The sequence below is a fragment of the Cervus canadensis genome, chromosome 2 (assembly GCF_019320065.1).
Source record: "Cervus canadensis isolate Bull #8, Minnesota chromosome 2, ASM1932006v1, whole genome shotgun sequence".
Taxonomy (NCBI): Eukaryota; Metazoa; Chordata; class Mammalia; order Artiodactyla; family Cervidae; genus Cervus; species Cervus canadensis.
The window spans coordinates 78,533,882-78,822,239 of NC_057387.1; the positions used below are offsets into that span (position 1 = coordinate 78,533,882).

Genomic DNA, 288,358 nt, shown 5'->3' on the forward strand with positions numbered 1-288,358 from the left:
TATATGGCGTTTGATACCAGTGTGTGTGTGTGTGTGTGTGTGTGTGTGTGTGTGTGTGTGTGTGTGTGTGTGTGTGTGTGTGTGTGTGTGTGTGTGTGTGTGTGTGTGTGTGTGTGCGTGCACATGCATGCATGTGCATGCTGGGGGTAGTATGGGGAGCTTGGATGCTGGTCAACCAAAAATATTCCCCTCTCAGTTCCTCTGTTGAGCTCCATACATTTCCCTGAGATTGGACTCCTGTCGGACATGATTATTTGCCCACTCTGCCCACACTGGGCTTGTCTGTGATACTAGCTCTTCTTCAGAGGTGGGGACCACCATTCTCACTTGAAGTATCCCCCAGACTCTGTATAGCCTGCTTACAGCTTGTCCTCTTCCGGCTCTAAATGTTCCCAGCAAGCTGCACAGTGCATGTAATGTCCTTTCAGACACTTTGGCAGCTAGTGAGTCATGTACACAAAGAACCATTCAAAGCAGAATGCGGTTAGTTCTCTGAGAGAGTAGTGAAAAGATGTTTGGAGAGCAGAGATAAAGGCATATAACATCTGGCTGGCAGCATGAGAGCAGACAAACGATTCAGTGACTATCGAGCACCCAGGACAAGCTTAAACGTAGGATGAATAATGATAATAAGAGTAATAATATTAACAGCAGCTAATACATGTAGTACTTAACCATATGCCAGGCCCTGTTCTAAGAATTGTATGTGAATTAACAAATCCTCACGATACTCTTTCAAGTAGGTACAGTTATTACCCTATTTTAGAGTTGAGATCAAGTAACTTGCCCAAGGTCACAAAGTAAGGAGGTGGCAGCATGTGATTAGGTTCATATCATGGGTGGACGGTCTTAAAGGCTAAGATACAGTGTTAGTCTTGACTAATGGTTCTTTGAGAGGCTGTTTCATGTTTGCCAACAAACTCAAACTTCCTGAGAGCAGCAGTTTGGACTATACGGACTACACTTTGGACTACACTTGGGGAGAGGCTACATATGTACATTTTGGAATAGACTCTCTATAGGAATGAGCATTGTTATACAAATGAATGAAGTCTTCCACAGCGGTTAGAAGAAGATAAAACAGGAAGTTATGGATCTGACTAACTGAGGCTTTTATCTCTGACTCAGTGTGTGACTCTACAGGTGACCTAACTCCATGTTGATAATTTGCCAGTTGTAAAAGAGAGGGAGGGCTTCCCAGGTTGCACAATGGTGACAATCCGTCTGCCAATGCAAGAGGCGCAAGAGACATGGGGATGATCCCGGGGTCAGGAAGATCCCCTGGAGTAGGAACTGGCATCCCACTCCGGTATTCTTGCCTGGAAAATACCATGGATTGAGGAATCTGTCGGGCTACAGTCCATGGGGTTGCAGAGTCAGACACAACTGAGCACACACACGTGTGCATGCACACAAATATACATATTAAAGTCTTGCAACAGTTAAGAGAAAGCTACTAAAATTAAGGTATTTTTTCTTAGTTTCACCGTAACATTAGTAATCAGCAAATATGCATTAGGAGCCAAATACACTAGACACTATGGGATTACAACAGAATAATCAAACAGGATTTCCACCAGTCCCTATTTTATAGACTTGATGGGCAAGATCAGTTTGACAGGTAAACATTCAGATTACTTAGCAGAATGTCAAAATGGCAAAGTACATTAGAACTCATCTGGTTCAACACATACAAATGGAAAATGAGATTCAAAAGGCGAAAGAAATAGATTCAGGAAGAGTCTTATTACCGCAGAAACACTTGTCCTCAAAGAAAAGGCTTGGGCTCTGGGTTTGAGTTTGGGTTTAGGAGGTTACCATCTGTGTGACCTAGGGCCACTCGCTTAGTTTTTCTCTGAACCAAATTCCTTTTCTCTAAAATAGGGATAATAACAATTTATTTTCAAGAGCTGTTGTGAAGATTAAGTAAGATTTTACTTAACACACAGAATTCGGGAAGCGCGGAGACCCCATTCACAAGGTCGCAGCAGAACAGAAAATGCTTTCAACTGCCGGGAGATGGGCGTTGCAAGAACACGGACCCAGTCATCCCGGGGGCAGAGCACAGCCCCCTCGGCCAAGCCTAACTTCCATTTCCTTCCCTTCCTTTTTGGGAGAGCCAGGCTCCCCGCCACGCGCTCGGTTATCTTATTTTCCTGAGCCTCGCCAGGTCGCTGGCCCCTCTCTGCGTCCTTCTGATCATGTGGGCCCCGCGGCAGCCATGCGGTCACGGCCGGCGGCTGCGTCCCTCCACTCCCCATTCTTCCTCTTGGCTCCCGCGGGCCGGAGCTGCGTTCTGAAGCCCGGGTTCCTGAGGGGATCGACGCGCTGGGGGAGGTGCGGTTTCTTGCTGCGCGCCTCTAAGGAGCATTACGGCTGGGCTCGTTCCCGGCTCCGGCCGCCAGCCCCAGCCTCCCGGGTCCGGAGCGGGGACTGGAGGAGGCGGCGAGGGAGGGATCGCGAGCGAGGAGGCACGCGCCCGCCCGCCCGTCCGCGCCCAGACCGCCGCCGCCGCCTTAGCAGCCATGGCCGAGCGCCGCGCCTTCGCCCAGAAGATCAGCAGGTAAATCTGGGGCGTGTGGCGCGCCGCCGCAGCCAGAGGAAGAGCCAGAGAGTCCTCCCGGGCCCGGCCTAGGAGGCGGGTGGGTGTGGCGACGGGGGCGCCGGGATCCCGCGGCCTGGTCGGCTGCTGGGCGGAGGGGCCGAGGGGACTCGCCGGGGCGGCCGAGGGGACTAGCCGGGGCTGCCGAGGCCTCGCGCGGCGCTTCTGCCTCGGCCCTCAGCCCTCGCCTACCCCGAGGGCGCAGAGAGCCCCGCGCGCCCAGCTCCGCCGGCTCCTCGGCCGCCCGGGCCTGGAGTTTGGCGGCGGCTTATTGAAAGGCAGGCGGGGTAAGCTCGGCGGCCGGCCGCTCGACGCTTCCCGAATTCTTTGTGTTCCCACCCCCGGGCTGGCCGGGGCCCTTTCCCTCTGTCCTCCCACCCTCGGTTCTCACCAGGAGGGTGCGGGGGGTCCGCCCTCGTCTCCACCCCAACAAAAGGTTCGTTGCGCGGCGGACTCCCGGCGGAGGAGGGAGGCCGCCCCTCCTTCACGCCCCTTCACCCTTCCCAGGAATCTGACACGAATCCTCTTTGCACCCAGGGGTCTTGGTCAGAGTGGGCGCGTGCACCCAGAATGGAAAACATACGGTCAGAACCAAAAGTTGAGACCCTGTGCTCTGCACCTCGGTGTGCAGCTGCAGGATCTGCGGAATTGTACGCTGGAGCTTGATCTTAGTAGCGCGTGAATGCGAATTACCCTGTGTTTCCTGTAGCTCCGGAGAAAGATGGATGATAGGCAGTGTTCTTTATACGCCGGCCCTTTGACTCGTGTTTTAGGAGTCTAGATGTAAAAAGTAAGCGATCAAAGCTGAGTTTTCTTTTACCTACTTGTGGTGAGAACGTTGCCGCCTTTCTCCCTTCTAAAACTAAAAATTGAATTGCGGGGGAGAATTCTAGTATTTGTAGACCTTGATTGCGAAATAGACAAATGTATACGACACTAGACATTCTGTTAATTATGAAGTCGCAAGAAAAGAAAGAAGCATTCGAATATATTGCTTTTCCGATAATTATATTTCCTTGATTCTGGATCTTTTTAGTTTACTGTTATTTCTTAAAGATTTTTTTTACCTGCCAAACAGGTCCTTTCTTAACTATCTGAACTTCCATAGTGTTACTCTATTTTGATTATGTTTTTCATTTAAAACTAACATCTCTTTAAGCTTTGTGCTTTTTTTTTTTTTCTTTCGAACTTTAAAACATATTTCATTTCCTCCTTAGGAGGCAAAATAGCAAATACTTAAGAGCATAGAGGCTCAGTCTATGACATGGGCTGAAATCCTGATTGTTACTTTCTAAGTTGACACCTTGGCCAAATTGATAAAGTTCTCTTAAGCTTTAGTTTTAAGCTGATCTGGATAATGGGTAAAAACAAACCAAAAAAGGGTACCCAGCTCATAGAGTTGTAAACATTGTGGCATAATTTGTGTAAAAGTTTTAGTATGGTGTCTGGCTCCTGCTAGCTATCACTGAACTCTTACAATAATTAGTATAATCTAGGGAGCTGTGATAGACTTAATAGGAATTTATTACTTAATAGGAAATTATTACTTTTGTTCTTTTTTTGTAAAATAATTTGATCTTGTTTCTGAAGGTAGTGCCGTTTAAAAATAGATATTACTTGACATGCATGCTAAGTATTAATTTCTCTTAAATAGAGCCAAAAGCTTATCTCTGAGAACACTGTGCTGATCAAGAAAGTGCACCTTAGGGAGTTAGGTATGAAATATATACAATGTCTGTTCTCCAGTCATGGAATTTGTCCTAAGATAGACATGACAAAACACAAGAAAAAAAGATAACCAGTTTTGCAAAACAAAAAATTCAAATTAACATTGCCTTGTAAAGTACATGAGGCAATAGAAATGAAGATACAGGAATTGATTGGGGAGATATTTAGACGTAGGCGTGCAGTAATTGATGATTGTTTGGATGTGGAAGGTGAGGAAGACTGAAGAGTCTGGGAGGACATCCAAGTTTCTGATTTGGGCAACTGGGTTAGAGGCAATTGTTGAGGTAAGGGCATGCATGAGGAAAGGGCCTGAGGCTGGGAAGTGAGGTGTAATGGAGATGTTAATGGAGATAATATATGTTGGTACAGGTTTAAGGTGCAGAAGACAGATTGAGTTGGAGGTCTAGATTTGGGAGTAATCAGCAAGTAGACTGCAGTTAAAGAGTTCAGGAGAGAGAGAGTTCAGGAGGAATGCTCGGACTTAATTTGGAGGGAAGACCAAGGAAAGAACAGCTTATCTGGTCATAGTAAATGAAAGGTACTTTCCTCCTGCTTATCAAATATGGCTGAGTAAATTCCTGTTCTGCTTCTTAATTTCCTACCAGGGGAAGTATAGTATAGTTTGGAAACAAACTGCCTGGTTTGACATCCTAGCACTGCCCCCCATAGAGTAAACTTGGGCAAATTATTTCCCCACAGTTTTACCTCATTTTCCCTATCTATAAAATGGAGTTAATGGTATATGGACTCACCTTACAGGATGGTTGTAAGAGTTAAATAAATTCGTACCTGTGAAGTGCTTATAAGTGCTTTTTTGATAATGAGTGCCCAGTAAGTATCACTTTTTAAAAATTATTGTGGGATTTATAAAATGGCTTAGGACCATTTCTTGGAAGTAATAATCCTTTTTATGATGTACGTGTATGAGCTTTGTTGCTCTGTGAAAAGCCTGTTGCTATCTGAAAACTTATTTTTCATTTTCAAAGGTTTATGGTTTTTTAAAAACCTTTACTTTAAAAAGAATTATACTGGTCCATTTTCTGGCTCAGTTACTTCCTAACCCTTTGCTTTTAGTGCTGTTGTTTTTTGAGGCTGTGATTTGGTGATTTCTTGAAGCTCTTTATTCTGTATCACTGATTGCACTACTAACCTCAGCTCATCATAGAAAAGCAGACTTCATGTCAAATATTGCCTCTTGTCTGTTCTCCCCGCTTTTGGAGAACAAGACATATGCTTTGTTAACCTTTGTAATCGCTCCCTCATATATAATGAGCTTCCCAGGTGGCTCAGTGGTAAAAAATCCACCTGCCAGTGCAGGAGATGTGGATTCAATCCCTGGTCCAGGAAGATTTCATGGAGGAAGAAATGGCAGCTGACTCCAGTATTCTTGCCTGGAGAATCCCTTGGACAGAGGAGCCCGGCGGGCTGCAGTTTATAGGGTCACAAAGAGTCGGACACGACTTAGTGACTGAACAACAGAAACGTATAATAGGTGCAGTTTATGGAATGTTGTTTGTAGATAAACGATCTAGGATTTTGTTTGGATTATTTTGTCCTGTCACTTGATATTCAGCTGTAATGATGAACATTTGTGTATACTTAAAACACTTTTTACCACATTCTCATCTTCATAACCCAGAAGGCAGAAGAACATAGAACAGAATGTAGGCTCTAGGTCACATCGCTCAGGTTGAAATTCTGCTTATACGAATAATAGCTGTGTAATTCTGGGAAGTTGATCTAACCTCTTTATCTTGGTTTGCTTATCAGTAAAGTGGAGCTGGAAACCTCTATAGGTTTACTTTGAGGATTAAATGAGATAATATATGTAAAACACAAACCTGTGCCTAAAACATAAGCATTCAAAAAATGTTAGCTGCTGTTATTATTCCTATGTTATTTACCATTCCTATAATCTAGATGCAGAACTGAGGCCTACTAAGAGAATGAGATTATTTGAGGCTCAAATCCTAGTCCTCTGATTTCAGATATTAAACCCTTACTATTTGTATTTTCTTTCTGCAAGATATTTTCTGTGGTAGCTCTAGATTTTCTAACAGTGCTGCTATTAGTATCCCCAGAGTTACCCTTGCTTTCTTAATCTTTGTTAATTTGGTATCATTTTGCTGCCCAAGAAGCAGAATTTAATGAAAGACTTCATCAGATCTTTATTTCTGAGGAAAATCTTACATGGGTAGGATTTTCTGGATATAGGCTTATTTATAACCTCAGTTGTTTTTAGTCTTGAATCTGTTCATAACCCTGGCTGGATAGGCCCAATCTTTTCATCTACTTTGTTCAATTTATTTTCTCACTCCTGAGCAAAGTAAATCATTTCCACATAGTATCAACTATCTCAGTGCTGCCTGTTTCATTACTTTAGACACATATACCACCTCCCTGACCTTCTGTGTACTCATCTCCCTAACTGTTAATGCTGAATATCTAACCTATTTCTTGCTCCTGAGCTGCAGAGTAGTGTTAGAAGGAGACTAGAGTAGTCCAGACTTGATCCTTTATTAATTAATGTCTTCTCATTTGAAATGAGGTTTATTCCAAATAATTTCTCTTATTTACCGTCTTTGTTTACCTATCCATCTTTTACTGAAAATTTGGGGGCCATATCACATGGTGCTGTGCGGCGCTGAGTCACTGCAGTTGTGTCTGGCTCTTCGGGACCCCATGGACTGTAGCCCGCTAGGCTCCTCTGTCCATGGAATTCTCCAGGCAAGAATACTGGAGCGGGTTGCCATGCCCTCCTTCAGGGGATCTTCCTGACCGAGGAATTGAACCTGCATCTTTTATATCTCCTACATTGGCAGGTAGTTTATTTACTGTTAGCATATGGGAAGCCTCCATACCACATGAGTCCTTCATTTTAACCTTGACATATGACTGTCCCAGTATGTCATTCAACCGTCCTTCTCTTGAACCCAAAACGTGTCTTGTCCCTAAAACTTACCTATTTTATTGAGTTTTGAACCCTGTATTTTGCCATCTACTCCCAACCTTGATCTGACAATTTTCCCTTTCGTTTGTAGCATCTTCAGTCTGTTCTTTTTCATGGATGTTTCCCTTAAGCCATAGACTTATCATGCCTTTCTCATCATAAAACAAAGAACTGTCGAGTCTTCTGGCATTTCTAGCTGCCAACCAGTCATTCCTTTTTTTTTTTTTTTCCTTTTTCTTTTATAGTCACCTTTCTCACATGTATGTGGTATAGTCACAACTACTTCCTGCTTGTTCTCCTTCTCATCAATCTTGTAGCCATATGGCAGTGCTTACCATGCTCCTTATGTGTACTTGAATTGAAGACCTCTTGAGAGTTAGGAATGGTTGACTTTTTTCTTTTGTTCATCACTGATTTCATGTGCTACAGTTTTTTTTTCTTTTTTTTTTAAATTTCTCATGCTTGCTCTCCTTTCTCCGTTTCCCCCCCTTTTATACTGCTTTCAGAGCTCTTTGAGGACTGGTCTAGGTCTTTTTGGGCTTCCCAGGTGCCACAGTGCTAAAGAATCTGCCTGGCAGTGCAGGAGATGCCAGTTTGATCCCAGGGTTGAGAAAATCCCCTGGAGTAGGAATTGGCAACCTATTCCAGTATTTTTGCCTGGAAAATCCCATGTCTGTACTCCTGTACAGTCCACGGGGTTGCAAAAGAGTTGGACACAACTTAGCAACTACACATCAATAATCCCTCCTTATCCTCAACTCACCCACATTGATGGGTCTTCAAAAGTATAAGTGAAGAACTCCTTTCTTACTTCACCATCTAATCTTTATAATTCCATGGGCAGAGGAACCTGGTAAGCTACAGTCCAGGGGGTTGCAAAGAGTCGGACACAACTGAGCACACACGCCACTAGGTCTTTTTTATCTCCACTGCTTAGCACATGATCTTGTGTAAACTGGACATCTAAAAAGTGTATGAATGAATACCCTCCTGCCACCTGAATCACCTTTCATAACTTCACTTACAGATAACCACAGTAAGTTTGTAGGTTATCTAGTCCCTCCTCCTCTAATTCAAATGTGTTTCAAATGAAGTCTCCCTAAAACACAGCTTTTATCATGGCGTACTTATGTTAAAAAATGTGTACATTGTGACTTCTTACGGGGTTAAATCCAAACTCCTGCTTGCATTTTAAAAGTCATTGATAATCTGGTCTTTCTCTTGTTGCTTATTCTTGAGCCTACGTTTTGGACCAGTCAATCTGGTGTTTTCATTTTACCCCCACAATGCTCTTCTCATTTCCATCTCTGTAACAGTTCTCTTTTTGATGTATGCTACCTTTTCTCTTTTAAATCTTACCCTTTGCTTCAGAGTACTCCAAGCTGCTGTCCTGACATTTGGGATAACCATTTCCTTGCTTTTCTTTATTTTTACTACCTATGAATGCATCCATAAGTAATTTAATTTAGAAAATTTTTTAATTCATTTAAATCAAATCATACTGTATGTTTGTATGCTGTTCTATCTTCTTTTGCCAAAATTGTATCTGTGAGATTCAGCCATGATGTTACAAGCAGTTGAAGTTCATTCATTTTCATTGCTTAATATTTTTCATTGTATAAACATAATCACAATTTTCCATTCTACAGTAGATGGGCATTTGGGTTGTTTCCAGTTTTTTGACTATTAGAAACAATGCTGCTATGAGCATTCCTACACATATATTCTGGTACATAGGTTCATGAGTTTTTCTAGGGTATACTCGGGTGTGGAGTTGCTGGGTCTTTATTGCTTGTTGTAGCAATTTGGGGTCGCTAAGAGTAGGACACAATGAGCGACTTCACTTTCACTTTTCACTTTTCTGCATTGGAGAAGGGAATGGCAGCCCACTCCAGTGTTCTTGCCTGGAGAATCCCAGGGACGGGGAAGCCTGGTGGGCTGCCGTCTATGGGGTTGCACAGAGTTTGACAGGACTGAAGCGACTTAGCAGCAGCAGCAATTTTATTTATTGTCAAATTTGTTAGGCAATGCCAAACTTTTCTAAGATAGATGTACAAATTTACACTTCCACAGTGTTGCTTTACATAGTTACCATCACTTGGTTTTGCCAACTTTCTCATTTTTGCCAGTCTGATGAATACATGGTGCTATCTTATTGTAAAAATTTTAACACATATTTATTTGATTACTAATGAGATTGAGCCCTGTTTTTGTATGTTTATTGATTATTTGAATTTACTCTTTTGTAAATTACCTAATTAAATAGTTTGCCATTTTCTTTCTTTGTTCCTTCCCTTTGGGTTCTTTTTCTTATTGATTTTTGTGAGTACCTTCCATATATTTAGTAGATTAGTTATTTATTGATTTTATATTTTGCAAATATCTTCATACACTATGGTTTGTTTTTAATTCTTTTTCTGGAATCTTTCGAAAACTAAGCTTTAATGCTGTGTAACAGTTTTTTTTTTTTAAAAATGTATGGTACTTTTGGGGTCTTATTTAAGAAATATTTTATTACCCTGAGGTCATTAATATATCATATATTTATCATAAACTTTGTAATTACCTCCTTTGTATTTAGGTTTATATTCCACCTGGACTTGATATGTGTATGGAGTGAAATTTTATTTTTTTCAGAATGGATTCTCCTTTAGCTATTTATTGATCTGTCCTGCCATCTCTATAATATATGTGTGTGCTCTTATTTGTGGGTCTTTTTTATGGCCTCTATTTTGTTCCATTGATCTGGTTATACATCTTTTCATTAATTATAAACAGTTTTCATTATACTAAGCTTTGGAATTTGGTAGGATAACTCTTTCCACCTTAAAAAAAGTGTCTTAGCTGCTCTTAGCATTTTGAATTTCTGTGTATATTTTAGAATCTACCAAAAACAAACAAAAACGCCCAAATCTTTGGTGACCTAAATGGGAAGGAAATCCAGGAAAGAAGGGTTATATGTGTATGTGTGGCTGATTCACTTTGCTATACAACAGAAACTAAGATAAATTGTAAAGCAACTATACTTTTTACCGTCTACAAAATGGCAACCCACTTTGCATTTTCTTAAAAAAAAAATTTTTTTTTTTTTACCAAAATTTAATAATAATCCTTGATTCTTTGAAATGGGCACAGGCTTTTCAATTCTGGATGGTCCTCAGGTCCTCCAAAAAACAAAACAAAACAAAAAACCCCAAAATGCGAAACTGCCAAATCCTTTTAGAATTTGATTGGGATTGCTTTGAATATATGCATCAATTTGGGGGAGAAATGATATTCTTATATTATTGACTTTCTGATTCATGATTGTGGTGTGTGTCTCCATTTATTTACGTCTTTATATCACACAATGAAATTTTATGGTTTTCTCTGCAAGGTTTTGAATATCTTTTGTTAGATTTATTTTTAGGTATATATCAGTGATACACCTTGCTGGGCTTCCCAGGTGACTCAGTGGTAGAGAATCTACCTGCCAGTGTAGGAGACATGGGTTCAATCCCTGGGTTGAGAGGATACCCTGGAGAAAGAAATGGCAACCCACTCCAGTATTCTTGCCTGGAGAATCCCATGGACAGAGGAGCCTGGGGTCTATAGTCCATGGGATCACAAAAGAGTCAGACATGACTTAGTGACTAATAAATAATGATATATCGTGCTAAACTCTTGTTAAATCTAAAAATGTGTATTCCTTTGTATTTTTTTTTTCTTTTATGAGACAGGATGCTCAGGGCTGGTGCACTGGGATGACCCTGAGGGATGGGATGGGACGCGAGGTAGGAGGGAGGAATGGGGAACACATGTACACTCATGGCTGATTCATGTGAATATATGGCAAAAACTACCACAATATTGTAAAGTAATTAGCCTCCAATTAAAATAAATTAAAAAAAAGAAAAAATATAGACCTAGGTACAGCGAAGGGTAGCCTTGCCCTCCAGATTTGTTATATCAAATTAATTTTGCACAAAGGAATTGGTTTTAAGGGGCAGAATGTACTGACAGTTTATAATTTTACTTAGTTATAGACATTGGTTGCTATTTTACACTGATAATGTCTGCTCCAGTTTTTTACTTTTAGTCTGTATGTTTTGTTTTGCTTCTTATTTATACTTTTTCTCTACAATTAAAAAATGAAAGCATACCTTGAAGAAAATATTAATAAAATAATAATTAATAAAATAATTAATTAATAAAAACAATTATACTCTTTACCCAGGAAAAATTTTTTTTAATTGAAATTTAATAATAATCCTTGATTCTTTAAAATGGGCACAGGCTTTTCAACTCTGGATGGTCCTCAAGCTGTTATGTAACAGCATTGTGGGACTGATTCAACCAGAACTGTTATACTTTCTCAGGAAAATACAGGGTCAGTCTTTTTCAGAAGGCTTAATATTCCAACTTTGTACTTGATAAACCTCTGTTACAGGACAGACTAAGCTGAAGTGGAAGATTAGGCTGCAGTCAACCTACTTACTGCCCTGTGGCCTTGTTTATTCTATGTACATAGCTGTATCATATGAAAATCAAGGACTTTTGTTGTATCTTTTCAAAACTTGTAGCTGGTTTATTTTTTTGTGTTGATCTGCAGATTATTACCTTGTATTACCTGTATAGATTTTTAATATCATTTCTATTCAACATTGTATTAATATTGAGTGTCATCACTTTGCTGACAAAGGTCCATATAGTCAAAGCTCTGGTTTTTCCACTTGTCATGTACAGATGTGAGAATTGGACCATAAAGAAAGCTGAGCATTGAAGAATTGATGCTTTTGAATTGTGGTGCTAGAGAAGACTCTTGAGAGTCCCCTGCACTGCAAGCAGATCAAACTAATCAATTGTAAAGGAAATCAGTCCTGAATATTCATTGGAAGGACTGATGCTGAAGCTGAAGCTCCAATACTTTGGCCACCTGATGTGAAGAGCTGACTCATTGGAAAAGACCCTGATGCTGAATGCAAAAGGAAAAGGGGGCAGCAGAAGATAAGATGGTTAGATAGCATCACCAACTCAGTGAAATGAATCTCAACAAACTCTGGGAGATGGTGAAGAACAGGGGAACCTGGTACACTGCAGTCCATGGGGTTGCAAAGAGTTGGACACAATATAGCAACTGAACAACAACATGCTCAGTTTGTTTATAATCTCAAAGTATTTTCACTTAGTATTAAGCCTTACAGTTACTGCAGGTTTTTGTAGATCTCTTTCGGTTTGGGTCCCCTAGAAAACAGATACTGAGACAAAGATAGAGTTGAGACTTTTTCTGGGAGCTATAATCCTAGAGCATTAGAAGAGAAAAGGGAAGTGAAGCAGAGAAAGATGGGAAACAATGTAAGGTAATATGTTATCTCGTTGGCCTCTGCTTCACAAAGGGCTAGGAAGAGATTGTTTGGCTTGTGTGCTTGCTAGGCCATACAGGATATCATTGGACAGCAGACATTTCCTCAGATCTGTAGATGGGACTCTGAAAGAAGAGGAAGTTTATCTACTTGCTTTTCTCCTGAATCTTCCTAATTCAGAGTTAGTTCCCTTTCCTTTCTGGGTTGCATCTTTTGGACCCCTTTGTCAACCACTCGAGATGTCCCACTACTTTTTCAGTGGCCTTTTATAGAAGAGATTTCTTGGTTTCAAGCGACAGAACCTCAAATCAGATTAATTTGCACATACAAAAAGGTGCTGACTAATGTAACTGAGTACATTCAATCCAGTGGTTAATTCAGTCCAGTGATATTATTATAGGCTTCTTCTTGTCTTGGCTAGATTTTCCACAGAGTGTAACAAAAGGTTAACAGTGGGAACTGGCAGTCCCAGGCTCCCATCCTGCAAGTTTGGTTGTGGCAGAAAAGGTTTAGGAACTCAGTTATTGGTCTGGCTTGGATCACATTACTGTGATCCTTCCTTGAACCAATTATTATATTTAGGGATGCAGGAGACTCTGACCAGTCCTGGGTAGTATGTCCTCTATGGCTTGGGGGAGAGATACTATGGTGTCAACAACACTCAACCTCAAAGAATGAGTTCCTTATCAAAAAGGAGTTTATAACCAAAAGAAGGAGGATCAGAGAGCTGGTCCCCAAAACAACTGATATTCTTTGAAATTAGTCGTTTGAAGTTGTGTAGCCTCACTATAATCATTTAAATATATAGCTGTATAGTCCGCTCTACTGCCTGCTAAAATTTAAATGTAACTGGTGAAGTACAAAAAGAAAACCAGGTTAACCTGATGTCAGCTGTGGATCCCATCTCTTAACTTTGTTAAGTTTAGCTCTCACCTTAATGCCAACTCTGGGCTTTCCTGGTGACTCAGCTGGTAGAGAATCTGCCTGCAATGCTCAAGACCTGGGTTTGATCCCTGGGTTGGGAAGATCCTCTGGAGAAGGGAACAGCTACCCACTTCAGTATTCTGGCCTGGAGAATTCCATGGATTAAGGCCATGGGGTCGCAAAGAGTCAGACACGACTGAGTGGCTTTCACTTGATGCCAACTCAGCAGCTCCCAAGGAGGGCTGCTTGGATCTTGTTTTCTGGCTTTCCCCTGCTGCTTTCTGCACCTGCACTCCTGCCTCACCCTTCGGTGTTCCGGATTTGTCCTGTGACAGCAGGAAACTCAGCTCCTCTGCGTGTATCAGCCTATTATTGATTTTCATAAACTTCGCTAAAGATACAGGGATGGTGGTAAGGGGTCTCAGGGTCCAAAGCTTTCTTAGTGACTTCACCCCAACTCTTCTCTTTTTGCCATCATCAGCATTCTTTTACTCACCGTAAGCAGTTTCTTCCTCTTATCTACACAGAGTAGTTCCAATCATATCCAAACTCTTAAAAAATTTTTTTTTTAACATTTATGTTAATTTTTATAGTTATTATGTTTCTATTTTATTTATTTATTTTTGGCTGCCCTGGGTCTTCGTTGCTGCACATGGGCTTTCTGTAGTTGCAGTGAGTGGGGTCCGCTCTGTAGTTGTGGTTCACGGGCTTCTTATTGCGGTAGCTTCTCTTGTGGTGGAACACAGGATCTAGAGCGCAGGCCCAGTAGCTATGGCGCACAGGCTTGGCTGCTCCATGGCGCGTGGAGTCCTCCTGGGTCAAATCCGTGTCCCCTGCGTTGGCAGGCAGATTCTTAACCACTGAACCACCTGGGAAGTCCTCTCTCTTTTTTTTTTTTCTTTAAACAAAATAGGACAACTTTATTGAGCTATGCTTTACATACCATATACTTAATTCATTTTAAGTGTATCATTCAGTGATTTTTAGTAGATTTACAAAGTTGTGAAACCATCACTCAGAATCCTGTTTTAGACCTTGTTCATTCCCACCTAGGATCACTTGTGCCAGTTTATAGTCACTCCCTAGTCCCACCCCAAGCTGCGGCAACCCCTAATATACTTTTAAGTCTGTCACTTTCTCTCTAAATTTGCCTTTTCTGAAAGTATCATATAAGTGGAATCATATAATACATGGCCGTCTGTGTCTGGCTTCTTCCACTTAGCATAACTTTTCAAAGCTTGTCATGTATTGGTACTAGTGAAGTGGCATTTCATTGTGGTTTTGATTTGCATTTCCTTAATGATTAGTGATATTGTTCCTTTGCTTATTAACCATTTGCATATCTTATTGGTGAAATATCTATTAAAATCTTTTGCTCATTTTTGAATTGGATTATTTATCTTGTTTTTGAGTTGCAAGAATTCTTTATACATTTTAGATATAGGTCCTTTATTAGATAAATGATTTGCAAATATTTTCTCCTGTCTGGTTTGTTTTTTCATTTTCTTAATGGTGAATTTTGAAGCACAAAGACTTTAAATTTTGATGAAGTCTAATTCAGTAATTTTCTTTTTGTGGATTATGATTTTGGCGTTGTTATCTAAGACTGCATAATTCATGCTTAGGGTTTCCTTCTCTGTTTTCTTCTAGAAGTTTTAGCTTTTACTTTTGGTTTATGATCCATTTTTCATTAATTTTTGTGCATAGTGTGAGATGAGGGTCTAAATTCATCTTTTGCATGTGAATGTTCAGTTGTTGCAGTAGTCTTTGTGGGAAAGACCATCTTCTCATTGAATTGCCTTCATACCTTGTCAAAAATCATGTATCTGTATATCTGTCCTTGCAATATCATCTGATCATTGTTACTTTACAGTAAAATTTGATAGCTGGAAGTATAAGTCTTTCAACTTTTTTTTTCTTTGTTAAAATTGTTTTTTACATTTCTGTAAGCATTTTAGGATCAGTATCAACATGAATTTTGCCAATTCTGCAACTGTTCTTTTAGGATTTTGATAGGCATTACACTGAATCTGTAGATTAGCTTGGAGGGAGTTGCCATCAGCAATATTAAGTCTTCAGATCCATGAAAACAGGCTGTGTCTTAATTTATTTAGAAATTTATTGATTTCTCTTAGTAAAATTTTAAAGTTTTCAGTGTGAAAGTCTTACAATTTTGTTAAATCTAATTTTAAGTATTTTATTGTTTTTGATGTTATCATGAATGGAATTAAAGAATTATTTTTGGTGAGTTTATTGCTAGTATATAGAAATGCAATTGAATTTTGAATGTTAAATTTGTATCTTCTGACCTTGCTGAACTCATTTATTAATTCTAGAAATGTTTGGTGGATTCCTTAAACTTTTCTGCTTATAGGATATATTGTCTGTGACTAAAGAGTTTATTTCTTCCTTTCCAATCTTATTGCCTTTAATTTCTTCCCTTTCCTCCCCTCCTTTCTCTCCCTCTTTCCCTTTCCTTCTCCCTTTCTTCCTTCTTTCCTTCCTTCCGCCTCTTCTCCCTTCCCTAATTCCACTGCCTGGATCCTTCAGTATAGTGTTGAATAGGAATGGTGACAATGCACGTCCTTGCTTTCATTCCAGTCTTAAGGAGGAAAGCATATCGCTGTTAAGTTTAACTATTTAAGCTAACTATCAAAGTTTAAGTTAAACATTTAACTATTACCTGCCTACAGATGATGTAATGTAACAGATAATGTTACAGATAATGTTCATGACCCAGATAACCATGATGGTGTGATCACTCACCTAGAGCCAGACATCCTGGAGTGTGAAGTCAAGTGGGCCTTAGGAAGCATCACTACAAACAAAGCTAGTGGAGGTGATGGATTTCCGGTTGAACTATTTCAAATCCTGAAAGATGATGCTGTGAAAGTGCTGCACTCAATATGCCAGCAAATTTGGAAAACTCAGCAGTGGCCACAGGGCCAGAAAAGGTCAGTTTTCATTTCAATCCCAAAGAAAGGCACCGCCAAAAAATGTTCAAACTACTGCACAATTGCACTCATCCCACACGCTAGCAACGTAATGCTCAAAATTTTCCAAGCCAGGCTTCAACAGCATGTGAACCGTGAACTTCCAGATGTTCAGGCTGGATTTAGAAAAGCAGAGGAACCAGAGATCAAAGTGCCAACATATGTTGGATCATTGAAAAAGCAGTAGCGTTCTAGAAAAACATCTACTTTTGCTTTATTGACTCTGGCAAAGCCTTTGAGTGTGTGGATCACACCAAACTGTGGAAAATTCTTCAAGAGATGGGAATACCAGACCACCTGACCTGCATCCTGAGAAATCTATATGCAGGTCAAGAAGCAACAGTTAAACTGGACATGGAACAACAGACTGGTTCCAAATAGGGAAAAGTAGGTCAAGGCTGTATATTGTCACCCTGCTTATTTAACATGTATGCAGAGTACATCATGAGAAATGCTGGGCTGGATGAAGCACAAGCTGGAATTAAGATTCCCGGGAGAAATATCAATAGCTTCAGATATGCAGATGAACACCACCCTTATGGCAGAAAGCAAAGAAGAACTAAAGAGCCTCTTGATGAAAGTGAAAGAGAAGAGTGAAAAAGTTGGCTTAAAGCTGAACATTCAGAAAACTAAGATCATGGCATCTGGTCCCATCACTTCATGGGAAATACATGGGGAAGCAATGAAAGCACTGTTAGACTTTATTTTTTGGGCTCCAAAATCACTGCAGATGGTGATTGCAGCCATGAAATTAAAAGATGCTTACTCCATGGAAGGAAAGTTATGACCAACCTATATAGCATATTAAAAAGAAGAGACATTACTTTGCCAACAAAGGTCCATCTCGTCAAGGTTATGGTTTTTGCAGTGGTCATGTATGGATGTGAGAGTTGGACTGTGAAGAAAGCTGAGCGCCAAAGAATTGATGCTTTTGAACTGTGGTGTTGGAGAAGACTTTTGAGAGTCCCTTGGACTGCAAGGAGATCCAACCAGTCTATCCTAAAGGAGATCAGTCCTGGGTGTTGATTGGAAGGACTGATGATGAAGCTGAAACTCCAATACTTTGACCACCTCATGCGAAGGGTTGACTCATTGGAAAAGACCCTGATGCTGGGCGGGATTGGGGGCAGGAGGAGAAGGGGATGACAGAGGATGAGATGGCTGGATGGCATCACCGACTCAATGGACATGAGATTGAGTAAACTCTGGGAGTTGGTGATAGACAGGGAGGCCTGGCATGCTGCAATTCATGGGGGCACAAAGAGTCGGACTCGACTGAGTGACTGAACTGAACTGAACTGAGGGAGTGGTTAAATATGTTGCAGTTTATCCATTTCATGGACTCAATGTTAGATAAGAGGAGAACAGTGGTTAAGAGTAAGTGCTCTAAGTTTAGATCTTAGGGCTATTTATTCCTTATTGGTTAATATGACCTGAACTTCTTGAAATTTCAGTATCCTCTTATAGTGCCCACTTCATAGAGTTTTTCTGAAGATTAAATGAGGTATAAGAAATTTAACACTTTAAGCAATATCTGGTACATTGTAAGTGCTTGGTAAACATTGATAGAATATTATTATTAATTTTATGTGCTAATATGGAAAGATTCTCAAGATATATTAAGTGTATAATGTAAGATACCAAGAAAAGGTTATGTATGATGTTATATGTGAGTATTAATTTTAGTATATGTGCTGCCGAAGCGAGCACTATATGTGAGTATTAAAAATTAAGAATTTCTTATATACACACTGATATACACATATCTTTTTCTTGAAGGATCCCTAAGAAAACATTAAGTGGTCATGTGGGGAATGGGATTGGGGATTGGAAACGGTAGAGAAATAGACCTTTTGTTTTTACTTCTTTGTGAAGTTTGAGTTTTATTTAATTTATTTATTTTTGGCTGCACCACATGGCATGCGGGATCTTCCCTGACCAGGAATCAAACCCATGCTCCTTGCATTGGGAGCACAAAGTCTTAACCACTAGACCACCAGGGGAAGTTCAAGTTTGAGCTTTAATACCGTGTGTATGTGCATGCTAAGTCACTCCAGTTGTGTCCAGACTCTCCTACTCCATGCACTGCCAGGCTTCTCCTCCAGGGGATCTTCCCCAGCCCAGGATCCAGCCTGCATCTCTTACATCTCATCTCTTAAGTCTCTTGCAGTGGCAGGTGGGTTCTTTACCACTAGTGCCACCTGGGGTGCCCCAGTACCATGTATATTTTCCTTTTTTTTTTAAGATGTCTTCTTTTATCAAGTTGTTTTGTCTTTTCTCCATAGTGGGAAAGGTTATTTACTTCTCATAGTAACTGTATTTATGTAATAGTAAAGAGTTTTAAGTGTAGTTCTGGAACCAGCCCTTTGCAGATTTGCTAAAGACATATTAGAGACTACTTTGAGATAAGTAAACATGTTGTCTTATTAAAACATTGTTAAAAAGAAGAGTTTAACATAGAGTAGGAGAGCATTATGATTCAGTAGTAGTTTTTAAACTTACCACTTAACAAATCGGATAGTAATGATGTTACTAGACTCTTAAAGAAAAAGTTATATACATTTAGAACTCTTCTGTTGATTCAGACTTTTTTCCTCCCCAGCAAGCACTTACCTGGTTATTTGACAGTAATAGATAAAAAGGTATACTTCTTATCTTCTTTCAGTCAATTAGAAACCAACAACACTTATAGGTTAGTTTACTCTGATAAGCATTTGGAAAGTTCATATACTGGGTAGTCTCTAAGTTCATCCTTGTTTCTTACCTCCTTTTTTTCCTCTCCACTATTATACTTGTCTCTCCATTCTACTTTCTCCCCCTGCCATTGTCTGAATTATCTTAGACATTGAAGATGTGAACATTTCAGTTCAGTTTCAGTTCAGTGACTCTTTGCGACCCCATGAATCACAGCATGCCAGGCCTCCCTGTCCATCACCAACTCCCAGAGTTTACCCAAACCCATATCCATCAAGTCGGTGATGCCATCCAGCCATCTCATCCTCTGTCATCCCCTTCTCCTCCTGCCCCCAATCCCTCCCAGTATCAGGGTCTTTTCTGATGAGTCAACTCTTTGCATGAGGTGGCCAAAGTATTGGAGTTTCAGCTTCAGCATCAGTCCTTCCAATGAACACCCAGGACTGATCTCCTTTAGGATGGACTGGTTGGATCTCCTTGCAGTCCAAGGGACTCTCAAGAGTCTTCTCCAACACCACACTTCAAAAGCATCAATTCTTCAGTGCTCAGCTTTCTTCACAGTCCAACTCTCACATCCATACATGACCACTGGAAAAACCATAGCCTTGACTATACGGACCTTTGTTGGCAAAGTGATGTCTGTTTTTAACATGCTGTCTAGGTTGGTCATAGCTATTCTTCAAAGAGGCAAGTGTCTTTTAATTTCATGGCTGCAGTCACCATCTGCAGTGATTTTGGAGCCCAAGAAAATTAAGTCTGCCACTGTTTTTCCATTGTTTCCCCATCTATTTGCCATGAAGTGATGGAACTGGATGCCGTGATCTTAGTTTTTTGAATGTTGAGTTTTAAGCCAGCTTTTTCACTCTCTCTTTCACTTTTATCAAGAGGCTCTTTCGTTCTTCTTCACTTTCTGCTATAAGGGTGGTGTTCATCTGCATATCTGAGGTTATTGATATTTCTCTTGGCAATCTTGATTCCTTCTTGTGCTTCATCCAGCCCAGCATTTTGCATGATGTATTCTGCATATAAGTTAAATAAGTAGGATGACAAAATACAGCCTTGACATAATCCTTTACCAATTTGGAACCAGTGCATTGTTCCATGTCCAGGTCAAACTGTTGTGTTTTTTTTTTAAATTTTTCATTTATTTTTATTAGTTGGAGGCTAATTACTTTACAATATTGTAGTGGTTTTTGCCATACATTGACATGAATCAGCCATGGATTTACATGTGTTCCCCATCCCGAACCCCCCTCCCACCTCCCTCCCCGTCCCATCCCTCTGGGTCATCCCAGTGCACCAGCCCCGAGCACTTGTCTCATGCATCCAACCTGGACTGGCGATCTGTTTCACACTTGATAATATACATGTTTCTATGCTGTTCTCTCAGATCATCCCACCCTCGCCTTCTCCCATAGAGTCCAAAATTCTGTTCTATACATCTGTGTCTCTTTTTCTGTCTTGCATATAGAGTTATCATTACCATCTTTCTAAATTCCATATATATGCATTAGTATACTGTATTGGTGTTTATCTTTCTGGCTTACTTCACTCTGTATAATGGGCTCCACTTTCATCCATCTCATTAGAACTGATTCAAATGTATTCTTTTTAATGGCTGAGTAATATTCCATTTTGTATATGTACCACAGCTTTCTTATCCACTTGTCTGCTGATGGGCATCTAGGTTGCTTCCATGTCCTTCTCTGTATCGTTCCAATTTTAGTATATGTGCTGCCGAAGCGAGCACTAACTGTTGTTTCTTGACCTGCGTATAGACTTCTCAGGAGGCAGGTAAGGTGGTCTGGTATTCCCATCTCTTGAAGAATTTTTCACAGTTTGTTGTGATCTACACAGTCAAAGGCTTTGGTGTAGTCAATAAAGCAGAAGTAGGTTTTTTCTGAAACTCTCTTGCTTTTTCGATGATCCAACGGATGTTGGCAATTTGATCTCTGTTTCCTCTGCTTTTCTAAATCCAGCTTGAACATCTGGAAGTTCACAATTCATGTATTGCTGAAGCCTGGCTTGGAGAATTTTGAGCATTACTTTGCTTGCATGTGAGATGAGTGCAATTGTGCAGTAGTTTAAACATTCTTTGGCATTGCCTTTCTTTGGGATTGGAATGAAAAGTGAAGTTTTCCAGTCCTATGGCCACTGTTGAGTTTTCCGAATTTTTCTATAGTCTCATAGTTTTCACTTCAGCTTTTTAAACTTTATTAAACACCCAGAGTGTTCTAGGCACTGTTTTAGAGGGTGCTAAGCTGGGTAAAACTAATTGCTTAGTTCCTTATAAGGAGACAGGTAAATAGATTTCAGAACAGTTTGATACATGCTATGTATCTGCTCAGTTATCACAATGAGTTATTTTTTGATAGGAAAGTGCCACCAGACAGTTAAAAAAATATACATTTTCTTTAATGGCAGAAATTAACCTCTTTTGAGACATTTGTAGAAAAAAAGAGACATACTCCTGTCAGAATTAAAGTTTCCTTGGCTTCAGTCATTCCTCAAGGAGGTTGCAAAGGTACCTCTGAAAAGTGAGTGTGCCAGGTCTGAGAAGCCAAATCTTTGATATTTCACCAGACTCTTTTTTCTCCCACCATACTTTTACATTTGTGAGTTGCATTACTACCATTCTAGAAAAACCTACATTGCAGATTATGTGCTTCTTTCAAAGAGAATGTTTACAAACATTGGGTTTTCCCATTGCTGAAATCAAACTCTGTCTGCAAGGCCAGGTTCTCATTCCACCATAGAAAACATTCTGATTAGTCCGCCGCCTATCTGAATGAGCCTCCGGGAAACTCCATTGCTTTGAATGAATGCAGATGAACACAGTGCTTTGAAAGCACAGAGGATGAGTGTCTAACCTGAGTAAAAGAGGCAGAATTAATCACTCAGGAATGTACGGAGGATATGATGCACTTCTTGAAGACTATTTGCCATACCTGTGTTCCATATTTAGTTTTCTAGTTTTCTCTGTTAAGGCAGAGTAGTAATAACTGAAGAGTTTTAAGCCCTTAAGCTAAATTATAGACCTCATTTGCCTTTCTCAAATATAAGGACATTTTCCTCCATTATTATAATACTGTTTCCCATATTAAAAAAACACTAATTCTTAATTATGTAATACCTTGTCCATGTTCAAATTTCTCATTATCCTTAGAAATATCTTGTTCAAACCAGGATCCAGTAAAGAACTATTCATTGTATTTGGTTATATTTAAGTCTTTTTTTCTCTTTTTGAATAGACTTTAATTTTTAGCCTTAGGTCTTTTTTGTGCTAAAGCTTAGCCCACTGTGTTTATTTATTCATCACATTGACTTGTTAAAGAGACATGACTTTTCTTTTGGATTTTGTCTGATTGCCTTTTTTAGTATTGTTAATACTGTTGTCTGTATTTTTTGTGATCTAGATATTAGATATACAGATTTTTTTTTGCTTGTTTTTAAACTTTTTATTTTATATTGGTGTATAGTTGGGACTTCCCTGGTGGCTCAGAGGGTAAAGCGTCTGCCTTCAATGCAGGAGACCTGGGTTCGATCCCTGGGTGGGGAAGATCCCCTGGAGAAGGAGATGGCAACTCACTCCAGTATTCTTGCCTGGAAAACCCCATGGATGGAGAAGCCTGGTGGGCTACAGTCCATGGAGTCACAGAGTCGGACATGACTGAGTGACTTCAACTTCACTTTATAGTTGACTAACAGTGTTACGTTAGTTTCCAGTATACAGAAAAGTAATTCAGTTAAACATATACATGTATCTACTCTTTTTCAAATTCTTTTCCAATTTAGTTGTTATAGAGTATTGAGCAGTTTTCCTGTGCTATACAGTGGTTCCTTCTCAGTTACCCATTTTATTTTTAAAAATTAAAAAAAATTTTTTTGGCTGCACCAAATCTTAGTTGTGGCATGCAGTATCTTTCAGTTGTGGTACATGGGATCTAATTTCCTGACCAGGGATCAAACGTGGTTCCCTGCCTCGGGAACTGGAGCCACTGGACCACCACGGAAGTCCCTTTCATTATCCATTTTAAATATAGCAGTGTATATATCAATTCCAAACTCCCTAGCTATCCCTCCCCACCCCACCCTCCCCTGATAACCATACACACACACACAAATGAACTTATTACAAAAGAGAAATAGACTCACAGACTTAGAAAGCAAACTTATGGTTATATAGGTCCAATCAGTTCAGGTTAGACATTTTTGGCACAAATACTTGGAAGGTGATACAGTGTTGCATTTGTTTATTTATTTTTGCCTCTTTTTGTCTTTAATACCAACTGTACACAATGATCGAACTATGATTCACCCTGTTGGTCATCAGTCTTGGACGTGTATAGTCACAGCATTGGAGTATCATCTGTTCTTACCTTTTATCTTTTGGGGCTTTTTAGCTAGCCCTTTTTGCCTTGTCTTTGATATGTTCCCTTACCTGGTATATTCCATGGTATATTCCCTTACACTTTTTCCCTGCGTTCTGTCTTCAGTATAAACATTACCAGTTCCAAGAGGTATTATTCTTATTTGACATATTACATTGCGGACTTTTTTTTTTTTTTGGTAAACTTTATACGAGTAGCTCAACTAACTTCTTTTATTTTAGTCTGAACTCTCCTTTGGTTTCCCAGGTGGCTCAGTGGTGAAGAATCCACCTGCCATCTTCACTTGGGTGTTTCCTCTGGTCCCATGAAGAATGAGTAAAGATCAGAGAGGCCCAGATTAGTCTTGGGACATTTGGGAATCATGGTTGATGGGGCATCTGAAAGTGGGATGAGGTTAGATGAAAGGTTACATGCAACATCATTTTCCCTCAGAATGTGAACCCTTTGTTATTTATTCCTAATGTCCCTTGATGAATGGTCTTAGTGAATGCATTTTTTTTGGGGGGGGGGTAAAAACTGTAATGCATGTTGACATAGTGAGGGAGTTTGTGGAACTGGTGAGAGTTGGTAAGGAGATAAATAGGTCAAATATTGGATCATGTTCTTCAGGGAGAGGAAGAAGATATTCTGCTGTTATAATTTAAGAGCATAAGTAACTGTGGGATTTTTGACCTCTTTCCACTTTGCTGTTGATGTTAATAGCTTATTAGAAGTAAAAAGACTTCCTTGTATTGCTTTACTATATGAGCTACATTAGGAATAGGAAAAATTATCAAAAACGTAATCTATGCTAAAGGCTTTTAACTGATATCAGGAACTATATTTATTACATTTCTTGTCATGCATACTTTGGACCATGGTGTAGTTAAGAGAGACTTTTCTATTTGAGAAAATTTCCTCAATTACCATTGAGGAAATCTTTTCATGTAGAGAGTCTCAATATAAATACATCTTTTGCTGAGTTTTTATTACCATTATAGCTCAGTTTGGAAATGGTTCTTATTTTACAAATTTTTGCTGATTTTCTCTCTGGGGGAAATCATGTCTTGTACAAATAAGACAAATATTTGTAATGTGGAGATTAATCTTTTGCATGTCTCTGTTATTAAGCAAGAGATTGTCTCTTTTGGAAGTAATATTTTAAATTTTGTTTCATTTTTCCCATTTTGTGAAATCAGAGTATGTCTTTCAATTAATTGATGGTGTAATGGTTAATTAGCGAGGCTTTCTTTCTTAGCTGTACCTGAAGTAACAGCAAGCCTTAACAATTAGTGAGATCTTGACCTTGATGAAGTAGAGCAGTTTACAATTCAGATTACTCATGGTTCAGCCACAGAAAAACTGAAAAACAGGAACACTGAGGTAGTGTTGAGGTTGGTAGGCTGAGTTAAGTAGCACTGAGGAAGGTAGAGATATAATATTTGTTCTCTGCCTCTCTCTGTCTCTTTAAAGGTGTTTTCATATTTTCGTCTCAGTTTTGACAACCCATCAGGAAATTGTAAGACCTTTAAACCAAACCTAATGGACATTCACAGAGTATAGGTGTCATTAAAAGACCTAAGGGGAGCCATAAACTGAAGTGAACGTTCCTATCCTCTCACATCCGGGTGCTTTACAGGTCTTGCCCTTTGCCCTCTCCTCAATCCGTATTCTCCTTCCAAGGTTACCTTTTCTCTTTCTCTTTCATCTCTAACCTCTGATGGTTTCTTCATGCTCTTCTCTCCCTTGTCTGTCGTCAGTTAGTCTTTTTTATTCATTTGCTTATTTTTTTTTTAAAACTAAGACTTTTGGGGGAGAAGTTTTATATTTAAAGAAGAGTGGAAACTCAAGAGATCACCCATGTTTATACCCCAACCAAGTTTCCCCTATTATTAACATCTTGGATTAATGTGAAACCTCTGTTATGCTATATAAGCCAATATTAATACATTATTATTAGTTAAAGTCCAAAAATTACATTAAGCTTACTCTTTGTGTTGTGCATTCTTTAGGTTTCGACAAATGTACAGTATATGTGTCTATTATAGTAGTGCCATAGAGAACGGTTTCACTGCCCTAAGAGTCCCCTGTGCACTGCTTATTCATCTCTTCCTTCCCCTTCCTCCTGCAGCCCCTGGCAACTGCTGTTGTTTTTTCCTCCTTGTCATACTTCTGCCTTCTCCAGAATGTCGTGTAGGTGGAATCACACAGTACCTTGTCTCTTTCGCTTAGCAGTATTCTCTTAAGGTTCTTCCATGTCTCTTTTCTTTGGCTTGCTAGCACTTTTTTTTTTTTAGTTGCTGAATAGTATTCCACTGTGTGAATGTACTACACAGTTTGTTTATCCTTTTACCTGTTAAAGAATAAGCTTCCAACTTTTGGCAATTATAAATACCAAATTCACTTTTTATGAAGCACAAATATGATCTAAAGTACTTCAAGTCAAGTAAAGAAAAAGTTGAGCTAATTCAGTATCTTGAGCCTTAAAAAATAGCTCTTTTACCTTTGTATCAAAGATTTCTAATTGACTAGTCAGCTCCTAACAGCACTCGAGAGGTATGTGTGGAGTGATTGAATATGAAAAAGGTAAGGAAGTATGGAAGAGAAGAAAGAGGCTAAAGACGATATCATATAATATTCAGATAATTCTTGGATAATGAGATTGTCTGGAAATTCAGCTGGACATTTGAATGGGCAGTAAGATGTTCAGGGCTCTGAATTCAACTATTAATTTGAGAACATTCCATAACAAAAGTATCATCAAGCTGGCCCAGAGGAGAATAAACATTTCTCTGTTTTAAATGCCACATGCTAAATATTTTAGGGAAAATAGCAGTGAATGAAACCATTGCCTCTGTTTATATAGGGCATACATGAATGTGGAAAAAATAACTAGGAAGGAGAAAAATGCGAGTTTAGGTTATGATGAATGCTCTAAGAGTTTCAAAGAAGGATATTATTTTAACTGTGGTGAGTCAAGAAGCTTTTATGAAAGTCTTGCCATTTGAGTTTTACCTTTAAAATAGTTGAGTTGAATTTGCGGGTACAGGAGAGAAACAGCATTCTAGGAAACAATTTATGTTTGTTGAGAACAATTTGAGATAGAATATAAAGCTGAAGAGGTGATTAGACTCAAAGTATAGAAAGCCGTTAATACCAGAGTATGCAGACAGTTTTTATTAGTTAAGTAAAAATAGGGAATAATTTTATGGGGCATGAATATTGTTTATAAAGTATTTTAGAATTAATTTTGTATCCTTAAAATTTATATACTTTATGATATACACTTATTATAGCTTTAAGCTCTATCATAAGCCAGAATATTTCCCTGAAATGTCATATACAAAAAGAGGCCTTATGTAAGTTGACTGTCAGTTTTGTACCTTGCATCAGCATTATAAAGGTGTTTTAGGTAATTACAAGCTGCTGCTGCTGCTGCTAAGTCACTTCAGTCGTGTCCGACTCTGTGCGACCCCATAGACGGCAGCCCACCAGGCTCCCTCGTCCCTGGGAATCTCCAGGCAAGAACACTGGAGTGGGTTGCCATTTCCTCCTCCAATGCATGAAAGTGAAAAGTGAAAGTGAAGTTGCTCAGTCATGTCCGACTTGTAGCAACCCCATGAACTGCAGCCTACCAGGCTCCTCTGTCCATGGGGTTTTCCAGGCAAGAGGACTGGAGTGGGGTGCCATTGCTTTCTCTGGTAATTATAAGCAGTATTTACCAAAATATCTTATGAATTTATAATCTTACTGATATGCTGAGATTTTGTTGTTCTTTAAATGAACTTTTAATATACTTTGCTTTCTCCCATTTTACATTAAGCTGATTTCTTTTTGCAAACAGTGTATTTGCTTTTTTTGTTGCAGAACTGTGGCTGCTGAAGTTAGGAAGCAGATCTCTGGACAGTATAGTGGCTCTCCCCAGCTGCTCAAAAACCTCAACATTGTTGGCAATATATCCCATCATACCACAGTAAGTAATGTGTTTAAGATATGGTATGTTACAGTTACATTCTGACTAGGCCATGAAAAATAGTGGAAAGATAAGAGCCAGGCCTTTGACTGTGTGGATCACAACAAACTGTAGAAAATTCTTCAAGAGATAGGAATACCAGACCACCTGACCTGCCTCCTGAGAAATCTGTATACAGGTCAAGAAACAACAGTTAGAACTGGACATGGAACAACAGACTGGCTCCAAATAGGGAAAGGAGTACGTCAAGGCTGTATATTGTCACCCTGCTTATTTTACTTATATTCAGAGTACATCATGAGAAATGCCATGCTGGTTGAAGCACAAGCTGGAATCAAGATTCCTGGGAGAAATATCAATAACCTCAGATATGCAGATGACACCACCTTTATGGCAGAAAGTGAAGAGGAACTAAAGAGCCTTTTGATGAAAGTGAAAGAGTAGAGGGAAAAGCTGGCTTAAAACTCAACATTCAAAAAACTTAAGATCATGACATCTAGTCCCATCACTGCATGGCAAATAGATGGAGAAACAATGGAAACAGTGGCAGACTTTATTTTCTTGGACTTCAAAGTCACTGCAGGTGGTGACTGCAGCCATGAAATTAAAAGATGCTTGCTTCTTGGAAGAAAAGCTATGACCAACCTAGATGGCATATTAAAAAGCAGAGACATTACTTTGCCAACAAAGGTCCATCTAGTCAAAAGCTATGGTGTTTCCAGTATTCATGTATGGATATGAGAGTTGGACTATAAAGAAAGCTGAGCACTGAAGAATTGATGCTTTAGAATTGTGGTGTTGGAGAAGACTCTTGAGAGTCCCTTGGATTGCAAGATCAAACCAGTCAATCCTAAAGGAAATCAGTCTTGAATATTCATTGGAAGGACTGATGCTGAAGCTAAAGCTCCAATCCTTTGGCCACCTGATGCAAAGCACTGACTCATTTGAAAAGACCCTGATGCTTGGAAAGATTGAAAGCAGGAGGAGAAGGGGAAAACAGAGGATGAGATGGTTGGATGGCATCACCGACTCAATGGACATGAGTTTGAACAAGCTCCAGGAGTTGGTGATGGACAGGGAAGCCTGGCGTGCTGCAGTCCATGGGGTTGCAAAGAGTTGGACACAACTGAGTGACTGAACTGAACTGAAGAGCCAGGAGATTGGGTTCCATCACTAGTATCACTTAACAACCTTATTAGTTGCTACATAACTTTTTTCTCAAATTTGAGTCAGGGGAGTGTTGGGAGGTGTTACAGAAGTTTTGACTTCCTAATCTACTCCAAAACTTTATATTCAGGATTTAATCAACTCTGGAATTTTATAAATAGAACTTCTCAAACCCAAGGTGGATTCATACATGAAAATTCAGGAATCTTTTCTAGAAATAATGGGTACTGAAAGTAGTGAAAGTAAGTCATTTGGTTGTGTCTGATTCTTTGTGACCCCATGGACCGTAGCCTGGCAGGCTTCTCTGTCCATAGAGTTCTTCTCAAGAATGCTGGAGTGGGTAGCCATTCTCTTCTCCAGGGGAATCTTCTCAACCCAGAGATCAAACCTGTGTCTTCCACATTGCAGGCAGATTCTTTACTATCTGAGCCACCAGGGAAGCCCCAATAGATACTGAAGTAAATGTTACATAATTGTATAGATTCATAGTATTATCTATCTCCTTCAATAGAAAGGAATATATAGTTTTGAATTATTGCTTTAAGCCAGGAGCTGTGTCAGAGATATAAATATATGTTTTTTTATTCAAGAAGCTGGCATGAGGATAATCAATTTTAATTAAAAAAAATCTGATATTAGTTGTAGTAGGAATATGAATTAAAAACATGCTCCATTTGTCAAAAACTGAAAAAGTTGTTAAGAGTGAGTTGGGTAAAGTTATATTAACACTTTCTTTTTATCTGTGAAATAGTACCAATTTTTGAACAAACATGGTATGCCAGAGCATGGTAGTTTGAATGGCTTGTAGTGACATGTTTATAATGTTTGTTATTCAGTTTTAAGATATGAAGTTTACTTTTAACAACAGCAACATACTGATTGGAGAAAGTTTATAATATGTAGATTTCTGGATGATTTCAGTGTGCATGGAGATGGTCCTTCTAATACCCTCTTGAGTGTCTTGAACTCCTCTTTTCAGCTGATTTCCCGTGTTGTGTGTTACACCTTCACTGTTCATTTCCATAGTCACCCCTGGATTTGGTCATTATGAATAATTGTAAGCCTCATGCAATCTCAGTTCCACAATCCTTATTCTCTGGCCGCCCCTTCTTCTGTCTCTTGCTCTCTTATTCTGGTGCTTTGACTTCAACTGTACTTCAGCTCTCCTGGGATTAGAATCCATGATCCTGCTAACATTTTTGGGTCTCTCACTCCTTGATGTTCTTTTCTTTCTCTCCTTACCAACTTAAATTATTTGTTGAAATTTATAACTACTCTTTTGCATATACCATTGATTTCTTTAACTTCTCATGTCATTGGCACTACCTCAGTGCTGTTTAAACCCAGCCTTCTGCTTACTTCACGTCAGCACTCATGCCGCTGGGTATGGCTGGGGAAAAATATACAGGTCTCACTGACTGGTCTCACTTTACGTATATGACCACTAATGCATGAAGACTTCTCCATTCCTTAAACTAAAAATATTTTTTTTTCCTAGTCTGCTCATTGTCCTGCTGTTTTAGTCGACTCATTTCATGCCTCCTACTCTTCCCTTAAAATCCTCATTGCTGTTCTCTATTTGCAGTCTTAGGATGACTTGGCTTCCTGTTTCACTGAGAAAATGGAAGCAGTCAGGGGCATCCACATACTCCTACCACCATGTGTATTCACATTTTATCATCTGTATCCATATTGTCTGTCCACCAGTTACTTTAGATAAACCAGTAATGAACTAGATCCCAACTTCTCTGTTACTAAAATACAGTACTTTAGTAATTCTCCCTGCTCTTTTATGACATTACTTTTTCTGTTTACTGGATCATTACATTCCCATCAGTCTACAAACATGCAGATGTGCTGTTATTTCTCCCATTTAAAAGAATTCTTTTTTTGCCCCACTTTTCCATCAGTCTCCCACTTTCAGTATTTCTTTGCTCTTCTTTGCAACAGAATTCCTTCAAAGGGTTGTCAGAGCTTGCTGACTTCAATAACTCTTCTTATATTCTTTCTGAGAAAGTTCTTTTCAAGTTATGGGACTCTTCAAACATACACAGCAGTAGAAGACAAGTAAAAACATTGACATTTTTTAATTTAGCCACAATGCTGTTATCACCCTTAACAAAATAGTCTGTAATTCTTTGGTGTCATCTACTATCCAGTGCATGTTAAATTTTCTCAATTATTTCACTTGTCTTTTTGTCATTGATTTATCCAAATCAGGATCAAACAAAATCCACAGATGGAATTTGGTCTTAGATCACTTGCATTTAAAAAAAGAGGGTAGTTTCTCCTTCCTCTTTTTTTTTTTTTAAATTGAGATAGGGCTGATTTATAATACTAAATAAGTTTCATGTGTATAACACAGTGTTTCACTGTCTTTAATGGTTGTACTATTTATAGCTGTTATAGAAATTGACTCTATTCCCTTTGCTGTGTAGTATATTCTTGTAGCTTATTTATTTTATAATAGTTATTTGTTTTTGGCTTTGCTGGGTCTTTGTTGCTGTGTGGGTGTTTCTCTGGTTTCTTGGTCAGGGGCTGCTCTCTAGTTACCTTGCACGGGCTTCTTGTTGCAGTGGCTTTTTGCTGCAGAACGTGGGCTCTCAGCTGTGTGGGCTTCAGCAGTTGTGGCCTGTGGGTTCAGTGGTTGTACCTCCTCTGCTCTAGAGCACTGGCTCAGTAGTTGTGGTGCTCAGGCTTGGTTACTTTGCAGCATGTGGGATCTTCCAGATCAGGGATTGAACGCATGTCTTCTGCATTGGTAGGCAGATTCTTTACCACTGGGCCACCAGGGAAGCCTTATAATAGTAATTTTACTTCTTAATCTCTTACCCCTTTCTGTTTCCCCACTGGTAATAGCTGGTTTATTCTATATATCTGTGAGTCTGTTTTTTTTTTTTTTTTTTTTTCTTTTTTTTTTATATTTTTAGTTTGTTTTATAGATTCTACATATAGGTGATATTGTAAAATATTTGTCTTTTTCTGTCTGATATATTTCACTAAGCATAATATCCTCCAAATATTAGACCACCATATGTTGCTCATATGGTGGTCTAATATTCTGCAAGGGTGCCAAGAGCATCCAACTGGGAAAATGATAGTCTGTTTAATAAATGGTGCTGAGAAAGCTAAATAGACACATGCAAAGCAATGAAATTGATCCCCTATCTTACACCACTCACAAAAATTAACTTGAAATGGATCAAAGTCTTAAACAGAAGAGGTAATAGTATAAAACTCCTAGAAAAAAATGTAGAGAAAAAGCTCCCTGATTTTGGTCTTGGAAATGACTTTTTTTTATATAATACCAAAAGCACAAATACCAAGAGCAAAAGTCAACAAATTGGGGCTATGTCAAACTTAAACACTTTTGCACAGCTAGAGAAACAATTAACAAAAGGCATCCTATGAGAATTCCCGAAAAATATCTACTTCTGCTTCATTGACTATGCTAAAGCCTTTGACTGTGTGGATCACAACAAACTGTGGAAAATTCTTCAAGAGATGGGAGTACCAGACTACCTTACCTGCCTTCTGTGAAATCTGTGTGCAGGTCAAGAAGCAATAGTTAGTATTGGACATGGAAAAACGGACTGGTTCCACATTGGGAAAGGAATGCGTCAAGTCTCTGTATTGTCACCCTGCTTATTGAACTTATTTGCAGAGTACATTGTATGAAATACCAAGCTGGATGAAGCACAAGCTGGAATCAAGATTGCCAGGAAAAATATCAATAACCTCGGATATGCTGATGACACCACCTTAGTGAAGAGGAACTAAAGAGCCTCTTGATGAAGGTGAAAGAGGAGAGTGAGAAAGCTGGCTTAAAACTCAACATTCAGAAAACAAAGATAATGGCATCCAGTCCCATCACTGCATGGAAATAGATGGGGAAACAATGGAAACAGTGAAAGACTTTATTTTCTTGGGCTCCAAAATCACAGCAGATGGTGATTGCAGTCATGAAATTGAAAGATGCTTGCTCCTTGGAAGAAAAGCTATGACCAATCTAGACAGCATGTTAAAAAGCAGAGACATTACTTTGCCAACAAAAGTCTGTCTAGTCAAAGTTATGGTTTTTCTAGTAGTCATATATGCATGTGAGAGTTGGACCATAAAGAAGGCTGAGCGCCGAAGAATTGATGCTTTTGAACTGTGGTGTTGGAGAAGACTATTGAGAGTCCCTTCCACAGCAAGGAGATCAAACCAGTCAATCCTAAAGGAGATCAACACTGACTATTCATTGGAAGGACTGATGCTGAAGCTGAAGCTCCAGTACTTTGACCGCGTGATGTGAAGAGCTGACTCATTAGAAAAGACCCTGATGCTGGGAGAGATTGAAGACAGGAGGAGAAGGGGACAACAGAGGACAAGATGATTGGATGACATCACTGACTCAATGGACATGAGTTTGAGCAGGATCTGGGAAACAGTGAAGGACAGGGAAACCTGGCATGCTGCAGTCCATGAGGTCTCAAGGAGTCGGGCATAACTGAGTGACTGAATAACAACAACAGTGGGAACAAAATTTTGCAAAATATCTTTCAGATAAGGGGAGGTAGATTCCAAAATATATAAAGAGCTCATGCAACTTAATAGCAAAAAGGCAATCCAATTAAAAATGGGCAGAAGAACTAAATGGACATTTTTTCCAAAGAAGTCATCCAGATGACTAACAGATACATGAAACGGTGCTCAACATCACTAATCATCAAGGAAATGGAAATTAAAACCATGATGAGAATATTCCCTCATACCTGTTAGAATGGTTATCATCAAGAAGTGCACATGACTGAAGTGACTTAGCAGCAGCATCAAGAAGTGATAAGGTTGATAATAACCAACCTTGATGTTGTTTATCATCAACAAGTGATAGTAAATGCTGGCAAGGATATGGAGAAAAGGGAACCTTTGAGCACTGTTGGTGGGAATGTAAAGTGGTATAGCCAGTGGAGAAAACAGTATGGAGGTTCCTCAAAAGGCCATATGATCCAGCAGTTCCACTTTTGGGTATTTATCTGAAGAAATGAAAACACTAATTCAAGAAGGTACACCCCAGTGTTCCTAGCAACATTACTAACAATAGCCAATGTATAGAAGCAACCCGACTGTCCATTAACAGATGAATGGATAAAGAAGATGGAGCGTATCTATACAGTAGGATACTATTCCCTCCCCCAACTATTAAGTTTGTTTTTGTGCCATTGACTTGCTGAGGAAATTGGATTAGTTGTCTTACAGTTTCCTGCCTTTTGGATTTTATGTATACTTCCTTGTAGACTTGTTTTTCTATTTCCTGTATTTCCTGTAACTGATTAGATTCTGATTCAACTTTTTTGAAATTTCTTCCTTGTACACTTGTTTTCCTATCTTCTATATTTTCTGTGTATGATTAGATTCTGTTTCAATTTTTTTAATGGCTTTAAATTGAGATTTATTTCACATAACCATACAGTTCACCCATTTAATTTATGATTCAGTGGATTTAATATATTCACAGGTATATGCAACCATCATAATGGTCAATTTAAAACATTTTCATTACCTCAAAAAGAAATCTTTGGCTATCACCCTTTAATCCCCCTTCCCTGTAGCCCGAAACAACTACTAATCAAATACAAGAATTTTGATGGTGTACCTGAAGAGTTTGAAAGAGATCTTAACACTAAACACATCAGTCACAATTCCAATACAGTGATTGTTGAAGTAAGACAGTGTCTCACATTGCCTGTAAGAGACTCTAGTGCTTCACTGTTGCTTCTTCTTGTCACCCTTTAACCCTGCTTACTGTCTAGTCACTTTCTATTATAAAATCATTTTTCAGTCTCCTCCCTTGGGTCTGTAAATACAGGATCTTTCTCTGGAGTCTTGCAAAATAATATATAGTTGTAAGCATCTTGCAAAATAATATATAGTGTAAGCATCTTACCACTATATCCGAAAACTAGCCCAGGCAGTTGTCTCTGATGGGAGGCAGGGAGAGTGGAGACAGTTGTAGCAAACATATACTTATTTCCTTGCTCCAAGTCTAGCTAACAGTACATCTAGAAAACCAGTGACTTTCATTGTGACTTTGGTAAACAAGATCATTTATCTTCTCTGTCATTTAGTGTTGAGAGTCTCTTCAATAAGTAGTGCTAGGAAAATTGGACAGCTGCATGCAAAAGAATGAAATCAGAATACTTTCTAACACCATACACAAAGATAAACTCAGAATGGATCAAAGACCTAAGTATAAACCTCTGCCTACTTCTATATTCTGAAGATATTCTGTTTTCTTCTAGCAGCTTTGTAGTTTTAGCATTTATGTTTGTTTCTATGCTCCATCTCGGTTTAGATTTTGGACATGTTGTGATGTAAGGATTGAGGTTCATTCCCCTCTCCCCCCATACAGTTATCCAACTTTCCCAGCAGCAGTAATTGAAAAAGATTTCCCTTTCCTTGATGAATTGCTTCTTTGCTTCTACAAAGAATGTCATGATAGTGTATTTATGTACTTGATGAAATAGTGAGATAGAATGCTTATGAGAGAAAACCATGAATTTTAGACTTTGAAGACTCAATTTGAAATTTTGCTCCATCATTTTGTGGCTGTTATTTCCAGAAGTTAACTTCTTTGACCACAATTGCCTTTATTTGTAGAACTGAAATAGTAATTATCTCTAACTTACAGGATTTGGGGGAGGTTTAAATGAGAAAACACATAAAGATAATGACAGTAATTGTTACTGTCTTTTGAGTGTTTATGATATTATAGTTATTCAGTATTTTACTTAATATCTTTAAAATATTGTTTTAACAACTCTGTTTAGTTGTTCAGTCCAGAGAAGTTTAGGTTAAAGCACCTACTTTGTAGTAATGTGAACTTGCATGGTAGCAAGTTGCAGTATTTTTTACCCAATTGAATATCTTGAAAAATAACATATTCTTATTTTCATTGATCTACAGCTGCACATTTTTTGTTACTATATGAAAAGATAAGATCCTTTATAGTTTTGCCTGAATAATTTTTCTTTCTTGAATTAGACAAGTAGAACACCTTAATGAAAACTATTATTTCAGCTTGGCCACGGAATGCCACAAATACTGTTATTGCTAATAATACTTTTAATATGGTCTGTGTTAGTTTCTTTGGGTGCTGAAACAAATTACAGCAAGCTAGGTGGCTTAAAACAACAGAAATGTACTCTCTCACAATGCTGGAGTCCAGAAGTTTCGAATCAGTATCAATGGGTAGAAATCAGAGTATTGGCACATGTTCTTCAGAGGCTCCTTTTAGTATCATTTTATTGCTTCTTCCAGATTCTGATGGCTGCTTGTGGCTATATCACTTCCGTCATTAAGGCGAGAATCTTCAAATCTCTCTTTTCCGTTTCTTCATATGGTTTTCCCCTTGGTGTGGCCCATATCTCCCTCTGTCTTTGTATAAGGATATATATGATTGCATTTTGGACCCACTCAGATAATCCAGGATAATGTCCCTATTTTAAGATCCTTAATGGTATCTTCAAACAGTGTTTTATTTTGTATTTTATTTATCTATTTATTTTGACATTTAAAGTTCGTGGATTGGGATGTGGCGATCTTTTGGAGGGCCATTTTTCAGCCTACCACAGTATGTTATATGTTTTTACTATAATCAGCAGTAACAGTAAAGACACCATTAGGAAACTTAGAAATGAAAATTCCAAATTATGAAAAAGAATTCCTTCAACGAGCACTTTGTCATTGTTAAATATTATAAACCTGTTAATTATCTTACTGTTTTTATGTGGGAGTTAAGGGCAAAATCGAAGCAAGAAGATCAAAAGAGAGTTTGACTCAAGCACGAAGAACTATAGGAAGGCCAACACCTGTGATTTCTTTAGCGCATCTGGCTGAATATCTATCTGTTGACATTTTAGAGAAAACTGGAGAAAAATATATTTTTTCAAATAATAAATATCCTTTATTTAAAGTTTTAAAATTCTTGTATCCATCTGTTCCTTTCTACCCACCTCTCTGACCCACCCCTCTTTATAAAGGTGCCACTTACTGAAGCAGTGGACCCAGTGGATTTGGAAGATTACCTCCTTACTCATCCTTTAGCTGTGGATTCTGGACCTTTACGGGATTTGGTTGAATTCCCTCCAGATGATATTGAAGTGGTTTATAGTCCTAGGGACTGTAGAACTCTTGTCTCAGCTGTACCTGAAGAAAGGTAAGGAGACATCTACCTATTTCTGGTTTTAGTATAACTATAAAACAACTACCTTACATTGTTTTATTCAGATTCTGCTTCTTGTGGTGGTATTCAACAAGAATGCAGCAGCAAAATTCATAAACATCAGTGCTTTCCTGTTTAAATTATAAATATATTTTCTTTTTTAAAACAGTGAAATGGATCCACATGTTAGAGATTGTATTAGAAGTTATACAGAAGACTGGGCAATTGTGATCAGAAAGTAAGTTGTATATTCATTGTGATATTTAAAAATACTGAGCAGGATCTATAAATTGACTAAGGTAGGTTACTACTAATTATGAGAACTGAAAATTTATTTGAAAAATAGCTGAAAAAGTAATAGAAGAACTTTTGCATATACATATTTTCTCCTTAGAAGTTCCACACTTAACTTTCTCTTATTTTCCTTATAAAATAATACTCGATGGACATGAGTTTAAGTAATCTCTGGGAGTTGGTGATGTACAGGGAAGCCTGGCGTTCTGTGGTCCATGGGGTTGCAAAGAGTTGGACACGACTGAGCGACTGAACTGAACTGAATTGGGGATAGTATTCCTATATTATCACAGATCATTAATAATTACTAGTAATATGTAATAATAATGACTTGTAGTATTATTCTTTTGGGAAATCATGGGTAAATATTGATGAATAGTTTATATTTGTCAAATGGATCCAATTTATTGAATTGATTAAGTTAAATTTAACAGCTAGTTTTCTAGATCAGGCTGTTTGAAAGGTCTTGGCCGTTTATTAACCAGCTGAATATTTATAGGTCCTTGACCTGTATATCCAGTCAAGTAAGTATTTGTAAAAATAATGATTTACCACAAAATATGTTCCTAGTGGATGGTTTTTGAAATATCAAGTCAGATTAAGAAATAAAATTACTTCTCCTTTGCTCTCTTGCATAGTGAAAAGGGTCTTTGTGCTGAATGTTCTTGGCCTCATTCTATTTTTCTAAAGGAAGAATAATTACTGAAGTAGTGGAAAATTCTGTTAAGACATTACAGTTTTGAGAAATGAATTTTTCTGTGCTAAATTGTACTAGCAACAGTGATGTGTTCATTGCTTATTGTGTTGCCCTTCTGTCTTATTTCACTGCGTTTAATATTGTGCTAAGCATCACTCTTGGGGATACCGCTGACATGCTTTTTGGTTTTAGTGTGACCTAATAAAAGCACAGTCTGCTACCCTTTATAAAGAAGAGCTGTTTTTATGAACTTACAATTTTGATAAGTATTTCAATAGCCAGATTTTACAGATTACTGAAGAAGACTGTTCCTCTGTCAGATAACTCAAAAGTCTTTACTTCTGCTTGTATGTTGGAAGCTTATAATCAGAAATGTTAACAAAAAGAGATTAGTTGCAAAATATATTAACTTCATGGAATCTGGAATCTGCTACTTAACTGTAATCATGGGGTTGCTCACCTTGATTTAAGCCATGAGGGTATGGTAGTTAACATTTATGGGTTTTTTTGCTATATGCTGGGCATTTTATTGGGTACTTTATGCTCATTTAAGATCCCAACAGATAAGGTAACTTAGGCTTAGAGTAGTTAAGTAATTTCTTTGAGGTCACATAGCCAAAAAGTGGGGTCGCTAGGATTAGAACCTAGGGGCATCAAATTCTAATGCTTATATTTTTTTCTGTTATACTAGATATTATTTTTAGTGGTAAATGGAAGATGAAAGGGGTACTTTTGGTAATCTAGAGGTTTTAAAGTATCCCTGAAATATAAAAGATAGGTGTGATTGGAAACAGTAAAAAACCATAGTACAAAATAATCCACAGAGAAAATACATGCCCAAGGTTCAATAGAATGTTAGGCTCAGTGAATACAGGCAGTAGAAGGGGGACCTGGGGTAAATGGACATTTGGTTATTTTAAAACCTCCTATGCCTTTATGCATAGACATGGGAGTAGAAGTATCCCTATTTTAAGAGCACGAATAGTGGGGGCTTGAGAACCTAGTGCTTCCCTGGTGGCTCAGATGGTGAACAATCTTCCTGCAATGTCGGAGACCTGAATTGGGAAGATGCCCTGGAGGAGGGCATGAAACCCACGCTAGTATTCTTGCCTGGAGAATCCCCGTGAACTGAGGAGCCCGGCAGGCTACAGTCCGTGGGGTTGCAGAGAGTTAACATGACTGCCTAAGCACACCACAGAGGTCATAGTGTAGTGCCCAGGGTGGGCATACCTTGGAATAAGAAGAAGGAGCCTTCATACCCAGAAGACCGTCAGACTCTGCCTTGAAATCACGAGGTGCCTTTTCTCCGTAATCACTGGGTATGTGTTTGGCTAAGGAGATACAGTATTTCCCAGACAGATACGCACTTGCAAATTAAAAAATGAGCGTTAGAACCTAGAATGGCCAGCTAGTTGATGGAAACCAGTGCACTTGGGCTTCCAAGGTGGTGCAGTTGGTAAAGAAACTGCCTGCCAATGCAGGAGAGGCAAGGAATGTGGGATAAATACCTGGGTTGGGCAGGTCCCCTGGAGTAGGGAATGGCAACCCACTGCAGTATTCTTGCCTAGGAAACTCCATGGACATAGGAGCCTGGTGGGCTGCAGTCTATGGGGTCTCAAAGAGTCGGACATGATTGAGCACATACAACCAATCTAAACCAAAGGGAACTTGAAAGAATTACCACAAATTATCAAATTTCAAATTATCAAATTATCACAAATAAAAGAACTAATGATTTAGGAAATAGTTAATAGAACACAGATCAAGAACCATATGTATAATTAATATCCTCAAAGAGATATGAAAAGATACTGTAACCATATAAAAAATCAACTAGTTATCTATGGAAGTGAAAAATTTGTTCAGTGAAAAAAAATTTAAAACTCAGTGGATGGGTTTAATGGTGGAGTAGATGTGTCTGAAAAGTGGGATAGTAAGTTGTGAGATGAAACCAAAAAATCCTTCCATAATTCAGCACAGAAGGGTAAAAGGATAGAAAGTACTTAATATTCATTCATTTATTCAAAACATACTTACTGTGAGGCTAGTAAGTGTCAGGCACTGTACTAAGCAGTGATGATACATGAGTCAACAAAACAAACTCCATGCCTTCATGGAGCCTGCATTCTACTTGGGGGTTGAGGGCAATAGACAATAAACAAACACAGATAAATATTTAATAGTTGTGGTGGAGGGAAGTCTTGTAGAGAAAGAAAGTAATATGTGGGGGTAGGGCAAGCCAAGCAGAGGTGTTTCTACTTTATATAACTAATCAGAAGAGGCCTTTCTGATAAGATGAATTTGAGCAAAGACCTAAAGGAATTTAAGCATTAAGCCATCTGTATATCATGGGAAAGAGTATATTCGACAGAGAAAGAGCAGTACATGCAATGGTTCCATATTGGAAGCATGCTAGGAATGTTTTAAGAAGTACCAAATGGTCGATGTGGCTGGAACAGAATAACTTGAAGGAGAGAATGCTAAGATACAAAGTCAAAGAAATGGTGGTAGTAGATGGATGATCATGTAGAGCCTTACAGCAACTAACTAGAGGAACAGAATGATCACACAGAAGAGTGTTAGTCATAAATCATGTCCTTCGTCTTGGTACTCTTGAATTGCATACTATTGATTTTTTAGAACATAAAATTCAGCAGTGTTCTGGCTTATCAGAGTAGCTTAGATATAAAACTTCACAAATGAAGGTACTTTCTTCCACTGTATCTCATTTTTTTTTTTGTATCTCATTTTTATTAAAAAATACAAATACTATAAGTATGTATGTGTGTACATAATATATATATATTTTATGATTGTACATACATCTAGGAAAAGGTCGAGTTAGTTAAATAATAGGAGTGTTCAACACTGATAATCTCTGAGTAGCAGAAATATAATGATTTTACTTTTACAAGTCTGTATTTTTAAATTTTCAGCAATGAACATGGATTGGTTCTGTAATAATAAAATATTTTTAAAGAAAATTTTTTCATATAGAAAAGCAACAGTGTATTCTGTCCTTTAAGGTAAATGCAAATATTTCCATTGAGAACAAAAGATACAAAAACTAGAAAACAGTTCAGTATCTTTCAAAAATTATCTAGTGATGGTTTTGGCTATAAAGTTTTATCTATTTGTCCTTAGTTAACGTGGTTTTTAGTTAATCAGGCTTGTGTTTGAATTCAAACTTTGTCACTTTACAAACACTTTTATACAAATTAAGGCATTTTAAACTCTCATGAAATATTGGAACATCTGCTTTTGAGTAATACCTTTGATGTTTCTATATTGCATATCTTTATTTTGGTTCTTCCAGAGAAAACTGCTGTCTTTTATTCTATGATTATGCTATGATATGAACATGATGTAGTTGCTATTTCAGTACCTTTAGCAATAAGACACAATGTGAATAATTCGTGTCGAGTGTGTTTATTTACTGTGTCATCAATTGACTGATAAACCGTAATATCCTCTGGTAATTATAATTGTTTATACTTCAATTAAAATTTCCCCCAGTGTGACTATATGGGGTATGGCACAGTAAATGCTCTTGATTGTAGTGTCTTTGGTAATCTTGGATATTGGGTTGTTTGGAAAAAAGCTTGTATTAATTTAAGAGTTCTTAGCCTAATATATATATATTATATAACAATATATGTTAAGTATACACACACACACACACAAAATGGTGTAGATCTTACTGTTTTTCATTTTAGAAGTCTGAAGCTTTCGGTTGCTTGAGATCTTTTATACATAATGAGATATAGCAAAAATTTTTTTTGGATGTTTGGAACTTTATGGTTGAATGCTCTCTATATATTTTGCCTTTTAAATATTTATACTGTTATGAACGCAGTTTATATTTTCTACTCTTTCATTTTATTTTTAACCTGGCTTCCCATCATTTCCTTTTACTGACCAGTTTTCTTAATTGAAAGTACAACTTAAATTGCAGTATATCTACAGGATTGTCATGAAAAGAAGGACATTATGATTTACCTCTGGAAACTCATAATCTGCTGTCTAGTTGGATTAAAGGAACTTTGAACGGACGTTTTCTTAAACCTTTGGTTATATGTGTAATGGGACTCCCCTGGCGGCTCAGATGTTAAGGAGTCTGACTATAATGTGGGAGGCCCCAGTTCAGTCCTTGGGTCGGGAAGATCCCCTGGAGAAGGAAATGGCAGCCCACTCCAGTATCCTTGCCTGGAAAATCCAATGGATGGAGGAGCCTGGCAGGCCACAGTCCATGGGCTTGCAAAGAGTTGGACACGACTGGGTGACTTCACTTCTTCTTCTTAAATGTTTAATATACTCAAAACTGCCAGAATATATTCTTACTATGTAGAGAAATGGTATAAAGAAGAGTTAGCTTATTATATAATGATGATGAAAGTGAAAAATTTTCAGAAAATTGATATTTACTTAACTATTTTATTTTGAATAGATATCATAAACTGGGAACAGGATTTAATCCTAATACATTAGATAAACAGAAAGAAAGGCAAAAAGGTTTGCCGAAGCAGGTGTTTGAATCAGATGAAGCTCCAGATGGCAACAACTACCAGGATGAACAAGTAATACTTTTATTTTTAAATGACTATAAGGCGTTCTTTTAAAATAGTTTATTTTTTATTCATTGATTAATATATTTAATGTTTTGCATGGCAGGATGATCTTAAAAGACGTTCAATGTCGATAGACGATACTCCAAGGGGTAGCTGGGCCTGCAGTATTTTTGACTTGAAAAATTCACTTCCTGATGCTTTGCTTCCCAATTTACTTGATCGAACTCCAAATGAAGAAATAGACCGTCAGAATGATGACCAAAGGAAATCAAATCGTCACAAGGAACTCTTTGCCTTGCATCCATCACCAGATGAGGTATAGATATTTGGATATAAAGAAGCAAAAGATTATAGAGATAGATGTTTTGGGAGTATGAACTGTATATATTAATAGTTTTATGATAAATGTAGGGAATAAAACTTAATGGAAATATAGCTCTGCTTTTTGTAAATGAAATATAATTGAGCACACTTACAATCTAATGACTTTTGTTTGAGCATAAATAGGCCATTCTTTGCTTACTTGTGAAGACTAAAAGTAGTAGGTTAATAAAATAAGTTCTTAAAAAATAAACTGTAAAGGGTTGAGACATGGTAAGCATATTCATTTGGGTGTTGCTTGTCAATTTGCAGGAAGAGCCAATAGAACGACTTAGTGTTCCTGATGTGCCCAAAGAACATTTTGGTCAAAGACTTCTTGTAAAATGTTTATCACTCAAGTGAGTATTTGTTTTGTTTACTATATAACTTTTCTTTTCTGGAATAATGTTTTGAGTACCAGTATAAAAAAATCCTAGTGGATATTATACTTGTGTTTCTGTCCTTTGGAAAAGGATTGTCCTATACATAATTTTAAATGCTCCCAAGCATTTAATCTTACCTGTGAAGCTGAACTTTAGAGCACTTTTGGCTCACAGATGAAGATGACTCTTTGCCTCAGCTATATAATTGTCTTAAAACTTGAAAACACATCCACTGAAATCTGAAGTATTTATCAGACACTGTTCTTGACTTGAGGAATATCAGTAGTATCTTTTTCCTTAGAGTTGATTTTATATTTGTTTCATGGTGTGTATTAAGTCGCTTCATTCGTGTCCGATTCTTTGTGATGCTGTGGATGGTATCCCGTGGGCTCCTCTTTCCATGGGATTCTCCACGCAGGAATACTGGAGCAGGTTGCCATGCTTTTCTCCAAGGGATCTTCCCGACTCAGGGATCAAATCCACGTCTCTGTCTCCTGCGTTGGCAGGCCGGTTCTTTACCACTAGCGCCACCAGGGGGTGGACTTTTTTTTTAAGCTTTTGAAGTATGTGCTAATAGTTGATTTAGACTGGAAGATATACATGGGAAAGTGTGTTCAAGGAAGATGGGTAGTATAGGTGGAATAGCACAGGTAGAGAAAAGTACAGGGTATAGAGAGAATTTATTTTTGGAATGAGAATTTCTCTCAAACTGTGTATTTTATGTATATATTTAAAACTCATCCTTCTCCTTCCTAAAGGTTTGAGATTGAAATTGAACCCATTTTTGCAAGTTTGGCTTTATATGATGTGAAAGAAAAGAAAAAGGTAAGGTTATATAATTTGAACGTAGTCTTTTGTCCCAATCAGAGGTTCAGAAACCTGTTTCTAATTTGTTTTATAAGATAATTTTTTGAGACTTATTAAACATGGATTTTTTAAAAAAGAAAATAGAACTGTGAGACATTATTTTCCTACTGTAAAATAGTTTAGTTGACTTATTTTTTGTTTCTTTGAAAGAGTTCTGAAAAGGAGTAGCAGGAGCAACTTTCTTTTAGTGTAAGAAATAGAAAAAATATAAGAAAAGCATCTTAGGCAAATGATGTATAAAGAGTTAGATTGATGGTGACAGTGAAGTTTTGTTGATGTAATTTTAAAATTCTCACTAGCTATTATTAAAAGATCATTTATTTATATTTTGAATATTCTTGTCTAAAATATTGCTCTTGGTTTTGCTGTTATGTCTTTGTTACACTTAGGAGTTTTTCAGAGGACTTATCATGCAGCATTTTTAGTATTCTAAGCCTACCTTGTAGTAGAAAGTTGAAATGCCTTTAATGACTTCTGCCGTCAGTGTATAGTGTGGATTTCTATAGTGGAACTCTACTCCAGCATCTTGTATTTACTTGATCACATCTTCTGAAATCTTATTTAAGTTTTCAAAGACTCAACTTTGGGTAACTCATATTAATAATAGTTTCTTTTTTTTTTAATTTTATTTATTTTTTTTTTTCCAGTGGGTTTTGTCATACATTTAATAATAGTTTCTTTATATACTTTATCAAAAGTTAAATTTCTTACTAAAAGAGTATGGGATATGGTTCTTTAGAATATGTTTTTGCATTAATTTGTTTTGCTTTGATTTAGTTATGTAAAGATCTTTATATATCTTCACTGATAGTGAAATGTAGGTACATTGTATGTTAGTATAATTGTTTAATATCTGTAATATTTTAAGACTGAATATTTGTGATTTTTGTGAGTGTTTATAAAATGCACAGGTTTTAAATTTAACATAATGAATATGTTTTTTAGATTTCAGAAAACTTTTATTTTGACCTTAATTCTGAGCAGATGAAAGGATTATTACGTCCACATGTACCACCTGCTGCCATTACCACCCTGGCAAGATCAGCTATTTTTTCTATCACTTATCCTTCCCAAGATGTTTTTCTTGTAATAAAGGTGAGAATAATGTTAAATATATTTGTTTATTTGTGTTATGTCTGTGTACTTGTCTGCCTATCAATATTACAAGCTTTTAAAGGCCAAAGATTTTATCTTTGCCTATTTTTTCATGTTAATATTTTTTAACATAATATTGGATGTATACAATAGGTGCTACCTAAATTTTTCTTGAGTGGGCAGCTTTATTAGAATTCTCTAGAGAAACAGATCAGTAGGAAGACGATACATATACACATAGAGGATTGCTATGTTGTCTTGAGAATCCATCTTTGAGCAAACTTAGTCTTTGTTCTTGAGGTCTTCAACTAACTGGATAAGGCCCACCCATATTATGAAGGGTAATCTGCTTTACTCAGTCTACTGATTTAAAAGTTAATTACCTCTAAAAAAATACCTTCACAGCAACATCTTGACTGGTGTTTGATAACTTAGCTGTGTTGGCATATTAAATTAACCATCTATGGTTATTTGGATATGGAGCTATACTGTGGTTTTATCATACAGTTCCTAAATTATATAAATATTAAAATCTAAATCATTGAAATCATGGAGCATTATGATTTGACTATCAGTTTAAGAATAAGGATTACAGATACTAAAATTTGAATATTACTAAGCTACCTCACTTAGGATAACTTAATAATAATTTACCTTAACTTGACCTTGACTTGAGAGTTGCCTAAAATATAGTCTTTAATCATTTTACCTTTATTTATATAAAATTATCATAAAAAGGTAATGAATTTTTTAATAAGGTTATAAAGTAGATTGTCATGAAATGAATTTTATTTACCCACAGGAATAATGTCCTAATTTGTGGATAGATTCCTATGAATTCAGGTTAAAATAAATCTTAGTTAAAATGAACAATTCTCCAAGCAAAGATTTAGCAGCAGTGGTCTTCAGAAACTCACTTATAAGTAAAGTTCTAGATATTAAAATAATTGACAAATGTGTATACACCATTATTTTACATGGGAAAATAGTAAGTTTTCATAAAATAGAACATATTTGAGGGAATGAACTAGAAAGATAGTGATGATGATTGGAATACTGTCTGCTTGAAAGTGAGATGATTCATACCATATGGTCCCAATTGTGTAAGATACATACACATATACCTAAACACACATAAATGTTTGTATATAAACAGAAAAAGATTTCTGTGTAATTTTAAAAATATGAACAAGTTAAGATGTATACAGATTTTAAAGAAATTATATTTAAAAATTTTCTTATATCATAGTCCAGCAATATAATTTTGTTTTTTGAGAGAAAAATTCCCTTGGTCTATATATTAGTTAGTTATTCCTCTACAAGAACAAAAAGACGAAAATCTCAGTGGCATCCAGCAGTAAGCATTGTTTTAGTTCATGCATCTGCGTTGTCTGGTGGTCAGCTGACCTAGGTTGTACTCTGGTAGGTGCTTGTGCTCCTTCCAGGGGTCTGCAGGTCGGTCAGTTGCTTTACATACTTCATTCAGTTAAATCACCAGCATCACAGGGAAGCCCAGGGACACCGCTGAGCCACCAGGGAAGCCCAGTGATAAGTGACGGGCCTCTCAGGTGGCTCAGTGATAAAGAATCCATCTGCTAATGCAGGCGATGTCAGTTCGGTCCTTGGGTCGGGCAGATTCCCCTGGAGAAGGAATTGGTAACCCACTCTAGTATTCTTGCCTGGGAAATCCCATGGACAGAGGAGCCTGGCAGGCTACAGTCCATGAAGTCACAGAAGAGTCAGGCACAACTTAACAACTAAATAACAACAGCAAACTGATGAGTGATGTTGGGAGTGTTCGTTATGTTTCTTAGACATTTGTTTGGCTCTTTGGAGAAATGTCTGTTCAAATCCTTTGCTCATTTAAAAATCAGGTTATTTGCTATTCTCTTGTTGAGTTGTAGGATTTCTTTATCTGTTTGGGATATTAATTCTTTACCAATTATATGATTTACAAATATTTTCTCTCATTCTGTGAGTTGCCTTTTCACTTTGTTGATTGTGTCCTATCATATACAAAAGTTTTAAATTTTGATGTAATCTTGTTTAATGAGTTTTATGTCTGTTGCCTTTGCTTTTATTGTGTAAAATCCAAGAATATATTACTAAATCTATTCACATGAAGCTTTTCCTTTATTTTTCTTCTAGGAGTTTTATAGTGTTAGGGTTTTTTTTGGGGGGGTAGTCTTTGATCTGTTTTGAGTTAATTTTTGTATATAATGTAAGGGTTCAACTTTATTCTTTTGTATTTAGGAATTCAGGGTTTTTTAAAACACCATTTGTTGGAAAAACTGTTCTTTCCCCAATGAATAGTCTTGGCATTCTTGTAGAAAATTATTTAACTCTTTAGTTTTCAGATTATAAATCTTTCAGCTCTTTGGTTTATACCTCAGTACTTTATTCTTTTTGATATTATAAATGGAATTATTTTCTTAATTTCTTTTTTGAATTGCTTGTTATAGAAATATACAACTGATTTTTGTTCATTTTGTATCCTGCAACTTTGCTGAATTTATTTATTTATTAGTTGTGAAAACTAAGATCATGGCACCCAGTCCCATCACTTCATGGCAAATAGATGGGGAAACAGTGGAAACAGTGGTTGACTTTATTTTTCTGGGCTCCAAAATCACTGCCCATGGTGATTGCAGCCATGAAGTTAAAAGACACTTACTCCTTGGAAGGAAAGTTATGACAAACCTAGACAGCATATTAAAAAGCAGAGATATTACTTGGTCAACAAAGGTCCGTCTAGTCAAGGCTGTGGTTTTCCCAGTGGTCATGTATGGATGTGAGAGTTGGACTATAAAGAAAGCTGAGTGCAAAAGAATTGATGCTTTTGAACTGTGGTGTTGGAGAAGACTCTTGAGAGTCCCTTGGACTGCAAGGAGATCCAACCAGTCCATCCTAAAGGAGATCAGTCCTGGGTGTTCATTGGAAGGACTGATGCTGAAGCTGAAACTCCAATACTTTGGCCACCTGATGCGAAGAGTTGACTCATTGGGAAACACCCTGATGCTGGGAGGGATTGGGGGCAGGAGGAGAAGGGGACGACAGAGTATGAGATGGTTGGATGTCATCACTGACTCAATGGACATGGGTTTGGATGGACCCTGGGAGTTGGTGATGGACAGGGAGGCCTGGCGTGCTGCGGTTCATGGGGTCGCAAAAAGTCGGATATGACTGAGCGACTGAACTGAACTAAATCGTTTTTTTGTGAAATATTAGGATTTTCTCTGTAAAAGATCATGTTGTCTGTAAACAGAGATAATTTAAATTCTTCCTTTTTTAATTTGAATGTTTTTGTTTCTTTTTTGGGCTTCCTTTTTCTTGTCACATTGCTCTGGCTTAGACTTCCAGTACTTTGTTAAATAGAATTGGCAAAAGTTAACATTCTTATCCTGTTTCTGATTCTAAAGGAAAACCTTTCTGTTTTTCAACATTGAATAAGATGTTAGATGTGGTCTTTTCATAGATGGGCTCATATTGGAGTAGTTTTCTTCTTTTCCAGGTTTGTTGAATTTTTTTTTTTTAATCATGAAAGGGTGTTGAATTGTCTAGTTCTTTTTTCTGCAGTAATTAACATGATCATGTGGTTTTGTTCTGTTATTTTGTTAATGTGATATATTAAGTTGATTGATTTTTGTATGTTGAACTATCCTTGCATTCCAGGCTGATTGCTTTTATTTTTAAGCTTAATTAATCTTTCCTTTTTTTGCCTTTGACAGCTAGAAAAAGTGCTGCAGCAAGGAGACATTGGAGAGTGTGCAGAACCGTATATGATTTTCAAAGAAGCAGATGCCACCAAGGTAGAATTTCATGCCTCATTTCCCCCCACTTTCATAGTCATTAGCAGTCACTGTCCATTCCCCTCAGATCACCAAACCCAACCCTAAATAATCTCTAATCTCCAAAATTATAATCTGAGAGGATGCTATACTGAGCATATTAAATAATTTTACTACTGATTTTACTACTAAAATTTTCTTTTCTTTTTCTCATGGCCTACTTGTTTTCTTTCTTCTTTATTTCCTTCATCACCTAGTTTGAGTCATGTGCTATGCTATTCTTTGACATCTCCCCAACCCCCAAACTAGTTGACTCTTAAATTTTTATTTTCCTTGGAGAGAAAGTAATTCAGTTTAATTCCTGAATAATGAAAAATTTTCTGTATTTACAAAATAGTGAATTTTTTTTTTTTTTTGGCTACGTTTTGCAGCTTTTGGGATTCCCAGCCAAGAATGGGATCCATGCCCCGTGCAGTGGATTTGTGGAATTCAAACCACTGGACCGTGATTTTTCTTTTCTTTTTTTTTAACCAAACAGTGATTTTGATGAAACTTTTTCTAGCAAAGCAGACATATTTTGGGTATCAGTCTAGTGGCAGATAAATAAGGAATATTGTAAAAATAGAAAACACACTCTTCCCTTTGCCATCAGATAACAAATTTATAGAACTTGAATAAACTTATAAAGCAAAAATAGTTGGTGAATAATTGGTACCCAATTCTAGATACTCTGAGTTAGCTATAAGAATAAAAGGTGATTTTTGGATGTTTGAACATATGATTTAATGTCAAACAGGCAGGAGAAGTGTGCTTGAGGAGTATTGGACAAATCATCAAAATTTAGAAAATTGTTGCTTTCTGTTTTTCTGAGATTTGTAACAAGAATTTAGCCTTTTTTGCTAATATGGGTACATCTGAGCACATGATGTTCTCTGATTCCTAGATCCTAGATATCTGGTTGAAAGTAGGGTTAAAGTATTCTGGCTTTCCCCAGGTCGTCATTTTACAAATTAAATTTTCTCTGTTATATGAAACTCATAGGTGTGTCATTGTGGCTTATTTCGCTCTTCCCTTACGTATTTACATAATTTCATTATGGGCCCTTAATTCTCTGTAAGTACTCCTAAAGCAAGGACCTATTTTGGAGGTATAGCAGATATAGCAAAAAACTCTCTTATCATTTCGGTATCCCTTCATCTTTTCTCAGTCCTGAATCGCATGTTAGGACACTGCCATTAGAGTATGACCTCACTGACATCCTATATGGAAAGAGCATGTGAGAGATTTTGTTATGGATTTTCACTCTTGCACTATGGATTGACTATTGCAGGCCACATTAGTGTGTGTTTTAGGGATAGCCTGAAAGTTGAGCCAGCTTCAGGTTGTCTTCCAGATAAGCATGTACTGTTTGGATTATTAGTCTTTTTCAAGGGTTTAGTCCTCTGGTACTTTTTTTGTTTGCTTCTTTTATCACAATTCTGGACATATTATTGTTGGCCTGTTTCTGCCCTACCTACTTCTACATCATAGTTGTCATAAGTTAGTGATTATTTCAAAGTGGCTCAAGTGCTTCCATCTTTTTTTTTATAGAATAAAAAATTTAATAAGTCATAACCTGGAATATTTTGTGATTGACAGTTGATGACTGTAACATGGCTATATTTCGTTCATAAAATAGTACATGCAGTACATAAACATGCTTGACACTTACTCTCCTTTCTTTTATTCCAAAATAAGATCATCACAAACAAATTTTAAAAACTTTTAGATGTATTTGTAGAACTGGTTAAGGTTCTTTAGTAGTTAATATACTGTTAGTTGGGGCTTCCCCAGTGGCTCAGCAGTAAAGAATCAGTCTGCAATGTAGGAACTGGCAGGAAATGCAAGTTCAATCCCTGGGTGGGAAAGATCCCCTGGAGGAGGGCATGGCAACCAAATCCAGTATTGCCTGGAGAATCCCATGGACAGAGGAGACTGGCAGGCTACAGTCCATAGGGTCGCTAAGAGTCAGACATGACTAAAGCAAACTAGCATGTATGCACACACTGTTAATTGGTTGCTGAAAGGTATGGATTGTTTTTCCATCTTGCTGAGAATTGAAAATTGTTAACCTTTATATTTTCCTTTATATATTATGATATAGCCTTTAATTCGTTTATTTTGAGCATAATCATATAATGTATAAAGTTTTGTTTTACAGAATAAGGAAAAATTGGAGAAGCTGAAAAGTCAAGCTGATCAGTTTTGTCAAAGACTTGGAAAGTATCGCATGCCTTTTGCTTGGACTGCAATCCATTTAATGAATATTGTTAGCAGCGCTGGGAGTTTGGAAAGAGATTCTACAGAGGTAGAAATAAGCACTGGAGGTAAGAGTGTTTTATATAAAATAGTTATCTAGTTTTTGCTTACATAGGCTTGCTTTGTCAACTTTGCAATGTAATGAGGCATTGAAAGGGTATTCTTTTTCTCCTTAACAGGTTTATTGAGATGTAATTCACATATAATTTACCCATTTAAGGTTTCTAATTCAGTGTTTTTTTGTTATATTCATAAGGTTCTGCAACTGTCACCACAATCTAATTTTGAAACATTTTTTCATACTCACTGGTGGTCACTGTTTATCCTCCTCAAGTCCCCACACTCAGTGCTAACCAACCTGTAATCTGTTTAGTCTGTATGGATTTGCCTGTGCCAGACATTTCATATTGATAGACTAATACAATATGTAATCTTTTGACTACCGTCTTTCACTTAGCATAATGTTTGAAAGGTTCATCCATGTTGTAAATGTTATCAATATTTTATTACTTTTTATTGCTGAATAATAGTCCCTTGTATGGATATAGTACATTTTATTATCCATTCATCAGTTGATGGACATTTGGATTGTTTCAACTTTTTGTTTATTACAAATAATGCTGCAAGGAAAATTCATGTATAGGCTTGTGTGTGGATATATGCTTTCATTTCTCTTGGACATATAGCTAGAAATGAAATTTCTGGTAATACAATTCTTTGCTTAACCTTTGAAGAACTGCCAGGCTATTTTCCAGTGTGGCCACACCATTTAAAAATTACACTAGCAGTGTATGAAGGTTCCAGTTTCTCCACATCTTTGCCAGTACTTTTATTATCTGTCCTTTGAATATAGCCATCCTAGTGCAGATGAAGTGGTATCTCATTGTGGTTTGGAATTGCCTTTCCCTGATAGCTAATGATGTTGAGTTGCATTTTGTATGCATTTATTGTTTGTATATCTTCTCTGGAGAAATATATAATTATATCATTTCCCCATTTTTTAATGACTTTTTTCTTATTATTTACTTGATGCTCATTTTTTAACTAGCTTTTTTTGTATTGTCATAAGTTATAATTAATAGTTATAATTTATAAATGACTATATAAACAGTCATTTATATATTCTAGATTTGTTGTTGTTCAGTTGGTAAGTCATGTACAACTCTTTGTGACCCTGTGGACTGCAGCACGCCAGGCTTCCCTGTCCTTCACCATCTCCTGTGAGATTGCCCAAACTCATGTCCATTGAGTCAGTGATGCCATCCAACCATCTCATCCTCTGTTGCCCTTTTCTCCTCCTGCCCTCAGTCTTTCTCAGCATCAGTCTTTTCCAATGGGTTTATTTCTTCGCATCAGGTAGCCAAAGTATTGGAGCTTCAGCTTCAGCATCAGTCCTTCCAGTGAATATTCAGGGTTTATTTCCTTTAGGATTGATGGTTTGGTCTTGTTGTTTAAGAGACTTTCAAGAGTCTTCTCCAGTGCCACAGTTAAAAATTATCAATTCTTTAGTGCTCAGCCTTCTTTATGGAGAAGGCAATGGAAACCTACTCCAGTACGCGTGCCTGGAAAATCCCATGGATGGAGGAGCCTTGTAGCCTGCAGTCCATGGGGTTGCAAAGGGTGAGACATGACTAAGCGGCTTTGCTTTCACTTTTCACTTTCATGCATTGGAGAAGGGTTGCATGGCAGCCCACTCCAGTGTTCTTGCCTTGAGAATCCCAGGGACGGGGGAGCCTGGTGGGCTGCCGTCTATGGGGTCGCACAGAGTCTGACACGACTGAAGTGACTTAGCAGTAGCAGCAGCAGCCTTCTTTATGGTCCTACTCTCACATCCATACATGACAACTGGAAAACCAAAACTTTGACTATACAGACCTTTGTCAGTAAATTGATGTCTCTGCTTTTTAATATACTGTCTAGGTTTGTCATAGCTTTTCTTCCAAGAGATAAATGTATTTTAATTTCATGGCTGCAGTCATCATCTGCAGTGATTTTAGAGCGCAAGAAAATAAAATCTGTCACTGTTTCCAGTTTTCCCTCATCTATTTGCCAGAAAGTGATGGGACTGGATGCCATGATCTTCATTTTTTGAACGTTGAGTTTTAAGCCAGCTTTTTCATTCTCCTCTTTGACCCACATCAAGAGGCTCTTTAGTTCCTTTTCAATTTCTGCCATTAGAGTGGTATCTGCATATCAGAGACTGTTGATACTTCTCCCAGAAATCTTGATTCCAACTTGTGATTCGTCCAGTCCAGCATTTTGCATGATGTGCTCTGCATATAATTTTAAACAAGCAGGTGACCATATACAGCTTTGACGTACTTCTCTCCCAGTTTTGAACTAGTATGTTGTTCCATGTCCAGCTCTAACTGTTACTTCTTGTCCTGCATATTCTGGATACAAGTCCCTTATCTAATAAAGGATTTGAAGATATTTTCTCCCATCCTGTGGATTGTCCTCTTACTGTCTTGATGGCATTGCTTGAAGCACTGAAGTTTTAAATTTTGATGTTCAGTTTCTTTGACTTTTTTTTTTCTTTCGTTGCTTGTATTTTTGCTATTGTACCCAAGATAGCATTACCTAATTCAAGACTGAAAAGGAGCTACTTGTATGTTTTTGTCTAAGAGTTTTATAATACAACTCTTATATTTGGTATAGTTCATTTTGAGTTAATTTTTTGTACGTGATAAGAAGTAAGGATTAGCTGCATCTTTTCTAATGAGATATCTAGTTGTTCATACACCATTTGTTGAAAAGATCGTTCTTGCACTATTAAATGGTCTTGGCATAATTGTTGAAAATCAATTGACTGTAGATATGTGGGTTTATTTTTGGACTCTCATTTCTATTTCGTTGATGGATATGTCTCAGTTCAGTTCAGTTCATTTGCTCAGTCTTGTCCGACTCTTTGCAACCCCATGAATTGCAGCACGCCAGGCCTCCCTGTCCATCACAAACTCCTGGAGTTTACTCAAACTCATGTCCATCGAGTCGGTGATGCCATCCAGCCATCTCATCCTCTGTCATCCCCTTCTCCTCCTGCCCACAATCCCTTGCAGCATCACGGTCTTTTCCAATGAGTCAGCTCTTCCCATGAGGTGGCTAAAGTATTAGAGCTTCAGCATCAGTCCTTCCAATGAACACCCAGGACTTACCTCCTTTAGGATGGACTGGTTGGATCTCCTTGCAGTCCAAGGGACTCTCAAGAGTCTTCTCCAACACCATAGTTCACAAGCATCAATTTTTCGGCACTCAGCTTTCTTCACAGTCCAACTCTCACATCCATACATGACCACTGGAAAAACCATAGCCTTGACCAGACGGACCTTTGTTGGCAAAGTAATGTCTTTTGCTTTTTAATATGCTATCTAGGTTGGTCAAACTTTCCTTCCAAGGAGTAAGCATCTTTTAATTTCATGGCTGCAGTCACCATCTGCAGTGATTTTGGACCCAAAAAAAAAAAGTCTAACACTGTTTCCACTGTTTCCCCATCTATTTCCCATGAAGTGATGGACCAGATGGCATGACCTTAGTTTTCTGAATGTTAAGCTTTAAGCCAACTTTTTCATTCTCCTCTTTCACTTTCATCAAGAGGCTTTTTAGTTCCTCTTCACTGTCTGCCATAAGGGTGGTGTCATCTGCATATCTGAGGTTATTGATATTTCTCCCAGCAATCTTGATTCCAGCTTGTTCTTCTTCCAGCCCAGTGTTTCTCATGATGTACTCTGCATATAAGGTAAATAAGCAGGGTGACAATATACAGCCTTGACGTACTCCTTTTCCTGCTTGGAACCAGTCTGTTGTTCCATGTCCAGTTCTAACTTGCTTCCTAACCTATGTACAGGTTTCTCAAGAGGCAGGTCAGGTGGTCTGGTATCCCATCTCTTTCAGAATTTTCCACAGTTTATTGTGATCCACACAGTCTAAGGCTCTGGCCTAGTCAGTAAAGCAGAAATAGATGTTTTTCTGGACTCTCTTGCTTTTTTGATGATCCAGCAGATATTGGCAATTTGATCTCTGGTTCCTCTGCCTTTTCTAAAACCAGCTTGAACATCTGGAAGTTCTCGGTTCACGTATTTCTGAAGCCTGGCTTGGACCATAATCACAGAAAACTAGCCAATCTGATCACAGGACCACAGTCTTGTCTAACTCAGTGAAACTAAGCCATGCCGTGTGGGGCCACCCAAGACGGTCGGGTCATGGTGAAGAGGTCTGACAGTATGTGGTCCACTGGAGAAGGGAATGGCAAACCACTTCAGTATTCTTGCCTTGAGAACCCCATGAACAGTATGAAAAGGCAAAATGATAGGATACTGAAAGAGGAACTCCCCAGGTCGGTAGGTGCCCAATATGCTACTGGAGATCAGTGGAGAAATAACTCCAGAAAGGATGAAGGGATGGAGCCAAAGCAAAACAATACCCAGTTATGGATGGGACTGGTGATAGAAGCAAGGTCTGATGCTGTGAAGAGCAATATTGCATAGGAACCTGGAATGTTAGGTCCATGAATCAAGGCAAATTGGAAGTGGTCAAACAGGAGATGGCAAGAGTGAATGTCGACATTCTAGGAATCAGCGAACTAAAATGGACTGGAATGGGTGAATGTAACTCAGATGACCATTATATCTACTACTGTGGGCAGGAATCCCTTAGAAGAAATGGAGTAGCCATCATAGTCAACAGGAGTCTGAAATGCAGTACTTGGATGCAATCTCAAAAACGACAGAATGATCTCTTTTCGTTTCCAAGACAAACCATTCAATATCACGGTAATCCAAGCTTATGCCCCAACCAGTAACACTGAAGAAGCTGAAGTTGAACGGTTTTATGAAGACCTACAAGACCTTTTAGAACTAACACCCCAAAAAGATGTCCTTTTCATTATAGGGGACTGGAACGCAAAAGTAGGAAGTCAAGAAACACCTGGAGTAACAGCAAATTTGGCCTTGAAGTACAAAATGAAGCAGGGCAAAGGCTAATAGAGTTTTGCCAAGAGAACGCACTGGTCATAGCAAACACCCTCTTCCAACAACACAAGAGAAGACTCTACACATGGATATCACCAGATGGCCAACACCGAAATCAGATTGATTATATTCTTTGCAGCCTAAGATGGAGAAGCTCCATACAGTCAGCAAAAACAAGACCGGGAGCTGACTGTGGCTCAGATCATGAAATCCTTATTGCCAAATTCAGACTTAAACTGAAGAAAGTAGGGATAACCACTAGACCATTCAGGTATGACCTAAATCAAATCCCTTATGACTATACAGTGGAAGTGAGAAATAGATTTAAGGAACTAGATCTGATAGAGAGCCTGATGGATATGTCTAAGCTTATGCTATTTTTATACTGTCTTTATAAGTTTAGCTTTGCAGTAAATTTTGAAATGGGGAATGTGCGTCCTCCAGTTCTTTTTCAAGATTCTTTTGACTATTTTGAGCTCTTGTATTTTCATAAGAAGTTTAGAATCTGCTATTAATTTCTGCACAAAGGCAGCTAGAATTTTGATAGAAATTACATTGATTTGGTAGATCAATTTGGGGAGAGTTTCACTCCTAGCACTATTAAGTCTTCCAATCCATGAAATGTTTTTCCATTTATTTAGATCTTATTAAGTTTTTTTAAATGGTGTTTTGTAGTTTTCAGTGTACAGGTCTTGCCCTCCTGTTGTTAAATGTATGTTCAGGTGTTTTTTGATGCTATTTTAAATGGAATTGTTTTCTTTATTTCATTTTTATAATGTTCATTTCTAGAGGTTGAAATACAAGTGGCTTTTTAATATTGATCTTGTACTTTGAAACCTTTTTGAACCTTTTAATTCTATTTTTTTTTCCTCTCTGGATTCCATATACAAGATCATGTCATCTGCAAATAAAAATTGGTTTACTTTTTCCTTTTCCATTTCAATGTCTTTATTTTTCTTTTCTAATTATCTTGACAAGAACCTAGTGTATAAGTCCTCACCTTATTCCTGACTTAGAGGGAATGCATTCAGTCTTTTCACTATCAAGTATGATGTTTGCTGTAGATTTTCCATAGATGTAATACAGTATTTTGAGGAAGTTCTTTTCTAGTCCTAACTTCTTGAGTGTTTTTTTATCAGGGAAGAATATTGGATTTTATATTAATAAAATGCTTTCTCTGCATTTATTGAGATGACTTGTCTGGTTTTTGTCCTATAGTCTTTTTATATGGTGTATTGCAATTGATTGGTTTTGGATGTTAAGCTAATCTTAAATTTCTGGGAGAAGTCCCACTTGGTCATGATATATGTTAATAATTTTTTTAGGTGTTTATTTAGAACCTGTTTCCTAGTATTTTGCATAGTGATTTTGCTTCCATTAATATGTTCCTGAGAGATATTGGTGTATAGTTTTTCTTCCTTGTAATCTCTGATTTTGGTATCAGGATAATACTGGTGTCATAGAAATGAATTGTGGATTCTTATTTCTGTTTTTGGAAGAGTTTGTAAACACCTGGTGTTAATTTTTCATTGAAAGTTTGAAAGTTTTCAGTAGTGAAGCCATTTTGGCTTGGTTTTTTCTTTGTGGTAAGTATTTTCTTTACTAATGAGATGCCTTATTTTAGATCTATTCATATCTTCTCTCCCTTCTTGAGTCAGTTTCAGTAATGTATATCTTTCTAGAAAAATACTCATTTCATTCCAATTATCTTATTGTCTAATCTAACTGTTGACCTACAGGTATTTGTAGTACTTCAGTATAATCCTTTTTCTCTCTAAGATCTGTAGTGCTGTCCCCTCTTTCATTCCTGATTTAAGTAATTTGAGTCCTTTTAATGTATTTTTTTCTTTATCACTTTAAAGTTTTAAAAATGTTATCTTTTTGAAGAGTCCATGTTTGGTTTCAATGATTTTTTTTTTTACCTGTTGTTTTCCTAGTTGATATTTCATTTATTTCCACTCAACTGTTGTCTTTTTTGATACCCTTTCTAATGTTTTCTTTGGATTTATCTTTCTCTTCTTTTTCTGGTTTCCTAAGATGTAAATTTAAGTTACTGATTAGAGACCTTTCTTTTTTAATATAAACATTTACAACTATAAATTTCCATATGAGAGCTTCCTTAGTGATATATTAAATGTTTGGGGATTTTATATTTTCATTTTCCTATATCTTAAGTGTTTTTTAATTTCCCTTGTTATTTTGTCTTTGATTAGTCAGTTATTCAAAAGTGTGCTATTTAATTTCCACATGCTTATGAATTTCCCAAATTTTCTTTTGTGATTGATTTATAGGTTAATTTCTGTTATTCTTGGAAAACACATGATGATTTCAGTCACTTGGAATTTATTGTGTTTTGTTGTATAGCTTAGTGTATAGTCTTGTCTTGGAGAATTTCCTGTGTGTGCTTGAGAAGAATCTATATTACACTTTTGTTTAGTGTAATATAGACTGTAGATGACTTTTAGATCTAGTTTGTGTATAGCTTTGTTTGTTTTCTATTTCCTTGTTGATCTTCAACATAGTTGCTCTATTGGTTTTGAATAATAAGTTTATCTTGCAAAGACTTTGAATGTAAATTATCTTAAATTCTGTTTCAAACTTAAGTGCTAAGACTGCGGGACCATTATAAGGTGACTAAAATTTACATTATGTCAATATTTTCTAGTAAATACATAGTGCCTCTCTTTGTGCTTTTCATAGCTCATCTTTGTTTATTTGCATAATCTTTATGTGGTAGCAATTTATTTTACACTGGAGAAGTTTTAAGAGAGAACCCCCCCAAAAAAGAGAGAGAACCCAAAGATTTAGGAAATGCTTCCTGACAGATCTCTCCAGAAGTTAAATTCTTCTACTAATCAGTATGCTGAAGGGACAGTTTTCAACTTTAGTGGATATTTTCTTGTGTTTGTAAATCTGATACATTTTAAATAGCATGGAAATGAATATCTTACTTTTTTCCTTGGTAGAACGAAAGGGGTCTTGGTCTGAGAGGAGGAATTCTAGTATTGTTGGAAGAAGATCACTTGAAAGGACAACAAGTGGAGATGATGCTTGTAACTTGACCAGCTTTCGACCTGCTACTCTCACAGTAACAAATTTTTTTAAGCAGGTATTGTTCTGTCATGGAGGAATTCTAGTGGGCTACTTGTACATAAATTTTTCTTGACTCCAGAAAAATCATAATTGTCCATGTAGTACATGTACATGTAATAATTGATTGTGCTTTCAAGAAGTTAAAAAAGCATTAAGAGTAAAAATAAAAAGTATAAGAAAAAATAATTAATATTATACCTGTTGTTTTATCATATTTATTTAAATGTTGATATTGACTAGTATTGCTTCAAAATCAGTCATCTGCATCTGTATCCTATTTCTTAATTTTAATATTTTAACTTTTCTTAAGCATTGATGGTTTATGAGTTTTCTTAGTCCATTAAACTTAGTGGGATTATGTCTGTCTTCACCACCCAAGTTTGTTTTTGACCAGAAATACCACATCCATGGTATAGGAATAGAAGTTTTAGGCTCTAGTAGTTCATTTTTGTGCTAAAATTATTTTTATAGGTGAGTTTATAAGTCTAAACAGTTCTTGATCAAAGATATTTTGTTCTTTGCAAGTATATTTTCTGTTGAAACTTGTGAGTCAGATGAGTAGTTTTCAAATGCTGGTCATGATCCGTTAATGGTAATATAAGTTTAGTAAATAACACTCAGCTTAAAAAAAAAGAAACAAGTTGAATAAAAAATTAATAGTGCCTTGCACTTCATGAAGTTAAGTATTGCTTCAGTAAGCTTTTTTCCCTTTAAGTTTTGTGTGTGTGCATACCTGTCTGCATGTCCTTACATGATGTATGTGCTACTGGATTTTAATGTAAAATGAATTTTATACTCTGAATCAATGTCAGAAAATTTTCGAAGTCTGTCTAAAGTAACTAGACAACCAGAACTATAATAAGAATGGGAGAAAATTTGTATTTGTGTGACAAACTGTTGAAGGGTACCATGCATATATTTTGGAGCAGATTAAAGGAAAAGGCTAAATATTATCTCAAAATTTCTCCTTCTGAGGTGTTACTCTAAATAGGAAGAGAAAATCCTGGCCTAGTGACACCTTGTAACTTGAGAGGGCAAGGTGTTTAGGGCAGGTTGTGTTGTGATTTGGCAGGTAGTCACCTAGTTGAAGCCCTTTTCATAGTTATGTATCAGTAGTATTCACAGGCAGCTGCTCTGAGAGACTCAAATGGAAAACAAAGCAGGTAAGAAGTGTCTGAAGTGGTAAGGGTCTTCTTATTATGGTAATAGTGCCAGAAAGAGTCTAGAAAACGCCATAGTGTTACTTGGATGAGGTAATAGGCCAAACTTAGCTGTGGAAAGAGGTCAATAGATTTACTTGTTACTTGTTTACTTGTAGCTATAACGTTTCTCTTTTTCCTTCTTCAACTGGTATACCACTTCTGCCACTATTTCCTCAATTCCTTTTGGGTTTAATTCAGCCTACTTTATTATTGAACTACTATTGTAATCATAAATCAACAAGTCATCCAACCACCCACCCACCTGTTGATTCAACAGATGCTTTTTGAGCATTCACCTCGTACTGAGCATCAATCCACCCACCTACCTATTATCCAATAAATATTTTTTGAGTATTCATCATCTACAGAACCCTATTGAAGACTAGTAACTGGAAACTGGAACAAAATAATTATAAAAACTTAAAAAATGATGGTTTCTGGATATATGGAGAAATGGAAAGCACTTACACCTAACTTTTGTGCAGTTCTGTAATTTTTAACTTAACATGTATGACTTTTATAAGTATTTTTATAAATAGCTTGAATATTATGTATCAGGCAAGTGCAAATTAAGTAAAAAAACAGACATACAAGTTTAATAAAGTAGAATTCAATGTACAAGTTTCTCCTAAATAAGATACAGAAGGCAAGGTTTTTTCTCATTTTGTTTAATTTTTAATTGATGAGTGATTACTGTCCATGATTTGATATAGTAATCAGGAGTGTTTATGTACAGATTTGAAATGTGTCAGGCCAAAATGACTAGAAATGCATAAAGATTTAAAAACAAAAATTAAATCCATACATTACAAGGATATTTGTTGTATTGTTGACAGGTGTAGAAGTTATGTGTGCCTCAGGAGCACACAGCAGTGAGCATGCTGGAGGAATGAGTGTCAGCTAGGCTTATTCATGGGCTTGGAGATTGATGAGAGTCAGTTGGTCTAGACTGACTTCTGCTGGGAAAACTGAAATGATTCAGGCTTTTTACACGTTGCTCACTTTTAACATCTAGCAGGCCAGCTTGGTCGTATTGTTATGGCAGTGACAGAAGTTCCAGAGAGGGAGCAAGCTTACTTTTGCAAGCGTTTTCCAAGTCTCTATAAAATGTTTTTTTACTGGTTAGAACAAGTCACATGGCCAACCCTCGGGAAGGGAATTATGTCCCATGTAGCAAAAGGCATGGAAACAGGGAGTGAAAAGAATGGAGGCCATTAATATAATTGGTTTAACAAGTTAAGTAGACAGAAATAACTGAGTCTTGAAATAATCTGAATGTATTCTAAATAAGGGCCATTTAAATTTAAAGATCTGTATTAATTTCTGTACTCAAAAGGAGAGAATATACTGTTTCAGTGACTAATAGAACATTTACAATAGTTTAGTCATATATTAGGTCACTGAAAAAATCTTCATGAAGTCAAATTCTCTACCTATAACTCGGTAAAGCTAAAAACCATTTATACAAGTATTAACAAAATTCTCTAACCACTTAGAAAGTAAAAATCACTATTTAAAATAATGGGATAAAAGAAGATCTGTTCTGTATCCTGCTTAGAATACAATAGTGAACTACCGGGATCTGGCTCAAGGTGAACTGACTGTAATAAAGGAGGCTTAAATATATTTATTACCAAATAAGATAAAAAGATACTATGTGAACTATGCATTAAAAAAAAAGATGTCAAATGCAGGAGATTTTGATTAATAAAATCTAAAGACTGACTCTTAAATAAAAGAAAAAAGTCAATCACTGCCTATTTTAACTATAAGAAAAAAAAATTACAGTAAATTGGAAATTCTTTGTTAATTAGACCTGGTCTTGTTTTTTGTGTGTGTCTTCCCATTGATTGAGGTCCTTTTAGAGTTTTCTTTTTAGTCATATTATCAGGATAGTTGTGGTTTTTTTAAGTTTAATTTTTTGTTGTTATTTCTTTCTTTTCATTTTCAAATGTAGCCAATGCTCTGTATTTTGCTTTTAAGAAATTTGGCAATATAAAGTTGCAAAGACAAATGAAAACACAAGTGTAACAAATTTAAAGACTGTCATTTAGGTATATATGTGTATATATATACACATACATGTCTTTTATGTCTATATTCACATTTAGATATATATGTGTATATATATATACATATATGTCTTTTATGTCTATATTCATATTTTTCTTCATCCGCTTCTAACTTGCATTGATTTTTCTATATTTTAGAATGCCCTGTAGTACCTTATAAACATAGATAATGAGCTGTAAATAAATCTATAAAGTTAAAACATAGATAGCAATATTATAGCTTAATACAACGTAAAAGCATAGAAAGAAGAAAATAATTTAGCGTATTTATTTTTAATCATAATTGTGTTAATTGAACTTTTCATCTAGACTAAATTGAAAGAAGAAGGGCAGGATTAATTAATAGGCAGTATAAATTTATTTTCGGTGTACTACATTTTTTTAATCAAATACTTTTTCCTCTATTTTTAATATTAGGAAGGAGATCGCTTAAGTGATGAAGATCTGTACAAGTTCCTTGCTGATATGAGAAGGCCATCTTCTGTTTTACGGCGACTAAGACCTATTACGGGTATTTAAACATTTTTGTGTAGACATGATGACAGCTATTATCATCATTAAAAGTTGTATTTTTTGTAATGATGTGTTCTTTTTTCTCATATCTGACCTGTATGTCTTTCTGTGCTCAATACCTGCCAGTCTTCTTCATTTTACTGTTCTGCTGTCATGTAGTCTAACAGTTTGGATGCCGGCTTCAGTACCTTTGATAATTTGAGTACTGAAATGAGAATGATGAATAATATTGTAGCTTAATATTATTTTCTAGAGGGAAGAAAAATACATGTAATGATAGATATTCAGAAATAGGTTTATATTGTGATCAGAGCAGACTATTCCAGAGTAAAACTATTTTGAAGTCTACCAAGTTTGAGCAAACTCCTGGAGATGGTGAAGGACAGGGAAGCCTGGCGTTCTGCGGTCCATGGGTTCGCAGAGTCAGACTTGACTGAGTGAGTGAACAACAACCAAGTTTAAGTTTAAACTGGCACTTTTCCTGTGGCCCAGTGGTAATGCAGGAGACAAAGGAGATGCGGGTTTGATCCCTGGGTCGGGAAGACCCCCTGGTGGAGAGCATGGCAACCCACTCCAGTATTCTTGCTTGGAGAATCCCATGGACAGAGCTGGAGGGTTATAGTCCCTAGGGTCTCTTAAGAGTTGGACATGACTGAGCATGAGCACAAAAGTTTAAGCTAAATCATTTCATCTTTGAACTGTTGGCTTGTTTCCCTATAAGATTCCTGTGTTTTTTTCCTTCTTCTTTGCCTCTTCCTTCCTTTCCATTGATTCATTCAGTAAGCATTTAGTATTTTATCTTTTTATATCTATATTAGTAGTTTGAGATTTGATATGATGAAATAGTTTAGCGGTCTGAGGTGATAGCAGTTTTGATTTCTTTCCAGGCTTCTTGAAGAAGTAGGATTTAAATCCTTTCAAAAATACTTCAGTGTGAGGTTTTTATTTATTATTATTTTTTATTTTATTTGAACTTTTTTATTGGCGTATAATTGCTTTACAGTGTTGTGTTAGCTTCTCCTGTACAACAGTGTGAATCAGCTGTGTGTATACATATATCCCCTCCCTTTTGAGCCTCCCTTCCCCTGACCCCCATCACAGAGCACCGAGCTGAGTTCTCTGTGTTATATATCAGGTCCCCATTAACTATGTGTTTTACACATGGTGGTATATGTCAGTTCTGTTCTCTCTATTCGTTTCACCCTCTCCTTCCCCACTCCCTCTTCCATGTCCTCATGTCTGTTCTCTATGACTGCATGTCTGTTCCTGCTCTGCAAACAGGCTCATCTGTTACCGTCTTTCTAGATTCCATACACATGCATTAATACATGATACTTGTTTTTCTTTTTCTGAGTTACTTCACTCTGTGTGACATGTTTACATTGTTTTTATAATGTATTTTTTTTTATACTGTATTTTTGTATGCAGCTCAGCTGAAGATAGACATTTCTCCTGCACCTGAAAATCCCCATTACTGCCTGACCCCAGAGCTGCTTCAAGTGAAGCTTTACCCTGACAGTAGGGTTAGACCTACTAGAGAAATTTTGGAGTTTCCTGCAAGGGATGTCTATGTTCCAAACACTACTTACAGGTAACACATTTTAATTTTGGAGAATTCTGAAGTAAGGTACAGTATATTCTAATATTAATATAGAATGAAAGTCTTGCAAAATCCTTTGTAGCTTTGCTACTTATTTCATGTCTTACTTCATGATTTTACTAATAGCTGTAATGCATTTAGCTCTTGCTATGTAACAGGTATGTTAATTACCTTACATACTTTATCTTTTTTAATCCTCATAACTTGAGGTAGGTATTACCTTCATTTTAGAAGTGAGTAAACTGAGGGATAGAGAGTTCATACCTAACTGTGTTGGAGCTAGCATTTGAATTGTGGGTTGCTAGTTTAAAACATTTGAATTTCTAGTTACTGTATTTCCTCAGATGTTCTTATTGGCAGAATCTAACATTACACATGAATTAAATGTACCTGTACTATGTTCTAATAATTAATCAACAGTATTTGGTGTAATTCTATATTATGAGATCCCCTGGAGAAGGAAATGGCAACCCACTCCAGTACTCTTGCCTGGAAAATTCCATGGACTGAGGAGCCTGGTAGGCTTTAGTCCATGGGGTCGCAAAGAGTCAGACATGACTGAGCGACTTCACTTTCACTTTCTGTATTACTCAGAGTACTCGACATGAGGTTGTTGGATAGGATTTTAGACTGAACGCTGCATAACTCCAGGGGTACCGTTTACATGTTCTCTATGACTGAGGCCCCCTTTGTTTGTGAATGCTGAGATCAGGACTTGACATGTCTGTTGGGGTATCCAGCAGGGCACCTCAGACACAAGTTTCTGCCTCAACTTCCTCACTTTAGTATATTTCACCACCATTTACCCAGTTCCTGAGGCAAAATTTTTGGGATCAAAATGATTTCTCTTCTTTTGTATTCCTCACATTTACTCCTCCAAGAAGTTTTGTAGGCTCTGCTTCAAAATGAATCCCAAATCCAATACTCCTTACCTCCTCCACCTTTGAAATTCTACTTGTCACCATCCAGATCAGCACTGTCAAGCAGAAATATAATGGGAGCCACATTTGTAATTTTCAGTTTTATAGTTTCTATATTAAAACAATAAACAAATGAAATTAATTATAATCATAGGTTGTTTAGTACAGTATATCTAAGACAGTGTCATTATACCACATAGTAAATGTCAAAAATTCTTTTGCCTTTTTCCACTCCTTTATCTTCAAAATCTGGTGTGTATTTTACACTTAAAGTACATTTCAATTCAGATGCGCTGCATTTCAAATGGTTGATAATCAATAGAACTAGATACTAGAATCCTAGATGGCTGCTGATCTAGAATTTTGTGTACATTTTAAAATTTGATCTTCTTACTTCTACCCATGCCTCAGTCAGTTCTCAATGTTGTAGTCAGAGAGATTTTTAAAAGATATAAATCTGATCATTTGGTCCCATGCCTTAAAGTCCTCCAATGTCTTCTATTTTAAGCAGAAAAATAATGATGGCTATAAGACTATGTGATCTAGCTCCTTCCTTTCTCTAACTTCGTATCCTACTAATCTCTACCTTGCTCATTTTAGCCTCAATGGCCTTTGTATTCATCCTTGAATAAACAAAATTCTGCCCAAGATTTTTTTATTTTTTTCTTCTCTTTGCCTATCTTTTGCCAGATTATCACATGACTTGATTCCTTATTCAGTCATATATCTACTTAAAGGTCATTCTCATCACCCTACATAAAAGATCCATTGCTTCTCTCCTCCAACTTTTACGCTTCCTTATATTTGTCATTATCTGGCATTACAATATGTATTGAATTGTTATATGAATGTAATTACTGTAAAGGGCAAGGGCTTGTCTATTTTGTTTACCACTTTATCTCCAGCATATAGAATAGTGTGCTAGCCTGTGGAGAGTACATAGTAATACTTACTCATTGTGTAAAGAAATAAGACACTGGATGGTGGTATGAGTGGGATTTGGAGTCGCACTGGTATGGGTACAGTATCTGACTCCACTGTTTACTGTTTAGTTGCTTAGAACAGATGACTTAGTTTATTGGCACTCAGTTTTATTAATCAAATATGGGATGATACCTGTCTTCTTTTGTGAGTGTATAGAGCACAAACCATTGCATGTGATTGGCACTTAATGTGAGTAAAACTCCTGGAATATAGGGTAAATGAAATATATACTGCTTTTAAAAGAAACATGTGTAAAATAAAAAAAAAAAAAAAGGTTAAAAAAAAAAAGAAACAGGTGGTACAAATATTTTCCTATAAGTTTTCAGTTCAGTTCAGTTCAGTTGCTCAGTCGTGTCTGACTCTTTGCCACCCCATGGACTGCAGCACACCAGGCCTCCCTGTCCATTGCCAACTCCTGGAGTTTACTCAAACTCATGTCCATTGAGTTGGTGATGCCATCCAGCCATCTCATCCTCTGTCATCCCCTTCTCCTCCTGCCTTCAATCTTTCTCAGCATCAGGGTCTTTTCAAATGAGTCAGTTCTTTGCATCAGGTGGCCAAAGGATTGAAGTTTCAGCTTCAGCATCAGTCCTTCCAGTGAATATTCAGGACTGATTTCCTTTAGGATGGACTGGTTGTATCTCCTCGCAGTCCAAGGGACTCTCAAGATTCTTCTCCAGCACCACAGTTCAAAAGCATGAATTCTTTAGCACTTAGCCTTCTTTATAGGCCAACTCTTATATCCATACACGACTACTGTAAAAACCATAGCTTTGACTAAATGGACCTTTGTTGGCAAAGTAATGTCTCTGTTTTTTAATATGCTGTCTAGATTGGTCATAACTTTTCTTCCAAGGAGCAAACGTCTTTTAATTTCATGGCTGCAGTCACCATCTGCAGTGATTTTGGAACCCCCAAAAATAAAGTCTGTCATTGTTTCCACTGTTTCCCCATCTATTTCCCATGAAGTGATGGGACCAGATGCCATGATTTTAGATTTCTCAATGTTGAGTTTTAAGTCAGATTTTTCACTCCTCTCTTTTACTTTCATCAAGAGGCTCTTTAGTTCTTCTTCAGTTTCTGCCAAAAGGGTGGTGTCATCTGCATATCTGAGGTTATTGATATTTCTCCTGGCAATTGTGATTCCAGCTTGTGCTTCATCCAGCCTATAAATTTTATATATATTTTATTTTATCTATATAGATATATGTGTATATATACATATGGCAACTTAAAAGAACAGGGAATAAAAAAGTGAGCCATGGTTGGTATTGAACAACTTAGGTGTTATCAACCCTGTCTCTTATCTAGTATATGACTCATGCAGAACATTCCTAACTTGTGTGTATCTATCTTTCTTCTACTTGGATTGTTTCAGAGACAGGTAAAATGAAAATTGGGGACTTTGAAGGGTCTTTTCATTTTTCTGTTTATCTTTTAAAATTTATTTACATATATAGATTTTAAACAAATTATATGAGTATACTTAGAGTTCAGTTTGTGCCATAAGGTTTAAAATTAAAAGCAGAGGTCCTTCATCTTGTTCCAACCATCCTTTCCCTACCTTGATGTCTAATCTTTATTGTCAGTCACTATGGTCTATTAGTTTTTGCTCCTTCTTTTGTTGTTTTATTCCTTGTTTTTAAATAACATGTTCATGCTGCTGTTTCTTGATTCTTTTTCAATTTAAAATATCTACTGATTGCTATAGATGGTGAAGATTTAACTCTGATATCCTATTCCTTAAAAAAATACATATACTTGCATAAACCTTGAAAAAAAATACTTGTCATCTCTGTAAAGCTTCTTGCAATACAGTAAAATCCATCAGATTATTTCCTCTCTTGTACCTTCCTTAGTCCCTTTGCAACTAAATTATAAGTTAGTATAACAGGGGAAGTTTTCAAGGCTCACTTGGCTTACTGTACAATTGTTGTCTTGGAGCCTGTTCACCATTTTCCTAGAAATTCTGTTTGCATTTATTTTGCAATGGAGTTCTTATTTCCGATGTATTTTTTGTTCTTGGTTTACTCATTATACTGAGAGCCTTCAGTATCTCCCTGGATTAAGGTGTTGGAAAGTACCTGGCACATATTAAATGCTTGATAAAAGTTAGTCATTAGTGTCAGGCTTAGTTGCTTATTTAAAGATAAACAGAGCCTTAAATCTTTAAGGTTGTAGGTTACTGCTTTGTCAAATAAATGTAATCATGTTGTTAGACGTATGATTGTCCTTGGGATTACACATACGAATTTAGAAAAATAGTTTTATGTTTGCGATGGAATCCTTGATTTTATATTTTTTAAAATGTCATTGAAACCTCATTTTATAAAGGCTTACTAGGGAGATTGTTAATCTTATTTTCATGACCTTGAACTGCACATTTCACACCAGTTGAGTAATTTTGCCCTGTTTGATTTGCCATGAAAACACTTTGGACTTTGATAAAAGGACCAACATTTGGTTACTTTCTTTTCCATTTTCAGAACTGCGTTGGATGATCACTTAGTAAATGCATAAGTACAATGCTTGTGGTTCTTATGGGGAAAAAAAGACATCTGATTATTCTATAACAAAATGTGGAATAGGTAACAATATATTTGGAACAGACTTTATAAGGAAGTAATTAGATACACAATAAATACTGATTCATGAATGCATTTTTGATTAATGAATAAGTTAATCGATTACCAAGAGTTATGCTATTAGGAAGAAAAAGTACAAGCATGAAAACATGCTGATACTAGATTGACAGTGTGTAAATAGATTATACTACAGTATACACAGTGTGTAAATAGATTATACTACAGATTATACTACAGTATATACAGATATAATAGTAAACTACAGTATACTATAGTATACTATATACTATAAGAATACTTGCTCTCAGTAAAATTTATACTAGTTCAGTGTAACCTCTTGGTATAGAGATTTTGTAGTAATTCACTAAAAGCAATAAGCTATCTTTGGTGCTCTTGGGATTTTTGCTATGGTTTTTCACTATTTTAATTTTATAATTCGCTGGATTTATTTTTCTGTCTTTAATTGCTAAGTGCCAGTTGAAGGGGTCCAGACAGTGATGCTGCAAGATTTCAGAGTAAAGGCCTCCATTTACTAGGATATTTGTGGAAGAAGTGAGATTATCTGCTTTGTTGTGGTTCAGTTGCTTAGTCATGTCTGACTCTATGTGACTCCATGGACTGCAGCATGCCAAGCTTCCCTGTCCTTCAGTATCTCCTAGAGTTTGCTCAGATTCATGCCTACTGAGTTGGTGATACTGTCTAACCACCTCATTCTCTGCTGTCCCCTTCTCCTTTTGCCTTCAGTCTTTCCCAGCATCAGGGTCTTTTCCAAATGAGGTGTCTCCTTGCATTAGGTGGCCAAAGTATTGGAGCTTCATCTTCAGCATCAGTCCTTCCAATGAATATTCAGGGTTGATTTCCTTTAGGATTGACTGGTTTGATCTTGTAGTCCAAGGGAATCTTCAAGAGTCTTCTCCTGCACTGAATTCAGAAGCGTCATAGGAGGCAGTGACCAAAACCATCCCAAAGAAAAAGAAATGCAAAAATGCAAAGACAACAAAAAAAGGTTGTCTGAGGAGGCTTTACAAATAGCTGAGGAATGAAGAGAAGCAAAAGGCAAGGGAGAAAGAGAAAGATATTAGAATCTTATTAGGATTTTATCTTAAATCTAAGAATCTTACCTTAAAAGTGCACATGAATTCTGTTTTCTACTTCATAAATCCACTTCATATAAAAATAGTTATTTCCTCCCTAAAACAAAAAAGTGATATTCCTGGGAGATGTGCCATGTTAATCCCATGGACTTGCATTTGTCATTTAGCTGTGCCTTCATGAGAATGTGTACCCCAATTATAGGCGCATAAGCCTACAAAGCAAGATCCAGATCTCTTCCAGGTATTCAGGGTTTCCAAAACCTGACCCCAAAAGACTTGTTTAACCATTTCCTGCCCAACACAAACCCTCGGCTCTAATCAAAATTATTTATTTCAAAACCCTGCTGTATACTTTGCTAATGCCATTTCATTTATCTAGAATGCCTCCCTAAACCTTTCTGCTTGGCAAGGTCCTATATGTACTTCAAGGTAGCACAGGAAGACTGTACCACTTATACTGTGACATGAGAGCCATGTAATTAGTTTTTCTTAAACTAGGTTATCATATGATGATAGATCTCCCTTTAGAATTGGGGTTCTTAGTACCCTTTGGCAGTCCTGTGAATCCTCTGGAAGTATGGTAGTGCCATTAAGGTATATAAAGAAATGAGGAGAATGTGAAGAAGTAAAAGGGAGGAGCAGCAAAGGCAGTAAGGTTTTGATGGAGTTGTTATTTAATAAGTTGAGTTTGAAGAGGCTATAGGATATCAAAAGGAGAAATGGCAGGTGGCAGTGGAAGAAGGGGAAGAAGGGGAACTGGAGAGAGAGAGAGACGTAGATTTGGGAAATTTATTCATGGAAAATAAATGAATCCATAAGAGAAGATAGAATTTCTGAGGTCCGAATAGAAGAGATGTTTGAATATTGTACATGGGTCCACAGTGCTAAATACTAGGAAGACGTCGGGCATTAAAGATGGACTCGGACTTTCCTGGCAGTCCAGTGGTTAAGACTCCGCATTTCCACTGCAGAGGAAGTGCAGAATCTGCATGCTGCGCTGGCTCAGCCAGAAACAAAGGCAGACATGGAGAGTAGTAGTACTGTGGAAGCAAACTAACTGAAGGTCAACTTTGAGAGGAGAATATTGTTATTAGTAAATAGTAAAGAAATCAAAGGGAATGTGGACTGAGAGGTCACTGGATTCGACAGTTGTGTTAGTGGTGCAATTAGAACCCTTTTGGCAACTTAGTGAGGCCCGAGGACATAATTTTGTGAAGCATAAAGAAAAAAATCCTTTCTCTAACAGAATTCTCTCTCAATCTGAGCTTTATATTTATATGCAGGAAAAAACTCAGTATTCCTGAAAGAAACAAAATGCAGCACATTGTGTGAGAATTTTTAAAAACTGGAAAACAGAGAAAAAAATGTTATATTAAATAACATTATTTTGCATTTGAAAGCTTCCTACTTTTTGGGGGAAAAATGCCATTTTGGCACTCTTGCTTTCAAAGGTCAATTTTGACAGCTTGAATGTGGTTCTGAAAATGAAAACTAATTCCTGCCTTTTTGTATTTTTTGGAACAAAATATTTGTGTAGGCTCCACATAGATCATAAATATTGGAATGTGTCATATGCTAAAAATATATATTGAACAATTTAAAATACATAATGGTGAATATTTATTGATTAGTGTGAGTCACTACATAACTTGGACACAACAACTGTGGAAAATTTTTAAAGAGATGAGAATATCAGATCATCTTACCTGCCTCCTGAGAAACCTTATGTAAGTCAAGAAGCAACAGTTAGAGCCAGACATGGAACAATAGACTGGTTCAGAATGGGGAAAGGAGTACGTCAAGGCTGTATATTGTCACCCTGCTTATTTAACTTATATGGAGAGTACATCATGCAAAATGCCGGCCTGGATGAAGCACAAACTAGACTCAAGATTGCTGGGAGAAAATATCAATAACCTCAGATATGCAGATGATACCATCCTTATGGAAGAAAGTGAAGAGGAACTGAAGAGCCTCTTGATGAAAGTGAAAGAGGAGAGTGAAAAGGCTGGATTAAAACTCAGCATTCAAAAAATGCAGATCATGGCAGCCAGTCTCATCACTTTATGGCAAATAGATGGGGAAACAATGGAAACAGTGAAAGACTATTTTCTTGGGCTCCAAAATCACTGCAGATGGTGATTGCAGCCATGAAATTGAAAGACCCTTGCTCCTTTGAAGAAAAGCTATGACCGATCTAGACAGCATATTAAAAAGCAGGGACATTACTTTGTCAACAAAGGTCTGTCCTGTCAAAGTTATGGTTTTTCCAGTAGTCATGTATGCATGTGAGAGTTGGACCATAAAGAAGACTGAATGCCAAAGAATTGATGCTTTTGAACCACCACAGTGTTGGAGAAGACTCTTGAGAGTCCCTTGGACAGCAAGAAAATCAAACCAGCCCATCCTAAAGGAAATCAGTCCTGAATATTCATTGGAAGGACTAATGCTGATGCTGAAGCTTCAATCCTTTTGCCACCTATTGGGAAGAGCCCACTCATTAGAAAAGACCCTGATGATGGGAAAGATTGAAGACAGGAGGAAAAGGGGACGACAGAGGGTGAGATGGTTGGATGGCATCGCTGACTCAATGGACATGACATTGAGCAAGCCCTGGGAGATGGTGAAGGACAGGAAACACTGGCATGTTGCAGTCCATGGGGTTGCAAAGAGTTGGACATGACTGGGTGACTGAGTGACAATGATGACATAACTTCGGGACTATCCTTTTTTCTTTTTTTTAAAAAAATTAGTCTTTAAATATTGAGTTTAATTCAAGATTTTATTTCTCTTTGATGGTTTCTTTAGAAACTTAAAAAAATAAATACAAATGATATTATGGTCAGAATATCCTCTAATAATCCTTGAGTATTTAGAATTTAAATTATTTAGAGATAGCATAATCATACTCCTATTAGACGTCAATAAAAAACTACAAGAATGTAAATGTAAATGTCTGTAATTTAGAGGACTGAGTCTTTAATAAATTTGGAAATGTTAACATTCCTCAGAGTGTTTATTTAATCTTTCAGTAACTTTTTATGATTCTTAATTCTCTTTGAAAACCTCCAAATTAGTATTAGACTCATACTGTGTCCAAGAGAAATAAATTATTAAACTTTAATTTGATGCCACAAACACATTCTTTCATACTGTATTTTGACAAGATCACCTTAAAATTATTTGTTTTTCACAACATTAGGAGTTAAAATATGTATAGAGAGTCCAGACAAAATGCCATGTGGGAGACCCTGGTTCGATTTCTGAGTCAGGAAGATCTGCTGGAGAAGGGATAGGCTACCCACTCCAGTATCCTTAGGCTTTCCTGGTGGCTCAGCTGGTAAAGAACCCACCTGCAATGAGGGAGGCCTGGGTTCCATCCCTGGGTTGGGAAGATCCCTTGGAGAAGGGAACGGCTACCCTCTGTAGAATTCTGGCCTGGAGAATTGCATGGACTGTGTAGTCCATGGGGTGGCAAAGAGTGGGACATGACTGAGCGACTTTCACTTTCAGGAGTTAAAATATGTGTAGAATCCAGACAAGTTAACAAATAAGGTACAATGATACTTGATATTTAAAGTCAGTATGACTTAGCAGTTATGATCTGCTATATTTAACAGTGTGAGCCTATTTCAATACAGTATTTCATCCTGCTTCATTTGGCCTCATAAATAAAGCATACCAAACATTTACTCCAAATTATTTTGTTGCAAAATTAGTATCAATTTTAAAATCCATGTTACCGATTTTTACATGTACTCTCAACTTAGTTTTGAAATGAATATTACATCATTTAAGAATTATATAGTTATTAATTTTTATATTTATTCAAGTTTAGAATTTTAGCAAGAATAGTATTTTTTTAACTGAGGACGTTGTGCAGTTAGCTAACATGATGACTTTAAACTTAAAAATTTTTTTTATGTTGTTTATTTAGGACGGTTATTTGAAATTTCATCCATTGGTTAAAATTTAGATCGTGACCTTCTAAAATTTGATTCACACATCACAAAATACATGAATAAATGATTGTCATAAAATTTTGATTGAGAAAGGTAAATGGTGTTCTTTGAAGTGATGTGATGATATGTTTAATATTAAGTTGGTAGTGGCTTTAATATAAAGAATTTATTTCTAAGCCTTCCATTAGGGGTTTAATACTGGATTTCTAAACCATTGTAATATGGGATGAGTTTAAGGTTTAATTTATTGGCTTTTAAATTTGCCTCAGTTCATTCAGAGTTTTCTGAATCTGATGGATGTATCAGCATTTTGGTTGCTTTGATGGAGTACAGCCTTCCATCTTGAGACTTCCAGCATATTCCTCCTCTCCTCTCTGGCTTAGCTTTTGCTTTTGGCTTGTTGTATTTACCATTTAGGTTGTTTTCCCCACATACATCATGGCACCACCAGCCTCCTAAAAAGGATAGATACACAGTTTAATAGATACAGACTCATATACAGTTCCTGTTATTATATTTACCCGGTGAGTACATCTCAGTTATATGCGTATTTTCCACTTTTAAATGATTTATATGTCTCATACCTCTGATCAAAAATAAAATATCTGAGAAAGGTTAGAGGTAAAATACATAATTGAACTAGAATCAAATTACCACGTTTGTTACGAGACATTTACGTATAGAGAAAATGTTTATTTTGGAGTCATATTTTAAAGAGTTGACATTGAAGATACTAGCTATTACTCTGGAAAGATATTTTGAAGATATGAAAATAAAGTTTTGATATTAGGAAGAGGATACCTGAATTACTTTCTGGACAGTTGAAGTGTCCTTTTGCTTTGTGATCCCAAGTGGAAAACATCAAGTCTTTGTGTTCCGGAAATGCCTTGGGGCCATTGCCAGAAATCTCAGCTAGATGTAGTGTATAGTTGGTTTCATGATCTCCCAAGTGAAAAGAATATTCAGTATAATACTTGTCTTTCCAGTCTTCTAGCTCAATTCGTAGGATATAGTTAGATTGCTTTACTATGGAGTATATCTTTTCTAAACCCAGCCAAAATTCTCCTGAAAAAAGAAGTTGTAGAAATCTGTGGATTGTTAATTGTAGATGTGGATTGTTAATTGTAAATGAGACCATTTATTTGGAGAGGTTTTTTGTTTTTTCTTCCTGTAAGTAGCTTAACTGTTTTCATCTTGAATCCTTTGGTTATTTTAGAGTTTCTTAAAATATTTGTTTTAAAAACAGTTTTATTGGAGATCTTTATATTTACAACAACTGTGAAAATATTAATGGGCCTAACTAGAGTCTGATTATCCTTTCTAAACTGCATATTATCAGGCTTATTTCACAGGTGAAACCTATTAAACTATTGTAATATTGTAATAGGGCTGGTCATTGGTAAAATGTTATCTAACTTCTGGGTCCTTAGGTATACTGGCTTTATAATCAGCTGTTTTTTTTTTTTTTTAATACCCATATACTATGAAGAGATTTGTTAAGTATTTCTTGAGACTTGGATAATAATGTTATTTTCCTATCATATAGTCTTGGCCTTTGATATTTTCTTGGTATATATGTTTTCTTTGTAGAAAAGGAAGGAAATAAAAAAAAATTTAAATAAAAAGCATTATTCTTAATAACTTTTTGCTGTAGTTTAAAAATTTTTATTTGGAATGAAAAACATAATATAAATACAAACAGTTCTCTTTAATTATCACAATTAGTCTCTTTAATTATCCCTTTTATTAAAGCATTTAAGGGAAAAAAGTCAGAATTTCTTTCCTGCTGTTGAATCAGTGTATTTAATTTTAAGAATTGCAGACTACAAGTGGCTTACTTCCTTGAAGAAATAAATTAGTTTCTGGACTGTCACTCTTAGGAGAAGACTTGAGCCTACAAAGCATATCACTGATTATACCTTTTAGTTTGGGATTTAATTGGTAGTTTGAATTTAAAACTGTTTAAGTAGTCAAATACTCCTGAATATTTAAAAACTTGCTATAATAATGGATGTTACCTATTTTATGAACGAGGGCATGGCATAACTCATGGATTTTTATAAGTGCTTTTTGGATTTTAAACCTCTATCTTATTTTTATTTAGCTTGTTTTATTTTTTACCTTATTTATTTTGTGATCAAAATATAATAATTTGCATTGAATTACCTAAATTTATTTTAAACCACACATTGTATAATATACATTTATAATATTTAAATAATTGAAATTAAACATTTTGTTTAGATCTGACAGTTGACAGCTTCTTTATACCTTACAACTGCCACATAGTTGATATCTAAAACATTAATAAGAAAGCGGAGTGACCACTGATAAGGATGGTTTTCTTTGTAGCTTATTCATAGCATTTAATACTTATTTGAAACATATAGTACTTTGAAATCAGAATTATCTTTTAAAATCATAATTATGATAATCAGAAGCCATCCAATTAAATTGTGATAAGTATATACATAGAACAGACATGTAATTATGGAAAGTATAATTCAAAAAAAGACGATTGTAATAAGTTCAGTACTTACAAATGTGTAACTATTCGCTAATAATTTCTAAGAAGGCTGGGACTGTTCCTCATTCATTGTATTTCTAATGCCAGATCCACAATGGGCTTTATTAATAGATTTTTAATAAATACGTTTTAGTTAACAAGTGAACGAATGCATGAAGTCATCTTACCATCAAGCCTCCCAAAACCATACTTGTAGTTTTCCCAGGTTTCATTGAAGTTTTGTGATCCATCTCTTCGATGTTGAATTAATGTCCATGAACTACCTGAATATAATGAACAAATTGTATTTTCAGTAGACTGATGCTGATAGTTGTAACAAGATACTGTTTTTTTGTTTGGTTTTAATTGGTGGCTGTATAAGGTAGTTATTAACATTGTTATGGTAATATTTTATTATTTATTGTGGGCCCAAGGAGTTAAATGAAGGGCAACCAATTAATTTGTCTTACTAAACTTATTGACAGCAGTCATTTTAGATTATTTTTTAGAAAAAAAGATGGAGAACATTGAATGAATGTGTAAGTAAATCTATGAATAAGACAAATAAATGTACTAGATACAGATATTCAGATCTGTAGATCTAGATCTACAGATATATATAACTACCTGTGTTATATATATTTTATTTTATGTGTATTCAGGACAAAAATAAAAGAATTAGTCTTACAAATAGGTAGTGTGTAACCTTAGCTTACTTACTATTGTCTATTTTTCTTAGACTGGTTTTACCTGATTTAACATCACAGTAGACATTAAAAACTTGAGAGTTGCTGGGTCTAATGGAGTAGATGCCACTTGTATGTTTGCCTTGGTTATAAATGATGGTACAATCAGCAGGAACGTCTAGAATCAACAAAATGTTATTACATAAGATGCATTAATAAAGAATGATATCTTTAGAGCTTGAGATTTTAGTTGAAATTCTATGAAATTGTGACTGTCGTCTTTAGTCTTTTTTAGTAATATGTTATTGAAAAGCTATTTTATGCTAAAACATTTTTATTAGATGGCATGTTATACGAAGAATATCAGATAGTTATTACCAAACTGATTTCTTTTTGAGAAAGTGACAAAATGAGAATTTTATGTGCCGTTTCCCCTAGACCTAGGAAAAACATAATAAAATTCCATCTATGAGATGTTAGTATAGTGCTTCACGCGTACTAGGTTGTCAACAGATTAATGTGGAAAGAGTGAACATATATAGAAGAAAGTAACAAAGATCTTTTTTTCTCTATGTATTACATTAAAAATAAATGCGTTTTGAAAATATATCATTTTGTTGAAGATGGGTTGAGAATGGAGACTTTGTCTCCCCATCTTTTTGCTTTTTGTATGGAAAGTAGAAACCTTGAAGAGAATGCCATAATCTTTCCGTGCATATTCAATAACTGTTAACATTTTACCTTATTGCTTTATAAACAAATATGTACAAATATGAATTTTACTGTGCTATTTGAACATCATTTGCAAACATCATGACCCTTAATCCCTTAGATACTTTGGCATGCATCTCTTAAACTCTCTTAAACATGAGATTATTCTCTTACATAACTGTAATACCATTATTCCATCTAAGAAAATTAATGATTATTACCTAATAGCAAGTCTATGTTCATATTTCTCTGATTGTCTTAATTAAGAATGTTTTAGTGGGTTTAAAAAAATCACTAAGATCCGATTTAGGTTAACACATATTTGTTGAATTTATCTCTTTACTCTCTTTTAGTCTAGAACAGGCCCTGAGAATAGGGATTTTTGATGGAAATGTCAAAGATAGAAGAAAAATTTGATGATAATAGCTTCAAGACAGAAACCCAGCAAATTATCTTACCGTCATGTTCTACAGTTTTTGTTTCATTCAAGTGAAAAGAGGGAGTAGTTCTTGGTGCTCTTGGTTTAGAAGAAAGAGAATTTTCTGTGGGTTCTTTAATACCAGTTCTTCTCAACTGATAAAAGAATACAAATCTACTTTTAAAAATTTGAATATTTAATTAGGGGAAATCTGAGTTCATAATATGTTATTGTTTTCAATGGTAAGAGGGATCAATAATGCTATACATATTATACAGACTTCCTGTTCTCAAAGTATTTAATCAGGCACATTATTTAATGAGTTCAAAAAATAGAGAAAGATACCAAGGCAAAAAACAGAAATTGATCAAAAAACAGCCAGACCAAAGATAGAGACTTTGCTTAAAGTGTTTTAATATGTTCTATTTATTTATATGAAAGTAATATATATTCTATTCAGTGACAGAGGCAGATTTCAAATTTCATAATTCTCAGTTGTAGGTCTTAAGACATAATAATAATAATTTGAACAAGGTTGCTTTCTTGATAGTTTTTGACATGTAAATGTATTTGTAGAGGTAGCAAATTGACTGGTTTATTTGTTTGCTTTTCATCAATATTTCATTGTCTGTTGTGCTGGATTTGCAATCTATTGACTGATAGTTTGTGTTATTGATGACTTGAGAAAAGCAGAATATATAATATCTTGTGTTAATAGTGTTAGTTTTTTGATGTCAGCATAAATGGCATTTCTTAGGATATAATTCATTAGGCTCTCTTGTAAAGTTCACTTATTGTATATTAGTCTTTTCTACTAAGTGACTGTGATCTTAGAGTAACTTAACTTTAGAGTTTGGTTTGTAAATTTAAATTTGAGTAAGTTGTGTCAGATGATCTAAGGCTTCTTCCAACATAGAAATTTATTGTTTTAAAGTCTTCATACATTTTATTACTAGACAAGATGTATACCATTTTATAATAGCGACATTTTGCTTTTGTAAGTAAGTTCATTTACTCATAGTAAAATATGTAGGAAAAAAGAGAAAAATAACATACAGTGAGAAGGAAATTATGGAAATTAAAACTAGCTGGAAAAAACCCCTTTTTGGACAATTAGCAAAAATACCCTACTAAATAATGATTGATAAAATAGCAAAAGTAACTTACTAAAATTATGAGTCATAAAATTACTAAAACATTATGTGCGTGTTTAGTGGAAATTATAATATTTGTTTTATAGTCCTTGGCATCTATTTTTTTAACCAGTTTCTTCAAGTCTGTATTATTTTTTAAATTCCTGAATGGCTGTTTAATAGTATTATTACTAATTAATATTTTTGAACTATGTTACTATATTTGGAATGCTTAGATTTTGGCATGGCTTTCTTCCAAACAGGTATCTCCCTTCCTCACCTAGCCAGTTATTTATATTGTAGATTAAATTATACTGTTGGGTATTAAACTTTAATTATTAGGCATGTAGCTTCTAATAATTATAATAATATTAATCACAGCAAGTTTTTATTGACTTGTTTGTACTAAATGTGACATTACCTTTATTAACTCAGCATGTATTTATTAAGTGTTTACTATGTATCAGACAGTGTTCTATATTTTGGGGTCTATAGCAATTTAAAAAAAATGGACAGAAACTTCTGTACATACGGATCTTACATTCTAGTTCAGGGACAGACAGAATAAATAACTAAATATATATATTATATTAAATAAAGGTAAGTGTTAAGAGAAAATAGAGAGTAATGAAAGAGGTAGCATGTTTCAAGCATGGGTGTAGGGGATTGTAATTTCTAATTAAATTATCTGGGAAGAATTCTTTGAGAATTTTGTATTTGAGAAAGACCTAAAGGGAATAGGAGTGGGCCATGCCAATACCAAGATGAAGAGCATTCCAGACAGAGAGCAGCATAGGCAAAAGCCCTGAGATAGCAACTTGTTTGATGTGTTTGAGTAGCAGTAAAAAGGCTAGTATGACTATAGTAGAGGAAATGAAGTCGATGAGATGATGAAGAATCGTCCGAGTCTTTTTGGGCCACTGTGAGTGAGATGTGAAGCCGTTGTGGGGTTTCAAACAGAGAGACATAGTGTAATTTAAATTTTAAATGAATCTCTTTGGCTGCTATATTGAGGATATACTTTGCATGAGTTCTTTCTTTTTCCTCACAGCCATCCTATAAGACAGGTTCTCTCACTGTCTACCTCGAGTACCTGAAGAAACTGAGAGAGGGGTTAAATAATTTATTCAAGGTCACACAAAAGTGTTAGAACCAGGATTCAAACCCAGGTAGTTGACTAGCTTCCGAGGCTGCAAACTTAACAGTCATGCTGATGTGATTCTTTTATTCATTATCCAGCTATAATTATTGTAAATAATTTTAGGGTCCATATTTTCATAAACCTTATTTTTATGTAAAAGATTGGACATACTATTAAGATATTGACTTACCTGATTTTCTATTTCTTTTATTTGACTTTGCTGTTGGTTTAATTGTCTGTATTGTTCTTCCACAATCTGAAGAAGGTCTTTAATGCTATTATCTTGCTGTTCTACCAAAGTCTGGATATAGATTGTAGGTTGGTTAGAGATTTCTTTCTTTCCTGTTAAACTAGACTTTTTAATTTCCTATAACACTGTCTAATTTTTTAAAATAATAGTGTATTAGAAAAATGAATACTGGCAAACCTTTTCCCCTTGCATGCTTCTTTCACATAGTACATACTTCTGTTTCTGTTTTTTATTTAAACTGTACCATCTCTAAAATCTGATTTCCTGAACTTGAAACTACTTCAATTACATGGGAAAACCCCCCCAGCATTTTAGTGTTTTCCATTTACTGTATTACTTTTATACATTTTAAAGATAAAATAGTTACACAAGTTATATTCCTTTAGCTTTTTACTTGCCTCCAGTAATTTGCAATATTGTAATAGTTTAGTGTTCTAAATTTCATTGCTTAACTGACTTGTAATTTTCATCTGAAATGCAAAGTTCAATTATTTTCATAAATAATGTTATGGAAACAAAAACCAGCTTGAAATTATAGTGAGAAAATTTATTTACTGGAGGCTTTTTTTTTTAATGAGAAAAATATAGTGTTTCAGCAGTTCAACTAAGTATTTCAAGTAGCATGTCTTAAAATACTTTTTTGAAATGATCCACATTGAAAGAATAATCATGCTCTTTAGTTTCTACTTACTTTAAGTGAAGTTACTTCCAGGTGTTCTTGAATTTGAGGTTGATTTTTAATTAAATTGGTTAATTGGTCCTCCAGGTATCTCACTTTCTGTTGCAGTAGAATTTTCTCTTCAAGAAGACTTTCAAGTTTTGAGTCGAGTTCAAGTGACATGTTCTTTACTTCCTCATTTTTGACTTGCAGTTTGGATGTTGCTCTTCTAAGTTCCTTTTCTTCTTCTTTGATTTCATTGGTTTGCAGTGATAAGTCATAAAACGACTGATCAAATATGTTGAGTTTTTGAAATATGTCATTAATTTGGCCCTTAGTCTTATGAACAAAGTCTTTAAGACCATGTCCTAACTGAAGTAGGCCATTGGCTAAAATTTTTACATCATCTAACATAGCAAATCTTGATTTTGGCTCTGGAGATATAGAATCAAGTGATGTATCATCTTGGTCAGTCCTGGAAGAAATAACTAGAGGAGCAATAAAAAGAAAGAGCTTGATAGTGTACATTTTTATCCTAATTATTCACTTTCAAGCGATTTGGAATTTGTTTTTTTCCTGGGAGCATACCAAGACTTCTGAACTCTATACAACACTATTTGCCACAGACACAGTAAGGTTGGCAGGTCAGTGTAGTTAATCGTTAAGCTGTGTAAACTTGTATGAATGTAACCTTCCAGACTGAGTTAGATCAATGCTAAATGAAATCAAAGAAATGAGCAACAACCTTAATTGATTATTTAAAATGGTTATTGTATTTAATTTTGCTGTATTGTAAACTGCATTTTTAGTGTTAGGAGATCTACCTATTTTTAAAAGCTCATTTTAATTTGTCATGATTTTTAAAGTGATTTACAAGTAAATATCAAACTCTTTTGACAGATACATTCGTCATTAAAGCTGAGGAAAAAATAATGAATCAAATGTGCATTTCCCAAATTGTAGTTTAGTTTTTTTTGAAACAGTGATGATCCCCAAAAATGTGTTCTCTGTGAAGCCTTCCTCCACATCTGCAGGTGATGTTAATGCTGTATTCCTATGCTATTCTATATGAGCTAACGTATGATTATTTATTCCTTATTATTTGTCACTATAATTATTTGTTTGTATATTTTTGTCGCTTCAGATGATCTATCTAAACCGTGTTTGTATATAATCACAAAATCCCATATCTTAAAAGGTATTTCATCCTTTTTCTCTGTTATATTCTATATCTCTGTGTTCTAGTCTCTTTCCCCTGTACCCACTAGAAGACCAATAGATTATGTGGTTCCAGTGTCAAGAAACTGTTTGCCCATTATAAATTTTTCTGTAGTTTGTGAATTTGGGAACAATATTCATGATCTAAATTTAATAAAACCTTTCTTTTGATCATTTAGCATTAAGGACTTTTGGATAGAATGGTACAGTAGATGTAGTAATCTATAGTGGTTAAGAGTTTGGTTCTGGAGAGAGACTAGCTGAATTGGAATCCTGACTCTGCTGTTCTTTAGTTCTGTGAAATTAGCTTTTCTGTACCTCTTTTTTCTTGTCTATCAATTGAAGATGATATCTACTTTATTAAGTTTAAAAATTAATATTTTAAAGCACTTAGAGCAATACCTAGTGTTTAGTAAATACAACGTGGTATTATGTACTAGCTATTCTTTTGTAATTAGTAAGTCAGTGCATTTATGTATTAGTAATATTTTATTGATAAATATTATCTAATCTTATGTTAAGATGACATAAGTTGGGAAGTTTTTCTAGAATCTAGGTTTTCTTACTTTGGTCTCTTAAACCTTGTTAAGTACAAGGAATTATTTCTTTTGTTTAGTTTGTGTATACTTTTTCTAAGTGTCCAATATAGAACAATATAAGTATTTCTGTTTGTAAGAGAAATAAAGAATGCAAGTAAATAAAAGTATACAAATACTTCCAGTAGTGAAAAAGAAAAGCAAAACATTTTCCCTTCTTCTTCATTTTCATTTTACCTTTACCACCGGGTACATGTTATGAAATTATAGAAGTGTGTGTTGAACTAGTGAAAAAATTTGAGTTTTCTCCCCCTTTTAAAAGGGATATGTTAGTGTTGTGATCATTGGTCATGAAGGGCGTGTTTTGAAACTTCTCTTAATTGAACTGTCTCCTTTTCTTGCTTGAAACTATTGATCCTGATATTTCATCCACCTTCTAGTTGAGGGGCAATTGAGATGGGCCAGCTTCTTGTCTCTATTGTACTATAAGCTGTTTACTTATAAAGCTGTAAGATCGGTATCTGTTTTTAATTTATATTCCATAGAACACTTCAGTAAATTCCTTACATGTTGGGGAAGCAATAAATTTTTATTGAATGAGTAAGATAATGATAAGTCTTAACATGGGAGTTTTTCAAACAAAAATTTGCATGTAATAGATACTCCTTTTTAGTATTGGAGGTTCTTTGTAATGAATTTGAAAAGTAGTCCCTTCCAGTGCATGAAAGTAACTGGATAATAATACCAAAGAAAGGCTGTGTGTAGGAATTTCTTTTTATTTTAGTTAATGTGCTGGAATATTAACACTTTCTGTTGAAGTTACATTCTGTAACGCCTCACATGTAATGCTAAGAGAGATTAGAGGCACTGGTTGCATATTCTTGGTTTATAATATTGTCTTTGGGTAGAAGTAAGTTTGACATGTTATGGAATATAATTTAAATAGTCTAATTACAAGCTGTGGAATAGTGTCAACATGAGAAATGTAATGTGTTTAAACAGAACTCTGACCAGATATACCAGTAACGTTATAAAAACTTAAAACTTTTATGCCAAAGAAAATAAGAAACTAAGCAAAATTAAGACCTAATTTAAGGATTCCCAGTTTCTACGAACTAATGCTGAAAACTTCTTAGCTGCATGGAATTTTAGGACATTTAAGACCTTTGTTTAAAAAGTGAAGCAAAGTCCTTTATCCTCTCCCAGGTTGTGCAATCTTATGGAGATTTGACTTCCAAATAAAACACAAGGCATTTTGGATCTTGTATCCCTATTAATTTGAATATAGTATGTCCCTACTAATTTTTTCCTTTTTTTCAATTTTTTTATTAGTTGGAGGCTAATTACTTCACAACATTGCAGTGGGTTTTGTCATACATTGACATGAATCAGCCATGGTAATTTTTTCCTTTTTAACTGTGGTCATTTGTTTTTGAATTAATTTATTTGGTAGAAAGACTGAAAGTAACTGAGAAAAATATTTATAAATAGAAATATTTATATGAACTAATGAAAAAGTAATACATTAGCTTCCTTTTCCTCTGTTTGCCTAGAACAGCCAATGGAAATACAATGTGCGTTATGTATGTAAAAAACTGAAGAGATGAGTGAAATTAATTTTAACATATGTTTTATTTTTCTGATATATCAAAAATTACCATTTTAACATACCAGTATGAAAATATTAATTAGGTATTTTATATTCTTTTTTCATACTATCTTCCAAATCTAGTATGTATTTTATACTTTCAGGATATGTCAGTTAGAACAGGTACACATAAAGTACTCTGTAGTCTCCAGGCAAGAATACTGGAGTGGGTAGCCATTCCTTTCTCTAGGGGATCTTCCTGATTCCAGAATCAAACCCGGTCTCCTGCAACACAGGCAGAATTCTTTACTGTCTGCGTCACCAGGGAAGCCCTGATTCTCACTAGACTGTATTATTGGACAACACAGGTCCAGAAGGTGAGTGACCTTCGAAGGAATCATTTTATTTATCTTAGCTTTTTTTTTCCCATGTCCATTAACTTGGCATTAATAAATGTTTAATTTTATACTGAAAGTACTTAATGTGGAAGCCCAGATATTTGAAAATCTTTAAAAAATAAAAATCCTCACTCTTCACTATTAAGATTTTGGGGTCTATCATACCAGTTCCCTTGGATAACTAGCTAAATGTAATTTTTGTTTAACACAAATGAGAGTATGTTATATATAGCTCATGTTTTTCATATATGTACATTGATTTAAGACTTTTAACATTTTAAAATTTATTTTCATATGAGTGCCTGTGTATTTACCATATCTTTTTAAATGGCTGCACAGTCTTTTTATTATATAGATGTGCCTTAATTTAATCATCTCCCTATTAATGATACTTTAAGTTGCTTGTAATTTTCTGATTATAAACAATATGCATAGAAAATATATTTATATTTGTATATAAATATTTTCATATGATAAGTTCATAGATGTTAACTTTCAAAGTAGATTTCTCTTTGCAGATTATCCTAAAAGGATTGTGCCAGTTTGTATCCCTACTGAAAATATATGAGAGTTTATTTTTTCTCATTAATTTTTACCAATATTTTGAATGAGCAAGACAAAAAATATTGATAAACCTGGTAGGCAAATATATCCAGTTGATTTTGCTGTCTCTCCGCCTTGCTCTTCTTGTGAATTATCTGAGTATTGTCTAAGTCTCCCTCTCCCATGTTTGTTTGTCTCTTCCTGACTGATTTTAGGAATTATTTACACAGGATGGACATTAATTCTCTGTCATCTACGTAACACCAGTGTTCTTCCAGTTTGTGCTTTGTCTTCCGCTTGTGTTTTTGGTATCCCCTGCTCTGTAGAGGCTTTAAAATTTGTCTTTTGTGATTTTTTGTGGTTCATGCTCAGAAATGTCTTACTTACCTATAAAATATGGTCTCTTTAATGCTTTTCTGTTAGTTTTATTTTTATTATTTAAAACTTGGATTTAATCTAGAATTTATTTTGAGAAAGTGGTGAAATATGAAATCAGCCTTAAAAAAGGCTAGTCAGGTATCTCAACAACTCAGCACTTTTTATTGATCTACCTTCTCTCTGCTAACTTAAAATTCCTCTGAAGGAGTATTACAAATGCAGGTAAAGACTTACTAGGTTTATGTGGAACTTTATTAGCGGAGTTAGTAGTCAAAAGAATGAAAAAGAATCTGGTCTAAATGCGTGCATTTCACCTTCAGAGACAAATTGAATTTAAAATTGTATTGCTTATATTAGAAATTAAGCATAGCTTAGTGTTTAGTTAATTCCCATTTCACTTGAAAATCCAAACTCCAGAAGAGTTAAGTAACTAAATATTTATGTGAGTTCTGTACTATTCATTCATTCAGTCAATGATTTATTCATAGGAGAAACTATCCTAGGCATTGGGAAGAGAGCAGATAGTTAAGGTCCTTGCACTCATGGAGTCTGGCCTTAAGTAAAGGAGATATATAAACAAGAAAAAATACATAAACAAGATAAGTTAGGGTTATTTTAAGCAGATTATTTGAGTTGTGAATGGAATAACAAAGTGGTATGATGTTTGAGAGGGAAAGTGAGTCTTTCTAAAATTTGAAAGATGGAAAGGGACTGGTTATGTCCACATCCACAAAGCTAAAACGGTAATAATCCTAATGCAGAAATTGAGGGGTGGGAGGAAAAAGCGTGATGTGGTTTGCTGTTCTGTGCGTTTTGCCTGTCTATCTTACTTGCAAATTTCTCATTGAAATTTGTGGGCAGATTCTTTAGTTTTTAAGTCCCCTTGTGGGCCCCCAGTGACATTCAGTGTTCATAACATTTATCATTCTGCAGTATAATTATTTGCCTGTTCGATTCTCCCTCCAGATATGAGTTCTCTGAAGTCAAGAACTTTGCCTTTTATCTCCCTTATTTTCAGTATCTAGTATACTGTATACTCAGTAAATGTCACAGTGAGGAATTATAAGCATAATAAAGCCAGTCTGTTATCAAGTGCTTTGGATCCTGTTTTCACCTACCATTTCAGGAGTCTTACTTTCTTGTTTAGTGTGTGCAAACTCTCTCAACTGCATTCTTTCCATTAGGATTTAATCAAACTTCAACCTTTCCAGTCTTAAAAAGCGTCCCAAATCCCCATATTTTGTCTCCAAATATTGCATTATCTTCCTCCCCTTCTCAGTTCTACTTTTCAGAATTTTACTTGCTTCAGTTTTTTAATGCCTCCTACTCTTGAATCTTACTTTTTTATGTTTTCAGCCCAAGATTATCAGTGACTTGTGCTCAGTTGTGTCCAATTCTTTGTGACCTCAGGGACTGTAGCCCTCCAGGCTCCTCTGTCCACAGAATTTTCCAGGCAAGAATATTGGGGTGGGTTGCCATTTCCTCCTCCAGGGGATCTTCCCGACCCAGGGATTGAACCCAAGTCTCTTGTGTCTGCTGCATTGCAGGTGAATTCTTTACCACTCGCGCCATCTGGACTTGATTAATAATTTTTCCTGTAGTGCTAAAAGGGTAAGAACTTTTAGAGCATACCCATGGTGCTTTTTACTGCTACCAGTTATTTCAGAAAAAAGGTAAAGAGTTGGTCTATGAAAGCCTTTTTTGCAATAGCCAAGATATGGAAGCAACCTAAGTGTCCATCAACAGATGAATGGATAAAGAAGCTGTGGTGTGTTTATGTGATGTTGCTGAATTCAGTTGACATTTTTCATTTCTTACCTCATGTGGTCCCTGAATAGCATTTGATGTTTAACTCTTTAATTCTACTTGTGATTTCTTCCTTTTACTTCCATGTCACTGTACTCTCAAGATTTTCCTTCTGCTTCTTTATGGGTGACTGATCAGTCTTCTTTGCAAGCTCATCCTCTTCTGGATGACCACAAGATCTTAGAGTTCCTTAAGACTCCTTTGTTTGAATAACACGCAGTGAGTAATTAAATGATATTTTAGTTCTCTCATAGTTAATGTCCTTGGCAGTGGTCTCAGCATAGGAAAAATGGTATATAGATGCAAGATAGAAAAGAAGAAATAAAAGCCTTGTATTCTTGAATGTGAATTATCACTATGAATTTAGGTATATTTCATGTTAAAAGCATTCTCCCCCTTAACTCTTTCAAAAGAAGAAACAATGAGTAACCCACAATTAGTGGCCTAGAAAAACATTTTCCACTTTATAAACCACAGCTCCTTGGAGAAATAGCTGATTCCAGGTTTGGAAAGAAAGTGTACAAGAAGAGCCTGAAACAGGAAGAGTCTGGAATTAGCAAGAAGCTTTGGAAAACTAGTATGACTGAATCAAAGGGATCATGAGCCAGTTTGAATTGACCTTTTCACTTGTCAAGGATGATACAATTTGAACACTGATAAAGATAGTAACTGCAAACTATTTAAACCTGTTAATATGTTTGGTCCATTAATTTATAAGTGATGCTTTTAAAAAATTGATCCCTTTTAGAGGAGTATAAGGTACCAACTGATTATTTTGAAAACTGGCAGATAATGGAAAAGAATGAAGCATTTATTCTTGCCTCTCCTGTAATGAAAGGTTCACTGGCAAAGCAAATAGTAGATAAGGAAAAGTGAGATAGAGATATCTCATATTTTCATAGAGATACTTCATCTTAAAAATATAGAGACAGTGAAAGAATACTACCTTCTGGCAACCCTTAATGAGTTAGTTGATTTCGGCATGAATCATCATTGTCTACTAATTGTGCAGAAAGAGAAACAACAAGCAATATTTTCCTCCTGATAGAAGCATACAGTATCATTTATGAAGTGGTCTTGTCCCTGAAATTTGATCAAAGGTCTAGATTCAACTTTCAATTTATAGGAAACACAGAGGAACATGTTAAATGTTACTGCAGGGTGCAGTCAGTAAAATCTAGCCTCTGGAAAAATCTACACAAAAATAATTCAGTTTCTTCAACAAATGCCATAGCAGTGGTAGAAGATGAAAAGACTTCATCACGATCAACTAAGTACCTATTTCTTTCTCTCATAGCTACTGCATACCTCTCTCACAACGCAGCATTGTTTTGAAATGTTCTTGTTTATAGATATCTCCCTGCCATTAAATGTGTGATGACACCTTTTACCTCTTTTTAATCTTGTCATTTTTAACTTTTGACATTTTAAGTATAGTGTGTCTTGATGTGGGTCTCTTTGAGTTCGTCGTCTTTGGAACTCTCTGAATGTCCTAGAACTAGATGTCTGTTTCTTTCCTCAGATTAGAAATGTTTTCTGCGATTATTTCTTCACAATTTTCCATAAGTAGGTTAATGCCATTATGCATCCTGCTTTGGAACCTGCTAATTTTTCGTTCAACGTGCTGGATATCTCTTTCTGCATTAATAAATACTGCTGTACATTTTCATTTCTGGGATTCTGATATGTATTTGTCTTATTAGTATGTCTTAATTAGCCCAGTACTGATGAACATATTTCTTTATAATTCTTTGTAACTATTTCCTAATACAAACAATGTCATGAATTTCTTTGAACACACCCATTTGTACATATGTGTAGTTCTTTCCTTAGACTAGAGATGAGTTTGTTAGGTCAAAGACTATGTTCATTTAAAATTTCTGTATTACCCTACCACCTTCCAGAAAATTTAGGCCTATTTTCATTATCCCAGTATTTGATTAGGAGGGTTTATTATAATACTTCATCCACTCTCAGCAAGCACTAGTCTTCAGGTAAAGTAATTCTCAATCTTTTTTTCAAAAGTTCATTTTTAATTGGAGGATAATCATTTTACAATATTGTGTTGGTTTCTGCTGTATAACAACATGAATCAGCCGTAATCTATTTTTTCTTACTTCTTTTGAAGCCCCCTATTTTGGTGCTTTTTCTTGAATTATTTCTCATCTCCGTTTTGGCAGTAGATACTGCTACCAGCAGCTGTGTAAGATGCGACTGGGCTTATGTCAGTTAATTGTAGAGTAATACGTGATTTTCTCATAGTAGCTATCTAATACTGTTATACCTGCCATATTGCCATATTTGTTTTTTGAACAATAATGTAGAATATTATACCTCTTAAAACCTCGATCACATTTATACAAAAAGCCTTATTTATAAATGTCATCCTATAAGATAATATTAGAACTGTCTTTTAATTTCTTAATAATGTTTCTGTCCTCACTTGTTTATTTCTCAGAAGCCTGTTTTAGAGGAAATAACTTGCATTTTGAAGTCTGACTGAACTGTATTCTGATTTCAGCTTTGCCACTTGGTTCTATGTGAAAATCTCTTAACTTTTCTGGGCCTCAATTCATCTGTAAAGTGGGGATATATTTGATTGCTGTCTGTTTGAATGATTACTCTAAGGATCAAATCTAACATTGTATGTAAAACTAGCATAGTGTCTATAGAGCAAATCTAATAATTCAGTATTTGTTCATTTATTTCTTTTGTAGTGTGTAGTAGTGATACATAGTGTTTTCAGATATGTTCACTATCATGTATACTATTGCCTTCACAGAAACCTTCTCTACATATACCCTCAGAGTCTCAATTTTGCCAACCGTCAAGGTTCTGCCAGGAATATAACAGTGAAAGTGCAGTTTATGTATGGGGAGGATCCTAGCAATGCCATGCCGGTAAGAAATGTTCTTTACAGTTTCTGTTCTTCATATGTGGCTCACATAGACTTTTTTTTGAGGGGGTGGTATCACTTGGGTGGCAGGTCTGAACTGGAAATTAATGTGATCTTGTGAACCGTATTCCTGACTTCATTACTTCCTATACAGGTAGTAATGAGTTTACTTGAAGTCTGATTTATTGAGGACTTGGTATATGCTCGGCACTTCCAGAGATACAAAGATGAATAAGACTTATAATCTAGAGGATATAAGAACAACACATAAGATTTAAAAATAGTGAACTTCAGAAGAGGGCCAAATCAGAATCACCTAGGGTGCTCTAACAGAGGACAGATAGCTCTTCTCTTTGCTTGCATCTGTGATTCTGATTCTCCTCCTTCAGAATAAAAGGGCAGGTAAGGGGGGTGGAAAGTGGTGGGCAGTAAATGGAGGCTGAAAATGCTCTCCCGATAATTCTAATTTGTATGTTTCTTCTCACTTTGGTTGAGAACCTCTGGCAATAGTTCTTAACTTTGGCTGTATTTTACACTCACACAGGAAGCTTTTAAAAGTGCTAGTGCCCAGACTGAATCTCATTCCAGTTACATTATAAACTCTGGGGAGGGATACCAGGCAGATACCATTATTTTTTAAATCCCGCCAAGGGATTATAGCTTCCCTGGTGGCTCAGACAGTAAAGAATCTGCCTGCAATCCTGGAGACCTGGGTTTGATCCCTGGGTCGGGAAGATCCGCTGGAGAAGGAAAGGCAGTCCACTCCAGTATTCTTGCCTGGAGAATTCCGCAGACAGAGGAGCCTGGCTGGCTACAGTCAATGGGGTCGCAAAGAGTCAGAGACCACTGAGGGACTAACACTTTCAAGGGATTAAATTTTTCAGCCAGTACTGAGAACCTAAGGTATGTGCTAATTATTAGAAGATTGATAGTATATAGGGATTCAAAGGCCTAGATGTTCAGAGGGAGAGGATGCCTCAGGAGTGGTTAAAATGATATAGCAGTGGGTCTAGACCATGGGGAAACGAAGGCAGTTCACATTGGAGATTGTTCTTCAGCAGAGGTAGAATGGTGAGTTGCCAGTGAGCCAGAACAACGCAAGATGAGTCAGAAATAGTAGACTGAGGCCAGACTGTGGAGGGTCTTGACTGCCCACATGGTCATTGAGGAGTTGTGGGATACTAATAAATGCAGATTCCATGAAAGTAGATTTTTAACTTATGGAGTAGGAGCATACCTATCACCTGTAGATGTTCACCCTTTGAGAGAACCTTTGTGGATTGAAAATGAGCTAAGAACAGATGCATTATTTACAGTTTTATTTTGGCCTTCTATATGAGTCATTTGAATCAAGTTCTTTTGATTTTCTACTTACTAAGAAAATTATTTTCATTTCCACTATAGCCTCAATTTCATCAGCATTGATAGATCTTGATAACAGCAAGCACAAATTATTCATCTTTGTATTCTTCTAGCAGCTTTTTCTTTGCATATAATGCATGCTGAGCAATATTTCAATAAATGTAGAATTTACTCTTGAGGTTTGGAATGAGCATTTCATGCTTTTAACTAGCTCTTCATTTCTGCTGAAGGACTGAATGTACCATCATTGTTGATGAAAAGATACTGGACTGTGAAAATAGATGCTTTATTATCCTATATGTGAATGGTCATATGAATTTGAGCTTATGACAGATGTAGTGTATGTAAAATAATTTGTTTTTATGTTTTGCCTAACGAACTCTTCCTTGTCTTAGCATATACATGGCCTCCTCTGCAGCGCCCCAGCTGCATCCAGCCATATTGGCAGTTAGACCACTCTTTCTTTTGGTGCTGCCAGAGTGTCTTCTCACTTTTACAGGCTGCTTCGTTTATGATTTTATGTTTATTTCTTTACCTTGTCCACTAGACTGTGAGCTCCTTGAGGGCAGGGACCATATCTTACTCGTATCTGTATCTTGATGCCTGTCATAGTGCTTGACATAATTGATGCTCAGTTCATGTTGATGAATGATTGCAAATACATGTTAAACGGTCAAAGGAACACTTTCCACTTTATTTCATGCATGTTATGAAAATAAGTTACTTTGTGAAAAACAATTGCTTCTCAAAGGGGGAAAAATGTACTGCATTCCATTCACTTGTGTACTATTAATGTTATGAGACTATAATGCTTTTATGTTTATGTGAATGGCTGGTTTGAAAGAATTTATAATCAGACATTTGCTTATTTTTGTATTTGCTTATTTTTTTCAAATGACTATTAAAATGGGTCTTAAGATAAATTTTGATCATATAACATTGATATGATAAAATCATATATTTCATAATTCTGGCACTGGAACAACATTTTTATTAAAACATAGTAAGATATTCTTAGAAAATTTTTGAAATTAGATATATCTAGGAGAGTCATAATTATTGTATTTTTACATACTCTTAAAAGGACCTGCAAAAAGAAACATAGATATCTGTTATTATGTTCTTTTTATTTAAGGATGGTGCCAGTTAACCCCTTCCCATGAGGAGTAAACTTTGAGTTGTTTTTACCACTTGTGTGATAGAAGTGTGATGACCTGTCCACATACCTATTCATGCAGGTGTAGAATGACTGGCCAGATTTAAAGGTTTAATCTATGACTAGATAACATTGTGAGCGTGCCACGTTGGAATCATAGCTGTGACCTAGACATCAGTAAGACATTTATCTAATCAGCTGCCCTAATTAACCTTAGCATGGTTGGGTAGAATTCACAAGATGGATATATAAGACTGAATTATTTTACCTCTAAAATGTCGCTAAAACTTTTAGAAACATCCAGTCTCTAAAAGGGGTATTTTTTTTTTTTTTTAATGTGGTGGATTAAAAAAAGCATAAGTAAGAAGACTGGAGCTCTTCTTTCATTATAGAGTAGCTTACAGTAAGGATACAGAGCTTGGCCAAAATTAGGATATTTTAATATAAATAATTTATATTGGACATTTAGAATGACTTGTTTTAGTAGAGAAGCCACCAACTTGTATAGTAGATATATGTCACCATTCTAGGATCGTATTCTTATATAAATTCCAAATTATGTACTACAGCTCGATTTTAGAATGAATTCTTTACCTTCTTCAAGAAAAAGGAAAGAAATGTACCTTATTGCCCAGTAGATATAATGGATAGAAACTTTCTGAATGTTTGAATGTCAGATGGGTGTGTAGTTGAAAAGAAATTTACAGTTAAGCAATTGAACTTACAGGCACATGTTCTTCATTGGGCTGATTTTGCCCATTGTTCTCAGTTATTAAATCAGACCAATTCTTACATAGGTATGAAACATCCAGCATTTATTACAACAAAGTTTCAACATGCTGTTATTTGTTACAGGTAATCTTTGGTAAATCTAGCTGTTCAGAATTTTCAAAGGAAGCCTATACAGCCGTAGTATATCATAACAGGTACTGAATTCAAATATTTCTTTCAAAGTTACTCACTCCTCAGTGGCATTGTTAGCTCTCACATTAGTGTGTTTACTGAATGCTTTGCTGCACTGAACGTGCAAATTCAAGACAGCCAACATCAGAGTTTTAAATTTCAACCTGTAGATATACATTCTCTCCACAGACATCTCAAAGTTAAGACTTTGTATACAAAACATCATTTCTGTCAAATTCTCTGATCCTTTCATTTTTATTATATTATTGATTATCATTGTGGCCTCTGGTCTTTTGGTCTCTCCCTATTGTTTTCACCTACACTTTGTAGTTTCACTTAACTCTTTACTATACTTGCACCCAAGTGTAACATCCAGTAAATTGGTGCAGCATCCAATAAATCTTTGCCTTAGTGACTTTCCATTTTAGTTCTTTGGAAAATTGATTGTTAACTCTGGATGATGTAATTTCTGCTTTCTTTCTCCTCTTCCTTTCTGTTCCTCCTCCTCTACCTTCTCCTCCTCCTCCTCCTCTTCTACCATCCCTACCTCTTCCCCTCCTTCACGTACCCTAACCACTCCTTTTTTTTTAATTGGATGCTATTGGAGAAAAATCAAAATTGTGCCCGTTGAGGCTGTCATGAATTGATATTATTTTATCACATGATGAGGCTATAGTATTTTATCTTCTTTTGGTTCCACTACTCTTCGGTAAATTTTGTTGGCATCACTTTTTTACCCTCTCTCCCATTTGGCAGTGGCTGTTTTAAACTTTTCTTCCCCTTCCTTTAGCTCCTACCTCTTTTCTGTTTGCTACTGTTAGTGTTCCTGCTTTATGAAGTCGATTGAGACCATCTAACTTGATATCTGTGAACTTCTGTGCCTTTCATCTCAGATTATCTCTGTGTGGATCTGCCTTTCCTCTGTTATGAAGTTGGTACTGGTCCACACCCTGATCCCTCAGTGTGGATATTTTCATCTCTGCTCTCAAAGAATCTTATCCAGCCTCTTCAGAGTGTGACTCCATCAGTTATTCCTTTTCTTAACATCATCAGTCTTCTGCTTCATTGCCACAAAATTTGTTTCTTACATACTTACAAAAACAAAAGTCTTTATTCACTGCTGTTATGTAGCATGGCTTTTCCTTACCCTCCGTAAAACTTTCTTCTTTCTTACCTTTAGTTTATGACCCTGTCTCGGTTTACTTTTTTTCTGTAATAATTATTCTAATTTTTCTTTTTCTCTAAAACATATGCCTTCCACACAAAACACTGAAGTTTTGCCTTTAACCTTCTTTTTCTATAATATTCTCTCCCTAAATGAACTTGTACGTATGCCAGAATTACATTCAATGAAACCACTACTACTTTTACCTTTATGTGGCTTGTCCTCACTCATTATTTTCTGTCTTACCTTCCTTCTGAGGTATAGACGTGAATTTTCACATCTTTCAGGTGCATTCATTTGAATGCCTGCTTCCTTCTTAATTTCCATGTGTTTATTCTTGACTCTCTTCATAAACCAATCTCTCCCTGTTTTTATTAACGGTACCACCATTTTTCCAGTTGCTCTGACTCAGAATGTAAAACATTCTTAACTTCCTTCTTAATGTCTCTAATCCCATCATCTTTTACGTCTTAATGTTTATATTTCTGCTCCATTACAAACATATCCTGTGCTGTCCTGTGTCTGGGCCTTTCTTGGATCTTTTTTTCTTCTGTAATACTAATTCCCTCTATTTGTTGAACTACTCATAGTTCAAGGCCCATATCATGTATCTCTTCCTAAATGACAGTTCCTTGATCCAAAACTTGAAGTAATCTGTTCAGCTCTTCTCTTGACGCGCTTAGCCTTATATGCTCTATACCAGGGGTCAGCAAACTTTTCTTAAAAGGGGCAAATAGTATATATTTTAGGACTTGTGCACCATCTGCTCTTTTGCAACTGCTCAGCCCTGTTTTGCAGTGCAAAAATAGCCATGCCCAGGAAGCTGTGAGTAAATGGGCATGGCTGTCTGCCAATAACATTTTGTAATGGACCCTGAAATTTAAATTTCATTTAATATTTTAAGTGAAATATTATTTGTTTGAATTTTTAACCACTTAAAAATATATATAAAAATAATTTTTTAGTGTGTAGGCTATACAAAACCAAGTAATGAACTGGATTTGGCCTGTGACCATAGTTTGCCAACCCCTGCTTTATAGCATAGCTGTTAATATATGTTTGTCCTACTTCTGCTAAATATATATTTTTGAGGGTTTTTAAAAATGTTCATCTTTAAAACCACCATAAAAGTCACACAGTGCATATTAGCCTAATGGTGGCTAAATAAAAATACTTACTGATGAATAACTCTTAGATGTTTAATTTTCTGTGAGAACCTTCACATGATGATTTCAGGAAAGAAATGAACTGAAACACTAAATACCAGGAAAGATATGGAGAAAGAAGGTTGTAATTTCTAAAAGTATCTCAGTTTTTGGCTAAGTCTTTATTTTGTTGCTCTCAGCATTAGTAGAATTAAAATGATAGAGTCAAACACTACTAGTAAATACAACTTTCTCATAATTCAGTGGTGATTAGTAAGTAATAAGATCTATAGCATCTTATATTCACTGAAGTTATCAAATTATCAAATGGCAAGCATCAACTATCATTCTTAAGGGTATTAAAAACTTTATGCCCCTTACCTGTTAGCATTTTTGAAGCTTATTTGAGATGGAAGAATATTTGACTTATTTAGCATCCGAGGAAAATCCCTAGTTGGTGGGATGGCTTTCGCTTTAAAGATAGTTGGAGCCATACAGTTTGGATGTATTTTCATTGTATATAACTCTGAGAGCTACTAACCAAACATGGAAGGTTGGGATGCTAAGGTTCTCTTTTTCTTTTAGCTCTATATCATAAATAGCATCATGACAGTTATTTATGATATCATGATGCTATTTATGATATACCATAGAAATGCATATGCTTATACCACAGAAATGCCCATACGGGCCACTCTAAATAAATACTGAGATGCAAGTACTGTTGGTTTGATCAAATATGATACTTGTTGTGTTCCTATAGTAGCTGTGCACACTTTCAAGCAGTGGGACAGATGCGATTGTGGGTGTTCCCTAATTTTTTTTCTGTTCTTTTTTCTCTTTTCCTTTAAGCTGTCAGTCAATAACTAGTCCATGTTTTTGGTAACATTATTTCTTTAGCAATGGGATAACAAATACAAGAAATTATATAGAGAGCCCATCTTGATACCAGATTGTCTAAACATATCTTTTTTCTTGTTTTTTAAACAGAAGGATAAGCAAATTAGTCTTAATATAAAGCTGTACTGCTATAAAAGAGAAATGTTTTTCTATGGTATGGTTATGAGATACACTATAAAAAACTTATTTTTCTATGTAATACATATCTAGATTGGTTATAAATATAGAAAGCCTTGCCCTAGTTTCCTCTCCTATATAGTTTCCAATCTAATGAAGATTTCAGCATCAAGGTGGTGATTATTAATGAATTTTCAAATAGTAGGTTTACTCAACCCATTAATGAAAATTGGATTAGAAATTTCAGAAACAGTGACAGCTCCCTCATCTGGAAGTGTAGGAGTTAGTTACTTAGAGTTTGGAAATAAAAATACTTTGGACTAGAAGAAAAATTAAGCACAAATCATGAAATTAATTTAAAAATTATTCAGGTATACAAATGCAGTAATTATTTATTTTGAACACATTATTGATTATTGATCTGTTTTGTTTTGTTTTTTGTATGAAGGTCTCCTGATTTTCATGAAGAAATAAAGGTTAAACTCCCTGCTACTTTAACTGACCATCATCACTTGCTTTTTACTTTTTATCATGTTAGTTGTCAACAAAAACAAAATACTCCTCTTGAAACTCCTGTTGGATACACAGTAAGTATATTTTTGTTAAATATTAGCTCTTTGATCATAAAAATAATTACAATATTTAAGATATACTTTGTGTCCATTATCATTTGAGGATTCCTTATCTGATTCTCCACATTGGTTTGGAAGAGTCATTGTAACAAGAAAATGCTCATTAATATAGTTAACTAATGTCATTAATTAACTAACATGTTTGAACACTTAAGTGTTGGTCCTGATTACTGTATATTTATCCAACATTACTGTGTAAATATAACAGTTTTAAGAAGAAAATGGTTTGAATGTAACATAACTAAAAGAGACCTCTAGTAATTAAAACCCCTTTTAATTGCCTTAGTTAAAGCAATTAAAACCCTTGAGTATTTTTTGAAAATCATTGCTTTTGAATTATAAACCTAAGATGAATACATCATACTGTGCTAATCACAATTTTGTCAGAAAGGCATGCCTTCACCCAAAAGAGAAAAACTAACATTTGATTCCTATTTTTGTCTTCAGTTTATGACAGGAATTTTGCTAAATGTTAGAAAATAAGTTTGCCATACTTTTTAGTTTTACTTTTGACATTTACGTCTAATCAAATCTTTCTTTCCCTATTTACATTGGCACATTACCCCAGTTTAAAATTGATTCACTTTATGGCCTTTTTCTACTGCTAACTTTCCTTTGCATAATAAGGACCTGCTGTAGATTTAAATATTGCATAGTTAGTAATAATGGCTTGGGGATCCTTCTCAAGCCATGGGGAAACTTCTGTAGATGAATTATAAAGGCCTAATTATTATTATTACCTACATAATTAAATACCTTGGTATTTAGTGATGTGAGACAAATTTGGCTTATACCAAGTTCTTGAAACAGATTTTTGAAGTAATTAGTATTAATAACAAACATTTAAATTAATATTATTTCTTTTTTATTTAAAAGTGGATACCAATGCTTCAGAATGGACGATTGAAGACTGGGCAGTTTTGCCTACCAGTCTCACTGGAAAAACCACCACAGGCTTATTCTGTACTGTCTCCTGAGGTCAGTATCTCTCATGTTGAAATTCTCCAGAATCAATGAAATGAGTTTTTCATTACAAAGGTAGTTTTCTCAAACTTCTATCTCTAAGTATGTATATAGTGAAGTAATACTATTTTCTCCTATAATTAAAATTACTCTATAGAATACTTTGAAGCATTTATATGTTGTTGATTTCTTTTTTCTAATCTCATATAACACCTTTGAAAGGCAGTGTAGTATGGTTTCCAGGATTTCACTGCTCAGTTGTGTAACCTCAGGTAAGTTTCTTACTCTGCTAAATTGTTGAAGTCCTGGCCCCCAGTGTGATAGCTTTTGGATATGGAGGCCTTTGGGAAGAAATTAGGTTAGATGAGGTCGTGAGGGTGGGGCCTCATGCCTGGTTAGTACTCTGTAAGAAGAGACACTAGAGAGCTTACTCTGTCTCAGCTGTGTGAGGAGACAGTGAGAGAGAGAGAGATGGTCATCTGCAAGCTAGGAAGGGGTTCTCACCAGAAACTGACCATGGTAGCACCTTGATCTTGGACGTCTAGTGTTCAGGCTGTGAGGAAATAAATTTCTGTTACTTAAGTAAACCAGTATATGGTATTTTGTTATGGCAACCTGACTTAAGACACTCTCTCTCTGCCTGAATTCTCTCATCTGTAAATTGAGGAAAATAAGTAATGCCTATCAAAAGGATTGTGTTGATGATTGAATAATTAGTAGTACATAGAACAATGCTGGGCACATGAAGTGTACTAAAGAAATGTCTACTACTATTATGTTATTCCTGTTGCCACACTACTTGTTAGAATATTTTATGAGAGTAGTTCTTACTTTAGCATGCATCAAAATCACCTGGAGTATTTGTAGTAATACCAGTTGTTTACCCTTAGCCCTAGAGTTTCTGATTCGTAAGGTCTGGGCTGGGGTTTGATTATTTACATTTCTTACAAGTGCCTGAATGATATTTATGCTACAGACTTTTTAAAGAAGTATGTGTTCACAGTTTACTTGGGTGTCCTATTTTTAAAGCTGAAAATGAGTATTTTGCATTGTAAGAGCTAGTGTTGTTTCTTGCATTGAGTAGTTATAATATACTCCACCAACTTTAAAAAAAAAAAAGTTTCAAAGCCTGTATTACTTACCTCAGTAAAGATACCACATTTCTTACCTACATTAATTACCAACACTAATTCAATTAGTGTTGAACTGTAATAGAAAACTGACTTTATTTGGTTGTATTTTCTTCATATAATAAAATAAGAAACCATGGGAAGGAAAGCCTATCTGCCTATTTCGTTGTTGTTGAGACACTCTGTTTTTTCATTTGCTTCAGGGATTTTGTAACTGTCTGTGAGGCATTTATTTCCCTGATGGCAGTTTTCAGGTCCTGTCGGATCTGTCCAGTATCTATGTCATCTGACCATCGGTGTCTGTTGATTGTCTTTTCTCATTTAACTAGAAGTTTTGGTTCTTGATATGACGTGTGATTTTTTTGTTATATCCTAAACTTTTTGGGTATTATGCTGTGACTCTAGAGCTTATGTTAGTCTGTGTTTTAGCAATAGTGAGAAGTCCTATTGCCAGGTGGAGGTAAAGATTCACACTCCCCACTCTGCATGGGGCTTCCCAGGTGGTGCTAATGGTAAAGAACCCACTTGCCAATACAGGAAACATGAAAGATGTGGGTTTGATCCTTGGGTCAGGAAGATCCCCTGGAAGCGGGCATGGCAACCCATTCTAGTATTCTTGCCGGGAGAATCCCATGGACAAAGGAGACTGTTGGACTGTAGTCCATAGCGTTGCAAAGAGTCAGACATGGAGGTGGGATGGGGCTGCGGTTTGTTTTCTTGGCTTTGGCCAGATTAGGGCAATTGTTGGGTTTGGCTAGAGGGAGCAGACTTTTTGTCTTTTCCTTTTAGCATTTCTGGATTACCAGCTTCTCTAGCAAACTAGTCCAGGATACATGAGAGAAAAATAAAACTCAGGAAAACCTGCCTTATAGTTCCTTTGATCCTGAGGTCCCTAGCATATCTGCCTCCTTCTCTCCCCTTTCATTCTCTATGTTTCTTTTTTCAAGTATCATGTTCAGGGTTTTTAGCTGTACTTATCAGGAAGAATAGATATAACTGATGTACTGTCTTTTAAAAATAATTTTTTGTGATATTTTAATTAACACTCTGAGCAATTTATGTCAGAAGAAAATGTTTCCTAATCCTTAAAACAACAGACTTCTGTTGCTTATGAATATTTTAAAGCCAAATTAAAATATAGGAGTGTTTAATATAAAGAAAATAGGATATTATAAACCAATAAGATATTATAGTTGTGAGTTTATTGGCATTAAAAGAGATTCACAATGTGATAGGCAAAAAGCAGGTTTCAAAATAATATGTTTGATATCACCTATGTGAGGGTGTATATAAAAATATATATGTGTAGGGAAGATTTGGAATGATATAAAGGGATATGTTTCTAGGAAGCTAGAATTTTGAAGGCATATTTTCTGCTTTTTGCTCCTTGAGTCTTTTACTTCTCTTGCAGGAAACATTGATTTTGTAATAAGAACAAAATATAAGTTTTACATTTGTTTGTAGTGGATAAAATATATTTCCATAGTATTTTTTCTTATTGAGATATTGTAATTTTTGTTTCATAATTCGTAGTTGTTTCAGCATTCATAATCAACTTAAACATCTGTGATCATTGTATTCAATGTCTTATAGGTTCCCCTACCTGGCATGAAATGGGTAGATAATCACAAAGGTGTTTTTAATGTTGAAGTTGTTGCTGTTTCATCTATCCATACACAAGTAAGTGATGTTTTAATAATTTTTATGATCACATTTCACTTACATGAATTGAACTTAAATCAGTTTTTTCTGTTATGACATTTGAAACTATGTATCAGTTTGAAATGTATAGGTTTAGAAGTAACTTTTTAAAGGAATCAATAAAATATCATTTAATGTCAACAAAAGCAAGTATTTTCCTTTTCAGAATATTATTGACTTCATTTTGAACAATTAAGTGATTTTTTTTTCCTTAAGTTTCTAGAACATAGCAGGATAATTAGAGTTGAAAAACTATTTTCCAGCTCATTTTATTTCTCATAGACTTAGGTACTTCAAATGGAAAAGGTCCTTGGGGATCTCCATATTTTTCTCTGTATCTCTGGAATGTGCGAAGGTCTTCTCAAAGCCTTTGTATTTACTCATTCTGTAACTGGAATGCTTTTCCTCTGACATTCATTTGACTTCTCTTCATAAAGAGAAGCCTTTGCATGTGACTCTTAAACATAGCAGCTCCATCACTCTGGATCGTCTTACACTGCACTCATTACTGCTTGTTATTTTCACTGGCATGCTCTTGTGCTTTTGCTTTGTCTCACCTTTCTCTCTCTCTCTTTCCCTGTGCATATATATACATTCACATCCTTTGTTTATGTTCTTTCTCCCATTACATTGTAAGCTCCATGTGGTCAGGGGTGTTGTTACCTATGAAAGAGTGAGCCTTCCTTTCAAGGACTTTACAGTGAAATAGAGGGAAATGCAAAAATAATTATAATACAGTAAAGCTAGTATTATGTTAGATACATGAACTAAATTTTTTCAAGTACAGACAGTTGTCAGTTTTGCTGGGAACTGAGTTGCTGCATTGGTGAGTAGATATTTATCATACATAGAAGAGAAGGTAGACAGTGCAGTTGATGAAAAGCAAGTGGAGGACTTCCCTGGTGGCACAGTGGATAAGAATCTTCCTGCCAGTGCAGGGGACACAGTTGGGTCCCTGGTGGGAAGATTCCACCTGCCAACTAAGCTGGGGTGCCACAGCTACTGAAGCCCGTGCACCCAGAGCCTGGCTGAGCAGCAAGAGAAGCCTCTGCAATGAGAAGCCCGTGCAGCAGAACAAAGAGCAGCCCCCTCTCGCCAAGCTAGAGAAAGTGTGTACACAGCAGTGAAGACCCAGTGTGGCCAACAATAAATAAATAAAGCAAGGGCAGGTCATCTGTTGTGAATGCAATGTAAAGTGCGTGGAAAATCATTATACATGGACATAGAAGACCAGGCTGATAAAAGATTATGAACGACCTTAAATGCCACAGAATTTAGGGTGGATGGTGATTTCTAACTTAAAAGTAAACATGAGAGAAGTAAATTTAGGAGCATACCAAGGGAGTGAAATTATGGGACCATAGGAGTTTAATTTTGAGTTTGAAGTGCCTGTGCACTTCAGATGAAGATGTCCTGTAGGCACTTGTGATGAATGAGTTTAGGATTGGGAGGTAACAGAATAAATGGGATAGCTGAAACTGTACTAGTGAATATGATTTTCCAGGGAGAAAATGTAGAATGAGAAGAGGTGGATGTTTAAAATAGAATATGTGGGTTCTCCAACTTGAAAGGGTATGCGGAGGTTTCCAAGGCTACCTTCAACTTCTGTGATTTTCTAGCAGAACTCACAGGACTCAGGAGAGTATATTCATAGCTATGATTTATTTAGTGAAAGACATAAAGCAAAATCAGATAAGGGGAAAGAGGTTCAGTCTGGAGGAAATAGGACACAGGCTTTCAAGAGTTTTCTCCTAGTGGAGTCACACAGGGCGAGTTGAAACAGCATATTTGAAATGTCTACCAGGGAAGCTCAGTTCCCAAAATTTTTACCATAGGCTTGTCTTGTAGACACCCACTGCCTAACACATGCCAAAATACTAGATTCATAGAATGAAAGCAGGTATTAAGCATAAACTATATTGCTTGCACAAACAGTTTAGGTGTAGTGAGCATTCGCCTGTCAATGGAAATCCTCCTAATATCCAAGTTGCTATTACCAGCCAAGGGCCAGCCTTGAAATCAGACCTTTGAAATGATAGCAGTCTTAAGCTTGCTATGTTAACTCTTCTCTGCACAGTGAGATAGAGAAAAGTAAGAAGACAGAGTGTCTGTATATTATATTTTAGAACAGCAGCAGAAAAGATAGTATATATGTTTTATTTAGCTTTCCACAGGTAGATCCCAGTAAAAAAATGCTCCAGTGGAGTTTTTACTTTTCTGTTACTAGATACTTCCTGTGTTTTTGTGTTTCCTATAGAACTTACTCTTCTGATAATGAGAACGTTAGCATTATAGTATGCTGTTGAAACACATTCCTTCCCGTAATAAAATTATTTTTAGTATCACATATCTTCTTAAGGGTACAAACACGTTATTTTTCATTTTTGCTTTGAAATATATAATCATTGTTAGTTTTCTCTTTTTTTAGTGTTGGTGATGTATCTTTTACTTCAGACTTTGTTTTTAGGGAGGCAGATACATGTGTTGTCTTTAATGTAACAAAGAAGGATTTCGGGCAAAATGTTTCATATAGATGATTTTGAACCTATAGAAGTACAGGAAGAATAGCCTGAGAGGGTGTAATGTGTAGCATCCTGACAGTCTCAGATATGACTGAAACTCAAAAGTTTATAAATTTTACAGCTATGTAATATAATTGCATCATGTATTATAATCTTTTTTAAGACTCAATTAAAGACAGTAAGTGTGTTTGATGATGTTTTGTAACTTCATTTGTATCTCTTTGAAATTGACCAAAATTTATATACAGAGTTCAATAGAATTATTTTTATTCATTTAAAACATATCAAATTAAAATAGTATTAAGATTATAAATGTAAAGCTGTTTAGCATTACTGCCTTTTCTTAAAGTTTGTTTTCATTGCTAACTAACTAAAAGTCTCTCTGGAGTTTTAGTAGACTTTTCTCACATCTCATTGGTCACAGTGATAGCATGTGGTCATCTAATAGATATGAAGAAAGCTCAAAGAGCAGGCACATTACTGCTTTAAGTAAAGACTGTGATTCTGTCAGTGCGGAAGGTTAGAGAACAGCAGTTAGGATTTAGTCAGGAGATGGAAACTGCCAATAATGGGATGGAGAAGATCTGTAAATAAATAGTTGTTAACCAGGTTAAAGGTGACTCACTCCATTACTGGGTTAAAAGAGAATCTGTAACAGAGAGCAGTTAGAGAGTGACGAGGGAGGAGGGAACTTGGAGACTAGAGGAAGATTGAAGGGTGAGAGTCAGACCCCTGAAGAGGGACGCCGCTGCCAGTCCACTGCGCCTGCTGGGCGGTGGTGTGGAGGAGACTGGATGGAGGGCACCTGCTGCCCACAGCCCTCGCCTCTGAGCCATAGCTTGTGCATCCACTCGCCGCCATCAGGAAAGCAAACAGGGAGAAGAAGATTCCCTTCCAACTCCTCAAGCCTGGCAAGACTGTTTCCCGTACCCTCTGTTGTCAGAGCCTAACACAAGCCAGCTGACAAAGGACAAATGTAGTTTGAAGAGTCTAGGTCCAGGATTGCAAAATGTGGAAAAGATGGGCGGAGGGGTTGGATGGAGCTAAGAGGTAATAAATTAATAATGGGCACAGGTAGGTTACTAACACACCCACCATAATAATGAGCTCTAAAACAATAAGGCAGACTCACACTGGAAAAAAATCCTGATATCAATAGATTTTTTTTTTTTTGAGTAATCAGTAGTATTTGAAGTAGCTACATTATAATAACAGATGAGAATAGAATACTGTGTAATTGGAAACAATGTGTATACTAATATGTACTCTTTTGTGTTATCAATTAATATGAGATACCAGGGGTCCATAGTTAGGAGTATTTACAAAGCTAAGATTTTTTAGTGCCTCTGTTCCTTCTTTGTTTTAGGATCCTTATCTTGATAAGTTTTTTGCTCTGGTAAATGCTCTGGATGAACACATGTTCCCAGTCCGAATTGGAGACATGCGAATCATGGAAAATAATTTAGAAAACGAATTGAAGAGCAGTATTTCAGCATTGAATTCATCTCAGTTGGAACCAGTGGTCCGATTTCTTCATCTCCTGCTTGATAAACTGATACTTTTAGTTGTTAGACCTCCTGTCATTGCTGGCCAAATAGGTAATTTACCTATGTTTAGGGAATCATGAAATTTATCATTTGACCTGTCTAGCTTTTACAGAAATAGAACCATGATTCCTATTTGCTATCTCTGTAAGGACTGTGTTTGATTTGGGCGGGGGCTGGGGAGGGTTGTTACTTAGTTGTTTCTAATGCTGGAAAATAATAACTTTCTTTGTTTCTTTAAAGTGTGCCATATAGACCTCTATTCAGATTATGAAAACAAATATTTATTCACTCATCAAATATTTATTAGGCACTTAATATGTACTATACACTGATGGGCACTGACCAAGGCATGGTTCCTGATTTTATGGATCTCATAGACTAGTTAAAAAAACATGCAACAGATAGATCGTTTGTGTTTGTGTACAGGATTTATAATATATATTTTCACCCATTTGCAATCCTCTATATACTATAGTTGATATTTTCTTCAGTAACTCAAAATCTCTATCTTCCTTTTCTTGTAACTTGTTCTGGAAGGAAAAATACTCTTGTTTCCTGCCTTTTCCCCAAGATTATTCCTTTACTTTTGCTAACAGTGTCCACCCAAATCCTGCAAAGTAGTTGAGCTTGTAAGAAATTTCAGGTAACTTGTTATAGAAATTTTGAATTAAGAGGTGTCACAAAGGAGAGGAGTATTCAACTCCTTGAGATGTTTTTATGGTGACTTGTAAGTAGAGGTAATTTTAGGTTGAGCATTTAAAGATGAGTAAGAGTCTGACAGGTAAATAATTAGCCCTGGGAGATGAAACAGTATGTGTATAGTGTACAAGGGCTTTCCTTGTGGCTAAGCTGGTAGAAGAACCACCTGCAATGTGGGAGACCTGGGTTCTATCCCTGGGTTGGGAAAATTCCCCTGGAGAAGGGAAAGGCTACCCTCTCCAGTATTCGGGCCTGGAGAATCCCCATGGACAGAGGAGCCTGACGGGCTACAGTCCGTGGGGTTGCAAAGAGTCAGACATGACTGAGTGACTAAGCACAGCATACTTTATTTATTTTAGTGTATGAAATCCTTACAACTCTAGATATAGGTATAAATTTCATGATTTCATAAATGGTGAGCATATGCTTAAAAACTTGCCCAAGGATTCACACCCAAGCAACTGACTCCAAGTCCCACTCTTTCTTACTATTCTGAAGAAATGTTCACTGGTGAAATTAGCAAGAATAATTTTGGTCAAGGATTCATATGCTTTGAGAATCTGTATAGAGGTGCACAAGGGTTCAATTAGTGAAGCATGCTTGTAAAAATGTACAAGTAAAAAATGAAGGTGGCTAGATCATTCTTACTTTGGAGACAGGCACTGCTTCCTTTGGAAAGGAACTAAAAATTGTTTTAGATTCTAATACATTTATAGTAAAAACTTCAGGACTTCCATGCTTTATAAATTTCTAGTATGACATAAAAACAAGATTTGCTGAGAAGGAAGTGAAGTGGACCTAGTTTTGAGAAGGATGGTTTGTAATAGCTACGAAGTGCAGTGCTTAGTCGCTTAGTCGTGTCCGACTCTTTGCGACCCCGTGGACTGTAGCCCGCCAGGCTCCTCTGTCCATGAGGATTCTCCAGGCAGGAATACTGGAGTAGGTTGCCATACCCTCCTCCAAAATAGCTACAATAAGGAAAAGGAGTCATCCAGGAACACAGGTAGGATTTCTAAAGCCTGCTTAGGTTTCTCTGTCTCTCTTGTTTCTCTAGTCTCTCTTGTAGTACAGTATTTATAGATTAATCTTCCTAAATGACCACTCCATCTGATTATTCCACTTTTAGGAAAACTTAATTGGCCTCATTATCTGTTCATAAATTCCTGTCTTGATGAAATAAATCATAAAATGTGAGGCTCTGTTGCTCAAAATGGCTGTTTAGGTTATCCATTTATTCACTGTGCTATCAGAATTTTCCAGTTTTTGCAAATTTCTTGTTATATACTGACTTGCATGGCTGAGTAGGTATCACTTAGCCTGGCATTTAATGTGCAGTGGTCTTACCTCATCCTGGTTTTCTACCCTTTTGTCCTTCTAATCCTTTTACAGATACTGTTTTCAGTTAAGTAGCTTATCAGTTCTATTCGTGTTAATATTTTCATAATCCACTTTTATTGTTAATTTTTATTTTTTAATCAAAAGTAATGTGCTTAATGTATGATACTTAGTTTCTCAGTGTCATCTTTAAAATGAGAAGTTACTTCTCAAAGGTTCTAACAGAATAGATTTTTTTCTTATCATATACTTTGTATTATTTTACAAAATGGTGGGTACCTGTTTGATGATTTTTTTTTTTTTTGGAGTAAGCAAAACCAGGTAATTTTCCTGTAAAATTAGTAAAATTACATTTTTCTCATTTTGTCGTGAGAAATATTTTTGACCCAGTTAATATCATAATTAATGTCAAATATAATCTTGAACACTTACTGTGTGTAGTCATTAATGTATACAGTGGAGGTAAAACCTTGATGTTTTTATAACTTACAGTCTAAAAATGTTAGTGCAAAAAATATTTTCTTCCTTCTTAAAAGTTAATCTAGGTCAAGCATCATTTGAAGCTATGGCATCAATTATAAATCGGCTTCATAAAAACTTGGAAGGAAATCATGACCAGCATGGCAGAAACAGCCTTCTAGCATCATATATCTATTATGTTTTTCGGTTGCCAAATACTTACCCTAATTCACCATCACCAGGTATTTTATTCTTTTTTACTATGAAACTATCTTGCATAGATTATGTGTTTATTGTTTATAAGCAGGATTGAAATCATCTTGAAGTGCATAGTGTGATGCGTTTATTCAACAACAAACATTTGTTGAATGCCTGCTGAGTGCCATGGACTATGCTCGCTACCGGAGTTAAAGGGATAAATAGGTTACATTTTAAAGCATCATTATTTGTACAGCTTCCTTTAATTTGAATTGGGGAGATCTTAGTTGAATTAATTTTTGAAAATGAACCTTGAAAATAACTTCTGTTTCTAGAAGCATTTCTCATTTCCTGTTAAGGTAAATAGAATGTTACATTTGTCATTCAGAGTGTTTTTGGACATTAAAGAAGAAATATGGTGGCTCAGTAGTTTCCTGATAACCTTGTGAAACCTACAGTGATATAAAGGATGATCCTCTAGAAAAGTTCTGATCTCTTCATGGTCAATAAAATAATATAGCCTTTCTGGATACTAGAGCCCAAAGTAGTCACTTACTTGTGTTTTTTATGACATTGGTGATAGTTGGTGGTAGGGGGATATCTGAGTGTTTGAATCACCCTTTAGTTGTTTAGTTAATTGGTTAATGATTATGTTGTGCATACTTTTCAACCTGTTTACATATTTGTCTGTAAAAGTCATCATTCATCACTAAGTGAAAATGGTAAGTGCCCTTTTTCAGCTATTGTCAGTGTTAACATAAATAAGGATGACAAGAAATTCTGACATTCACTCGGAAAACTAGGTCTAATAATAATCTAAGTTATAGTGCATTTAATTAATTGCAAAAAGAGAACTGATTGACTCTCGTAATCTTGTTCATTGTTTCCTGTCTTAATTTCTAAATTTGTCTCTGAGTATATAAGTGATTATGGACTATATGTAATGCTGCTCCATTTACTGTTTCATTTAGTACACTATTGGAATTTCACAGATTTTGCAAAATGTCTTTTTCACATGCTGACCTGAAGACTATAAATTAATTAGTTGACAAGTATATGTCATTTGCAAATATGACACTTAGAAAGATTTCATTGAATAAGAAATGGAGTTACAGTTGTTGGGTACTCATAGATCCTGGTTGAATGATGGTATCAGGCTTGATTTCAGACAGAAAAGGGGTTCTTTTCTTTTTTTGTATAACGTGGGCTCTTTGGAGAATTATGTTTATATATATTTATGTATGTATGTTATAAAGATGCTGTTTTGTTATAGTTAAAATTATCACTGATAAAGACAGAGATATAGCCATAGTTTCATTTAAGAGATACTGGCAGTAAACTGAGTCTCCCTCTTAGGGATGGTGTGTCAAGGGGCAGAGCAGGAGGGGGTGGGAAAAAAGGATAAGATGTTAGCTGGAGGACTTTGGGTCCTAGATGCCCTCATATATAAGTGAAATGACGTTTGTGTTTGTTTCTTTTTACTGTTGATTTTTATTCTAAATGTAATATAGAATGTATAAACATTGAAGAGACAATGGTTGTGTTTATAATTCACAGGGTTTTGTCAGCTGCTGTAAAAAAATTATCTTTGTATAGCTCTCAGGAGGTCTGGAGTGGTTTTCTTGTTTCTATTATTTTCATTTAGAAATAAAAGCAATTTATGATCTTTATGGAATTTTTTAAAGTGGAAGAGACTTTTTCAGGTTCTTTCCTGATTAACTGTTTGTTTAATTATGTGCTATTTTATATACAACTCCAGGTCCTGGGGGTTTGGGAGGATCAGTGCATTATGCCACAATGGCTAGATCTGCTGTGAGACCTGCAAGCCTTAATTTAAATCGTTCTCGGAGCCTTAGTAATAGTAATCCAGATATATCTGGAACTCCCACATCCCCAGATGATGAAGTACGGTCAATCATCGGCAGTAAGGTAAACTGAAGATATACATCTATAAATTTGGTTTTCAGTTCATGAACAAATGAGAAATATTCAGTTGTACTTTATTCTTAAAATGTATCTGAGTTAGTAATAAGAATTTTTAAATATATATGAATTAGTAATAAACTTTATGTTTCTATTCTATCAGTGAACACATAAGTGATGTTTCTATTAATATGCTTGCTATTACAAACTAGTTTGTGCACTATGCTTAAGAAAATTTGCCAAATTCAAAATTTGTCCCTAATGACTAGTCACATACAACTCGTTGTCTGTCTGATCATCATGTGAGAAATGGTTATATTGGTGTTCTACAGGGTTAAGAGACCTGTGACTACTGTCCAGTGGGACCATATTATTGACTTGAAATATGAGTCTCCCTTCTCTAAAAATATCAAAAATAATGATTAACAATTAATTGGTAATAGAGCTATATTTCACATGGAAAACTAAGTAAGATGCTCCAGGATTAGGAAAATGTGATTTAGTTAATCATGGTTAATGATTATTCCAGACAACAAGGGAGAGATTGGCCAGTATAAGATCCAGCCATATTTTATTTAAGCATCTATCCTTATTACCTCCCCCTCACATATACTTAAGGAACAAGTAGTCATTGCCTTACTATAATTAATGTAAAAAAATAACTCAGTTTAAAACTTAAAGTGGAAAAAAGAGCAGTAAGATTGAGGCCAAGTAATCATATTATGTTGTGTTTTGACCAAACCATCTTAAGTATATTTTTTGCTATTGGAAAGGAGGAAAGCACCATTGTTAATAGAATCATAGCCAACTTTTCTTTGGCATTTAGTCTCTTGTTTATGATATGAGAAAGAATTAGTAAATGTTCTGCGGTCTGTGTTTAACTCTTAGTCTGAGCTATAATAGACTTTAAAAAAAAAAAATGATCTGAGCTTGTTTGTTATGTGAAATACTTGGATATTGACCAAACACATCAGAATTACTAAAATCTCTTCATAGTTACAGAAATTTGCATTCAGAAATTTCTAATAAACTTTATCATTGCTCATTTTAAAGTGCCTTTTAAGTAATTTTAAAGTACTTCCTCACAGACCAAAAATATATTTTTAAAGTAATTTCTTGTCTGTGAGAAAGTGAAAAGAATATTTTGTAGCTTTTTAATTTAAAAAATAAATGTGAATTTCAATAACTTAAAGATCCAAATAGATGTTACTCTAATTAAACAAACTTTTACTTTTTGTGTTGTACAGATGTATTTACATCAGTCCTGCAGAGTAACAATTCCTAGTTGCTAAAGAGAAAGCTTTTCTCCCCACACATATCTTTCCATGTCTAGGAAAAGGTTTTTCATCCTTGTCTTCATTCTTGATCTTTTCTCACTGTAATAGAAGTAACACATAGCATAATTTACTGTAAGTACAGTTCTTCAGTAGAATGAATTTCGTTTGTGAATTATAAGAGGTTTTCCTGTTAAAGCGCTATAGACGCCATTTTCCTCAAGGTTCTACTTTCGAAACACCTTTTAATTTCTATAAGATTTAGCATAATTCTAGTGTTTTCCTTTAATATGATGTGTTTGATACATTATAACATCACGATTTAGAACAAAGATGTATATATATTGGAATGATTATTTGCCTTTTTTCAAGTGGTTCATAAAATGGGACATAATAAGGTTATAAACTTGCTTCTGATATTATGATATATGGAAACTTCTGAGAAAGCCATTATAAGACGAGACTTTGTCTTATGACAGTATAGTGTTGTCCTAATCAAATTTTATTTAAATGTTTTTTTCTGTGTTCTTTTATTTTATTACAAAATTTTTTATAGCTACCTTCATTTTGGCCTACCCTTTAGTCATAATCCCTAATAATAATGGTGTATAACTTTTATCTCATTGGAAAATTATAAGGAATCTGAAGTTTATTTATACTACTCTTCATTTACTCTGATTCTGTTGACTTGGAAATTCAAGAAATTCTTCTTTAATGACTTTTGTCTCTTGTGCTACCTTAGCCTTGGTTGTACCCTCGGTCTTGTCATGATGAATAACTTTAATCCTCATAATCTCAATTTCATGCATCTTGTTCTCTAATCATTAGCTCATATTTTTCTGTCTAGTACCCCAACTCCAACAATTACTCTGCAACATCCAGTCACTTATGGTAAGATATTTTTACTGTACCTCACCCTGTTAATGTTCTTTCATCCAATTTAGCAGCTTAAATTCCATGAGCAGTCATTATAATTATTACCTTTATAAACAGACCTCAGTTCCCTTATCTTCCTCTCATTTCATTTTACTTGCTTATACAAACCTCAAACTGCAGTTGAATTTCGTTGACTGCCTATGCTGCTAAACATGATTTGAGAAATGCCATGATGACTGGTCTCATTTGAAATTAAAGGCCATGAACCTCAAGAGAACCCTTAATGCTGTCAAGCAATTGTGGTATATTTCTTTATTCCATTTACTTTCCCATTGTCCCAGAAAAAGGTTACATGCCTTCTTTTGTACCTCAGATCCTCTAACAGCTCCCCACCAGTCCTTCTCGCTTTATCTCCTACTTCATTAACAAAATTGAGGTCATTAGAGGAAAACTTTTTTAACCTTTGACTATCACATCTCCTTAACCACTACCATCTACTACTACCTACTACTAATATCTCTGTTACAGATGACCTGCCCATTTCTTTAAGTCCATTCCCTCTGTTTGTATACAACCTTCCATTCCCTTTCACCTACTCAGGATCCTCATTCCAACAGTGTTTATCTCTCTCCTACATCTTCAGTTTCTCCCCATCTACTAAATCATCCCATCCACATACAGGCATGCTATTATTTCTCCCATTAAAAAATTTTTTTCTCTAGTATTTCTTCTAGTAACTTCTTCACCATTTCTCTTCTACCTTTTATAGTAGAATTCCTTAAAAGAGTTTTCTATACTAGCTATCTCCAGTTCTTTTACTCTTGTTCTTTAATTCCCATTTGTTTGTTGTTGTTTAGTTGTTGAGTCATATCCAACTCTTCTGCAACCCCATGTACATCAGTCCACCAGGCTCCTCTCTCCATGAGACTCCCCAGACAAGAATACTGGAGTGGGTTGCCATTTCCTTCCCTCAGGGGATCCTCCCCACCCAGAGATAGAACCTGTGTCAAGTGCATTGGCAGGTGGGTTCCTTACCACTGAGTCTCCAGGGAAGCCCTTAACTCCCATTACCCTATTTCAAATATTTCTTTGATCTTCCGTGCATACTGCCCTTTGAATGCTCTCAGGGCTCTCCAGGCACTCCATGTTCTTAAATCTGATGGCTAAGCCTCAACACTTGACTTACTTTACCTATGTGTATGTGTATGTGTGCTCCGTTGCTCACATGTGTCCGACTCTGTGATCCCATGGCTGTAGCCTCCTAGGCTCTTCTGTCCGTGCGATTTTCCAGGCAAGAATACTGGAGTGGGTTGCCATGCCCTCCTCCAGGGCATCTTCCCAGCCCAGGTCTTCTGCATTGCAGGTGGTTTCTTTACCGTCTGAGCCACCAGGGAAGCCCATGAGTGCTGGAGTGGGAGTCTATCCCTTCTCCAGGGGATCTTCCCAGCCCAGGAATCAAACTGGGGTCTCCTGCATTGCAGGCAGATTCTTTACCAGCTGAGCTACTGGGGAAGCCACTGAGCCACTCTCTTACGGCAGCTTTCGTTGATTTATTCTATTTAATTGGTTTGTAGGGCACTCCCCTCTCTTGATTTTCATCTTTTCTTATTAGACCTGCTTAGTCTCCTTCATAGATTTTTTTTTTTCTGATCTCTTAATTTGGAAGTGCCCCAGGTTTCTGTCCTTATTTCTCGTCCTCTTGTCTTGTTTTCTTTTCTCTCTTCGCTCCCCAACTTGGTGATCTTATGAAGTCCAGTTGTTTTAAGTATCACTTCATTGTGATAGTTAACAAAAATAACTTTTCAAGTACAAATCTCTCTCTGGAATTCTAAACTCAGCTGCATTTTAAAAACCCCTTTGTTCAGATTTGCATATGTTAAAAGTAGAGCCACTTCCTGTCACCTCTAATGCTACCATTTGGTCTGAATTACCGTCATCTCTTCCTGAATTAATGTAATAGCCCTAAAGATGGTTTCTGTGCTTTCAGCCTGTACTCACTTCACACAGTAGCAGCCAGGATGCTACTTTAAAAGCTTGAATCACAAACAAAAGTTGTTGGATTACATCATTTCTCTGAGCCAGATCCTGTGACTAACTCCTCTACTTCCCTAAGTCTTTACACAAAGGACTGCCTTCTCCACGGGGTCTTCTCTGACCAGCTTACTTAAGTGTCCAAATGTGTCTTTCTCCTCAGCCTTGTGCCAGGGATTTCTCATCCCCTTACTCTGTTTCTTTGACTGATAACATTGACTACCTTTAATATAACAAATATAAATTAGTTACCTATTATGTTTATTTTCAGTGTTTGTCTCCCTTGATTAGAATATAACTCCATGAAGGCAGAGATACTTCTTCACTGATGTATCTAAAGTAGCTATAATGTCCAGCCTATGGAAGGTGCTCAAAAGATATTTATCCAATGAAAGAATGTTAGTAAGCATTGAGTATCTCTACCAAGAGTAAGCAACTTAAAAAAAAAAAAAGAATTATGCTTTTGTTTGCCTCCTGGCTAGCAAGATTAATTAAATACTTAAAGATTTTAAGAAATTTAGTTTTATGAACATTTCAGTTAGACTTCATTTCCTAATACAAAATGTGAAACTACTAAAATTAAAAAATACTATAAACAGGCTTTTGTTACTCTAGTGGCTATAAAACCATACTTGTGAGACTTTTCATAATTATTCTGCCATGACTGATCTTTATCCTAGCAGTGTTCTTTTCACAGTTAGTTATGTAAGTACTAATACATGGTTACATCGGGTTTGAACTTCATTGCTTTTAGTCAAATTCCAGAGCAGTTTTCCATTGATGATTAGTTTCTTTCTAATGTATTGTCTCCTATTTTTTCATTTATTTTTCAAACATTGAGAGCTCACTGTGTGCATAGCTTACTAAACCAACTATGCTGAGGGTTTGTGGGTGTGAAACCAAATCTTTGTATTAAAACATGAGTATTGATGGCAAGTGAAATTGACTTGTTCAGGGAAGGAGCCTGTCTGCATCTAAGGGACAAAACAATAAGATTACAGAGATTTGGCAAAAACAGAGCAAAAACACTTTCATGCACATGCACACACATTTGGTTAATCTCTTCTGCTACTGGAGATCCATAAATATAGTTACTGTATTTGTAAATACCAGTGATGAATTTGCTTAACTGAGGGCTGTTCTATATAATTCTTAGCTTTATGACATTTAAATTATGGAAATATTTTGCTTTACAAATAAATTGGCTACCAGTTTTCTTTAAACAGTTAGCTTTGACTTGATGTGATTATAACTGTTCAGAGTCTCAATACTGTGAACATAATATATAATTAACGGTACAGACAGGGTTATTGTTTATTCTCACATTACTTACTAGCACATGTCTTAAAGGAAATTGTTAAGCAAGAGCTTAAAAAGTAAACCTGTGTACAGCAAAGTTACTGTTTTTCTTTTTGTAGAAATTTGTGGTAGGGAGAGCACAGTTGTTTTTCTGTTATTAAAATAATATTAAAAACAATGTTTTTGTTATTAAATAATATTTAAAATAATCTTTTGTTATTTTTGTGGCATAGGTAGTGACATAATTTGAGAGACTGAAAGTTTTTGTTTTAACTTACCTGAAAAGCATACTGTGTGCCGATTTGCTTTTATTTGAAATAATATAATGAGGTTCTGAGAAGTCTGTATTAAAACCTTATAAATGGGGTGTTTTATTTTAAACAAACCTACTGATTAAATAATTCTATAGTGTTTGAATATTGCCCAATTTACTTTGCTAGGAAGCATTAAAAACATTAGGGCAAGTTTTTATTAAAACTTTTTTAAGAATTTACTATATTTGAGGCATTACATTCAGTGATTTACTTCCATTATTTAATTTGATCTTTACAATCTGAAGGAGACACATTATTATTCCTGTTTTGTAGCTAAGAAACTGAAAAAGAGATTAGGTAATTTACCTTAGATTTTGCGATTAGTAAGCTTGCCTGGAGAATCCCAGGGACAAAGGAGCATAGTGGGCTGCCGTCTGTGGGGTCGCACAGAGTCGACACGAGTGAAGCGACTTAGCAGCAGCAGAACCTACATTTCAGCTTTAACTCTCATCTTACACATTCAGTGTCAAAAATGAGGGGAAATAGGTAGTTACTGTATCATCATGTCAACTTCTCTGTATTTTTGGAAAAAAATAGAAAAAGCAGGGGAAATATTCCCCTTATAAGCGTAAGCCTTTGAGAGCTAGTAGTTTGTTTTCCCTCCTCCCCGTCCCCTTCCTTCCTCCCCTCCCCTCTCCCCCTCCCTCTTCCTTCACTCTCCTCCTTCCTGTAATATTAATGCATAGGCCTCACTGTGCATTAAGATTCTTATTTAACTGCTCAGAGGTAGGGCCCTGCACATTTGTTGTGGTGGTTGTCGTTAACCTTCCCAGGTGATACCAGTGTCTGCACAGGGCCCATCACCGTTGCTTACTCTCGGTTTTCTTTCACGTGTCCCTGTGCTGTCCGTCTGGGCTCATCCTCAGCCCTGACCGCCTGACTCGGCTTGGCTTGTGCTGGCTCCAGCAGTCCTCTAAAAATCCCCTATAACTTTTGTTCAGTTCTGTTAGCAGATTTCCAGGGCCCAGCCCAGATTATGGAATCAGGATTTCTGGGGGGAAGGGGGGAGGGCCCAGAATCTGAATTTTATAATTCAAATTGATTGATCAGATTTAAGAAACTGAAGTAAAGTCCCAGTTCCCTATTTGTTGTTCGGTCGCTCAGTCGTGTCCGACTCTTTGCGACCCCATGGACTGCAGCACTCCAGGCTTCCCTGTCCTTCACCATCTCCCAGAGTTTGCTCAGACTCATGTTCATTGAGTCGATGATGCCATCCAGTTCCCTTTACCTAGGATCATAATAACCTCTTTCAGAGACGATAGACATAATTCACTTGTGGTCATAGATATTAAAATTAATTTCAAATTGATGATAGTGATGATGAAGATACAAATCTTACAGACAGCCCTTACAGTTTTGTATAAAATACTAGCTGATTATGTTTACTTTCAACAAGCACAATAAGACTGAACACACAACTCCAAATCTACCATCATTTTTAGGAAGGAGCATATATTGGGCATCTTTTTTTCTTTCTTAATTTTTGCCTAATTTTTCTTATTGGTCCCTAAAAGAGTAAAAGAGGAGGCAAGTTCAAATACAGTTATGAAGTATTGCTACACAGTTGTTTTCAGTTGATGACAGATGGAGTAAAATTTAAAGTTTTTTAGACAAGAAGGGAATGTTAGATTTAGATCAGTTAGATTTAGAGGAAATTAATTGTTGCTAGCTTATACCATCTTTAAAGAGAGTTTGGGGAGGATGGTTGCTGTGGGAACTTTGTTGATAGTTGAAGTTGATCCTTTTATGTAAAGAGAAATTACCAATAATTACCATGCTTAATTTTCTTCATGATTTTAAAAAAATTACTATGTAATAAGATGGTTTTGATGAACTAATATTCTATAGATGCCTAAAAATTTTGGTTGCTTTAACAGTACTAATTAAAAACATGTTTGCATTGGAAAGTCTGGATTTCTTTAAGAATATAGCATGCCACATGTAATATTTCTTTCCTTTCCAACTGCTTTCTATTATATGCTTAGGGTTTAGATCGCTCCAATTCCTGGGTTAACACTGGTGGTCCAAAAGCTGCCCCATGGGGATCCAACCCCAGTCCAAGTGCAGAATCAACACAGGTGGTGTTTATGTTAGAGGTTTCTTTTTTGGCTGCTGATGTTTCCCTTTAGAACGTTACTTCTTAGTATATACTATGATTTTGGTGGCTTGCTTTTTAATCATTAAAAAGTGTGTTTTTTGTTTACTTAGCACATTTTCCAACTGCTATGCATGAATACCACCAGTTGTACCAGTAATACTCTCCTTTCCTATTTCCTGTCTCCTTCTCCTTCCCTCTTTGTACACCCCATTGATGTTTCAGTGCCTGCTGCTTGCGTAATTGATGGCTTTGATAACAGTTTCTACCCTCGGGGTACCACATCTTCAGGAAGAATTTTAAAAAAATTTTGTGTGGAAAAAACCTGACAGTTTTTCATTTGCTTTCAGTTTAAAGTGTAGCTATTGTATCATTCTCCTTTAGCACTTATTATCTTGTCATTTTCTTCATAATCACTGACTAGAAATGTTGTTAATTAGCTGAAATTAAATACGAACAGTATATGACCCCCATACTGTAAGATGAAATTAAATATGAACAGTATATGATCCCCATACTGTAAGATTAATTACCAGAAACAAAAATCTGTTTTAATCTGTACTGTGTTGCAAAGTATGAAATTTGTTGTAACCTCTTTGTACTAGATTTTGCTTACTTAAGTCTAGTAGCTTGATAGCTAATACTGCATGTTTCCTCAAAATATACTTCTCACCTGTGTGCTGGCTTTCGAGGAAGATGTTCCCTCTCATTCTTGAGGGAAAAATTTAATGGCAAATTTACTATTATAAATGATTTATATTTAATATAGTATATGGCAGATCTGAGTCATAATTTTTGATGATAGTGAAACATAAAAGAAACCATTCTAAACTTTTAATTTTTTTAATTAAATATAAAATTCTTGATTTCTCTTTTTGGTCTGAGATCAGTGAGAAGTATGTTTTTACTTTTTTCATTTTCTTACTAGATACATGCATGTGTGTATATCACAGAGATAAAAGTTTCATTCTTTGCAGCACTCTCAATTTATATAATCATTAAAATATTTACCTTTTAAGGATAAAATATATAGAAGCCATTTTGATACTTCTAATACATTGTCATTAAAGCAACTTAAATGGTGAAAATGGGATGAGCAATAAAATAGATGGTTGTTGAAACCACAGTAAAGCTCTATTTAAAAAATTGTATGTAATCCTTGAGGTGCAAAGTCATTCACAGCAGACTTTAATGTTATCTCGTCATTCATTCATCTTCACTCCATAGGCTATGGATCGAAGTTGTAATCGTATGTCTTCGCACACAGAGACGTCAAGTTTCTTACAAACATTAACGGGACGCTTACCAACTAAAAAGGTAGATTCATATGAAGACAATTCATATAGGGGGAAAATAATTCCAACAATTAAGTATATGTAAAGTTTCTTTACATAACCAGGACAAGATGTTAAAATAATTGGATTGTTTTTGAGCAAGCATTGCTTGTCTGATGCCTTTTTGGGCATGCCTCTCCATTGCAGGCCCTTTTACATTACTATAATGTTTATATCTTTGTGGATGAATATTTTTAGTTTAGTGACTTAAATTTGATCATCAAATTTTAGTACCAAAAAATTGTATCAACTCTTAATTCTGTTTCTGTAACTTGCTTCTGTTTTGTGTTTTAAATCTCCAGGGAAAGGAAGATGAGTTAGAAAAATTATCACTCTTAGTAAGATATGTTGATTTGCTTCCCTTATGCACAGTTTTGTTAGTCCTTTTTCATAATATACACTATTTTGCAAATGCTTTGTATGCATATCCATTATAAGGCAGGAAATTTCTGCTGTTTTAATAGAATGACTTTAAATACCTGAGACCTTGAAAATTGATGGCTGATATCAAAGTTTAAATTTTTAAAGGTATTTCCTAAATTGTACCAGCAAAGTTCATGAATGTATTTGCATATGTTGAAATATATATGTAAGACAAAAGCCAGATTTTATTGTAGCTGTGAGCTTTTGGTCTAGTTTCTGTTTGCAGGTACAATTTAGGAGGCTCTTTCCCACCTGTCCTTTTAAAATTACATTTTACTGCAAGATAACATGTAATTTTTTCAGCTATTCAACATGCCACTGTCTTACATGTATATATAGCCGTTTCGTTAATGGGTGTCCTCACTGCATCGTTGAATGGTTCACATGCCTTATTTTGCTTATTCTCATTATATCTCCATTTGTATTTGCATTATTATTTGATTTGTGTTATCAGCAGACCTGGCGTTGATAATAACTTTGGGTTTACTTCTGGATAGCTTTTTCATGAGGAGCTGGCTTTGCAGTGGGTTGTTTGCAGTGGCAGCGTTCGGGAGTCAGCTTTGCAACAAGCCTGGTTCTTTTTTGAGTTAATGGTGAGCGAACTAAACACATTCTGTAATACTGTTTTCCTTATTGAATAATTTTGTGTTGGCTCATTACTGTCCTAGAAATCTTTCTCTGTTGTCCATGTTATGGTTTTACATATGCCTCCAAAGAAAAATTATGTTTGCTATCTCTCTAAATAACACTGTGGATAATCAGCACTATTTAGATGGAGTTATAAGGCTAATGTTAAGTCTGTTTTTAGGAATAGTTGGAGAAGCCAGCTATCTTTTTAACCTGTGATGTGTTCTCTCTTAGTCCAAACATACTAGTATAGAATGGCAATACCAGGTAATAAGAGCTTTATAGATACCTACTGCTTTTCTGGCTAGAAAGCTCGTAGGGAAATGGTGGTTACAGCCAATAAAAAACAACAATAATTTTTTCTTAATCCAGTAAATGATATTAAAAACAAATTAATATTTTTGTAAATATTTATTCACACAACATAAACACATATATACATAAAAGCAGTGTACATACACACACTGTGTGGTCAGACCTATGGACTAGGGATTATCAAGGCACAGAGAAATTAAGATCTTGTTTAAGTGCACATAGCTTGTGGACAGCAAACCTCTGATTCAGACTCAGATATTCTGGCACTTGGGCCCTTCCTCTCTATTTATAGAAAGCTGAAAGAAAAAGTGAAACTTTTTCTTCCAAAAAATTACATAAAATAATAAGAAACAAAGGAGAGCAAAACAAGAACAAAAGAGAGAAAAGAAACAATGGAGTTTCCAGAGTGTGCCACCCGCAGTCATTCTCAGTATTGAATGTTACTTATATTGAGGATAAGAAGACATTTCTTCTGCAAATTAAAACTACATGAGGTGTTATCTCACACCAGTCAGAATGGCCGTCATTAAAAAGTCTACAAGTGATAAATGCTGGAGAGGGCGTGGAGAAAAGGAAACCCTCCTACACTGTTGGTGGGAATGTAATTTGGTGTGGCCACTATGAAAAACAGTATGAAGGTTCCTTAAAAAACTAACACTAGAGTTGCCCTGTGGTCTAGCAATCTCATCTCTGGACATGTTATCTGGAGAAAACTCTTATTTGAAAAGATACATTTGCCCAGATGTTCATAGCAGCCCTATTTACAATAGCCAAGACATGGAAGCAACTTAAGTGTTCCTCCACAGATGAATGGAGAAAGACGTGATATAGATACACAATAGAATACTAGTCAGCCATAAAGAAGAATTAAATAATGCCATGTGCAGCAATATGGATGTACCTAGAGATTACCATACTAAATAAAGTCAGTCAGAAAGTTAAATATCATATGATATCACTTATTTGTGGAATCTAAAATATGCTACAAATCAACTTATTTATAAAACTTAAACAGAGTCAGAGGTAGAAAACAAACTTAGAGTTACCAAAAAGGAAAGGGGATGGGAAAGGGATAAACTAGGAGTTTCTGATTAGCTGATACAAACTACTATATATAAAGTAGATGAATAACACAGTCCCACCGTGTAGCACAGGGAACTATATTCAGTATCCTGAAGTAAACCATAATGGAAAAAAATATGAAAAAGAATGTATACAAAACTAAATCATTTGGCTGTAACCAGAAACTAACACAACATTGTAAATCAACTATACTTCAGTAAAAGTTTTTTTTTTTTCCTTAAAAAGACATTTCTTCTTGAGATTTGCTAATCAGCAAAAAAATAAGTCAGGGACCATATGTAAGTGACAGGCAACACATTCCTCCCCCCCCCCGCGGAGACTAAACATCAGATTATAATTCATGTGCTTTTAATACAAGATCAAAATAGTTAATTTGCCTTTTTTTAATAGCCTTACATATATGTTCAGATTTCTTAAAACACAAGATAGTCAAAATGGAAGAGTTTGACTTGTTTCTACTATTTACCAACTGTAAAATCTTGTCATTAATTTCTCTGAATTTAAAATTCTTTATTGTACACACTGTGATAAGAATTTATATCTAAAAGTATTTTGTAAATTGAAATTACTTTGATTTTTATCTAACATTTTATCTTACATTCTTAATATGTATTCGTCAATATTTAATGTACACCCACCATATGCCAAGGGATACTAAGTGCTAAAGATACTATAGGCAGTCAAGGTTTCTGATCCCTCAAAGCTACCAGTTGCAGGGGACATGGAATGGCACAGTTGCTGAGTCTTAGAAAGATTTAACTTAAAGTAATTTTAAAGGATGAAAATTTTTTTCTGTTGACATGCCCAGAATTTTTTTCCCATTGATAGAATAGTTTTATGAAGGTGTTACAGAGATTGAGTTGTATGTTGTTTGATATTTCTTTAGAGCATACAAACTATTCTAGGGAACTTTTTCATAATATTTGAGGAGTTAAGAGTATTTTAGCTTTCTATTAAATCATGTGGTATATTGACAGAAATGACCATAATGTTTAGAGTTCTGTAACTGCTAGTTACACCCATAAGAACTGCTCTATGGCACAGGGAGCCCAGCTTGGTGCTCTGTGATGACCTAGCTGGGTGGGATGGAGTGAGGTGGGAGGAGGTCCAAGACAGAGGGGATATATATCTACACATAGCTGATTCACTTCCTTGTACAGCAGAAACTAACATGGCATTGTAAAACAATTATATTTCAATTTTTTAAAAAAAGAAATTGAACTAATGGCTTATTTCTGTTTTCAGGTAAAGAGCATGGTGCATCATTTATACTTTAATGATAAACTTGATGCACCAAGGAAGACTCGTTTTCCAGAACGTTTCATGGATGACATTGCTGCTCTTGTCAGCACAATTGCTAGTGATATAGTTTCACGATTTCAGAAGGTAATGATAACTTAGTTTTTAAAACTAAGTCAATCTTTCAGGCACACATTAAACTATCATACTTCTGTTTTTTAATTTTGTTTCCCAGGACACAGAAATGGTTGAGAGACTCAACACAAGCCTTGCATTTTTTCTCAATGATCTGTTGTCTGTTATGGACAGGGGATTTGTCTTTAGCCTTATAAAGACCTGCTATAAACAGGTAACGTATAATTAGTAATAGTTAGTAATGAAATAATTTAAATTCTGTGTTTGCTCTTTAAGGGCTAGAGCTAAGAAACTTTCATGAACACATTTATATAGTGATGTTTTTAAAAAGTGGTATATTTATTATTAAGGCAAAAAATAAATTACATTTATCAGTTCATAGAACTATGGCAAGCAGCTATCAGTAAAGCCATCTTTTCCTTGAGTTATCCTGGCCCACTCATGACTCTTTAATTCCCATTTAGAAGTATACCATCAAGTCAGTAGTCTAAATGTAAAACAGCCTCGGGTTGCCATGCCAGAGTAGCATGTTTACTGAATGAACAGCTAACCCAACCTTTTCTATCTTAAGTGATTTTTAAAGCAGTTGCATTTTGCTGTGTATTCCTCATGATGAAGCCTTAGACATTGTAAAGTTTAGAATCATGGGCAGATGTTTACCCAAGTCTCAAATATATCATCTTGCCCTTTCTAAACTAAAAGTATCCTGGAACTTTCCTACAAACAGCTGATTTTGTGTTAAATTTTTCAATTGATTAATGAAACCTGGCTTTTAGAAGACATTAGTTATTTGTCCTGATAGACCATTTGGGTAGTAAGTTATATAATCATCCTAGAATTGCCTTTTAAGGGAGCTTTAAAAATATACAGGTCTCTTGTGTCCCATCCCAGCATTATTGAGGAGTTTGAATCCTGGTGGTGGGGGTGGGGAGTGTGGGAAACAGTGCTTATAAAGTACTTCCCTGCTGGTCCACAGATTAATTTAGGGGAACTACTGGTTTAAAATGCTATTTGTCAGTCTAATACTTAGAATTTTGAAAATCTGTTCAATTGGATGCCATTATTGTATATATCTTTTTTTCTTTTTTGGCTGAGCCATGCATCATGTGGGATCTTCCCTGACTGGGGATTGAATCCGTGCCTTCTATATTGGGAGCTTGGAGTCTTAACCTCTGGAGCACCAGGGAAATCCCTGTTTTGTTTTGTTTTTTAATAGAGAAGTTGAAACTATGCATGGGCACTGTTTGCAAGTATTTGCCACACTATGTATTATTCTTACTTTTCCCCTGAAATTTCATGTATTATTGCTCTCAAAACCTGTCCTGTCTTTATCCTTCAGGCATTAACCTCCTACATTTGCCACACATTAAGCTAGACTCTAGGGATGCTAGAACTCTTAAAATAAGTCAGTTTATAAATGTCTCCTCAAGTAAGTAATGGTGTAGTTGGGAAAACAGATACTTATAAATATAGGTTAGCACAAAGTGCTGAAAAAAGAATGGATAATTTATTTTATGCAGTTATTTTGATAGTATAATTTTTCTTCAGATAGAATATCCTTGAGAGGTGGAAATATTAATGCTGTATTGGAAATATAAATATGTGACTTTAAGAATGCACCTTGTCAGTGGATTTATACAGTAAATCTTGTAGTTCTAAGTATTTTATTTTAGCAGTAACTCTGGAAAAAGCTGACACTGTTACTTAAACTACAAAACCCAAAGCTGTCCATTGAGTATGGTTTTCTAATTCTTTAATTCATCATTCTGGTATTGGTATTAGAGAAATGATATGTTCAATTGGTATTTTTTTTAATTTATGCACTGCTTACAAGGTGTCTTCAAAGCTTTATTCATTACCAAGTCCAAGTGTCCTGGTGTCCTTGAGGCTTGATTTTTTGCGAATCATCTGCAGCCATGAGCACTATGTTACCTTAAACTTACCCTGCAGCCTGCTCACTCCACCTGCATCACCATCACCTTCTGTTTCTTCTGCAACATCTCAGGTATGCAAAATGTATGAAAAAGAAATTTTTTTAAGCCTGCATTTGTGGAAAAAGCATTTTAAATGTTGGGAAAAGTGAAAAGTAATACTACTGAATAATAACTGTGTGATAGGCTCCATACTCAGGGCTTTGTAAGTAGTAAATGATTAAGTGCTTTATAAATATTAATCATTTACTACTCTTCATTGCAACCCTAAGAGGTACATTCTATTATTATTATTATTATTATTATTTTTACAGGTGAACTGAAATACAGAAAGATCACTAACATAGCCAGGGTCACATAGTAAAAACTGGCAGAACTAGGCTTTGATCCGTGGCACATGTTGGCTTTATTCTAGGTCTAAGTTCTAACCACTTTGTTGTACCCCTCTGACCGATTTGCGCACAAGGGAGTGAATTCACCTACATAATAAACTCACTTGATGTTTTCACAAGTTGAGTTTTCTTGATGCAGACACAGACTGAGTTTGGGGGGCAAGATGTTTATTAGCTGTCAGTACCTATGGAAGGAAAGGGAATGAAGCATAATTAGCAGAGAAAGAAGTAAAACAGCAATGCAGTCCTGGCAAAGCCCTGCCTGCCTCTCTTGTATCCAGAGAACCCAAAGGAAACTAGGTGGTGTTCATGGGTTTTCACAGGGTGCCTAATAATTGCTCTAAAGATGACAAAAAAAAAAAAAGGATTATCATAGCAATTATTATGTGTCTTGTCATACAGAATGAAATGAAGGGATTTTGTGGTTTTAGTATCAGAGGAGCCCAGATGTTCCCGTCTAGGGAAATGTTTTGCTATATAATTCCTCAGACAAACAAGCTACTTCCTTAAGCTCTTGTTTTTTTTTTGAAAAAAATTTGTTTATTTGGCTGTGCTGGGTCTTAGTCGAGGCATATGAACTCTTACTTGTGACATGTGGGATCTAGTTCCCTGACCAGGGATTGAATCCAGGCCCCCTGTATTGGGAATGCAGTCTTAGCCACTGGACCACCAGGGAAGACCCTTCCTTATATTCTTAATGTCTGAAGTCAAAGGTGATCTGAACTCTTTTTGTTTTTGAGATTTTTAATTCCTGAAAGTAATATACTACATTAGATCAATCTCAGATGTTTGATAAAGAAAAATTTAAACTTTACTTAGAAAGATTGAAAAACACAGAGATCACCAACAACATCTCATTTTTTACCTTTGCAAAAATTCTTAAGGATCAGCCTATTTCCACATACTTTTACCTGGCTAAGACACATTTCACCTAGTCTTTTGTTCTCTTCTCCCATCTTCTGTCAAAGATGTGACTACACAATCAAGGACAAATTAACCATAGGTAAAGTTCCCTAAACCTTTAATGAAACACATTTGTTTATACTTGACTCCCTGCTGAACATCTTATCCAGCCAAGAAATTAATAGCATTTCTTCCAATGTCCCATCCCCTACTTCCTCATTTAGCTGCATAATTTTCAGATTCTAGTAGATGACAGAGACATCACTCTTTGGGAGGTAGGGACCTGAATAGTTTTATATACTTACTAAGAAGGCGATTTCTCCATAGAGAAATCTGAAGTCTGTTCTTCTAAGAAACCTCGCATTGTTGGTCTTGAATGTGGATGAAAAGGTGATAAGGTTGAGGACATTCTTGCCTTGAATGTATCTTGGGGGACGCTATTTTACAGTATTAGAAAACTTGTAAAAACTCTGAATGAACTAAAAAAATAATAGTAATTTTCAAGAGATAGTATTTTCCCTGGAAAAAACAGCTTTATTATTATTTGAAATTTCTCTGAAAACCAATAGCATTTGACTATGAATATTTCTTTTGTACTCAACAGTGAGTACATAATGCATCATATGGATTTAGTTCTTCTTTCCCTTCAGAATAAGATAGGGAAATATTTAGTGGCTAAAAGTATAAAGGAAAAATCAGATGAAAAAATTTAATATGAGAAAAAGGAAATTGAAAATAATTTAAAATGCTATGTCATCAGTTTCCTATAACAAAAGTAAGAGCAGGTGCTTTCTCCAGTGTTAATAATAGTAATATAAAAATAAACTTAAAATGTTTATCTCACTTTAAGATGATGCTCACATCTCGTTTGTTGTAATGCTCTGTCTGTAGAATGTTTTGTTGCATAGCTATTATAGTTTTGTTCTACCTCACTCCCAAACAGAGTTCTGGATTTTCCACCAATGTCCAAGACCAGAAGATTGCAAATATGTTTGAATTGTCTGTGCCTTTCCGCCAGCAGCATTATTTGGCAGGACTTGTGTTAACAGAGCTGGCTGTCATTTTGGACCCTGATGCTGAAGGGTGAGCAGACCACTTTTGCTGTGTACAGTATCAGTTTGATTTTGGTCAGTGGAACAGGAGTATCCCACTTAAGTGGGACTCAAAAGAATATTCTTTACCATTCTTCTTCTACTTCTCTGTTCACTAAGTTCCATACTCATGTTTTTTCTGTATTTCATCAGTTTTAAGAAAGACATTTTTTGTCATCTCTGAATTTGATGTTTGTCTCGAAAGTCAACAGGTATCATGTTGTATCATGGTTCAATTGGTAGTATTTTTTTCCTTCTTAATAGTACCTGAAATATTTGTGCATGTTATAGATGGACTTTTAGATTTGTTGATATGCAATAAGCACAATTCAGTTAATGAAAATAGACTAATCTGTTTGATTCTTTGGGAGTAAAATGTATCATTTGCCATCATATTAATAATATATAGCATGTACTTCAAAATTTGCCCTATAAACAAGTAAACTTGTTGTAAAAACTTCCACTCTTTTAAAGAATTATTGGAAATTGATATAGTAAGAAGAGTTCATTGTCTGATGATTTGAATTTGCAGAAACAGCTTTTCTATAAATGTGTTGTGATCGAAGATCCTTGTAGGGTATTTCTATCTTAATAGCTGTTTTCAAAAGTTTTTATGACCATAACTCATTTGGGTAATAATTGCTCTTTTTTTCAACTTTCCTCATAGTAGGATCATTAAGGAGTTTGTAATGCAGTTTAACCTGAAGTAAGAGCTCCAAAAAACAAAAGGAGATATTTTGAGCAGGTTTTATAAGAATCCTATGATGTATTTATAGAGCAAATGAAATGAGGTCTGTGAAATTCTTAGCAATAGGTACATAGTTAATGCTTAATAAATTGTAGAAGGCTAAATCTTCTGCACATGAAAGTCATGAGTTTTTTCATAGCAGCTTCTCATGTTAGGGATATATTATTACGAAGCAGGTTTTCACACTGTGCTCTGCAGAACTGTACGGTTCTGAAAAAGTTCTTAGTGTGTTTCCAGGTAGGATGGGGTTGTGGTGCAGACATTGGAATAGGGAGAGGGCAGGCTTAGTGGGTGAGACTCTGGGTCTCACCCAGAGTGCTTGCCACCACTCTTATTTTGCCATTGATAAAGGAATATAATGTCGTTTGGGGGGCTAAAAAGGATCCATTATTTGAAAAAAATCACTCTGAAAGCAACTTCTAAACATACTACCTTTCTTTAGTAACTGTTAGATCTCAGTCATTTGAATTTATATTTCCAGTATTTTTACTTGATGTATCAGAATAATTTTGGTTACCAGAAATAGAAAACTTTTCTTCTTGCCTGCTTTGTTAAAGGAAGGATAGTTATCAGTTCATGTTTGGAAGAAAGGTACGGTTTTAGCACAGTACAACCAGCAGCCCAGTGATGTTATCAGGGTTCTATTTCTTTTATTTCTACCAGGAGCCCCAGCTTTATCCTGAGGCTAGTGTACCTTCCGTGACTGTAAGAGAGTTGCTCTGGCAATTCAGAGTAAATTCTTACTTGTCTGTGTCCAGCAGAGCAGAGAGGGGAACAAACCTCTCCTCCCAAGCATGCAGTGCACATCTTTCTTTGCACTGGTCTGGCTCACTTGCCTGTCCTGCACTGTTAGACACCAGAGCAATGCCAGGTTCCTGGGTGAGTTAGATCACTTTTACTCACATGGTGTGTAGACGGGTTTTGGTTCATGGGTGGTTCAAAGCAGAAGATACGGAGCTCATGCCTCAATAGTAATCAGCTGTCACTACAAAGTGTTTAGTTCATGTGATTCTTTTTTGGTAGACCTTTTCATTTAAGCAAACAGTTGATTAACATTAATCTCTTCTCATCTTAGTATTGAAACAGCTTGTTGACTGGCTACTGTAAATGGCAGAGCTAGTCTGATTGGATCGACCTCAGGTACTAGGGGAATAGAGTCAGCTTCTTCTCAGTCTCAGGGACATGAAGGTATACCTGAACATTTTTGCATTCCACTAGGGAGGAAGACAGGTGAAGGAGATGTTGTGTAGGTGTTCGGTGGTGTCTGATAAAGAACAGAGAATTCTAACAGTCAACCTTTTTTAGAAATTTATTTATTTTTTAATTGAAGGATAATTGTTTTACAGGATTTTGTTGTTTTCTGTCAAACCTCAACATGAATCCGCCGTAGGTTTACATATACCCCCTCCCTTTTGAGCCTCCCTCCCATCTCCCTCCCCATCCCACCCCCTAGGTTGATACAGAGCCCCTGTTTGAGTTTCCTGAGCCCGACAGCAAATTCCCGTTGGCTGTCTATTCTATGTATGGTAGTGTAAGTTTCCATGTTACTCTCTCCAAACCTCTCACCCTCTCCTCCCCTCTCCCCATGTCCATAAATCTATTCTCTGTGTCTGTTTCTGAGATTTTGTGTAGGTATTCAGTGGTGTCTGATAAAGAATAGAGAATTCTAACCATTTTTGTGATGAGGTTTCCTTCTCAGAGTCAAGGATCAGTTCTGTTAAAATAGATACATCTCTGTGGAACAGTGTAGGGCTCATGAAAGACTTATTTTTTTAAAAAAATTTTGTATGCTGTATTCAGAGTTCTTTTTTTTTAATTTTATTTTTAATTGGGGGGTAATTGCTTTAAAACATTGTGTTAGTTTCTGCCATCCATCAACATGAATGAACCATAGGTATACATATGTCCCCTCCCTCTTGACCTCTGTTCTGCCTTTTTGCCTCTTCAAGCTGGTCTTCAAGGTGGCTCTTTAGACACTTTCTGACCCTCTAAAGTCTGAAAGCAATGATAACTGTGTTCACCACTACTTTTTCTTTGTTTATTGAGTTTAAAAAATGTAACTGGAATAGCTTTAAATAGTAATGTACAGGATTATAAGCTGTTACTGCTATTTGTTTTCTCATCTTCTCACTCTTTCCTACACCTAGTCCATTAGCAAGTGCTTTAGGACCACCTCTTAAAATATATCCCAAGTCCAGCTACTTCCCTTCCTCTTTACTGCTACTCCCCTAATCATGCTTCCCCTCTTCCCTCCCTAAAATCCCTTTTCTACACAGCAACCTAAATGGTCTTTTAGAAATGAAAATTAAATTATATTGCTTCCTTGGTTAAAACTCTTCAATGTGTTTAAAAGCACACACTTCTTACTTTAAAGATAGTTAAAAGTGTATGCTTTTAAAATAACATTTAAAATAAAATCCAGACTTAGTAATGAACCTCAAAACTCTGTATATGTAACTCTTGTCTACAGTATCACTTCCCTTCTTCCTTATATACTAAAATCTAGCCATCCTGGACTTGTTTCTGTTTCCCTTATGGGCATACCAAGTCCCACCTTAGGGTCTTTGCACTTAGATTTTCCTCTGCCTGAAGCAATGCTGAAATTACCCTGAGATATCCACACAGAGGCATTTCTTCCTTGTGATTCTTCAAATCTCCAGTCAAACAGTATCTTCTCAATGAGATGTCATTGGGCCACCCAATCTGAAATATAGCTGTGTTACCCTTGCCACAATTATTCTTAACCATATAAGCCTGTTTTATTTTCTACGAAGCATTTCCCTGAAATTTGCTTGTTTGTTCATTATCTGTCTCCTCCCATTAGAATATGAGCTCATGAGAGCAGCACTTTTCTTTCTTGTTCACTGCTGTATTCCCACTGCCTTAGAATTGTGTCTGGTACAGAGTGGACACTTGGTAAGTATATGTTAATTCAGTGAATGAATGATTGACTATTTGAGACTCACATCTCATCTCTATATTTTACATTTTTTTTCACATTTGCATAGATAAAAACAGCATACATTGTCTTAGACCCTTAAGAGGGATGTTTTTACTCCTTTTGCTTGCTAAGTAATCATAAATAATTTCTTGAGTAGCAGTAGTATGTTCTAATATTGACCAAAGATTTGCTCTTTAGAAATTTTCATTTTAGTTAGAAAGTTAAAACTTTGAAACAATATACTATGGTTAAATGCAAATTTTGTAGTACAGAACCTAGTTCTGAAGAAGATTAGCACCTTTGTTATAAGCATTTGTAACACTGAATTATTATTTTTGTGTCTGTGTTTCTTTCTTGTTAAAGCAAGCTCTTTAAGAATAGGGGCAATGTCTTATCTCCAACATCTAGCATAAGATATGACACGTCTTGTGCGTGCATGTGTCCTGCGCATTCATGTGTTTGTGTTCATGTGTTTGTGTGTGCGTGTAAGAGCTGAGTGTGTCTGAGTACTGTAGACATATGAAAAGGCTTAATGAAGATGAGTGGATAGAATTTACCTAGGTTGAAGTCTGGGGCTGGTAGCTGCTGAGAGATGGCTAAATATTAATATACCCAGGTTTGGGAATCATCACTGGTGATACAAGTTGAAAGAGAGGACATAAAAGGCAAATGACCAGAATCTGAAACTTGGGAAGAATGATAGAGAATATGAAGAGTGGTGGGAGCTAGTTAGAGAATATACTGAGAAGAAAATATAAAAGGTGACAAAGTGTCAAGTTAGAGAGTTAGAAAATGAAATCTGAGATATGTCCATTAGATGGAGTTCTCAACAGTATTTAAAAATATACTTTTCTGAATAAAAATTTGGGAGGAAGAAGAATCTCCAGCTAGATTTCATATATAGCTTTGTAAAATGGAGATAAGATCAAAAGCCCCAGAGAAAGAATACCTGGTTTTAAATCATAGCTTTTAAATCTGCTCTGTGATTTTAAAGAGAAAAGCTAATATTTACTGAAGAATGCAGTGTGCAAAGCATTGTGGTAAGCATGTTACATAAATGATGTAACTTAATTCTCACAGCCACTTTATGAGGTAGATTATTTATACATAGGGAAACAGAGGTTCAATATCTTTGAAAATTTAGCTATTAAATGATGAAACTGTTACAGTACCACATTGTAAGCATTAAAAAAACTTTTAGTTTCAGAGAAAGAGAGTAGATATTAGGAAGTAAATGGAAGAAAATGCTTGATACAGACTGTACATTCAGGAAATTTATTACTAGATAAATCATATAAGAGAAATACTATATACAAGCCAGAGTAAGCTAGTTTCAAGTGAAGGTGTATTTCCAAGGGAAGAACTTAGTGAAGGGATTCATTGAAGCTATTGAAGAAAGGGGAGATTCACTGACCATAAGGGGAAACTACTTTCTGAAAGAAGGTACAACTTTCTCTGAGATAAAAGGAAAGTTGATTTGATACCTGTAAAGATGGAGATGCACTGACAGATCTGGCCAGAGCATATTTAGAATGGCTTTTCTTCCCTTGAAGAAAAATGTTAGAGGTAAGGTCTGTTGAGGTTGATGGTGAGAGGCTTAAGGAAAAAGAATGAGATCTGAAATACCTGCCAGCTACAGCATTAAGGGCAGTTGAAGTTGGAGACATTTTACATTAGAATGATTTGCATCATCAAGCAGCTTCAGTCTAAGAAGAGAAGCCAAAAGAGTGTGGAGAGTGATCCCTTGCTAGTGTTGTAGCCCAGTTGAAACTTGGGCTTAGAAGTGTAGAAAGTAGTAAGGGCCCAAATGAGCATGGAAGTTCAGTTTAGACAGAGATATCAAAGACAACCCTTGTTGTGGACTACATAATCCATAGGTAGAGGATTTTTCCTCTGCAAAAGGAAATAAAAGTTTATTTTGGATAAATGTGAAAAGATTTCACTTGATGAAATAAAATTTACAGCTACTTAAAACTCTTTTGCTTTAAAATATGACTGTAACTGATCTTAAGTTATTAATATTAAATGCATTAATTTCTAAGGAATTAATGAAAATATATTCAGATGTACTTCTAAGTGAATTTATATAGTATTTCCTTTTCCCTCCTTTTGTATTTAATACAGTGAGACATTCACTAGTTTTATTTATTTTTTGAACATTCATTAATTTTAAAATGAAAAATGTTTTATAGGAATACATGCAAATATGTGGCAAAGTTAAGAAGTATCACCAATTGATTCAGTACCATGACTAACTATTTGCTCTAAAGATGTTAACTAATCTCTGTGACCTTACTGTAACTCCTTCTTCATCTTCTTTTTAAATAGACTGTTTGGATTGCATAAGAAAGTCATCAATATGGTACACAATTTACTCTCCAGTCACGACTCAGATCCACGGTACTCTGACCCCCAGATAAAGGCTCGAGTGGCTATGTTGTATCTGCCTCTGATTGGTATTATCATGGAAACTGTTCCTCAGCTATATGATTTTACAGGTACTTAGTATATTTCAGACAAACTCTAAAGGCAAATCTCAATGTTTAAAAGTATTAGAAAAATCTGCAAAATGATCTTATTTTAGGAAAAGAAATATAAGAAAACACACAATGTTGTAGGTACACTGTAAATACTTAACAGATTTTGAAAAAAAGCTTTTGACTTTGTGAGAAAATTCACTGCAGGGATTCTGTAAGTATTTCTTATGATGCGTTAAAAAAAAATGGTTTTACAGCATTTCTATACCTACATATTGGGCTTCCCAGGTGACTCAGTGGTAAAGAATCTGCCTGCCAAATCAGGAGACCAAGAGACATGGGTTCAATCTCTGGGTCAGAAAGATCCGCTGGAGGAGGAAATGGCAACCCACTCCAATATTCTTGCCTGGAAAATCCCATGGACAGAAGGGCCTGGCAGGTGACAGTCCATGGGGTTGTGAAGAGTCAGGACTAAGCATGCACGCACATGTCTGCTTATTAGGAAAGAGGATTTTGTGTGTGTGTGTGACTGTATACTGTTTATCTGGGAAAAAATATGAGAAAACTTGTCAGATATCTACCACTCTCAGTCTCAATTTTGTTCATATACATAAAATTGAAATTAATATTCACCTGAATACGTGAGAATGATATTGCTAATAGGTGGTTAATAAGTTGAAGTTACATTGCTTTTTAAAAACTGTAACCCACAAAATTTTATTCTTGCTTTCCAGTTTTAGAATTTATTTAAATTCCTTCATTTCTCTTAAAGAAAACGGTGTAGGTTGCATTTGAACTAGCAGTTAGCCTGATAAAGTACTTCTAGTTCAATTAAAAATATTTTTACTGGTATATAATATGTACCATCTGTAGGTGCTGCTGATACAAAGATAACCAACTCCTTGTCTTTGATAGACTTATAACTGAGTAGTTTTCCTAGTATTTGATCATTAAAGTGGGTTTCCTTTCTGAAGGCAGAAATTTATATTTTTGTTACTATATATCTTCTTTTACTAGCAAGTGCTGCAGTCCATGGGGTTGCAAAGAGTCAGACAGGACTGAGCGACTGAACTGAACTGAATGTTCCTTACAAAACTCTAAATAGTACTATAGGAATGAGTTAGTGTTTAAAATATTTAAACTATTATTTAAAAGAGGTAAAATATAACAATATGCAGTATATGTTAATAGGTTTTCCTTTGAAGAGTAAAGGAGAATAGAAAGGGAATTGCATGCCCAATAGTTGTTATTTAAAGAGAAGTTTGTTTATTTCTGGGTTATTTTTTCCAGAAACTCACAATCAACGAGGAAGACCAATCTGTATAGCTACTGATGATTATGAGAGTGAGAGTGGAAGCATGATAAGCCAGACAGTTGCCATGGCAATTGCAGGAACATCAGTTCCTCAGCTAACAAGGCCCGGCAGTTTCCTCCTCACGTCAACGGTAAAAACAACCTTCCTACAGAAGTTTTTGGAAAGACAGCTATTTACAAGGATATACTCTTCAATAATAGATTATTATATTATTAACTGATGCAAAAGTACTCTGAGTTTTATTTTGTGAAAATATTTTTTTTCTGAAAATATTTTCTATATTGTACTAAGTTGTTTGAAAAACTCTTAATTACGTCAATCTTTTTGGTAGAAAAACTCTATTTTATCTTTCAGAATTTTGAAAGTTGCCTTATTTTCCATTTATAGCCTCTATTCTTCATTTTAAAATCCATTTTATTCTTAATCAGTCCTAAGAGATATAATCTCAGTTGTTTAACCATTGAGAATATTTGCTTTTAATCTGTGAAGGTTCATACTTTTTCATATTTAAATAAATTGATGATCATTTTGCTCCGTAATTTTCCCCTCTTAAAGAGGGAAGAACATGGTGGCAGGGAGGAAACAAATTGCTAGTAGAGCAAGATCAGCTTCTAAATGTTTTGAATGACTTTCTTTCAAAAAGCTGCAATCATATTTATGGCAGCTGGCCCACTTGAGAACTTCTAAGAAGGTTTTATTGAGACAGTTGATATATCAAAAGATTCATCCATTCTAAGTGTATAAATAATTTCATGGTTTTTAGTATCTGTACAGAGTTAGGCAGCTATCACCACAATCTGATTTTAAAACATTTCCATCATTCCAAAAACAACCCTGAGCCCATTAGCCTTCACTCTCTGTTGCCCCACAGCCATAGTCCTAGGCAGCAGCTAACTTTCTGCCTGCATAGATTTGCCTATTCTGGACATTTCATATAGATGGAATTATGCACTGTGATCTTTATGTCTGGCTTTTTCCACTAAGCAATAATATTTTTGAGGTCCATTCATGATGTGACATATATCAGTACTTTTTTTTATTGCCAAATAATATTCCTTTATATTGATAGACCAGCTTTTTTAAATCCATTTATCATTTGATGAATAGTTGAATAATTTCCAGTTTTTGGCTGTTAGGAATAATGATGCTAGGTACACTTATGTCTGTGTCTTTGTGTCCCCACATGTTTTCATTTCTCTTAGGTAGATACCTGGAAATGGATTTGCTGGATCATGTTTATTAATATCTTTAATATTTTGAGAAAACTTTTAAACTCTTTCAGAGTAGCTCCTCCATTTTAAATTCTCACCAGCAATTAATAAAGATTCCTATTTCTCTAAATCCTCACCAACACTTTTTATTATCTCTTTTTTATTGTATATTCTTCACACCTTAGCATGTATGATGTGGTGTCTCATTGTGGTTTTACTTTGTGTTTACCTAATGTCTACTGATACTGAGAGTATCATTTCATTTGTGTATAATACACATCTTTCATATATCTTACATAGAGAATTGTCCATTCAAATCCTTTAATGTTTTAAGATTGTGTTATTCATCTTGTTGTTATTGAGTTATTATTGAATTGAAAGAGTTTTTGTATATTCTGGACATAATTCCTTATCAGATAGGTGATTTTCAGATATTTTCTTCTGTGGATTATCTTTGCATTTTCTTGATAGTGTCACTTGAATTGGCAAAAGTTTTAATTTTGATGAATTCTGATTTATCAGTTTTTTCTTTTACTTGCATTTGCTATTGTATATACGTATATAAAGTGCATGTACAGTTAAAATATAATAGGAAAAACAGCAGCGTACCTGCCACTCAGCTTCCAAAGTAGAACTTTTCAGTTTCCTTAAAAGTTCCCAGTTTGCCCTCAATTCAATCCCTTTCTCCCCTCAAAATGACCACTATTCTCAATTTTATTGGCCTTGCTTTTTGTTTTTTAAAACCTTGCTTATATGAAATATACTATACATGAAAAAGTACATGAAACATAAATGTAGATGTTTACAAAAGATTTAAAAGTAATATTTTTGTAACCACCATTCAGGACAAAATATAGAACACTGACTTCTCATTTTCCATTGGATTGTCTGCCTTTGTTTATAATTTATAGTAGTTCATATGTCAGGATTAAGCCCATTGCCAATTATAAGTGGTTCAAAGGTTTCTTTCTTTTTGTAACTTGCTTTTACCACACACTTAATTGTGAATTTGGTGAGTAGAGTGTCTTATTTTAAAATAAGATTGTATTGAATCTATGGATCAGTTTTTGGAAAAATTAATATTTTTACACCAGTAAATCCCAAAATCCTTGAATATGTTAGATCTCCCCACTATTTGGACCTTCTTTCATGTGTTTATATACACAGACTTTTATAGCTTTTTACCACAGAGGCCCAGAACATCTTTTGTAGGTGTATTGTTGGTCCTTGATATTTTAAAAGTATTTTAGTAATATTATATAAAGTTATGCAGTATGATAATATATAATACCCGTGCAAGTATATATATAAAACATCATGTTCTCATAGTTTCACAAATGTCATCTTTTTCATAAATTGCTTTCTAATTGCTGATTACGTTTTTTTTTTTTTTTTTGGCCATGCCCCACAGCTTGGGGGATCTCAGTTCCCCGACCAGAAATTGAATCTGGGCCATGGCAGTGAAAACACCAAATCCTAACCACTAAACTATCAGAGAACTCCCTAATTGTTGATTGGTTTTGTGTGGACATAGAATTGATTTTGCACAATAATGTTTATTTCCAGAAGAATTGCTAAATTAATAACATAGGTATAGTTTTTTTCTATGTATACAATCATATCATCTGTGAATAATGGCCGTTCATTTCTTCCCTTCAGTGTTTTTTCATAGCTTGTTTATGAGCTAGAATCTTGAGTACAGTGTTAAATAGAAATAGTGATGGTTGGCATCATATAAGGGGAAGCTTGCAACATTTCATTCTTAAATATAGGTGCTAAAGGTTTTGGTTTTGGGGGTGGTTGTTTTGTTTTTTTTTGATACCTTCTACTATATTATGGAAGTCTCCTTCTTGTTCCTAGTTTGCTAAGAGTTTTACTTTTGTAATTATGGATAGTTGTTGAGTTTTATCATGTGTTTTTGCACCATTGAGACTGTCATGTTATTTTACTTTTTAATCTTTTATTTTAAATCTTTCAATTGATTTTCTAGTGTTAAACCTACCTTGAATTCCTGAATTGAACTTAACTTTTTTGTGATTGTGTATTAATGGATTTGATTTGCTGTATTTTAAGATTGTGTATCTGTGTTAGTAAGATCATAATGTTCTATTCAGATTTTGGAATCAGATAGTTTAGCTGATTAAAATGAGCTAGGGGATTTCCCATTTAATCTGTTCCCTGCAAATACTTATTTAAAATTGAAATTATTTCTTCCTAGAATATTTGAAGAACTTGTGAGTGAAGCCATCTGTATCTGCAGTAATCTTTTTTGAAAGTGTTAAAATTATCTATATATTTAATGATTGTAGAACTGTTCACGTTTTCTATTTCTTTTTACACTGGTTTTTGTAAATTTTATTCTAGTAGAAATTTACTCAAGTTTCTTGGCGTACAAAGTTGTTTCAAATATCTTCCATGATTTTTTAAAAGTCTATAACGTTTATAGTAGATGTAAACATTTTCATTTCTGTGACTGGCTTTTCACATCTTCTGTCTACGTCAGTCTCAATAGAAATTTGTATATTCCTTTAGTTTGTATAAAGAACTCATTTGGGGTCAATGCTGAGCCTCACTTTTGAATGTTTATTATTTACTTTTACTTTCTTTTGGTTTATATTGATGTTCTTTTTTCTAACTTCTTTAGATAAATGCTTATTAACTCGCTAATTTTCACCCTTCTTTCTTTGTTACTTATTTTAATTGTAAATATTTTCCATTAATTATTCTTTTAACTACATATTATGATTTATAGCTAACATTTTCATTAGTTAATTCATGTAGTTGTATTTTGTCTTATATTTTTAAGATCTTTCACTAGAATTTTTAAATTTTTTACATTTATGTAAAATGTACTTAACATTTTAATTTTACTTCATGTTTTCTCACCCCATTATGTATTTTTTGTCTCATTTATTATCTTCTTTTGAATTATTTTTTTCTCATTCTATTTTTTCCTCATTCCACTTTTCCTCTCTACTGAGCTAAGTCTCAATCAAAACCTCTAACCTCTTGTCTATTAAAAGGAAATCTCCTACAATTTTGGGATGGTTTTATGTAGATAACACCAAGCTATGGTAATTTAAAGTATCCTCTCTGTTGGGAACAATTTAATCATACTAAGGATAATCAATCTAGTAACAGTGAGAAACTGGTCTGTGTGCCTTATCAGTTCAGTTCAGTCACTCAGTTGTACCTGATTCTTTGTGACCCCATGGACTGCAGCATGCCAGCCTTCCCTGTCCATCACCAACTTCCGGAGCTTGCTCAAACTCATGTCCATTGAGTCAGTGCTACCATCCAGCCATCTCATCTTCTGTCATCCCCTTCTCCTCCTGCCTTCAATCTTTACCAGCATCAGGGTCTTTTCTAATGAGTCAGTTCTTCGCATCTGGTGGTCAAAGTATTGGAATTTCAGCTTCAGCATCAGTCCTTCCAAAGAATATTCAGGATTGATTTCCTTTAGGATTGACTGGTTTGATCTCCCTGCAGTCCAAGAGACTGTGCCTTATAGACAGTGCCAATATATAATTTCCCTGGAATTATATATAATGCTTTATAGACAGTGCCAATACATAATTTCCCTGGAAGATTAGGACTAGTACAGAATAGACTAAGTCAAATGACCTGGGATATAATGGGCTGTATCTAATGGAAGCTGTTAGCTTAATTCTTACTCCTGACTTTATTCAGATTAGTCCTTGTATTGCTAAGAACTTGAGATTTCTGAGCTGTTAGATTTGGATGTCACCAGACATTTTCCAAACAATGTCTGCTGAAATCTAGTAATTGCAATCTTGCTTTTTTATAAAGCTAGGTAACTGGTTACCTGGCTACAAGTCTTCCCAACGTGTCAGGTCCAGACTGGGTTTCAGGCTTATTCTTCTGAAAAGAAATGAGATTTATTTTGTCTATTAGAATCCCAGTTGTCACTCCTCTTAACTACTTCTAATTGGATCTGTTAAAACCAAAATGACAAACCAAGAAATTCAGATTTTGATCATACAGGACTCAGAGACAGGACTTAGAACTCAGAAATACTTTCGATTCAGTGTCTGTTCTCCAAATTGAGGTAGCACTATGCCCCATTTTGACAGGAAGTTACCAGAGCCATAGTTGCCCAGTTGCCTGAGTTAAAACTGAGTTAAAATTCTGTGGCGCTCTGGAGTACCGATCCTTTCTGTGTTCCCCATTTCTTGTTTGTAGGATATAGGCTGCTTTCAGCCTCCTTGACCTTCCCTGAGTTCCACGGGCAGATTCAAACAGTTGCTGATCAGGGAAGGGAGGAGATACAGAAACAGGGGAGGAGCAGTCAAGTGGTGGTACAGCCTTGGGGCAGGGTCCTGGTTCCTTCTCAAGAAATATGCAAGCAGTGTCTTTGAGTTCTTCTGCAGAACTAGGGCCCCCACCCAGGTGGAGGCTGCTAACTTCAGTCTGAGCACAAGATTCCTGGAACATCACCCTGTTGCCTCACCACCAACCAATCAGAAGAAAGTCACACACCCTGCAGTCCTCACCCCAAATTCTGCCTGCCTTTTCTGGGGATCAATGATGACCATCCTGTTAGGCCTCCTGTTTGGTCCCTGTCTGTTTCACCTCTGACAGGGTCCAAAAGTTTCAGGCTAAGCTGTTGTTACAAGGATGGAAGCTGGTTTCAGATACAGAATACCTTGACTTATATCAGGTAGAGAGAGACTTCTGCTCTGCTAGGCAGGCCTATGCCCATGCACAACAGAAGTTACAGAAGAAAGAGACCTCCATCCCAATTAGCAACTAAACAACAAATCCTGAGTATAAAGTCTCTTGCGGGAGTTGTTAGTGGAGGCATACTCACTGAAACCATCCACCTTGGCCGGGAACCATAGTGACCATTTGCGTAAGTTACTTTATAACAGGTCCTGGTAAGGAACACGGAACTAATAAGCTACCACCAACCAGAAGAGTTTGGGAAAGATCAAAAGGAGACACCGTGTGTCCTACCACCTCCCAGAATCCTCCTTGCTGGCATCCATCTTGGCTGAGCAGTGCTTGCACCACCAGGAAGGACTCTTGAGTCAGGATGATTGGCCAAAGACAACTCAGAAACTAATCCCATCACCATAAAATGGAGACTACGAACCATGTGGCAGAGCAGTTCTCCTGGGTTCCCTTACTCTACTGCTCTCCGCCCTGGCGCCACTTCCCAATAAAGTCTCTTGCTTTTCAGCTCGCATGTCTCCTCAGACAATTCGTTTCCTAGTGTTAGAGAAGAGCCCACTCTTGGACACTGTAAGGGTCCCCCTTCCTGCAAAAAAAATACTTTTTTACTTATATATGGTCTAAGACTTTTTTTAAATCAGTGGCCCTTGATAGAAAATAATGTTGTTAACTGTTTAGTTGCTAAATTGTGTCTGACTCTCGTGACCCCATGGACTGTAGCCCTCCAGGCTCCTGTGTCTGTGGGAGTTCCCAGGCAAGGATACTGGAGTGGGTTGCCATTCCTTCTCCAGGGGATCTTCCTGACCCAGGAATCAAATCCATGTTCCTGTATTAGCAGGTGGGTTCTTTACCACTGAGACACCAGGGAAGACATTTGATGGAAAATAGTGATTCTCTAAACCTGATAAACTTTTTGTTATCATATAATATTCTTAAAATATTCTCATATAGAGTCAGTTGTGGATTTTTTTTCTTTTATATCAGGTCTGATTGTCTTTTTAAAAATTTATTTACTTTTTATTGAAGGGTAATTGCTTTATAGAATTTTGCTGTTTTCTGTCAAACCTCAACATGAATCAGCCATAGGTATACATATAACCCCTCCCTTTTGATTGTCTTCTTTAGATATCATAGTTTTTAATAATAGGACCTAGTTTTTAATAATAGAACCTTTTAGTTTTTCCCTTCATGTTTCCTGTTAGCCTTTTTTTATAGTCTTCTGTAAGCCCTGTAAACAATTTTCTGTTGCTCGGAAAGGTTCATTAAGTTTCAGAACCTTAAGTTTAAGGTTCTGTATGAGTTACACAAATTTGCCTAAATCAAATGGTTCTTTCAAAATATTTGATTTTAAAGTAATTACTTTTGCATTGCTTTTGGAAGAAAACAACTGACAACTGAAAAAAAGAAATGGTCTTTGATCATTCTGTCTCATTTTACTGCTTTTTATTTTCAGAGTGGCAGACAACACACTACCTTTTCAGCAGAATCAAGTCGGAGTCTTTTGATCTGTCTGCTTTGGGTTCTCAAGAATGCAGATGAGACAGTTCTACAGAAGTGGTTTACAGATCTCTCAGTCCTGCAGTTAAACCGGCTATTAGATCTGCTTTATCTTTGTGTATCTTGCTTTGAGTACAAAGTGAGTGATCATTGTGCGATTGCAAAGAAGAGCAAGAGGGAATATAATGTGGAAAAGAAGAAGAAAATTTCCTTACTGTGTCTTCTTTTCTAATGTTTAAATTTTAGGGAAAGAAAGTATTTGAAAGAATGAATAGTTTGACCTTTAAGAAATCAAAAGACATGAGAGCAAAGCTTGAGGAAGCTATTCTTGGAAGTATAGGTGCTAGGCAAGAAATGGTGCGCCGAAGCCGAGGACAGCTTGGTACGTACACAATGTCTTCTCCTTCTGGTGAGAATGTTTTCAGTTTCCCTGAACACTATTTCAGTGATCATTTTTGCAAGTCTTCAATGACAATTCTACACTTTTAAAACAGTGTTTTAATATAGCTGTGAATTAACTTGAATAGCCATGTCTTTGCAAGTTAGAATTCCTATTTAATTAGAGTGAACATACTTTCAGTTTGCTCTGGATAATCTGTTTGTTCTAACCTTTGTGTGATTATTAATAGTTTCCCTTATTTCAAAAAATAGGTGTTTTTAAGAGCAGTTTTAGGTTCATAGAAAAATTGAGCTGAAAATACAGATATTTCCTATTTATCCTCTGTCTTCACACATGCATAACACCCCTCATTATCAGCTTTTCATATAGGAGTTGCCATCATTTATCACAGTCGATCAACCTACACTGATGCTTATTATCACACAGAGTCTATAGTTGACATTGTGGTTCTCTCTTGGCTGTACATTCTTTGTAACATGACTTTGTACTCTTAAAAGTTTGCTACTTTTGCAGTGAATTAATATATCCTGTAGATAAAGCAAAGATATTGCCTACCTCAAGTACCAGGAAGAGAAAATAATTTAGTTGCATCTGAAGCCTGTTTCTAATCCCTGGTCTGCTACCCATTAGCCATATAACCTTGGCCAACCACTTAATCTTCCCACTTTCCCTTTCCTCATCCACTTGTGGTGGTTTGAGATTTTTAAAAGGTAGTGTAACTAATTGATCTTATCATCTTTGTGGTGACCATATGTGTGTGTGTGTGTGTGTGTTTATAAACATTTCGTAAATTGTAAAGTAGTAGTATTGCTGAGAGCACCTTAAGGTCAAGGACATGGCTTAGTCATCTGTGTACATGACATATGACAACAGCTCAATATATGTTGTTGACTTAAAATGTGAGTGTATGTTTACATGAATATTTTATATTTGTTGTTTTTTGATTGGCCATTTAATTTAATGATCCTTTATTTAGGTAAACTTAAGTATCTTTTATATGCTGTGTGTGTTTGGAATTTAATAATGAATAAGACATTCTTTGCCTTTGAAATTAATAGAGTTGTTTTTTCACTTTAGTTGTATAGCATTTCAGTTCAGTTCAGTTGCTCAGTTGTGTCTGACTCTGCAACCCCATGGACTGCAGCACTCCTGGCTTATATCGTGTACCTATTGATTTTCTTTTAACTCATTTAATATGGACAACAACTCTATAAGTATGAAAATTAACTTTCTAGGTCATTTAATTATATCAAGCCTATCGAATAATTATCCTCATCTTTAAAACTCTCAGAGGTAAATAACTTGCTTAAGGTCATAAACTAAGTGACAGAACCAGGATCTTTTGACTTCTAATTTAGTGTTCTTTATATTATACCATAGCTCTTTCTAAGACTTATGTTGAAAAGAATGGCGCTTTTAACAGTATGTTACATTTTTAAGCGTGTAGTCTTTAGACAGCTACCATGGAAGCTAAAAAAAATAAAAACCACAAGTAAACCCCACCTTCTCCCAAACTCATAGGTGCAGGGAAAAGTTAGGTGCAGGGTAGGGATGGACATAATGAGTGAAAGGAGTCAAAAGGTACAAACTCACAGTTTTAAAATTCTTAAGTACTGGAGATGTAACTTAAGCATGTTAACAAATGTATACTTGAAAGTTGCAAATTAAGTACATCTTAAAAGTTCTTATCATAAAAGGAAAACATTTGAAGCTACTCATGGTCATGGATGTTAACTAGACTTGTGATGATCATTTTGTAATATATGCATGTATTGCATCATTTTATACACAAGAAACCAGTATAATATTATATGTCAATTGTATCTCACTTTAAAAAAATAATTGAAGCTGTCATCTTCTTAAAATTAAAATAATTCCGTTTGCAATTCTTATTTGTATTTGGATACTTAATAAGCTAGGTCACCTAATGATAGACATTCTTAACTAAGGAGATGAGAGAAAGTATCCTGGAAAAAAAATAAAGTTAATGATAATAATGAAGAGAGATCACAGATACTTATTTTGTTAACTGTCTTAATATAGACAAATCTTTTTGCTTTCTTTCACAAAATTTCTTAAAGACAGAGGTTTCAAAATTGAAGAAATAAAGAGGGACAGAAAGAGAAGGAAAAGGAGAGGAAGTAGAAGGAATATCTGGACTAATCCTTTATTGTGTGTCAAATTATATTTGCTTCTCAGTATTTTTAAAATTTGTTTGAACTCTGAATTTTTACTTTCATTTTACTTTCCATTCTCCCCAGCCAAAGTCTCGTGTTTTTCAAAGAGGAGTAGTAGTCTTCTAGTTGAAAGCCTGAAGTCATGATTTGATTCCATTGTTCAAATATCTGTATTTCTCCACAATTCTCAATGACTTCTCCACTTGTGCTAGATTAGTATGAGCCACTTCTGTTGCTGCTGCCCCTGAGAGGAGCCTATACCATTCACTCTGCCTTCTGTTTCTCTAGGGGGAGAGCCCCTGTGTCCTCTCCTGCCTTCTGTGGACCAAAAGAAATAGTTACTTTCAGAACCTTCCTTAGTTTGTAGCTTTTATTCTTGTGGTCATAAGTGCTGTGGAGAGAAATAAAGTAAATTAAGAAGAAAGGAAGTGGTGGAAAGTTGAGGAAGGTCTTTCAGCAGAGGGGATGAATAACTGGCCAGTGATATTTTGTGTGAAAAACAATCAGGTAAAAGGAATAACCACTATTGTGTACATTCTCAATCAAGAGCATATGTAGTGAAACTACACACACACACACACACAGACACACACACACACACATACACACACACAATAATGGTAGTATAAACAAAGGTGGAGAAAATAAAATCATATCATGCATAGTCTTATAAACCATGGTTAAGATTTTCAGAAAGTCAGAATTTAAAAGTTTGCTTATTTAAAAAAGTGTTTGGGTTTTTTATATTACATTTAGCAAATATATCCTGTAACTCTTGTGAAAATTTTTAATAGAAAGCACCACTGTCAGGTTTTTCCACTTGTACTGAAGATAAAATGGCTGTGTTAATAAAATTATTGACATTATGTAGTATTTCTTTTTTTAAATTTTATTTATTTATGTGTGGCTGTTCTGGGCCTTCGATGCTGCGAGGGCTCTTGTCTAGTGGTGGTGAGCAGGGATACTCTCCAGCTGCGGTTTGTGTGGGTCTCATTGCGCTGGCTTTTCTTTCTCATTGCGCTGGCTTTTCTTTCTCATTGCGCTGGCTTTCCTTGTCGTGGAGTGCGGGCTCTGGGGCGAGGAGTCCTCGGTAGTGGCTCCCATGGGCTCAGTAGCTGCGGCTCCCGGGCTCTCGGGCGCAGGCGCAGGAGTTGTGGCGGGCCTAGCTGCTCAGCAGCATGTGGCATCTTCCTTGATCAGGAACCAAACCCATGTCTCCTGCCCTGATAGGTGGTTTCTTTACCACTGAACCACCAGGGAAGCCCTGTAGTATTTCTGGTATGTTTGCAAATATACATGAATGTGGTCTAACTGAAATAACATTTTTAAAGAAGGTTTTGAAATTTGTTTGACAGAGAGGAGCCCATCTGGAAGTGCCTTTGGAAGTCAAGAAAACCTGAGGTGGAGAAAGGATATGACTCACTGGCGTCAAAACACTGAGAAGCTTGACAAGTAATAAACCTTCTATTTTATCTTATTGATGGGCTTGTTGAATTTCAAGTGCAAGAGGAAAATGATTACTTTTAGTGTTATTTTATATAATTAGGCATTCAAATTTTAGAAGTCAGAACAGTTATATTTAATTTTTCCATTTTGGATTAAAAAACAATTTGGGGGAAGAATTTTTCATATGGTATAGTAAAGCAAAAGGTTACATATTTAAATGTCACCTTATTTTCCCCAACAGTTTCCCCTGGAAAATGGACTGAGCAACTATTTTTGAAATGTCACTATTTTGGGTGTCACACTGAAAGTAAATATTTCAAGGATTATAAAAAATTAGAAAATTAATCTTTGTTTTCTTAGAGCTTAAAATGTAGTTAAAGAAAGACAAATACTACAAGTCTTCTGTTTCTAGTATGGAGACAAACTAGGTACACTAACTGACCACTCTGTTGCCAAAAACAACTAAAAATGCACTTTCGTGAGTCCAGCATCCTAAAGGACTGCATCTTCATGAGGGGAGCTGGAAGTAAACCCTTCTCACTGCCCAGGTAACCACAGGTGAAATTCCTTGGCTTGAAAATTGCTTGCATTGTGTCAGGGGCTGCAATCTTTCCCTGATAATTTCTAATTTCAAATTAGCCCTCAGGTAACTCGATAGGCCCCTAAAACTTTGATAATATAGTGACCAACTCATTTGGGTTTGCCTAGTAGTCTTAATTTTAGCAGTTAATGTCCCAGGGACCCACCCCCCCCCACCCCAGCCCCCAGCCCTGTCCTAATTTGGTCACCCTGAGAACCATCTTCCATCCAGACTTGAGCAGATTCTCACAGAGAAACTTTCAGAAATATTAGCTCTCCTACGTGCTCAGTAGCTCAGTCATGTCTGACTCTTTACGACCCTGTGGACTGCATCCTGTGAGGCTCATCTTGTCCATGGGATTTCCTAGGCAAGAATACTGGAGCAGTTGCTATTTCCTTCTCCAGGGGATCTTCCTGACCCAGGGATCGAACTCAAATCTCCTGCTTGGCAGGCAGATTCTTTACCAGGGAAACCAGCTCTCCCATAGTAAAATCACAGGAAGCAAGGCCCTGTGGGAGCCAGCAGAGCGAGAAGCAGCAGGATCCGTACCACATAGATAAGTTTAGGATTGTCAGAAACCGTCTTAGTCTCTTTAGGCTGCTATGACAAAATAACACGCACTGGGTCACTGTTAAATAGCAGAAATTTATTTCTTAACTGTTCTGAAGGCTGGGGAGTTCAAGATCATTGCACCAGCAGATTCAGTATCTGGTGAAGGCCCATTTCTGGGTTTATAGGCTTCTTGCTGTGTTCCCTCATGGTTTAACGACAAGGAAATTCCTAGGGGCTTCTTTTATAGAGGCATTAATCTCATTCATGAGGGCTCTGCCCTGATTTTCCAGTCACCTTCCAAAAGCTGCACCTCCTAACACCATTACCTTAGGCATTAGATTTTCACTGTATGAATTTGGCAGGAAAGACACATACTTGGACCAGAGCAGATGCTGTATATAACTGTGTTAAAAATTCTTAAAGTTTGAGTGTCTGCTTTTCTGTCTATTTTGTCCAAGTGCATTTCTTTAATTATTTTTCCATATGTATTGTGTTTTTTAAAAATCACAAAGCACTGAGATACTATGTTATTAGTATATTGCTTTACTTCTGCACTTGTATTATATGTTTTCTTTGCTTATCTTACTATGTTTTAAGGAAGTCATTTTCTTTTTCTTTTTGGTATTTTCCTGATTCTTTTGGTTTAAACATCTTGTTTTTCGTGTGTCTTCACAAACTCTCGCTGGAATTTTAAGTTTGAACATTATATTTCTTTTCCAATTTAATTCTAATGTTGTATTTTCTCCTTTAATTTATAAAATGTAATTTCATAAACTGTTCTCTTTAGTGGTAGTAATAAAGATTCAGACTTTAATTAATAGCTAACTTTGAAAAGTTAACATTTAATATGTCCTTGTATTTTTGCTTTGATTTATATGTATATTTTTTGGTCTATTTGGATGTAGTTTCCATATATGCATTGTGATTGAAATGTAAACTTTACTCATAAATCATATATAGTCATTAAATTTTAATTAAATAATACTTTTGTAAATATTAGTATTCAAGTAAACCACTTTATTACATCAAGTTTTATTTCTAATGAGTAATTTCATCCAGAATCTCACTGAACAGTTACTCATTTTCTGTATTAAAATTTTTGTGTCAGAAATTTGGGAAAATTAGACAAAACTTTATTTTTAAGAAAGTTCTTTTATCCTAAATAAATATGTTGAAAATCCTTGGAAGTGGTAACATGAATACTAAACATTTTGGATACTGCTTTACATGAAAGCAGCCCTAAATACAAGCCTATATAGCACCACCTAGTGTCTGCCGTTTAGAACAAAACAGTGTTTTCCTATGTTTGCTGCTGACTCTCTGAAAGCTAATATTTGTGCCTTTAGTGGCACTGTAGTACTGTAATGGGGTGAGAAAGTCTGTATTGGCATGTTTGACAAATGTAGATTAAAACAAAACATTTTTAAAAGTGCAGAATATTTTTCCTTATTCACTTAATAACTTTGCACTCGGGCAACTATTTGAAAAACTCTTCCCCTGAAAAAGAAAAATGATTCCAAGGTTTTTAAATTTCTGTACATCTTTAAGTCTTTTCTGAATTTCAGTTCTGTTGGATTTTCTGAAAGATAAAATATAATTTCTTCTAATCTTTTGTTTTAGGTCAAGAGCAGAGATTGAACACGAAGCACTGATTGATGGCAATCTGGCTACTGAAGCAAATCTAATCATTTTGGATACATTAGAGATTGTTGTTCAGGTAAAAACACTAGTTAGAGGAACTTAAACTAGTATAGATTTGGTAAATTAGGCTTGGGGAAAAAGGTATTTATTAAACCATATAATTATATTTGAATATCAGTAGATTCTAAAAATTATGTCCTTGCTCCTCTTTTTTTCTCATTTAAATTCTATCCATTCTTTTTTCCCCTTTTCTTATCAAAAATCCCTCTCAGCTTCTTCTCCTTGAGGAGCTTCTAGATCTTAGATTATCTTTTTCCTATTAAAATTTTCATTTGCTAATTCTTACATAATCTATCTCTAAGCAGATTACAGTTAACATCTCTATTTTAAAATTGTAGACAGTCTCTGTGACAGAATCCAAAGAGAGCATCCTTGGTGGTGTGCTGAAAGTGCTACTACACAGCATGGCCTGCAACCAAAGTGCCGTTTATCTGCAGCACTGTTTTGCTACCCAGAGAGCTCTGGTTTCAAAGGTGGGTTATTTTTGTGCCTGCTGTCTTGTCAGACTTTGTTTTCTTTACTAACATTGTCTAAGATCACTTGATACATTCATTGATTATATCTTAAATATATTTATAGATAAAATTTTAGTAATAACCTAAGACCTGATTCTTCTTTGCCTTTCCTCTACGGCTTATTCTTTGGAATTTCTTTCTCATTTAGACTACCTTTAACCTGTTGTCTGGTTTAAAAAAAAAAAAGAGTAGTTCTGATGTGGAGAAGGGCCTGAAATTAATAGCCTGTTTTAAATATTGGGCTTTTTGTATTTTCATCTTATTTTATCTATTTCTTATTGATGTGAATTATCAGGAATTAGTGTGTCAGTTGTTCAGTCCATTGAAATTAGCTTCTCCTAGGTAAATGGAAAGAGAAGTACTTGTTTTGTTTAACTACTTCAAACATTTATTTCCGATGTTTGTTTTCCTCTGAAAATCTATATTCTTAACCTTGAAGGTATCTATTTCATCTCAGTCATCTTATAAGGTGAAACTTAGCCAGTGAAGATAACATATACCATTTTGTAATAGTAAGAACATTTCACGCTGTGCAGCAAAAAACTAACATAATATTGTAAAGCAACTGTATTTCAATAAAAGTTAATAAAAAATTTTATCATAGACTTATTATGTGTTACTATAGTGTCTTATTCACATTATCTAATCTAAGGCAGTCATACAGTCCCACATAGGTAATATCATTAGGCCCATTTTTATGGAAGAGAAAACCTGTCCAAGGTCACAGTACTGACATAGTCCATATTCAAACCCAGTCTGTCTAGTTCTCTGGTCCATTGTATTAACCAGTAGCAAATATTATCTCTTAAACATTCTTCCAGTTCCTGGGCTACACTCACAGATTCCTTCATCAGGCTGTATGAACATGTGTCTGAAGCTTCTCCTACATGAATCAGTGGTGTTGTTTCTCTGCAGTTCCCCGAGCTCTTGTTTGAAGAGGAAACGGAGCAATGTGCCGACCTCTGCCTGCGGCTCCTGCGGCACTGCAGCAGCAGCATCGGCACCATCCGGTCCCATGCTGCTGCCTCCCTTTACCTGCTCATGAGACAGAACTTTGAGATTGGGAATGTAAGTGTTTTATCCTAGGACTGTCTCTGTGGAGTCATAGTGAAATATAACTTCTGTAGACATCTGTTAAATGGGTTTGGGGAGAGCATGGCATTTGGGGCTGTATTTTGAGTCTGATCTTAAGACTGTTTCTTTTTCTCTTTCTGTGAATAACTTATAAAAATCCAAATCTTCACTTTTATTTCGTATACTAAGAATGACGTATAGTAGTACAGATTTAAACTATGAATGTATGTTGAGCAACTGTAAATTGTAATTATTATCATTAAGTGAAGTGAAAGTAATAATAAGAAAAATTTAAAGTTTAAACATCTTTGCTCAATAATTCATGATTTTATGCCAGTCTTAGAAGAATTCCATGTCTTCATTTATGGTCTTTTATTTGATTATAGATTTATGTGCTGTATTTTTCCTAGCTTTTTGAGTCAAATGTTTAGTTCATTTATTCTTACTCATGTAATTATTTAAGGTCTAGAATATTACACTGTGCACTACTTTTGATGTCTCATTGGTTCTAATATCTAGTATTTTTAGTGTTCTTGGTTTCTATTCAATACATATTTTGTAATTTCCGTTTGTATTTTCGTTTTAACCTGACATTTTAAAGTTTTGAGGATGATGCTGTTCAGTTGTTCAGTCACGTTCTACTCTTTGCAACCCCATGGACTGCAGCACCCCAGGCTTCCCTGTCCTTCAGTGTCTCCCGGAGCTTGCTCAAACTCATGTTCACTGAGTTGGTGATACCATCAAACCCCCTCGTCCTCTGTGTCATCCCGTTCTCCTCCTGCCTTCAATTTTTCCCAGCATCAGGGTCTTTTCTAATAAGTCAGCTCTTCGCATCAGGTGGCCAGAGTATTGGAACTTCAGCTTCAGCATCAGTCCTTCCAGTGAACATTCAGGATTGATTTCCTTTAAGATTTACTGGTTTGATCTCCTTGCAAAGTTTTAAAATTTTGATGATAATTTTTGGTTTTTGTTTGTTGTTTTCTGGCTATCCTGTGGCTTGCAGGATCTTAGTTCCCAACCAGAGATTGAACCCAGGCCCTCAGTAGTGAAAGCATGGAGTCCTAACTATTGGACTGCCAGGGAATTCCCAGTAATTTTCAGTTTTACTGGAGAGTGATCATAGTACAACTAATATGTCTCCTTTTTGGTACTATGGATGTGTGTGTTTGTGTATTCAAGCATAAAATGTTTTCATAAATGTGTTACACAAGCATTTAAAAAGAAGGGGTGCTTTATTTTCATCTCTTTGGTTGACTAAAGGAGATGATTTAAAGCCTACATATCGTTTATTTCTCCTTTTGGTCTTATTTGGTAAAGTGATATTCATAACTGTTTGGTATATTGATAACTACAATTTGTAACTGTTGTATCTTACTATGACTTATTCCCTTTAGAATTGAAAAAGACTCTGAGATGGCTTAATTTAAAATTTTTATAGTTTTGACCTGACTTCTGCCTTGTGTAGTATTGATACCTCTACTTTCTTTCTAATTTGAATGTGACTTAGGTTATCTTTGCCTGTCCTTTCGTTTTCACTTTTTTGAATCACTTTATTTTAAATGTGTGTCTTATATACAACATAGAGTTGGGTTTTGCTTTGTAATTCAGTTCCTAAGTCGAATTAAAGCCGATCTTTCATACTTGTTATTGTATCAGCTACATCCTGGATTTGTGTTGTATTATTCTGCTTCTCCACTCCTCTCCTAAAAAAAATTTGTTGGTTGTTTTCATCTTGTACATGGTAAGTTCACCTTAAAGTTTATATTGCTTTAATGGTTACCTTTATAATTATGGAGTACCTTCAGTCCTCTGTTTCTTTAATCATACATTCTCAGTGGAGGCAGTATTGTCACCAGCCTAGTGGGTGTTGGTTCTCAGCTATCACAGTGGCTTCCCTTGAGTTCTTGTATTACTATGATTTTTTTCCTTCCCAAAGTTAATGGCTTCATAGATTTTTTATAAATCAAAGTAAGATATTTTAATTAGAATTTTCATCTGTTTCATGACCACATTTTCCTATTAAGTATTCTTTATCTGGTATTTCACTGATCTTCTTTACCTTTTTGTTACTCAACATAGAATGAGGCAGTTTATATTGACCCAAGTATTTGTAGGACAGTCTATTTCTGTCCAGCCCTTTGAGATTTTTTTGTTTTTTTTTTGTTTTCTCGAGACAGACAGTTTTATCACTTCAAAGTGGGTTTCTTATTTAAATTTAAAAGAAGTGTTTTTCCTATTATTTCTTAAATCTGCACCCTAGGATTCCTCACTATTTGCTATCCCCTCCTTGCCTTCCACTGAAGCTGCTTCCTTAGCTTGTCTTGGCAGCCCTTATGCATTTTTCTAATACATAGATTATATCAGTCTCCTCATTTTGCTGATATAGAGTTTATGGACTTTTTTTTCTATTCATCTTTTATTTTTATATGAAATGCAGGAGAATGGGAACTTGCTGTCTCACACTGTCCTATTTTTACTGGAAGCCAAGTCTTCTCTCCTAATTCAGAACAAAGAATCTAGTTACTTTATAGATATTATTTAGTTTTTGAACTAAGAGTCCCTAAAATTTGACTACACGTGGAGTTTTCCTCTGTTATTTTAGGAAAGCTTTATATTAATACAGGAGGACTAAAAATGAGTAATTTATCATGTCAATGTCATGTAGCACCTCTAAAAAGGAATAGGTGATTTATGCCGGGCACGATTTTTATATAGATTGTATATTCAAGAGATATTAGACCTAAGTATTAAATTGTGTTCTAGGTACTGTGGTAGGCATTGGGCAAACATAGATAAAAGGAAACTTATTTTAAAATAGCTTAGCATCTACTAGGGTAGGAGATGAACAGGTAATGTTCAGCTAGTAATAGTAAGTACCTACTGTAGGTGGTTTTGTGAGGATTATATAAATTAATATTAAGTACCACACTTATTATGTCAGTAACTGGCTCTGAGCAAATGTTCAATATGTGTTTGTTGTTGATATACTGAGAGGTAAGCACAGGGAACTGTATAAGCACAGAGAAAAAAAGCATATACTCTCAAGGAGAGTTTCAGAAAGAGGAGATGCTTGAACTAAGGATGAAGAATTGCCCAGGCAGATGGAGAAGTAGTGGGTAGACTTCAGGTGACGAAAATGGCACATAAGAAAGGCATTGAGATGAGAGAAGGAAACAGGCAAACAGAGAAGGAAACTTCTTTAGTACTTCTTAATTATTATGGCTCAAAGAGAGAGTAGTAAGAGATAAAATTGGAAGTGAAATGTTTAGATTAAGCTGTCATAGGACAGATACTTGCTTATCACTATACTCTCTGTTCCTACCATATAGTTTGGCATGTTTATTTGGTCAAATACATGAATTTTAGAATTTTATCTGCAAGGCTGTGAGCGGCCATTGAAGTGTTTTAAGAAGAAGACTGATATGTACATTCAGGTTTACATTTTACAGAAATTTCCCTGATGCTACTTAGGTAAGGAAAAAGAAAGATTGGTTAGGAAGTTATTGCAGTAATCCAGGTAAGAAATGATAAAGGCATAAAGTAAAGCAGTGGCACTGAGAATGGAGGAAGAACTGATTGGAACAGATTAGAAGATGGTGTAGATTGAGTTTATAGTATGAATAATGAATGGGCAGAATGGCTATGGAACAGCTCCTGGTTTGGGGCCTGTGTAACTGACTACAATAGTAGCACCATTTGTTTAATCAATAGGACAGACTGTTTTCTTGGGCTCCAAAATCGCTGTGGGTGGTGAGTGCAGCCTTGAAATTAGAAGATACTTGCTCCTTGGAAGAAAAGTAATGTCAAACCTAGACAGCGTATTAAAAAGCAGAGCCATTATTTTCCCTGCAAAGGTCCATATTATAGTCAAAACTATGGTTTTTCCAGTAGTCATGTACAGATGTGAGGCTAGACAATAAAGAAGGCTGAATGCTGAAGAATTGATGGCTTCGAGCTGTGGTGCTGGAGATGTTGAACCTGAAGCTCCAATAGTTTGGCCACCTGATGCAAAGAGCCAACTCATTGAAAGAGACCCTGACGCTGGGAAAGATTTTAGGCAGGGGGAGAAAGGGATGACAGAGGATTAGATGGTTGGATGGCATCACTCCCTCACTCAATTGACATGAGTTTGAGCAAGCTCCAGAAGATAGTGAAGGACAGGAAAGCCTGTCGTGCCTCAGTTCTTGGGGTCACAGAGATTTGGACACCACTTAGGGACTGAACAACAATAAAGGTTGTCACTGGTAACCTCTTAAAAGTGGTTTCATAGAGGGGAATGGTGAAACAGAAATGAATTTACACTAAAAAAGGAAGAATGTAAACTCTTGCAGTCTTCATTCCAAAGGATATACCTTTAAGTTACTTTGTACAGGATGTGAGTTAAGTTATACTTTTATCATAGCAGTGACGTAATTAAATCAGGTAGAGTGTAGTGACCACATCTGACACTTAAGAATTTTGTGACGTTGGTCAAGTTCTTTAATGTATCTGTAAAAATGGTGTTATTGTTAATAACATATACCTCTTATTAGGTCAGTGTAAAGTCTAGGCACAACTTCTAATTCAAGATTAACCCACAATTTTTTTTCAACCTTATTTTGTAGGTTGTTATCACAGGAAGATTCTAAGCTTTATGTCCATTTAAAAATAGGATTTCAATACTACATATTTCATTACTTTTTCAAAAATATTTTTCCTAGAGTGATGTTTTATACTAACTTTTTCTTTATAGGAAGTTAATAAAAATAGACACTTCTCCTTTAAGCTTTCCTTTATTACATATTTGCCTGGCAATTTCTCTGTTACAGAACTTTGCCAGGGTTAAAATGCAAGTAACCATGTCACTGTCTTCCTTGGTGGGCACATCTCAGAATTTTAATGAAGAATTCTTAAGACGTTCTTTAAAGACTATACTGACATATGCTGAAGAAGATTTGGAATTGAGGGAAACAACATTTCCTGATCAGGTCAGAAATTCTACTTTTTAGAGCATGAACTGAAATAGGAATTGTAAATAGGTATTTCCCAAATTGTTAAATCAAACTTTAGTTTTTCCTGGCAGAACCTGTATTTTTCTTTTGATCCATATGTGTCATAGATAGGACTGAATCTCTGTTTTAATAAGCCACCCTTACTTCTCAGAATGGTTAATATTTTTGGTGTTTAATTCTGTGAATTTGTGCCAAAAAGAACACTAGACTTAGACAGTATGGATAAACAAAAAACTTTATGATGAAAGTGTTCCCACTGATTTGTGAAACAATAGTTTGCCTCAAAAACTGTTTATACAAACTACCTTTTGAGAAAACCTGAAAATCAGAAAGAATTTCGTTTTGTATTCCTTATATCCCTATATGTTTTTTATTTCTACTAGTAGTTCTACTTGTTTCTGGGTGAGAGAAGTGAAAAAATAGTCTGCTGATGAATTTGTATAAAATTTACTCTTCACCCATCTTGTCCCAGCATACCCACATTCTTTAGAACTATATCAAAATTGTATTGTTTGTTTTGAAAGCTTTAGATTTCAAATCTGAAATATCTTCCAAACTAATTTTAATGGTTGTGAATAAATGACAGTTGAAGAATGTTTTTCATATAATTCTCTGCTGTAGGTTCAAGATTTGGTTTTTAATCTCCATATGATCCTTTCTGATACTGTTAAAATGAAGGAACACCAGGAGGATCCTGAAATGTTAATTGATCTGATGTACAGGTAGCATTTGTTTAATTTACTTATACCTTGTAATTGTTGTTGTTTAGCTGCTTAGTTGTGTCCACCTCATTTTTGACCCTGTGGACTGTAGCCCACCAGGCTCCTTTGTCCATGGGATTTCCCAGGCAAGAATACTGGAGTGGGTTGCCATTTCCCTCTCCAAGTTTTAACTTCCTGACCCAGGGATCAAACGCACATCTCCTGCAATAGCAGATGGACTTTTTACCACTGAGCCACCTAAGAAGCCCGATGTCTTGTATAATGGGGCTTAAGTTAGTATGACACACAGAAAACATGAATTTACAAGAATACAAAAATTATTTGTCATTTTCTAATGGTAATTAAAACCCACTCCAGTATTCTTGCCTGGAGAATCCCATGGACAGAGGAGCCTGGGAGACTATGGTCCATGGGGTGCAGAGAGTCAGACATGACTGAAGCGACTTAGCATGGCATCGCAATGGTAATTAAAAAATCAAAATGTGCTTTATCAGATCCCCTGTGACACTTCTTTTAAGAACTATGAATAATTGTTCAGTGTATTTATTGATTATTAAAAACAAGATTTTTAAAAATAATGGCATAGTTAAGACCTTGGCATCCTGGGCCCTAGAGTTCCTAGGAAGGCTGAAGACCCACATTTTAAATGTAAAGATTAGTTCTTTAAGAAGAAAACATAGTGTATTAATACTTTATTACAACATTAATTTTACTAATATTAGATATGGTTTTTGCCTGTAGGCTGATATATTTATTGGGTATTTTTAGAATTTTGTAATTTTTATTGTATCTTCAAAGATGTAAGTAAAGCTTGACTTTTTCTTTGCCATTTGACCTTCATTTTTTACAGTTTTCGAGTTTCTTAAAGACAAGAATAAAATATTTCCTTTAAAATTAAGGTAATACAATGAAAGAATCTTTTATAATTTTTTTCCTTGAATATAAAACTTATTTAGAGCCCCATAATAAACTTGTAAATTCCCAGATCTTCCGTTACTGATTGTTTCCTTAAAGGGCGGATTTTCATATAAAGTGTCTTTTTTTTTTTTTAGCTCCCTCCTCCCCCCAGGCAAAAAAAAGCCTGATACTCCCCATTCCATGGGCCCACAATTATTTCTCTAAGCACACTCAAAAGCATTTTCATAGCACCCAAAAACTTGTCTTAATAGGTTGTGTTCAGTAACAGAAGCCTACACACTGAACAAACAATTTGAACTCCCTTTCAGGTTAGGAAGCAAATGCTAATTGAGAATTTCTGCTCTAACTAGAATTGCCAAGGGCTACCAGACCTCTCCGGATCTGCGGCTGACCTGGTTGCAGAACATGGCTGGCAAGCACTCAGAGCGCAGCAATCATGCCGAAGCTGCCCAGTGCCTCGTTCACTCAGCAGCACTTGTTGCTGAGTATCTGAGCATGCTGGAGGACCGGAAGTATCTCCCCGTGGGATGTGTAACATTTCAGGTAGGAATCTGCCTTAATCAAGGTATGTCCTTCTGTGGATTTAACTTTTCTCACTGCTGTTTATATGCATTCAGCTTGTAATAAAAGCACAGACTGAAAGTGATGCTTCACAAGATGAATTTACACTTCACTATCACTTTCATTAATATGTTTTTAAAGAGTATTTCTTGTTAATTCTCTTCCATGTTTTCTTACCTGTACGTTATCAGTGCTGTGTAAAGTATATGTATTCTCTTTGCCTATACTGCTGTGAACTTCATAGCATCTATGAAATATATTCAAAATATTGAAAATCAGGATAGAGGACACTCTTAATTGGCTTTTAATTAAAATACCAGGTAAACCAGCATTCTCCATGGCTTATTAAAAATATGCTAAGATACGACTCAGAGATGATAGTTTATGTTCTAGTAGGGCTACATACCTCTGACCCACTGGCTGAATTCTTTGCCTACCAAGAAGAGTCAATTATGCTTTGCTTTTCTTCAAAGCCTCTTAATTCCAGGTTTGGGAAGTTATAAAAATTATTTAAATATTATGTTCTCTGATAAATCTAAATACAAAAAGAAAGTGAGTTATTGTTTCTGTGAAAATTATTAATAAGCTGAATGTTTTGCAAAGAGATCAAGACAAATAGAAAAAGATTGAGGGAAATCTAGGATAATTTGATAATCTTTTAAGTTCAAGTTTTTACTCTAAAGAAACCAAAACTGAAAATCATAAATGGAGGTTACATGGTGGGTATTTAGTCAAGAGAGATTACATGGAACTCTGATCTTGAGACCCATACACAAAGAAAAGGCCTTAGATCTACTTCGAGAAATTGACAAATGTGTGACTATCTAGGTTCAAATAAAATATTTAAGGTATGTATGTATCATTTCCTTTTCAGAAGTAATGACGGATCCCAATCTTGTTGGATAAGAGGGCTTTTTATTATACCTGAGTTTTTTCATTAATTTGATATATATTAGGCAAGCCTTGAGACTATTTTTGTATCTCAGTTTCCCTGATGAGTTTTAACAACATCAATTAAATTAAAAATAAAGACTTGTTTAAGTCACCTTAGGTGTTGTGTGTCATATTACAATTTTCCTTAGCCCATGATTTTTTAAAGTTTTCTTTCTTACAACTTTTTATTAATGGAAAAGTTAGCCAGCAGTGGTGTTACATTTTCTTGTCATCTTCACAGTACAAGAAGTTTTTGGAGATTCATCTGTTAGCTTTTCATTGACTACCACCCTTTTTTTAAATAAGCTGATAGCTGTATTTTATCTTCGCTTACTTCATATATATCATTCATGTTAAGAAATTAATTCCATTTCACAAACCTAAACATTTTTTTCCTCCTAGAATATTTCCTCTAATGTTTTAGAAGAATCTGCAGTCTCAGATGACGTGGTATCTCCAGATGAAGAAGGTATCTGCTCTGGAAAGTACTTTACTGAGTCAGGACTTGTGGGATTACTGGAACAAGCAGCTGCTTCTTTCTCTATGGTAGATGACTCTTGTTCATTTCTTCCCACAATTATGTACTTCTTAGTTATTACTGACATGTATATTTATGCTTTCTGCTTATGACTGTGCTTTTCAATTATGATAATTTTCTCCAAATATCTTAAGAACTCTTTAGTAATGGATTTTCTTTTCACATTCATCATTGCTTATTCCTTCTTATTTTAATAGTCTGTCACTTCCTCCGGTGTTTTTCATCTGCTTGTTTTGGAACCAGCACTTCGTCTATAAGAGATTTTTTTTTTCAGAAAACTTTTGCCACCAAACATTTTCTAAAACCTTAAAAAAGCCTCTGGTGCTCAGGAAAGTTACAGCCTCTCACCTGATTGGTGGCATAATAAGCTCTGTTAGGTAGACACTGAAGTGGTATCAGGAACTTTATGAACTACATCCTAGATCCCTTGTCTGATTCCCTACCATGCTATAAGTCCAGTCCTTGTCCCTCCCCATCTGTATATGAAGAATTGAAGCAGTCAGTGTGGATCAGAGATGTGATACTTATTGGTGAAGGGAAAAAAATAGCTAGCTGAATCCTTGTTTAATTTCTTGAACCATGGTGATAGCATCACCTACTTTCTGTGAGTTTTCTGCTGAGTATTTAGTGTCCCAGCACCAAGATTTGCAAGACAGTGAGGTTCATGTTAGGGTAAAAGGGAAGCTTGATGTAATGTACTATTACTTGGTGTAGTTAAGTAATAGTACATTACTTCCCCATTGTACTATTATTGGGAATCAGTTGTTGCTTCTCCTGGCCTTAACCCTACCCAGCAACATGTTGGTTATGGGTATAGATTTAGGAGATTCTTAAAATCCCATGGACGGTGGAACCTGGTAGGCTACAGTCCATGGGGTCACAAAGAGTCAGACACGACTGAGCGACTTCACTTTCACTTTCAGCCCCTTTTTCTGCCATCTTAGTAGTTAAGCACTTAGTAGTTAAAGCACTTCAGGCACAAATTACTCAACCTACCAGTGTCTTACTTTTCTTACCCATTAAATGCATCTAATAATAGCATGTACTTCAAGGACTGTTGTCAGGATTAAATGAATTAACCTCTGTAAAGTGCTAATCACATTGCCTGGCTCCAAGTAAGTTTTAGTATGTTTGCTGTTATCATCCTCTCATCATTATTGGTACTTAGAAGTAACTCTTGTAAAAATGATTCTGAGACTCAAAGAACATTAGGTGTTTGTCCTCTTTAAAATTTCTTGTTTTTGAACACCTTGATTGTCCTGATTCCTATCCCAGATCTCTGTTCCTTGCGCTTCAGTTTAAGGGATCTGAACTAGTAGGGGAAAAAGTTTTTGCTATTAATGGAATATTTTAATAAATATACATCCTCTGTATATGTGTGTAATTTTAATAATTCACAGCAGTGAATTTAGATTGGGTTACAGTGGCTTATGTTACAGAAGCCTCTATTTTGCAATAGTATTTAATTATGAATTTCATTCTTTTTCAGTTAATCTATTTAATATTAATTAAAATAATTACTGAGACATTTTAGTTACACTGAATATATTTTACTATTGCAGCTACATGATTGCCTATATATACTCCTGTGAGCTGACTAGAAAATATAAGAACCATGTTTATTTTCTTGGGAAAATGCGATTTGTGAAGCAGTGGGAACTCAGTGACTCTTGGAAAATATCTCTTTTCCTTTACCACAGCCCCCAATCCATTACAAGAAAATGGGATAGCAGTATAAACATGTTTTGTCCCTCACTCTGATTATAACCAGAGCAACACTTGGCCAACCACTAGTAAACCAAAACCCCTACTTGAATAAAATCTGGTGGCTCAGAATCTTATGTTTTGTTAAAGATCAGTCTTTTTTCCATAGGAGAGTTCCGTTAAGATTTTCTGTGCCAATTTAATATTTTGGGAAAGTTAATAATTTTAGTGTCCTAGGAAGCAATAGGTTTATGTGATATTTGTGTATCTGTGACTTGTAATAATTGGGTTTCTATGTCTCTGCTCTGAATTTGTTTCTGCAAAAGTTTATATGCATATATAAGGACACACACATACACACATTTATTTTAGTTAAGTAAGTACTGAGTAGTAAAAGCAGAATGTCCAGTTCAAATTATATAGAAATATAAATATACATATATGTACATGTGTGTATTTTAAATGCACAAACACAAATACACACACACATGTTTTCACTCAATAGACGAGATAATATATTGTGCAAAATTATTTTATCAGGTCTTAATCAAATTAAAAATCAGTAGCGTTTGTTTTTATGTCCTATTGGAAAACAGTTGTATTGCCTTGGAAATACTGTGAGTTCATAAGTTGTGATTCACTCTTTTATTGATGTAAAAGAAAGCAATCTCTTATTATTCTTATAGGCTGGCATGTATGAAGCAGTTAATGAGGTTTATAAAGTACTTATTCCTATTCACGAAGCTAATCGGGATGCAAAGAAACTATCCACGATTCATGGTAAACTTCAGGAAGCCTTCAGCAAAATTGTTCATCAGGTAACAATTGTACTTTCTAACTTTAGTGTAAGTGGAGAAAACTGTCTTACAAGCTTTAGTGTTGCTTTGTACTAATGTCAAACTCGATCCCATGAAATGACCATTTTAATCAAGTTACAAATGAACAGTGTCAAAATGATAACTCATGGCCAAAGCAAGACTCATTAACAAAAATGAATTTAACTTAGAGTAGATTATGATCATCATAACCTTCCCACATAGGTTCTCTTTTTTCTTCACTTTTTTGAATTATTACTAGTTGCTAATTTTTTTGTGTGTTACTTTCTGTTTCACAGTGTGGGTAATAGTTATGAATTTGATTTTTTAAATTGATTTTTATTCATTTTCTTCCAAAAATGTTTTTATATTTATTAAATGATATGAAAGCTTAATAAACTAATATTTTTAATGATTTCAACTGAACTTTTAACTTTTTTCCAGATATTTTTATCCAGTCATCCTCTGGCATGTTTCTCATGTGAAAGTAATATTTAGTGAAAATAATTGGTTGTATTTATTTATTCAACTATAATAGTATGATTTCAGTACTTATTTTTAGTTCATGGGATCCACATATTATCTTTAAAATTAAAGTAAACTTTGTTTAAAAATGAAGTCGACTACTAGCAGTTGATTTCCCTGAAGCTAAATCGTTGGCTCCATTGAAATACTCTGAAACGTTATGTTAAGGGTCCTGCTTTCCACTTTTCTGTTCCCTTCCCTGTGCTCCCTGTGCTGTTGTCTGCTATTGCCGTCACCTAAGAATGAAGTATAGTATTGTTTTTCCACTTTCGTGTGCAGCATTAGTCCCACTTTATTGTCTTATCAGCTTGACTTCCTCTTTCTTGCCATGGACTAAGCTGTTCTAGATGAATTGATATAATCTGAAAAATTTAGTCTTAAATAGGGCTGCTATCCTGTTAAGCCAGGATTTTATTGTCATTTAATAAAATATTGGAGTTGTGAAAGATCATTAGAATTCTGGATCACAGCAGGTGGGTCTTTTTATAATCAGTTATACAGTTAAAGAAATCTCATTGCAGCTTCCTATAGGTTACACAAATTGCAAATTACACAGGTCAGGCCTGGAACATCTAGAGCGAGCAGCTTCCAAGAAACTTTCATCCATTTGTATCAGAGACATTTGAGCAAAATTTCAGTTTCTATTCCAGCTTACCCTGGGTACTTCAGTGAAGTGCAGCTCCCATTGGTTAGTGATCTAATTTAGACACAAATAAAACAAGCAGTTAGCTTTCTTTCCCCTAAATTTGTACTTTTTACTTATTAAAGTTTTAAATGGTGAAATTTTAGCTTCTAGGTTTTGAACAAGCAATTTATAAAATTATCATAGGTCTTAAGTGAAGGAATATGGTGTTTAAAATACTCTAGTGTTTTCTATATGGAGAAGAATTTATGGTATATAGTTTCTTACACTACTGAACTTCCTTTGGCTTTTTTTGTTCTTTTTAAACAGTTTTTTTTATGACTTGCCCTTTTTTACTTTTTTATTATACAGAGTACTGGCTGGGAGGTAGGTAATGTTTTAGTTAGTTAAAGACACTAATAGATTGATTTGATCAGATTTCTTATGCCAATGCTTTGCCCACATGTGCTAGCTGTGGGCATTCTGTTGCTGTCTGCTGTCAACTGAATTCATTAACCAAAGAAATTTTGTTAAAATACTGTAAGTTATGTTAAGAAATTTGTTATTAAGAGGTTGTAGGCAGTGCATGGAAATCCATATGTTACACTAATGATATTCTTTGGTAAATGAGCCACTTTGTTGTCACTTTAGTTTGTTTTTATCCTTTGAAGCATTTTCTTTCATCAACATTTACACACAAGATTTCCTTTTTTTAACCATATTGTTTCACCTCATTCTACAGAGGTCGATTTATGTGTTATTGCTCAGAGGTATAAATATAAAATATTTCATCTGATGTAAGATGCTGTCAATTGTAAGGTATCCCATTATTTTATATTCCTTTAAGAAAGATTAGAAAAACAAACAATCCCTGTGTATTAAACTCCAACATCCCATCAGCTGAAAAATGAATGCCAACCTCAGAGATACTAAAATATGGGCAAAAAAAATGTGCATCTTGGAATTGATAAAAGAGTATGTTAATTTGATCTTGAGTCACTTCACCTTGAGTATAAGTACTACTGAGGAATGAAATTCACTTTTGTCATTTGAATTTTGTTGGGGGCAGGGGAAAACAGATTGAGAGAACTTGAAATTTAATTTGACCTCATTTTCTGACAATGTTTGATAATTGTGTTCAATGAAGACTGTGTGCTTCCTTTTATGGAGTAAGTATAATAGTTAGGCTCATGAAGTTATATATAAATCAAATCTTACCTGAAAAATGCCAGAAAGAATTGATTACCTTTTTAAAAAATCTTTCTGTAAAGGAAAGAATTCTATAAAATAAAGAAATTCTACAGAATAATTCATTTTGATGAGGTAAAGCAAGGTATTAATAAGACAGTTTATTTAAAGCTGAGTATTAATATTTGTTAATTTTTCTGCTTTGCCTTTCAGTTTGTAGTCAGGTTTATGTTGATTAAACAGTTTAGGCTTTCTCTGTTTGGTTTTGCAGTTCTTGTTTTGAGACCCAGCTAGAAAACCTTCAGAATGAATGTTACTATTGCATTCTCTTCCATTTCTGAATTAGTTGCCACCTTTTGTTTTTCTTCAGATGAAACCAGTACTTTTAATCTACCTTAGTTCCTCAGATTAAATGTGTATGGCTTTTTTTATACCCAGTATAGAACATCTCATTTTTGTGTCTCAATTAACTTACATAGAGACTTTCCATGTTATCTTTGAGTCATAAAGTTCCTTATGGATTTCCTAACACAAAATGGAATTAGGTGAAAAGTAAGCATGAAAGAAGAGACATTGAACCTCTGAGCAGTTTATTACTAGTCTGCTTGATGCTAAATCGACCCCTGAAAGGTATAATTTTCACTGGTTATGACATTAATATTCTGTCATCATGTTTATTGCATGGTAAAAGTCACACGGACTTTATTTTCTTGTTTATATTCTTGTCACTACCTTTCACTGGACCTTTAGCTTTGTAGCTTCTAAAATTGTTGCACGTTTGTTTTTGCTTTTCCCTTGTAAAACTTAAGTGGATGCTTGCATTTTAAAAGTATGTTTGCTACCATTTGCTGCTTATTTGTTTTGAAATTTCCCTAATTAAAATGCTTTCTGTTTTCTCTTCTCTCTTGCCCCTGGTTGCTGACCCTACTCCCTACTTTTACTATTGTCTATTGTGGTAAGTTCCTCTCTTGTGAATATTTTTCTTTTTGACTCTGGGAAAACTTCAGTAATTTCATTTTTTCTAAAAGCTGTGGTTCCTAGCTAATTTCCTAGTATTCTTAAGGAACTCTCACTGGATTGAGATCCAGTAAGGATATCTGATACTATAGAAAGGGTCTTTGAATTGATAGCTCCTTCCTTGATCTGGGCTTATATATTGGCACTGTATTTCATTTTTCACTGTGCTCCTTGATTTGGTACAAATCATTTGAGTTGGCAGAGCTTTTGGGGGCTGTGTGTGTGAGTTTGTGTATGTGTGTGTAAAAGATAACTCTAAAACTTGATAGCAAATTTGGTTAAATATGTAAATTAACACGTCATGAACCTTTCTTAAATCATGGTGACTGTTACTTGCTCTGCCAATTTCAATATCTGAATGACTGGTAACTGTTTATTTTCTCTTTCCCAAGTACATTTATTTTCTTGAAATAATAGGAAATAAAGTATGTTTAAAAATTTCTTACTTATAATTGTATTTTAAATTTATTATTTCTGACTTTCTATATGGAAAATTATAGCCATTTTATATTTTGTGTGCACACATTTTATTTTAAAAGGTACATTTATCCATTCATCAAATAGTCAACAGTTTGTATTCAGAAGTAGATTAATGCAAGTTTATAATGTTCAGAATAATCATTCCCCAACTATTGATAACATAGTCACATAACACTGTTTCCATTTTTTTCTTCAAAAAATTACAACATATTTCACCATCCGAGGGGAAATATCACCACCCTAGTAGGTATATGTTATAGTCTCCAGCAAGGCTTGAGAAGATGGACTTAGCTTGTTTAAGCTGAAGTCTCTCTACTAAGTCACTAAAGAAAAATGAGGTATTCTAACCTTTGAGATTCATGCATGCAAGATAACTATATTAACTCTTTTCATTGTACTGGATGGACATGAAGATGAGCCAGTACTTTGGTTTTTATATGCTGAGAAATACTAGCCATAGTTCTGATGCAGTGTCTTCTGTTGAATTTTTATATGCTCTAATCCATGCTCTGGAGAAGGGCATGGCGACCCACTCCAGTATTCTTACCTGGAGAATTCCATGAACAGAGGAGCCTGGCGGGCTACAGTCCATGGGGTTGCAAAGAGTCAGACACAACTAAGCACAATCCATGCACGCTGAGGCTGCATGAGATAAATAAACTCATCCAAGTGAGTAAAAGAGCAGAATGGGAAACAGCAAGTTTTAATAGGTGATGGGCAGGAGGCTGAAAGAAGAAGAAAGAAAAAAAAAAGCAAAAACTTTTACAACAAATAGTTAAGTGTGACAATGTGACACTCTAAAGAAGAAACTAGACCTGTGTAGGGTAAAACATCCATGAGTGTTTATCTCAGGAAAGGCAAAGAGGTGAAGTCAGATATGAAGAAAGTAAGGCAAATGTGATGAGAAGAACTCTATGAAGAGATACTTTCTGATAGTTGATGACTCCCTAATAACTGGTATAGACCCATGACTAAGCACCTGATGATGTGGTACTACGGGCTGGGTTCTGCCCTTAATGTTACCTCTGATGAGAAAGATACGGACAGCAAACATTTATTTATTAGATGATATTGGACATGATTATTTTTTCCTGGACAGGAACATACAAAGGTTAAAATTGAACTTCTGATAAGAAATGTGATAGGATATACCTTCAAAGAATATACCTGGTAGGTTTATGAAAATCATCAACCTGATTTTCATAGTGGAGTGTGCGGAAAGGAGATGCAAACATGTAATAACAATTTCAGTAGAGGACAGTGTTGTAATATAGAGGAAGACAAAACAGGGAGGAAGGTATCCAGTAAATCTCAGTCACTCAAGGAAATTCTCAAAAACTCAAGGAAAACATCAGAGAAGTGAAAAATGGTTCAGGGATCATACTTATGTCCTAGTATTTGTATGTGAGTATATAGAATACACGAATTAAATAGTGTAATTAAGAGCTTGGACTCAGGTGTCAAATATATTAGGATTTAACTCTGAGCTCCACTGTTGGTCACAGTGTGACCTTGGGCAAATTATTTTTCTTCATTTATAAAAAGAGGGTGAAAATAATGATATCTGAGAGTTGTGGTAAAAATTGACATAACCCATGTAAAGTGGATAACCAGCATTATAGCACATGTGAAGTGAAAGTGAAAGTCACTCAGTTGTGTCCAACTCTTTGCAACCCCATGGACTATATAGTTCATGGAATTCTCCAGGCCTGAATACCGAAGTGGGTAGCCGTTGCCTTCTCCAGGGGATCTTCTCAACCCAGGGATCAAACCCAGGTCTCCTGCATTGCAGGTGGATTCTTTACCAGCTGACCAGGGAAGCCCTAACACATAGTAAATACTTTAAAAATGTTGGAGATTATTATTTTTATTGGTATTATTATTATCATCATCATTACTATTACTATAATTACTTGAAATCTTAACACAGTTTAGCTGTGAAATCTAAGAGGTGTTAGGTTCCCAGGTCAGGCTTTATGACTAAACAAACTGATAAAAGTGTATGTTTTTTAAGGGGAATAGATCTAATAGAAGACAAGGAGATTACCCCTGTGGGAAATACTGGTATGCCTATGTGAAAAATCAGTTAACTTGAGAGAAATGTAGTGGAGAACTATGGGTGAAGATGAAAGAAGTTCTGGAAATGATGTCAGTGTGGAAATATACAAGAGTCCAACTCAATGTTTCCTGCTAAATAAAGATAACAAAACTAGAAAAGACTTATTTGTCATAAGAGATTTCAAGCACTAGAGACATGGATAGATGAGTAGATGGATTTCCTTGTTTGGGACATAGTTTCATTATACACAGGATGGTGGGATCAGTGAGTACTGCTGAGGAGGAATAATTGGAGTGTGGGAGTGGTAGGAAGTTCAGAAAGAATTCATGACATTAAAAGAAGATACAGCTGGAAAAAATATAGGCTAGATTGTAGGAAAATGTTTTTTTGTTTTTAATTCAGAGGAAAAATGGGTATCATCCTGTGGTCCAAACCTCTGAAGAGGAAGTAAGATAAAGTGATATCTTTCTTGAAGATAAAGCTATATGATTAAACTTTCATGAACATGATAGAGTCAGTGGTTTTACATTAGAGAACTCTTTGTAAGTTGAAAATAAATATACTTACTCTACTGCACACACTCATTTTCAGTTCTAGTAACTCCTCTCTGATCTTATCTCCTTTGATCTTCTCGCTGCTGTATATTCTGCCTTGCCACTCTAGCCACTTTCTTGTTCTTCAAACACAAGAGAGGGCTCCTGTCCTTTGCACACAAGGGCTCCTTGGCTCTTTCCTCTGCCTGGAATGCACCTCCCTCCTGAGAGCCACGTGAATAACTCTTAAAGCTCCTTCACATCTTTGTTCACATGTCACCTCTTGGTGAGACCTGCCTTGACCACTCTGTTTTGTTCACAGATTTATCACCAGCTTCTATAAACAGTTTATTGACACATAGTAAACCTTCAATAAATATGTGAATGGATGCATGGTTACCTCATATACATTGTTTAATGAGTTTTACCTTCATTTTTATTCTTCATCTGTTCCTCCCACCCCCTCTTCCTCTTTCCCCTCCTTCCCTCCCCTTCCGCTAGAATGTGCTTCCTTCCCTCCCACATCCGCTTAGCCGTTCTTCTAGGTTATTGTAGAATCTCGTCTGTGTGTCACCTCTTTTGTGACCTGGCTCCAACAGGATTTATCTTTCATTTCTCAAGACACTTTTTACTAGAGCTTATAACCTTTTGTATTGTAATTATTTGAGTACATTTTTTTACTCTTGAGGAGCCAAGTCTTACTTATTTTTATTTTCCTATTCCTGAGGATGAGTTTGAGTGTACTCCAGGAGTTGGTGATGGAGAGGGAGGCCTGGCGTGCTGCAGTCCACGGGGTCGCAATGAGTCGGACATGACTGAGCGACTGAACTGTACTGAGGATGAGCAGTGGCTAACACATTATAAGCACTCAATATTTTCTTTTTTCTTGAACTGAATGTCAGTATGAGAAAGTAAATAAAAAGAGTTTAAAATGGCTCTTTAGGAACTAGTTCAGTTTAAGGCATTAATAAAATTTAAGTCCACATCCTGGAAGGTTGTGAGCCCACTGATCTCTACACTGATCAGATCGGTGTATGTTGTGTCTGTTTCTGGGATACCACACTTTAAAAGGTGCCATCAAAAGACTAATAAGGTGAAGACAGTGTAGTACTTCTCATCATATGAAGATGATTGAGGACTGGAAAGTTTAAAGGAAACAAGTTCTAATAGCAGTTTTCAAATATTTAAAAGGTCATAATACTGAAGATTTGGAATAGAAATCTTAAGCTGGAAAGCTCTGAGAGGAGTACAGCCAGGATAACAATATTTTAATATTTGTGCTTCCAAAAAGTAAATAAATATATATATGTATGGCATTTTTTTAGAAAAATCAATCACAAATTGTTAATTTTCTCAAATGCCTTTTTTATTTTCCAGGCAGTGTGGCCTTCATTTCTTGATTCTATTAAAATTTGCTATTATTGTTCCATTGGCTTATTAATGGTTTTAATCAGAATTTTGATTGAATATATTTAACCTATCTAGAGAAATTTCATTTGCTATAGAAGTCAGTTAATTTTGTCTGTTAAAGTTTGAAATAATTGAAACAGATTTTTTTTTTTTAGAAACCTCCTTTCTTTAACTCTAGAGACATTTTTCTTTAAAACTATATTTCTTCTGGACAAAATGTGGAGATATTTTTAGTCCACTGTATGTTTTTTTGTTTTGTTTTTATCAGAAGGCTGGTAAATTTAGGATCAGAATTTTCCATTTTGCTTTATTATCTGTTTCATTTGTAACTTATTTTACATACCCCTTTGCCTTTGCAGTAAGAAGTAAGTAAAGGAAAAATAAGTATGAAACTTACTAGGCTTAAAGAGAATTGAGGTATATAAACAGTCGTGTGTGACTGTGTATAAAGGCACTACCACAAAATCCTTTGAAACATCTTTGTATCTAAAATGTAAGAGTTGCACAAAAAGCTTCCAAGTATTTTATCTTTATCGAGAGAATTTGTTTTCAAATCTTCTGTGTAAGAGTGAAGGTGACCTTAGCATACTTGGGATGAATGTGTGTGGTTAATGTATGCAGTGGGTGGTTTGGGTACTTTAGAAAAACCAACTCTTCTCAATTTTTTTTTTTTCTTCTTTCATTTATGTATTTTTTCCTTCCTAATTCCATTTCTAGTTACTTTTACACATAACAGTGTTTTTTATTAGCAGAGGGATACTAATTGTAAATGTTTTCCTTCAGTGCTTCAGGATGGTCTTGACATTTACTGATCATCCACTCTGTGCCAGATGCTACACTTGGCTTCTAGCTTTTATGATCTCATTTAAAATATGAAAAGAGCTAGTAATATAAAGGCTAATAATGGTAACTAAATATGTTAGTGTTGTTTTTAAATATAACTTTATAGTATGCTCTAATTTTAGGATAATTAAAACACAGTTTATTTTGTACTAAGCAACTTTTCTTGCAATAAAGAAAATAAGTTATTTATCTCAATTGTATGGACTTAGAAGAACATAGACTTATATGGGACGTCACTTGGTACAGTCCCTGAAAAACACATGCCATATGTAATTCAGTAAAAGTCTTAATTGCACAATGTTATTTGTTAGAAATAATGAAGAAAAGATTATTTTGTTTTTACTTTCATTTGAGAAATAATAAAATATTGTAGTTTTGAAATAAAACTTTTGACATTGTCTTGAGATTTTTATACTAGTAGCAATCTAAGCAGAATGTGTACGACAAAAAGTCTTTGTATTAAAGTTTCTCTGTTTTCCTACACCTAGGATGGTAAGCGGATGTTTGGCACCTATTTTCGTGTCGGTTTTTATGGAACTAAGTTTGGGGATTTGGATGAACAAGAATTTGTTTACAAGGAGCCTGCAATAACCAAACTCGCAGAGATATCTCACAGATTGGAGGTGAATACTGTGGTGGTTCAAAATGTCATCCTTAATTTGTATTTTCTATGATGAATAGACTTTTCAGATCCAGATCTAATCCTTTAATAAGCCAGATCCTGCCAAATAATCTACTCCTTTAGGGTATAAGGATTTTTGATAGGTACAATAATATTCTCTTGAATGTTTAAAATCTTTGATATCAACAGTAAAATATTATTATTAATTTCATTTTTTTGAGAGTCTGTTTTCACACGTATTTTAGAAACCCTGTATCTTTCAGAATTACCATGATTTGTGGAGAAATATATATAGTATTATCCACATTTTGTAGAAAAAGTTATAAGGAATTAATAATCATGGAACTAGAACTAGGAACCCCAAGACATTTTTGACCCAAGTGCATTATCTTTTTGGCTTAACTGATTCCCAGTGAAGTAATCTTTAGAACTTAAAAGCTTGAAATTGTACTTTAAAAACACTTCTTAGAATCCCTTAACCTTTATACAGCTACTTAATTTTCAAAATAAATGATTAACTTTAATGTTTATGACACTAACCTGTCTTTTCTGCTATAGTTGTTCTTTCCAATCTTTCTCTGTCCTTGTTACTCCAAGTGTGGTCCATGGACAGAATCTGCATTGACATTACCTGGGAGATTGTTTGAAATGCAGAATCTCAGACCCCACTTCAGACCTTCCGAATCGAAATCTGCATTTTAACAAATCCCCAGGTGATTTGTATAGACATATAAGAGTTTAGGCTGGTTTTTATTCTCAGCTGATGTTAATTTCTTCAGCATTCTGTTCTTATTGGTGACTTCACAGGGCTCAACTTCCACAAACTGGTTTTAGCTGTGACTTCTTGTTTTTTCAAGAGCCTGTTAAGTCTTGGGAAATTTTGAGACAGTGTTTTTCAAACTTACTGAGTCATAAAAGTTATCTTTGAGGTAGGAGTGTCTGTTCTTCTTTGAGGATTCAGACTTAAGTTTTCCTTTTGAATAGTTCCATCTTTTGCCCATGCTGCCACTCAGGGTCATGTGGAAAAGGCACTACATTCTTGACCCAGGGTTACCTTTTCAAAATCTGAACTTATACAGAACTTCAACAAGTTAATGTTTTTATTTGGAAATTCTGAAACATTACATTAATCATTCAGAAAAATGAATGCTTGTTCATTGACTCATGTCTGTCAGAAGTCAGGCTACAGGTCAGTTTGATGTATACTACATACACATCAAATATAATGAATTTCTTTTGTCTCTGCTTTTCCCTTTTTGTTTTTCTTGAGGATCTCTTGTGGAATCCTGTATTTTCATTGGTGAAAATTAATTTTTTTTATTTTGTATTATTTAAAGTGAGTAAATGGAAATAATATCAAATAAATATGGAGTAAGACCCTGTTAATTTGATAGACTAAATATAAATTCTGTGAATGTCAATAATTTTTATTTTATAATCATTGACATCATTTTATAAGAACTTACTAAATGGCTTCATTTTGTTCAGGAGTCTCCCTCAGAGGCCTTCTCTGTTTTCTACTACTGTTAACTTCATGTGAAAGATTTCTTTTTCTTTGTTTTAGGGATTTTATGGAGAAAGATTTGGAGAGGATGTAGTTGAAGTAATCAAAGATTCTAATCCTGTGGACAAGTGTAAATTAGATCCTAACAAGGTATGGTTGATAGACTGTGATGCCCCATAGATGCATCTTTGAGACTCTGATTTTGTTGGAGGAAGACTAAATACCAAATAATAATTTAACAGTGAATAAATGAAGGACTTTTTCATTTCTCAGGCCTATATTCAGATTACCTACGTGGAACCATACTTTGACACATACGAGATGAAGGACAGAATCACATATTTTGACAAAAATTATAATCTTCGTCGTTTCATGTACTGTACACCCTTCACTTTAGATGGTCGTGCCCATGGGGAACTTCATGAACAATTCAAACGGAAGACCATTCTGACTACTTCTCATGCCTTTCCTTACATTAAGACAAGGGTCAATGTTACTCACAAAGAGGAGGTAAGACTCCAAATAGGGAAATAGAATTAGTGGAACAAGTACATTGAAGCCATTGAGAACAATGTGGATATAGCATTGTGTATGGTAACATACTAGAACTTGACCCATTTTTATTTTTTTATTTTTTCCATGTCCAGTTTTTTTTTTTTTTTTTTTTTTTTTTTATTAGTTGGAGGCTAATTACTTTACAATATTGTAGTGGTTTTTGTCATACATTGACATGAATCAGCCATGGATTTACATGTATTCCCCATCCCGATCCCGCCTCCCACCTCCCTCTCTACCCGATCCCTCTGGGTCTTCCCAGTGCACCAGGCCCGAGCACTTGTCTCATGCATCCAACCTGGGCTGGTGATATGTTTCACCATAGATAATATATTGACCCATTTTTAGTCATTAACTTTCAGCTTCTTTTCTAAGTCCCGTATTCACCCTCAGCTTATGCTTTGTTGATTTTTTTTCATTTAATGATCCAAAGTTTCAGAATATATTATTAGATAATACTTTATAGTTGCCACTTTTTTCTTATTTTAATTGATTGTGTATAAAGCTCACTAAATATTTTTCAATCAATACACTGGCCTCATTAGATGTTATTTCACCCAGATCATCTTAACACCAATTGAAGTTGCTATTGAAGACATGCAGAAAAAAACACAGGAGTTGGCATTTGCAACACATCAAGATCCAGCAGACCCAAAAATGCTTCAGATGGTTCTCCAGGGGTCTGTAGGCACAACAGTGAATCAGGTGGGAGTGTTTGCTAATACTGTGCACTTTAAGTTATAAATGGAATTTGGAATGATTACAGTATTATATTTCCCAGAGATCACAAATGTGTTACATCAAGTGAAAATATGTTAGAAGTAGTTGCACAGATACTGAAAATATAAGAGGTTAAACTGAAATAAAGATTTTAAGGCCTTTACCTCCTAAAAGTCTATGTGATTTGGAGTTTTTACTTCCAAATGATATAACTTACTCACAGAAGATTACCTTTAATTCAGAATATTAGGAGCATATTTGGAATGCTTGGGGGAAACTGTTTTCACAAAATAAAGTGTCTAACAATCAGTGGACTGACAGCCGATTGTCCGTATCCTGACAACTGTTATGTCTAAGATAAAGAATATAAAAAATACAAGGCAAAAGGCATTAATGAATACAATAGTTAGTGCTTTGTCTCCTCATTTTCTTTGAAATATGAACTAAGTTAATTGCTGTGGGCAAAAGTATAGATTTGGCATCAGGAAAAACTATAAATGTTGTCAGAATCGGTCTCTGAAAAGTTTTAATATAGGCATAGTCATATATGTATTAAGCTTAAATGCAGCCATCTTGGTGCTAAGAAAAACAAATTTGGTAAATTCTATTTCTGTGAATATTTAAAAAACAAAAACATACTTTTTGTTTTATTTTCTAATTTTACAGGGGCCTTTAGAAGTTGCCCAGGTTTTCCTATCTGAAATACCCAGTGACCCAAAGCTCTTCAGACATCATAATAAACTGCGACTTTGCTTCAAAGATTTTACTAAAAGGTATTCAAAGTTTTCTACATAAAGATACTCCAATTGAGAGGATTTAATCCACAGTTTGATGTGAGTCTTCAGGGATTATTGAAAGGAGAGACTATAGGAAAATGGTTCACAATGAGACGTAGTCTGCGTATAACTTACTACTCCATATGTATTTTATATATATATATGTGTATGTGTGTGTGTGTATATATATAGATCCCTGCCCCCCAATTCTCTATGTAATGCCATGTTTTAAATTTTGAAAATGAGAGAAACCTCGATTCACAAAATCTTTAACTTTAAACTAAGTTTGACATTTAACTAGTTAACTTTGAAAGCTGTTATTTATTGTGAACATTCAGTGTGAGAGTTTCTGTTTCTCTTCCCTCAGAAAACATATAAGCAGCAAACTTGGAAGCAAAAAATTTATCTTCAGACCTCTGTTTTTAATATATGAAGTAAGGATATAATATCTACCTGACCCAGGGAGATGGTGCAAATTAGATGAAATAATACTTGGATGAATTGGGGCCTCCCAAAACACCCCCAGATTGGATGATTTGCTAGGAGGACTCAGTGGACAGCATATAGTCATATACGTGGCTATGGTTTGTCAACAACCAAAGAGTAGAAAGTATAATTAGCAAAGGGAAAAGGCACGGGTGAAGTCTGGAGGAAGCCAGATACTGGCTTCCATGGGTCCTCTCCCAGGGCGGTCACACAGAGGTGCTGACTGGTCAGCAAAGAATCGTGGCAGCCTGTGGGAAATCATGTCCACCCGGGAAGCTCAGTAGAGACTCAAGTGCCAGCCAGGCTTTTTGTTGAGGGCTAGTCATGTAGGCACCTTCTCCCTGACAGTTAGCAAAATTCCAGACTCCCAAAGGGAAAGCAGCATTTAACAGAAGCTATAGTGTTGATGTAAATGTTCAGGCACGGTGAGCCACTCCTGCTGCATGTGACAGGAACCCTTCCCAAATCCAGATTCCCAGACGGGAACCCAGGCCTGCCGTTACCTCTTTTCTTCACAAGTAACATCCGACACATAATAAACAGGTGTTCGGTAAATGCAGAATTTTGAAACAATAGGGGAAAAGAATCAACAACTTGGTACTGATTCCTGCTTCTCTCACACTATGAGCACAAAAGAGGGAATGATCATTTTGCATAGTGTTGTCAGGGAGTATTTCACACAGGAATTAACATCATAAACAAAAGTACAGAGTACAAAGTATTAAATGTCACTGTTGTGTCTAACTCTTCTCGACCCCATGGACTATAGCCTGCTGGGCTCCTCTGTCCATGCAATTCTCCAGGCAAGAATACTGGAGTGGATTGCCATGCCCTTCTCCTAACATATATGGACCTTGAAAATTAGAGAAACCAAGGAAGCATTTCATGCAAAGATAGCCACAATAAAAGACAGAAACAGTATGGACCTAACAGAAGCAGAAATATTAAGAAGAGATGGCAAGAAGGCACAGAAGAACAATACAAAAAAGATCTCAGTGACTGGGATAACCACAGTGGTATGATCACTCACCTAGAGCCAGACATCCTGGAGTGTGAAGTTAAGTGGGTCTTAGGAAGCATCACTACTAACAAAGCTAGTGGAGATGATGGAATTCCAGCTGAGCTATTTCAAATCCTATAAGATAATACCGTTAAAGTGCTGCACTCAGTATGCCAGCAAATTTGAAAATTCACCAGTGGCCACAAGACTGGGAAAGATCAGTTTTCATTCCAATCTCAAAGAAGGGCAATGCCCAAAATGTTCAAACTACCATACCATTGACCTTTTTTCACATGGTGGTAAGATAATGCTCAAAAGCCACCAAGAACAGTACGTGAACAAAGAACTTCCAGATGTTCAAGCTGGATTTAGAAAAGGCAGAGAAACTGGAGATCAAATTGCCAAAATCCACTGGATCATAGAAAAAGCAAGAGATTCCAGAAAAACATCTACTTCTGCTTCATTGACTATGTTGAAGCCTTTGACTGTGAGGATCACAAACTATGGAAAATTCTTAAAAGAGATGGGAATACCAGACTGCCTTACCTGCCTCCTGAGAAACCTGTATGCAGGTCAAGACAACAGTTAGAACTGAGCATGGAACAACAGGCTGGTTCCAAATTGGGGAAGGAGTATGTCAAGGCTGTATATTGTCACCATTCTTATTTAACTTATGTATAGAGTACATCATGACAAATGCTGGACCAAATGAAGCTCAAGCTGGAATCAAGATTGCCAAGAGAAATATCAATAACCTCAGATATGCAGATGACACCACTCTTATGGCAGGAAGTGAAGAGGAACTAAAGAGCCTCTTGATGACAGTGAAAGAGGAGAGTGAAAAAGCTGGCTTAAAGCTCAACATTCAAAATACGATCATGGCATCCAGTCCCATCACTTCATGGCAAATAGGTGGGGAAACAATGAAAATAGTGACAGACTTGATTTCTTGGGCTCCAGAATCACTGTGGATGATGACTGCAGCCATGAAATTAAAAGACGCTTGCTCCTTAGAAGAATATGACAAACCTAGACAGCATATTACAACCAACAAATGTCCATATGGTCAAAGCTATGGTTTTTCCAGTAGTCATGTATGGATGTGAGAGTTGGACCATAAAGAAGGCTGAATGCCAAAGAACTGATGCCTTTGAATGGTGGTGTTGGGGAAGACTCTGGAGAGTCCCTTGCACTGCAAGGAGATCAAACCAGTCCATCCTAAAGGACATCAACCCTGATTATTCATTGGAAGGACTGATGCTAAAGCTTCCATACTTTGATCACCTGATGCAAAGAACCAGCTCATTGGAAAAGACCCTGATGCTGGGAAAGATAGAAGGGAGGAGGAGAAGGGGGCGGCAGAGGATCAGACGGTTGGATGGCATCACCAACTCAATGGACATGAGTTTGAGCAAGCTCCAGGAGATGGTAAAGGAGCGGGAAGCCTGGCATGCTGCAGTCCATGGGGTCGCAGAGAATGACACAACTGAACAACTGATCAACAAAAAAATGGACCTTGAAAGATGAATATTAGTTTTTTAGTCAGAAAAGAGGGGAGGGCTATACTAAAAACAAAAAACCCAACATGAGCAAAGTTTAGAATCTGTTCTGAGAAAGATGAATAGTGAAGCTGGAACTGTAGAATCTCTGAAGACAAGTAATCAAACACTGGTGGAAGTGTTTGTGGAAGTACCATTAAGTAGATGACTTGTTAAGTAACGAAGCAGCATCAGAACCATAGTCAGAAGCCAGTCTTTGACTTCCTATTCTGGTTTCTCTTATCAAATCATTCACTGAAAGGGTTTATTTGGGTAGCAATAATTTCACTTTACAGCACCTTTGTCATCAGGAAAATATGAGGAATGCTAACTTGTTCAAGTCTCTCAAGACAGTATTTTATTCTCCCTGCAATAGCTGTCATTAATTGTTATCAGTTTCTCCTGTGTGAACATGGTAAATATCTTTTTAAAAACTTCAGATAGCTTCATTGGACGTCTGGGATTTTATAATCTGATTATTGAGCTAGATCACCTTATGGGTTTGGTTACAGAAAACATGGCTCCTAATATATGTTCTAGATGAATGACCAGAGTAAAGAAAGCAAGCTTTTTGTAGAATTGACTGACTTCTGTTGTGACTGACACATACACACTATTATGTATAAAATATCTTCCCTTGTAGCTTAGTCAGTAAAGAGTCTGCCTGCAGTGCAGGAGACCTTGGTTCGATCCCTGGGTTGGGAAGATCCCTTGGAGAAGGAAATGGCAACCCACTCCGGTATTCTTACCTGGAGAATCCCATGGACAGAGGAGCCTGGCAGGCTACAGTCCATGGGGTCGCAAGAGTCGGACACAACTTAGCGAGTAAACTACCAGCACCACCAAGGACCTAATGTATAGCACAGAAACTACTCAATACTCTGTACTGACCTATATGGGAAGAGAATCTAGAAGGGTGAATAGATGTATTTGTACAACTGATTCACTTTGCTGTACAGCTGAAACGAGTAACGCAGCATGTAAATCAAGTATACTCTGAAAAATTTTTTAAACATTGATTTTATTATTTGGGAGGTTTCAAATACGAACCAAAAAAACCCTGCTGTGATTGTGAGCTGGATGATCTTGGAACAATACATACTTCTTTAGGCCATAGACACTAATAATGCTTATTTTCTTTCTATTTTTTTGGAATTTTTACTATTACTACAATTCTAAAACAGATGTCCTCTTCTTTGTGTTTATTTACTATAAGGTAATGAATTCCTATAGTTTGCAGGTCTCCTTAAGGGTTAAAATAAAGAAAGTTTTCTCTTTTAAATTACAAAAAGGCAGAAAGCCAAACTACATGGTTTAAACCTTACAAGTCATAGCAAATACTATCTTTGATTTTTGTGTGTGTATATTTGTTTTATGTTAATATGCATATTTGTTCTACCACAACTGTTATATATATATATATATATATATATATATTCTTAAATTCTTATTTTTCAATTAAGCTTAAAACTATTATTCTAATAGTTGTATTATCAAATATCTGAATTTAAGTTGAATTTAAGTGTGGTATAGTAATGAAATGTATTTTTTTTCTTTTGCCAAATTAAAGTATTAAGCTCAAGATTACTGAGCCAAAGTACATGAACATTTTTATTGACTCCTAATATGTAATCTGTTCCAAAAAAGTTCTAAGTAGTAACAGTGCCAAGAATGCAAGTGTACTAGTTGCAGTACACCTTTATGTAATGCCTTTTAAATACGATGTCTCTTATTAATCAGTTTAAGTGGTACTTCAGTTTGCATTCTTTTATTCCTAAAAACAATAAAGTTTTTTTTTGTATTTACTCTTTACATACTTTTAGGTATACAAGCCCTAGAATATCTCTTATACATCCAGAAGTAGTTAAAGAAATAGTTGAATAGTATTCTTTATAACTAAAAGAATGACAACAAAACACAAAACCAGGAGACAACCAAGATAGCCATCAACAGAAGAATGAATAAATCATGGTATATCCATAGGTTCAACTTCAACCATATAATACCACATCTTTTTCCAAAGTGTGTAAGCCAGTTAAATTCTCATCAGTAGTGTTTGGGAGAGTTCCTATTGCAGTGTAACCTCTCCAGTATTTGATATTATCTAACAACCTAATTTTTACCAATCTAGTGGGTGTGAAATAATATGTAATTATGGTTTAAATTTGCATTTCTTTGATTACCAGCGAGGTTGCATGTCTTGTCATGTGTTTATTAGCTATTTCTCTTTCCTCTCTGTAAGGTTCAAAGTTCTGTTTTTTATTTGCCATTTTCCTACTGAATTCTTTTCCTTACTGATTTCTAAGTGTATTTACATACTGGAAAAGTAATCCTTTATCATTTGTATCATAGACATCCTTTCTGAACTTGAGTCTTGGCACTTTTTTTTTTTAATAAATAGAAGTTGTTAAATTTAATATTGCAAAATAATTCAGTCTTTCTTGTTATGACTGTTGGTTTTTGTGTCTTAAGAAATTTTTTATCCAAGGTCAGAGTATGTTGACTTCCTAAGCATCTATATAATAGTATCTCTCAAATTGAGTATAGCCCAAACAAAAGGGGAAGAAGGCAAAAAAGGCCTTTAAAACAATTCTTTCAATTGATTTTTGCATATGGTTCAAGGTGGGGGCCTGTTTGATTTTTTGTCCATACTGGTAACTGAATATTATGTGAGGTAGCAGTCAGATTTCTGTTCCCATATGGTTGTGCAGTTGACGTGGCACCACTTATTTCAAAGATTACTCTTTCTCCACTGCTTTACACTGTTAATACATCGAGTGCTCACTTTGTGTGCATCAGTTTCTAGGATTTTTTTCTTCCATTGTTTTATTTATCTCTCTTTGACTAACATGCTGTCTTAATTACTGCAGCTTTATAATAAACTTTTATAAATGATAGAGCAATTCCTGTCACATTTTGTTCAAGGAAAGAGAATTGACTCTTCCGGTCTACAAATACGGTATATTTCTCCGTTTACTTATATCCTCTAAATGTTTTTCTAAAATTTTTCTGTAGAGACTTTATCTTTTCACTTATTCTTTGGTATTTGATATTTTTATACTTTTGTTAATGGTATTTTTAAAAATTACATTTTGGGGGACTTCCCTGGAGGCCCAGTAGTAAAAAATCTGCCTTGCAAAGCAAGGGCCGTGGGTTTGATCCCTGGTCTGGGAAAATTCCAGTTGCTGTCGGGCAGCCTAGCCCATGTGCCAAAATTAAGACCCAACACAGCCAAATAAATATTTTTTAAAAAATAAATTTATTTTCTATTTGCTGTCATACAGAAATGCAATTTATTTTTACATGCTTTACATGAGAATATTGCCAAATTCACTTGTTAATTCTAATAATTTATGTGTAGAACCTTTTCCTTACTGTACTGTTTAGGATCTCTAATAAACTGTGCTGGACAGGAATAATGATAGAGGGCATTGTTTTCTTATTTCTGATCTAAAAGAAATTTTTCATCATTGAGTATAATGTTTTCTTCATGTATTTTGTAGATATTTTTAATTAGGTGAAAGAAGTTCCCACCAGTTTGTAGTTATGCTACAAGTTTGTCATGACAGTATTTTAAAATTTTATCAGGTGGGTTGTGTGTAGGTAGTAGGGATGTAATATGGTGTTAGGACAGTTTCTTACTGTTTGGGAGTTTTGCACCTGTTTTAGTAGATGAGATTGAATTACAAGCTGTTTCTTATAGCCCCCAGCAAGTTTTGGTATCTCAGCCTTGAAAAGTGAGTTTGAAACTCTTCTCAGGAATAGTTGTTTATTCCTCCTATACTCTAGAATAGTTTTTTTATATATTCAGAATTGTCGTGTTACAGTGGGATTATCTATCCTTAGACTGTTACGTAGAATTTGCCTGTTTGTGTTTTTTTCTGTGGGTAGATTTGTGATTTGACTGATTTGATGTATTTGATGGTTTTTGGATTACTCATATTTGTAGTTGAGTGTTTTGATAAATCTAGAAAAGTAGAATTTCAGATTTGCATTAAATTGTACATAATATCCTCTGTGCATTTATAAACTTCTGCTATATTTGACGTCTCATTTTTCATTTCTAGAAGACAATACCTGGCCTTCTCTCATTTATTCTTGCCAGAGTTTAGTCTATTTTTTTAGATTTTTCAAACAACCAACTTCTGCAATTTTTAAAATAGAGTTATCATATTTTATATTTTATTTTCTTCCTTACACCTAAGAGTTCATTCTTTTCAAATTGCTGATTAGCTCTTCAGTTTTAGCCTTCTTTCCTTAGTATAAGCATTTAAGGCTGTACGTTTTCCTCTAGGTATCACTTTAGCTGCATTCTACAAGCATTGATAGGTATACTTTTTTTCCCCATTTATTCTTATTAGTTGGAGGCTAATTACTTTACGAGAGAGATACGTATACTTTTTAAACACATTTTCCATTTATCTGTTGGAGTCCAGATAGTTTTTCTTAAATAATTTGAATTGAATAAGCAATATCAAACTATTCAATTTTTTTTTTTCACTGAGAAGTCATGGCCTCCTCTTTTGTGACCCCATGGACTATATAGCATGCCTGGCTCCTCTGTACCTTGGATTTCCCAGTCGAGAATATTGTAGTGAGTTGCCATTTCCTTCTTCAGGGAATCTTCCTGACCCAGGGGTTGAACTCACATCTCCTGCATTGGCAGGCTGACTCTTTACCACTGAGCCACCAGGGAAGTCCATCTATTAATTTAAGAAACTTATTTGAATACAGGCAAACCACTGTGCCAGATGCCATTGAGTAGATGAGTATGGTTATATACCTTAAAGAACTTATAATCTAGCAGTGATGTGTATGTGTGTGGGGGGGAGGGGGTGTCAGATTTAATATTAAAAAATACATAATTTTCAACTGTGAAAACTGAAAGTGGAAATTAGATTTTAAAGAAACTATGTTGGTCCTCGCTTCCCTACCTTAAACCTAATTGCAGGAGAGGATGTTTAACATACAACAGACAAAGTGAATGCCCTCATCATGGTGTGTATATATATATATATATATATATATATATATATATATAGCACTAAGCCTTCAAACTATGTCAAAAGAAATCTTTTGATGACACACTGTTTTCCCTAGGTGTGAAGATGCCTTAAGGAAAAATAAGAGCTTAATTGGGCCAGATCAAAAGGAGTATCAAAGGGAACTGGAGAGAAATTATCATCGCCTTAAAGAGGCCCTACAGCCTCTGATAAACCGAAAGATCCCTCAGTTATACAAGGCAGTATTACCTGTTACCTGCCACAGGTATGCATGTTTTTTTCTTTTATTTTGTATCTTCAGAAAAATGAAATCCACTTGAATTAAATAGTGAATTTGTTTACCTTGTATTAAATGGCTTCAAATATTATGTCTTCTGAAACCTACCAAGTTCAACTTCTGTAAGCTTTCTGTCAGCTATACCTGAATCAGCCTACCAGATAAAAGTCTGTGATAAAGAGAATAATAAAGTCAAGTTCTCATACTAACCAGGATACCACACATAAGTTTTATTTTCTAAAACTGTTTCTTTTAATGTCCTGTCAAAGTTTCTGGTATTTCTATTGAGAATTTGCTAGAATATACCCTGAAACCGGGTATTCATTTCCATTATCCCTGACAGTAAATAGTATATAATATGTCCTTCTAGATTTGGATCAAAACAGATAACTGCGCTGAGTATCAAGAAAGCATCACTATTTTCCTTTATTTTCTCAGTGTGACAAAATTAGAAGTGGAAATAACTTGGAATGTTTCTACAGCTGATCCTAATTTTATTTGAGTAGATAATTTAATCTAATTTTAGATTTCTCCTCTGTAAATTACTTGCCTTGAAGAAGTTGTGGAAATTAAATGGCATGTCAAGTTCCAAGGACAGCACTTAACATTTTTACTTTTAACCCCTGAATTCTGGACAGGGCATGATAACTGCTAAAAGTAAACTGCATTCTTTGCATTTTTAAATCAAAATGTACATACATCTCTTGAATTATTGTGGTAATTGGTAAAACCAATATTTTACCACCCCCTTTTTAAAAAATTACAACAGTGAAGCTATTAAATTATACTTACTTGATCAAGTATTTGGAAGGCATTTGAAGTTGCTTATATAAACAGCATGTATGCTATTGATACATAATCAAATTCTTATCTGGTAATATTCGCTGTTCTTCAGTGACAGAATATTTGTGTACTTCTAGACCTCTGAAAATGTATACCAAGTGGACGCTGTATGTCACATCCCCTGCAGGGAACATGTAGACAGACCATGTACAGGAGCAGGAGACCAAAAGGCCTGTTTTAGAGCCCTTCTCTGGCAAAATATATTTTACTATGCAAGACACCCTAGGTGGTTTCCTCTTGAAACCCTTGTTGGAAAGCAACACTAGTCCCCTCCACTTTTGGCTTCCCTTTTAGTCTTTTCGGAATGTCTGACTATTTCTTGCCTCTACCTACCTTCACCAGTCTTCTATTCATTGGTCAAAGGTCCTGGGATAGAGTGCTGGGTACCTGAAATAGTCAGGTCTCCTAATGCTAGTCTCACTTCCATCAAATTTCTCCAACTCCCTTCAGTGGAAAGACTTATTGTTTCTGTCTGAAGGAAGCTTCTCTTACACCAGTATCCTGAACTGTGCCTTCTACTATGATGGTTATTCCTCCAAACTTTAGTTTTTAGTATTTGCAGGCAGTTTTTTGGAGCTTAGAAAATACTTTTTCTTGACAAACTATCTTCCAAGACTATTTTCCAAAAAAACAAAACCAAGTTTTGAGATTCAAAGCTGAATACAATCTCTTTGTATCTGTCCTCTCCTTTCCTAGATATTGTAAATCTTAAGACATTAACATTTATGTCAGGAAAGATAAGCAAAATTATCTTCTAAATTTACTTATTTTAAAATATTTAAAAATTATTTTAAAAATAATTTTCTAAATTTCTCTTCTAAAATTATTGCAAATTTTAATAAAAAATCCTATTTACAGTAATGTATAATGGTTTATTTTATGAAATGATTTAAAAGTCTTAGTTTTAATTTCTATTTTTGTAAACATCAATATATAATCCACATAAACAAAAGCTTCCTTTGGGGTCCTCAATTTTAAGAGTGTATAAAGGACCTAAATGCCCAAAACTTGAGAGCCATTGACTTAAGGCTTAGAGTTTACTATTTTAAATAAAATACCTGTGTTTTGCCTTTTAACCTCAAGTAAATCTCCTGAAATCTCTCCCATTACCCCTTAGTACCTGTTTAATCAAATATCTAATACATTTATTGGACAAATGAATAAATGATCAATGGACCTGGACAGTGTTACTTCAAATCTATAGAGAAGTCTACAAGTTAGAATGTATAGAGCAATAGTGTGTAGGATGAGCATGTAACTTGAAAGTAAAGAGCTTTGCTTGCACAAGTTTTAAAAGTTAATAAGCTTTTGGTGGCAAAACTTTGAGATAACTGGCAGAAAGCATGTAAACATTTTAGAGGATTATATAAAAATTGTTTACTCATAGTTACATTCTTTCATTTTCTCTCCAGAGATTCCTTCAGTCGAATGAGTCTGCGCAAAATGGATCTCTAATAATGCACTTGTTTTATTCATTTGAAAAAAGCCATGTATTCAACACTGAGTGTGAAAAGAATTTAAGAGCTATTGAAAAAGACTTGGGACTTAATTCTGGAAATTATAGCATTAATTTACTCATGGAAGAATGCAGTGGCCAAAATAACATCAAATGGCAATTGGTGAAGTTTGAGAATCATGGCTGTGGTTTCTAATGTTCTGATAATATGCTGTCCTTTTTTAAAAAGACATTTTAATGACTCAAAGGTACACTTACATTTACCATTATTTATACCATAGCTAACGTTAAATTTATTTACTTTAAGTTTGTATTTTTTAATTTATATTACCATTTACAGATTTGTTTGGAACCATTTTAAATGTAGTAATGCTTATTTTAAAGGTACTATTAAATATGTGAACGTTTACACTAATTAAAAGACTTAAAAAATTTTTTTATTGATAAAAGCAGAGAATGAGTTAGTTGATTCAAGAAATAGTTGCAAAAATAGCAAAATGAAAATCATAATTGACAGTCACTTTATGGGCCCACATAATAGCTCCAAATTAAATAAATAGGTGGAAATAAGTTGATAATTGGCTTAAGTCTTCAGACTGGTTTCCTAAGGTATTTTCCAGACACCCCAAAATGGTATTTAGAACTGCAGAAGTAACTACCTGATAACTTCTCTCTATAAATGATTATACCCTAGGATAGTTAATACCCAGTTTGATCTCTGACTCAACCTTATAGTTAATGCTAGTATGAGCTGACTCTTAGCAACTAAAATGAACAACTCCTGTTTCAAATTAAATAAGCCAGTCATTTCATCAGTTTTTACTCTTATGCAACTAAAATGAATGCTTCCTGTTTGAAATTACATCAGTCATTTCATCGGTTTTTAGTGATCTAAACTGATAAATTAGAAATCTGCTTTAAACTTATTTACATCACCATAAAAATAAGAGTTAGTGTTTGATTTTCATCTGTCAGGTGGATAAGAAGTTATATTTTTTGATACTTGTATAGATTTTACAAAGTACATGTATAAAAGATAAAATTACCTGTCAATTAAAGTTGAGAGCTAATTAATTTAAAATTGTAACTTTTATGATATGAAAAACTAATTCAGGTTTTTTCCAACATATATTTGGCAAGCTTTTCCAAGGAAGAGTATATTAAGGGTTTCTGAAAATGTCTGAACGTTTTTTCTTTGTGCAGTTTTAGGAAGGATCACTTGTAATCTGTCCCTTTGATCTACTGACCACTTACATGAATCACTGAAGAACTGATCAAACACGGTACTTTCATTCTTCTCAGAGCATAGATATGATGGCTAATATCCCCTGCTCCAGCCTCTTTTTAACAGGCAACATTATCTCAAATTCCTCTTATCTACATCAGTTCAAAGACAATCTCAAAGGTTTTTCAGGTGAGTTACAGGTGAACCAAAATGGGTCAACTAGGGAGTCAGAAAAGCATAACCTCAAAAATAAATATTTGAAAAATATCTATTTGAAAACAGAGGATCCAGATGGACAATAAGGAAAGGCAGAGTCAAGGGCAGAAACTCTTTAAAGCAAGCAAAAAACGGTAACTTATTTACATAGTCTCCTCTTAAGGGTGGAGGAAAGAATATTAAGGAATTCCTAGGTCATTTCTCATAAAGTCACACATATATATGAGAATTTGGATTGCCACCCATCTCAGAGACTATCAAGAACTTTAAGATTTGTATGACTTAATGATCAGAAGAGGCTTCCTCTCAAAACACTGGTATAACTGAACACTTCTGAACTTAGCCTACTGTGTTCTTCAGTTTTCTTAAAAGAGAAAATTTTTGTGTCAGCAAGCTATACTAGTTCTTAACCATAGCTGTCTCTTGAGTGTTACAGAAGCCCAAGTTCTGTCCTAGAACTACTCCATCAGAGCTCATAAAGTAATGTTAAGGATGTTTTAAGAGTTCAGTTAGTGACTCCTACTCCCTCAACTGCTTATGGGTGGTGTTCTGAGCTCTTATTTTTAAAAGGTCCCATTGATTCTGAATGTAAAAAGAGGTGTGGACTGTGACTTTTTATATCACACCATCTTGTAAAAGAATTTGTAAGACATTAACTGTATAGATTATTAGTTGACTGGTACTCTTATTTGTTGAAGTGGGGTATAGCAGTGTTATTCCAAGAATTATATATTCTTTTTGGATTTTTAATATTCTTAATATCAGGAATGTCCTTTAACAAGTCATAATTGATTATTTACCAATTTAATGTTAAAGTGAAAATTTAACCCAGTTTTTCTGTGCCTAAAGCCTTAAGTTCTTCAGTTTTGGATTCCTTAAAGTTATACATCTACTTTAAAGGAAAACTAGGTATGACAGTTAAGATGGACCAATAAGCACAATTTCTATTTGAAAATTTCTTCACCTCCAACTGTCAGAAAGTATTGAGTATTATTAAAGGTAATTATGCATGTTTATTTTCTTCTATGTATGTATGTTTATAGTATGTTTGTGTGTATATATATACACACACACAGTCTTTTTTTAAAGAGAATCCAGCTATATATATGGTAAAAATATGCAAGTAAAAAATTCTTCAAGCATTTGTATACATCGTTGTTAAGCAGTTTACATTTTATTGACCTCCTGGTTTTTAAAAAAGTTAAATTTAAGGTCACACCTCTAAGTTTGATGTACTATATACAGATCGTGCAGAGTATGACTATGAAGGGATACAAATTAGCCCATGCCCCCAAAGATTTACTAGTATACAGAATCATTTTCATAAATACACATAAAATTCTGGTGAAGATAGAAGAGGACTGACTCTACAGGTTTTCTGGGATATTTTTCAAAGTGATTCAAGGCACAAAATGTACACTGTTGTGAATACATACATATTCCAGGGTTTGTGCCTGTACTATAGCCCATCTAAGGTTTGGTTTATGATTTACAAAACTATATGTACTGAAATGAGATTCTGCTTCTTAGCTGAAAAACCACAAGACCTATAAACATTGTGTATATAATTACTCCAAAATATGGAGATACAAATACAAGCACTTTATTTTAAAAAGCAAACACAAAAGATAGATGTAAATTCAAAAGTGTTTAAATGCTTCAATTTTGAATAATTCAGTTAAGAACCTATACAAGTTTGTTCCCAGAAGCTAATGTTATCACTAGTCTCTACTAAGGAAAATGAATTCTAAAAATTAACATGGTTTTCAATAATTCAAATTTCACTATTTATATAAAAACCTAGAGACCAATAATATCCAATAGCTTCAAAAGATAAGCTACTTTGATGTAATCAATTTACCATTGTTTATCCATGTCTCTTTAATATATACACAAGGAAAATACAATCACTCTATAATTTCTTATAAAATAGCAAGTAAGGAGTAGATGTAGGAGATGTAGAAGGGGAAAGAGAATTCAAAAAGTCCTTCTCTTCAGTAACTTTCACTTCAGAATCATCAAAAAGCAACCACTTCCCCTCATACTCCTTTAAGCTTTGCACTACATATGAAATTTTGTTCTCAAAACCACTAATGTTAATGCCTGTTTGGTCACTGGATTCCTTGTTACTATCAGATTCATGGGTCCCATTAGTATTGTTAGTCTCAGAATTTCTATTTTCAGGAAGTGCTGTACTGGCAACTTTATCAGGATTAGACACTTTGTTGTATAACTCGTAATCTGCCTTGCTCTTTTGTCCTCCAAGAAGTCCAATAGCTTCTACATTTTTTTTGTTCAAAACTTTACTTGGCTGGTTATTTCCACTGACTCTAACAGACACTTCTTCATTGTCATAATTTTCAGCCACACCCCTTACTTCCTCCTCATTCAATGGTTCTGGCTTACCTATTTCACACATTTGGTCGATCACAAAATTTTCCTTATCTAGTTCTAAACTGTTAAGGTCAGTGACTTTAACAGAAGCAGTATAGTGCCCACTACTAATTGTAATGCCACTATGCATCACAACTGCAAATAGTCCATAGCTGTCGTTGGTTGGCTTTGTGCTCCATTCTTCTAGTGACAATTTAAGAGGTGTCAGTAAAGGAGTGTTGATCTTGGAAAGTCCACCACCATAACAGTCAAACCTTTGAAAGGAAAAAAAAAAAATGGTTTTCTGGGATTCCACTTTATATATTCAGTTTTACACCCAATGTGAAACCAAGTAAAAAGGCTGAACAAACCTTAATATTTATTGCTCATATGAATAAAAACAAAACACCACCCAAATTTTGTATGACATTTACACAAAGAATACTGAAATACCTACAGTACTAATACCTAAGAATACCTAAATACCTAAGTATTTATTGCTCATATGAATAAAAACAAAACACCACCCAAATTTTGTATGACATTTACACAAAGAATACTGAAATACCTACAGTACTAATACCTAAGTATTAGTACTAATACCTAAGAATTAGTACTGTAGGTACTAATACCTAAGAATACCTAAATACCTAAGTACTAATAGGTGCTTCTGTGTAGGATATATGGCACTTCCCCCTTTTGTTTATTTTCCTAGTTTTGTACAGTAAGAAAATAACATTTTAAAAAACCACTGATCTTCAAATCTGTTTTCCTGTAAATCTAATAAATCATTGTAGTGTGAAGTCTGTCTCTACAACCAAGATTTGGGGACAAGAAAAAGCTATACTGTAGCAAAGAAAAAGTCCACTGAAAGAAAGGACTATGTCATCTTCTGGCAAAATAAAACGTGTGGAGAGCTACTGGGAAGCTCTCATGGTAATTTCAAACAACTCATTAATACAGAAAGGAATAAAAGCTACAATGACATTATATCTACATGTCAGAAAAGGCAGCCTATCTAAAAATAACTAGAATTTTGATATTATTTTTAAATCTTTCAAATACTTAAATGTTCAACTATAGAAAAATCTCTCAAGTTGTTCATACTTGTTTTATTTCCTGGCTTACTTACCTTAAAACTAAAATAATTTTGCTTGTTTCTCTCCCCTCAAAAAAAAATGCTGATGTATAAACAAAATTTGTGCCTTGCTTTTTCAAATCCATTACAATAATCTAATAAGGAATGAAAATGAACAAATCATATGCAGCTGGATGCTGACAGCAGGAAGAGATGAAAGAGGTCTTAAGGACAGTCCCTGAGTGGTGAAGCTGAGTGGGGTCTATATTCCAGTAATGTTTGTTTTTTGTCATCAGACTTGTGTCTGAGCAGCAGCCCTCTGATTGGTTATGTATTAGTTAACTCATTACCTACTAGTAATTATTAATACAACCTCTATGTACTTATAAAATCCATGTAAGAGGTTTCCCAAGGTGGCACTACTGGTAAAGAACCTGCCTGCCAATGTAGGAGATGTGGTTTTGATCCCTGGTTTGGGAAGATCCCTTGGAGGAGGGCATGGCAACCCACTATAGTATTCTTGCCTGGAAAATCCCATCCACAGAGGAGCCTGGCAGGCTGCAGTCCATAAGGTTGCAAAGAGTTGAACATGACTAAAGCAACTTAGCACACACACACGTGTATAAGACATATTTTATGTTATTTATTAAATAAAATGATTTTGATAGCCTAAGAAATATTAGCAAGGGTTAAAATGATCTTTTTTTTCCTTTATAGTAAATATCATAGTATTTTGAATAAAACTTCAGAATACTCACTCCAAGCCACTAGCAGCAAAGCACTTCAAATGAATAGTTATAACTTCAGGCATTTTGTCAAACAAAAGACTTCGTTCTGCTTCAGTATAATGATGGCAGTTTTCACAGAAATATTTATCTTCTCCTACAATCCTTTCCACTGAAGCAAATTGTGAAATTGCCCATCTCAGGGTCTTCATTTCTGTTTTGGGCTCTGGAGAAACTACACAAGAGAATCCTGTCACTCACAAATGAAAAATCTCTCAAAAGCTAAGCTACAACTTTTTATATTCAAAATTAGCATGCACTTTTAATTGACCAATCCTTCCTAAATAATAACTAAAGAGATTTATTTTTAGTTTCAGAAACTAGTAACTTTCTTCAACATACCTCTAAATATTTCATAACTGGTCAAAAAATACTGAGGAAAAAGAGACAGCAAAATCAAAATAAGCCTACTCTGACTCCATGTGAAACAGATTTTAGTTTATATTTAAGTCGATTTACAATATCTAAACAGGTAAACCAGTCTCGATCATTTCCCATGACATTACTCTTCTTTTTGTGGTTTACACAACAGAACATTAGGTTCAAATATGTTGTCAACAAAAATATCCTCAACAGTGCAGATATTCAGGTAGCCAAAAATCAACTTATTAAAGCATTTCATTTTCTCATTATAACATACTCTATATATCAAAATAAAGATGCCACAATTTTCAAATATAGTTAACTATTAACAAATGAAGCTATACAAGAGAACGATTTTATTACACTAAAGACATTTTTTTCCCCTCAATAATTATATAAGCTACTTATTAGACGGTTTTGTTGAGGAAAACTGGAATTATCCCATGATCCGTGCAAGACTCTAAGATTTTGCTTACTTTCAGAACTCTCCTCTACTTTGGAAAGCTCATCTTCTTGCACTGGTACACTGATGTCTTGAAAATCTTCTCTTCTTTCTGTTAAACTTTCACATTCTAAGCAACGAGTCCGTAATACCAGCTGACCTTGAAATAATTTTTCAACTAGCTCAAAACCAATTTGCTCTGCACCTAAAACAAAAAAAAGAAAACACAAATCTATACAGATGAGTTTTTCAATACAGCCCAAATAACCATTATTCCATTTAAAGTAGACCATGAATAAAAGGCTGATTTTCACATTTCAACTTGCTTATTAGCATTAAGAGGTGACAATCATGTAATATAAACTCACTGTAAAGAAAAATTTGAATATATGAATTACTGTTACCTCAATGAAGAGTTTCAACACAATTGTGTCTTAAAACTCCCTTCCCAAAGATATCCCAAAGTGTGTCAGTTCTACAAATTTTCCCTGAGATCTGTGTGAACCTCAGTAGAAATCCAGTTCAATTATGATACACCTACCTAGTAGATGCAATTTCTTTCATGAGTTTACGTCAAATACTGCATATAAAGGGATAAAATATTCTCTTGTCATTAAGATGTATTAAACTCCCCTAATTTATAAACATAAATTACTATTACCTTAATATACACACACAAAATACATATAAGTGCAGTGCTTGAAAAACTAGTTCACATTGTGTTAAAACTTATACCAGATGTATATGCATCTAAGAAAATGCCAATTCTGCAGCTGTTAATCTTCCTATCAATGTTCAAGAATAAATTATACTGACCTTTGTTTATGGGCTTAACTTCATTAACATTAATGGGCATATCATTATTCCCTGGAGACTCAAGTTCACAATCATTAGTTGTATTATCATTTTCATACTTCCTCAAGTCCTCTTCAAGATCATATTCATTTTCTTTACACTGTCCTTTGGATCCTTGGTTTGTTGCTATTTTACCCATACTACAGAACTTGGAAAGAATGCTGGGTTGCTTAGCTGCAGACTTTAACCAATTTATTTTAACTTTTGATTTCCTTTGGGAGGATCTTGCGTTCTCATTTTCAGAAATGTGCTTGGGGATTATTTTAGGAGGAATCTCTAATGTATCACCTGCAGCTTTTCTTTTTGATCTGGTTTGTCTCTGGTTTTCTTCCAAAGACTGGTGTTCCTTAGAGATTTTAACTTTTTTTTTCATGTTACCAAATTCAGCATCACTTTTTCTTTTCCCATTTCCTTTTGGGAGTTTTTCTCTGTAGTCTTCAGAATGCCTCATACTGTCCATCTCCATGCTGTTATTATCACTCATTTCCTCTTTCTGATATTCTTCTACCTTAGTAGATGAGTCTTCCACATTTTTTACTTCTTCTTTTTTTAGGAGTTGGCATGTTTCTTGAATGTTTCCCAAAATACACTGTAATACTTCCTGTGCATCATGCTGTAGATATCCTTCATACATAGGGTTGAGTTCCCTATAAACAAAAATTTTCATTTCATCTATTCTAGTTTTGAAGATATAATACCAAAACAAAAAACCACCTTGCCATTACAGAACTATTAAAGTCCAGAAATATTTATTCAGCTACTAATCTGAAACTTTTAGGTAAACGTTTAGGTAAACTTTTAACTGAAAAATAGATTTAATCTCATTTTCATCATCACAAATACTTTGATCTCCTAAATATTATTAATAATAGCTAATATGTACACAATGTTTACTATGCACATTTTATTCAAAATGTTTTATATATGGATAGGTAAGTATTATGGCCTTGCAGCACAGCTTGTGGGATCTAATTCCCTGACTAGTGATCAAATCTGTGCCCCAGCAGTGGAAGTGCAGAGTCTTAACCACTGGACTGCGGGGAAAGTTTCAAACTTTTCATTTTGGAGGTGGTGGTGCATGGGCAAGCTGCACTGCTTGTGGGATCTTCATTCCCTGACCAGGGATCAAACTCAGTTCCTCGGGAGTGAAAGCATGAAGTCTTAACCACTGGACCACCAGGGAATTCCTTCTAAATGCTTTTTATGTTATATGTGTAATCCTCACAATAATCCTATGAGGTAACTATTATATCCCCACTATTTACAGATAACTTGTCCAGGTCAGTCACAGAGATGCAAAAGTCAGGCTTCAACCTACCCCTGGCCACCATGCTACACTGCCTCTTAACAAATGTGTGGCAGTAAGTTACATCTAGGTCTATTCCGAAACAATGAAATAATTTTTAAAAGACTTAAAACCCCGTAATATTTTGGATAAAGCCTTTTTATATATAGGATAAAGTTTCATTTTTTTAAGACAATACTACAAAAAAATCTAATTCAGTTAATAGTTTTCTTCTGAATACACACAACAAAAATAGAAGGCTTGGAATTTGTTGTTCTTGTGTATAACATATTTTGGATACAGACCAAAGGATTTCTATCTGAAATCCTTGGGACCAAGTGTATTTGGTAATTCAGAAATTTTCAGATTAAAAAAACCTGGCACATAAGTAAAATACGTATCACTGACAAAATAGGGACAGTATTCCGTAATTATACACATTACTACTTCTATAGAAATGTATGAATATTCACATTACAGGTAAATATGAATATAAACTCATACAAATTCAGATTTAATGAGTTTAGTACCAATCTTAGGAAAAATTTCCAGTCTTTTGAGCCTCTGGGATATCAGGACTGTAGACCTGTCACTTCTGTTTTCCTTGCCATTTATTCCCCCCATTGTTCACGTATCACTCTCCTCCAAAGAGAGTAGTAAGTAGCTACATCGGAACCCTAAAATCATATAATAGGCTATACCTGAGTGTGTTAAGTAGTCGCCTTGGCTGAGTAGCAAGTTCATCAGTGTATTTCTCTGGATTTAATAGAAAACTAGCCTGAAGCTGTTCAACTGAAATGATCAAGGACTGTAAGCTGCATATTAGTTCATAACTTGCCAAAGCATCTTCTTTGCAATTTCCCTGTCAAGAAACACACAAATTGTTTTTATTTATGAACAAATTAACTTACCCCTTTTTCTCACTAGACAATACTAGTTTTTCTAACTCTAATTTCATAAGACTAATTTTGCGGAAGTATACAAAATAAACTTCAAAAAAAATTTAAGCATATTTTTGCTTACTTTCTATTATGTGGGTGATAATTGTTTCTTAATTATGTAAGTCAAAGGTTTCTTCAAATTTACATAAACAGTAAAAATGAGTCAATTTGAAAATACAATAGGGTAAAAGGGCACAATATATTGTTATGGTGGTATGTGTAAAAGTGTTTACTGATAAACAATAAATCAAGAGGACTGGAGAAAAATATAAAAGGGGATATAATTAAGCAAACTGCCTACTCCACAAGAATGAAAAATAATTGCCAATAAGAAATTTAATTTTCACATGTAAATTTAAGAGAAATAATCTTGGTTATTCTCCCAAATCCTCTGTATTTATTACTTTTTCATTTCTAAGCAAGTGAATTTTATTTTTTACCTTATCTTTTTGATTGGCTTCATCTTTTAGGGCTTCTTTCTTCCTTGAAATGATATTAAATAAGTGCTTCACTCCAGATTTAAAACCAGGACAAAAATATAAAACCTATAAAATGAGACTGTTTTGAGTATTTACAAAAACGATATACCTAAAAAATCATTAAAATGCTATCATGTTTTTTGAAGAGCATGTTTTCAAATAAGTATTACTTAAAATTTTGAGATTAATATGTGTGTCAAAAATTGTTCCCTTTCATCATGGTAGCCTGCTATCTTTCCTCTGTAGCAAAGCACTGAGCCTGAAGTGTACAACATGAAATATGTAGTTTCAAGGAGTAAAACACCTATCAGTTCAGTTCAGTCGCTCAATCGTGTCCGACTCTTAGCGACCCCATGGATTGCAGCACCCCAGGCTTCCCTGTCCATCACCAGTTACTGGAACTTATTCAAACTACCTCCACTGAGTCAGTGATGCCATCCAACATCTCATCCTCTGTCATCCCCTTGTCCCCTTCTCCTCATATCATATAGAATCAACTGGACAGAAAACTAAAGGTTTAGTATCTTCAATTTAACTAACATCTACTCAACTTTGCTATCCCAATGTTAATGTATCATTTTCTCTTACCTCAAAGGAAATTTATAACGTGAATTTAGAATCATGATTATTTTACCCCATTATGTTTTATTTACAATCAAAGGCAAAGACAGTATGGACAACTGAAATCCTCCAATAACCTAGATTCTCAGAAAACAGTTACATTATTCTTTGCATACTAAAATTTTATGATATAGCACAACTGTCAACTTACCTGAAGTATACTATTAAGATAACAAGTATTGCCAAGATTATTCAGTCCCACAAATGGTAGCAAATTTTCTCTCTTCTCACAGTTTATAGGCGAGGACTGTGCCGCAGGAACAACTTGATCACTATTAAGTACAGAAAAAAGAAACGGATAACGAAGTAAAATCTTAAAGTGGGAATACTACTTCCCTAGACTTAGTCTTTCCCCAAAAGTTGTAGATAAGTACATGGATTTTATTTAGATGGCACTTTAACAGAATTAATCTTTACAGGTGTAAAAACTGCTGTACATCCAGAATAAAAGTATTACAAGCACTTTAATAATATTATTAGAGCCAACAAGCTTCAAACAATTCCACTAAAGGACTGTTAAGCCCATTTTACAAAGTAGAAAACTGCAGAACTGGTACTATCATTTGTTCAGCCAACATGACATTTTTATCGAGTAGTTTAATTCTGAACAGAATCCTGGGAGTATGACACTATTTGGGAGAGGCTGCACTAAGTCAGATTCTGTTAATAAAAGATTAAGAGGAAACCAAGTCTATGAAGATGCTTATATGGCTGTCTTCCACTTAAAAATGAATTGTTCAAGTTTATAATTCTTTAACCTCATTTTAACAAACAGTCCTCAAAGCATTTTTATTTATTTTACAGCTGTTGTTATTCTTATTACCTTAAGGTATTTATAGGCATGAAGCTGGTAAACAAGAGGTTTATACATAATCTCCTAAACTGATTATTGGTAAATACCAATACTCGGAAATTACACAGGGGACCAAATATACATTAGTCATATAGCAGAGTGACTGTGTGTTGAATTTAGAGCAAGTGTAGACTCCAACTAGAACACTATTGGTGAAACAATATCATTCTGTTCTGATTTCTTTTCAATCACTGAAGGAGTTACTGCATCAAAAGCGTATCTTATAGGTTTGAAAATTCACGTACTAGGTATGACTACAAAGTGCATCTCAGGTAACTGTCAGGTCTTCCGAACCAAAAGACCACCACAAATTTCTTTACCCTTACATAAAACATGTTGCACTACAATCAGGTTAAAATTGAAAAATTTCAGTCAATAAATACTTCTAAGTTAGTCTAACTGGACAAACACAATATCAGTGAGTTATAATATTAACTGTGACGTGATCCCTGTGGGGAACCAGCAGTTTTATCCAGTTTCTACTATACACTGCTAGACTTGTCTCACTAACGTGTGTTTTTTTATATCCCTCTGTGGACTATCAGGTCAGAATGATTGTAGAAATCAAACCAAGTTCCCTGCTTTTTCATTGATATAGAATTTTTAGAAGTACAGAAATATGCTAAAAATAACATACATACATTTCAGACCCTTTATATTCAGAAGTCTTTTCTTCATTTTCTTGAGAATCTGTGAAATCCAAGGCTCTCTTGGTTTCCTTTTTCTGAAAAAACTTCAAGGAAAGTCTGTTTTTTTTGGATGGACTACCTCTTGAAAGCCCATTACTTTCACTAGGTATGACACCAGGCATTTTCTCCTCAAATCCCAAGCAGTTGACAGGAATTAACTTATGCAGGGATCTTGTAATCACCAATCATATCTGTTAATCAGAGAAAAGGTTATTAGTTTTCAGTTATCAACTGTTGGCAATAAAATCATCAGTTCTGAAAACAAATTTACCAAGGAATGGTACTAATTAGAACTTTGTATTGGAAAATCTAATGCCCACTAATAAGAGCCAGTCAATGTTTACTGCTTAAACAAGCTGCCATTTGTCCTTAACTCTTAAACAACAACAAAAAAGTCATGATACTGAACTTTTATTAGCCTGCTATTAGATTTAAGGGTAGCATCACAAAATACCCCACTTTATTAAGAGATCTGTGGTAAAGTATTATCATTAAAGGGTAAAAACTTTATTAGTTCATCCAGAAAACACTGAGCAACAGTACAAGGTGGGAAAAAGAGGGATGAATGGGAAATGAAAGGAGTTCTAGAAGTGACTTGAGTTCTTCTAAAGTCTCTTCTAGTTATATGAAATAAGCTATTTAAAGTATAATCTGCATACAAGAAAAGTCGCTCGTGTTTACACCTAAAAACTTTTGTAAACTGTATTCGAAGTTGAGATAATGGTGTAAAAAACTGCTGTATTTTGTGTATATCAAATTCTTATGCACTAGAAACCAAAATATACTAATTTTCCAAACTTTTTCTAACTACAGAATTAAAATACTGGTTTAAGTAGGAAAAAAGAAAAGCTTCCCTTGTGCAAACTTTCTTCCCTGTTTTATAATAAAACTTGGATTTTTTTTTAAAAAAGGCTGTATTTGTGGTAGTCATTTTACACTTCAGTCCTGTTTTTCATTAGGAAGATATTAGAAATAATTATCTATTACCAGAAAATCAGTTAAGAATCCAAAAGCTCAGCAATGACTTTCAAATATAGGTAAAGGATGAACTAAACTCACACCCTTAAGCATTTCACTCGGCTGCCTCTGAAGTGGGAATTCACAACACTAAACTCAGCTTTCACATGCCCTTTTTTTGAGATATCTCAGCAATACCTAGAAAGCAAATTTCCACAGTCCAACTCAATTTATTCGTATGAAATGCTATCATTAATGATAAACTAGCCTGCACTACAGTGTCAGGGATCCCTAAGCATAACTTGTGATTCTTGTCAAAGGTTGTTCTTAGGAGCCAATTCTAATAAACGATGGAAACTAGATTCTCTGAGAGTAATCGAACTTAAACAACAACAACAAAAAAAACGACCCAGCAGCTGAAATAACTATCAATCCTAATCAATAAACCAATCCTCAGGGCTCCTCAAAGCAATGATTAAACATTAGCCCTACCTAGACTATGCAACTGTTTACCAGGTGCCATATCTTAAGCTACACCACTTCTTGCTCCTGGCTGTCCTTATCACTGGGAGGCTGTTACGTCAAAAATGTTTCTCTAAATCAAGTTTCGCAGAAAACACAATATATCGCACATTAAATATTCTTGGCCAAATGACAACGTGAACACAAAGTCCCATTAGTTTCAGGTTCTTTCCTCTAACATGGCACAACTCAATTCTAACTTTTCACGAAAAATATTAAACTAGGATAACATTCCCGACAAAGGTTTAAGACACGTGGCGTTCTAAAAACTTGTAGAAAATCTAAAAGTTAAACTGCGCGGTAAAATTTAGCAATCACCGACACAGAACAACGGGAGCGCAAACATTTCTTGTCCCTACCCTGCACACTCTAAGAACCGAAAAGAAACTGAGGAGATGACGGACGGTGTTGCCGTCCGTGCCCGTCAGACGCGGCGGGCGGCAGGCGTCTGGAAGCGAAGCTATAGCGCCCGGCCCCTCGCCCGCGGAGTTGGCCTATTTACGCCCGGCCCGCACCTGCCCGAGTCCCCAGCGGCGGCTGGAAGGGGCACGGCCCGCTGACTGGAGGGCTAGGCTGGCAGCTGGGCGGGGACGCGGCAACCCAAGGAGCCGGGGGTCCTCTCCGCGGCCCCCTTGGGCGCCGGCCGAACTTGCCGCGGCGCCCGGGAACCGGCCCCTCCTCCACGGGCCCTCCTTACCTGGTCATGGCCCAGAGCGAGGTCCGCGGCGGTGACGCCGGAGAGTCCAACCCCGCTCAGTGCGGGTGCGACAGGTGAGCCCCTGCCCCGGGCCCGCGGGGGCCCCCGACCCACGGAAAAGCTGACCCTATCGCCCTCCCCGCGGGGAAGTGACCATTCGCTCTTAAGAGCGGGAACCCGGGCTGCAGCTCGGTCCTGCCTGGCGCGGGCACCAACTACATCCCCGGAGCGGCGCCCTCCCGCGCCCGCCCCCGCCCCGGGACGGCAAGGAGCGCCAGAAGCGGCTCCGCTAGCCGGGCGCCCGAACCGCTAGGGTCTTCCTCACTCCACCACCGACGGGAACTTGGCGCGTTTTCCTCTGTCTCAGGACCCCCGTGTTTTAGCCTCCGCCCGCGCCAGCGCCGCGATTGGAGGCGGCGTCCTACGAAAGTGCCGGTTCTAGTCTCCACGCTGCAAAGACGCGAAAGGCCAGAGCCGCCTCGCGACAGCCACTCGCCCCTCTGGCACGCCCGGACTCCGGAACCACCTGGAACGGTAGTTGCCCCAAGATCGTAACGGGCTCTGCAGTTTCAAACAGCGCAGGCAGCGTCACGGGCAGCTCGCGCGGGTCCTCGCTGAGTGCGCGCGCTGGGAGCTAGAGGCCTGGCTGGCGGGCTCGAGCCTCGCACAAACACCCCGCCCAGCCCCCCCGCCCTTTTTTTTTAACCATTCGTGCGCGAGAGTTGGGGAAAAGCGTACGGGTCGGGAGACGGGACAGAGAGCTGGGACGGGCTCCTTACTCTGGAAGGAGCCGCCAGGTACTCAAATCCACCAATCCGTGATGACAATCCCCAACCCTGCCCACCCGCCGCCCAGGAGAAGCCAATCAGAAGTACCTAGACAAAAAGCGGACTGGGTGGGCGGGGAAAAGCAGTTCAGCCAATACCAAAAAGAAGAGAGGAGTACTTCAGCCAATCATTTTTGGACATACAGAGTGTTCCTCAGGCGCTGTTCCCTTCCTTGGGCTCTCATTGGCTCTCGAGTGCGCGCTTTCGCTGCCGACTGTTAAATTTCGCTGTGAGTTTTGTGAATCCTCGAAGGTGGGACGCCCGCGAGGGTGTGGTTTCCGGAGCTAGGCCCACAATAAATTCCGCCCCCGTTTCCTGCGTACACTCCTGGGCGGAGTTACCCGGAGATTAGTTTCGGAAAATGGCCGACTTCTTTGCTTAGTCCGTTGCGCTTGGTATTTCTGTATCGAATCGCAGACCCAGGTCCAAGGCCACCTAGTAAAAACAAGCGCCGCAGTAAATAATAATAGATTCTCTCTCAACTGAATGCTACAAAGTTGAGAATCCCTCTTCAGCCCCTCTGTGCCTCATTTCCTCCTGCTTACCCGTTCCCCTTCCTGGCTGGACAAGAAAATGAAAGAGCGTTCTTAAGGCCCAGCTCTGGCTGACGGAGCTGCAAGGGGATCCTGCGCCAGTCCTTACTAACGGGCTCAAAAACGGCAAGGCAGGCCTTACCTGGTTTCTGCCTCTGTCTGTTGTACGCCTACCTCGGTGAGGTACCTCACAAAGCAAGTGTAGTGAAGAATAAGTACAATCCAAATTCATTTAACTAAGCGTGTTTTTAGGTGCCCAGTATGTGCAGGCATTCTTTACTTGACATGAGTTATAAGGAAAGGAAATAAGGAGTGTGCTTTCTTGGATAATAATACTACAGTCTTGACGTTTGAGTAGAGAGCTAAAGGAAAGCGCAGCCAGCCTTGGAAGAACCTGAGGGTGAATGGTCCAGGTAGGGATAAGAGCAAGTTCCAAAAGTCTTCAGGGTTCATGTGCTTGATGTTTTGGGAGGAAGCAAGGAGGCCAGGGTGCTTAGAGCACAGTTAGCCTAGTTTTAATGACTGTGGGAAATGAGATTAGTGACATGGTCAGGACTCTTATTAAGCGGGGTAAGGAGATGGGAGCCGTTTGATGTTTTTGAGCTGGGGCGTGGATAATCTAAAATGGCTGCTTGTGGTGGTAGACGGTTAACCTTCTAAAGTGCAAGCTGGAAGATCACCCAGGGAATAAATTAGCTTGGCACCTTCTAATATAGAAGGTGGTAGCAATGGAAATGTTGAGAATGAGTAGGATTTAGAATATATTTTGAAGTAAAGCCAATGGGATCTGCTGATAGGTAAGAAAAAGACAAAGGTTTTTTTTTTGTTGTTGTTGTTGTTGTTGTTGTTTTTTAAACCAAAGCGATAGGATAGTGGTTGTCCTGGCTAGACTGTAAAGCATTTAGGTAATAATAGTGGGTTTGGTGGGAGGGGTTGTTGTTCTTAGGCATAAAGATTGAGATATCTGTTTCACATACAAATAGGGACACAGAGCCAACAGATTTCAAGTTTGGGGATCCATAGAGCATTGTGATTAGGAGATACAAATTTGAGAGTCACCAAATGGTGTTTAAATCCACAAGACTTTAAGAAATCATCTAGAATGGTCGTGGCTGTTGTTCGGTTGCTAAGTTGTGTCCCACTCTTTGTGATACTAGCCTTGTTTGTAATAACGCTTGGTAAAACCTATTTGACTTCAGACTCCAGTATATCAGGCTCCAGGTGAGTGACCACACTGTTGTGATTATATGGGTCATTAAGACCTTTTTTGTATAGTTCTGTGTATTCTTGACACCTCTTCTCAATCTCTTCTCCTGCTTCAGACTGTAGAAGGATGAACACCAGTTATAGTTTTCTATTCTAATTTTCCTAATTCTAGCTTCCAGTTATATTTAAGATCCTAGTGTCAGTGGGTGCTACTCTTCCTACACGATTTACAGTATCAGTCATCAACATTCAGTTGCATAGAATAGGATCCTTCCCCAGGTATAAGCATGAAGAGCAATGGATACTTGGGTGTCATCTGTGTGTGCTCAGTCATGTCTGACTCTTTGTGACCCCATGGACTGTAGCCCTCCAGGCTCCTCTGTCCATGGAATTCTCCAGGCAGGAATACTGGAGTGGGTTGTCATTTCCTCCTCCAAGGGATCTTCCTGACACAGGGATTGAACTCACATCTCCTGGGTCTCTTGCATTTGCAGGAAGATTCTTAACCACTGAGCCACCAGGGAATCCTCTTGAATACTAGGGAGTGTTGATTAAAGAGACTCTAAAATAATTTTTCAGGACTAGTCCCAAAGTCTTCACAGAACCAGGCCATCAAAAGGTAATGACTGTTCTATGATTTCAAGAAAGGATGATTTCTAAACCACACCAGCAGTGGTCATGTATGGATGTGAGGGTTGGACTGTAAAGAAAGCTGAGGGCTGAAGAATTGATGCTTTTGAACTGTGGTGTTGGAGAAGACGCTTGAGAGTCCCTCGGGCTGCAAGTAGATCCAGCCAGTCAGTCCTAAAGGAGATCAGTCCTGAATATTCATTGGAAGGACTGATGCTGAAGCTGAAACTCCAGTACTTTGGCCACCTGATGTGAAGAACTGACTCATTGGAAAAGACCCTGATGCTGGGAAAGATTGAGGGCAGGAGGAGAAGGTGACAACAGAGGGTGTGATGGTTAAATGGCATCACTGACTTATAGACATGAATTTGGGTAAACTCTGGGAGTTAGTGATGGACAGGGAGGCCTGGCATGCTGCAGTTCATGGGTTCGCAAAGAGTCGGACACAACTGAGTGACTGAACTGAACTGGCACTGCATTGTGTGGGAATATACAAGCATCAGAAAGCTGCTTGTGTTGCCAACTCCAGAACCACACTGTACCCACTGTGATCTATACCAACAGAATACATTCTAAGTCTTGCCTCTTAAGGCCCACAGAACTAGTGGTTGAATACTGAGACTTCTGCTAATGCTGCTTCAGAAATACCAAACACCTCCACAACTGTGCTTGTCAGTAGCAATGACAGACATCCATATCAGGCTTGGAGTATTTCTGGCAATAAAATTCATGCAAAAGTTAAAGTGTTTCTGATCCTTTTGCTTTCAGTCAGTTCTTTGTGTGAGAAGTTAAAGCCGCTGCTCTTTCCTAGGCATAGTTTTCAAGCCCAAATATTATTTTATTTCACTGTTTCTGTGTGCTATGCTGTACATCACTCTCAATGACAGTTAACTAGGATACGTCTGAAATAATGGGATTTAACAGGTTGACAGCATTCTTAATCCAATATTTGTCAACCTTGTATAACCCTGTGGCAGGCAGAATTCATTCCAAGGCTTTTGTTCACAGGCAGTGTTTTTATGTTCTTTGATGGGGCGATGTATAACAAGTTGCTGGCTGGGTTTGTTGTTTTTTTTTTTAGGCCTTTAATGCTCCAAATCCACTTAGGTAATAGACAGAGTTTCCCTCTTAGCAAAGCAATGTACATTTCTTTCCATCTGTACTTGCAAAATTGGTTAGCTCAGGTCTGAGTTCATTGCTCACAGAACTTTGCTAAAAGTGGCAAGAAAGAGCCAGTAAGTACCAAGTTCATAAATTTTTCCAATTTTCCATCATGCCACAAATAATCTTGCAACTGGGCAACAAGGATCACCAGTTTTCCATCTAGTGATATCTGAGTCTTTACTACCCACTGCCCAAATTCTTCAACTAAGCCAAGACTATATATCTTTTAAGGTTACATGCAACATAAATTTATAGGGATCAAATTATGCATCAGAAATAGATTAACCTATGAGAAGCAGAATATTTCAAGTGTCCTTAGCCAACATGAATATTTATCTCTTTATCACATAAACAGTGATAAACAATACAGGGGAGGCAGTTTAGATTCATATGGTGATTCCATGACCATCAGGGACCTAATTTCCTCCATTCTCAATGAGTGGCTTCTACCTATGGTCCAGTATAGCTGTTTAAGTTCCAGCCATAGTGCCTATATCCTAAAAAGTAGAAATGGGCTTTCTTTCAAAATATGCTACTATGATGACTCCTAGGAACATGGGAAAAACGATAATCCTCACTGAATGAAATGCCAGAAGTGCTAAGGCAGGCAGATTGGACAAGAAGGGATTAAAAGACTCTGGCAAGTGGGTGTGCTAAAATATACTATACTACGGTACAGCTGGAAGTTTATGATAATTATGTTCTGAAGGATGGCCCAAAAGACAGTATTTACCAAGACTATAATGCATGTTTTGGTGCAAAGGGCGTAAGTACGCTAAAAAGTTCAATGGTGACTCTTGGCAAGTCATGGTTGAAGGTAGCAGAGGTTTCTGAAAACTTGGCTCACTGATAGCAGTGGGGATGACAAGATGCCCCAAAATTGAGGTTAAGCATCAGTACTCAATAACATCAGATATGCAGATGACACCACCCTTATGGCAGAAAGTGAAGAAGAACTGAAGAGCCTCTTGATGAAAGTGAAACAGGAGAGTGAAAAAGTTGGCTTAAAGCTCAACATTCAGAAAACTAAGATCATGGTATCCAGTCCCATCACTTCATGGCAGATAGATGGGGAAACAGTGGAAACAGTGGCTGACTTTACTTTTCTGGGCACAAAATCACTGCAGATGGTGATTGCAGCCATGAAATTAAAAGACGCTTACTCCTTGGAAGGAAAGTTTTGACCAACCTAGACAGCATATTAAAAAGCAGAGACATTAGATTGCCAACAAAGGTCTGTCTAGTCAAGGCTGTGGTTTTTCCAGTGGTCATGTATGGATGTGAGAGTTGGACTATAAAGAAAGCTGAGCACAGAAGAATTGATACTTTTGAGCTATGGTGTTGGAAAAGACTCTTGAGAGTCCCTTAGACTGCAAGGAGATCCAACCAGTCCATCCTAAAGGAGATCAGTCCTGGGTGTTCATTGGAAGGACTGATGTTGAAGCTGAAACTCCAATACTTTGGCCACCTGATGTGAAGAGCTGACTCATTGGAAAAGACCCTGATGCTGGGAAAGATTCAGGGCAGGAGGAGAAGGGGAGGGCAGAGGATGAGATGGTTGGATGGCATCATCGACTCGATGGATATGGATTTGGGTGGACTCCGGGAGGTGGTCATGGGCAGGGAGGCCTGGCGTGCTGTGGTTCATGGGGTTGCAAAGAGTCGGACATAACTGAGTGACTGAACTGAAATTGAAGCAGTACACAACTTCCAGAAGCTGGGGGGTTACAATTATTATAATGTGGACATGACACACACAGTTAATAAAACATGGTGTTCTTAGAGGCAAAATAGACAAGACAGCTAACAAAGGTCCTATTAACTTGTATCAGCAGAAAAATCAAGGGTAGAATGACCAAGAGATTAAGGTCTGTAACCCAGTAAAGTTACAATTCCTTAATCAGTTTCCACAGCTGAGCCATTTTATAGATCTAGAACCCACTGACTGAAGAGGACCTTGGCTGGAAGGACACTGATACACTTCAACAAATATAGACAGTAATGATTTCCCCAGTCCACCCCTGAAGTATCTTTGGTCATTTACTTGGGTAATTGTACCTTGAGGAAATAGGAAAACCCAGACATTTCAAGGACTGTTAGACACAGGGTCTGAACTGACATTGATATCCAGTGACCAGAAGCATCATATGGCCCTCAGACTGAGGACATAGACAGGCCAATTAATAAATAGGGTCATGTCAATGTCCAACTTAGAATTGGTCCGTTGGATGTGTAGCCCCACCCAGTGGTCATTTTTCCCAGTCCCCACATATGTAAGGAGATTGACCTATTTGGCAATTGGTACAAACACCTGTGGAGTAAAAGCTATCCTCGTTCAGAAGTTCAAAAAGAAGCTTCTGATAACACCTCCCCTCTCCAGCCAAACATGGTATGGGAAATCTGTATTGTATCTGAGGAGGGAGGTGGCAGAAATTAGTAAATTGAAAAAATTTAGAGGTACTGATTACCATCATATCTCTATTTAACTTACCGTGTGGCCCTGAAAAAAATAGATGGACCCTGAACAATAACAGTAGATTACTGGAGGCTCAACCGATTGGTAGCCCGGATGGCAGCTGCTATGCCCAGATGTGGCATATTTGCTAGGGTAGATTAATACAGCCTCAGGTATTTGGTACACATCATTGATTTAGTGAATGCATTCTTTTCTGTTCCAATCATAAGCAAAGATCAGAAACAGCTGGCATTCCCATGAAAGACAAAAGTGCACATTTACAGTGTGGCCCAGGGCTTTGTTAACATTCCTACTCTCTATCATAAAATATCCTTGGAGCAATCTGGACCTTCTGAACATCCTGCAGAACATCACATTAATCTATTACATCAATAACATCCTGCCAATTGGGCAGATTGAGCAAAATATAACTATCAGTAGGATAAAAGGACTAAGAGTGTATATGTGCAGTGGAAGTGCAGAGGAGTGTGTTAAATCCTTTCCTTCCTATTGGGAAGTCAATAGATTATGACTTAAAAGGCATTAAGAAGTAGAAATACAAACATGTGTTATCTAGACAGATGGAGGTAAATACCAAAGAGTGAGCTAAAAATTGGAAGTGACTCTCTTGAGGGAATGTCTTGTTGAAACAATTTAACCCTTTAAATCATGTACTACTTTGAAAACAAATTAAAAAAAAAAAAAGACCTGGTAAATGTACTGTTTTCTGACTACATTCCCTGGGAAAGGTCAGAGCAGACAAGCTCAACAGGAGTGTGTTATTTGGCACTGGCACAACAGTTCTTCCTGCCCCTACCCGGGTACAGGGTAAAGAAAGACTCAGTATGAGAACCCCTTGACCTTCATTCAGCATCTTTAGTAATCACAAATAGCAAGCAACCTCACCACAGCTGTTAAGACCACCATCCAGTAATTACATTAAAAAAAATCATTTCCACAAATTAAAGTTTATTTAAAAGGTAAAATCCACTTGGCTTCAAGATTTTAATTTCTCTTTCACAATCTAAAGACCCAGGGTCAAGTAGGAGGACCTCCCATGCCTATGAAGAAAGGAATGCCTTGCTCCACTTCCTTAATGTTTGGTAACAATACACGAGAATGTTGGATCCCAACACAAAAGGATAACCCACATCCAAGAGCAAAGGAGAAACCCCAGCAAGACAGTAAGAGGGGTGAAATCACATTTAGAATCAAACACCATACCTGCCAGAGACACTCAGACGGCTCAAACAAACCTTGTGCACACCAGGAACCAGAGACCCTACAGACTGAGCCAGAACTGTATTTGAGTGTCTCCTGCAGAGGTACTGGTCAGCAGTGGCCTGCTGCAGGGGCAGGGGCTCTGGGTGCAGCAGACCTGGGTATGGCATAAGATCTCTTGGAGGAGGTCGCCATTGACCCCACCATAGTGCCACCAGAGCTGACACAGTACTGGGGAAACAAACTCTTGGAGGGCACAAACAAAACCTTGTGCTCACCAGGACCCAGGAAAAAAGCAGTGACCCCAAAAGAGACTGACCCAGACTTGCCCATGAGTGTCCAGGACTCTCTGGCAGAGGTGTGGGTCCATGGTGGCCTGCTGTAGGATTGGGGGCACTCAGTGCAGCAGTGCATACATGGGACCTTTTGAAAGAGCTTGCCATTATCTTCATTACCTCCATCATAGTTTGGCCTCAGGTCAAACAACAGGGAGGGAACACAGCTCCACCCATCAAAAGAAAATTGGACTAGAGATTTACTGAGCATGGCCTCACCATCAGAACAAGACCCAGTTTCCCCCTCAGTCAGCCTCTCCCATCAGGAAGCTTCCATAAGGTTCTTATCCTTATCCATCAGAGGACCAACAGAATGAAAACCACAATCACAGAAAACTAATCAAACTGATCACATGGACCACAGCCTTGTCTAACTCAATGAAACTATGAGCCATTTCACATAGGGCCATCCAAGGTAGATGGATCATGATGGAGAGTTCTGACAAAATGTGGTCCACTGGAGAAGGGAATGGCAAACCACTTCAGTATTCTTGCCTTGAGAACCCCATGAACAGTATGAAAAGGCAAAAAGATAAGACATGGAAAGATGAACTCCCCAGGTCAGTAGGTGCCCAATATGCTTCTGGAGATTAATGGAGAAATAATTCCAGAAAGAATGAAGAGATGGAGGCAAAGCAAAAAAAAAAAAAAAAAAAATCCAGTTGTGGATGTGAGTGGTGATGGAGGTAGAGTCCAATGCTGTAAAGAATAATATTGCATAGGAACCTGGAATGTCAGATCCAAGAATCAAGTTAAATTGGAAGTGGTCAAACAGGAGATGGCAAGAGTAAACATCGACATTTCAGGAATTAGTGAACTAAAATGGACTGAATGGGTGAATTTAACTCAGATGACCATTATATCTACTATTGTGGCAAGAATCCCTTAAAAAAAAATGGGGTAGCCATCATAGTCAACAAAAGAGTCCAAAATGCAGTACTTGGATGCAATCTCAAAAATGACAGAATGGTCTCTGTTCATTTCCAAGGCAAACCATTCAATATCAGAGTAATGCAAATCTATGCCCTGACCAGTAATGCTAAGAAGCTGAAGTTGAATGGTTCTATGAAGACATACAAGACCTTCTAGAATTAACATCCCCAAAAGATGTCCTTTTCATTACAGGAATGCAAAAGTAGGAAGTCAAGAGATACCTGGAATAACAGGCAAGTTTGGCCTTGGAGTACAAAATGAAGCAGGTCAAAGGCTAACAGAATTTTGCCAAGAAAATGCACTGGTCACAGCAAACACCCTTTTCCAATAACACAAGAGAAGACTCTACACATGGACATCACCAGATGGTCAATACCAAAATCAGATTGATTATATTCTTTGCAGCCAAAGATGGAGAAGCTCTCTACAGTCAGCAAAAACAAGACTGGGAGCTGACTGTGGCTCAGATCATGAACTCCTTATTGCCAAATTCAGACTTAAATTGAAAAAGGTAGGGAAAACCACTAAACCATTCAGGTATTATCTAAATCAAATCCCTTACAATGGAAGTGAGAAATAGATTCAAGGGATTAGATCTGATAGACAGAGTGCCTGAAGAACTGTGGGTGGAGGTTCATGACATTGAGCAGGAGACAGGAATCAAGACCATTCCCAAGAAAAAGAAATGCAAAAAAGGCAAAATGTTGTCTGAGGAGGCCTTACAAATAGTTGTGAAAAGAAGAGAGGCGAAAGGTGAAGGAAAACGGGAAGGATATGCATTTGAATGCAGCGCTCCAAAGAGTAGCAAGGAGAGATAAGAAAGCTTTCCTCAGTGATCAATGCAAAGAAATAGAGGAAAACAATAGAATGGGAAAGACTAGAGCTCTCTTCAAGAAAATGAGAGATACCAAGGGAACATTTCATGCAAAGGTGGGCACAATAAAGGACAGAATTTGTATGGACCTAACAGAAGCAGAAGATATTAAGAAGAGGTGGCAAGAATACACAGAAGAACTATACAAAAAAGATCTTCATGACCCAGATAATCATGATGGTGTGATCACTCACCTAGAGCCAGACATCCTGGAATGCAAAGTCAAGTGGGCCTTAGAAAACATCACTAGGAACAAAGCTAGTGGAGGTGATGGAATTCCAGCTGAGCTACTTCAAATCATAAAAGATGATGCTGTGAAAGTGCTGCCCTCAGTATACCAGCAAATTTGGAAAACTCAGCAGTGGCCACAGGACTGGAAAACGTCACTTTTCATTCCAATCCCAAAGAAAGGCAATGCCAAAGAATGCTCAAACTAACCACACAATTGCAGTCATCTCACACGCTAGCAAAGTTATTTTCCAAGCCAGGAAAATTTTCCAAGCCAAGAAAATTTTCCAAGCCAGGTTTCAACAGTATGTGGACCATGAACTTCCAGATGTTCAAGCTGGTTTTAGAAAAGGCAGAGGAACCAGAGATCAAATTGCCAAAATCCGCTGAATCATAGAAAAAACAAGAGAGTTCCAGAAAAACATCTACTTTTACTTTATTGACTATGCCAAATCCTTTGACTATGTAGATCACAACAAACTGTGGAAAATTCTTAATGAGATGGGAATACTAGACCACTGGACCTGCCTCCTGAAAAATCTGTATGCAGGTCAAGAAGCAACAGTTAGAACTGGACATGGAACAACAGACTGGTTCCAAATAGGAAAAGGAGTATGTCAAGGCTGTATATTGTCACCCTGCTTATTTAACTTATATGCAGAGTACATCATGAGAAATGCTGGACCAAATGAAACACAAGCTGGAATCAAGATTGCCGGGAGAAATATCAATAACCTCAGATATGCAGATGACACCACCCTTATGGCAGAAAGTGAAGAAGAACTAAGGAGCCTCTTGATGACAGTGAAAGAGGAGAGTGAAAAAGTTGGCTTAAAGCTCAACATTCAGAAAACTAAGCTCATGGCATCCAGTCCCATCACTTCATGGCAAATAGATGGGGAAACAGTGGAAACAGTGACAGACTTTACTTTTGGGGGCTCCAAAATCACTGCAGGTGGTGACTGCAGCCATGAAATTAAAAGACGCTTGCTCCTTGGAAGAAAAGTTACAACCAACCTAGATAGCATATTAAAAAGCAGAGACATTAGATTGCCAACAAAGGTCCGTCTAGTCAAAGCTATGTTTTTTCCAGTAGTCATGTTATATATGGATGTGAGTTTGACTATAAAAAAGCTGAGCACTGAAGAATTGATGCTTTTGAACTGTGGTGTTGGAGAAGACTCTTGAGAGTCCCTCAGACTACAAGGAGATCCAACCAGTCAATCCTAAAAGAAATCAGTCCTGAATATTCATTGGAAGGGCTGATGCTGAAGCTGAAACTCCAATACTTTGGCCACCTGATGCGTAGAACTGACTCATTGGAAAAGACCCTGATGCTGGGAAAGATTGAAGGCAAGAGTAGAAGGGGATGACACAAGATGAGATGGTTGGATGGCATCACCGACTAGACGGAAGTGAGTTTGAGTAAGCTCTGGGAGTTGGTGGTGGACAGGGAAGCCTGGAGTGCTTCAGTCCATGGGGTCGCAAAGAGTAGGACATGACTGAGTGACTGAACTGTCTAACCAAACTGAAGTAGATGAATGTCCGGTAAGTGGGTGGGTGCTGAGGGGGTGACAGGAAGACTCATGAACCTATTTATATTTCGGGGGAAGCGAGTCTTGTCTTTCTCATGCCACTAAGATTCTCTTATCCTGTGTATGTTTATCCTATCCTGAAAAGAGACCTACATTTAAACTTCAACAATATTTTTCCTTCTCTGGATAAGATTTACTTGAATAAAGTACCAAGTATTTGAAAGGAAAATAAATTCTGTTTTCTTCTGAGTATCATTATGGATTCATGACTTTTTACAGTCTTTTTTAAAATTAAGTGTAATCCTGATTTCCTTTTTGAAGCAAAACCTGTTACATTTTTAACCTGTGTGGACTCTTTAAACTGGCTTCCATGTCCTCTCAATGTTTTGAAAAGCACCTTTGCCTCCTGGAAAATTCCAGGTTCATCTTTAAAAATATTTTCTAATTAACTTGAATATACCATGTAATATGTTGTTTTACCACAATATTATTAAAAGTTTATAAGCTTTAATTTTTAAAAAGTCTTATTTAAGTATGTCCTAATTTCCTATTCACCTTACATTATTTTACCGTTCCATTTTGGGTTTTAAAAAGAGCCTGTGTAATACTCATGGTCGCTTCTCCTCCAAGAAGCTTCATGGGGCTTCCCAGTTAGGCGTCTACAGCAGCATTCCAAGAGGTCAGGTCTCAGTACACAAGTGTGTAATGAACCTCTTCCAGTCTTATACTGCATTATACTTTCTGTCACCAAATCAAATCCCAAGGCCAAGCCCAAAGTCAACATGGGAGGGGGTCTTCACAAGGGCATGGATATGGGTGGGGAAACTTGGTCTTCAGGGTATTAATGATACAGTCTATCCTAGTCTTGTGTGAATATTATCTTGAAGTATAAATCCTACCACTCATGGATGTATCAGACAGATGAACTAATATTGATACAGAATTTTATATTAGATTTGGTCTAAAAAAATGTCAAAGTGTTAGTTGCTCAGTCATGTCTGACTCTTTGTGACCCCCTGGACTGTAGCCTGCCAGGCTCCTCTGTCCATGGAATTCCTAAGCAAAAATACTGAAGTAGGTAGCCATTCCCTTCTCTAGGGAATCTTCCCAACCCAGGGATTGATCCCGAGTCTCCTGAATTACAGGCAGATTCTTTACTGTCTGAGCTACCAGGGAAGCCCCAAATAACTCCTTAACTATAGATGTTTTTTATATACAAATATGTATTTCCTAGTGTCATTTTAAATCTTTTATCTATGGCAGTTCAATGTTACCTTTAAACAGTCTTTGAATATGTATATATATGTGTGTGTGTGTACATACATGTGTATATATATATATACACACATGTATATATATTTCATCTACAGTCCCAAAAGCCAGTTAAGAATTTTAAAAGCAATGTAATATTAAAATACAATAAAATTAATATTGTAATTAAAAATTATCACAAATACCACAATTTAAAACAATTTAAAAAAATGCTTTCTGTGGATTTGTATTTTATATTTTTCATCTAGGACTTATAAGAAATAATTTAATATTGTTAAAATGACCATGCTGCCCACAGTAATCTGTAGTTTCAATACAATCCCTATGGTAACGCCCAATGGCATGTTTCACAAAAGTAGATGAAATAATTCTAAAATTTGTATGAAAACACAAAAGATATGAATAACCAAAACATTCTTGAGAAAGAAGAACAAAGTTGGAGGTATCACACACCTTCATTTTAAACTATACTACAAAGCTTCAGTAATCAAAAACAGTGTGGTCCAAGCACAAAAACAGACACATAGATCAATGGAACAGAATAGAGAGCCTGGAAATGAATCCACAATTATATGGTCAACTAATCTATGACAAAGGAGGCAAAAATATATGAAAAGAAAAAGACAGCTTCCTCAAGAAATGATGTTGGGAATACAGGACAGCTACATGCTAAAGAATCAAACTGGACTACTTTACCACACCATATATAAAAATAAACTTGAAATGGATTAAAGACCTGAATATAAGATCTGAAACCATCAAACTCCTAGAAGAAAACATAGGCAGTTTGATCTTTTAAATGGGTCTTAGAAATTTTATTTTTTGACATGTTTTGTCAGAGAGGAGAAACAAAAGAAAAACAAATGGGACTACATCAAACTAGAAAAGCTTTTGCACAGTGAAGGAAACTATCAACAAAACAAAAAGACAGCTTACTGAATGGGAGAAGATATTTGCAAGTGATATATCTGAAAAGAGGTTAATATCCAAAATATATAAAGAGCTCATACAACTCAACTTCAAGAACACAAACAATCTTTTTAAAGAATGGGCATGCATCCATGCTAAATCACTTCAGTTGTGTCACTCTTTGTGACCCTATGGACTGTAGCCTGCCATGCTTCTCTGTCTATGGGGATTCTCCAGGCAAGAATATTGGAGTTGGTTGCCATGCCCTCCTCCAGGGGATCTTCCTAACCCAGGGATCAAACCGATGTCTCTTAAGTCTCCCGCACTGGCAGGCAGATTCTTTACCACTAGCTCCACCTGGGAAGCCCTGAATAGACATTTTCCAAAGAAGACATACAGATGGTCAACATGAGAAGATACTCAACATCACCAATCATCAGGGAAATGCAAGTCAAAACCAGAATAAGATGTCACATCACACTTGTCAGAACGGCTGTTATCTAAAAGACAACAAACAAGTATTGTTGAGGATGTGAAAAAAGAACCCTCATGCACTGTTGATGGAAATGTAAATTGGTACAGCCCCTCTGGAAATCAGTATGGAATTTTCCCCAAAAAATAAAAAAATAGAACTATCATACAATCTAGTAATTTTACTTCTGGGTATTTTTCCAAAGAAAGCAAACAAACAAACCAAAAAAACCCCACTAATTTGAAAAGATATATGCATCCCTATATTGATTGCAGCATTATTCACAATAGCCAAGATATGAAAGCAACTTAAATGTCCATTGACAGATGATGTGCATCTGTCTATCTGTCTATGTGCATGTATATCTATTTTATATCATGTTGCTTGTTATTGTTTGGTCGCTAAGTTGACCCCATGGATTGCAGCACAACAGGTCTCCCTGTCCTTCACTATCTCCCAGAGCTTGCTCAAATTCATGTCAGTAGAGTCAGTGATATCTGACCATCTCATCCTCTGCCATCCTTTTCTCCATTTGCTCTCAATGTTTCGCAGCATCAGAGTCTTTTCCATTGAGTTGGCTCTTTGCATTAGGTGGCCAAAGTATTGAAGCTTCAATTTCAACATCAGTCCTTTCAATGAGTATTCAGGGTTGATTTCCTTTAGAATTGACTGATTTGATCTCCTTGTAGTCCAAGGGACTCTCAAGAGTCTTCTCTAGCACCCAATTAAAAACCATCAATTCTTCGGCACTTAGACTTTTTTAGGTGCAACTCTCTCATCTGTACATGACTACTGGGAAAACTATAGCTTTGACCACACAGACCTTAGTCAGCAAAGTGATGTCTCTGCTTTTTAATAGGCTGTCTAGGTTGGTCACAGCTTTTCTGCCAAGGAGCAAGCATCTTTTAATTTCATGGCTGCAGTCACCGTCAGCAGTGATTTGGAGCCAAAGAAAATAAAATCTGCCACTGCATCCTCTTTTTCCCCATCTATTTTCCATAAAGTGATGGGACCAGATGCAATGATTTTTGTTATTTAAATGTTGAGTTTTAAGCCAGCTTTTTCACTTTCCTCTTTCACTGTCATCAAGAGGCTCTTAAGTTCCTCTTCACTTCCTGCTATTAGAGCAGTATCATCTGAAAATCTGAGGTTGTTGATGTTTCTCCCAGCAGTCTTGATTCCAGACTGTGATTCATCCAGCCCGGCATTTCACGTGATGTGCTCTGCATATAAGTTAAATAAGCAGTGTTGTACTCCTTTCTCAATTTTGAACCAGTCCATTGTTCCATGTAGGGCACGAACTATTGCTTCTTGACCCGCATACAGGTTTCTCAGGAGACATGTAAGGTGGTCTGGTATTCCCATCTCTTTAAGAGTTTTCCACATGGTTGTTGTGATCCACACAAAGGCTCTAGCATAGTCAATGAAGCAGAAATAGATGTTTTTCTGGAATTCCCTTGCTTTCCCTATGATCCAACAAAAGTTGATAATTTGATCTCTGATTTCTCTGTCTTTTCTAAATCCAGCTTATACAACTGGAAGTTCTGGGTTCATGTACTATTGAAGCCTAGCTTGGGGGATTTTGAGCATTACCATACTACCATAAGAAATGAGCACAACGGTATGGTAGTTTGAACATGTTTTGGCATTGCCCTTCTTTGGGATTGGAATGAAAACTGACCTTTTCCCGTCCTGTGGCCACTGCTGAGTTTTCCAAATTTGTGACATATGAGTGCAGCACTTTAACAACATCATCTTTTAGGATTTTAAATAGCTCAGCAGGAATTCCATCACCTTCACTAGCTTTGTTCACAGTAATGCTTCCTAGGGCCCACTTGACTTTCCACTCCAGGATGTCAGGTTCTATGTAAGTGACCATACCTTCATGGTTATCCAGGTATTCCCAATTTTTATTTTGTAGTTCTATGGTTTCCCTTCAGATGTGAACCATAAAGTCACTTAAAAAAAAAAAAAAGAAGTTCATTAAAAATTTTACCAATAGATTTTCTTTACTATTTCACTTATTAAGTAAGAAAATTTCCACAGTAAGAAATATTAGTGCTCCTAGATTCATTATGTCATATATTTCATTACTTTTGAACTTAAACATTTAATATGAAAGCTCTAAAACTTGAAATTAAAATTTATATCAAAACAAAATCCCCAAAACTCTGAGTTTGCCTCTCTACCAAAAAAGATAAAAGAGTAGCTTTACTCCTTATCAGCCCAGAAACCAAGGTCTTTGGAATAAAGATACAAAAAAGTGAAAGTGTTAGTCACTCAGTCATGTCCGACTCTTTGTGACCCCATGGACTTTAGCCTGCCAGACTCCTCCGTCCATGGGATTTCCCAGGCAAGAATACTAGATCGGGTTGCCATTTTCTTCTCCAGGGGATCTTTCCAGTCCAGAGATTGAACCCTGGTTTCCTGCATTGAGGGCAGATTCTTTACCATCTGAGCCACCAGGCCCATAAAGATGCAAAGTGACACTTTTTTTTCCTCACTTAAGAGTGTGGTGCACTGGGAAGACCCAGAGGAATCGGGTGGAGAGGGAGGTGGGAGGGGGGATCGGGATTGGGAATACATGTAAATCCATGGCTGATTCATATTAATGTATGACAAAACCCACTGGAAAAAAATAATAATAATAAAAAAAATAAATAAATAAAATATAATAATTAAAAAAAAAAAAAAAAAAGAGTGTGGTATGGAGGAACTGTGTGTTTGTTACCAGATGTGTAGCTATGTGTGTGCACCTGTGGATACACAAGCATTTTTTTTTAAAGTTAATTTATTTATTTTAATTAGAGTATATTTACTTTACAACATTGTGATGATTTTTGCCATACATCAACATGAATTGCCTTAGGTATACATGTGTCCCCCCACCCCCATCCTGATGCCTCCCACTCCCTCCCCACCCAATCTCTTTAAGTTGTCCCAGAACTTTGGCTTTGGGTGCCCTGCTTCATGCATCTAACTCCCACTGGTCATCTATTTTACATAAGGTAACGTATATTTTTTGATGCTATTCTCTCAAATCATCCCACCCTCGCCTTCTTCCACTGGGTCCGAAAGTCTGTTCTTTACGTCTGAGTCTCCTTTGCTGCCCTGACAAGCATTTTATAATTATTTCATTACAACAATTTATGTCTGGTTGCTGCCATTGTTTTGGAACTTAAAAGTTCACTCTTTTGCTCCTGTGGGGTTATGCTGAAATACAAAATTAGTAGTTAAAACAACTTAATTCATACCACTTTAGGATTATTGATTTTTTACAATTTAATCACAATACCAATAAAAGTTACATCTTTAGATTTGTGCACAAAACACAAAATATGCTTATGCATATTCATTCTTGCAAACAGACATTTTAAAATAATTTGTTTTTACACCTTTTAACCAAAGAAGATTTAAGTTTTCAATTAAGGGTTTTTATTTGGCTGCTTGTGAGAAACCTTTTCTAAACAATCATTTTTGAGATCTTGCAACTCTTAAAAACCTCTTAAATACTCAATTAGCTTGCAGAAAATTTGCATGAATAACATGGCTTTAGGTCATGCTCTTTCAATTCCTTGTCTTTAAAAGCAAACAACTTATTAACCTATATTAAAAGTTCCCCATAAATAAAATTTTTAAAGAATCTCTCCTTATTTTGAATGATAAAATCTGTAATAATTTCTATCTCTTTGTCACTCTCTTGTCTTTTTGTCAGTGGGGTATAAGAAGCAGGTTGGGCTGACTTACCCAGTTTTGCTGAAGAACTTTGACCTGGCCATTTTAGTCTTGAAGTCTCCCCAGCTGAGAATTCGATGAGTACTTCACTGTTTTCCCATACATTAAAAAGTCCCGCTGAATGGGCTTTAGGGGAGTGTCCAGCTCCCCTAAGTTTCAAGTACATCCCAAAGATAGCAACATCTTGTCACAAATTACCTACAGTATACCAATTTCCAAATGCACGAATCAAGAACATTTATGTATACATTTATGTATACATTTAATATTTTAATGAGCATGTCCTTGGAACTGCCCTTTGTCTCAGTTCTCATAAGAAAAAAACATACCCCTGGACTATTCAGCCTTGGTTTACCCAGGGTATTTCCTTGATTCACACAGAGGAGCAGAACACTAAAAGTGAGTCTGTGATCTGTTGGTAAAAAGGCATGATCCCAGACCAGAGTTGGTTCTCAGGCTGCTCTCCAGGGAGGGGTCCCAAGAATGATTTCAGAGGCTTTTGATGCCAACATGGGTTATGCATCCAACTATCCATCTATTAAGCAAAGTAACTCCAATCAGGGGACCATAAATTATTGAACTGTACCAGACTTCCCACATTTGTTAAGATCTGTTGCTGGGTAGTAATTTAATTTGGCCAACACTTCAACAATTGCTGGGGAGGGAATGGAAAAGATTAGAATTGAGAAATCTGTGTAAGCAAGATTGTCTCTTACTCCTAGAGGCAAGACAGTCATGTTTGTACAGTGAAAAAGTCACATAAAAGGAATAGTTATGACATTCTCCCACTTCAATCTTTTAAGTAAGCATGAAATAATCTGAAGCTTACAAGAATCACAAGCATTGTCATTAAGCAGCTACATCTGTTAGAAATCCCTCATGTTCCTTGCACAAGTCTTTAAAAGACCTAAAGTAGACCTAGCATAAGTTCAGCTTACACAAATTTAGCTACAGTTTGTTTGGAAGAGAAAGATTCCACACAAATAAAAAATATATGTGGTAGAGCAAGAAAAGTTTTGGGGAGTGTTTTTTTTTTTAAAAAAACTCCCCATAATAGACTTATACCTGCTATAGTAAATTCTGTTACTGTCTTAGATTTCTTTCTTACACATTGAGCCAACTTTCTAAATATCTTTTATTCACTACGTACTATTTGAGAGATTGGAAGAATATACAAGGCATATATGTAAGTTGTGAAGCACAATAATAAAACGAGTGCCCGTGGAACCACCAACCAACCTAAAAAGTGAGCATCACTGAGATCTCCCATTGGACCCCTTTTTGGAAGAATATACAAGGCATATATGTAAGTTGTGAAGCACAATAATAAAACGAGTGCCCATGGAACCACCAACCAACCTAAAAAGTGAGAGCATCACTGAGATCTCCCATTGGACCCCTTTTTGGAAGAATATACAAGGCATATATGTAAGTTGTGAAGCACAATAATAAAACGAGTGCCCGTGGAACCACCAACCAACCTAAAAAGTGAGCATCGCTGAGATCTCCCATTGGGCCCCTTTTTGGAAGAATATACAAGGCATATATGTAAGTTGTGAAGCACAATAATAAAACGAGTGCCCATGGAACCACCAACCAACCTAAAAAGTGAGCATCGCTGAGATCTCCCATTGGGCCCCTTTCGTCTGTCATGCTTCTGCCTCCCCGCTCTAGGTAATTACTATTTCAGGCGGTTGTTTTTTTTTTTTTTCATTCTTCTCTTATCTTTATAATGCTGTCAAATACGTATGTGTGTGTGTGTGTGTTGGGATAAACTACTTCATTATGTTCGATTTTAAAGTTTATGTACATTTTCTGAGTTGGTTTTTATACTCTTTGTAGACTTACTTTTGAGGAGTTCAACTATGCTATTGCATATAGCTGCAATGGATTTGTTTTTCACTGTTGTGCAGTATTTTATTATGTGACCATGCCGTGTTTTATTTATCCATTTTCCTGTCAATGAACATTTGAATTATTTCCATGTTTTTTCCCTTATTATCACACTTAGCCATATACAATCTCTGATAGACCTGTGCATTTCTTTGTGGTGCATGTAGACTTTACCAGGTTATGGCAAATTGTTTTTGTTTTGTGTACTTTGTCTCTGTTTGTCTGTTTTTAAGGCTGTACTGTGTGGCTCCTGGAATCTTAGGTCCCAGATCAGGAATTGAACCCAGGCCCTGGGCAGTGAGAGCATGGAGTCCTAACCATTAGATGACCAAGGATTTCCCTTTTCCAAAGTGTTTATACCAGTTTACACTAACACAATATATAAGAATTCCTGGTTCTTTTCATCCTCACCAACACTTGATATTGTCAAATTTCTTTATTTAATTTTTCCCAAACTAGAAATATAAAACAACAACTTGCTGTGGTTTTAATTTGTATTTTCCGAATGACTAATAATTCTGAGCATCTTTTCATGTGCTACTGTATATTTTCTTTATTGACATTTCTGTTCAAGCCTTGTACCTATTTTTTTTAAACTGGGCTGTTTTTCTTCCTCCTGTTGTGTTTTGACTGCTTTTTGTATTTTGGATACAATTCTTCATTAGATATGTTTTCCAAATATTTGCTCTATCCTGTGGCTTCCTTTTTTATTTCCTTAACAATGTTTTTTGAAAAACAAAAATTTTTAATACTGATGAATTCCAATTTATCATTTTTTTTTTCCTGTATGGGTTATACTTTCAGTGTTGTATCTGAAACATCTTTGTTTAACCTAAGGTCAAAATTATTTTTGCCCTATATTTTCTTCTAGAAATTTTATAATTTTAGCTCTTATATTTAGTTCTCTTCTGTTTTAAGTTAATTTCTGTATGTAGTATAAGATAAGGGTTCAAGGTTTTCCAATTTTGCATGTATAGATAGTCTAGCACCATGTTTTCAAAAGGCCAACTTTTCTCTTTTGAATTACCTTGGTATCTTGATTAAAAATCAATTAATCATATAGAATCATCCCTTGGTATCTACAGGGAGTTTGTTCCAGGACCCCAGTGGATATCTAAATCCTCAGATGCTCAAGTCCCTTATATAAAATCATGTAGTATTTCATATAATCTAACACACATCCTTCCATACACTTTAAATCTAGTATAAATAAATCTATATACTTTTTTATCTCTAGATTACTTATATATACCTAGTACAATGTAAATATTATGTAAATATCTATAAGACTTACCCTTTCACTCTCTTTATTTTTATTTTTTTAATAAAACAGGTCTAAGTCCTTAAGGGTGGACCTAGAGGGTACCATGCTAAGTCAGATAAAGACAAATACAGTATGGTTTTACTTGTATGTGGACTTAAGAAACAAAACAAATGAACAAACATAGCAAAACAGAAACAGAGTTATAGGTACAGAGGACAAATAGGTGGCTGCCAGAAGGGAGGTAAGTGGGAGAAGGAAAGAAATAAGTGAAGAGGATTAACAGGTACAAACCTCCAGTTGCAAAATAAATGAGTCATGGATATGCAATGTATAGAGTGGGGAACATCATCAATAACTGTGTAATATCTTTGTATGGTAACTAGATTTATGGTGACATTTTGAAGTGCATAGAAATAGCGAACCACTATTTGTGTAACAGAAACTAACATAGTGTTGTAGGTCAATTATACTTCAAAAACAAGCAAACAAACAAATGCATAGGAAAAAAAATCAGATCTGTGGTTACCAGAGGCAGAGGGTAGGGAGAGGAGGAGTTGGATAAAAGTGATCAGGAGGCACAAACTTCCAGTTATAAATAAGTTCTACGAATGTAATGTACAACATTGATAAATATAATTAACCCCACTCTATGTTACATAAGAACTTCCTTTGTGGCTCAGATGGTAAAGAATCTGCCCACAGTGCAGGTGACCCGGCTTCGATCCCTGGGTTGGGAAGATTCCCTGGAGAAAAGAATGGTTACTCACTCCAGTATTCTTGCCTGGGAAATCCTATGGACAGAAGAACCTGGTGGGCTACAGTCCATGGGGCTGCAAGAGTCCTTCATGACTTAGCAACTAAACAACAACAATAATGTTATATATGAAAGTTGTTAAGAGAATAAATCCAAGGAGTTATCACAAGGAAAATTTTTTCTATTTTTAAATTTTGTATCTATATGAGATTATGATATTCACTAGACTTATTATGATGTCTATGGGGTTTTCCAGGCAAGAATTAGTCCATTCTGTCTAATGATTTTTGAGAGGAGGAGGGATTTGCACAGAAATGAAGATTCTGGCCATAATGATGTGAGAGCTGGTCAATCACTAAAATTCTCAGGGGAGATTTTCTTTTTTTAAACTTCTCTGCAAGCCGAGGCCAAAACCTGTTTTCTTTGTTCCCTACCTTTGTGAGAACAATTTCTTCCTCTGGAAAGTGTGAAAGGTTTAGTCACTCAGTTGTATCTGACTCTTTGCCACCCCCTGGACTGTAGCCCGCCAGGCTCCTCTGTCCATGGAATTCTCCAGGCAAGAATACTGGAGTGGGTAACCATTCCCTTCTCCAGGGGATCTTGCAGACCTAGGGATTGAACCTGGGTATCCTACATTGCAGGCAGGTTCTTTATCGTCTGAGCCACCAGTGAAGCCCTAGCTTCCTCAGACTAGACTTTCCTGTGTCCTAGCTTTACCTAGCATGGTCTTTCTGCTACAGCCCTGCCCTGGGTAGGCCCAAGGCTTTATTCTCAGCTCCCTCCATACAGTGGTCCTCCTGTCCTTGGTTCTTGTGCAGTATGGCTATAGGATAACTGAAGCCATCATCATTCACACTCGCCACTTATTTCATCACCTTTCCTAACCCCATGCTCTTCTCCCTAGCCTTGAACTCCCATTTTGGGATTTTCCTAGTGGCCCAGTGGTTAAGAATCTGCCTTGCAATGCAGGGAATATGGGTTTGATGCCTGGTCTGAGAACAAAGATCCCACATGCAGCTGGGCAACCAAGCCCCTATGAGCCACGACTACTGACTCTGGGCTCTAGAGCTAGTGAGTTGCAACTACTAAACCCACACGTTGCAGCTACTGAAGCCAACACGCCTAGAGCCGATGCTCAGCAATTAGAGAAGCCACCACAAAGCCTGCACACTGCAGTGAGGAGTAGCCCCCACTCGCCCCAACTAAAGAAAGCCTGTATGCAGCAACAAAGAGCCCACATGCTGCAAGGAAGACTCAGCACAGCAAAAGCAAAACAAAAAAAAACACCAAACACCCCCCCCCCACCACCATTTCACCCCTGCTTTCATCAGATTTCCCTTTTCTTCCTATACTGAATCTTACCATGTAAAAGAGTGAGCGAGAGTGTGTACTAGTATGTTGAGAATTTTGGGGGGATATCCAGCAGAAGAATTTCAGGATCTCTAGTCTTCCATATTGTCAAAACAGTCACAAATATCTCTGGAATCTGTCCCTTTCTCTCTGTCTCCATGACTCTAGTTCAGTCTGTGCTATCTACCTGCCCACCTTTCTGCTAAGTTTCTCTTATTCAGTCTCCTTCCCACTCTGATCCAGCTTCTTCGTTGCCATCCAGTTGCCTTTCTAACACCCATATCTGTGCACAGTAATGTCATCACTCCTGTGTATGGCATGCAAGGTCCCCCATTATGTGGGTTTTTTCCTATTTCTCCAGTCAAATATCCCATCGATTACCAGTTTTCACCATATACTCCGAAAATAGCAAGCAATTTGCAGTTTCCCAATGGGCTATGCTTTTTCACAAGTCTATCTGATTTATTTATTTTTGGCTGTGCTGCGTCCTTGTTGCTGCAAATGGGCTTTCTGTAGTTGCAGTGAGCATGGGCTACTCTATAGTTGCAGTGCATGGGCTTCTCATGTCAGTGGCTTCTCTTGTTTTGGAGCTCAGGCTCTAGGGCATGAAGACTTCAATAATCGTGATTCCCAGGCTCTAGAGCAGGGGCTCAATAGTTATGGCTCACCGACTTAGTTGCTCCGAGGCATGTGGGCTCTTCAAGGATCAGAGATCGAACCTGTGTCTCCAGCACTGGCAGGTGGATTCTTTACCAATGAGTCACCAGGTTGAAAAGCAGAGGCCTTACTCTGCCAACAAAGGTCCATATAGTCAAGGGTATGGTCTTCCCAGTGGTCACGTAAGGTTGTGAGAGCTGGGCTGTAAAGAAGGCAGAACGCCAAGAACTGATGCCTTCAAACTGTGGTGCTGGAGAAGATCCTGAAAGTCCCTTGGAGAGCAAGGAGATCAAACCAGTCAATCTTAAGAGAGATCAACCTTGAATATTCACTGGAAGGACTGATGCTGAAGCTGAAGATCTAGTAACTGGTCATCTGATGTGAACAGATGACTCATTGGAAAAGTCCCTGATGCTGGGAAAGATTGAGGGCAGAAGGAGGAGAGGGTGTCAGAGGATGAGATGGCTGGACAGCATCACTGATGCAATGAACATGAACTTGGGCAAACTCTGGGAGGTGGTAAGGGACAGGGAGGCCTGACATGCTGCAGTCCATGGGGTTGCAAAGAGTCGGACATGACTGGGCAACTGAACAACAACAACAGGGAAACCTCTTACAATCTTTTTTCCATGTCAATTCCTTTGTTCTGATACTCTTCTTTGGCTTCTTCCCCCGACCCCCACAACCCCCTCTCCCCCTGTAAACCTTGAAAACTCCTTCTTAACTTTAACACCCAGGTCAATCTTCTTGATAAACCCTTCTTGGTTTTTTCCCTCTCCTGAGCACAATTCATCCAGCCTCAATTGCTGGCTATGTTCCAGGTCGTGTGCTGGCCCAGGGGTTACAAAGCAAATAATCACATCTCACCCTCAAAGAACTCATATTCCAGTTCAGGGACTCACTGAAGAATGTGATTAATCATGCCCTTGCATATTGTACTTAATACTATTATAGTGCTTTATACCGGATGTGGATTTCTTTGTATACATGGGTATCTGATGTTTTTATTTCCATTCCAAATTATCAAATTTTATTCTGGTTTTATATAAAAGGGGGGAAAGAAATGCTTACAAATCTGTCTCATCCAAGTGCTCGGGCCTGGTGCACTGGGAAGACCCAGAGGGATCGGGTAGAGAGGGAGGTGGGAGGGGGGGATCGGGATGGGGAATACATGTAAATCCATGGCTGATTCATGTCAATGTATGACAAAACCCACTATGATATTGTAAAGTAATTAGCCTCCAACTAATAAAAATAAATGAAAAAAAAATCTGTCTCATCTACTAGTCTATGGGCTCTTTTAGAAAATGAATCCTATATGATTTGTCTGTGTGAAACAGTAGGCACTTAATAAGTGAATGGACAAATGAATACATACCTGTTCTGACATTCTGTAGTTCAAAGGTTATGTCTGTAGACTCTCACTCAGAACTAACAGCTTTCTCATCTTTTTTTCTGATTTTCCTTCATCCTTGCCTTTTAGCACTTAACATTTGATCATATGTATTTTTATATCGGGGTTTCCCTGGTAGTTCAGCAGTAAAGAATCTGCCTGCCTATTCAGGAGACACAGGTTTCCCGGGTTGGGAAGTTCCCCTGTAGAAGGAAATGGCAACCCACTCCAGTATTCTTGCCTGGAATATCCCATGGACAGAGGAGACTGGAAGGCTAAGGTCCATGGGGTCACAAAAGGGTTGGACATGATATAGTGACTAAACAACAACAACAACAACAAATTTTTATATTACTCTCTATTGAGACAATTTTTAAAAACTCATTCTCTCCATGTCTAGTGCCTTCCTTAAAGTGTTCAATGAAAGTGGAATTGAAGTTTTATGCTATAGATCATAAAGACAGGCCTGTTGAGCTAGTCTTAGAAATAATTACTTAAATCACTCAGAGTTAAAATAACTTAAAATTTAAAACTTAAGTAGTTAAAAAACAGAGTCTTCCAGTTAAAAGGGGTCCTGTGCACGAATAGTTGGCCGGCTAACTAGTTAACTAACTAAAAGTTAAAAAGAACTTTTAACATTTGAACTTTTTAACTAACTGAAGTTTCATCCATCTGAAGGAACAAGCCATGTCATGAACTGAATAGAGACATTAAGGCTACCCGAGCGTGCCTTTAAGTTTCTCAGCAGTAGGTGGCGCTCACATCACAGAGTTGAATGGTCTTTAACCTGCTGGTTTCCCAAAATACTGACGACGAAAAAGTAGTTCCTTGCATTCATTATGTAAACTGAGGGCCCAGTATATAATTGTTATAAAGATAAAAAATAAACATTGTGTTAAAAATAAGTATTATTAATATTTTGCCCAGCTTCTGTTGGTTGGTCCTCTAGACACTCCAGGAAGTTTCTTTGCCCGAGTGGTTTAACAACAACAACAAAATCTGCTTAGAAGAGACAAAGGCATTAAAAGTGGCAGCTGAGCATGATGTGAAGTTATTTAATGAGTGAAAGTTTGGAATTAGGCAGATCTACAGTTATATACAAAACTAGCCAATCTGATCACATGGACCACAACCAGTCCATCCTAAAAGGAGATCAATCCTGGGTGTTCATTGGAAGGACTGATGTTGAAGCTGAAACTCCCAATACTTTGGCCACCTCATGTGAAGAGTTGACTCATTGGAAAAGACCCTGATGCTGGGAGGGATTGTGGGCAGGAGGAGAAGGGGACGACAGAAGATGAGATGGCTGGATGGCATCACCGACTCGATGGACATGGGTTTGAGTAAACTCCGGGAGTTGGTGATGGACAGAGAGGCCTAGTGTGCTGCGGTTCATGGGGTCGCAAAGAGTCGGACACGACTGAGCCACTGAACTGAACGGAACCGTTATATACAATAGGGGTATTAATACTACTTCACGCTATTTTTAAAGATAATGTTTGTTGAGTGTGTACTATGTACCAGGTACTAGGCTTCACTCTTTGTATGAATTATGTAATTTAATCATCACAACAATCCTGTGAGGTAGGGGCTTTGCCAGTTTAAAAACTAATTCTTCCTAACTCTGGTCCAAGACAGTGGAGTAGGTAGATCCTGAGTTCCCCTCTTCTCACAGGCACACCAGAGCAGCTACTGATCAGAAAGACCAGAATCCATAGAAAAGATCTACTAGTAAAAATATGAAGAAGGAACTGGAACAAGATGGATGGGGGTGGGGCAGAGTTGCAGTACAGTTAAGACCCATACCCCCAGGTGGGCAACTCACAAATGGGAGAACAGTTACAACTACAGAAATTCTCCCCAAGGAGTGAGGGGTCTGAGTATCACGTCAGGCTCCCCAGCCTGGGGTCCTGCACCAGGAAGATGAGTCCCCAGAATGTTTGGCTTTGAAGGCCAGCAGGGCTTACTTTTAGAAGACTTAGAGGACTAGGGGAGATAGAGACTATACTCCTAAAGAGCACACAAAATCTCTCACACTTCTGGGGCTCAAGACAGTAGTAATTCTTTAGGGAAAGAAGCCTGGGTCAGACCTACCTGATGATCTTAAAGAGTTTCCCAGAGAGGCTGGAGACAACTGGAGTCACCCTAGGGACACAGCCTAGTGCAAAATGAAAAGACTGCCTACTGAATGGGGGCTTCCCTGGTAGCTCAGCTGGTAAAGAAAACCTGCAATGTGGGAGACCTGGGTTCGATCCCTGGGTTGGGAAGATCCCCTGGAGAAAGGAATGGTTACCCACTCCAGTATTCTGGCCTGGAGAATTCCAGGGACAGAGGAGCCTGGCAGGCTATAGTCCATGGGGTTGCAAAGAGTCAGACATGACTGAGCAACTTTCACTTTCACTGAAGGGAGAAAATATTTGCAAACAATGTGACTGACAGGGCTTAGTTTCCAAAATATACCACAGCTCATATAGCTCAGTATCAGAAAACAAACAACTCAATCAAAAAATGGGCAGAAAGCTTAATAGACTTTTTTTTAAAAGAAGACATGGGCTTCCCAGGTGTTGCTTGTGGTAAAGGATCCACCTGCCAATGCAGGAGATGCAGGTTCGGTCCCTGGGTTGGGAAGATCCTCTGGAGGAGGAAATGGCAACCCATTCCAGTATGCTTGCCTGGAAAACTCCCTGGACAGAGGAGTCTGGCAGGCTATAGTCCATAAGACTGCAAGAGTCAGACATGACTAAGTGACAGACACCCACCCACCCACACACACACACAGACACACACAAAAGACATAGAGGTGGCCCACAGGCACATGAAAAAGTGCTCAACATCTCTAATTATTAGAGAAATGCAAATCAAAACTACAGTGAGGTATCACCTCACACTGATCAGAATGGCCATCATCAAAAAGTCTACAAACAATAAATGCTGGAGAGGGTATGGAGAGAAGAGAGCCCTTCCACTCTGTTGGTGGAAAGGTAAATTGCTGCAGCCACTATGGAATAGAGTATTTTAGTTTCTTTAAAAAACTAAAAATAGGATTACCATATGATCCAGCAATCTCACTCCTGAGATTATATTTGGAAAAGATGAAAACCCTAATTTGAAGAGATACATGCACCCCAATGTTCATAACAGCACTATTTATAATAGCTTAGACACGGACGCAAACTTAATGTCCATTGACAGATGGATAGACAGAATATGGATAGACATGAAAATTACTTAGCTATAAAAAGATAGAATATGATATATATATATATGGTGTGTACATATATATATATATATATATAAAATGAAATTTTACTCAGGCTTAAAAAGAATGAAATATTGCCATTTGCAACAACACGGGTGGACCTATGGATTATCATAGTGAAGTAAAGACAAAGACAAATATCATTTGATATCACTTATATGTAAAAGAGGAGAGTGGAAAAGTTGGCTTAAAGCTCAACATGCAGACAACTAAGATCATGGCATCTGGTCCCATCACTTCATGGAAAATAGATGGGGAAACAGTGGAAACAGTGTCAGACTTTATTTTTTTGGGCTCCAAAATCACTGCAGATGGTGACTGCAGCCATGAAATTAAAAGATGCTTACTCCTTGGAAGGAAAGTTATGACCAACCTAGAAAGCATATTAAAAAGCAGAGACATTACTTTGCCAACAAAGGTCTGTCTGGTCAAGGCTATGGTTTTTCCAGTGGTCATTTATGGATGTGAGAGTTGGACTGTAAAGAAAGCTGAGAGCCGAAAAATAGATGCTTTTGAGCTATGGTGTTGGAGAAGACTCTTGAGAGTCCCTTGGACTGTAAGGAAGATCCAACCAGTCCATCCTGAAGGAGATCAGTCCTGGGTGTTCATTGGAAGGACTGATGTTGAAGCTGAAACTCCCAATACTTTGGCCACCTCATGTGAAGAGTTGACTCATTAGAAAAGACCCTGATGCTGGGAGGGATTGTGGGCAGGAGGAGAAGGGGATGACAGAAGATGAGATGGCTGGATGGCATCACCGACTCGATGGACATGGGTTTGAGTAAACTCCGGGAGTTGGTGATGGACAGGGAAGCCTGGCGTGCTGCGATTCTTGGGGTTGCAAAGAGTCGGACACGACTGAGGCACTAAACTGAACTGAACTGATATGTGAAATCTAAAAAAAGAAACAAATGAACTTAATTACAAAACAGAAATAGACTCACAGACATAGAAAACAAATTTATGGGGACTTGATGCGAAAAACTGACTCATTTGAAAAGACCCTGATGCTGTGAAGATTGAAGGCAGGAGGAGAAGGGGACAACAGAGGATGAGATGGTTGGATGGCATCACCGACTCAATGGACATAAGTTTGAGTAAACTCTGGGAGCTGGCGATGGACAGGGAGGCCTGGTGTGCTGCAATCCATGGAGTCGCAAAGAGTCGGACATGACTGAGCGACTGAACTGAACTGAACTGAAAGGTGAAAGGCAGAAAGAGATAAATTAAGAATTTGGGATTAACATATACACACTACTATATATAAAATAGATAAACATCAAGGACCTACTGTATAGCACAGGGAACTATATTCTATATCTTGTAATAATCTAAATGGAAAAGAATATGAGAAAATATATATTCAGTTTTATATATATGTATATACCTGAATCACTTTACTGTGTGCTTGAAACTAAGACAACACTATAACTAAACTTCAATTTTTAAGAAAGTGAAATACTATTTAGCCACAGAGAAGAATTAAATTTTGCCATTTGTGATAACGTGTATGGACATGAAGGGCATTATGCTTGATGAAATAAGTCAGACAGAGAAAACAAATGCTGTATGTGATCACTTATGTATGGACTCTAAAAAATGAAACAAATGAATACAACAAAACAGAAACGGACTCACAGATGCAGAGAACAAAGTAGTGCTTACCAGTTGAAAGAGGGAATGGGACAGGAGCAAGATGGGGGTAGGAGATTAGGAGGTACAAATTAATATATATATATACATATATATATATATATATGTATAAAATAAATATTCAAGGTGAAGAGTGTTGTTAGAATATGTGGGTACAATGAAGTGAACTAAAGTCAGTTAAGTTAGTTTTCTGCAGTGTTTCCACTGTTCTGGTAACAACAAAATACACATTCCTGTATGAGCTATGAAACATGAATGGGGTGATTTGAGTGATTTCACATATGAGTCTAATGCTCTTAAATTTGCATTTAAAACTGCCATTGCGCAATATAAAGATGAATGGTAGCATTCATGCTAATAATTTGAATTTTAAATTTTTCTTTACTTTGAACAACACAAAATAGCAAATTAAAAGTACTATGGTAAGTTGAGAGAGAGAGAGACCTTGGAAAAAAGGAAAAAAAATTACATTTTTAGGACTTTTAACAGCATATTATTCCTGCTTTTTGAACAAGGGGTCTTGCATTTTTATTTTGCATTGGGCCTTGCAAATTATGCGGCTGGCATTGTTCATAGCTTTGACTCAAATGTAACTTTTCTATAAGTCAATTTGAGTACTGACTCAGCCTCTATTCTGCCTAGTGTAAAAACTTGATTGCTCCCATATAGGAAAATTCAGTCCAGTTCAGTAATTTGTCATGTTATGTTCGAATCACGGTTAATTCTGAGTCCTACTCATCCCAAAATGGCCTCTTTTGTTCTGGGTTGATATCTAAGCATCGAGGAGAGCTTTCTGGTTCATTGTCATCCCTGGCCAGCACCTGCTGCTAATGTTGGTCTTGTCTCATCTTTTTTTATTTGTGTCTATATTTGCACTGCATTTGATGACATAATGACAAATAATTGAGGCTCTTTTCTAAGTTCTTGACTTGTTTCATTCATTTAATCTGCATAAAAATCCTATGAGGTAGAAAATATTATTACATTCATTTTGCAGGTGAGAAAACCAAGGTACAGAGGAGTTAGGCAAATTCTCCAAGGTCACACATCTTGGAAGTTGCAGATAGACTGGCTGTAGTACCTGCTGTCTTAATTATACACTAGACTACATCTCTCAGCCCGGTGTTCCCCCAAAGGTCCTACTTGGTCATGATAAATGTTTTTGGTTTTCCATTTGTTTTTTCTTAAAATAGTATTAAATTTGGCTAGATTTTTTTAATTTAATTTTTTTAATTCATAAGAGAAATTGGCTTATGATTTTATTTTCTTCCTTATTTGGATATCAAAGTTGTGTGTGTGTGTGTGTGTGTGTGTGTGTGTGTTAGTCACTCAGGCATGTCCGACTCTTTGTGACCCCATGGACTGTGGCCTACCTGGTTCCTCTTTTCATGGAATTCTCCAGGCAAGAATATTGGAGTGGGTTGCCATTTCCTTCTCCAGGAGATCTTCCCAACCCAGGGATGGAACCCAGGTATCTTGCATTGCAGGCAGATTTTTTTCACCGTCTGAATCACCGGGGAAGCCCAATCAAAGTTATACTAGTCTCATAAAATAAATTGGGTGGCTTTCCCTATTTTTTATTCTCTGAAAATGTGTGAAACCTTATTTGTTCTGTGAAGTTTGGGAAGAGTTTATACATGAAACTGTCTGAGCTGGTGACTTTTTGTGTGGGGATAGGACTTCCCAGATGGCACTAGTGGTAAAGAACCCACCTGCAAATTCAGGAGATGTAAGAGATGCAGGTTCGATCCCTGGGTCGGGAATATCCCTGGAGAAGGAAATGGCAACCCACTCCAGTGTTCTTGACTGGAAAACTTCATGAACAGAGGAGCCTGGTGGGCTACACAGTCTATGGGGTCGCAAAGATTCAGGCTCGACTGAGGACACACACACACACACACACACACACACAGAGACTTTTATCAAACTAGCTTCTCTCCAGAAGACTCTCAACTAGATTTGAGTCTCATGCAGAAACACTGACTGACATCTGCCCCCGACTGCCCAAGGTGCAGACTGCAAGTGGCAGAGGTAATGGCTGTTAAGTTTAAACTGGGGCTGTTCATAATGTGCTTAATTTTCCTGGTTGTATGGGCACCTAACAGAAGCAGAAGATATTAAGAAGAGGTGGCAAGAATACGCAGAAGAACTGTACAAAAAAGATCTTCAAAACCCAGATAATCACGATGGTGTGATCACTCACCTAGAGCCAGACATCCTGGAATGTGAAGTTAAGTGGGCCTTAGGAAGCATCACTATGAACAAAGCTAGTGGAGGTGATGGAATTCCAGTTGAGCTATTTCAAATCCTGAAAGATGATGCTGTAAAAGTGCTGCACTCAACATATCAGCAAATTTGGAAAACTCAGCAGTGGCCATGGGACCAGAAAAGGTCAGTTTTCATTCCAGTCCCTAAGAAAGGCAATGCCAAAGAATGCTCAAACTATGGCACAACTGCACTCATGTCACACTCTAGGAAAGTAATGCTCAAAATTCTCCAAGCCAGGCTTCAACAATACGTGAAACATGAACTTCCAGATGTTCAAGCTGGTTTTAGAAAAGGCAGAAGAACCAGATATCAAATTGCCAACATCTACTGGATCATCAAAAAAGCAAGAGAGTTCCAGAAAAAACATCTATTTCTGCTTTATTGACTATGCCAAAGCCTTTGACTGTGTGGATCACAATAGACTGTGGAAAATTCTGAAAGAGATGGGAATACCAGACCACCTGACCTGCCTCTTGAGAAACCTGTATGCAGGTCAGGAAGCAACAGTTAGAACTGGACATGGAACAGCAGACTGGTTCCAAATGGGAAAAGGAGTAGTCAAGGCTGTATATTGTCACCCTGCTTATTTAACTTATATGCAGAGTACATCATGAGAAACGCTGGGCTGGAAGAAGCACAAGCTGGAATCAAGATTGCCCGGAGACATATCAATAACCTCAGAGATGCAGATGACACCACCCTTATGGCAGAAAGTAAAGAAGAACAAAGGAGTCTCTTGATGAAAGTGAAAGAGGAGAATGAAAAAGTTGGCTTAAAGCTCAACATTCAGAAAACTAAGATCATGGCATCTGGTCCCATCACTTCATGGCAAATAGATGGGGAAACAGTGGAAACAGTGGCTGACTTTATTTTTTGGGGACTCCAAAATCACTGCAGATGGTGACTGCAGCCATGAAATTAAAAGATGCTTACTCCTTGGAAGGAAAGTTTTGACAAAACTAGACAACATATTAAAAAGCAGAAACATCGTTTTGCCAACAAAGGCTATGGTTTTTCCGGTAGTCATGTATGAATGTGAGAGTTGGACTGTGAAAAAAGCTGAGCACTGAAAAATTGATGCTTTTGAACTGTGGTGTTGGAGAAGACTCTGGAGAGTCCCTTGGACTGCAAGGAGATCCAACCAGTCCATCCTGAAGATCAGTCCTGGGTGTTCATTGGAAGGACTGATGTTGGGCTGAAACTCCAATACTTTGGCCACCTGATGCAAAGAGCTGACTCATTTGAAAAGACCCTGATGCTGCAAAAGATTGAGGGTAGGAGAAGGGGATGACAGAGGATGAGATGGCTGGATGGCATCACCGACTCAATAGACATGAGTTTGGGTAAACTCCAGGAGTTGGTGATGGACAGGGAGGCTTGGCGTGCTGCAGTCCATGGGGTCGCAAAGAGTCAGACATGACTGAGCGACTGAACTGAATGGGACCCAGACCACTTCAGAATAGGCAAAGCCTGGCTCTCTGGTCTTCCTGAAGAATCAAGGAGGTACCTAATGTTTTAGTTGCTCTTTTCTGCTTCAGTTAGTTTGTGTAGATTCTCTTGTCTGCCACTAGGACTAACCTTTACACATAATATTAATAATTACACATAATATTAATACATGATCACTTTTTGTATATTCATACTCTGTTTATTTAGTACTAATTTTTTTTAGTCCACTTGAGTGATCACGTCTGATAGGAGTATATTAAAATATAACATGCAAAATACTGAAAGAGAAAATCAAAGTTGGAGGATTGACACTACCAGACTTTGAGATATTCCTATAAGGCTACAATAATCAGGTCAGTTGTGGTATTGGCAAAAGGTAAAAGAAAAAGCAAACAAATAGATCAATGGAACAGAATAAAGCCCCACAGATAGAGCTGGAAATATAGAACCCTTTAAATATGTAAACTGCTCTTTGACAAAGAACTAAAGGGGAAACAATTGAGCAAAGATAGTCTTTTCAGCAAACGAACATCCACATAAAACAAAAGAATCTAGACTCAGACCTCATTCTCTTCATAAGAATTAATTCAAGGTGGATCACAGACCTAAATGTAAAGTGCAAAACTGTGAAAAATCTTAAAAGATAACATAGGAGAAAACGTAGATGATCTGGGGTTTGATGATGATATTTTTGATGCAACATTAGGGGTGCAATCCATGAAAGAAAGATAGGCTGGACTTCATTAAAATTAAAATTTTCTCCTTCGTGAAAGACACTGCCAAAAGAATGAAAAGAAAAGGCACAGGCTGGGAGAAATTCTTTGTAAAATATACTCTGGTAAAGGACTGTTAACCAAAATATACAAGGAATTTTTAAAATTCAGCAACAAGAACACAAACAACTTGGCTTGAAAATGGGCCAAAGACCTTAACAAAGAAATAAAATTTATATTTTACTGAAGAAAATATAAGGATTGCAAGTAAGTATATGAAAAGATGGTCCGTATCATACATCATCAGGGAAGTGCAGATTAAAACAGAAAAGGGATATCATTACATATCTATTACAATGGCCCAAATCCAGAAAGCTGACCACACCAAAATGCTGATAAGGATGTGGAGTAACAGGAACTCTCATTCATTGCTGATAGGAGTGAAAAATGGTACAGCCAATTTGGAAGACAGTTGGTAGTTTTTTTTTATAAGCATACTCCTACCATAAAGTCCAACAGTCATATTCCTTACCAAAGCATTCACCCAAAGGAGTTAAAACCTTTTGTTATTATTTAGTCGCTAAGTTGTATCTAACTCTTTGTGACCCTGTAAACTGCAGCATGCCAGGCTCCTCTGTCCTCTACTATCTCAAGTGTGTTGAAATTCATGTCCACTGAGTCAGTGATGCCATCTAACCATCTCATCCTCTGCTGTCCTCTTCTCCTTTTGCCTTTGATCTTTCCCATCATCAGGGTCTTTTTCAATGAGTTGGCTCTTTGCATCAGTTGGCCAAAGTATTGGAATTTCAGCTTCAGCAACAGACTTCCCTACGAATATTCAGGGTTGATTTCCTTTAGGATTGACTGGTTTGATCTCCTTGCAGTCCAAGGGCTCTCAAGGGTCTTCTCCAGCACCACAATTAGAAAGCATCAATTCTGTGGCACTCAGCCTTCTTTATGGTCCAACTTTCACATCTGTACATGACTACTGGAAAAACCATAGCTTTGACTATATGGATCTTTCTTGACAAAGTGATGTCTCTGCTTTTTAATATGTTGTCTAGATTTGCCATAACTTTCCTTCCAAGGAGAAAGTGTCTTTTATCAATAATTTCATGGCTGCAGTCACTGTCCACAGTGATTTTGGAGCCCAAGAAGAGAAAATCTGTCACTACTTCCACTTTTTCCCTTTCTTCTTGCCATGAGGTGATGGGACTGGATGCCATGATCTTAGTTTTTTAAAAAAATTATTTATTTTTAATTGAAAGATAATTGCTTTACAATATTCTGTCAGTTTCTGCCAGATACCAACATGAATCAGCCATAGGTACATGGACATCCTCTTCCTCTTGAACCTGCCTCCTGACTCTCACCCAATCCCACCCCTCTAGGTCATCACAGATTATCGGATTAAAGCTTCCTGCGTCATACAGCAAATTTCCACTGGCTATCTAATTTTACATATGGTAATATATATGTTTTAATGCAACTCTCTCAATTTTTCCCGTTTTCCCCCCGATGTCCGCAAGTCTGTTCTCTACATCTGTGCCTCCGTTGCTGCCCTGAAGATGGTTTCATCAGTACCATCTTTCTAGATTCCATATGTATGCTTTAATATATATTTGTCTTTTTCTTACTGACTTACTTCACTCTGTATAATAGACTCTATATTCATACACCTCATTAGGACTGACTCAAATGTGTTCCTTTTTATGGCTGAGTAATATTCCACTGTGTATATGTACCACACCCTCTTTATCCATTGATCTGTTGATAGACCTGTAGGTTCCTTCTGTGTCCTAGCTATTGTAAATAGTGCTGCAATCAATGAACACTGGGGTACATGTGTCTTTTTTGATTTTGGTTTCCTCAGGGCATATGCCGAATAGTAGGATTGTTGGGTCTTATGGTAGCTTTATTCCAAGTTTTTTAAGCAATACTGTTCTCCATAGTGACTGTATCAATTTGCATTCCCACCAACAGTGCAAGAGTGTTCCCTTTTATCCACACCCTCTTCAGAATTTATTGTTTGTGGCCTTTTTGATAATGGCCATTCTGACCAGTGTAAGGTGATCCCTTATTGTAATTTTGATTTGCATTTCTCTAATAATGAGTGAGGTTAAGTATTTTTTCATGTATTTATTAGCCATCTGTATGTCTTCTTTGGAGAAATGGCTGTTTAGGTCTTTTGCCCACTTTTTAATTGGGTTGTTTGCTTTTCTGTTATTGAGCTGAATGAGCTGCTTGTATATTTTGGAGATTAATCCTTTATTAGTTATTTTGTTTGCTAATATTTCCTCCCATTCTGAGAGCTGTCTTTTCACCTTGCTTATAGTTTCCTTTAGGCAATGGCACCCCACTCCAGTACTCTTGCCTGGAAAATCCCATGGACAGAGGAGCCTGGTAGGCTTCGGTCCATGGGGTCGCTAAGAGTCGGACACGACTGAGCGAATTCACTTTCACTTTTTACTTTCCTTCATTGGAGAAGGAAATGGCAACTCACTCCAGTGTTCTTGCCTGGAGAATCCCAGGGACGGGGGAGCCTGGTGGGCTGACATCTGTGGGATCGCACAGAGTTGGACACGACTGAAGTGACTTAGCAGCAGCAGCAGCAGCATAGTTTCCTTTGCTGTGCAAAATCTTTTAAGTTAAATTAGGCCCCATTTGTTTATTTTTATTTCTATTAGTCTGGGAGGTAGGTCATAGAGTATCTTGCTGTGATTTATGTCAGAGTGTTCTACCTATGTTTTCCTCTCAGAGTTTTATAGTTTCTTGTCTTATATTTAGGTCTCCAGTCCATTTTGAGTTTATTTTTGTGTATGCTGTTAGGAAGTGTTATAATTTCACTCTTTCATACAAAGCTGCCCAGTTTCCCAGCGCCACTTACTGAAGAGACTATCTATCCGCTCTTTGTGTTCTTGCCTCCTTTGTCAAAGATGAGGTGCCCATAGGTTTTTTTAATGCTTTCAAGCCGGCTTTTTTACTCTCCTCTTTCACCCTCATTAAGAGACTCTTTAGTTCCTCTTCACTTTCTGCCATTAAAGAGGTATCATCTGCATATCTGAGGTTGTTGATATTTCTCCCCGCAATCTTGATTCTAGCTTGTGATTCATCCAGCCTGGCATTTTGCATGAGGCACTCTGCATAGAAGTTAAATAAGCAGGCTGACAATATGCAGGCTTGATGTACTCCTATCCCAGTTTTGAACCAGTCAGTTGTTTCATGTCCTGTTCTAACTGTTGCTGCTTGACCTACATACAAGTTTCTCAGGAGGCAGGTAAGGTGGTCTGTACTCCCATCTCTTCAGGAATTGTTAGGTTCATGAATCAAGGTAAATCGGACATGGTCAAGCAGGAGATGGCAAGGTTGAACACTGACATCTTAGGAATCAGTGAACTAAAATGGATGGGAATGGGCAACTCTAATTCAGTTAAAACTTAAGACCACACAAAAACCTGTATGTGGATATTATAGCAGCCTTATTCATAATTACCAAAACCTGGGAACAACCAAGATGTTTTTCAGTAGGTGAATGCATAAATTGTAGTATAACCAGATAATGGAAAGTTTTTCATCTTTAAAAAGAAATGAGCTATCAAGTCATGAAAAGACATCAAGGCTATGTATGGATGTGTGAGGGTAGAGGGGTAAAAGGAAAATCTGTGTACCTTCCATTCAAGTTTTCTGTAAATGCTGTAAAATAATGAAGTCTGTTTAAATATATATACATATTTATATTACATACTATATTAATAAGTGCATTTAAGTTCATGACTGGGGATGGGGGAATGTTCTCTTACTAAGAGGTATTGCCTTGCTTTCTCACTACTTATTACTTCTAGTCCCCAATTCTATTTTACCTAATAAATAATTTTGTAATTTTTCTACATGGGCTTTTTAAAATTACTCTTTGCATTAGTTAGAATTAGGTTCAGCTGCAAAGAACTGAGAACCAAAATAACAGGAATCTAAGTGAGAGAGTAGATTTTTCTCTTCTACGTGGAGGTCCTGAGATAAGCAGCCTGGGGCTGACACTGTGGCTGTTTCTCAGGTCCCAAGTTTTCTATCTTTGCTACCCAACCATCCATACAGCATGAATGTCATCCTCAAAATCCTAGACCACGGAACTAGAAGACTTCCCAGCATAATTTGATAAGGAGCCCTCATTCTGGTGGTAGGATCATCCCTCTGCAGGATACCTTTTTGTGGGTTTAAGATAGTGTTTGGGGGGGTTCCCTAGTGGTTCAGTGGATAAGACTCCGTGCTTCTACTGCAGGGGGTGTGGGTTCGGTTCCTGGTCAGGGAACTAAGATCCCACATACCAAGCAGCATGGCCAAAAAACAAAAAGATAGTGTCTGGGCTTTTCATCATCTCAAATGTAACTTTCCAACTTTCTGCTCTAATGTTCCAACTCAATAACCCTTCAACTCCACTGAAGCCTTCCATTACATTGATTGATCATCCATTGTAGCTGACATTGTCAATCTGCACCTCACTGCCCCCACTCTCCATGAGCATACAACTGAACCATTATCCCTTCCATTTTTCATCTTCTCTTGATCCCAACTCTCTCTCCCCCTGCCCCAACTACTATCCCATTTCTTTACTCATTTTTGCATCAAAATTCCTGAAAAAGTAGTCAGTTTTCACTGTCTCCAATTCTCTCTCCCCTCATTCTCCCTCCAACTCACTCCATTCAGGCTTTGCCCCAGGTCACCACTGAAAACTCTTCCACTTTGCCAAACCCAGCAGTAGATTCACAGTCGTATCTTCCAGGAGATCGGGTTCCTTTGGAGTCAGAAGAGGTGTTGCTGTTCCCATGGAACCAGCAAGAACTTGGCTTGCCTGACTTTCACACACCCATCAGTGTCCATCCCGCCAGGACTGTTTGGTTTCATTGACACCAAGTATTGCCAGTTAATTATTTTGTAAGTTACACAGCAGGGTCTGTGTTTCTGATGGCCCACAGGCCTGTGTGTATGCAGACTGTCACTAGTGTACTGACATGTCGTTCTCCCTCCAGGAAGACATACACACTGACGTGGTGAGTTCAGCAGCAAACACTTAGGGGAAGCCCAGCTCAGCTGAGGCTCCCACTCCAGCTCAGGTGATAGAATCAAGGCCGAGCTACCTTGCAGGGGGAGAGAGGAATGATGGGAGGAAAGATGAATCATCATCATCCATCCATCTCACAAACAGAACAAAAATCTAAGAGGCCTTGACACATTCAGATTCTCTGCATTTGGAATCTGAAATAATCTGAAAATGAAAACTGGGAGCTTTCCTTTGCAGGAGCTATCCTTTTTTTCTTTTTCTTTTTTTGGTCATGCAGCATGTGGGATCCTAGTTTCCTGACAAAGTGTGGAGCCTGAGCCCTCTGCAGTGGTAGCCAAAGTTTCAACCACTGGACTGCAAGTGAAGTCCTGGCTCTATCCATTAAAAGCATTTATCAAGTAAAACAGTAGTTCTCCAACTGGGCCCACTTCAGTCCCACTCTCTATCTCAGTCACTTCCAGCCCAGGAGCTCAATTTGTGCTTGGAGCAGTTTGACCTCTTTCTTTGAATAGTTAATAGATTCAAGCTACCCAATGTTTTATCCCAGGGCTCCCAAATTTGGCTCCGATAGCTGAGGCTATTCGAATTATTCTCAGTTTTCACTATAGTATTTTCAAAGGTGCAGAATAGTTGATTACTGGGACCCTTAGGGTCCCCCTTATAATGGAGGTCCATTCATTAGCCCTGAGATGTTATTCCAGGCAGCTGTATGAGCAGAAGTGGTCTCACCAGCAAGTTGGTCCTGGAAGCAGGTACAGCCCATTCCTATCTCGTGCCTGGGTGAATTTCATGTATGAGGTTTGCCCTCACTCCTGCTTTTTATAAACCTGGACCATTACTAATAGGTAACCCTGAGTTCCTTGTTTCTACCTTCGCTTCCTGTGCCATGACTATTAAAGGGTCCTGATATGATTCAGGCTTTGTAGGAACAGTTTTTGTAATTATGAACACAACAGAAAACAGTCCACCTTTCCATTTGACTCAAAGTTTAGTAATCAAATAAAATATATTAAAAAATACATTATGAAGAGAAAGTGAAAGTGAAGTCGCTCAGTCATGTCTGACTCTTTGCGATCCCATGGACTGTGGCCCCGCAGGCTCCTTGGTCCATGGGATTTTCCAGGCATGAATACTGGAGTGGGTTGCTATTATGAAGAGACCAGTCATCAAAACCAACTTTCTCTAGAACAGCATTTCTCAACCTTTAAAAAAATTTTTTTGTGATTTCCCTCCTAATGAAATTTTTTTGAGAATTTTCCAAATCACTCTTCTCCCCATAAAATTTTAATATCATAGATATACTGTATATCTGTTTATTTACTGTGGCCTCTTGGAGGGCCATGAAACATTGTAACATCTAAGATATTGTCACCTTCATTTGAGAACACATGCTCCAGGACAACTGGCCAAGAAATTAGGAAACTAGGGAAAAGATTATTCAACATGACAGCATCATTTTTTTTTTCATCCATAGCTCCTATTTCTTTTATAAAAAAAAGTATTTATTTTTTTAGAAAAACTCTTCTTTAAAGTATACTTGATTTATAATATTTGTTCCAGGTGTACAACACGATTAAATATTTTTATAAATTACACTCCATTTAAAGTTATTACAAATGGCCACATATACTTGTGCTGTTCATATATCCTTATTGAAAGTGAAAGGGTTTAGTTGCTTAGTTGTGGCCAACTCTTTGTGACCCATGGGTCTATAGCCTGCAGGCTCCTCTGTCCATGGAATTCTCCAGGCAAGAATACTGGAGTAGGTTGCCATTTCCTTGTCCAGGGGATCTTCCTGACCCAGGGGTTGAATCCAGGCCTCCTGCATTGTAGGCAGATTCTTTACTATCTGAGCCACCTATCCACCTAGTCCATATATTCTTATTGCTTATTTGTTTTTTCTTTTTTTCAATTTGGAATATAATTGCTTTACAATGTCGTGTTAAGCATAGCTCCCATTTCTTTATCTGGCGTCCGGAATGCAGTTGGTACTGTGGCACCCTTCTTCAACCAAAGTCTCAATAACACCTGCCCCACCAGGTGATGGGCCAGGGACTGGTGTGGACTCGGGCCCCCTTGTTTAGTAGGGGCCAGAGCTACTGTCAGAGCACTAACAACACCTTTTCTCTCGGGCCTGTGTTTACTTATCCCCACCTTGTGATCCTGCTAGCTATCTTTGTTTGTCAGACTTAACTTGACACAATAGCAGTTTAAAATGTGGGGGTTAATTGGGTGTTCAATATGAGCGAGAATGTTCCATGTATGAATTGAGGCTATAGAGTCTCTTCAGGAAAAAACTCTGAACTGGCACATACTCCAAGGCAGTTTCCTTTAGGGTACCTTTCAGGCAATCGAGTACTCCTAACCCCAAAGTGGAGCCCTTGTGGTTAGACTAGAGAGGATCCAGTCCAGAGGTGAGTGGGATGCTGGAGGGACTTGGGAGAGATGTAACCAAGACAAAATAAAGCAGGTCAATTGCCTCATGTGTTTGAACTTCTTGAGAAGAAATTTATACTTCAGTACCAGAGTTGAAGATTAAAAGGTGATGGTTACCTAGAAAATCAAACAAACAAGACCAAGGCAATTAATCAAATGTTGTATAATAAGGTTAATTATAATACATAGTTCTAATAATGTTAACATTGAGTATTGATGTTACTGAGGTATCTTCTGATCCCCAGTATTTCCAATTCCTAATCTCTTCCTCCAGGGACACTTGAATACTCTTTAGCATTTTCTGATGTTTCTCATACAGACATTATGAAAGCTGACCATTTATCCCCACTACCACTCAGTGAGTCACCATGATTATTGAATGAACACTATCATAGATGAGGGAGAATCTTCTATCAGGGGCTTTTTCTCCAAAAGGGGACTGGTTCCTCATATCAAAATTATATCCACTCCAGAACTGGGCATCAACCCATGAAGAAGGAGAGCTATGCCCAGTGCTGAGACATGTATGGTGTCCCTGACAGACATTAAGCTTGGATATGAATGATCCTGAGACTTCCAGATTTGGAAGGGAGATCAACTGCAGTAAAAATATCACTGGACAGGGGTGAGGTGGAGAGTTGGGTCTCATCAGGATGATTTTGACTGGGGTTTTAGGATCCTGAAAGAATCATCTCAGTATTCTCTTACCACATTTTAATTTTCCCATTTTGCTGCTGGAACAATTTATTAAAAACCTAGTGTGTGTGTGTGTGTGTGTGTGTGTGTGTGTGTGTGCGCCCGCGCATGCGCGTGTGCATGCACTTAGTTGCCATGTCTGACCCTGTGTGACCTTGTGGACTGGGGCCTGCCAGACTCCTCTGTCCATGGAATTTTCCTAGCAAGAATACTGGGGTGGGTTGCCATTTCTTACTCCAGGGGATCATCCCAACCCAAGGATGAAACCCTCATCTCCAGTGTCTCTTGCATTGGCAGGTGGATTCCTTACCCCTGTGCCACTGGGGAAGGCCCTAGTGGCTTAAAAACAAAACAAAACAAAACAGAAAACCCAAATTATGTTATAGTTCTGGAGGTCAAAAACCTGAGATCAGTTTCCCTAGCTAAAGTCAAGGCCTTGTCAGGGCTGCACTCCTTCTGGAGGCTATAGGGGGGAGTCCTGGTTTTTCTATCTTCCAGAGGCTGCCCACATTCCTTGGCTTATGGCCCCCTTTCATTTTTGAAGCCAAAAAATGCATCACTCTGACCACTACTTCTGCTGTTAGATCTTCTCTGACTCTGACACTCCTGCTTCCTTCCTATAAGGACCCATGTGAAAATACTGGGACCATCTACCTGGATTTTCCAAGAAAATCTCCCCAACTTATGACCCTAAATTTAATCACTTCTGTGAGTTCCTTTTGCCTTATGATGTCTGGTGGATTAAGACATGGATATATTTGGGGCATCATTTTTCTGCCTGTCACACTAGGGTTTCCAGGTAGTGGGTCTGATGGCAGGGGGCAGGGGGGATGTTGAAAATGGCGGCATCAAACGGAGGGGCTGTGACCACAACCCTCTAACTCTAGATCTAGAAGAAATAGGACAACCTTGACTCACAGCTTCCTTCACACTCTGCCTCCCAAATAACTGGCTCAGTTGGTTGGATGCCATTGTGATCTATGTCTTCACCTGACCCAGGGAGGTATTCTTGGACTTGCAGTTTCACCATCTTTGCAGATCTGCAGTTTTCTGAATAAACTTCTGGAGCTGTGCCTTAGGCTGTCAGCATGCTATGGAGATTCCGGGAGAGTGGCCTGGAGAATAGAGTCATTTAATTTGACAGCCACCCTGTGACACCCCCATCCCCAAGCTTGCATTTACTATGGGTTATTTAGAGTTCAAACTCTCATGCTCCTACTGGTGGACTGCTTGAAGTCAGGGCACCCTGTGCTATCCAGGGTAGACCCTCCTCATCCCTGGGAAAGCCTCAGTGTCTTGGGGACACTTGACCCCACTTTGAGGAGGCTAAAAAGCCCCAGGGGAAGAGGCCATGAAACCTTCCTTGCTTGCCTTCCATGCAGGGTCCCACCTCCTCTCCTTGCTACGCTTTTGTTTTTGTGTCCTCATTTTGTCATTGGAGCCGTTCCTCCAGTCCTATCGCCTCACTGGGGAGGCAATAGACCGCAGTGGGGCCCCGTGTTGCTAGGAGAAACTTTGTATTTGAAATCACTAGGGCCCCGGGGTGCGGGGAGGGCTCAAAGTCACTGCGGCTGGCACCTCTGCCACAGGACGTACTGTAGTCCTGGGGGAGAATTTCTTTCTGATATCTCCTGAGGCAGGGAGGAGACGTAATCTTTGAGTAAAGTTTAAATGTTACATAATGTACTGGGTGGCTTTATTTCTGAATTTATTTCTGTGTTCTATGGGCTTTGAGAATGACCAGAAAAACTCCCTGAGTTTTCAAGAGGTATGGGAAGAATTCTCCCACATTTAAAGAGATGGTAGAAAACAAAGTGAAATCGCATTCTGATTACATGCCACAAGCCAGTTCAAATGACCTCCCCTTCCAAGTAGCTAGCATCCTCCATTGGAGGCCACTTGATCACTTGAATGGGGGACAGGGAGTAGATTTGGAACTGGAAGAATTTCTTCCTTGGGAAACAATTGGCCACTGTAGGGGGACAGACCATCTGGGGCCAGTACAGAAGCAGCTTTTTTTCCCAAGAGGAATGCTAAGCACATAGATACCCTGACCCTCGCTGTTCCAGTTCTTGTTAGGATCCTCTGTTCCAGGCCCTGTAATAGGACCTGCAGGTCAGCCCTGTTCTGTAGCTGCTGAGTGGAGCCTGGGTTCCTATGACAGCTTTTCAGACTGGGGCTTGGCACTGCTTCCCTTTACCCACATCAGCCTGGGTCACTGCAAGGGAGCAGGAAGATTTCTGCGTATGTGACTATTGGGTGACCAGCAGAAGGGAGCAGGACCAGGGAAGCCATCTCTCCTTTAGTGAGCACTACTCAGAAGGTGAAGAATCTACCTGCAGTGCAGGAGACTCGGGTTTGATCCCTGGGTCAGGAAGATCCCCTGGAGAAGGAAATGGCAACCCACTCCAGTATTCTTGCCCAAAGACTTTCATGGAGAGAGGAGCCTGGCGGGCTACAGTCCATAGGGTCTCAAAGGGTCAGACACAACTGAGCAACTAACACACTATCCACTGTGTACCAGGTACTGTGCTGGAACTTGACACACTCATGCACCTTTACCAAACGCTCTCAACAGCTCCATGAGATGGGTGTTATGATCCCCGTTTTGTAACGAGACTAAAGTTCTATGCTGTCAGAGATCCAGCAGGAAACAGATGGTATACTTAGGGGAGTTTAAGGAATGGACTCTTTACAGAGGTGTGAACAGAATTGAAGGAACACAAGTGATGATGAAACCATGAGGGGTTAGCAACAGCTGGAAGTCATTAGCACCCCTAGGTCTAAAGGGAAGGAGGAGGGAGAGGCTGACCCAGACAGGAGACAGCTGGAGCCAGGAGAGAGTCAGACGGTCAAAACACTGTCTTACGACAAGGCAGGGAGGTGGGGGTGAGGGTATTGAATATGCTGCTCTCTCTTCTCCCACTGCTTTCACCCACTGGGCTCCCACCACTGCTTTCCACTGGAAACATCTAGATGAGGGCAGGAACATCTAGATGATGCAGCCTGTAGAAGTCAGCTGAGTGAGGGGCAGAGGGGCTAGTCCACATTCTGAGAGATTAAACAATTCGGCCCAAAGTCTTGTGCTGAAATTTAAACCTTGGTCTTCCTAAATCCAGAGTACACACTGCTATCTTCCCATTGTCGACATTATCAAGAAGAACAGCTGGAAACTGGAAGAAAAGACAGATGAGGAAATTAAATTTGAACTCGTAAACCAACCCTACTTAAAGTTTAATTCAAAGAACACTGGACTTTTGTCACCAAAATGCTCGATAAATGTTTTATTCCGTACACCCCCAGTTGGAACTCCAAAATGTGTTTAACGTACTGAAGGTTCTGAGAAGTGATTAAACCTAATGCTTACTCAACTTAACTGACTGTGATAACTTTTTTGTTCGCACACATTGTATTCTTGGAAACACACTTGGGGATATATTGTCATGAGAAGTACAGGGGGTCCATAAAGAGTAATATATTAAGTTGGCTAAAAGGTCCATTTGGGTATTTTCATGACATCTCATGGAATAACTTGAATGAATCTTTTGGCCAACCCAATACCTGCATTGTGGAGGGTGCCTTTGAAGAAGGCAGTGTGGGAAACAGACCAAATAGAAGACCCCTCTAACAATCCAAGTAAGAGATGAGAAGGACTTGAGTCTCGAAAGTTACAAGAAAAAGGAGAGGAAGAGCAGGGTTTTTTTGTTTGTTTGTTTGTTTTTGGTGATTGGGATGAATAGTGATACCATCCACCCAGAGGAGAAATTAGCCAGGGACTGCCACCTATTCAGGCTAGGCTGAAATACATTGAGCACATGGTGATAAACAGACATGTTTTAGTTGGAAATTGAGGATGTGAGATCGGGAGAATCTATTCTCCCACTATTTGGAGAATAGTTGCTGCTCGAGTACACATTTGAAAACTAACATATAGTTGACCCTCAAAGCCCAGGGGATGGTTGGCATCCCCCAGGCTGAGAACGTAAAGCAGAGGGCCTGTCTAGCTTGCCTTCAGGATGTGATACAGCCTGATATATTAAGTAATTGAAATTACTTAAAATATCATGAATCCATGAACATAGCCTTTTTTTTTTTTGTTAAGAGAAGAGTGTGTCCCATAGTTTTCAACATATTTTAGAGGTTTTCTTGAAAAAGAGAAGCTTAAGAACCTTTCAGAAGAAAGGGGAATGAAGAGTGGAAACTAAAGGAGAGTCAGCAGAGAAATCTGACCCCTTTTAGCCAGAGTGGTGGGAACAGTGCAGGATGCAGGGGCCTCAGGACCCACGGGGGCTGCAGGACTCAGAGCGGTAGGAAAGATTAGCAGTTTCTGATGAGCAGAGAGGTCCAATATGATTGGGATAATCATACATTATCTACACATAATCCTTTGGGTTTAGCAATTAGGAACATTCTGGAGGTTTTCATAAGAGCAGTGTCAGTAGGTTGCTGCATGGGTGAAATATAGAGGGTGGAATAGTCAGGGACTCGGAAGGAAGTAGAAGCTGTGAGATGGAGAAGGCAATGGCACCCCACTCCAGTACTCTTGCCTGGAAAACCCCATGGACGGAGGAGCCTGGTGGGCTGCAGTCCATGGGGTCACTAAGAGTCGGACACGACTGAAGCGACTTAGTAGCAGCAGCAGCAGAAGCTGTGAAAAGAGGCAAACTCCTTTGAGACACTTTTGGTCAAGGCAGGACTAAGATTATCTGCTTTGATTTGGAAGTGAGCAATAAAATCAGTTTGGTAAGTAGGGCCCACCCATGAAGACTCTGCTTTAAAAGGAAAACTGGAACCCACAAACTGAAAGACAAAACAATTTCTCTTTATGAATAACAAATACAACACATGGAATGCACACACACACACACACACACACAAGCAGCAAGTGGAAGTGGTCAGAGAGGGTCACAGTAAGGATAAATGTTGAAGGTCACAGTTGAGAGGACTTGCTTTTGTTTTGAGCAGCTGGGGGGATGGTGTGACTTTTATAGGATCGGGGTAGAGTTGGTCAGAGTTCAAAAGCACAAGTTGCATTCTGGATCTTTTTTTTAATTTGACTAAGCTTATTTTTTTCCTACTTTATTGAGATATAGTTGACATATAACACTGTGTAAGATTAAAGTGTATAATGTGATAATTTGAGATGTGTATATACTGCAGAATTATTACCACAATAAGGTTAGTTAACACAGAGTTACCTTTGTGTGTGTGTGTGTGTGTTAAAATCTGCTCTCTTAGAAACTTTCATTTTTTTAAGTTGGAGGATAATTGCTTTACAGTGTTGTGGTCTCTGCCATATGTCAGTGTGAATCAGTGCAGCTTTCAAATATTGTTAACTGTGGTCACCATGCTGTACATTACATCGCCAAAGTGACTCTTCTTATTGCTGAACACTTGTCCGTCTGACCACTTTCCCCTCATTTCCTCCCCTGCCAACCTCGACAACCACCAATTTGTTCTCTGTTTCTATGATTTTTTAAAGATTTTTTAAAAAAGATTCCACACATAAGTGAGAACATATGTTAGTTATCTTTCTATGTCTGACATTTCACTTAACATAATGCCTTCAAGTTTCATCCATGTTGTAGTTAATGGCAGGATCTCCTTCTTTCTATGGTTGAATGATATTCCAGTATGTATGTGTGTGTGTGTGTGTGTGTGTGTGTGTGTGTGTGTGTGTGTGTGTGAGTGTAAGTGACGTTTTCTTTATCCATTCATGTACTGATGAACACTTATGTTGTTTCCAGGTCATTGTAATAATGCTTTGGTGAACATGGGGGCGCAGATATCATTTTGAAGGTGGTGATTTTATTTCCTTTAAATATATACTCAGAAGTGGGATACCTGGATCATATGGCACTTCTATCTTAACTTTTTGGGGAACCTCTCTACTATTTTGGTACATAGTGGCTGTACTAATCTACATTCCCACGAACAATGTATAAAGTGAAAGTGCAAGTCGCTCAGTCATGCCCAACTCTTTACAACCCCGTGGACTATATAGTCCATGGGATTCTCCAGGCCAGAATACTGGAGTAGGTAGCCGTTCCCTTCTCCAGGGGATCTTCCCGACTTAGGGACTAAACCCAGGTCTTCCATATTGCAGGCGGATTCTTTACCAGCTGAGCAACACAAGGATTCCCTTGGTTTTCCACATCCTCAACCGCAACAGTCTCTTATCTTTTTGATAATAACCATTTTAACAGGTGTGAGGTGATAGCTCACTGTGGTTTTGATCTGCATTTCCCTAATGATTATTGCTGTTGGGCACCTTTTCTTGTACCAGTTGGCCATTTGTATGTCTTCTTTGGAAAAATGTTTATTCAGGTTCATCCTTTGTCCATTTTTAATTGAATTATTACCTTTTAGCATTGAGTATATGGGTTCCTCACATATTCTGGGTATTGGCCCCTTACCAGATACAATGTATTTAGCAAATATTTTTTCCCATTACATTGGTTGCCTTTTTATTTTGTTGATCATTTCTCTTGCTGTGCAGATTTTTTGTTTGTTATAGTCCCATATATTTATTTTTGGTTTTGTTGCTTGTGTGGCTATCTCAAATTATATTAGTTTCAGGGGTCAATTAGATGTCCAACTGGGAAAGTCGAGATGGACATGGGACCTGAATCTCAAGGAGAGGGTAGGGCTGGAGACAGCAATGTGAGAGTTATCATCTTTGGATGGTATTGGAGCTATGGGCCTGCATGAGATCACCTTGAAAATGAGTATAAAAAAAAAAAAAAGAAAGAAAATGAGTATAGGTAGAGACAATGCCCAAGGACTGAGCTCTTGGCACTCCCACATGTAAAAATTCAGAAGGAGGAGAAGGCGACTTTCACTTGGCCAAACCCAATTCAAAATGATCTTGTACCCCTGGGCAGAGCACTCTGGGAGAAGTTGATTTCTAGTTACAGTACTGATAAACTGTGTGTTCATAATGACTCTAATAGGCTTGGGGTAGCAGTCATCTTAGCAGTATTGCCTATTCTGCATTTATTGGCAGCCCCAGTTGGTATATGATGAAGTTAAAGCTCAGGGAATGAAATGAAGATCAAAGATCATAGGAGTTTATTTAAATTTCAAGGACCAGGCCTATGAAAGGCATATTGCCATGCAGGTGGTGCTAAGCATAATTTCAAGAGCACCATTTCCATAAGCTATAGGGTGAGTGGCGCCCCCTGGAGTTGTGCAGTACACAATATGCACAGCCATATACAACAGCCAGTACCCTTTCTCACTATGTCTTGCTGTCTTGGCATCTTCCTTACAAAGTTCTGCTACCTTTAACATAAGCAGCTAAGTGCCTTCCAAAGTTGGCTGGTAAGAGGTTTAGTGCAGTGATTACAGGACTGTGCTTTGGAGTAAGACAGAAATTTGTTCCAGTCTTAGCTGAGCATCTTACTTGTTGTAGCCCCTTGAAGCTTTGGATTCTTCGACTGTGAAATGAAGGAAATAAGAGCAGCTGCCTCAGAGGGTTGTATAAGCATTACAAGAAAGAAGAAGTGAAGAAAGTAGAGCAGGGCTTACTTGATACTTTTTGCCTGGTATTAACTCATTTTGTTTGTAGCTGCAACTTCCTCAGCCTAGACCTTGGTTCTTTGGGGAGACTGAAGGTTTTAATGGAAAAGATGGGAATCAGGTTGGGTTCAAATCCACACATTAATGAAAAGGGCACCATAGATCAGAAATAATTGTGTGAGACAGATATGAAGTTTAGCATGTGAAGAAAACAATTTGGGTGGCTTTGTTTGGATCTGCTACTCTTCCTGTTCAGAAAAATTCTTGTTGTATTTCAAGTTTTTGGAAAGCCATTTGTCATTAATTTGATTTTGTTTCTATTTAGTCTGTGCACAAGAGGTTGTGTGAAGAAGGAAATTTGGGAACATGTCTGAGGTGTAGGATACTGGCCCTGTTATTCCACTGTGAGGCAGGGCATTAGGAAGCTACAGGCAGGGAAACCCAAGGGGTTTAAATCTATTTACAACCTTGTTACAGTATATCCTGTTTTCTCCCTGCTGTGCTGGGCTGAGTAGCTAACAGAAAACTCTCCCACATATCTGAAAATAATATGAGATTCTGATTCTGACTATAGTGTTTGTGAGAAATTGACACAGTATGTTTTTATTTTATTTTTGTCAAAGGAGCATAATGTTTTCCAGGTTTTTCTGCTTTTCTCTGTTCTTTAAAGAAATGAGAGGAAAAAGGCTGGTCCTGAAAAGCGGAGGGGGAGAGTGCTGGCAAAGAGCCCAGGATTTTCCTTTTGGCCTCAGAAAGACTCATGGAGATGGTTTGAGTTTTAAATCATGTTCAAGGGGGAAAAAATTGTGTTCTGGAATCTGACATCATGGTCCTCTGTGGCCTTCCATCCTCACCTAAAACAACTGCAATAAGCTGATGTTGGAAAAAGTTGGTTTTGAATGCTTATTCAAATCACTTATTTTAAAATACCTCAGTTTGGTGAAAGAATACAGCAGGGTCATCCCACTTCTGCCATCTCTATGCATAGCTCCTTCCACAGGAATGAGACCAATGGGTGACTTCCTTGGCCACCTTCAAGAATGGACAAGGTAAATCCTTTCAAGAGAGGGAATGATCAATCCATTTTTTTTTAATTTTGGAAAAAATTATATTATATACAACAGCAGAGAGACTAGCATAATGAGACCCCATGTAACCGTCATCCAGCTTAATAATTATCAATTGATAATCCATTTAGTTTTCTCTATATGCTCCACTCCCTGCAAGCTAGAGTATTTTGGAGCAAATGTCAGCTATAGAATCATTTTTTTGTAAATAGTTATGAGCATTTAAAATATAAAAACTATTTAAAAATATCACTGAAAGAATTTCTACATTTTAAAAAATTATAAGTCTTTTTTATCATTATATATCCAGCCTGTAGTCTAACTTCCTGATTGTCTCATAACTGTTAACTATTTTTAGTTAGAATCAGGGTCCAAATGAAATCCATGTATTGAACAGTTGATACATTTAAGCCTATTTTAAACCTAAAGATCACCGTCCTTCCTTTTTCTTCTTTTCCTAGCAATTTATTCATTGAGAAATCTGGGTCGGTGCCTTGCAGAGTTTTCCATCTAGTCTGTATTTCCTTGATTTTTATCTTTCTCTGACCCCTGTATGTCCTGTAAATTCATGGTTAGAGCTAGAGACTTAATCAGATTCTAGTTTGAATTTGTTGGCAAGAATACTTCCTGAATGATGTATATTTCCATCAGGAGACACATAAAGTCTTGTTGTTCCTTTTCTTGAGATATTAGCAACTATTGGTGATCATTTTATAGACTTATTAGGAAATGTAAATTGGCAATAATCAAACTAGGTCATTCCTTTACAAAATATTTAGCTGAAATTTACTCTATAAAGAGAAATTTCTTCTAATCCACTACTTGGCTGAAATAACAGATTGTATAGCAAAGAGGCTAAGTGCTTGATGCTTTTCCTTTGTTTACCAGTTTTCAAAATAGTGAGTCGCTCCCTAGGGTCCTCCAAACATGACCAGTGCATTTTTCTTTCTTTCTTTTGACCAACGAGGACTTAAACATTACATAATAAATTCTTGTATTTTTAATATGCTTGAAAGTTTCAATATATTACCATGATTATTCTTATTACTGTTCAATTGTACCATCTTTGACTAGTGGGATTCTCTTTAAGTTAGCTCCCAAGACCTTCTGACACAATGTTAGTTGTTTTAGTTTCCTTGCTTTCTCTCAAGGCAACACAATACAAGCTCATCTTGTAATTTTCTGATCCAGATTTGGAATCATCTATTTCTCTAACAGAGCTTCCCTGGTGGTTCAGGCAGTAAAGAATTTGCCTACAATGCAAGAAACCTAGGTTTGATCCCTGGGTTAGGAAGATCCCCAGGAGAAGGAAATGGCAACCCACTCCAGAATTCTTGCCTGGAGAATTCCATGGACAGAGGAGCCTGGTGGGCTACAGTCCATAGCATCGCAAAGAGTCGGACATAGCTGAGCAACTAACACTTCTACTATTTCTCCAAGGAGCTCTGGCTCTTTTTGGTAAGAAAATAGCATTTAAAGTTCACAATCTGTACTACATGTTTTATTCTACTTCGTTGGTTATTTGTTTCTAGGTCTTTTCCATGGACAGAGCTAGAAACTACCGTTTTGTTTTAAAGTTGTATCATGATTCATACTGATATTTCCATTTCAAATTCAAGATTTCAGGATTTTTACTTAACCTCATCAGTCTCATATCTGTATTTCCTTTCCCTAGTGTCAGTTGTTTTCTCTCATGCTGATTAGCACTTATTAAAGATGTTCAGGGAAAGAGATTCCAAAATCTTTCTACAGCAGAACACAATGCTGCTTTCTTCCCTACATGAATCATTGATTTGGATGATGGAAAGGGTAACTTAAATTTTAAAAATTAAAACTGAAATGATTGTTTTTGGGTGCTCTCCTGTAGGTTTTCTTTTAGAGAAGCTAAAGTCTCAGGAACTTTAATCCTTTTGTCTTCTGATTATCGTAAAGGATTGATGGGAAAACCAGCCTTCATTTTTCCAACCAGTTCCCAGAAATGGTTACATCAGTCTCAGGGAGACCCACTGGCTTCCAGAGAAGCAAGATTGCAGATGGACTTGATGTTTGTAGTAGTTTGAAGTTTAACCACAGATCACCATGCTCTTTACCTCCAGAGCCACTCGTGGAGTTATGAGGTTCTCAAACCATTTCTGGATGTTCAAAGTTATCAATGTGAGGTTTGGGGAGGAAGACAGACACTAAGATTCTGAGTGGGATACTTATTTAGGAGAATAGATTAGAAAAGTTAAGGGGAAGTGTGTTCACAGTTTTAATAACCACAGCATAACTACTGTTTGTTGTTCTCATGGGGCTTATCATCTCACTGACTTAGGAGAAGTAGATGTCTATTTCATACAAACTTACCTGGATGCCACTCCTCATGGGGGAGAACCTAAGAGAAATTTCCCAAGGTCTTATTTTAACCTCAGTAGCTTCCAGTGAGGGGGGTAGTGGATCTTCCACCTCACTGAGTTATAGAATTACAGAATGACAGAGATGGAAAGTCCCTGAGTCATCTAATCAAGTTTTCAACTTCCTCAAAGATAAAGACCTAGAGCCCTTGTTTAAAAAGAGACAAATGAACAAACAAGAGTATAAGCAAGCAAACAAAAAAATGAACAAACAACTTAGATTCATTTAATCAGAAGTTCAAACATAGGGTTTAGTAATTTCAATGTTTAACCACTACTCCCAGGGATTCTCATCTTTGGGGAAATATTAAAAACAGTATAATCCCACATCTTCATTTTTCAGATGGCGAGATTGAAATATACATCGGAAATGATTTGTCAGTCACCCCACGGAAGAAAAATAGTTAATATTCCTGAAGGACACATAGCCTATAGTTACTACCCATGAATGCATCCATATATGTATGTGTGTGTGTGCTTAGTCATTCAGTAGTTTCCGACTCTTTGTGACCCATTGGCCTGTAGCCTGCCAGGTTCCTCTGTCCATGGGATATTTCAGGTAAGCATACTGGAGTGGGTTGCCATTTCCCTCTCCAGGGGAGCTTCCCAACCCAGGGATTGAACTGGTGTCTTCTGAGTTTCCTGCATTGGCAGGTGGATTCTTTACCTGCTGAATCCTCAGGAAAGCCCCCCATATTTGTATATCTACATGTATTTTAAAAAATGTGTTGGTTATGTCATTGCCCAGTGGATTCCTAGGCAAAGAAGATTGTATAAATATTTTTGTGTGTGGCTAAATCCATGATAAGAAAGAACTTTTAAATTCATTGTGTTTTTTGTTTAGCTTTATAATCCATAAAAGTCTTTATCACAGCAAAATGTGTTTTCAGAACTTAGCTTTCTTGGGAAATGTAGACTTTGAAACGCAAATATATCTACTTGCACAAAGAGCTTCAGTGAGTCAGAAGGCCTGGTAAAGAAAAACCAACATCCAAAATTGAAAGCAAGATGAAAGCATAATATGGGGATTATTTCCCATATCTTGAACATTGGCCAGAGTTTTTTCACGTATACTCACATTAGATCAGCTTGTCACGAGGAACATTGTCCTGGAGACGTTAATAGGTGTGCTGCCGGCAAAGATTGTTCCTCACTGAAGTTTGGGATATGCTGCATTAAGCTACCCTGTCTTGGAAATACAGAAAGCACACTAGTCTGCTGCCTTTGGGGCCCAAGGCAGAGTAAGAAATATTAATAGAATACCTAGCCTATGGCACAGAAGGGAATTCATTTTATGGAAGCAGGCTGACTTGTGAGGGCTGATGCCTTTCTCCCATCCTAGGGACTTAGAGGGTAGCAACCCACGGTTCTGGTTCCTCATTCCCTGCTTTGACCACCAAACTTCAGCCACACTCCCATGGACAACAAGGAGCTCTGTCCTCATGCTTGCTTCGGCGGAACAAATACTGACATTGGAATTATACATGAAAGAGTAGCATGAGTCCTGCACAGGGATGACACAAATTTGTGAAGCATTCCATATTTTTATGAATTTATTTACAAAGCAGAAATAATGTCCTAGATGTAGAAAACAAACCTACGGTTACTGGGGGAAAAGGCAGTGGGGGAGAGATAAATTGGGAGATTGGGGTTGACATGGACACACTACTATATGTATAAAATAGACAACAAACAAGGACCTGTTGCATAGCACAGAGAACTTTACTCAGTGCTCTGTAATAACTATGTGGGAAAGGAATCTGAAAAAGAACAGATATATGTATGTGTGTAACTGATTCACTTTGCTGCACACCTGAAACTAACACAACATTGTATATACTTCAATAAAACTTTTTAAAAATAAAAATTAAAAAAATGAAAGTAAAAAAGTGGATATATGTAAATGTATAGCTCATTTGGGGCTTCCCTGCTGGTTCAGTGGTAAAGAATCCACCTGCCAATGAAGGAGATATGGGTCCGATCCTTAGGTCAGGAAGATCCCCTGGAGGAAGAAACGGCAACCCCCCCCGCAATATTTTCGTGTGGGAAACTCCATGGGCAGAGGGGCCTGGTGGGGCTCTCTGGGACTGCAAAGAGTTGAACAAGACTGAGCTACTAAACAACAACAATGTAACTGATTTACTTTGCTGTACACCTAAAATTAACACAACATTATAAATCACCTATACTCTAATAAAAATTTTTTTTGAAAGAAAAGAAAAAAAGAGCTCTATCCTCTCACTTGTAATTTTATTTTATGATAATTACTTTTCTATAGCTGTATCAAGATAGTCTATTCCTGAAATCTAGTTTTCTCCAATTTTCAGGAAAATATATCACCTCAATGGATGAATTTAACATTAAAAAAATTTCAATTTCTTCCATAATTTCCTCTTAAATCTTTAGGCCTATTACTTCTTTTACAGATTCAAGTCAAGTAAAACAATGCACTGTCTCATACAATGGCATCACAGGTTATTTTCAGTTGAAGAGATCATAATAATTCATGGCCATGCAAAGAGCTCTGAGGTACTTAGCCCTACCAGGACCCATGGATTGAATATGCTGCCATCTTCCTTTATTGAGGGCTGACACCAAAAGTGATCACTCAGACCATGATCATGCAGCTCTTGCACCAGCTTTCATGAAGACATTGTTCAATAGGTCACCCTATATCTGTCCTATGAAAAACCACAATGTAAAATTAGTTGACAGTTTGGTGTCAGGAACTACTATGTCTTCTGAAGGACTGAAAAGTGTCTGGCAAATGTACATATTTACTAGCTTTTATGGATGACTAAATGAGAAGGAGTACATCAGGTTCAGGGTGAGAGAACAGAGCATGGCTTGTTTCTTAAAATCAGACACTATATGACACATTGCATGTTCTGTTTTGCTTTGGTTGCTGGAAAGCTTAGCTCTAAATTAATGCTTAATGCAATAACTATAATAACCCAGGTTCCAGTCTCAATCATTGGCCCCCTTCCCAGATTCTTTATTTTCATCATTCTGTTGTACATGCGATTTTGTTAGCAGCAGTTTTAGACTGTTGTAAGATGGTGTGATCACTCATCTAGAGCCAGACATCCTGGAATGTGAAGTCAAGTGGGCCTTAGAAAGCATCACTCCGAACAAAGCTAGTTGGAGCTGATAGAATTCCAGTTGAGCTATTTCAAATCCTGAAAGATGATGCTGTGAAAGTGCTGCACTCAATATGCCAGTGAATTTGGAAAACTCAAAAGTGGCCATAGGGCTGGAAAAGGTCAGTTTTCATTCCAATCCCAAAGAAAGGCAATGCCAAAGAATGCTCGAACTACTGCACAATTGCAATCATCTCACACGCTAGTAAAGTAATGCTCAAAATTCTCCAAGCCAGGCTTCAACAATACATGAAGCATGAACTTCCAGATGTTCAAGCTGGTTTTAGAAGAGGCAGAGGAACCAGAGATCAAATTGCCAACATCTGCTGGACCATCGAAAAAACAAGAGAGTTCCAGAAAAACATCTATTTCTGCATTATTGACTATGCCGAAGCCTTTGACTGTGGATCATAATAAACTGTGGAAAATTCTGAAAGAGATGGGAATACCAGACCACCTGACCTGCCTCTTGAGAAACCTGTATGCAGGTCAGGAAGCAACAGTTAGAACTGGACATGGAACAGCAGACTGGTTTCAAATAGGAAAAGGAGTACGTCAAGGCTGTATATTGTCACCCTGCTTATTTAACTTATATGCAGAGTACATCATGAGAAACGCTGGGCTGGAAGAAGCACAAGCTGTTACCAAGATTGCTGGGAGAAATATCAATAACCTCGATATGCAGATGACACCACCCTTATGGCAGAAAGTGAAGAAGAACTAAAAAGCCTCTTGATGAAAGTGAAAGAGGAGAGTGAAAAAGTTGGCTTAAAGCTCAACATTCAGAAAATTAAGATCATGGCATCTGGTCCCATCACTTCATGGAAAATAGATGGGGAAACAGTGGAAACAGTGTCAGACTTTATTTTTTCGGGCTCCAAAATCGCTGCAGATGGTGATTGCAGCCATGAAATTAAAAGACGCTTACTCCTTGGAAGGAAAGTTATGACCAACCTAGATAGCATATTAAAAAGCAGAGCCATTACTTTGCCAACAAAGGTCTATCTAGTCAAGGCTGTGGTTTTTCCAGTGGTTATGTATGGATGAGAGAGTTGGACTGTGAAGAAAGCTGAGCGCTGAAGAATTGATGCTTTTGAACTGTGGTGTTGGAGAAGACTCTTGAGAGTCCCTTGGACTGCGAGGAGATCCAACCAGTCCATCCTAAAGGAGATCAGTCCTGGGTGTTCATTGGAAGGACTGATGCTGAAGCTGAAACTCCAATAATTTGGCCACCTCATGTGAAGAGTTGACTCATTGGAAATGACCCTGATGCTGGGAGGGATTGTGGGCAGGAGGAGAAGGGGGAGACAGCAAAGGATGAGATGGCTGGATGGCATCACCAACTCGATGGACATGAGTTTGAGTAAACTCTGGGAGTTGGTGATGGACAGGGAGGCCTGGTGTGCTTCGATTCATGGGGTTGCAGAGTCAGACATGACTGAGCAACTGAACTGAACTGAAGATGTATAATAAAGTGATATAAGAGGTCTGAAGTAGGATCCACTGTGGTTCAAGTTGGCTGATTGTTGGAGAAGTCACTTATGTTCTCTATGTCTTAGTTTCCTCATCTATTACGGGCAATGTTGAGAGGATTAGATAAACAATGCTTAGGAAGTACTCAGCAGAGTGCCTGTGACATCAGATAAGTGTTAAAGGTACATAACAACAGTAATAAAAATTAGACAGAACAATACTAATTTTAAATATTTGAATAAACACTTTGCCTCTTCTGATAAAATCATTTTATCACTTTAGTTTATTATCTTGGAAATGTTCCTAATATTAAAAGTGAATATTTAAATAATGCTTATAGTGTGCTAGGCATTTTTGGAGTGCTTTGCATGTTAACTTATGCAAACATATGTTTTTGATGTTCATGATGGAAATGTTTTGATCTTGCAACAACCCTCTGAGGTGGGACTGTCATTTTCCCTATTTTTCAGGTGAGACAACTGAAACACAGAGAAGTCAACGTATTTGCTCAGAATCATAAAGATAGCAAGTAGGAAAGCTGAAATTCACCCTCAAGCACTGCAACACTAGAGTGCACTCTGCTTCCAGCCACTATTTGTTAAGCACTCACTACATTCCAGGCTCTGTGACAAGGACATTACCTACAGCATCTTATTTAATCCTTCCAACAGCCACATGAGGTATGCCCACTGGAAGTTGCCATTTGGAAAAAAAAAAAGACAAACCATTGGCTCTAATACAAAGATCAAATCTGAAACCACTTGGAAATGAATAGAATGGTTAAGATTTAGACATTATTTCTTCTCTGACCTTGGAAACCCTTCCTTAATAGAATTCATGGTTGAGGAATCCAAGATCTTATGTGAAAAGAGATTGAAATAATGAACAAGGCCACCAAAACCCTTATACATATTCATCTTTACTAAAATTAAACCAGTGGAGACTCTACACTCAGTAGACCAGCTGTGATATTTCCCATGCTCAGTTACTGACAACTCAGAAGCCTGTTGTTCCTCACAACCTGGCTGTAGGAAAAGCATGGCAACAGCAACAAGACTTGCAATGATTTACTCTTCAGGTTCACACAGTGTAAAATTTTTGTGTAATGTGGAATAATATACAAATGCATATGTGTGGCCTAGAATTTCTCTGAAAGGCAAACTTGATACCTGAGGGTGAAAAAATTTCGAGGAAGAAAACTAGAAATGCTTCGCTCTGCTCTGGGATCATTTTTCAAGTCTGGGATCTGTGATATGAATCCAGCTGATCCTAAATGCTCAAGACAAACTACTTTGTTCATATCCACCAACCACAAAAAAGAGGAGTCAACGTCTTTAAGTATAGGCCACTTGAAATGTTTTCAAGACAGCCTTAGAGTTCTGAGCTACCACTCAAAGACAGGGCATCCCTGGTAGCTCAGTCAGTAAAGGATCCACCTGCGGAGACCTCAGTCAGTAAAGCAGATCCAGGTTCTGTCCCTGGGTTGGGAAGATCCCCTGGAGAGGGAAACGGCAACTGACTGCATTATTCTCGCCTGGAAAATTCCATGGACAGAGGAGCCTGGCAGGCTACAGTCTATGGGGTCACAGGAGTTGGACATAACTTAGTGACTAAACCACCACCAGTCAAAGACATGAATGATTGAGGCCTTAATGAAACAGTGCAGTTGCTGGTAAAGCCAGGTATTTCAATGTGTCATGACTGTTGCCATTTGGCTTCTACAGGTTGCAGGCTCTGAAACAGAACACAGTGTGTGCATGTGTATTGAGAGCTGGTCCCCTGGGGTCTTCCAAAGCAATCAAAGCAATCAAATGACTGTGTTTGAAAGTCATTTTGGAATAGTTTTTATATGCTTATACCTTCCACTCTACACAATTAACTTTAAGTACATTTTTTGGTTTTATTTTCTTTAAATTTAGCAAAGTGAATATTTGCTTGCATATACAAAATTTTTGGAAGGATAAACCATAAAAATTTTGGAAGGATAAACCACAGAAAAGGAGTTACCTGTGGGGAAAGGATGAAATAGCATGGGGGGCGGGTAGGGAGAATGGAGGCAATATTTTTATAGATTTGACTTTAGAAACATGTTTATGTTTTGTATAAATATAAAAATTAAATTAAGTAAAAAACAATTCCTAAAACTCAAATGAATATAACTTTTGAAGTTTGCTTCTAACACTTCAGAACTGGGAAGCCCTCAGCAAGTTACTTAATAAGCCTCAATTGACTCATTTCTAAAACTGAAATAATTAAGTGACTATTGGGTTAATATGAAGATTAAACAATTTAGCACATTAAACATACTGAACACAGTGCCTAGCATGAAGCAAGTGTCCAAAGTATATTGGTTATTATTTGTAACCCTAAAACTTGGAATAGAATAATGTAGAATCAAGTATCTGTTTATATGAAGGTTCTCCCTGAGATCCTTCTTAATACGGAGATCCTCCAAGATATTTAAACATTTCATTTACAAAAATACAGCTTTTCAGAAGTGGGTCTACTACAACCCTGAGAAGGGGAAGTAGTGTCTTTACCAGATCAGCACAGAGCATTCACAGAGAGCTGGAATTCTCAGGCAGTGCTAATTTCACCTCACTCCAGTACACAAAGGAATTCCCAACTCCTTGAGCAGAAAGAAGCTTCTAGAACTCCACAGGCAGAAGAGTAGGGCTTTCATTGGTATGGAAACTGAGACCTGCTGGGCCATGGCCCTTTGAGAGAGGAATGCCTCTCCTAGCCAGTGTTTCTTCTAACGTGCTCCTTCTCCATTACACACATGCATGAGCATCAGTCCGTTGTGAATATGAGTGTGTCAGTGCGTGGCTGGCCAAAATGTTCCTGAGAGCTGTTTCTACCTTAGGATGTCTAGCAATAGTTAACTACACATCAAAGTGAATTTGAGCCATGTAAAAATGTCCCACTAAATCCAGGCTAAATGAGTTTAGGTCCAACTCATACTTTCTTTACCTGGATCCTAAAATTATTCTCAGATGCTCCAAAACTCCCAGCACAGTGGAGAGTAGTATGAAGGTGTGGGAGAGGGGTTGCCATGTAAAGAGACAATAGCCTTAACCAATTGCAGTTAAATTATTGCACTTCTGCAAATTTGTAACAAAGGTATGAACATATACATGAATTGTTAGGGATACTCCCAGGGCAGTGTTAGGAATTTTGCAAGGAGGGACCTTGTAGTGGGACCTTGTACAGTGAGCTTTGTCAGCATCGTGGTAAATCTGCCTCTGCTTATCAGGAAAGCTCAGTTTTCAGCAGGATTTTCTGGGAAGTCTTTTTAAAGAACACAGTCTCATTTCTCAATTTATTAGCCTGTGGGTTGAGGTATTTCCGTGTCCAGTTTTCTAAAAATGGAGAGACTTGCATTTAAAAGCTAAAAACTATGGGTGGTGGCTCACAGGAGGAAGGGGGGTGGCAGCCCCAGCTGTGTCCAGAATATCTCTGAGGGTGCAACAGCTGAGGCAGGGGCCAGATCTGAGCAGGGAGGCAGAACCTTAGGGAGCAGATGCACCCCAACCCAGGTGGGGGACCACTAATGACCAGAGTAGTTACAAGGTCAAGGATGGCAGAAGGGAAGTTCCGGAAAACCTCTCTTTTCCACCGCCCACCTCCTTCCTGCCCCCACTCCCACTCCTCCATCACGGAGCTATAATTACACTGGACAAGTTGAGCTGGAGAATTTTGGATGTGTTCCCATTATGGCTGTATTGATATCCCCTCTGTTATCATGCCTCAGGCCCCCAGCCAGGAGAAGCACCTGGTTAATTCTAATCCTTAGTATCCTCTGGGAGTGTCAGGACTCATCATTCCAAAGATGTAGGAATGAAGAGTATGATTGCAAATAACTCATCTCAGACTTGGGCCCAGACTTTGCTTTCCATTTTTTAGTAAATGGCTAAAAGGTTAGCTTAGGTTGGATCAGTCAAAGTCACAGCATTTTAAATTTCACCTAAGGTTAAAGGTAGCAGCTTTCAAAACTCTTGATTTCAGAATATCAGGAAGTGACTAAATGAATTAATTGGAAATTATTATGAGAATTAATGAAGCTTTCAGAACTGCCCAGTGAGTTCTGTAACAAACTCCTTTTTGTTTGAATTTCAAAAACAGTCACCCAGAACATGGCTGGAAGTTCCTTAGATGCATATCTCTGTAATGAACAGGAGGTTTGAAAACTTGCCCTGCTTCTATAGTAGAGTTCATTGCTTTTCAAGATGGAAAGTATTTTAGCTTACAAAAAAAACCCCACTACCATTTCCCTTTTTAATTTCTGTCTCTCCAACAGAAACACACTTGAAAGAGTCAGTTGCGTGGACTCTCATTGGCTTTCTGTGGTTGCAGCTCTATTATGGGACAGAAAGGACATTCAGAAAAAAAAACTCATCTGCGTTTTCATAAGGAAGGAATAGAATGTGGTCTACACAAAGGTGAGACTTTGTGGGGTATATGTACTGTTGCAAGAACAGATCACTTAATAACCACATTTAGGCAATTGTTTGCACAAGAGTTATTTTCTCTACTAGATTGTAAACTTCACATGGGCAAGCCTAAATTTTTTTTAGTTTTCCCCTGTGTCCTTAGACTCTAGCCCAAAGTGGATGCCAAAAATATATATTGAATAAGCACTATCAAAGATTGTTTAAAGACTGGTTTAAAAAACATAAGTAGTGCTCGCATTTTAAAAAGGCAATGATTTTTAAGGAAGAGATACACTAGTTTTTGATAACGTTTCATTTTGTAATAATTTCAAACTTACAGGAAAGTTTCAAAAGTTATACGAATACCCTCTGGGTATTCTTCAACTAAATTCTTCCATTTTAACATTAGCCACACTTAATTTTAAATATAAATGTGAGAGTAAGTTGCAGACATGCTGCCCCTTTATCTTTAAATAATTCAATGTGCAATTCCTAAAAACAAGGACATTCTCTTACATAACTACCATACAGTTGTCAAAATCAGGAGGTTAACAGTGAGACAATATTATTTTCTAATCTTTAGACATTATTCAATATTTGCTTATTACCTTAGTAATATCCTATACAGTAATAGAAAAATAATTTTTAAGGAACCAATCAAGGATTTCATGTTGCATTTTCCTATCTTTAATCTCTTTCAGTCTGGAACAGTTACTGTCTTTCTTACTCTTTTCATGACCTTGACATTTTGAAGAGTATAGGCCAATTATTTTGTAGGCTGTCTTTCAATTCAGGTTTATCTGATGTTTCCTCATGATTAAATTCAGATTTTGCATTTTGACAGCATCACCAGATAAGTGACATTGAGTCTCTTGCAGTGCATCATATCAAGAGACACAGATGCCAACTCATTCCATTACTGGTGATGTTAACATTGATCACTTAATGTAGAAGATGGTGTCAGCCAGGTTTCTCCACTATAAAATTACTATTTTCCTCTTTGCAATTCCCCCTTTGTAATTAATAAGTATTCTGTGGGGAGATCCTTTGGGGCCATGTAAATATCTCCAAAGTTTCACTTGCCAGTTTTAGCATCCATTGATAATTCTTGCTTGAATTAGTTATAAATATGATACTTGCCAAACAGTGATTGTCTAACTCCATCATTCATTCTGCATTGTTAGTTGGCATTCCCCTATTAAAAAACTGTTCTCTTTCTCCTCTATTTATCTATTGATGCATTTATTTATATTAGCATGGGCTTGAATTATTGCTTTAGTCAGGGTTATAATATGCTAATATTATTGTGTATTTGGTATGCATATCCTCTCAGATTAGGCTCCCATGTTCTCTTGATGTGTTCCACTATTTTTGAGCATTATTTTCTCTGTAAGATAACAAGATGTTCCAGGCCCACCTGAACTTTCTCTGCCCACTTCTGGAATCAGTCATTCTCATAAGAGACCTGATTCTTTAAAGTGAAGAATGGTCCCAAATTTACTTTTTAAAGAAAGCAAAAACAAAATAGAGAATACACAACTATTCAATAAATGTAATAAATATTTAAAATGTACTATGATCTATGCCATTGCCAGTTAAAAGATACATGAAGTTAAACTCATTAGGACAGTGTAATATGGAGTTAGTTAATTGATGGTGTTTTTTGAATATTAGAAATAATCTACTTAGTTCCTTCTTCTCACAATTTAAAAAAAGTTCTCCATACCTTAAAGCCTTAATCATGAAAAGAAAGCTGAATCATTAGAAGAAAATTTAGAAAAGTAGCTTTAGAATAAAGCAGTAGTGTAAGGTTTCCTAAGTAAGCACAAAGGACATTACAAATTCATAATTGTTACATCTTTTTGGTAGACTCTTTTATTATTGATCCTCTTACCACTATTAAATTCTTCCTCTAAAAGTCTACCTTTTATGATATCAATATTTATAAAGCAACTTGTTTTTAGTTAGCATATTTGCAGTATGTTTTTTATGTTCAGTTATTTTCCATCATTTTGTTGAAGCATCACTCCTGCAAGTAACATACAGCTGGATTTTTGTTTTTAAAATCCAACCTGAAATTTTGTATTTTAATAAAATTCATTTACAAATATTGTATTATTTTTCCTGATATACTTGAACTTACTTCTCACATTTCATTTGATCTTTCTGTTAACCACACTTTCTCTTTTCTTCTTTTCTTGACTTCTTAAATTGGTTATTTGTGTCTTTCTAGGAATCTGGTTAATTCATCTACTTTGTTTAATTCAAGGCATAAATTTATTAATAAATTTTATTGCAATCCTTTTAATTTCTGTAGGGTCTATACTTTCATTCCTGATTTTAGCAACATATGTCTTCTCTATCTTTTTCTTGGTCAATAGAGCCAAAAGTTTATCAATTTTATTGATTCTAACAAATAACTGACTTTTGGTTTCATTCATTTTCCCAACTGTCTGTCAGTTTTTAATTTTATTAATTTATTCTCTGATCTGTATTATTTTCTTCTTTCTACTTACTTTGGGGTTGCTTTGGTTTGATTATTGATTTTTAGACCTTTTATGCTTTGTAATAAACATTAAAGATATAACTCTCCCTCCAAGTCTGGTTTGCGTGTGTGCTCGGTCACTTCAGTCATGTCTGACTCTTTGTGACTCAATTGACTATATAGCCCACCAGGCTCCTCTGACCATGGGATTCTCCAGGCAAGAATACTGGAGTGGGTTGCCATCCCTTTTCCAGGGGATCTTCCACACCCAGGGATCAAACTCCTATCTCCTGAACTACAGGCAGATTCTTTATTGCTGAGCTACCGGAGGAGCCCAAAGTCCTGTTTTAGCAGAATCCAAATCATTAAAATGGATTGTGATTTCATTTTTATTTGATTCAGGTTTTTAAAAATATTTCCTTGTGATTTCTTCTTTGATTCAGGGTCATTTGGAAATGTCTTATTTAATTTCCTAATATCTGGGAGTTTTTAGATTTTTTTGTTAATTTCTAATATAATTTTATTGTGGTCAGAACATACTTCATATGATTTATATTCTTTTAAATTTATTGAGTCTTTTAAATTTATTTATTTATTGATTAAAATTAGAGATACCAAAGGAACATTTCATGCAAAGATGGGCACAATAAAGGACAGAAATGGTATGGACTTAACAGAAGCAGAAGATATTAAGGAGCGATGGCAAGAATACACAAAAGAACTATACAAAACAGATCTTCATGACCCAGATAACCATGATGGTGTAATCACTCACCTAAATAGAGCCAGACATCCTGGAATGCAAAGTCAAGTGGGCCTTGGGAAGCATCACTGCGAACAAAGCTAGTGGAAGTGATGGAATTCCAGTTGAGTTATTTCAAATCCTAAGAGATGAGGCTGTGAAAATGCTGCACTCAATATGCCAGCAAATTCGGAAAACTCAGCAGTGGCCACAGGACTGGAAAAGGTCAGTTTTCTTTCCAATCCCCAAGAAAGACAATGCCAAAGAATGCTCAAACTACCACACAATTACACTCATCTCACACGCTAGCAGAGTAATGCTCAAAATACTCCAAGCCAGGGTTCAACAGTATGTGAACCGTGAACTTCCAGATGTTCAAGCTGGATTTAGAAAAGGTAGAGGAACCAGAGATCAAATTGCCAACATCTTTTGGATCATTGAAAAAGTGAGAGAGTTCCAGAAAAACATCTATTTCTGCTTCATTGACTATGCCAAAGCCTTTGACTGTGTGGATGACAACAAACTGGGAAATTCTTAAAGAGATGGGAATACCAGACCACCTGACCTGCATCCTGAGAAATCTGTATAAAGGTCAAGAAGCAACAGTTAGAACTGGACACAGAACAACAGACTGGTCCCAAATCGGGAAAGGAGTATGTCAAGGTTGTATATTGTCACCCTGCTTATTTAACTTATATGCAGAGTACATCATGTGAAAAGCCAGGCTGGATGAAACACAAGCTGGAATCAAGATTGCCGGGAGAAATATCAATAACCTCAGATATGCAGATGACACCACCTTTATGGCAGAAAGTGAAGAACTAAAGAGACTGTTGATGAAAGTGGAAGAGGAGAGTGAAAAAGTTGGCTTAAAACTCAACATTCAGAAAACTAAGATCATGGCGTCTGGTCCCATTACTTCATGGCAAATAGATGGGGAAACAATGGAAACAGTGACAGACTTTATTTTGGGGGGCTCCAAAATCACTGCAGATGGTGACTGTAGCCATGAAATTAATAGACGCTTGCTCCTTGAAAGAAAAGTTATGACCAACCTAGACAGCATATTAAAAAGCAGAGCCATTACTTTGCCAACAAAGGTTCATCTAGTCAAAGTTATGGTCTTTCCAGTAGTCACGTATAGATGTGAAAGTTGGACTATAAAGAAAGCTGAGTGGGGAAGAATTGATGCTTTTGAACTGTGATGTTGGAGAAGACTCTTGAGAGTCCCTTGGACTGCAAGGAGATCCAACCAGTCCATCGTAAAGGAAATCAGTCCTGAATATTCATTGGAAGGACTGATGCTGAAGCTGAGACTCCTATATTTGGCCACCTGATTCAAAGAACTGACTCATTGGAAAAGACTCTGATGCTGGGGAAGATTGAAAGCAGGAGGAGAAGGGGATGACAGGTCATGAGATGGTTGGATGGCATCACCAACCTGACGGACATGAGTTTGAGTAGGCTCCGGGAGATGGTGATGGACAGGGAAGCCTGGCATGCTACAGTCTGTGGTGTTGCAACGAATAGGACACGACTGAGTGACTGAACTGAACTGAACTATAACTTATTGAAACTGTTGAAATGGTCTGACACATAAGTCTATGGCAAACAGTGTTCCATGTGCACTTGGGAAGAATGTATATCCTGCAGGTTGTCTGGCAGTCTTCCATGTAAGTATTAGCTCAAATTTGTAGGTAGTGTTATTCAAATTTTCTATATTCTTGTGATTTTCTGTGTAATTGTTATATAATATTAGAGGAGATTAAAATCTCCAACTAAAAGTTTTGTATTGTGTATTTCTCTTTTTAGTTCTTTCAACTTTGTCTTATGTACTTTGGGATTTACTTGTTAAGTACATGAACATTTATAATTATAAATATAATATGTTACATATCATAACAAATTATATATTAAATTTTACCTGTATCTAATTATATCTAATCTGAAGTTTATTTTCTTGGATATTAATATAGCTATTTATGGTTATTTTGTGTAGTATATAGTTTTCCATCCCTTTCTTTCACTGTATTTGTATCTTTGAACTTATAGTGTGTCTTGTATACAGTTGGGATTTCTTTTAAAAAATTCATTTAGTTATCTCTGTTTTTTGATGGAAGTGTTTAATTGCTCACATTTTCTGTATTATTAATTTGGTTGGATTTATTTTTGCCATTTTTCTTTGCATTTGTCTCATTTTTGTCATTTCTCTTTCTTCCTTAACTGCCTTCTTTTGTGTTAAGCAAAATTTTTTTTATTTTTTGATAGAAAAGTTGTGTGTGTAATTATAAAATCCATCTTTAACTTATCACGATCTATTATGTTAATTCTGACTTCTGACAAAAAAATAAAGCAACTTTGCTCCAGTAATACTTCATGTCTTGGGACTTCCCTGGGGTTCAGTGGTTAGGAATCTGACTGCCATTTCAGGAGACATGGGTTCAATTCTTAGTCTGGGAAGATCCCACATGCCTTGGAGCAACTAAGCTGTGTGCTGCAACTACTAAAGCCCTAGCATCTCAGAGCCTATGCTCCACAATGAGAGAAACCACTGCAATGAGAAGCCTATGCACTGCAATGAAGAGTAGCTCCCATTGCCCCAACTAGAGAAAGCCCACAAAAGCAATGAAGATGCAGAGTAGCCAAAAAACCAAACTAATAAACAAAAAATCTTCACGTCTTCCACCTTCCTATGTGCTTTTATTGTCACATATATCACATTTATGTAAGCTCAACAATATGGGGTTATAAATATTGCTTTAAACAAGCATACAGTTGGATTTATGTTACAGTCTGATGTCATTCCCTTTCAGTACAGAGAACTTTCTCTTGTATTTCTTTTGGGCAGGTCTTCTAGCAATGAATCATTTCAGCTTTTTTTTATGAGGAGGTGTCTTCAATTCACCTTCATTTTTGAAGGATAGTCTTGCTGGATATAGAAGCTTTAAAGATAGCTTTCCTGGAAGTTGAATTCATCACTGTCAGCTTGTGTTTGCACTTGAATATTTCATTCCACTGCATTCTGATCTCTGTTTTTTCTCATGAGAAGTCAGCCATCGATTGCATTTTTATTTCCTCATTATGTAACAAGTCATTTTTGCCTTTGTCGCTCCTCTATTCAACTATAGAATGTCTTGATGTGGTCTTTTTTGTAGTTATTCTGTTTAGAGTTGATAGAGCTTCTTGGGTCTGTAGACTAATACTTTTTAACAGATTTTGGAAGTCTCTGGCTATTATTTCTTCAAATAATTTGCTACTCCTTCTCTTTCTTCTTACCTTCTTGGACCCCAATTACACCTGTTAGAATAATTTACATTGTCACACAGGTTTCTAGAGCTTCCCTTGTGGCTCAGCTGGTAAAGAATCTGCCCGCAATGCAGGAGGTCTGGGTTCAATCCCTGGTTTGGAAGATCCCCTGGAGAAGGGAAAGGCTACCCACTCCTGTATTCTGGCCTGGAGAATTCCATGGACTGTGTAGTTCATTGGATCGCAAAGAGTCGGACATGACTCAGCCACTTTCACTTTCACACGTTTCTGAGGATGTTTATTTTTCTTCAATCTTTTTTTCTCTCTGTTCTTTATTTGCTCTATCTTCATGCTTATTTATTATTTCTTCTTTTCTCTTAAATCTGTTATTGAATGCATCTAGTGAATTTTTCATTTCAGTTACTCTGTTCTTCAATTCTAGAGTTTCCATTTGTTTTCTTTTTATAGTTTCAGTTCCTCTATTGATTCAGTGTCAGTATATTAATAGTTTCTCTTAATTATTTTATTATATTGATAATAGCTGCATTGAGGTTTTCTCTGCTAAATGCAACATCTTGGCCCATCCAGAGACTATTTGCATTGGTTGCTTTATTCCCTGAGCATGGATCACACTTTCCTATATTTTACAGGTCTAGTAACTTTTGGTTAACAATTGGACATTTTAGAAAGTATTTTGCAATGACTCAATTCTGTTTTATTTTTCACGTTGTTCTCTTTCTTGTAACATGTCTGCATGTGTACTATGGACTCTCTCTCTTCCATATGTGGAGTCACTGATGTGTCTTTGCAACTTATTGTTTTACTTTTAATTTTTTCACTCTGGCCTCCTGGGGTCACCCCATGTCTATAAAACTCAGTGGTCAGCCAGTGATTTGCACAGAAGTTATTCTCAAACACCTCAAGCCTGAAACTCCTCCATCCTTTGCCTGTAGATCTGTCTGTGAGCTGGAGAGTCCATTGAAAATGCAACCAATTCCAAGTCTCCCCTAGCTTTCACTTTTTACCAGGCTCTCTGAAATCTCTCCCAGGCTTGTGTTTTCTCTGTCAGCCAGGTGTGTCTGAAGAGTTTAGCTCAGGCCTTTGTGGAGCTCTCGTTTTCAGAATCTCTTTGTTAGAGGTATGTCTGGTCCACTCCTCACTCCAACTAGGGCAACAAACTTAGGTTAGCCAAGTTTTCTTCTTCTGTTACCGTACAGTGCGCCACTGTCGGCTGGCAAAGCACTGGGCTTTTGTCCCCTACTTCATCCCAAGTAGAGTGCTTCCCATAACCTCAGCTTGCTTTGGTGGCAAAGCTGCTGTTTTTCACTGCTAGCCATGACTAGCTGGTAAAGCTCCAGTTTTGCCTAATCAGTTGGAAATGAGAAAGCGAATAGGATAGAAGCAGCCACAGGCAAGAAAGTCAAAGATTCTTGCTATTATTACAAGCTCTAACAGCTTTTTACAAATAAATGCTTCTCAACTTGTTATCTACCTTTGATTTATTTCCAGTGCCTTGAAATTCTTATTTTTGACAGTTTCATCCAGTTTTCTGTTTACTTTTTTGCAAAGGGAAATTGTCAATCTCTCACAGTATCATTTTATGAAATCTTTGTTGAACTGATGATATTTTTCTCCCTTTTAAAATCTGTTTTCAAAGCTACAGATTCTATTTTCTATCCTTTCAGAAGTTATCTTTTCATAATTAGCATTTATATATAACTATATATTTTTTATAAGGTGTGAAGTTATTCTAGTTCTTCTTGTATTTTCCTCTTAAAAAAAGATCTTAGCTTGTTTTAACTGCTTTTTCTTATTGTTGTTGTTGCCTTGAATTTTAGTTTTATATCTTTATAGCAAAACTTTGTATTTTTAAAAGTCAATAATTATTTAAATTTACTAGTATCTTTTATTGCTTTGTTTCCTATGTCATTTTCTTCTTGTGGTGATATTAGGACTATTCAAAATTTGGTCACTGAGCCAGTAGATGTCTCAACCCAGGACAAGTTAGCTTGAATTTTTCTTTAAACCATTTATTAAAAGCTCTTTTCCTGGGTTTCAGCCTCTTTTAGACTCTTCCTGTGGATCAAACAAAATTACTTAGTTGATTCACACAATGTGCTGGCTTGTGTCCCTACCACTCATGGAGGTGTGGGGTGTTTATTGCTTCACTTGACTTTGAGGTAAAGCATCAAATGTCCAAGCATCTCTACCAGTTTCTAGAATCAAGCCCAGAAAATTTACACTCTGCCTCCACTAATTGTTCCATTGTCATTTATCTGTTCCATTTAATGCCTATGGAAATGCTTTTGGTATGGCTTTGTTATTGAGGGTAGCTATATCTTTGTATTTGGCCATCCCAATATCTGGACAAATTTTTGTCACACAACAAATGAAATATACATGTATATTCAATACATGTAAATATACAAGTATACAAATATATATGTGTATATATATACACATATCTTTTCTTTTTAAAAATTTCTTCAAAAAATATAATTATATAAAATATTATGTAAAATGTTTACGTGGGTTCCAAAGTCAAATCTGCAAAACAAAGTATTTAATGATGTCTGCCCTCTACTCTTCCACCCTTACCCCTGCCCTTTTGAGTCATAAATAACCACTTTGTTGGTTTCATGTTTTATCCATCCATTCATTATCTTTCATAAATATATATATAGTGAAAGAGTGAAAGTGTTAATTGCTCAGTGGTGTTGGACTCTTTGAGACACCATGGACTGTAGCCCACCAGGCTCCTCTGTCCATAGGGATTCTCCAGGGAAGAATACTGGAGTGGGCAGCCATTCCCTTCTCAGGGGATCTTGCTGACCCAGAGATCGAACCCAGGTCTCCTGCATTGCAGGTAGATTCTTTACTGTCTGAGCCACCAGGGAAGCCCTATATGTATAAAGCATAAATAGCAAATAAAGCATATATATACTTTAAAGTATATATACTTTATCTGTTATTGCTATTATTGCTTCATTCGAAGCAGAGGAAGATTTAAGGAAATCACAGCACCCTAGTCAGTGCCAGGCTCACTTATCCATCCCTTGCAGTCCAGTTTGGCAGTTTGGAGAAAGAAATGGGTTAAGAGCTCTGCAAATGAAGTAGGGATGATGATGATGTTGACAATGGCAAAGATGTTGGTTTTCCTAGATCTGGAAGAGAGGACTTTATCAAGAGTATTGCTTGACCCTCTAATGGCTCAGCTCTGGGAGACTGTTTTAGATAATGTGTTAGATAAAACTGTAACAGGATATTAAAGATGGGGGTCTGTTCTTATTTCAGGTAAGGCAATAGGATAATAGATGTCATCTTCCAAAGTAAGGTGTTAGAACACAGTGAAGAATTTTTAAAGGAAGTTTCAGAAAATTGGTTTAGTACACATCTAAATCCAGCTTCCCTGGTGCCTTAGACAGTAAAGAATCCTCCTGTGATGCTGGAGACCTGGGTTCAGTCCCTGGGTTGGGAAGATCCCCTGGAGGAAGGCATGGAAACCCACTCCAGTATTCCTGCCTGGAGAATCCCCATGGACAGAGGAGCCTGGCTGGCTACAGTTCATAGGATCACAAAGAGTTGGACATGACTGAGCGACTAAGCACAGCAAATCCAGCACACATCTCTTGCCTATAAAAATAGGTTGTAGTGATTAAGAAAAGTATGGCATTGGTGACTTAGTCACTAAATTGTGTCTGATTCTTGTGACCCCATGGACTGTAGCCTGCCAGACTCCTCTGTCAATGGGATTCTCCAGGCAAGAATACTGCAGTGGGTTGCCATTTCCATCTCCAGGGGATCTTCCTGACCCAGAGATCGAACCCAGGAGAGGTCTCCTGAATTGCAGGCAGATTCTTTACCAACTGAGCTACAAGAGAAGCCCTAAGAAAAGTATAGTAAGAATTAAAAGAGAGGAGTTTTATTTTCTTGAATTTGTCTAGTGTTGTGCATTAGAAAATGAGTTCCACAGAAGCAGGAATTTTTACGTATCTTGTTACTGTTAGGGATGAATGAATGTGCAAATATTTAGAGGAAGCTGTCTTTGTGTTTTGAGTTTCTGGGGGAGAGAATGAGAATTGCATGACCTCAAATGTAGGGTGGCTCCCTGTTGGTTTAGATGGTAAAGAATCTGCCTGCAATACAGGAGACCCGGGTTCAATCCCTGGGTGGGAAAGATCCCCTAGAGGAGCGCAGCCCACTCCAGTACTTTTGCCCAGAGAATCCCATGGACAGAGGAGCCTGGCGGCTTACTGTCCATGGGGTTGCAGAGTCGGACATGACTGAACGACTAATACTTTCAAACATAGGGGAAATATGCTTCTATGGGGCCACAAAGAAGGTGGACTAGTGTTCTGAGAAATTTAAAGGGGGAGCACCTAGCTAGTGGCTCCTTTAGAGACTAGAATAACAAGAGAGGCTGTGTTGGGAGAGCTTGCACCCTTGGTGTTCATTTGTTGGGGTAAAGGTGATCAAGCTTTTTCCATGAATCATATGTAGACTGAACACGTGAGAATGAGAGCTGGAGTGGGGTCATCACAGATGATGTCCAAGAGGCTAGGAGGAAAGAGGCAATCCAACACAGAGATGAACCTCAAGACTTTCAGGGGCTAGGAAAGGAATTGTGGGTGAATACCACCTTACACCCACAGGAAAACACATAAGAAGTATATTTTTTTTTGTCTTGTTTGCATAATATTTGATTTTTTAATGTTTAAATACCTAAAACTATTATTTTAGAATTTATTATTTTCTTCTAAAGTAAATTTATTTAAAATATATTTTTATTGAAGATATATTGCTGACTTTAAAAGGAGAGATTATAAGATCTTGTTTTTCAACCCACAGCTACACAGTCCATGTATAAGGAGCTAAAACAAACAAACAAACAAAAAAACCACAACTCAAAACCAAAAAGGTGAGTGCTCTGACTCATAGAAGAAAGGAATCTCCTTCAAAGACACTGACAAAACTGTAGATAAGAAATAAGAATATGGCAAAAACTATATTTCCTTAAGCTTTATAATTGTCAATTATTACCTTAGTGCCTTTTATTTTTATTTACTTAATCTTTTCTCTGCACTGCATGGCATAGGTATTGTAGTTCCTTGACCAGGGATCGAACCTATGTCCTCCACATTGGCAGTGCAGAGTCTTAACCACTGGACCACCACAGAAGTCCCTACCTTAGTGCCTTTCATGCAACAGAGTATTCTCTAATAACATATGGTAACCCCTCAACTGCAACATCATATTGGGACTACTACACAGAGTATAAAGAAAAATGAATATTTTATACATACATATGATGAGCCCTTTAAAATCCAATAATTGCATGTCACAGCTTTTCAAACTAGAAATGAAAAAGCTACTGAAGCACCTTACAAGGTATGGTACCATATTGCTTTGGCTGGAAAAGTACACACAATAGCAGAGGAACTAATAAAATCTTGTGTATTTGACATTGCTGAATGCCTGCTGGATGAAAAATCAGCGAAAGGAACCACAGAACTGCCACCTTTCAATGATTCAGCAACTCAGAATAAAAAATTAGCTGCAGACCAAAGACTGAGTTAATATTGCTTCCGTAGAACTGAACTTTTGCCTTAAAATGAACAAATCTACCAATGTGCCTAGATTTGGAGTTTTTGCTTATATTTGTTCAGGATTAGCACCAACTAATCATCAAAGATCTTCTTTTATGTGAATGTAATTAACACAAGTAGTCCCAATATTTTCAGAGTGTTAACATTTTTTAATTGCTTGGTTTATCCTGTAACAACTTTGTTGGCATTTGTCCTGGTGGTATAAAAGCAATGGTGGGTAAAATTGCTGGTGTCTTAGCATGAATCAAGGCAATAGTGCCAAATTATACTACTAGTCATTAGATTCTTCACCACTAAGCACTTGCAGGAAAAAAAAATTAGTTTTGCTAAAGAACATTTTTAATGAAGCAGTAAAAGTTATTAATTTTATAAAATCTCATCCCTTGAGTATACATGCTTTTAATATTCTGTGTTGAAAGGGAAGTACATATAAAGCACTTCTGTTGCATACCAAAGTATGATAGCTATCTTGAGGAAAAGCACTTTCAGTTTTTGAAATGAGGGCTGAACTCACTGCTTTACTCATGGAACACCAGTTGAAAACAGTTGGTACAGGAAACAGCAAGCAATTAAAAAACATTAACATTTCAAAAATATTAGTACTACCTGTGTTAATTTCATTCACATAAAGGAAGATTTTTGATGATTAGTTGGTGCTAATCCTGAACAAATACAAGCAAAACTCGGAATCATTCAACTAGCAGACCAACTTCAGTTATTCAGACTGTGTACATATTTAGCAAACATTTTCTAAAAAATGAACCAAGTGAGCCTGTTTGCAGGAGGTACTTGCAAGCTATTTCTTGACAATGATAAAATTCAAGCTTTGCTGCAAAACTTAGAATTTTGAAAAACTTTTATCTGCCTCCATGAGCTTGACAGCTTTTCAATACTTAAAGACTTCTTTGTTTTGTTTTGTGTTCGTTAAAAGTTTTCTGGCCACGATATGCAGCACGGTATGTGGGATCTTACCCTGACCAGGGATCTAAGCCCATATCCCTTGCAGTGGGAGTGGAGTCTTAACCACAGGACCACCAGGAACGCCCCCAGTACTTAAAGACTTCTGATGAGATCAGTGGTAATACTAACATATGTGAATGTGTCAATGTTTAGAACTGCATAACTTTTTGAACCAATACTTTCCAAATGACCAATGCATAGTGTTACAATATTATGCATGAGTAAAAGATCCACTTGAAGTGCAAGATAAATCAACAGATTTTAATATAACAGAGTATAAAAAGTTGATTGGTGTGGTTTTAAAATTCACATTGCAACCACCCTTTATGAAATTATCACTTGTCAGGTTTTTGTGTAGTATCAGTGAAGAATATCCTCAATTATCGGAAAAAGTTATTAAAATATTCCTTTTTCCAACTACTTATCTATATCTATGTGAGGCCAGGATTTTCAAGATATACTGTAACAAAAGTTACATAACAATTTGAAAGCAGAAGCAAATATGAGAATCTAGTCTTCTATCTGCTCTTTCACCAAACATGAAAAAAATTTTGCAAATATGTAAAACAGTGCTTCTCTTCTCACCAAAAAATTTTTGGCTTGGAAAATACAGTTCTTTCCCATGAAAATATGTTATTTATGTTACTAAGTACTGGGCTTATTGTTATTTTTTAAATAAAATTAATAAACAAATATTTTAAATTTCCAAGTTTTTCATTTTAATATCATATATATGGACAAATATATTTACACAATAGCTATATTTACACAATAGCTCTCAAGGTCCTCAATTTTCAAGAATTTAAAGGGCTCATGGAACCAAAATATTTTGAGAACAACTAGACTTGAGGAAGGGTTTCCCTGGTGGTTCAGTAGTAAAGAATCTGTCTGCCAGCACAGGAGACAAAGAGACACAGGTTCAATCCTTGGGTCAGTAAGATCCCCTGGAGGAGAAAATGGCAACCCATTCCAGTATTCTTGCCTGGAAATGGACAGAAGAACCTGGAGGGCTGCAGTCCATGGGGTCACAAAGAGTTGGACACAACTGAGCACGCATGGCTAGATTTGAGTAAGGAGGGCAGAAGACTGCTGGAGGTTTGAAAAGACAAGAAGAGGTGTGAGATAATTCTGCTTATTTAGCAGATGGGGAAAGTGACTGGCCTGGGTAATGTATTATCATTGTCTACTAAAGGCCCACTCAGGGTAGTAACGTTTAAAGTGAGACAAGTTTGTGTGTGGTGTGGCTTTCTGCAGCTGTATTCAAGTGCGTCATGCCAGCTTAGAGCAGGTAGAGATTTGGATTTACCAAGGGAAAAAAGGGAAGACTAGGATAGAGGGTTTTGTATACCCAAAGGAATGATTACGGTGATATATGCATGAAGGAGGTAAGATATAGTGAAAACTGGGAGGAATAATGAATTGTAGGCTCTGATAAGATGGCAGAATTGTTGGAGTTCCGGGTGGAGTAAGCTTAAAGGACAGGAGGTGGCAGCCTGAGTAGGATGCTTACAATTTAAATCGCAGAGGGGATGCAGTTACCATTTATGCGTCTGCTGCTGCTGCTAAGTCGCTTCAGTCACGTCCAACTCTGTGCGCCCCACAGACGGCAGCCCACCAAGCTCCCCCGTCCCTGGGTCTAGAAGATGACAAATGGGAGTGGGTGGGCTGAGGTCGAGTAGAGGATAAGGTCACATGAATAAGAGGGCAGGGAACCTGGGAGAATCATCTCCACTCAGGGCTGATGTCAGCTGGTAGGAAGTATGTTCTAAAAATTTCAGTTGTTAAAATGTTGAAACTCCTTTACACCACTTGGTTAATGACCATTACCTGAGTTGCCTGATGTCCCCTGTTGCTTTCGCCACCCTGGCCCACTGATCCTTGTCCTAAGACTCAGGACCTCCCTACAGCAACTTAAGGGTAATACCTAGCTCAGATTGAGGCCCTTTGGGATAACAACTTTGCTTCTGATTGGTCTCTGATTATGCTTATGTGAATCTCATCAGTGTTCCATGAATATGGAAATCAGCAAGAATTGAGGCAAGTTAACATTGGAAAGAGTGACAATGAACATTCTTTATTGAGTAAATGAATAGTCTTCAAGGGGTAAAGACCAATGATTAGGGTCTAAGCTTGCTGTAAGAATGGAGTGCTATCGTCTGATACTATGAGTTTCAGTGATAGGGATTTTCAGAGAGGAGGTGGGAACAAAGCTCTAGAATTAAAAAGAAAGAGAAAGTAGACACTTGCTGCCTTGTGGGCTCAAGGTAGGGGAGAAAGTAATCACCACTTGTGGGGGCTACAGAAGAAACAGGGTCCTTGGGGGAAAGCCAGGTTCAAAAAGGTAAAGGGTTTTCATGGATATGCCATGAAATAAAGTTGTAGGTTTAAATCATAGCCTTTTCTTAAGTTGTAGAGCTCAATGTACTAGTCTAACCAATTTATCTATAAATCTAGTAATTCTGTATAAAAATCACTTTCACTTGTCCTTTAATTAATATTTAGTTAAATTTAACAGATAACATTTCCTTAAACAACCATTTTACTGTCATGGTTAATTAAATTCCCTTAAACTTTTAAAATTAGAAGACCAAATTTAATATATTTGATTCTCTTGAGCATGATTCTCTCAATCAAGACACCCAATAAGGCTGATTAACTCTAATAAGATAAACAAAACATTTAGTATGGAAACTCTAGTTACAAATCTACGATGCCTGAAAAGACCTAAAAACATTTCAGTCTTTCAGATAGTCAAATACAGTTCATAAAAAGCTTCATGCATTCTAAAAGTAAAATGAGGTTTGATAATAATTAAACATTTCAAATTGGAGTATTCAATTAATATATTAGAGTTTCCTAAATGTTTTATATGCCATAAATAACTATTATACACAATTTTTCATGATATTTATAAAACTTATTACTAGACATCACATGAAATCCTGTGGGTTTCATTTACTTTATCTTTGCTGTACTTAATTATAAACTTTCCTGAGTAGCAAAGTTCCTTCCCCAACAGCAACAGCAGGATTGGCCTAAGACTGGGGTTACAGAGTCAAGTTCAAAGTCAGAGAGTCTGACCTGCCATTTGGATAGTACTTCTGGCCTGATGCTACTCAGGCTCACCTACCAAACCCTATCTTAAGGTAATGGGAATTTAAATTCCCAAATTTTCTTATGACTCAGATTATGAGTTAGAAGTCTTTCCACTTAGTCAGATTTGAGAGTCTTTACTAAACTTCTTTCATCCTATCTCCTAATTTGATTCCTTGCTCTTCATGCATTTTATTTCTCTACCTGTCTCACTTATCTCCTTTTTATAATCATTTTATTGACATCCCTCCTTTGTGCCCCACTTGAATCCTGAATGATGTTTAAATTTATTCATTTGACTAAAGTTTATTGAGCTCGTCTTGTGCTTTAGGCACTATCCTGGGCCCTGGAAATACAGTAGAAGACCAAACAGAAACAAACAGTCAACGCTGCCCTCATAGAACTTCTTTTTTGTGAGACCAACAATATCTCTCTATCTTGAGATACCATGTTGAGTCAAGGACTGCCTATGTCATTGGAAGCTCCAACTGGTTCAGGGCCAACATGTAACACTACTGCAGTAATAGCTAATGTTTCCTAGAGCTTTGCTTGTGTCTCTCATGTAATCCTTGCAACAGTCCAATGTTGGGAGATGATAATTTTATAAATAAGAAAGCAGACACACTGATGTTCATTCACTTGCCTATACCCCAGATTAGAAAGTAACAGGGCCTGGATTCTAAACCAGTCAGTTATCTGGCTTGTGTTTAACTGTTATGCTGCACTGCCTCCTAAAGCAGTGTGAAGTACACGTTTGAAAAAAAAAATAATAACTTGGGAAATTCTTGTGGCCCTAATCAGCTAGTTACCTTTGTGTGTGTTGACAAACCATCTGTTCTTTTTGTTATGCCCGATGTCCGAATCCCCGAGCAGGAAGAGAGAAGGCCTCCAAGACAATGCAACTCGCAAAAAGGGAAGTTTATTGCTGACTCGAGTCAAGGCTCCTGCCGCATCCAACGCAGTGGTGTGGGGTCAGAGATCCCCGAGCCCAAGCTGTTACACAAATTTATAGGGTGAGCGCACGCTGTTGGTAGTTGGTTTAAGCGGATTGGTTACAAGTTTGCAAAGCAATTTCATTGGTCAAACACTCTCAAAACTTTCACGCACGCAGGACTTTCCCGGGGGTTTCTGCCCCGTTCCTAATTGGCAACCAGCGGTCAGTGTTAAGCTGATTGGTTGTATCCAGGTGGCCTGATAATCTTACCACCCAGAAGTAGGAAGGCCTACTCCTAATCTAAGCTGCCTGCCATGGTGTTACTTCTGCTCGCCTCACACTCCCCCCTGTCTGTTGTTCAAGTAGAGGAATCTTCCTCTTTTCCATCTTGGGCCACTGGCTGATATTGTCGTCTCAACACCATAATCTGAATGGTGTTGAGGTGTTTTTTAACAAATGATATCAATAATAGCACTAGACCCAGGAGGGTGGAAATTAAGGTAGTCAGCCAGGGGGAGTGTTGAAACCAAGACTCAAACCATCTCTGCTGGGAGGACTCGCCTTCCATTCTGCTCACACTTTTTCTTGTTCTTCTGGTGTGGCTTGCCGCACGTGATTTCAGTGAACCCAGGGTCCAATCCCGTCTACCTTGACAGCGGTAGGAGTGGTAAGGAGAACAACATAAGGGCCTTTCCATCTAGGTTCTAATACTTCAGATTGGTGCCGTTTTACCCAAACCCAATCACCTGGGCCAATATATGTGAGGGGATGGCCCCCTTATTTTGACCCTCGTGTATCTCTCGAATCAATTTCCATACATGGTTATGCACCTTACTTAATGCCATCAGAGTTTGCTGGAATTGTCCCAAAATCCTGCTCCTGCCAGCCCAAGACTGAAAAAGGTTGCTATGGTGATCGCACTGATTGGCTCTCTCTTTTGTCTTAGCATTTCCTGGTCCCAATGTGAGTACATAACCTCTTCAGAGTGGTATAAGATTTTTCAACCAAGACACAGAGTGGGTGGCAGGCATTTTCCTTCGAAAATAGGACACACAGGAGGGGGTCTTCCATACAGAATCTCAAAAGGGGTAAGATTCAGCTTATAAGGGGTGTTGCACACCCAAAAGAGTGCGAAGGGAAGGAGGGTCACCCAGTTCCCGCCAGTCTCTATTGTCAACTTTGTCAAAGTTTCTTTTAGGGTCCGATTCATTCTCTCAACCTGTCCTGAGCTCTGGGGATTATATTCACAATGTAACTTCCATTTCGTCCCCAGAACTTGGGCCAGCCCTTGTACAATCTGGCTCACAAAGGCAGGTCCGTTATCAGAGCCCATAGTCACTGGCAGCCTGTACCTAGGCACTATCTCCTCTAAGATCTTTTTAGCAACCACTATTGCTGTCTCTCCCTTAGTGGGGAAGGCCTCCACCCACCCCGAGAAGGTATCTACCAGAACCAACAGATAGCGATACCTCTACTTGCCTGGCCTTACCTCAGTGAAATCTATCTCCCAGTGTTGCCCTGGCTTTTCCCCTCAGTACCTTGTTCCTGTGTGCTGCTTCTTCTCTGCCCTCCTTAGCTGGCATGCTTTGCAAGCCTGAATTATCTCTCGTACAGTTGCATTTTTGTCGAGGGAACCTCAGGCAGGCCGTCTGGAGAAGTGTTAGGGTCTTTCTTTCTCCCAAGTGTGTAGTTGTGTGCAGGTGTTCACACAGGTGACGACCCAGGGTGGCAGGCAATATCAGGTTGTTGTTTTGATCTCGGTACCATCCATCTTTGTCATCCTTCTGGAGGGTGGTATCCTCATTGATAATGTGGGGAGTGATCCCCCGCCGAGCTTCCTGGCTCATGGGGTACTGTCTCACCCTCACAGGAGTTGCTCCGGCCTTTAGCTTGATGACGACCGGATGTCTCTGTTTGGCCAGTTCCGTCCCTGCCGTTTCAGCCCAGGCCAACAGGTATTAATGGACCCACGGTTGTACATCTGGTGCTATGGTCTCTGAGGGCTTAGGCACAAAAAGTCTGTATTCATCTCTTAAGGCTAGGGATAAGACATGTATCGGCTGTTCAAGTCCATCCGTGACTGTCATTCTCCCAGGGTCAAAATGAATCTGAGCATTAACTTTAGTCAACAAGTCTCTTCCAAGTAGAGGGTATCACCAAAAACGAATGGGACACCTGGTGGGTCCCCAGATCTACTTTTCGTTCTATGGCCCAACAATATCTTTTTGTCCCCGTGGCTCCTTGCACCAAGCTGGTTTTCTTAGACATTGGTCCCAGTTTTTGATTTAAAACAGAGTGTTGGGCACCAGTATCTACCATGAAGCCAACGGGTTTCCCCTCCACATGTGTGGTTACCCAGGACTCGGGGAGGAGTGCCGAGTCTTGACTCCCCTAGTCACTGTCTTCCCCCGCATATAGAACTCGAGTTCCAGGGGAGATTCTCTCTCTCTGGGTCGTTCCTCTCCTCGGGTCCCTCTTAGGGCACTCGTTTTTCCAGTACCCCTGTTCTTTGCAGTAAGTGCACTGATCTTTCTTTAGGGCCTGCCTTTTTGGTTTCTCTTTTCCTCCCGTCCGGGGGTCTCAAGGTTCCCTCAATTCTGTTCAGGCCTTTATCCCTGCAAAAAGAATCTGGGCTAGCTCCCTCTGGTTCTTCCGGTTTTCCCTTGCTCTATATTCTCTATCTTCCTTCCTGATCTTCTCAGCTAATTCCCTTTCCTCCCGTCGAATTCGTTCTTCCTTTCTTCTGGGGTCTCCCTATTATTAAATACCTTTTCAGCTGCTTTCAGTAAATCCTGTATCATCTGCTCTCCCAATCCCTCTATCTTTTGTAATTTCCTCCTAGTATCTGGGGCTGCCTGATTTACAAATGCTAATAGAACTGCAGCACGTGACTCCTCAGCCTGGGGGTCCATAGGTGTATATTGCCTGAAAGCTTCCATCAGCCTCTCTAGGAAGGCTGCCAGGCTCTCAGTGGGCTCTTGCCTTACTAAATTTACCTTTGCCAAATTCGTCGGCTTTCTTGCTGCGGCCCGCAGGCCTGCCATCAGAGTCTGGTGGTACACTCGAACCGCTCCCTACCTTCCGCTCGCTCAAAATCCTAGTTAGGCCGCAACAGAGGAAACCCCTCGTCCACGAGATGAGGCTGGGCGGTTGGCCTCCCGTCGGCCCCCGGGACCCATTTCCGCGCCTCTACCAGAATTCACTCCCGTTCTTCTGTGGTGAAGAGCACCTGCAACAGCTGCTGACAGTCGTCCCAGGTGGGGTTGTGAGTGAACAAAATGGAATCTAAGAGGTCAGTGAGGCCTTGGGGTTTCTCTGAGAAAGGAGGGTTTTGGGTCTTCCAACTGTACAGGTCACTCATGGAAAAGGGCCAGTACTGATAGGTTTGCTCCCTGTCCGGGTTAGCTGGTCCCACTTGGATGGGGAGCGCCTGAACAGTGGATGAAGGTAACTCTGGGTCCCCAGGGTCTTGCCCACCCCTATCTCCCCTAGTTCTCCCCCGGGTCCCCAATGCCAGTCCCCCCTCATGGTCAGTTCCCATTGGCCCTCTTAATCCTCTCGGTTCACCCGTGGGAGCTTCTCTCCTCAGAGGGAATTGCAAGGAGGGCACATATGGCGGAGGCCTCATCTCCATTTCTAGGTCTATCAGGTTTGGATAAGATGACTCCTGAAAGACTAGTTTTGGGTCCTCTTTCTTTTTGGTTTCCTCCGGGGGGTCTCCATCACCAGGACCTGTGATTTAGAAGAACTAGGAGGTTTGCGAACGAAAGGTTTTAACCACTTAGGCGGATCTTGCACTAGATCCTGCCAAACCATGACATAGGGGACCTGATCCGGATGGCCCCAGGGATCCGGAGCCATAATCTTCTCCTTCACAGCCTGTATGATGGAGGGTTGAAAGGTGCCTTCCGGAGGCCATCCAACCTGGAAGGCGGGCCACTCTGCAGAGCAAAAGGTTATTAATTTACTTTTCTTGACTAGCAAAGACAAGTTATGGGCCCTGGCCCTGACATCCGAAAAATGGTCAGTTATGAGGGAAAGTGGGGTAGATTCCCCCTGACCCATGGTCAAAGAATAAATGGTAGGGAGAGGGAGAGAGGAAGTCACTGAGAACGACCACCAAAAATCCTACCGGGAGTGGTGGCGGCCAAGAAGTTGGGCTTATGGTATGCTTTTGGAACTGTTTATATGCCTGCGTCGTTGCACCGAAGTTTTCTTGCCGGGGGCGGTCACCCTAGGGGTTTCTAGCCCGTTCCGCGACCCCCTTATCCTCTCATGGGAGTCTTCAAGTGGCAGGCACCCTAATGGCCTTTAAGTGCCTGACCTGTGCCCACACAAAGAATTTTAGGCCACGTCCTCAGTTAAGGATGTTAAAGAAGAGTTTCACCCAGTTGGGCTCTAGTTACTGAGGCTCACTTATTGTAGGGCCTTCAGAGTCCGCCAGAGTGTAGCTCTGGCCGGGACTCATCAATTGCCCCCACAGTCGTTTGCCTGTTCACTGAATCTCCTGAAAAGAGTAGGAGTTGAGGGCAGATCAGAGAAGAAGGGGAGAAGGAGAATAAGTCAGAAGAGAGAGAAGACAACGACGCACCAGAAGAGAACAAGACCAGAGACAATGCCGGCACACACACAAACACAGAGAGCCAAAGACAAACACATGGACAGACAAATGTTGGCCGACAACACAGCACTGGGTTTTCGGGCCCCCTGAGTTTTCTTGCCTCCCGGTACTAGGTTCACCTTACCGAATGGCGTCCACTGCTACCAGACTCAGGATCAGGAGAGGAACTCTCCTTCCTGCAGAGCTGGCTGCCTTCCAGCGCGCTCGGTGGCTTTGGTCTTGCACCGGCTGGAACTTCCAGTCCTTTCCCAACCCTCTATAGAAAGCTTTCTCCTATGCCAGATACCTTCCTGCTTCATAGCAGGGCCTCGGATTTACACCGGACTTTCCTGTCCTGCCTGAGCACCGGTGCTATTATCTATCCTTCCCCTCTGTCCTGGAAGTGTTCTCTTCCCCTGGTCAAGGGATCCCGGATGAGCCCCCAAATGTTATGCCCAATGTCCGAATCCCTGAGCGGGAAGAGAGAAGGCCTCCAAGACAATGCAACTCGCAAAAAGGGAAGTTTATTGCTGACTCGAGTCAGGGCTCCTGCCGCATCCAACGCAGTGGTGTGGGGTCAGAGAGCCCCGAGCCCAAGCTGTTACACAAATTTATAGGGTGAGCACACGCCGTTGGTAGTTGGTTTAAGCAGATTGGTTACAAGTTTGCAAAGCAATTTCATTGGTCAAACACACTCAAAACTTTCGCGCGCGCAAGACTTTCCCAGGGGTTTCCGCCCTGTTCCTAACTGGCAACCAGCGGTCAGTGTTAAGCTGATTGGTTGTATCCAGGTGGCCTGATAATCTTACCACCCAGAAGTAGGGAGGCCTACTCCTAATCTAAGCTGCCTGCCATGGCGTTACTTCTGTTCGCCTCACACTTTTCACCGCCTCTTCTCACCTCATGTCTTTCTTCTCCTCTGACTAAAGTGTCTGCTAATGTTTTATTTATATAATATCCTGAATTTAAACCAACTGTACACCAGGTGTTGGGAGCCAGATTTTATCAAGAAACTTGATCTACATTTGTAAGCAGGAAAATAGGATTAGAGCAAACCAAAAGGAAAAAAACATGTGGGGGTCTTTGATTCATCTCCACTTCCTATTTCCGTGGCTGATCAGGTGTGGACCAGAGGCAACAGATATCCTACTGGGAAAGCATGGGGCTTGGATTGTTCACATGTCAGCCATGGCCAGGAAAAGTAGACTCAGCTTTACTTGGATTCCTGGGCCCCAAAGGAAATGCCCAGGGTCACCAAACTAAATTCCTGATAAAGCCAAGTTAAGGGGTACCAGCTCCCAGATTCCATGTGTTTGCTGTCCTGTGAGAATGATAAACAGGAAGGATCCTGCTGCCTGAAGGGTAAAGACAATGACTTCCAGCAGCCCAGGGACTAGGTGCTCTGAGCCAGGCTCTGGTTAAGGCATTCTGCAAACACTGTCTCTTTAAAACTCACAATAGGTTGATGAGGTTAGAAACTTCACAGAAGAGGAAACTAAGGCTCAAAGAGGGGACTCTCCTGCCTCACACCATACTCACGCTTCTGATTGAGCCCTGTAATCACTTTGTTCCAGGTATTACAGCCAGAGGTTTGGCTGTGACATGATCCTGAAACTTAGAAAACTCAAAGAGTAGGAACTGGAAAACCTATCCTGTCAGCTCTGTGAACAGTTTTCAGTTTCTATGAGAAAGAGGTTTGACTTCAGCTTTGGAGCAGGATGTGCTGTCTATGGGGCTTCCCTGGTGATTTGGCAGCAAAGAATCCATCTGCAATGCAGGAGACCCAGGTTTGATCCCTGGGTCAGGAAGATCGCCTGGAGGAAGAAATGGGGACCCACTCCAGTATTCTTGCCTGGAGAATCCCAAGGACAGAGGAGCCTGGCGGGCTGCAGTCATGGGGTAGCAAAGAGTCAGACACAGCTGAAACAACTGACCACAAATGTGCTTTCTGTGGTAAGGTGCCAGAATGTAAGCCAGGTGCTCTCCATGGATCTTGGGGAAAATTGTGAAGACACTACTTATAGACGCTTTGGACTGGGAAGAGAATGTCCTGGTTGGAGATGTGATCGGTTGTTGTGAAGTCACAATGGAGTCATATCTCAGCTTTTGCGTTTTTGGGAAGGGGAGCAGGGAGATGCTGTTTGGCTAAGTTTGACTGGAGTTGTCTCTGCTGTCTCTGCCTGCTCTCAGTGGTCCTGGGCCTGCCCCCACAGTTGCCGGGAGGAGGAAACCTGGGGTAGCAGAATTCCTGGGTCTAAGACATGTAACAGAGAATCCAGGGTGCTTCAGTTACCTGGGGCAATGCAAACCTGCTGTGGGAGAGGGGACAGTCCTGACAGAGAGCCTTCAGAATGTTGCAAGGATGGAGAAGGAAATGGCAACCCACTCCAGTATTCTTGCCTGGAAAAGTCCATGGACAGAGGAGCCTGGCGGGCTGCAGTCCATGGGGTTACATGACTGAGCATGTGTGCACAAGGGTGGAGGGAGATGGGTTGGTAGCAATAAACTGGTAGAACTAAAAAAAAAAAAAAAGAATGTCGCAAGAAGAGTGCTTCCTCTACCAAAAGCCCATACTACACTGGCACCCCAGGCAGTTGGCAACCTGGGGACACCAGGTGACAGACCCCCTATGCAGCAATGGCGATTTCATGGGGAGCTTGCAGTCTCGGCTGAGGCATTTCTGCCTCTTCAGACTGCTTCCTGATCAGTGGGCGTCGTCAGAGTGAGTGGGTGAAACAGGATTCAGGAGTGGTGTATGGTGGGCCCAGTG

At 37.1% G+C, this 288,358-nt stretch overlaps 4 protein-coding genes, 1 long non-coding RNA gene and 1 other non-coding gene across 10 annotated transcripts; 4 read left to right on the forward strand and 2 right to left on the reverse strand.

The window, feature by feature from the left end:
* The first annotated feature begins 2,387 nt into the window (after positions 1 to 2,387).
* On the forward strand, positions 2,388 to 186,759 carry DOCK7 (dedicator of cytokinesis 7). Of its 5 annotated transcripts, XM_043461118.1 has the most exons (50): positions 2,388 to 2,563; positions 27,471 to 27,576; positions 36,768 to 36,943; positions 37,119 to 37,187; positions 42,388 to 42,517; positions 42,612 to 42,824; positions 43,142 to 43,227; positions 44,010 to 44,076; positions 45,064 to 45,213; positions 48,942 to 49,022; positions 51,202 to 51,367; positions 59,233 to 59,375; positions 63,051 to 63,144; positions 64,575 to 64,737; positions 91,044 to 91,161; positions 94,531 to 94,601; positions 98,354 to 98,492; positions 99,414 to 99,515; positions 102,224 to 102,310; positions 106,220 to 106,451; positions 108,971 to 109,135; positions 110,851 to 111,020; positions 118,794 to 118,886; positions 120,131 to 120,220; positions 121,158 to 121,253; positions 123,931 to 124,071; positions 124,160 to 124,273; positions 125,894 to 126,064; positions 128,229 to 128,368; positions 134,394 to 134,563; positions 135,833 to 135,987; positions 143,217 to 143,399; positions 143,507 to 143,642; positions 147,193 to 147,289; positions 150,036 to 150,132; positions 150,455 to 150,589; positions 151,547 to 151,699; positions 156,514 to 156,672; positions 157,318 to 157,418; positions 158,687 to 158,879; positions 160,233 to 160,376; positions 162,759 to 162,890; positions 164,407 to 164,421; positions 172,062 to 172,187; positions 173,751 to 173,840; positions 173,964 to 174,200; positions 174,807 to 174,950; positions 175,632 to 175,738; positions 183,866 to 184,033; positions 186,301 to 186,759. In XM_043461118.1, exons 1-50 carry the CDS (start codon positions 2,526 to 2,528, stop codon positions 186,341 to 186,343), a joined length of 6,396 nt encoding a protein of 2,131 aa, XP_043317053.1. In that variant the 5' UTR covers positions 2,388 to 2,525; the 3' UTR covers positions 186,344 to 186,759. The 5 variants fall into 5 exon arrangements, with proteins under 5 accessions (XP_043317053.1, XP_043317054.1, XP_043317055.1 ...); XM_043461119.1 differs by lacking the exon at positions 164,407 to 164,421 and having other exon boundaries at positions 172,053 to 172,187; XM_043461120.1 differs by lacking the exon at positions 164,407 to 164,421.
* Positions 74,258 to 82,832, reverse strand: ANGPTL3 (angiopoietin like 3). The gene is made up of 7 exons (XM_043461124.1): positions 81,828 to 82,832; positions 81,077 to 81,187; positions 78,653 to 78,767; positions 77,548 to 77,661; positions 76,986 to 77,081; positions 75,093 to 75,356; positions 74,258 to 74,746 (listed from the first exon to the last, which is right to left on the reverse strand). The coding sequence occupies exons 1-7, from the start codon at positions 82,320 to 82,322 to the stop codon at positions 74,562 to 74,564; spliced, it is 1,380 nt and encodes a 459-aa protein (XP_043317059.1). The 5' UTR covers positions 82,323 to 82,832; the 3' UTR covers positions 74,258 to 74,561.
* Positions 186,760 to 188,940: 2,181 nt separating the features above from the next.
* On the reverse strand, positions 188,941 to 201,304 carry USP1 (ubiquitin specific peptidase 1). The gene is made up of 9 exons (XM_043461123.1): positions 200,726 to 201,304; positions 198,502 to 198,740; positions 197,159 to 197,279; positions 196,348 to 196,452; positions 195,668 to 195,828; positions 193,643 to 194,328; positions 192,861 to 193,031; positions 191,995 to 192,196; positions 188,941 to 190,433 (listed from the first exon to the last, which is right to left on the reverse strand). The coding sequence occupies exons 2-9, from the start codon at positions 198,669 to 198,671 to the stop codon at positions 189,698 to 189,700; spliced, it is 2,352 nt and encodes a 783-aa protein (XP_043317058.1). The 5' UTR covers positions 198,672 to 198,740; positions 200,726 to 201,304; the 3' UTR covers positions 188,941 to 189,697.
* LOC122429065 lies at positions 200,732 to 203,805 on the forward strand. The gene is made up of 4 exons (XM_043449202.1): positions 200,732 to 200,799; positions 200,914 to 201,154; positions 201,264 to 201,781; positions 203,786 to 203,805. The coding sequence occupies exons 1-3, from the start codon at positions 200,732 to 200,734 to the stop codon at positions 201,771 to 201,773; spliced, it is 819 nt and encodes a 272-aa protein (XP_043305137.1). The 3' UTR covers positions 201,774 to 201,781; positions 203,786 to 203,805.
* Positions 203,806 to 217,040: 13,235 nt separating this feature from the next.
* On the forward strand, positions 217,041 to 236,272 carry LOC122427811. The gene is made up of 3 exons (XR_006265547.1): positions 217,041 to 217,216; positions 233,669 to 233,672; positions 236,261 to 236,272. It is a non-coding gene; the product is annotated as an uncharacterized LOC122427811 (long non-coding RNA).
* Positions 236,273 to 256,320: 20,048 nt separating this feature from the next.
* Positions 256,321 to 256,423, forward strand: LOC122437481. Its single transcript, XR_006268302.1, has one exon. It is a non-coding gene; the product is annotated as a U6 spliceosomal RNA (small nuclear RNA).
* The last annotated feature ends 31,935 nt before the right edge of the window (positions 256,424 to 288,358 follow it).

Excerpts from the sequence above, each read along its gene's own strand:
- USP1 (XM_043461123.1), bottom strand. The coding sequence starts at position 198,671 with ATGCCTGGTGTCATACCTAGTGAAAGTAATGGGCTTTCAAGAGGTAGT. Across the intron at positions 195,829-196,347 it reads AAGCCAATCAAAAAGATAAG|GGAAATTGCAAAGAAGATGC; the intron begins GTAAAAAATAAA and ends GTTTCTTGACAG. Across the intron at positions 190,434-191,994 it reads TTTGCTGCTAGTGGCTTGGA|GTTTGACTGTTATGGTGGTG; the intron begins GTGAGTATTCTG and ends TTCCTTTCAAAG.
- LOC122429065 (XM_043449202.1), top strand. The coding sequence starts at position 200,732 with ATGGCCCAGAGCGAGGTCCGCGGCGGTGACGCCGGAGAGTCCAACCCC. Across the intron at positions 200,800-200,913 it reads GCTCAGTGCGGGTGCGACAG|CTCGGTCCTGCCTGGCGCGG; the intron begins GTGAGCCCCTGC and ends CCCGGGCTGCAG. Across the intron at positions 201,155-201,263 it reads GGAGGCGGCGTCCTACGAAA|TTGCCCCAAGATCGTAACGG; the intron begins GTGCCGGTTCTA and ends CTGGAACGGTAG.
- ANGPTL3 (XM_043461124.1), bottom strand. The coding sequence starts at position 82,322 with ATGTACACTATCAAGCTCTTTCTTTTTATTGCTCCTCTAGTTATTTCT. Across the intron at positions 77,082-77,547 it reads CTACTGTGATGTTAAATCAG|GTAGTTCATGGACATTAATT; the intron begins GTAAAACCAGTC and ends CATTATATTCAG. Across the intron at positions 74,747-75,092 it reads CTGTCCAGAAAGTAATTCAG|GAGGCTGGTGGTGCCATGAT; the intron begins GTATCCTCTTCC and ends TATCCTTTTTAG.
- DOCK7 (XM_043461118.1), top strand. The coding sequence starts at position 2,526 with ATGGCCGAGCGCCGCGCCTTCGCCCAGAAGATCAGCAG. Across the intron at positions 64,738-91,043 it reads GTTCCAAACACTACTTACAG|AAACCTTCTCTACATATACC; the intron begins GTAACACATTTT and ends TTGCCTTCACAG. Across the intron at positions 134,564-135,832 it reads TCAGCTATATGATTTTACAG|AAACTCACAATCAACGAGGA; the intron begins GTACTTAGTATA and ends TATTTTTTCCAG.